General features: G+C 36.4%; 7 protein-coding genes across 10 annotated transcripts; 3 read left to right on the forward strand and 4 right to left on the reverse strand.

Annotated features, from left to right (window-relative positions):
* Positions 1-21,030: 21,030 nt before the first annotated feature.
* LOC125258419 (receptor-type tyrosine-protein phosphatase H-like) lies at positions 21,031-56,188 on the reverse strand. Of its 2 annotated transcripts, XM_048175360.1 has the most exons (16): positions 55,774-56,188; positions 46,078-46,354; positions 40,118-40,369; positions 39,382-39,645; positions 33,510-33,743; positions 33,148-33,411; positions 29,500-29,596; positions 29,346-29,393; positions 28,906-28,987; positions 28,415-28,505; positions 27,707-27,780; positions 27,493-27,630; positions 27,103-27,225; positions 24,754-24,914; positions 24,464-24,599; positions 21,031-21,598 (listed from the first exon to the last, which is right to left on the reverse strand). In XM_048175360.1, the coding sequence occupies exons 1-16, from the start codon at positions 55,819-55,821 to the stop codon at positions 21,452-21,454; spliced, it is 2,436 nt and encodes an 811-aa protein (XP_048031317.1). In that variant the 5' UTR covers positions 55,822-56,188; the 3' UTR covers positions 21,031-21,451. The 2 variants fall into 2 exon arrangements, with proteins under 2 accessions (XP_048031317.1, XP_048031318.1); XM_048175361.1 differs by lacking the exon at positions 46,078-46,354 and having other exon boundaries at positions 55,774-56,185.
* A 12,836-nt stretch (positions 56,189-69,024) lies between these two features.
* On the forward strand, positions 69,025-73,900 carry zgc:56095 (Ferritin, lower subunit-like). Of its 2 annotated transcripts, none has more exons than XM_048175077.1 (5): positions 69,025-69,184; positions 71,150-71,250; positions 71,691-71,837; positions 72,078-72,203; positions 73,543-73,900. In XM_048175077.1, exons 2-5 carry the CDS (start codon positions 71,152-71,154, stop codon positions 73,690-73,692), a joined length of 522 nt encoding a protein of 173 aa, XP_048031034.1. In that variant the 5' UTR covers positions 69,025-69,184; positions 71,150-71,151; the 3' UTR covers positions 73,693-73,900. The 2 variants fall into 2 exon arrangements, with proteins under 2 accessions (XP_048031034.1, XP_048031035.1); XM_048175078.1 differs by lacking the exon at positions 69,025-69,184 and adding an exon at positions 70,620-70,949.
* A 4,301-nt stretch (positions 73,901-78,201) lies between these two features.
* rpgrip1 (RPGR interacting protein 1) lies at positions 78,202-111,738 on the reverse strand. Its single transcript, XM_048175277.1, is given in 30 exon segments — positions 78,202-79,217; positions 79,308-79,435; positions 79,566-79,650; positions 80,731-80,920; positions 83,616-83,713; positions 83,800-83,842; positions 83,969-84,007; positions 84,009-84,320; positions 84,405-84,580; positions 85,336-85,684; positions 89,061-89,209; positions 89,340-89,840; positions 91,212-91,329; positions 91,460-91,588; positions 91,590-91,640; positions 91,764-91,814; positions 91,917-92,023; positions 92,256-92,467; positions 94,420-94,493; positions 94,573-94,719; positions 94,972-94,995; positions 96,083-96,188; positions 96,315-96,461; positions 97,337-97,442; positions 97,659-97,770; positions 97,772-97,859; positions 107,557-107,674; positions 108,155-108,211; positions 108,320-108,505; positions 111,158-111,738. Coding segments are annotated over 29 exon segments (4,029 nt in total). The 5' UTR covers positions 108,405-108,505; positions 111,158-111,738; the 3' UTR covers positions 78,202-78,990.
* Positions 111,739-112,902: 1,164 nt separating this feature from the next.
* Positions 112,903-121,868, reverse strand: btr33 (bloodthirsty-related gene family, member 33). 2 transcript variants are annotated; one of them, XM_048174303.1, is made up of 7 exons: positions 121,510-121,868; positions 119,436-120,010; positions 117,835-117,930; positions 116,389-116,622; positions 116,031-116,178; positions 115,874-115,900; positions 112,904-113,995 (listed from the first exon to the last, which is right to left on the reverse strand). In XM_048174303.1, exons 2-7 carry the CDS (start codon positions 120,006-120,008, stop codon positions 113,430-113,432), a joined length of 1,644 nt encoding a protein of 547 aa, XP_048030260.1. In that variant the 5' UTR covers positions 120,009-120,010; positions 121,510-121,868; the 3' UTR covers positions 112,904-113,429. The 2 variants fall into 2 exon arrangements, with proteins under 2 accessions (XP_048030261.1, XP_048030260.1); XM_048174304.1 differs by lacking the exon at positions 121,510-121,868 and having other exon boundaries at positions 112,903-113,995; positions 119,436-120,572.
* Positions 121,869-124,009: 2,141 nt separating this feature from the next.
* On the forward strand, positions 124,010-135,125 carry syt5b (synaptotagmin Vb). The gene is made up of 9 exons (XM_048174306.1): positions 124,010-124,171; positions 125,778-125,984; positions 128,313-128,494; positions 129,877-129,975; positions 130,072-130,239; positions 131,095-131,262; positions 131,383-131,497; positions 134,045-134,178; positions 134,308-135,125. Exons 2-9 carry the CDS (start codon positions 125,810-125,812, stop codon positions 134,515-134,517), a joined length of 1,251 nt encoding a protein of 416 aa, XP_048030263.1. The 5' UTR covers positions 124,010-124,171; positions 125,778-125,809; the 3' UTR covers positions 134,518-135,125.
* Positions 135,126-135,225: 100 nt separating this feature from the next.
* cavin1b (caveolae associated protein 1b) lies at positions 135,226-157,071 on the reverse strand. Its single transcript, XM_048174305.1, has 2 exons — positions 156,257-157,071; positions 135,226-137,739 (listed from the first exon to the last, which is right to left on the reverse strand). Exons 1-2 carry the CDS (start codon positions 156,764-156,766, stop codon positions 136,876-136,878), a joined length of 1,374 nt encoding a protein of 457 aa, XP_048030262.1. The 5' UTR covers positions 156,767-157,071; the 3' UTR covers positions 135,226-136,875.
* A 6,653-nt stretch (positions 157,072-163,724) lies between these two features.
* On the forward strand, positions 163,725-196,689 carry atp6v0a1b (ATPase H+ transporting V0 subunit a1b). Its single transcript, XM_048174925.1, is given in 23 exon segments — positions 163,725-163,804; positions 164,966-165,145; positions 165,254-165,332; positions 167,544-167,641; positions 169,141-169,269; positions 169,669-169,751; positions 171,320-171,446; positions 171,562-171,644; positions 171,728-171,821; positions 171,973-172,185; positions 172,382-172,532; positions 172,676-172,815; positions 173,238-173,398; positions 173,536-173,626; positions 174,346-174,464; positions 174,555-174,771; positions 176,057-176,164; positions 181,711-181,827; positions 181,829-181,906; positions 186,305-186,322; positions 189,723-189,840; positions 189,927-190,098; positions 195,493-196,689. Coding segments are annotated over 22 exon segments (2,607 nt in total). The 5' UTR covers positions 163,725-163,804; positions 164,966-165,028; the 3' UTR covers positions 195,587-196,689.
* The last annotated feature ends 7,701 nt before the right edge of the window (positions 196,690-204,390 follow it).

Raw genomic sequence — 204,390 nt, forward strand, 5'->3', positions numbered from 1 at the left:
GTATCGATTCTTTGACGTATCTTTTACATATCTTTTGACAACTGGCTATTGGGAAGCATAGTTTTAAAGGAGCAATTTGGGTCCATCCTTCAGATGCGATCCTCCAATGAGACGTTGCTACGGAGATTAGACACGCCTCGTCTATTGTCCATTGATCACACCGCGTGATATCTGCAGAACATTCTCTTGTTTGATTAACAACTTTATAAAGTTTCTTAATATTTTCCTGATACTGAATTTCAATGTTTCATTCACACAGAATTACAGAGAATTATAAACTCTGTATTTAGAGCTCAAACATGGCACACTTCTTACACACACATATTACGAGACTGACCTAATTAAAACAATGATTACAATAATGCATTTGAAGAAAACCCACATATTGAATACATTGAATAGACATGTTAGTAATTACATCATGGCATGTATTATTCTGTAGATAGTTTAAAATGATTTCTTAATGATGGTCCATTCGAAGTTCATTGCACAGTTTTCGAGCATAGTTTAAACTTTGACCGGAGTCACGAGTGACCGGGTCAGGATGGATTGCTCAATACAAGGGAGGTATTGATAGGACAGATTCGTCTTCAAATCCGTTGATGGGTGTTTTCCTGTTCCGTCCGCTAATACAAGAGAGTTTTGTGAGAGAATCAATAGATTTAATGTGATCAGATCCACGTGATGGGTTCTGATTAGTTTATTGCTGATGAGCTAATAAGTCCTTTAGACAGAGTCCTTTGTTAAAAGAAGTCACGTCATCACTTCAGGAAATGGATCTTTTGGACCAAATGAAGCTTTGTTCAATCATGCCTCTGGCTGATGAAGCCATTTGTAAGTTCTGTCGAGCGGTGCCCTACACCCACTAATGACTGAAGTATTACTAAAAACTTAAGAAGGAATTAATACTAATTATTTGGATCAGTATTCTAAAGTGAGAAACATGATAACTCTCTAGTAACTACTGAAGTCTTTGTAAACTTTTGATGTTTTTGTATGTTTTTGTACAGTAATTCCTTATAATATATTTGGTAACACTTGAGTAATTACTAGTGGGTTACCATGATCCTCACTTTAGAATACTGATCCAAATAATTAGTAGTTCCTTTAGAAGGATGTAGTAACACTTAAGTAATTACTAGTGGGTTACTATGATCTTCACTTTAGAATACTGATCCAAATAAAAGTAGTTACTTTAGAGTTATATAGTAACTCTTGAGTTATTACTATCCAATACTTTACAAAAAACTCAAAAGTTTACAATGACTCTAGTAGTTACTAGAGAGTTATCATGTTTCTCACTTTAGAATACTGATCCAAATAATTAGTAATTCCTTCTTAAGTATTTGGTAATACTTCAGTCATTACTAATGGGTTACTATCACCTTCACTTTAGAATTAATTATACAGTATGCAGTATTCTCATTAATTATGAACCTGTATATAGTAGTTCTTAGTAGTTCTCTGGTAGGTATAAAAAAACAGTAGTTACTGATTAGCTAATAGTGAACTACCACCTTTAACTGAGCACTATTACTTATTAATTCATTCATCAGAGTTTATTGTTAGTTAATAGTAGTTACTAGAGTATTAATAATGCATTACTCATTTGTTCCTGTGTAGTTATTCATTAATGAAGGAACAGTATTCTAAAGTGTTACCAGTTTTTCCTTTGGATGAATTTGGTTCACCCTGGCTGGCAAGTTATCAAAAGAATCTAGAATCTTCTTAAATGATCAAACTCTGACAAACACCCCATTATTCTTGCCTTTATTAAAATGACAATAGATAAATGTTAATTCTTTAGTTTCATTGCTGAGTTGGGTGTGTCTTGATATCTGATAATGTGCACATCATGTTATAGAGGTTTTGTGTAAAGGGTGAATTTATATCTGACCTATATATCTGGATGAATTTAGTACTCCGGTGATGGAGCCCTCAGGTGGTGATCGGAGGGAGCCACAGAGGCCGCATTCGTGACACAGTGTATGTGGAATATGTGATGCTGAATAATTTTATTATCTCTGCAATTATAAACAAACAAACAACAAGCAGTGAACACAAAGCAGTGAACTTGTTTATAGAAAATGTCAAGATAGGATGTATGTGTCTGCTGTTTATCAAAGTATTTTAATTGGAGAGATAATCGTTTTGCTTTTTGTATTGCAGACATGATGTATATTTGTAAAAATCAGTGCAACAGGTTCTTCCTCTCAAAAAAAAAATATGATCAACACAACGCTTGTTTTGTCAACTGGCACTTTCCAAGTATAGAGTACAAATTGGTGTTCCATTTCATTTTAAAGCTAGGCAGGTGCAAACAAAAACTTGTTCTTTAGAAAGATCTTAGTTAAAAAAGTATTATTTAACATAAAAATAACATGACAAATGTCTTGTTTTAAAACATAATCTGTAATAATAATAATTATTATTATTATTACCACAAACTAATATTTAGGGGGTGTTTACACAACACTATTTATGCAAGTTGGTACTTTATTAACATGACAATTGCGTTTGGGGGTTCTGAAAACACAAACTTTTGAAAACAGGTTTCAAAGTGCAGGTTTTTGAAAATTTATCGTCTCTGTGTAAACTACAAAAACGTGAATTTGTGAAAACAGTGACATCATGCACATGCGTTTTAAGTGTTCAGTCTAGATATTTCTTTACAAAGTGACGTTGCCAATGCATAATACAGCATTTGTAGTCATTTTCGTGGATCCGTGTGTACGGGATAGTTTTGACAATGTTGTACGCAAAATCTGTACGCGAAAAACGCAATGTCTCCATGTACATCATGGAGACATCTATTTGATGTGCATGTTTAAATCTGGAAAATGTATTTTTTAGAGTGTTTGTTTATCTGAAATACGTCTATAGGACGTTTCCTGTCTAATTTCAAATAGGACGTTTAGAAATGTCTTTAAAGGGTCATGAAACCCCAGAACACATTTTTTGAGCTGTGAACAGATATGTATAGGCTGCACATCATTGAAAACAATAAAGGTACTCATTAATTTTATTTATAATTTGAAATTAGTTATTTTTGCATTTTTCAGAGCGATTTCTGTCTTCTGGTTTGAAAAGCAAAGTCGGAGCAATGTCACAAAATCTGACATCATCATGTATCACCGGCAACACTCAAAAAAATAACTTGTTGGTCTAACTTAATTCAATTATGACACCTATTTCCACACAGTTGAACTGATTTATTTGAACTTAAGCTAAGTTAATTGTACTGATGAGTAAAATTCATCCTAATTGAATGAGATCACACCAGTTTCATTTGACGTATTCTGTGAATGTTTCCTGAACATAATTCACTCTAGTTGATCCAACCAATGCTATTACAATTCAGACTGGTGCCCTTGTGCAGAGTTGCTCAAGTTTTCTGCGAAACATTTGTAGCATGCATGTAATGATCAGGTAAAGAACTTCTCATCACTGACTTTAGCACAATTAAAGCTTGAGAACAACATATATTTATTTCATGTAGTCATAGCCTAACCACAAGGTCTACACTTCAGCATAATGGTAACCTCATAAAAATCGACATAACATAAACTCTTTTAAATGTCAATTATAACTGAACATCAAACTTTAAAAGGTATTTCCCTTTCCTAAAAAACACATTAAACAGCACTTAATTTCAACATTTACTGTCCCGATCTATCCCTACGCAAAGCATGCTGGGAACTAGAAATCCACTGCCCAGTTTCAATCAATGCAACATAAATGATTTGTGTAGTCCTAACACAAATGGTTTAGGTTAACCTAACATTTTGCAAATTTAATTTCATTTAACATAGTACAATTGAGTGCAAATGCCAATTAAGTAAAAAACTAAAGATTTGTGTTGGTTCAGCTTATTTTATTTAAATAAACTGAGCAAGCAGCTAGAATAATTTTTTTGAGTGAAGATCCGGAGTGCTGGTTGGCTCCAAGTATGGGCTGGTCGAACATGCTGACGTCAACAGTTTCTACATTTATTCATGACTTAAAGCACATTCAATCTAATCACTGCGCTGTAGTATGCATAAGATTATAATTGTGGTATTATGCATGAGGAAGTATCACTTCTCTCGCCTCTGTCTCTTGTCATTCAGAGACACAAAAATGTTTGTTTTGCTGTAATCTACCAGCACAAATGGAAAATATGTTCGCATGAGATCGCATTACAGCGGATAATTCAAATGTCAAAAAAGTGCTGTTCATTCACCTCTGCGTTCTGACCATAGACACGCGAGCTGTAGGCTGTTTCCCTCAGCATGGCAAGTACATGAGTGGTGTTTTGTATTTTGCCCGCGATGCTGTCAGAACTGAGGTTTGAATACAAACACATGAAAAATACAATTGTTATTATGATATTTCAGCGCGGAGCTCCGCGTTGTGTTTAACAACACTAGCCACGTGGCTCATAGCTCATATACAGAATAAATTATACGTGTTTAAAGTTTTTATAGACATATTTCATCTAAATATTCATCAAGTCTTCTTCAAATGAAATATATGTGCAAACTGGACATTTATACAGAGGTGTATCTGAATGCAATGACACGATTATTCTGATGAACAAAAGACTTAGAGAATGGACAAAATTAAACTATGTCTTTATTCTTTCTCTGTTTAAACTATGTGTCATTTATCATGAAACTATAGTGCTCGTAAACATAATGAAAGTATCATTAGCCCTTTTAAATATTCTTTAGCATTTCTCCCTTGTGCTTGGGAATTTGTTGTCATTTTCTCCGAGCTCATATATTAATATTCATTATTCTGTATAATGAGTGTGCTGTAGGTCTGTGTTTCATTGGTTGTTCTCTCCCCTCTTCCCCCTCTTTTAGACGTTTAGAAGATGTCTTTAAGAAGTGATATTTAACAGACATCTTGCAGATGTACATGTGCTATCTGGGAAAGGCAAAACATTTACATTTTTGGTACATCATTGTCGTGTACATCATTGTCATTTTTTACACAAAGTTTTTACCAAATGAATTTTGAGAGAATAGAATAGAATAATATGGTTGATTCATATATTTAGGCATTCTAAAAACAGGGCACCCAAGTTAAAAAGAAGTTCAACTTTTAAAATCACCCCCTGAAATCAAAATTTAAATTTTTTGGTTTAAGTATGAATATGTTAGCCTTAAGGTTATGAATAAGCTGGTGTGTTCCAAAACAAAATTTGCATTTAGGAGATAAGCATGCAAAACTTACAGTCTCTCACTTCTGCTAAAATGGACTGCAGACTTAAACTTCTCATCAAATCTTCTGTCCAATCAAATGCTCTCTAGAATCTGCAGTCCCGCCCCCTCCAACACTACAAACAGACTCTGAAGCTGTGGCTGAAATCAGTCATTTCTTCACACATTTACTAGTTTCTATATGGTGAATGACACATAGTGCACTATGATTCAGACAATGTAAATATACCTTCCACTGATGCAAATGAAGTCCATTTTCATGTTAGTGTCTGATTTGCCGCAGCACGAGCACAGTCTGCTCTGGTCCAGAGACACAAGAGCACAGAGAATTTATATATAAATAAAAAAATATTTATTTATTTATTTATGGTTTATTTGATAGGGACAGATACCACCAACATAGATCATTATAGCAAAACAATCTGATGTCTGTATCATCAGTGTATATAGCCGTAGCTAATTCGCAACACCTGTCCCTAGAAGGGCTTTTAACAGTCAAAATAAAAAATAAAAATAAAAATAGAACAACAGTAAATACAATAAAATATCCAGAAACCAGTTCATACAATAATATAATGCTCAAATAATAAAACGCTATATCTTCCAAGCATACACAGTATAGTTACAGTATTAAAAATGAGTACAGTTCTGGTTTGTCTTTAACCAAGTCTTAAGTCTAGAAGAAAACATTTTAAAGTCAGGGATAGTTTTAATGTCAGATGGTAATAAATTCCAGAGCTTAGAGCTCCTAACAGAGAAGGCTGTCTGACCAAAGCTAATCCAGCAGTACGGAATATATGTGCGAGTCGGCACAGAAAACGTTCCGATTTGAATTATACAAACAATGCTATATTTTAAAGCAATATATGGAGATGAAAAGGTTAGAGATTGTGAGGAAAATTGGGTTTTAAGAGCTCAATGGCTCTGGCCGAACTGTGATCTAGGCGAAATATATTGGCTATTTTGAAAAAAGGAGAGGAGCTTCTAGATATATCCCGCCCTGTCTTCCTGTTTCATTGGAAATTACATCAACACAGTGAATATAGCTGCACCTTTAAAGTGTTAGTTCACCCAAAAATAAAAATAATATAATTTATTACTCACCCTAATGTCATTCTACAGTTCAGACCTTCGTTCATCTTCTGAACACAAATTAAGATATTGTTGATAAAATCAACAAGGTCCATAAAGGTACTAAAAACATATTTGAAACAGTTCATGTGAGTTCAGTGGTTCTATCTTAATATTATAAAGCGACAAGAATACTTTTTGTGTGTAAAAAAAAAACAATTTAAATTTCGATTTCAAAACGCTTCAGAGTTTTTTTTTGTTTTGTTTTGTTTTGTTTTTGTTTGTTTTTTTACATTTTTTAATAATCACTCTTGTAGGGTCACTACGTAGCCCCAGACATGACATGCTGGAAAAAAATAGTAAGCTAAATTGTGCGCATGATTTATTAATTTGTTCCCTTGATTTACTAAAACGTGCGCACGATTTACTATTTTGTTCCCTTGATTTATAGATCATGCGCATGATTTATAAATCGAGGGAATGAAATAGTAAATCGTGTGCACGTTTTAGTAATTCATGTGCAGGATTTAGTAAATCGAGGGAACAAATTAATAAGCTGTGCGCACAATTGAGTAAATCGAGGGAACGAATTAGTAAATCATGCGCACAATTAATTTTTTTTTCTTGCATGTCATGTGTGGGGCTCTGTAGGTCACATGTCGTGAAGATCACTGATTTCCCAGCATTTTTTGAACACTGATGAAAAGTTGATGACACAATGGAAGAAGACGGTTAAGTAGTTAAATAAGTTAATATCTTCTAACTTTTATAGTTTCTTTTTTATGTTGTTGTTACCTTTGTCTGTCTGCGTTGATGCTGCCATTGAGCAAGAGAGAGTAGTTGTCGTGTGTATGTATTACTTTATCATAGAAGTACTGGGATAAAAGTTTATAGTTCGCATATAAACACTGATGTCTACGATCAAAAAAACGAAGAAAAAAAAACGAAAAAAAAACAAAAAACGATTGAATGTGAATGATGTCTAGATGTTTTGCAATAAATTATGGCCATGGCATCTGAGGAATAATTCTCATTTTTCTCAGTTATTTTGCTTTATTTCCAGATTCAATCATAGGATCGTTCTTATGGACTAAATCACGTACGCACATGCGCACTCTTCAAAAACGATGCTTAAAATCTCTTGACAAACTAAAACATGTAAACTTCATTTGTATAAACTCGAAATAAAAGATATAAATTGTACTTAATGTCAGCTTGCTTATTTTGTTTAAGATAACAATTTATCAAGTTCACATTTTATAAAAACAAGAAACTATGCTTCTAACCACAGCTCAGGAGCTGTCGTTCCAACCACACAAGTTTGTGATGTTGTTTGCGAATGTTCGCTTGAACTTTGGTTTCGGGAAACACCAAATTGTTGAACTATGTTAGTAAAGACGAAACTTGCGATGTTAGTTGGCTAACAATGCTTTTGGGAAACCAGTAATGAAACGAAATGAATTTATAAGTGAGTCATTGAATCATTCAAACATAATAATTCATTCAAATCAATTAAACATAGCCTGCGCAATATTTTGTCAGAACCTCTAATTAATTACATATTATTTTGTTTAGTTGGAGTTCAGAATCGTGAGAGAAGCTAATTTTATTGTGGGGGTGGGTAGGAAGGAGTGTTAAATTAATAAGTCTTTTTTAGGTTTTGTAACATTCTAAAAGCTCTTTATTCCACAGATAGTATGGTAAGTACTGTACATGCAACAATCCAAGAATAATAAAACATTGCATTGATATAAAAAGGAAATTTACTTTTGATACTTAAAGTACTTCTGTACTTTTACTTAAGTAAAAAAAAAAACTGTCTTTACAACTTTCACTTCTAACGGAGTAATATTTGACCAGTAGTATCTGTACTTTCACTCAAGTAATAAAGTTGTGTACTTTGTCCACCTCTGCAAATTTACAATAAGGTTCCATTAGGTAATGTTTGTTAATGATATTGTAAAAATACTGTTCATTGTTATTTCATGTCAGCTCAGGTCCATTAAATAATATTAACAGATACAACTTTTAACTTTTAATGATACATTAGTAAACAGCAAATGATTAACAAATGCTACTGCGACCTGCCGCTGCCAGAGAGAGCATCAGCCCCTGCTGAAAAATAGTGTAAACAAATGTTTAAAAATAAATAGCCTATTAAGTCTTTAAGTAGCCTGTTAAGTATTAAGTATTTGGTGCTGTAATGAACAACATAGCTAATACAAAAATCTGAATGGCTGTTTGAAAGATAGTACAGCAGTTGATTTATTTCACTAATTCCATTCAGAAAGTGAAACTTGTATATTATATTCATTCATTACACACAGACTTATATATTTCAAATGTTTATTTCTTTTAATTTTGATTTTAATTTTGGACAATCCCAAATTCAGTATCTCAGAAAATTAGAATATTGTGAAAAGGTTCAATATTGAAGACACCTGGTGCCACACTCTAATCAGCTAATTAACTCAAAACACCTGCAAAGGCATTTAAATGGTCTCTCAGTCTAGTTCTGTAGGCTACAATCATGGGGAAGACTGCTGGCTTGACAGTTGTCCAAAAGACGACCATTGACACCTTGCACAAGGAGGGCAAGACACAAAAGGTCATTGCAAAAGAGGCTGGCTGTTCACAGAGCTGTCACATTCCTTGTGTCAAGCCACTCTTGAACAACAGACAGAGTCAGAAGCGTCTTGCCTGTGCTAAAGACAAAAAGGACTGGACTGGACTGCTGTTGAGTGGTCCAAAGTGATGAAAGTAAATTTTGCATTTCCTTTGGAAATCAGGGTCCCAGAGTCTGGAGGAAGAGAGGAGAGGCACACAATCCACGTTGCTTGAGGTCCAGTGTAAAGTTTCCACCGTCCGTGATGGTTTGGGGTGCCATGTCATCTGCTGGTGTTGGTCCACTGTGTTTTCTGAGGTCCAAGGTCAACGCAGCCATATACCAGGAAGTTTTAGAGCACTTCATGCTTCCTGCTTCTGACCAACTTTATGGAGATGTAGATTTCATTTTCCAACAGGACTTGGCACCTGCACACAGTGCCAAAGCCAGTACCTGGTTTAAAGGACCATGGTATCCCTGTTCTTAATTGGCCAGCAAACTCGCCTGACCTTAACCCCATAGAAAAACTACGGGGTATTGTGAAGAGGAAGATGCGATATGCCAGACCCAACAATGCAGAAGAGCTGAAGGCCACTATCAGAGCAACCTGGGCTCTCATAACACCTGAGCAGTGCCACAGACTGATCAACTCCATGCCACGCCGCATTGCTGCAATAATTCAGGCAAAAGGAGCCCCAACTAAGTATTGAGTGCTGTACATGCTCATACTTTTCATGTTCATACTTTTCAGTTGGCCAAAATTTCTAAAAATCCTTTCTTTGTATTGGTCTTAATGTTACGGTATGGTGGTGTAGAGATGAGGCAGATCACGGATTTCCACAATCATACAATACTTTAATGAACACACAGGCAGAGTACATCCAACATACGCTAACATAAACAGAGAACGGACGAGGAGTGAAGGGAGTGAGTGCAATATATGGGGAGTGCTGACAATAGAGTCCAGGTGCAGGTGATGAGTGATGATGAGGAGCTGACGAGGGAAGTGAGTGCAGGTGACGAAACAGGAGGATCATGGGAATTAGAGTCCAGGGAAACACGGGATCTGTGACATTACCCCCCCTCCCGGTAGGCGCGTCCTCGCGCCGTAGATGTAACAACCGGGAGGGGGGCGGGCGCCCTGGAGACCTCAAGCTGGTGCAGGGGGAGGAGCAGACTGGAGTGGAGGTCTCCAGGGCAGGTTCAAAAGCCATGGCGGGTCAGGGGCTGAAGGCAGCCATGGCGGGTCAGGGGCTGAAGGCAGCCATGGCGGTCAGGGGCTGAAGGCAGCCATGGCGGGTCAGGGGCTGAAGGCAGCCATGGCGGGTCAGGGGCTGAAGGCAGCCATGGCGGGTCAGGGGCTGAAGGCAGCCATGGCGGGTCAGGGGCTGAAGGCAGCCATGGCGGGTCAGGGGCTGAAGGCAGCCATGGCGGGTCAGGGACCGAAGGCTTCATGCCGTCGTGCCCAGGCGGCGCTGAAGGACCGGCGGGAGATGGCGGAACCAGCGGCTCCGCCGACCGAAGCGCAGCCGGGGCTCCAGAAGGCCGCAGTAGGAGACAGGCGACAGACAACAAAGTGAACACTGGGGGGAGTGAGGAGGCCAACTGGAGCTGAGGGACGGAGGGACGGAGCGAAGACGGAGGAGTGCAGTCCAGAAGTGAGGGCAGGCTGACGAGGGACCAAGGTGTGAACGGGGGCAGGATGGAGACTGGTGACACTGGTGGACTGATGGGCAACGGTGGAGCAGAGGGAGGTTGGAGCCGGGGTGAAGGTAATCGCCCAGAGGTCCGAGGTGGAGATCTGGGCGAGGGGGCTTGAGGTGGAGGTGCAGTGAAGACACAAATGGACAGAGGTGGGAGAGGGAGGCAGGGAGGGAAAACAGTCTTAGGGTTGTATGTTTCAACAACAAAGTCCATAATAGGAGCAGCTAGCTCGGCGGCGGAGACTGGCGCTGCTTGCTCGGCGGCGGAGACTGGCGCTGCTTGCTCGGCGGCGGAGACTGGCGCAGCTTGCTCGGCGGCGGAGACTGGCGCAGCTTGCTCGGCGGCGGAGACTGGCGCAGCTTGCTCGGCGGCGGAGACTGGCGCAGCTTGCTCGGCGGCGGAGACTGGCGCTGCTTGCTCGGCGGCGGAGACTGGCGCTGCTTGCTCGGCGGCGGAGACTGGCGCTGCTTGCTCGGCGGCGGAGACTGGAGAACTTGGCTCGGCGGAGACTGGAGAACTTGGCTCGGCGGAGACTGGGGAACTTGGCTCGGCGGAGACTGGGGAACTTGGCTCGGCGGGGACTGGAGAACTTGGCTCGGCGGAGACCGGAGAACTTGGCTCGGCGGAGACTGGAGATACAGGCTCGGACCAAAAGTCAATTAACCAGACCGCATCATCTGGCGGTTTGCACAGGGTTGGAGTGGTAGGCTCGGAAAGGGCTGGAGCGGGCTCTGGAGAGACTGGAGCGGGCTCTGGAGAGACTGGCGCGGCTTGCTTCCTCCTCCTCCGCTTGCGGGACCCAGTTGAGGAGTGTGGGTACCGTGTGGGGCAGGCAGGGCGTTTGCTGGAGGGGTATGCGGAGGAAGACGGTGGCTGACTGACTGGCCCGGCCAACCATGTTTCTGGATGGACTAGAGACAGACACCCATCCTGAACCCAATCAACAACAAATTTGGAGTTGTTTAACCACAAAATGGAATTTATGGTTTCGCTTAAGGAGAAACTATAATCGGGTTCACCAAAACGGATGGGGTCATCGTCTAGTCCATCCAGAAACAGGGAGATCAAACGTGCTTCAGGCCAGTCGGACAAAAAAGCGAGCTCAACGAACTCCTCCACATACCTTTCCAGCGAACGACCTACCTGCAGAAGCCCGATAAGCCGCTCGCCAGCTGACAGGGAAGAGTGGGGCATGGGGGAAGTTGGAGCCAGTGAGCCGATGAAAGTCTCCTTTTTTTTTTTGTGGAAATCCAGTCGTTTTTTGGTCCGTTCTTCTGTTACGGTATGGTGGTGTAGAGATGAGGCAGATCACGGATTTCCACAATCATACAATACTTTAATGAACACACAGGCAGAGTACATCCAACATACGCTAACATAAACAGAGAACAGACGAGGAGTGAAGGGAGTGAGTGCAATATATGGGGAGTGCTGACAATAGAGTCCAGGTGCAGGTGATGAGTGATGATGAGGAGCTGACGAGGGAAGTGAGTGCAGGTGACGAAACAGGAGGATCATGGGAATTAGAGTCCAGGGAAACACGGGATCTGTGACACTTAACTAATATTCTAATTTTCTGAGATACTGAATTTGGGATTTTCCTTAGTTGTCAGTTATAATCATCAAAATTAAAAGAAATAAATATTTGAAATGTATCAGTCTGTGTGTAATGAATGAATATAATATACAAGTTTCACTTTTTGAATGGAATTAGTGAAATAAATCAACTTTTTGATGATATTCTAATTATATGACCAGCACCTATATGTATATGTATCTGTGTGTATATATAATAAAATATAATTCCAATCTTTGTTATCAACATCATGAAGTGAATTAAATATTGCATTACATCATGTTTTCCCAGCCTGGGGTTGGTGATTAAGTTTGAGTTTAATGAAAAGCTATTTATTAAATCATGAAAATGTAAAGTTAAAATCAATAATTATAAGTATTTTAAAATGTAATATAATCTAATTACAAGTACTCAATTTTTGGAAATTGATTACGTAATTCCAGATTATCCAGATTTCTTTTTCAAATACATGCTGTTCTCAGGGATAGGCAAAAATACATCAAAATGTATTTTAAAATAAAATACAAAATACCTTAATTTTAAATGTATCAAAATAAACTACAAAATACAGCAGCCAAACCATGTATCAAAATAAACTACTGTATTTTTGTATTTTGAAAATACTACAAAATACTTTTACAAGAGAGCATGAAATTTCTTTGCAAACCTTCCATCAGCTGACCCATTTGATCTATCCCTTCACCATTACACTGACTTGATTAAGTAAACAATGTTTGATAGCAACAGATTTTCTTTGCCCGAGTCATGCAATAAATCTGACATATGCAACCAGTTAAAGGCACAAATATGTAGGATTTTTAGATTAAAATTTTCAAAAACCACTAAAACAATGTTATATTTTTTGTTGACTTGTGTACTTACATTATCCCAAATGTTCCCAAGAAATTCTAAATAAGCAAGAGAAATAAGCAATTTTAACCAGGACACACACCGTGTCCTTGTGTCGCCTATCAATGACATCATTACCCTCGATTTCCCATTTTATTTTGTCAAAAAACCATGGAAACATCAAAGACACTTTAGTACTGTATATTATGAGTTTTATTAGACAGGGAAGCAACAGTTTGGATACATTCATTGACAGAAAACTCATCATGTTATATTGCTTAACACATTAAGGGCCAGATTTACTAAACGGGGCAAATTCTTTTCCACCGATTCTTTTCCACCGGCTATAGACGTCAAGACAAAACATCCCATGATTCCGTGAAATCAAGGTGTCATCGAGGTTTGCCTTTGTTTTGAATTAGCAATCTTTAGAGGCAAAAATTTACATATTGTGGCTTTAACAGAACAAATATTCACATATCCCTGTGATCTCCCAGATGAAGGTTAGTTTTAAAGTAACCAAAAGTATAATGTTTGCAAATGACTCATAATTGTATCCTAATTTAGTTACTTGGTGTTTGGTAATGAAGGGCATACTTTGCATCAGCAACACTGACTCAATGACAAACAAGTCATTCATAAGAAAACAACTGATGGCACCTGTATTCATAGCAACTAGTTTTTAACCAATTAATCATTTGATTGTTAATCATAAATATAGGGGGTTGCTGCTCGGTAATGTTTTCAAGAACATTATGTAAATTGGTATACTATTTATCCTAGGCTACCAAAATGAACACCAAAACTTAACATGAACTCTCTGCAAACTATAGAGTAGGCACCAATTTTATGATGTCATCATGTCGACTTCTTACAAAGTATTTTACAGTATTTTAAAAATACAAAAATACAAAACACTAAAGTATTTTGATACAAAATACAAAGCCATTTTCATCAACCCTATCAAATACAAATTACAAAATTCTATTTTGTATTTGAAATACGTATTTGAAATACATGTATCATAAATACTGCCCATCCCTGGCTGTTCTTTTGAAATTTATATCATGAAAGAATTCTGAAAAAATGCATCACAGTTCCTACAAAATACTAAGCAGCACAACCGTTTTTAACTGTGAAAATAAGAAATGTTTATTGAGCAGCAAATCAGCATATTAGAATAATTTCTGAATGATCAAGTGACGCTGAAGACTGGAGTAATGATGCTGAAAATTCAGATTTGCATCACAGGAATAAATTGCATTTTAAAATATATGAAACTAGAAAGGTTTTAATTTGTAATACTATTTGACACTAGTGGTTTTACTAGATTTTTGATCAAATAAATGCCGCCTCTGTGAGCATAAGAGACTTTTCAAAAACATTTTAATTTTGTTACAAAGTCAACTGGTACTCTGAACTATTCATGATTCCCTCAGCTTGGTGCCACCACCATGTTTCTCCATGGGTATGGTGTTCTTTTGCCGATGTTCATTGTTATTTTTCATTGTGCCAATGTTGCACACACAGAAGAGGCGGAGACTTCTGGTGGCACATATATTGTTTTATTGCTGTAAAAACACATAAACAGAGATAGGAATTAGTTATTTTCAACTGTTTATCAGTGACTGCCAGAGTGGCTTCTTCATATATAAATGAAGCTCTATGTCCTGAAACTCACTTTGCACAATCTTATGACACTACATCAAAAGAAAATAAGAATATATTGCTGTATACTGTCTGTAACACATTAACATTTCCATTACATCAGACAGACAATAATACTCAATACTCAATAAACATACACAAACGGTGTATAAGCACTTAGTTTCCTTTTTAGTATGCTATGTCTCTCTGTGTGCTCTGTTATAAACGATCTGTATCAGCAATTTATTTATTCCTAACCCATGACAGGTTTACAGAACACAAACGTAACAATAAACAAATATAAACTCTTTCATAACCAATTATTACAATTATATTGTAATACTAACAACATTAAGCAATATGATTATGTTGCTGTAATATCTCGCGCGGCCTCCACCAGCCCAGCGGAGTCGGCCGCCTCCCAGCCGCGATTGCGCAATCCATCGCGCGGGCGCCGCCGGCCGCATCTCAACCGTTAAATTTATCGAATTAATATACAAATTCATCAAACTAACACATATAACTAACGTATAACATTTTATGAACACAAACTGTGATGCCACATCACTCATCTTACCTGTAAAAACACATAAACAGAGATAGGAATTAGTTATTTTCAACTGTTTATCAGTGACTGCCAGAGTGGCTTCTTCATATATAAATTAAGCTCTATGTCCTGCGGCTCACGATCGCCCTCTAGCGTCACCCGCCAGCGTCTACAGGTCTACGTGATGTTCAAGTTGGCATCATTGCACAATACTATATACAAATATATTTTGATATACATTTAACACAAGAACCATATTTTACAAATGACAACTAATAATATTAATGATAAGCAATACATACATAACTACTTGAGTTCATACCACTACACCAAACATACCTTTTACAGTTTTGGCCAAAAGGTTCAATCTTGGTCTCATCAGACCATAACACATTTTTCCACATGGTTTTAGGAGACTGAATATATGTTTTTGGAAAATAGAGCTGAATGGGGTTTTTTTTAGTCAATATAGGCTTGCATTTTGCCACCCTGCCCCACAGCCCAGAGAGATGGAGAATACGGGAGATAGTTGTCACATGTAGGAGGCAACCAGTACTTGCCTGAAAGAGCTGCAACTCTTTTAATATGTTGCTAGGTTTCTTAACAGCCTCCCTGACCAGTTTTCTCTTTGTCTTCTAATAATGTCACTGTTGTGCCATACTTGATCCATTTGTTGATGACCGTCTTTGCTGTGATTCCATGGTATATCTAATGCCTTGGGAAAAAAAATTGTAGCCCTCACCTGAGCACTACCTTTCAACAATGAGATTACGCTGATGCTTCATGAGCTCTTTGTGGCCCGTGACTCTTCTAGCAGCACGCAACCAAGAAGAATCAGAAAAATCTTACAAAAACAGCTGAGATTTATTTTGAATCACTTCAGGTGAAAACAGTCATGCACTATTTCACATGAGCATGGTTAGTTAATTCTGAACATAGCCAATTACGGAAGGGTGTGCACACTTATACAGTTTGGTTATTTTTATCTTTTTTTCTTTGAAATGCGTCACTTTGGTTTTCAGTGGCGCTACATAGGTTATATTTTTTACATTAAAGGGTTAGTTCACCCAAAAATGAAAATTCTGTCATTTATTACTCACCCTCATGCTGTTCCACACCTGTAAGACCTTCGTTAACTTCGGAACACAAATTAAGGTATTTTTGTTGAAATCCGATGGCTCCATGAGGCCTGCATAGGGAGCAATGACATTTCCTCTCTCAAGATCCATTAATGTACTAAAAACATATTTAAATCAGTTCATGTGAGTACAGTGGTTCAATATTAATATTATAAAGCGATGAGAATATTTTTGGTGCGCCACAAAAAATAAAAAATAAAAAAAAATAACGAATTATATAGTGAAGGCCGATTTCAAAACACTGCTTCAGGAAGCTTCGGAGCATAACGAATCAGCGTGACAAATCAGCTGTTCGGAGCACCAAAGTCACGTGATTTCAGTAGTTTGGCGGTTTGACACGCGATCCGAATCATGATTCGACATGCTGATTCATAATGCTCCGAAGCTTCCTGAAGCAGTGTTTTGAAATCGGCCATCACTAAAGTCGTTATTTTGTTTTTTTGGTGCACCAAAAATATTCTCGTCGTTTTATAATATTAATATTGAACCACTGTACTTATATGAACTGATTTAAACATGTTTTTAGTACATTGATGGATCTTGAGAGAGGAAATGTCATTGCTGGCTATGGAGGCCTCACTGAGTCATCGGATTTCAACAAAAATATCTTAATTTCTGTTCCGAAGATTAACGAAGGTCTTACGCGTGTGGAACGGCATTAGGGTAAGTAATAAATGACAGAATTTTCATTTTTGGGTGAACTAACCCTTTAAGGATGCAAAAGTCCTGATATGATTTATCATAGTTTCATTTTTTACATCACAAAAACCAGCTGTTTTAACAGCTTCCAGAAATACTTGATTCTTTTGGGTCAATCAATTGTCAAATATTTCTGAATAATGACAAACCTAACTTAACTACAATACTGTGGTCATGCGTTGTCTTTCCACAGTCTGTAGAAGTAACTAAACTCAGACTCAAATACAGTTACCCCATCACCCCTTTGTATTTTTGTCTTTGTTCCCCACAGGTAGCAGAAGTCTTCTAGGTTGTGGGCACGTTTTGACCCCCGTCGAAGCCTTTCGCGTCAAAAGCAACGCAGCCCTGCGATTCAACAAAGCACACGCTCAGCTACATGGCCGTGCACACTTTGGCAGTTTGAAAAGCCGTTTCCAGTGCCTCCGTGACATCGGCCCCATTCAGTCACCTGAGTTGGTGGCATGCACCATCAAAGCCTGCTGTGTCCTGCACAACATCTGCAAGAAGTTCTCTGTGCCGTTACCCTTGGATTTTAGCACAGAACCGCTCCATCCACCATCAGAGGTGGTGGTCATCCTGGCAGAGCAGCCATTTGACTACATGGAAGACACTAAAGAGGAGATGATAGAAATGTTTTTTAATACTGCCGAAGATGGAAACGAATGAGATGTGACCAGCTGTGTGAAAGAACAGTTATGATAGCAAGAAGCCAGAAACCCTTAGTTTAAACCATGTACTGAATTCTATGAATGAAGTGAACACAGACAAATGCATGCTGTAATACTAGTTGATTCTTCATAAGCTTTATTCAGCTAATCAATAATTGACAAGTTAATGCTAATACACTAATATTTGTTAACATGTGATATGAATAAAAACAAAATGTTTGTTTATGGAAGGCCATAAACCAAGCTGACACAATAATACAAGTCTGTTACAAAAAAAAAAAATAATAATATTGCAGTGGTACCATAATTCAGTGATGTTATCTGTATCATGGTTCTTTGACAGAGCATCCTACTAATTGATTACCTTATTTATGTATACCAAAAAAGTGTCATGGAATTGCCATGGTCATGTCCAAAAAAATAATTATAGTACCATGTCCAAAGAAAGATGTTAATACCTGGTAATTTAAAATTTGTGAGGTAATTATGTCTGGAATCATATCACATTGTGCCTGGTTAGGACACGTTTACACGACACCACTTTCAACTAAAAAAAGGGACACTTTTTATCCGTTTGGGCCTTTCATTTATTTGCACGACAATGCATTTTGGTGGCCTGAAAACTTTAAAATGTGTTTCAAATTATACCATTATAGTTTCTGTGTAAACTACAGAAATGTGAACTTGGTGACATCATGCACATGTGTATTATGTGTTCATTCTGTAGGCGTGTACTGTTTGTTTATGAAGGGACATCACCAACTACTTGCCTGGCATGCAAAATAAAGTGTTTTTAAAAATTTCTGCAGATCCGTGTGAACAGGGATTGGTTTGACAATGCTGTCGTCTGTACGCAAAACTTTTCAAAACTGCGAAGAAAAAATAATTTGTTTGTAGTACATTGTTGTCGTGTAAACGTACCCTTAGTCCATGACTTTTGCTTTGAGTATATTTAAGAATATAGTATTCTTAATTAGGACAGCTCATATTGTATTTGTACAATATTAACAGCAGATTGATTTAAATGTTAAGTGCTTAAATTTCAGTTCTTACTAAAGTGACTTGCAGTGCAAAAAAAAAAAAAAAAAAAAAAATCACATTACTGGCAAACACCAAAACCAATAACTCGCATGATTTCCCAAAGCACAACATGTTCCCAGACAAACATCCTTTGATGGGAACATTGTTCCGGAACCACCAAACAACTCCATCGCTCTAAACTTTCATGGGCAAAATACAGTCATTTCAATACATGATCTGGAATTTTCCGTACACATTTTGCAATGGGTTCAAGTTGGTCACATGAATTTGCAGCGTAAATTAACATACATTTTATGCCTAATTTGAAAGTGACTTAAATATGACTGAAATGGCTGACCGCTCCTTAACCCTAAAATCTGGTGTTTTTTTCTTTCTTTCTGTGGAATACAAACGTATTAAGAAATTGAAGAATGAAGAATCTTTTTCTGATCTTTTCATACAACAACGGCTCACAGTAACCATGACAAACAAACAAATCTTTCCTTCCCCTGCAGCTCTCAAATATCATTCTCTATTTCACATACAGATTTGAAATGATTTAAATCAGGGGTGCCCAATCTTGTTCCTGGAGATCTATCTTCCTGTGAAGTTCTTCTCCAAACTCTGATTAAACACACCTGGTCTGTGTCCAAAATCTCATACTTTGAGTAAGTACTTAAAACAGCTCAAAAAAAAGTATGTTCTATATAGTATTTTGTCGACTACTGTGAATTTGGAAGCAGTTCTTTTGTGACATACTGACATTGATTTCATTTTTTTTTTTTTTTTTTTTTTTGGGAAATAAGTGCTACCTGACTAGGGAAAAAAAAAAAAAAAACTGAGAAAGAAGGCTGTTGTCTTCCCTTTTGCCAAATAGGTAGGAAAACACCCATAATGCACTGGGCATGCTGCTGTCCAAGGCCACTCCCACCAGTCTGCTATGGATACGTTTACCAGAGTCAAAACCACCTTGCTTTAGTAGGAAATACTTCTTAGCAAACTTTTAGTCATAATGGTGTTGATTTGTATTGTTACTGGGTGCAAGATGTCAAAGATTAAACATTTAGCAGAAGTTCGTTACTTTCAGTTGCCAGTGAAGGATCCAGCGCATTGTAAGCAGTGGCTAAAAAATACAAACGATTCATAAATATGGAGAGAATGCTGTGACAGAATAATCTGAAAAACCTCTTTGTAGTTAACATTTTAAATCTCATACTTTGAGTAGGTACTCATTTTGAATAAATAATTAGTTCACAAACGCTAATAAAAAGTATGTTATATAAAGTATAAATGTGTGTAGTTCATCTGGGTACTATTTTATGAGTACTGTAAATTTGGACATTTCTTTTGTCATATACTGTTTATCTCCTAGCAGGGAAGTGTGTGATTTCGGATGCAGCCATAATCTTCAGGAACACTTGATAATTACATACGGGTGTTAGATAGGGCTAGGAACAGGAATGGGCAACCCTGATATAAATATATGACACATTTTTTTGTCTTTAGTTGAACTATTCCTTTAAAGCTTGTTAAGCAACAGACAGCTAAGAATACATGTCTCTGGCATAATGGAAAAATATAGTGGAAAAATACTTTAATTGTTGGTCATGGTTTTTAGCATCCATCTTAAAACAAATAAAATTAAACTGATATAGTCAGTTAAATTAAATAGACTCTCTTGTATATCAATTTTAGAATAGCAAATATCTAATTGTTTAAAAAGTAATGTGCAAAAAAGCAGTGCTAAGGTACAGCTCAAGCAAAAATTGAACATAAAAAACAAGGCTATATACACAGATATTTAGATGAATAAAGACTGGCAGTAAAGTTTAAATGGTCCCACTTTATATTAAGTGGCCTTAACTACTATGTACTTACATCAAAAAATAAGTACAATGTACTTATTGGGTTCATATTGATTTGCAAAACACATTTGCAGCTATTGAGGCGCAGTACGGGTAAGGTTAGGGAAAGCTTTGGTGGTATGGGTAGGTTTAAGGGTAGGGGTAAGGGTTAAGGGATGGGTCAACAGTGTAATTATAAATGTAATTACAGAAATTAATTACAGATGTAATTACATGCAGGTGTTTTTTAAAATATAAGTACAATGTAAAAACATGTATGTACACAATAAGTGCATTGTATCAAATGATTAATTTAAATGTAAATACATAGTAGTTAAGGCCACTTAATATAAAGTGGGACCGTTTAAATGGTAAACTCTTAGGCCTGGTTTCACAAACAAAGCTTAGATTAAGCCAGGATTAGGACTTAGTTTATTTCGGATATTTAAGTAGCTTTTATAAATGTGCCTTAGAAAAAAGAAAAAAACATTACTGGTGTGTATCTTAAGACAAAACAATGGCACTGAGATATTTTAAAATATGCCTTCTCAGCCTTGTCTGTGAAACCGGGGGTTAGTGCTTTATAGCTTAAGCACAGAATACTACTATTTTTCAGTCCTGTTAGCAGTGGAGTATTATTATTAATATTATTATTATTATTTTAAATAAATTAATTATAATAACAAATGTACATATGGTGTGAAATATTTCATTTAATGTTTTGAAAGTCATGCTGAAAATATACCACTGTGGTTTTCAAGATTGTGCTAACAAATTCTAAGACTGTTTTTGATCGTACGTTGTTATTATAAGAACACTATTTTGCTAACCAGATGTGAATAATGTTACATTTTAAGATGTTCTTTTAATTTTGCTCATATTTTACTTCCATTTTCATATTGTCTTAATGCTATTGCATTGACATAGATCATGTCTGAGTTTTCATAGAGAGGCTCTGACTTAGCCACGCCTTTGGGTTGCAGAGAATCCATGATGCACTGGTGCAGGAACACGTACTGAGACTGTAAGAGACAGAGAGGAGAAGCATAAGACACTTGAAGATGGTGAAAGTTGTCTGCCATACAGGGATACACATCTCTTAGTCTTAATTTCCAAGTGATAATATTAAACCTTATACCAAAGTGTTTTTTAATGACCTCCAAACTCATAATCAAAAGAAGCATGCCTTGAGAACCTGGTTAGAGTAACTGCTGCTACACTTGTAGAAAAATATGTACTATATTACTGCATTTTGCTATGAATTCTAGGAGCTGCTGTCAAGTTGGAAAACTTAAACCGCTGACAAACTGGGTTTTCAATAAAACTGGTCTGAGGGAGGGTGCTACCTGACTAGAAAAAAAACCTGAAAGCTGTGGTCTTCCCTTTTGCCAAATAGGTAGGAAAACTTCCCATAATGCACTGGGCATGTTGCTGTCCAGGCCACTCCCACCAGTCTGCTATGGATACATTTACCAGAGTCAAAACCACCTTGCTTTAGTAGGAAATACTGCTTAGCAAACTTTTAGTCATACTAGTTATGATTTGTATTGTTCCTGGGTGCAAGGAAATCTGAAAAAACCTCTGTGTTTGTAGTTAACATTTCAAAATGGATGACCACGAACACAACACAGTTTTATGCCAAACATCATGTACAGGTAAGAAAGCTGTTGCCATAGTTTTCCATTTTTCTGCTTAAAGAGTACACATAGTACGATACAATTTTCGGTGATAAACTTACCCTTACAATAACTGCTCTGTTAATAAACCTCTATGAATCTGACTGTCTGTGGGCAAAAATGTGGAAGTTTGCTGTGTGTGAGGGAAGTGGACTTTCACTGATGAATAAACGTGAATTTCTCAGTCCATGTAACATGAAGAATGAGTAAACATTGTTCATTTACATATACTATCGATATTGTAACCATACAAAGCGAGTTGCTAATCGGCAAAGTTGCACTTTAATTGTAGGGTTTTACCTGAATTGCTTGTCTTGACCTATTTGTTTCTGTATTTTTCATATAGTTATATTTGTTTTATTGCTATTTAAAGGGGTCATGAATTGAGAAATCAACTTTTCCTTGAGCTTTTGATATAAGAGGTCAACGTACTATAAGAATATCCAGTAAGTTTCAGAACTGAAAACTTCCTTGTTAGTCTAATAAAAAGCTTTTATTGAGACCAGACTCGTCCTGGAATGTGCCTATCTATGACCTAGATAGATGAAACACTGCCTCTGCAGAAGAAATCAACACCTACTTTATCATTTCAACATTAGACCCGCCCACTGGCAGGTTGGTGAGATGACGAGGAGAGAAGAGTGATACAGGTCTAAAAATAATATTACCTTTCAAAGGATCCTAATGCGAGGAATATGGTTATTTATTTTCAACGTGTATGTCTTATTTATTTGTATTCGGTACATTTCACTATGGATACTTTGGTAATTCAATTGCATTTCGGTGCAGGCTTTGCAAACAGAATTATAAATTATATATAGAAAGTGATAAAAGAACACTCCCTTAAAAATAGCTGGAGCTGTCAATCAAACAGCGCACGTTTATCAGTGACTGAGTTCTGGACTCACGCCAAAACACCCGTTTTATTCAACGAATCGCGTTTGCATTGTTAGTTATGATGGAAGCATTTGTTAGTGTACAGAAATTGAGTTGCAATGATGAGATCACTGCTTTCATGCACTCAACAACATGTCTGTGATCGGCTACAATGTTCATCACTGCAACCTTTCATGCCATGATCTAAATATAATGCCACAGATCTAAATGTAATGCTATGATAAACACTTTTCATGATTAGTTAACCTTGAGAGCTGTAATAGAAAAAAAAAAAAAAAAAAACGTGCTAAAAGTTTTCGAGATAGTAATACTTAGCTATTTCATATGCAAAGATGTTAGCCGATCACAGCAGTGGGCGTTTACACTAAAGTCTCTCAGCAGACGCTCCTTAAAACAAAGTTTAAATAGGGCTAAAAGGGCTAAAATCAGGGTAGGAAAAAATATTTTTTTTCTAGATTGACAATTTTTGATGTAAAAAGCATACTAACATCATGAGTGCACCCCAGTAAACATTATAAAACAACACAGTTCATGACCCCTTTAAAGTGTTTTCATTTCATGTTGCTTAGTTTTTTGTAAATTGTGTTATACAACAGCTGAACTTATTGGCATGAGTGCTGCAAAGGCCACTTTTGATCAAAAAAAGCCAAAATTTGATATCCCAAAACATGCTAAATATTAATACATTAACATTTTTGGTGACACTTTATTTTAGGGTCTTTTAGTTGTTTATTAGCATGCATATTATTAGAATATTGGCTATTAATTAGAACTTATTAAGCACATTTTAATACCTTATTCTACATGACTGTATTCTACATTCTTAATCCTACCCAATACCTAAACTTAACAACTACCTTACTAACTATTAATAAGCAGTACATCAGGGGTTTATTAAGGGAAAAGTTGTAGTATATAGTTTATATGTGTTCCCTGTACTAAAGTATTACCACATTTTTAAAGTTCAAGTAGCTAGTTAAGTAGTTTAAATAATTGTAGCATTATTTCATGATATATTCAGTTAAAAATATACATTCCTTTTTTCTTTTAAGGTAAAATTCTGGTGATCACAGCTGCCATTTTTAACAATTGTTTTTCAGACTCTATAAATGGCTTTGATTATTTTTTATTTTTTTTACTTTTTTTTATAGGTGTTTGAATCCTCTAGGAGAATGTTAGCCATAATTGAAATATATTCAACATTATCATAATAATCACCATAATAATAATAACACTCAGATCCAATTCATGCCAGATTGCCAATAAACCTCGTAATGCAAGGAATGTTAGCATCATGGACTAAAACGGTGTTACCTCAGTTTGCACCATAAGTGGCCGGCAGAATCTCATTTGCTGGACAAACGCTGCAATGCCCACTGCCTTTTCTCTGTCCAGCTGCTGCAGCAGAACGTCCAGTGCGATCAGCGTACCTGTCCGGCCCACTCCAGCACTAGATTATGGAGTGGATGAAGATGAGTATAAACATTTGCTTTAATCAAGTGGTTTGTTTAATAATGTTGTGCTGTCAGCTATCTGAATCAGTGTGACTCATGATTGGTGTCAAGTTAATGTTTGAGTTGGGTTTTAAAGTGTGTAGTGTTCACCTGCAGTGTACGACTGTTGGCCCTGCGGAGAAGGAACTCTCTATGTGTTGACGGACGAGTCCTCTGAATTGGATTAGCTCCTCTGTGCCAGAGGGAACACCATGATCCGGCCACGCTGTGAAGTGGAAGTGCTTCACTGTTCGTGTTTCAGAGGTGCTTTTCTATCATGTACAAAAATACACAGAAATAGATTGTGTCTTCAGGTTAGCTGCCCATGGATGCTTTTTGTTTATATTCATAAGTTAAAGGTCTCATATCAAAAGGTAAATGTGATTTCACCAAGTACAACATGTTCCTAAATCAACATGTTGATGCTGGAACAACACTCCAATCAACCAATCAGATTTGAGGGACAATTCTACAGTTTATGCCAAGTTTAGGCTTACACCCAGGGTTAGTTACTTCTACATCAGTGTTATTCACCTCTCATTTCCCTCTGATTTTAGGTATAAGTTATGAGTAGGTTGGACTAAATTTTTGGGCTAGAAGGTTGGACAAATTATGTTAATCCAGGAAAATTTTTGAAGACCCATATCACAGGGAAAGATTTTTCTTTATCTTTTGAAATAAAATAGTTTAATATAATTTAAAAACATAACCTTTGGAACTTAAAACTTCCTCACAAATCACCATTTTAAGGCTGAAAGAGCTTGTGAAACCTTGACAAGTTTGTGAAAATCGCATACATCCACATTTACATATCAACGATGCCTGTTTGGTGAACAGAAACTTGTCCTACCCAGTCACACTAAGTAATAATGAGAAAAAAGAATGAGCGTCTAATTTTTTAGCAGCACAGTTTAGACTGTATTAAAATCTGTCAGAACAGTGTTGGGGGTAACATTACAAGTAACCCAAGTTACATAAACAGATTACTTTTTAAAATAACTTAAAAAAATTATTTTCATGATTTGTTATGACAACATTTTTTCTTAATATTTTGAGTAAAATAACATAATATTTTGAGTTTCTGTTGATTAAACCAATCACCTTCATTGTATTAACTCACAATTTTAATTTCAATGAACTCAAAATTTTAAGGCAACCAGGTAACTTACTTTTTAAGTTCGTTTTTACAGTACATTACTTTTAAATTTATAACAAAATATGTGAGTTGCATTTTCAAACAAGTAACGCATGGTTTTTCCATTTATTGACTGACACCTGTTCTGTCCCCATGTTGAGAGAAATCGTGAGTAAGAAGCAGAGGCGTGTGTGCCATATAAACATTGTGGTTCAGTATTCTTCAAAATGAATAAAAAAAATGTTAAATGCAAACTCAGAATTTGACGTAATAAATAAATAATAACAGTAACACTTTACCAGGTTTCATTTGTTAACATTAGTTAACATGAATTAAGAATAAACAATACTTCTACAGCATTTATTAATCTTAATGTTAATTTCAATGCATTGTGAACTAATATGAACATGTTTATTAACATTAACAAAGATTAATAAATACTGTAACAAATGTATTGCTCACTGTTAGTTCATGTTAGTTAATACATTTGTCACAATCTGTCTAGTTTCAGTTTCAGTTTATATGGACTCTCAGTTTGTTTTCATTGATCACATGTTCTGTTTCCCGCCATCATCATTAGTTCATTTGCATCACCTGTGTCCCATTAATTAACCCTGTTATGTTTGCTATTTAGTTCCTCCTGTTCACTCAGTTTTTGTCCGTTCACTATTTGACTATGTTGTGTTACACCTATCTGCCTGTTCTCCTGTGGATTATCTTATTAAACTAGTTTTTGGATAAATTCTCCTCGTCTGTGTTACCTTCCTGCAACCAGCTGTAACAACATTAACTAATGTTAACAAATGAGACCTTATTGACATAAAGTAAAAGCAAGCAACACCGTGTCTACACCGGACGCGACTGTTGACACGTCGCATTGCGCTACAGCAGTAGAAGCTGTCTATACACTGGACGCAACAAAGCAACTGTTGCAAATCCATTTGTTCTTCCTATGAGAAGTATCGCGAGTGCTTGGAGTATGTCATAAATAGAACGAGGCATCAGTAGACACATTGTAATGTAACGTAACATAAAAAGTAACTAACACAATTAGTTACCTTTTTAGGGATTAACACAATATTGTAATGCATTACTTTTAAAAGTAACTTTCCCCACCACTGATGAAGAATGAGGTTAATTAAAAATAGGAGAATTCTCAAGAAGAATTTGGATTAAAATAAAAAAAATGTAAATACAAATGTTTTTGGCCCTTCAGAAAACACTAATAATTATAATCATTGCAGAAAACATCTACTTTCAACAGTCTGGTGTGTTGCACAGTTTAATTTTATTGTCACAAAAAAAGATTGAAAGAAATAGCTTACATTTTTAACACTAAATTCTCGCAGAGTCCAACTTGAAGCTTTATTCTCTGATTTCACTGTCACAACCAGGTTTCCATAGACACACGGCGTGTAGTCCAGTGGCCAGTACTGCTCACACTTGATCTGGAGGAATTCAATAAGAAAAGTTAAATCAGAGTTAAAATAAATAAACTGCACCAGATACATATGTTTAGAATTAGACCACTCTGTGTAAAACACTGTATTATTACAATAATAGATACGCAAACATTGCGTTAAACATAATGCAACAAGAATGTAGCATAATTCTGTTCACTACATGATGCAAAGTTTCATAAACTGTTTAAAAAACAAATAGAATTCAGTGATCGCTGTATACTACATTAAGCAGTATTCTGAACATTGCCTTACCCTTCCACTCTCAGTGCAGTTTGTTACCATGATGATGGCCTGTGACCTTTTCTCCCAGACCATTCTCCAGAAGTCATTGACAGTGGATGGCAGCGGACCTTGAGCAGCGATGTACTGATTGCTTGCATTGTCGTATCCCTGATATGCACATAAACATCAGTCTACCAGGGGCATTTTACAGCTGATGTTAACTAGTATATATTGTACAACTTACAGGCATGTAGTTGGCATTGATATAATCAGAATCGTCCTCATCATTTACTGTGAGCTGCACTCTAGAGGAGTCATCTAAAGAGAGAGAGAGAAGGATAAAATGACTTTTTCCAAGACGGGAAAACTATGTGGTAATGTTGTGTGCGTGTGTGTGGTCCTGGTATGCTAAGTTAGTAATGCCAGTAATTTTTTACCTTATGGGGATTTTTTTTTTTTTTTGAGGATAACAGCTCATAAATCATATTAAATGATGTTCTTTTGCAAATATAAAAATGCAGAAAGTTTTGTCTTTAGGGTTAGGGGATAGAATATACCATTTGTACAGTATAAAAATCATTATGTCTATGGAAAATCCCCATAAAACATGTGTGTACTTCTTTATATGATCTATGAGGGAACAAATTTGTATAATGTCATGGGTATTACACTGTTATTACAATGTAACCGTGGTTTATGAGGGCATTTCCTGATTCCTTGTAATTAAAATAGCTTTAAAAAACATATTAAACATTAACGTTTTATTAAAAATGCAGAAAGTTTTCTGTGATGGGTAGTATTAGTGTAGGGGGATAGAAAATACGGTTTGTACAGTATAAAAACCATTACGCCTATGGAATGTCCAAATGTGTGTGTGTGTGTGTGTGTGTGTGTGTGTGTGTGTGTGTGTGTGTGTGTGTGTGTGTGTGTGTGTGTGTGTGTAAAGACTCACAAGGTAAAACATTTGTAAATCGGTTTTTGTCCTTGTTTTTAGGCAGATAAGCCGCAACACTAGACTGTTCGATACCAACTGAACTCAAGTCCTGTTAAAAACACAATCAATAAAAACATACTCAACAAAAACTGTAAACATTCAAAATTAACTTAATGATTCTGACATATAAGCATTGAGACGTTTTCAGTGTTTGAATACTTTGTTCAAACTAAGCAGAGATAAAAAATTACAAAAAATTGAACTCTTACATCATGTCTACACCGGATGCGACCGGAGTCATGCCATGACAGCTAGAAGTTGTCTACACTGGACACGACAAAGAGACTATTGCAAATCCATTTGTCCTTTCTATGAGAAGTATCGCGAGTGCTTAGTATGTCATAAATAGAACGAGGCATCAGTTTACTGTCTGGGATTTGTCGTGTCGCACCACATCGCCGCTCGTATCCAATGTAGACATGATATATTTCATGTTTGCTCAACCCTACCTCATATTCCTGACTGAAACCTCTATTCTCATCACGACTCATGTTTCGAAAATGTTCAGGAAATTTATCTGCAGGAATCAGTCTGGAAAACATTTCACAATTGTTTGTTGTTATACTAAAATTACATCATATACAGTGGCCCCAAAAAACGTGTGGATACTTAAGGCACACTTAAAAAAAGTTTGAATTAAATTGCATTAGATAACAAAATATTTAGTTCATACAGTTTTGGAGACCATTTATGTCCATTGTATTTAGAAAAAAAAAAAAAATCTTAAAATATCTTCTTACTGTATGTTCTACTATACAGGTTTAGAATAACATGAGGGTAAATGATGACAGAAAAAAAAATACATTTTAGGGAGAACTATCCCTTTAAGTGTGACTTGAGTGTCCAAATGCTACTTCTTTATTTTCCAATATAATAGCGTCATACATACTTGTAGCTTTTATTAGTCACTTTTGACCCCTCTAGAGGTTTGGGGCTTCTAAAGATGAGAAAAGACATTAGAGACACAACTAATACAGCTTCTGTTGCATTTTATTGTAAAAGAAACCCATAATCCTAGATAAATAGATAAATAAAAATCATACTTATTTTGCTTTGCAGAACCATATCGAAGCCACCAATAGACTGCAGCACAAATAAGGATGACCAACAGGAAAAACACAAGAACACCTGCTATAACGCCTGCAGAACAAAGGAAGAAACAAACACTGAGCATCTCAATACATTGGTCAGCTATGTGACAGCTTAATATCTCAGAGATTTAAAGGAATATTGCAGGTTAAATACAAGGTTAAGCTCTATGCAACTGAAGCTTGAGGGGGTTTAAAGGCAGAAATTATGTATCTACTACAGTTTGTTAATATGGAGACCCATCATCGGAATGACCAAATGCAGATGGCCAAGGAACAATTTCCTTTTGTAATACAATTTATTTGTCAAACTCTTGCAGGAATGTTTGATCTTGCTTCTAACCTAAATATAACTTTGTGAGGCTGTTTGACTCATGGTTATGGAAACCCATTTCCTCCATAATTAAAAAAAAAAAAAAAATTCTTTGGTAAATCATTATGAGATAAAAAGTCAAAATTATGGTGTAAAAAGTCAAAATTATGACATAAATTGAAATTATGACATAGGTCAATTAGAAATGGAACTGAATGTCATTTCAACTTTTAATCTCATTCTGATTTATGTAATTGCAATTTATCACATAATTCTGACTGATGTCATAATGATGTCATAATTTTGACATTTTGTCATAATTATAGCTTTTAAGTCAATTTAAATGTTTTAAATCATAATTTAAAACATTCACACTCAACATATTATGTCATAATTATGGCTTTTTAATCTCATAATTTTGATTGTCATAATTAACTTTTTAAGACTTAAATCATAATTTTGACTTTAATCATAATTTCAACTAAGTATGTTATAATTTCAACTTTTTCCCCCGGTTTCACAGACAAGGCTTAAGATTAAAATGCATGTTTGAGCTGTTTTAACTGAAAGTAACTTATACTGACAAATCTTAAAATATGTCAATGCCTATTTTTTCCTAGTGAACATTTATAAAAGCTACTTAAATGCCCTAATTGAACTAAGGCCTAATCCTGACTGTGAAACCGTCCGTTTGTATCATAATTGTGAATTAGTATGTCATCATTTTGAATTTTTATGGCATAATTTTATAGGGAACAGCCAACCCAGTCTCATTAGAAAAAAGTACCTGTGGGAACGTTTTCGTGAGTCGCAAAATACGTACCAATACGTACATATCACTGCAGTTTCAATGTGAAATGGCACTAAAAGCATGTTAATTTTTTTTGCCTGAACAGACAAATGTGAATATATGGTACGTTAAAAATAACGTACCATGTACGTTTTTATGTAAATGAGTTCCACAGGGGGGAAAAGAGTGGGCCACACTGTGTGTGTCCCCTCTGATGTCAGTAGCCAATCGCAGCACTTGAATGGAGAAGTGCTAAATTGCAATATCCTCCTCATCGGAAAGGGATAAAGGTATCCTTTCAAGAGACACTCCTTTTGTTCTGAGCCCCGGTCAACGAGCTGCGACACTAACATACATGCAACCATTCTGAGTCTGTCCTGTAAGGGGATAGACATTAACAGGTACATTCTTGTTCTGAGTCTCTAGCCTGCGAAGGATAGACAAACAGATCAACAACTTCTGGGTGTCAACTCTGTGAGGAGTGAGACATTAACAGATATACCAAGTTCTGAGTCTGTCCTGTAATGGGAGAGACACTAGATACAACACCGTTCTGGGTCTCCGGTTCATCCAGTGAGACACTAACAGATACATTTGCTGTTCTGTGTCTTCCATCAGGTGAGACATAACAGATATGCTGTTCTGAGTCTGTCCTTTAATGGGAGAGACACTAACAGATACAACACCATTCTGAGCCTCTGGTTCATCCAGAGAGACAATAACAGGTCCCATGATCTGAGTCTATACTTGTGAGGTAGCAACAGAGGAAAGAGACATTAACAAACACTACGCGTTCAGAGTTTTCGTCCAGCGGGACAATAACCACTCCAGAGAGACAAAAGCGGATTGACCAAGTTCTGAGTGTCTGGCCCAGAGAGCCAGAAGACACACAGAGACATTAGCAACAAGGTTAATCTCAGGAGAGCAAACGTTCACTTCAAAGTTCCTTCGTCTGCATGTTTCAGATTGTTAAGGATCTTCTGCACCTAAGTCAGGGCCTCATCTGCGTGTTCCAGATTTTAGGACCCTTTGGTGCTCCAGGAGCATCCCAAAGAGCTTCATGTTCAAGGCTGTTGAAATGGATTTCATCTCCTTTCCCCACTGCATTGTCACCCAGCATAACCAGTGGAAGACATCACCGTCACCAGACTGCTCACTCGACCACATGGAACGCAAATATCACTAAAACCAAACCTCTTTCCAGAGCATTGTTGTATATAATCAGTATATGATTTTCTAATTTACTAATTTACTATTATTAATTATTAGAGGTAATCTAACTCATGCTAGTTTATAACCAATACTCTTTTATTAATTTGTCTCATGCATAAAAAGTTTCTTCACCTTATTATTTTATGAGAAACAACAGTTTATCTGTCCATAAGATCAAGTAACTCTCCCTTAGCCACACCCAACTTAATCACTTGTATTTTATGTATCTTATGAACATTATTCATTTATCATTCATGGTATTCATTTAGTAGTTGTGTTAGTTATTCTTGTTTATCTTTTTGTTAATAAAATTTACTTTATTACACTTATGTCTTCCTTGTGCTGATAATACAGAAGAGGCTCTACAAGTTAGGAATCTCACCAATCTTTCAGATAAATCAGCTGACCAACTCCCTCCACTTTACATTAATTCAAAATGATTGAACAGCCTCCTGTTGGTGTTCTCATACTCATACTGCCAAGGTAAAAGACCTGAACTCGTGCCCTGATCTAGGAGAAGGGGGAAGTGGAATGAGCACCTTTAAAGGAATAGTTCACTTGAAAATTAAAATGAATGTTCCAAACACATAATTTTCCTCTCCTGGCCACATTTCTATGAAAAAGAAAGTAAATGAAGACTGTAACAAGACATCATAAATGTGGTTCATATTACTTGCTATCAACCAAACAACATGCTATATTTTAAGTCCGTCACACTTTATATTAGGTATCTTTAACTATGTACTTGCATAAAAAAGTACAATGTACTTATTGTGTTCAAACTGAATTGCAAAACACTTTTGCTGCTATTGAGGTGGGATAAGGTGGGTAAGGTTAGGATTAGTTTGGTTGTATGGGTATGTTTAAGGGTGGGTTAAGGTGTAAGGGAAGGCAACAGTTTAATTATAGATGGAATTACAGAAAATAATTATAGCTGTAAATGCATGTATTTTTTTTAAATATAGGCACAGTGTAAAAATACACAATAAGTGCATTATATCAAATTATTAATTTAAATGTTAGTACATAGTAATTAAGGACACCTAATATAAAGTGGGACTCCAAGTCTTCTGAACTCACATGATAGCAATTGTGTGAAGAATTCAATTCGTTATTCATGAGAGCTCATGAGAGTCAAAATGATTTCATACGGGATTGGAACATGAGGGTGAGTAATAATGACAGAACTTTCATTTTTGGATGAACTATTCTTTAAAGTTGTATTTAACCTGTAATATGTCTGAAGATTTAAGACTATCTTATATTAAACATATAGACCTTACTTTACCTGCTGGATCAGTTTGACAGTTTAATGATTCCATTTTACTCTTCTTGGCTCCAGAGAATGATGTTGCTGTCACATTGTACCAATGGGCAACTTGCAGGTTTTTAAACTCTTGTCTTGGTGATTCTTTTGAACTACGGTTGAAACTTTGACTACCAATGTCCACCTGCACCACATCCATAACTCCATATGGATGATCCCAAATTACAGCCAGACCATATCCTCCAGAAAAATATTTACACTTAAGATTAAGCACACTATTTGGATCTAGTTTGAAAGGGAAACAGAAGGATAGTAAAACAAAGGTATTATAATGAATATCATCTTTTCAGCAGCACAGTCCAAAACAGAGCATGTTAACTCACCTAACGTCAGGAGATGTGAGCACTGTAGTAGTCCCTCTGAGTCCAAATCATACCACAGTGAAACAGTGTAGATTGCTCCAGGATAAAGCTCTTGCAGATTCACCCTGTTGTCCACTACAGGGTCATTTTTACTATTGCCAGTGCTGTTTTCAGCTGTGACACGTGTGCTACCATTCACTTGAGCAACTATCGAAGAGTTGGTGACTGTCCAGTTAAAGGACTCACAGGGAATGGCTGCAGAAACACAAGAACATGAATGCTACTTTAAACTTTCAATTCTTAATCTTGGGGTCTGAAATGGATTTGTAAAAAATGCATTAACATTAACAATGATCAATATATTTATCATTCTTTATTAATGTTAGTCAAAATTCATTGCTAGTTCATGTTAGCTCAGGGCCATTAATAAATAACAGATAACCTTTAATTTTAAAGGGTTAGTTCACAAATATTAAAATTCTGTCATTTACTCACCTTCATGTCGTTCCAAACCCATAACCCATGAACAAACTTTTGTTCAACTTCAGAACACAAATGAAGTCATTTTGAATGATTTCTGAGTGATTTCTGAGTGATTTCTTCCCACCATGGACAGCTACATAACAACCAATTTGACGCTTCAAAAAGTTCATAAAGAGATCTTAAAACTAACTAATCCATATGAACTGAGCGGTTTAGTTCAAATCTTCTGAAGAGATGCTTTAAATGATGAACACATAAACATTCATCAAATGGTAAAACTTTAGAATACTGACCTTTCATTAATGAATAACTTCACAGGAACAAATGAGTAATGCATTATTAATACTCTAGTAACTACTATTAACTAACAAGAAACTCTGATTAGCAAATTATTAAGTAATAGTGCTCAGTTGAAGGTGGTAGTTCACTATTATCTAATCAGTAACTACCTTTTTTTCATACCTCCCAGACAGAGAGAACTACTATATGCAGGTTTTTGGTATAGTAATTCCTTTTGATGGATTTGGTAACACTGAAGTAATTACTAGTGGGTTACCCTGTTCTTCACTTTAGAATGATCCAAATAATTAGTAGTTCCTTTAGAATGATTTAGTAACATTTGAGTAATTACTATCCAAAACCTTATAAAAACCTTAAAGGTTTAAAATTACTTTAGTTACTAGAGAGTTATCATGTTTCTCACTTTAGAAAACTGTTCCAAATCATTAATAATTCCTTCCGAAGGATTTGGTAATACTTCAGTCATTACTAGTGGGTTAACATGACCTTCACTTTAGAATTAATTACACATCATGCATTATTCATGTTAATTATGAATCTGTATATAGTAGTTCTTAGTAGTTCTCTGGGAGATAGGCTTATGAAAAAAAATAGTAGTTACTGATTAGCTAATAGTGAACTACCACCTTCAACTGAGCACTATTACTTACTAATTCATTAATCAGAGTTTGTTGTTAGTTAATAATAGTTACAAGTGTTAATAATGTGTAGTTATTCATTAATGATGAAACAATGTTCTAAAGTGTTACCCATCAACTCACACAACAGTTGTGGTAAATGGAAGCTCAAGCATGTTCGTTTGACATGTGAGAACCAATAAGGTTCATTCTTGTGTGTTCCTCAACACGTCTGAGCTTCCACGAGAGGTTTGTTCTTATGCGTAAAGCAGGTTCAGTTGAGCTTCTTGTTTATGTTCACTGATCAATGTTTATATGTGAATAAAAGCCTAAAGTCAATCTGTTCATAATATAACATTATGACCACATTACACGGTAAGATGGCGCCATGTGTGTTGACTGGCCTTTGTTTCGTGTTGTCTATTTTAATGTTTTTGTTTTATTTGTAGGCCTATGTCTTATTAGCCCTCTCTGGACTTATGAATGCAAAACTTTGCTTCACATTCATGCAGTGATGGATGATCTCACTCAGAGTGGAAAGTGTTGTTTTCACCTGCGATTCATGCAGTCTATGCCAGTGGAACCTTGGCTCGGGCCTAGAGTGTGAGTACCGGCGAAATCGGCGGATTCGGAGCAATCGCCGTTGGAAGTGTGGCAGACGGGCGGGTTTCGCTGTGAAAGTTAGAGCATCATGGATGTAGGAGAAATACCTGTTGACTTTGGGAAACATTTTGAGTGAGAGACTATCCTGTTTGCGTCCAGTTTTCCCGAACGTTTGGATACCATCTTCGCGGGCTGTGACTCAGCGACACAAAGTTTTGAGAGGAGTAAATATTAACAATTTGCATTATATCGAGTCGGCTGTGGTCTCGGTTGGAGCATAACTGTCTTCGCTGGAGTCTGGTACAGTAAATATGGTACTGGTTAATGCAAGATCACTCTTAAACAAAACATTTAATTGATATCGAACATGATTTGGATTTTCTGTTTATTTTTAAAACATGGCTTAATGTTGGCAAGACACATGCCCTGATTAAACTTTCTCCATGTGACTGTACATTTTTTAGCACCCCTAGAACTACTGGCTGGGGTGGCGGACTTGCATGTGTTTTTAAGAATGCCGTCTTTTGTCAAAGGTGAATTATCAGAGCTTTGAGGCTCAAGTTATGATGTATGATGACTGGAAATCTGTTGTGTGTGTGTTGGTCTACAGACCACCAAAATATAACAAGGATGTCATCCAGCAGTTTTCTGAGTTTTTATCACATATTGTGCCAAGTTGTGATAACATTTTAATTCTTGGGGACTTCAATATTCATGTGTGTTGTCCAAATAAGCCTATGGTCTCTGAGTTTTTACAGCTGGTGGACTCTTTTAATTTCACGCAGTTTATTTCAAATCCAATCCATGAGCAAGGCCATATTTTGGACTTGGTCTTGTCTCTGGGACTTCCTATTTGTAATGTTGATGTTTTAAACCATGGTCTGTCTGATCACATGCCTGTAATTTTTAATGTTATTATGCTATGCAAACCAGTTTTGCCACAGTCGGGTGTGTTTTGTTCTCGTCTTATTACTTCATCCACGGCTATAGAATTTTATGAGGTATATAACTCCTCTTCATTTGTGAATGTGATTGAGTCTCCTTCACCTTCTGTGGGCCCAGATGAGCTGTTGATATTGTTCAATTCTGTTTGCTCTGATATCTTAGATGTAGTGGCCCCATATAAAGTTAGGAAACCTAAACTTAATCCAACTCCATGGCTTAACAACTATACTCGTTCTCCGAGGCAGGAAGGCTGAACAGAAATGGAGAAAGGATAAGCTTTTACTCCAGTTTATGAGGCAGTGTTTTTCAGACTACCAGGCTGCTGCGAGAACTGCAAGGCAAAATTATTTCTTGAGTGTCATTGCACAGAAATATAAGCAGCCCTTTTTTCAACAATTAATATACTTCTCAATCCTACTGGATGTTCTACCCTGACCCCTTCATTGGAGGCATGTGAAATGTTTCGGACATTTTTTGTGGAAGAAGCAGAAAAGATTAGAACTAGTATCTTCAGATGAGTCTGTGATGTCACCAGCTTGTGTAAGGAGTTTTGAGCTCTTTGAGCAAGTGTCTCTGGTGCAAGTTATGGACATCATTATGCGTTTGAAGCCATTTGGTGGTTGCAGTGTGGTTCCTTTACATTTTCATAAGGAGATAGTTGATGGTGTTGGGCCGAGAATTACTTTTATTAACAGTAGTCTTCATAATGGAGTTATTCCAACAGGCCTTAAGCAGACGGTTATTCAGCCACTTCAACGGCAGTGCCTGTTACTGGGGGGTGTCACGGTTCCAGTCATTACCGGACTACATTTCCCACAATCCTCCCTGGCAATCACCTGCACTCACTTCACCAATCAGTAATCACCACACCCAGCTGCAGCACATTATCTGGACTATTTAAGCCACTCACATCCTGTCATACTTTGCGAGGTCTTGTTAAAGGTGATAGAGAGGATTTTTTTCGTTGACTGAGAATCCAAAGACTGTTACTGAGTTTTTGAAATGAGCGCATGCGTAAGAACAACCCCTCCTTCGAAGGAACGCCTCCCAAAACTCGTAAACACTCATATTGGAACATGAGTGTTTACCACCGGCATTCGCTGTGTAGTGTTAGTGGATTCATTATGTCGGACTCACCGCAGGTAACTCATAATCTGCAGTTGTTACTCCTGTCTCCGGACAAAAACATTGCATGCGGCGCCTGTGGAGTGTGGAAAGTTACTGGAGCGCGCAGCCGCGCTCGTCTCTCACAAGGAACGTCATGGCAGTGATTGACAAGCCAGATTGGCTGATGTTTTTAAGGCCCTACCTCGTGCACAGATGATGTATATTAATATTATTCCTTTCAGTGCACCTAATAAATAGTCTTTTATCAGTTAGTAAAGACAGTTTCAAGTAATATTGCAAAAATGTATAAAACAAAACATCCTCTTTAGCACCTTTAACTCTAGTTACATTTCTAAGCGTCACTTATCTTGTCTGTCTGTTTCTGATCCTGTCTGTTCCCCGTGTACAAATCTCTGCCGCCTGCCCTTTGGACCTTTTGGACTGTTTATTGTTTCCTGGTTTTGTGAATGATATCTGCCTGCCCATATTCATTGCCTGTTCCTCGACTACAATTCTGCCTGCTCTCTGCCATACCTGTTTGCCACTGTTTGACCATTGCCTGTCTTACTACGAACTCTGTTTAATAAAAGCCTGCAGATGGATCTTACCCTGAGTCCCATCTCTTTACATGGGGTCCCCCAGGGTTCTGTTATTGGCCCTATTTTATTTTCTTTGTACTGTATATGTTGCCCCTGGGCTCAATTTTTTAAAAATATGGCATGTCATTGAGCTGGATGACTCAAAATCTGCTTCAGTTGAACCAGAGTAAAACTGTGATTATGTTTTTTGGCCCTGCCAGAGGATGTTTAGATATGTCCACGTATTTAGGTTCATGGTCAGATTATTGCCATGACCAAATAAGGAACTTAGGTGTGGTGTTTGACCCAGAGCTGAAATTTGACAAGCAGATTAATGCTGTGGTAAAGAGTTGTTTTTTCCAGATTAGGTCTATTGCTCGACTAAAGCCTATTCTGTTAAGAAAAGACTTATAGAAGGTTATTAATGCTTTTGTTTTGTCTCGTCTGGACTATTGCAATGTGTTGTATGTGGAGTCCTGCCAGAGCACTATTTCACGTTTGCAATTAGCTCAAAATACAGAAGCTAGGCTGCTAGTGGGTGCTATCTCTATATCTCTCCTATTTTAGCGTCTCTAAAGTGGCTACCAGTGAACTACAGGATAAAATATAAAACTTAAAATATAAAATTTAAAGCAGTGCATGGGATGGCCCCTGCTTACGTGTCTGAGCTCATTGCTGTTCGTCAAGCACAGGTCTCTAAGATCCAATAATAAGTTATTGCTTACTGTCCCTCGTAATCATTTAAAGTTAAAAGGGGATCAGGCCTTTGTTGTTGTGTGATCATGTCTCTTCAGAAAATTTGGACTAAACCACTCAATTCATATGTATTAGTTTTATGATCTTTAACTTTATGATCTTTAGTTTTATGATTAACTTTTTGAAGCATCAAAGTGCTAGCTGCATAGCTCTCTATGGAGGGACAGAATGCTCAGATTTCATCAAAAAGATCTTCATTTGTGTTCCAAAGATAACTGAAAGTCTTATGGGTTTGGAACGACATGAAGGTGAGTAATTAATGACAGAATTTTAATTTTTGGATGAACTATCCCTTTAATATTGTATTAGTAAAAGTTTAAATGAACAATAAATGTATTATTAAACCTTATTGTAAAGTGTTACCAAAGTATTATATGAAGAGATCAAGCATTCAAAACCACACAAGTCATTTCTTTCCATGACTGGCAAGCTTCACTCATTTAGAACTCATATATTTGCTTTTCAAATAAGTAGCTCAATCAGAGTAATGCTATCAAAACTTACTTGTGATGTTCTTGAAGCTGTACCCTTTACTTCTGACACCATTCACCACAGTGAAGAGAGTAAAACTGTGTATCGTCCCTGGTGTAAGCTGTGAGTAAATATGTGAAATCTCATCACCCATAACAGATCCAGTGAAATTGTTCTCAGTTCCATGACTATCACGCAAGGTGTAGTTGTAGATGTCGTTTTTGTTTAACTTATTCCATTTGATTGTCAACTGTGTCAGTGATCGATCGACTCTGACTTCAGTTACACTAGATAGATCTGTAAAGAGATACATTTTCCACAAGAATTGATAATTATTATAAATACTGTAGAACATACAGTAAATTCCTCTCAAATTCATCACTGATAATTTAGTATGTGGCAGGGTTGTGCACTATTCATAACTGAGCTGAGAATCTGAATTTGAACTGGATGAAGGATTGCAATATTTAATCATTAAAACTGAATGAAATTGAAAGAAATTCACAAAACTGTTGTAAAATCGATATGTATGTAATTATTTGGAAATGTTGTCTTGGACTAATTAAATGTGTTGAATGTCTTTAAACTGCAATTCATTAAATTTCTCTATCTGTTACTTAAATTTAAAATAATGTGTCATAGCTAATTCAAATGCCAACTCATTCATTGAAAGCAAGCTGATTATTTCATTCTCACCCTGCTATGTGGTCCATTATTAGTATGATCCAAAGAATAGGAGAATATGGATTCAGAAATGAGGGCTACTTACTTGTGGTGTGATTGTAGTTGAATCCAGTACTTCTCACATCAAAAAACTCTGTGTACACAGTGAAGATGTAGTTTGTTGCAGGAATCAAACCTGATATATGACACATAATCGTATTCCCTTCTGCAGTGATACTGTTTTCACATGAATTATTGTTGCATTTAAGAGTATAGTTGTATGTTTTTTTGTCCCATTGTAAGATCACGTCGGTGTCATTTTGCGTAGCCAAATCCACCTCTTCAACATTAGATGGCACTGAAACAAAAGCAGATATAAGTTAAACGCACAAATCTAAATAGAATCAAGAATCTTTTAATAAAAAGTGCAATAACACAACCAAGACCGAACAAAGAACTGAGGAAACTAAGTGTACAGTACATTTACACAACAATGGTGTACTAAAAATGGAAAAGTTTCTTCTTTGTACAGATGACAACGTTATCAAAATGATATTAATTTACACGGATCCACGAAAAGGACGACAAATGCTGTATTATGCCTTACAGGCCAGTAACTGGCAAAGTCAGTTTGTAAAGAAGGACTACGTTCTTACGCACAAACACATTCTTTTACAGAGTACTTGCACCAAACACGCATGCCTATAGACTAAACGCATAATATGCGTGTACATGGTGTCACCGTTTTCACAGATTTGCATTTTTGTAGTTTACACTGAGACTATAAGAGTATTGTTCTCAAAAACTTGCACTTTAAAATACATTTTCAAAATTTTGCATTTTCAGGCCACCAAAATGCCATTGCCATGTAAATGGCAAAACTGCATAAAAAGTTTTGTTTGAAATTGAAATGGTGTCGTGTAAACATACACTAATGGCTTAAATACACAGGAAGTGTTAATTAACCAGAACAGAAACAGGTGCGGGATTAATCAGAAATGAATGACCAAGGAACACAGGCAAAACAAGAGCAGGGAAAATTAAACCAAAACACAATGAAACTAAACAGACAAAAGCATAATCCTGAAAAGATATGTATGTTATACAACGAGCCCATTATTTATAAATAATCAGAGTGATTAACACATTAATGGACCTCTTAACTCATACGGCAACAACCAGCATATTTTGAATTGGTCACACCTTAGATTAGGGTCCAGTTCTCACTATTAACTAACTGTTAAATAAGAATTTTGCCTCAATACATTTATGTTTACTGCTTATTACCATAATAGGTATAGTAAGGTAGTTGTTAAGGGATGTAGAATATGGTCATGCAGAGTAAGCCATTAATATGTGCTTTATAAGTATTAATAAATAGCCAATATCCTAGTATTATGTGTTCTAATAAGCAAAGATAATAGTGAGAATTGGACCCTAAACTAAAGTGTTACCTTTGAAATTATTGCTGCATGACAATTGGGAACCTCTGACAGAAGAGGGCAAGATTTCATCAAAGCAGCAGATGTGACACTCTCAACCACTCTAAACCAACAAAGCACACGTCAGTGTATGCTGACTGAAATTATGTACTGAGACTTTCCGGTTACTCTGGCAAATTTGTATCCACTGCTCTTGAAATCTTTAAACACAGTGGAGAGTGTAAAGGAGTATTCAGTCCCTGAAGACAAAGACTCAACCTTATCACTAAAGGATCAGGTTGTGTAGCTATAGTCTCTATTTTATCCCCGTATACCAGCTCATAAACGTAATCGTTCCTGTTGTTGACTCTTTCCCATTGCAATGTCATCTCAGTCTCTTTACGATCGATGACCGTAACATTCCCAACATTAGATGGAACTGAAGAGGAAAGAGAAAGAATTTTTATATTGTCTTTAACACCTGTTACTATCCACCTGTCCATCAGTTCATCTACCATTCAATTCCTGACTGACCAGTTAATGTACAGTGGCTCCAGAAAGTAGTTAGAAACCACATCTACAAATGTCTAAATGTCTTTGCATTACATAAAAATACCAAGAAATTAGCATTATATTTTATTTTAAAGAAGAAGAATTATAGAAGAATTATATTTTATTTTTAAAGAAGTTTAAATAGGTAGGAAATGTGTTTAATATTAGATTTGTAAGGTAAATGTGACTACCCAGGTGAAAAAAAGTACATTTCAATAATGTTCTTACAGTGCTCTATTTTCGCATACTAATTTTGTACTTAATATACTATAAATTCTTCTTTAGTACTTCTTAAAATAATCTTAAGAACACCTAAGAGTACTCAACTGTGCTATTTTGAGACAGCATGAAATATGAACTAAAATGTGCTTTTAATATACTATCTCTGTATTTAAAAAAATATTTAGTTACCACTTGTAGTACACTATGGGTTCAAATGTACTATAACTAAATACATTTTTTAAATACAGAGATAGTATATTAAAAGCACATTTAAGTTCATATTTCATGCTGTCTCAAAATAGCACAGTTGAGTACACTTAGATGTTCTTAAGATTATCTTAAGAAGTACTAAAGAAGAATTTTTAGTATATTAAGTACAAAATTAGTGTGCGAAAATAGAGCACTTTAAGTACATTATTGTTACAGATGTACACCAGGGAAGACGAGGAAGATAACGTAAGTTTAATCTCAAGGAATGGGCAAGTAGCATTAACACATGTAACATACAACAATACTGGACGCTAGACTGAAGACAGGGAGGAACTGAAATACACAAACTAATGACAAACAGCTGAGGGTGTAATCAGTGTCCATGGTGAGTGATGAGTGGCGGGAACAGAACACAAAGGATCACGTGACAGTCAATGACAACCTGGATGAGACGGTGAATGTAACAATTATAGAAGTGTACTTTTTTTCACCTGGGTACATGCAGGGCCTAAAGAAGAGTTTTTTTGACAGTTAAATTGTCAGTCAAGTGAACAATAAGGTGCTCACAAATAAGCATTACTTGTACAGTACAGTGTTTTTAATCAATATTATATATTCCTTATGTAACTATAAATTCTTTGATTTTGCATTCAAAAAGGGAAAAAAATCATTATATTTATTTTAAGATACTTTACACTGTAAAGAAAATATGGAATATGGTAAATGTATGTAAAAATACAGTAAAAAAAACAAAAACAAAAAAAAAACAATGCAATTAAGTACGTTTCCTTACTATAAAAATTATAGATCTAATAGGAGATACCGTAAAGTTAATGGAAGTTACAGTTACTGGAAGTAAAATATATTAATGACCATATAATTTGTCTTATGAAATTCTATATAATATATTTTCAACAATACATGTATATGCACTACATGCTCTTTCTTTCTTTCTTTCTTTCTTTCTTTCTTTCTTTCTTTCTTTCTTTCTTTCTTTCTTTCTTTCTTACTTACTTACTTTCTTTCTTTATAAATGCAAATCACCTTAGAATTTACATTGACATTTCCAGAATTCCCTGTGTGAAATACAGTTTTTTACAATCACTTTGCTACTATTTTCAGAACCTTGATGGCACAAAACTCACAACCAATGATCAAAATGCACATTTTTCAAAACTCTAATGCCTCTCTCAATTGCTTGGATACAATACACATAAAACTTAGATCATTTGTTCATTCAACAAAAATCACTTGTTCAATATGACACAAATTAACATCAAAGTACTACTATTTCAAAAGGCAATTCACACATTACATTTCAAATGAGTGTCTATTCATTTCCTTACAATGATCTAACTATCAATTGATACAACTGCTCAAAATGATAAGTAACTGTTGCATTACTCTTAATGCATAGTTTTATGGAAACAGACAAACAATCTTCCATGTTTACTGTAAATCATGAAAGTTTCAAGATAACGAGATTCATTGTCACCAATTAGTGTGGAGCATGAACCAATTAGACTACAATATCCATAGATGTAGCCTAATATTTTATCATAATGCTTCATCAGACACTGTGTCTATGGCCCCAAATACTGTACCACCTTCTCACACTGCAAAAAATGCTGTTCTTACTCAGAGTTTTTGTCTTGTTTCTAGTCAAAATATCTTAAAGTTCTTAAATCAAGAAGCATTTTCTTGACAAGTAAAAATTATTTTCTTGTTTAAAAAAAAAAAAACTTACTTAATTTTGACTTATTTTTCCTGAAAACAAGAAAATAATTTTTACTTGTCAAGAAAATGCTTCTTGATTTAAGAAATTTAAGATATTTTGACTAGAAACAAGACAAAAACTCTAAGTCAGAACAGCATGTTTTGCAGTGCACTCCTGTTTTGTTTCTTACAGTACAAGCAAGTTGAGGAACACTGCATTTGATGTTTTACAGTACTGTCTTTTCTTTTCTATTTCATAGCTAATTATTTTTGCTTTGATTCAAATAAAGCTATGTTGTGATTGTACTGTAGTGTTTTGCATCAATATATTACAAACTTTGTTCAATGATTCCACTGTGTCTGTAGTATTCTCTCTACTAATGCAGTATTTTTACAGAGATGTATTTACTGTACATGTAGTACCATAATGAAACCTGTATCACCTATTTTGTTCTACAATATTTAATGATTATACGAACAATGACACAGTGAAACTATTGGTTGCTTGTGTGTGGATGATCTATAGTTATGTTTCAATGGTATTGCACAGTAAATTTGTGTTTTGAACCAATGATTATGCAAATGCAAGATTTATTTAAAGATGTGAATGCACAATGCAATGTTTTGAACAGTAGACAGCCTGTTACAAGTGATAACCGTTTTGAGTTTTGTGTCTAGAGTTTTGAAAAATGACATCAAGGTTCTGAAAATAGTATAACTGTAAAAAGGCATTTAATTCAAATAATTGTGTTTAGGGATAGGCATATCGATACCGCAGTGTCAATATATTGACACTCACAAGCTATTTATTTGGTATTGATTAATTTAAAAAACATATTAAAATTATTTTGATACAAAACATCGGTTTCTGCGTCACTTTCAAATGTTTTCAGTACTTTTTCTAATATTTACGGCAAAACACCCCAGACATATTTAGCTGGCCTATGTCACATGACTATGAGAAGCAAGCCTGCAGCGAAAAATTATGGCTTGTTTAAGAAATCTTTAAGTAAGTGCACATGTTTTATGTTGTTAGTATTTTATTTTATTTTATTTTATTCAAATATATCTTGTACTAAATTATTTTACAAATAAATACATTTGTTATTAATGGTCAGTATGTGTCATGTAGTTGTGATTTGCCTTTTTTGTGTAATGATTTTTATTTTCTAAAAATGAACACTATTTTAAAAAAATCACATGCCAGAAACAATCAGTATCGGTATTGTATCAACATAATTGCAACAAAAAGCTTCTGTAACAATATCGCCCTTCCCTGATTGTGTTTCTTCTTATTGTTGTTATCAGTTATGTACATCATAAACCAAATGGCTTAAAAAACATTCTAAACTGTGTTTTTTTTAAATTCAAAAAATGCAGACAGTTTCCTGTGATGGGTAGGTCTAGGGCTAGGGGTAGTGTAGGGGGATAGAATGTACAGTTTGTACAGTATAAAAACCATTACGTCTATAAACCACATATACAAGTCTGTGTGTGTGTGTGTGTGTGTGTGTGTGTGTGTGTATAATCTACATTTATTTTAAAGAAAGTCTAAACAAGCACATCTGTCACAATAGATAATGGAACCACTTTGTATTTGTAAAACATTAGTGGATCATGTTAATATAGTTAACGCAATTAACTTTTTTGGATTTAACAGAATCCAGTAAAACCTAAAATACTGCTACCATATTTTTTATTTTATTTGATTAAGTTTGATAATTTGTTACCTAATGTAATGACAATCATACATTTTTATGTGTGCATTAGTGTTCAAATACTCAAATACTTTTTAATTAAATAAAATTCAAGAGTTAATGAAAGTTAGATACTTGTGGTTTCCAAAATAACTTTGAGAATAAAGTTGAGAAATATAATTGAAAAATAATTGAGAAATATAATTTCAGAGTTGATCTACAGAGAAAGCATTTTCCAGTTCACTTACCAGTTACAGCAGAGAAATTAAATCCACTGCTCTGATTCTCCTCAAACACAGTGTAGAGTATAAAGGAGTATTGAGTTCCAGGAGACAGAGATGGGACTTTATGAATTACTACATCATCATCTTCTGTTACAGTGATCGGATCGCCCTGGACACCATCTCTCGTCAGTGTATAATTGTAATTTCTGTTGCCATCAACTATATCCCAACGGAAAGTTAATTCAATCTCTGTTTGATTAATTACTTCAACACTCCCAACATTAGGGAGATCTGTTTGTCCCTGCATGGAGAAGAAATGACATTGATTAAATAATCAATTATTCAATAAAGAAGCTAAATTCTAAAAAAATCATTTTGCTATTAAATTCTAGACATTCCAGCCTACTTACATTTTTATATATATATATATATATATATATATATATATATATATATATATATATATATATATATATATATATATATATATATATATATATATATATATATATAAATTAAGAATTTTAAATAAGTAAAAAAAAAATAGAGCTTAATAAAACATTTTGTATAAATCTTAATGGAACAAGGGAATATACTATTTAGTTTATGTGATTCATATTCATTCATAAAAAATAAATAAAATATGTTTACATTTATGAATATGAATTACATATACTGAAATGGTCCATTTATTAATGGTCCTTTTTTATACAAAATGTTTTATCAAGCTCTATTTTTTGGATATGAACTAAATGAGGATATGAACTAATTTAAAATTCTTAATCCATAATATGAATAATATGTAGGCTAAGGATTTTTCAATTCATTTTGATGGAATTTTACTATAGAATTATAATTCATAAATTGTAAAAACAAGCTGATTTTTATTTATTTATTTATTTTTTGTGAGTGAATTCATCACAACATCACCCTTCATGACTCAAGGTCAGCCAGGAATCTTGGATGTTTGTCTAGGTTCGTGTCAGTACTAGTTTTATAGCCATTCTGCAAGTCTTCAATGAATCCGCATTACACATTACACCTCTCTTTGAATCTCTTTACCAGCTGCCAAGCTTAAGCAAAGACTGTGGTTGCTTCTCAATTGGAAGACTGCATCCTAGTAAGACTGTGACCCTCCTAAACCAGTGCTTCTGAGGGTTCTACAGTCCTCCTCAGCATTGAACACAAGAATGAGACGGTGTGCATGGCTACGTCAGAAATGTTTCTGTCACACTGTATTTTAGATGGCTTTACTACTATGTACTAACATTAAATACCCACAAAGACATTTACTGCATTTACTGTTTAACTATGTTAAAATTCCCACATTTATTGCTAATGAGTTTGTGGTATGGTTGGGTTTAGGAAGTTAGGACTAGGATTAGGGTTAGTTTTTGGGTTAAGGGTTTGGGTTGATTAAATACAAGTATTAAATGTAATTAGAAAACACCGACATGTACATTTTTAATAATTATATTGTATCAAATGGTTTATACATAGTAGTTAAGTCCACGTAATATAACGTGTGACCAAATCATTTATCATCAAGTGCTGTCATCAAGTGCCATTGAGGGCCACCTCAATTTGAAGGATCCTTGGAACGCAGACTTCGTTTTTGCGTCTTTCATTCAGCAATATTTGAAGGATGCAACAAGTGTAGCCTTCATGTCCTCTAATTACCCACAATCCTTTGCACATTCCAGTTCACAAAAAAGAAGCAGAAAATTAATTGGCACTGAGCTACAATTTCATTATGTAATACAGGGCAAAAATGTTCAGAGATTAAAGAATTATATTTTCTATTGTTTTGTTGTAAATGACACTGTAATAAAAAATCACTCCCTAATTTTACTATATTCAAACTGGCTCTACAAGTCTTTTTTTTTTTTTTTAAATCTTGCCTAGTTGAATCTTGTATAACTTAAAAAATTAACTTGAAATTGGTAAAATGAGTTAAATTAATTGAAAAACATATGCTGTCATGACTTATTGATCATATCATTTTTACAGTACAAAGTTTGGGTTGATTACTACAAGAAAGTCAGTTAATAAAGATTTTTATTGTATTGTATTGGAACAACAATATGGCGGCTCTATATTCTCACCTACTAAATAAAACAGCCAATCGCCAATTGTCCATTTTGGAGAAGACATCACAGCCCTGACAAAACGTTGCAAAGCATTTTTTAAAAGAAAATGGTGGTGCAACACCCTGTTCTGATGACGCAAGAGTTGCAACTATGGCAGCTGAGAAGGCCATTCTTTGTGTTCTTTTCGAAGAATTTTCTGAGCCTGATGAAATCGGTATAAAAATGTATTTAATACTGCAAAATACACTCTATGTTACAGTCACTGCCCTTGCCGTCCAAAATAAGAGAACATCAATTAAGAAAGCATTTAATGTACTTAAAGTTAAAAGGGACTTTGATTGTGGCTTGAATATTGAATTGTTGGTGGATCTACACACTATTAATTTAGAAATTCCAGAAGTATGTGGCGAGTGAGTGAACAGCAAAAAGGGACAAAATTACTCTTCCTAACTCTCATATTCAGTGTATGATGGTGCAATTATCTTCCTAAATACAAAAGAACAGCTGAAGACACAACTTTTCCATTAGCATTTGGCTAACAACTGATAATGCACTCAATATTATGTATAAGGTTCCAATTAGTTTATGTTAGTCAATGCCTGAACTAACATTAACTAACAATACATTAGTGACAGTATGTATTCATTTTTCTTAACATTAATTAATAAAAATACAACTGTTCATTGTTCATGTTAGCTCAGGTCCATTAAATAATATTGATTTTGGTTTTGGTTGGTTTTGTACATTATGGTAATGTAATATACTAATGTTAACAAATGAAAGCTTATTGTAAAGTGTTACCTAAATATCACTAGAATTACTCAAATCTTCAAAATTAACTCTTTACCGTAGCTCATTTAGGTAATTTACTATATTTTTTACAATGAAAATGATCCAGATGGATGTTTTAAATGTTTACTTGGGGCAGATGCAAATGTAATGAAAATGAAATTGTAATATTGCAGGACATACATGTAAACTCAAACACAAAAACCATTGTGTGAATGACGTATAATGTTTCATGACACTGAGTGAAACAAATGCACACAGTGTAATAACAAATAAACTACAGTAAAATATATTTGCATGATATATAGCTTATCATAATATATTAGCTTACCAACTATATTAAACATCTTTTTCCAGTTGACATTTTAAGAATGTGTTCTGTGTAAAAAGTAAATGTCAAGCACCTTTCTGGACGTGTGTCCACTAAAACAATATAATTATAGTGAAATTCTCTTTTACAAGCTACCGTAACATGGAAGTATTTTTCAAAACAGCACATGGATTGATAGGAAAGCTGTTGACACAACAAACAAGGAAACAGGGCATGACTAAAATCTGGCAGCTTGTCTAAAATACAAAGTAATAAAAGGTTTTGTCACCTACATGCTATAGGATAATAAAAAAGTGGAGGTATATGAATTATTTAGAACATTGTGTAGAATTATGTACACAATCAAATGAATACTCTTGTATTTTAGCTTCTTTAAAGCAGCCACCCTTTACAAACTCAGTTTATTCTTTCATCCAGCATCCTGAGATGCTTTATTTTAGTATTGAAAGAATCCCATATGCTGGACTTCACTATGAGAAACTGTTTCAGAAGAGCCAACAAAAAAAGTATATTATAGCAACATAACTTTTTTTTTTTTTTCAGTTCTTTTCTGTTTAAAATCTTAATATTTTTTAAAGGGTAACAACACTTTATTTTAAGGTGACGTAGTTACACGTTACATGTACTTCCTATGAAAATACAGTAATGCATAATTACAAGTAACTAACTTTAAACCAAACCCTATCTCTAACTGTAACTATATGTAAGTACATGTAGTTAATACTCAGTACTTACTGGAGTTAGTAATATAACATTACCTTAAAATAAAGTGTAACTTTAGAAGATCATTAGAATGAATGGCCTGATTGAAAGTTACAGCACATCCAGTATAGTCATGTAACAGTCATAAAATGTTTGTATTCTCTTTTAAATGCCCTCTGCTCCGAAGAGCAAAATGGCCGACAACACAGGCATGACCATTACAGTAAGATCTTATTATAACTGAACGATAACAGATTCTGAATTCCTGGCTATCATTTATCTTCAGGACTTTGGACTGGGATGGTATTACAGGAGTGAAACATTAGACCCATCAATATAAAATTTTCATCTCAACACACGGCATTTAGATGAGTACAAAAACATAAAAAAATGTATTTACAATAAAATAAAAAATATTGTTTGGATAAAATGGATCAAAATACAAATACAGTATTTTGTATCTTGAAAATACACACAATTTATGTAAAATTGGCCATTCAGAGAAGTATTACTATTAGGCTGAAATTTATCTCAACCTATTCTTAATGCAAAGAACATTTTTACAACTGCTTAGAAATGTTTCTTTATCCCCCGGCTTCACAGACAGGGCTTTAGCCTAGTCCCAGACTAAAATGCATGTTTGAGCTGTTTTAACTGAAAGCAACTTGCACTGACATATCTTAAAATATGTTAGTGCCACTGTTTTGTCTCAAGATAATGTAAACAAGTAATGTTTTTTTTTTTCTAAAGCATATTAATAAAACCTACTTAAATGCCCTAACTGAACTAAGGCCTGATCTAATCTAAGCCCTGTCTGTGAAACCAGGCCTATATTTCACCTACTGCTTTCCTTCTGCTGCCAGGTATAAAATAAGAAATTACACACACACACACACACACACACACACACACACACACACACACACACACACACACACACACACACAAAGGTTTTCTGAACGATAGCTAGTGAACTTTCTAATGATATTTAGACTAGTTTGTAGCTGGCTGCTTACTAGTTATTTCTTCACTGTTGACACGCATTGCATTGACTGCTGAGATGTATAATTACATAAATATTTTAATGAAAATTAAATTTATATATATATATATATATATTTTATTTATATATTTTAAAATTATATTTTATAGTGCCCCTATTATGCTTTTTCAAATATGTCCTTTTATGCAGTGTAATATACAGTAGCTGCTTGTAAAAGCTCTGCAAAGTTTTAAAGATCAAAGTGCACAACAATCTCACAAAAGAATCAATTCTGAACTGATTAAACGAGTTGTCAGCAATTCCAATCTCACCTCCTGTTACATACCTATGTAAAAATGAAATTTATTTGCCCGCAAACAACGTCTACTTTGTCCTGCCCTCAAATACTGTAGTTATAGCTGAATCCTGGAAGTGTTTGGTTTGTGTTGTCGACAAGCATGTAATTCAAAAGGACTTGAATTGATGTTAGTCAAATGCTAAAGAAGCTCCAGAAAACTGGATCTTGAAAACAAATAATTTTAAACTCTTTGAGAAATGAGGTGATGTGCAATGAATACGAGAAAATGTAAGTGTTTTTTGACCTTGGATGAATTAGTAACATTTAGGGCCCTATCATATACCTGGTGCAACGCGGCGCTAGGCGCAACGCATGTTTTTTGCTAGTTTCAGCCTGACTCAGTTATCATTTTCACGTCCTGCGCCATGTTGTTTAAATAACAAATGCATTTGCGCCCATTTGTGCGCCCATGGGCGTGCTGGTCTGAAAACGAGGTGTGTTCAGGCGTATTGTTGGCGCATTGCTATTTTGAGGCAACTGAAATAGACTGTGCCATTGACCAATTGAAACCTGAAAGATGAGACTCTGATTGGTTTATTAAATGTTACGCCCCAAAACATACCCATTACTCGTTAAGAGAATAGGGACAACCTTTTTAGAGCATGCACCGGGTACACAGACCATTTTTCCCATCATTAAACTAGCAAAAGCGGATTCGGACACACCCTAAGCGTGCTTTCTAATTATGTATATGCTTTTGCTGTTGTTGGACCTAAATTATGGAATAGAACTGCCACAACTATATACATTTTTAAATCTTCTCTTAAAGGGTTAGTTCACCCAAAAATGAAAATTCTGTCATTTATTACTCACCCTCATGCCGTTCCACACCCGTAAGACCTTTGTTAAAGGCAGGGTAGGTAAGAAATTTTGTTCCAAATTTGTTTAAACTTTCTATATATATACATGCATAATTAAAATGTAAGAACTCTGATAAAAAGAGTATAAAAATCGAGTGACTCTAGACCGTTTAATCTGTATTAAACACAGCTCATTATTTCCATCCGGGACGAAACATAGGATTGGCTTAGGCGGCTGTCACTCTCTCGCAACCATGGCAACCACCCTTTTGCCACACATGACCTGCCCACTTGCGCGCGCACGTTTGATTTGGGGAATCCAAGAGGCATGGATCCTAGGAATACCAAAACAATGGCAGAGAAACAGCAAGCTAAATGCACAGTATCGGCCTATGCAGTTAGTGAAGGCAAACCAGGCAAAAAAAGGAAGACAGTAACAGTACAAGAAAAGGCAATGAACAAAAAGTCTTTGGATAAACAAAGAAATAAAACGCGAGTTAATATCGGCGTGGCTTTCCAGCGATGGCGAGAACTGAGGGAACTCAAGGGGCTGAAAAGTGACTCCTTGATGGCTTTATTTCTGCTGGACAGGTAAATCTTTCTTTTTGTATTTTGATCATACGTATTTTTTTGTTTATTTTTTCATGAAGCATGTGTCATTAGCACACTTAGCTGCGTAATATAGCTAACATAACATTACTTAGCGAGCCGTAGTAGAGACGATAAATAATGATAGCTATAGTGTTGAATTGTGCATAATTTTACCCTCTGTCTAACTCTTTTACCATGTTCACCTGTAAGTTTACCTGCACGTTTTTTTTCGCCTTTGTTTTGTTTTTATATTCTCTACCTATGTTTACTGATGTCTTTATCTTGTATCTGTGTGTGTCGTACACACTTTGTTGTATGTGTGTGTTATTATTTTGTGTCTGCAATGCAGTTGTGAGTTGATATTTGAGTGTATGTTACTCTGTTGATCTGTAGAACAACGTATATGTTATGAATCTTACACGAAATTCATCTTCATCACAGTGTAAATGATGGTAATGGAAAAACGTGTATCATGCAACCTGTTTTTAGCTTTGCCTTATAGATAACTAGCTCGTTAGCGAATCAAAAAATATATATTTTAAACTTTACCAATATCAATATGCTAGCTTGATAGTGAGTACTAAAATACATCTTGTTTGTTTATCTTCATAATTATAAAGTTATTTTTATTACATGTGATTCTGACATGATGTCACTACATGCACTGTGCTCCTTCCTCTCCGCTCGTCTCAGGTAAATAACGCGTCTTCCAGCTCAGTGGTCGGAGTCGCACGTTCATGCGTTTTGGGGGCGTGGCTTTGGAAGGAGCCCAGAAGGGAGGGGGTGGAGTGAATGGAAATAATGAGCTGTCTTTAAAACAGTCGTGAGAGGTCTACAGACACTCGATTTTTATACTTTCTTTTTCAGAGTACTTACATTTTAATTATGTATTGATATATAAATAAAGTTTAAACAAATTTTGAAAAAAAAAAATTTATACATTTTTTTGCCTACCCTGCCTTTAATCTTCGAAACGCAAATTAAGATATTTTTGTTGAAATTCGATGGCTCTGTGAGGCCTGCATATGGAGCAAAGACATTTCCTCTCTCAAGATCCATAAAGGTACTAAAAATATATTTAAATCAGTTCATGTGAGTATAAGTGGTTCAATATTAATATTATAAAGCAACGAGAATATTTTTGGTGCGCCAAAAAAAACAAAATAACGACTTATATAGTGATGGCCGATTTCAAAACACTGCTTCAGGAAGCTTTGGAGTGTTATGAATCAGCGTGTCGAATCAGCGGTTCGGAGCGCCAAAGTCACATGATTTCAGCAGTTTAGTGGTTTGACATGCGATCCGAATCATGATTTGACAGAGGAATCATAACACTGTTTTGAAATCGGCCATCACTAAATAAGTCGTTATTTTGTTTTTTTGGCGCACCAAAAATATTCTCGTCGCTTTATAATATTAATATTGAACCACTGTACTCACATGAACCGATTTAAATATGTTTTTAGTACATTAATGGATCTTCAGAGAAGAAATGTCATTGCTGGCTATAGAGGCCTCACTGAGCCATCGGATTTCAACAAAAATATCTTAATTTGTGTTCCAAAGATTAACGAAGGTCTTACGGGTCTGGAACGACATGAGGGTGAGTAATAAATGACAGAATTTTTATTTTTGGGTGAACTAATCCTTTAAAAAATATTAATTTTCATTGGTGTATAATATTCCGTGATTCGCTGTTTTTATGAGTTCTTATATATAGCACCTTACCCATTTTTACATTACTGATTACTGTTTACCGTTTATATGTTTTAATTGATGTGTTCTTTTTAATACTCTGTGCAGCAATTTGGTTGTTTTTAAATGTGCTATTTAAATAAACATTGTATTGTATTGTATTGTTAAGTATAAGTATAATTAGCCATCACATCCTCGCCTCACCTTACTCACAGAAATTCTGGACTCGATTCGGTTCCAGGTTTAATTCCAAGAATTTATTCCAAACTAATATCTCCAATTCTAACTGATTACTGAGTTGTGTGTGACAGATTACATGTGATTATAAAGGACTATTTAAACCACTGTGTGCCAGTAGCAATCATTACAAATACTGAAACTTGAACTGATAATGAAAAGTTGAATTGTGAAAATAACACGTCAAATTGTGAAAAATGTGATTCATTGTGGTGCCTCAATGGGTAGTACTGTTGCCTCTTAACAAGAAGTTCTCAGACTGAGACGCTACAAAGGACAAGAAGTTTGGAAAATGGATGGAATGGATGAATATTCATTGTTCATGAAGTCATAATTTCATTCCATAGTGCTAAATGTAATACAAAAAGATGAACACATTTCAACTTAATTGATAGTATAAATTATAAAAAGTGAACAAATAACATCTGTCAGGTAAAGAAAATAATTTTTAGCAAGACAATACAAATATATAACCCTAATTTATCAAATAACAGTCAAGTTACTAACACTGTGTGAACAATTGATGTCTGGATAGCAAATTAGTTGATTATTTGCACTGCTGGTGAATTGAATGAGGCCCTTCTGAAGACTCAATTCCTTGGGATGGAATTGACTCCAAACTTTGGACTCATCTCGTTCCCCCAAGAAACTTTGCGTTCATTTGCAAAACCGTTCGGGCACAAAAATGTTGTGTTCTTGTGTTTCTTAAGGGGAACGCAAAATATTGGAGGGAGAGAACAAAACAGCATAGCTAAATAATATCCTCCCATCTCCTTTTTTTTTTCTTCACCATGTCCCTTTAGGGGCTATATATATATATATATATATATATATATATATATATATATATATATATATATATAACCTTTTGCCAAGGCCATCATGAGTTTACTTGAGGAGACTCTTAGTTTCCCTTTGTATTCTGTCTAAGTCTTTATAGACAGAGCTAATCTTTGACTTCGCCATACTTCATACGTCATACTTCATACACCATATTTTGCTGGTATCGGCCACAGGTGTTTTTGTCTTGAAAATAAAACCTCTTTGTCATGTAAGGCTACGGGTTTACAATCTAAGCCAAAAATCAAGAATCTCAGAGACTTACAGTACATATAACAGTTGTATGTATATAGAGAGTGACTTACCAAAGCAGAAAGCGCACCCAGCAATACTAAAGTCAAAACTCGTTCCATGATGAACCCGGTGTGTGGTCAGAGTAAACAGCACTAATGTCACACTAGCTTTTCCTATTTAACCACTGCATTCAAAAATCTTTTATCAAAATAACTAGTCAAGCCTGTTGGCATGACAGCTTTAGTAAGTATTTAGTCTATGAACTCTTGGTTTCTGACACTTCTCTCAGCCTCTGTTCCCTCTCTGCTGACAGATAATGACCTGTTTTATTGCCACTTCTCCTTTTTCTCATGACGGGAAAACAATGTACATCAACCTTTGTCCTGCCTTTAACCAAGTTCTTCCTTATTTTAAAACTCCTCCCTTTTATTCTTTCTCAACTATTTATAACTCACTTCTTCTCTCTTTTGTATTGCCCCTCACACACGCCTATGGTTTATTATTAGATTATCTTCCTCTTTCACTTATTTAGCTTTCAAATTTTATTTTTTATTTTTTTATTTTCTTTACTTTGGGATATGCTTGTATACCGAAATTATGCAAAAAATGAGTAAAATTGAGTTGTGATCATTTGTGATCATTCACCCTGTGGGCTGCAAGTTATCAAAAGAATCTAGAATCTTCTCAAATGATCAAACTCTGACAAACACCCCATTATTCTTGCCTTTATTAAAATAACAATAGAGAAATGTTAACGCTTTAGTTCCATAGTTGAGTTGGGTGTGTCTTGATATCTGATAATGTGCACATCATGTTATAGAGGTTTTGTGTAAAGGGAGAATTTATATCTGACCTATATAGCTGAGTCATATTTTTTCTTCTGATAATCCATACATGTAAATGTATATTAACAAACAATTCCTCTTTATTGCAAACTGTCTGTAGGTCTAATAAGATGTGAAGGAAATGAACTGTGTAGGGTTTAGTTTACTTTTAATTATAAGCCGACACAGGAGGAGCACTGTCAGCACTACTGTAATTGTTTCCCACTCTGTTCTTCACTTGTCATGATTCAGAATTGCTTTTGCTTTGTTTTGTTTTTTCGCTTTATTTTGATAATCCACTTTAGAAATTCTACTAATTGTAAGTACATTTGCAACTATATGTCAACTAACTCTCATTAGAATATTAATAGACTGTTAGGTTAGAGTTAGTAGAATTGAAAAATCAGTAGAATATCTGTTGAGGGACCATCAAAATAAAGTGTTAACAGATATTAAGCAGAAAGTCTACTAATACTGTAATAGTTGACATAGTTGCAAAGTTACTTACAGTTAGTAGAAGGTCTAAAGTGGAACATCAAAATAAAGTTACCTTTTTTGTCAAACAGTATATGTGGAAAATGTGATGCTGAATTACATAGCTGAATATGCGTTTTATTATTATCTCTGAAATTATAAACAAATAAACAAACAACAAGCAGTGAACATGAAAAATGTAACCAAGATTACTTGTTTACACAAAATTTCAAGATAGGATATATGTGTCTGCTATTTATCAAAGTAGTTTAATTGGAGAGATAATCGTTTTGCTTTTTGTATTGCAGACATGACGTATATTTGTAAAAAGCAGTGCAACAGGTTCTTCCTCTCAAAAAAAATAAAAAAAATAATAATAATTATGATCAACACAACGCTTGTTTTGTCAACTGCCACTTTCCAAGTATAGAGTAATTGGTGTTCCATTTCATTTTAAAGCTAGGCAGGTGCACACAAACCCTTGTTCTTTAGAAAGATATTAGTAAAAAAAAAAAAAAAAAGTATTATCTAACATAAAAATAACATGACAAATGTCTTGTTTTAAAACATAATCTATAATAATAATAATAATAATAATAATAATAGTAATTATTATTTTTATTACCACAAACTAATATTCAAGGGGTGTTTACACAACACCATTTTCAACAAAAAAAAAATAAAATAAAAACTTTTTATGCAATTTGGTACTTTATTTACATGACAATGGCGTTTCGGGGGGCTGAAAACACAAACTTTTGAAAACAGGTTTCAAAGTGCAGGGTTTTGAAAACGACAGATTTATCGTCTCGGTGTAAACTACAAAAATGCACATTTGTGAAAATGTGAAAATGACATCATGCACATGCGTTTTACGTGTTCAGTCTAGAGGTGCATATTTCTTTACAAAGTGACGTTGCCAACTACTGGCCTGGCATGCATAATACAGCATTTGTAGTAGTTTTCGTGGATCCGTGTGTACAGGATCGTTTTGACAATGTTGTCATCTGTACGCGAAAAACGCAACCCTGATAGCAGATGTACATCTTGGAGACGTCTATTTGATGTTCGTGTTTAAATCTGGGAAATGTATTTTTTCAGAGTGTTTGTTTATCTGAAATACGTCTATAGGACATTTCCTGTCAAATTTCAAATAGGATGTTTAGAAATGTCTTTAAGATGTTTATGATTTAGAATGTATGTAAAACTGACATCTTTAAGATGTCAGATGTTTGTAAAGAGCAGATGCATTCCAGATTAAGTGATCTTTAACAGACATCTTGCAGACATACGTATGCTATCTGGGACATACATCTCAGAGACGTCTATTTGATGTGTGTGTTTACATCTGGAAGACATGTTTTTGGTTTGCTCATCTGCAATACACCTATAGGACATTTCCTTTCAGATGTCAAATAGACATTCAGAAGATGTCTTTAAGAAGTGATCTTTTTACAGACATCTTGCAGATGTACATGTGCTATCTGGGAAAGGGAAAATATTTCAGTTTTTGGTACATCATTGTCGTTCCCTCGTGATTTCTCATTTTTACACAAAGTTTTTACCAAATTAATTTTGATAGAATAGAATAGAATAATATGGTTGATTAATATATTTAGGCATTCTAAAAACAGGACACCTAAGTTAAAAATAATTTCTTTAAGTTCAATAAGTTTTAAAATTACCCCTGGAATCAAAATTTAATTTTTTTGCTTTTAGTATGAATATGTTAGCCTTAAGGTTATGAATAAGCTGGTGTGTTCCAAAACAGAATTTGCATTTAGGAGATAAGCATTCAAAACTTACAGTCTCTCACTTCCACTAAAATGGACTGCAGACTTCAACTTCTCATCAAATCTTCTGTCCAATCAAATGCTCTCTAGAATCTGAAGTCCCGCCCCCTCCTACACTACAAACAGACTCTGAAGCTGTGGCTGAAATTGGTCATTTCTTCACACATTTACTAATTTCTATATGGTGAATGACACATAGTGCTCTATATAGAGGATAGGGAATGATTCAGACAGTGTAAATATACTTTCCACAAATTAAGATATTATTGATGAAATCCGATGGCTCAGTGAGGCCTCTATTGAGAGCAAAGCCATTCAAACTCTCAAGGTCCATAAAGGTACTAAAAACATATTTGAAACAGTTCATGTAAGTTTAGTGGTTCAATCTTAATATTATAAAGTGACAAGAATACTTTTTGTGCACCAAAAAAACAATATAAAGACTTTTCAACAATATCTTTATGGGTGATTTCAAAACACTGCTTTGGAGCTTTATGAATCAAATCAGTGAATCGGAGCGCCAAAGTCACATGATTTCAGCAGTTTAGCCGTTTGATAGGAAATCCGAATCACTAATTCAAAACAAAAGATTCATAAAGCTCAGAAGCTTCATGAAGCAGTGTTTTGAAATCTGCCCATATAGATATTGTTGAAAAGTCATTATTTTGTCTTTACACCTGATATTAAAATGCATTTTGGCCGATCGGATCAAAAGAGGATAACGCTAAATACAGATGTAAACAGGGTGTAAACTCTTCGAATTCTGTCAAACCTCCTGGGGGTGTGTACCAGACAATCATAAAACAAAGAAAAAATATATCTTACCATCAGGGCCATATGCAGGGTTTCATAATTACCAAGGTTACAAAATAGAGTTTGAAAATTTGAAAATCAGCTGATGATTTTTCTTCTATAAAATGTGTTTGTGTTTTTGCAGGTGACAGACAGACTATCAATAATCACTGTAAGCATTTTTTGAACACCAATGATAAGTTGATGTCACAATGGAAGACGGTTAAGTAGTTAAATAAGTTAATATCTTCTTTTTTTTATGTTGTTGTTACCTTGCATAATTTATAGTTATGTGTAGAGTTGTATACTTAATCACAAAAAGATTCAAACACCCACATGATCTCTTTTCTAAATGATAACAATTTGCCTGTCTGCGTTGGCGCTGCCACTGAGCAAGAGAGAGTAGTTGTTGTGTGTATGTATGAACAGCTTCAAAAACAGTATTGTCAACCGCACAGTATCATTATTTCTTCATGCGTTACAAATATTCATATTATCACAGAAGTACTGGGATAAAAGTTTACAGTTCGCATATAAACACTGATGTCTACGATCAAAATAGGGCAAACACCTTTTGAAAGTTTGAATCATTATGACGCTTGAAATAAAGATTGTACCGATTACATTGTTTCACCACCAGGTGGCGACAAGTGACCGTATTTGTCATTGAATCATTCATTCAAGAGATTTGTTCAAAAATGCTGATTCATCCAGGGGTGTGTTTCCAATACAACTACGTAACTCACTGCTTCACTACTATAGTACGATGCATCGTTGAACAAATCAACTAGCTAGTCACGACCGTTTTCCGAAACCGTATTGTCACAAACCTGTCGTTTGATGGTGAATGATGTCATGCAGGTGGTGGAGTAATAACTTCTTTAAATAAATCAGTTTGAGGTCGAATTAATGCTAGATTTTTTGCAATAAATTACAGCCATGGCATCTGAGGACTAATTCTTATTTTTCTCAGTTATTTTGCTTTATTTCCAGATTCAATCATAGCATCATTCTTACGGACTAAATCATGTACGCACATGCGCACTCTTCAAAAACGGTGCTTAAAATCTCTTGACAAACTAAAATGTGTAAATGACATTTGTATATACTCAAAATAAAAGATATACATTGTACTTAATGTCAGCTTGCTTATTTTGTTTAAGATAACGATTTATCAAGTTCATATGTCATAAAAACAAGAAACTATTCTTCTAACCACAGCTTGAGAGCTGTCTTTCCAACCATACAAGTTTGCAATGTTGTTTGCGAATGTTTGTTTGAACTTTGGTTTTGGGAAACACCAAATCGTTGAACTATGTTAGTAAAGACGGAACTTGCAATGTTAGTTGGCTAACTATGCTTTTGGGAAACGCACCCCAGAAATGAAACAAGTGATGTATTTATAAGTGAGTCATTGAATCATTCAAACTTAAAGGTCCCGTTTTTCGTGGTTTTTTGAAGCTTTGATTGTGTTTATAGTGTGCAATATAACATGTGTTCATGTTTCGCGTGTAAAAAAACACAGTATTTTTCACATAATTTACTTATCTGTATACCGCTGTTTCCACTGTCATAAAAACGGGCTGATGACTTCCTTGTTCTATGAAGTCCCTCCTTCAGAAATACGTAACGAGTTCTGATTGTGCCAGCGGTTCCTGTGTTGTGATTCGACAGCAGTTTAGCGCATCTTGCCCGGAAAGGTCACGCCTCTTACCATAACGTGGAGATGCACGCGCTCAGTGTTATTGTAAACATGTCTTTAATTTTACCCTATCAATTTGAGCCGGAATCAGACCCGGTGATTGGACTGCAGGATGAAAATAACAGCGTTTCGACGACATGGCGACAAACACACTCTACAGACGCAACTCTTGTGTATTCCTGTGGGCGGAGGTTAGTCAAAAAACTGTTTTAGTGACGTCATTAAAGAAGGAAGTAGAGGGATGTAGTCCAAACTGGCCGTTCGATGTAGGCGACTTCTGTTAAATAAAATATCTCGCTTGGCATTGAACTTTGAGCTTTAAAATTTTACAGATTTTATTTATACTCTAACAACAACATTACACACTAACTAAAGTTTAAAACATGGGATCACGAAGAACGGGACCTTTAATAATTCATTCAAATCAATTAAACATAGTCTGCACAATTAATATTTTGTCAGAACCTCTAATAAATTAACATATTATTTTATTTAGTTGGAGTTCAGAATCGTGAGAGAAGCTAATTTTATTGTGGGGGTGGGTAGGAAGGAGTGTTAAATTAAAAATGAAGATTATTATGGCTGTCTTTTTTAGGTTTTGTAACATTCTAAAAGCTCTTTATTCCACAGATAGTATGGTAAGTACATGCAACAATACAAGAATAATAAAACATTGCATTGATATAAAAAGGAAACTTACTTTCGATACTTAAAGTACTTCTGTACTTTTACTTCAGTAAAAAATCTGTCTTTACAACTTTCACTTCTAACAGAGTAATATTTGACCAGTAGTATCTGTACTTTCACTCAAGTAATAAAGTTGTGTACTTTGTCCACCTCTGCAACATTGGTAACACTTTATAATAAGGTCCCATTAGGTAATGTTTGTTAATGATATTGTAAAACTACTGTTCATTGTTATTTCATGTCAGCTCAGGTCCATTAAATAATATTAACAGATACAACTTTTAACTTTTAATGATACTTTAGTAAACAAGCAACTATGATTAACAAATGCTGCTGCGACCTGCTGCTGCCAGAGAGAGCACCAGCCCACTGCTGAAAAATAGTGTAAACAAATGTTTAAAAATAAATAGCCTATTAAGTCTTTAAGTAGCCTGTTAAGTATTTTAAGTATTTGGTGCTGTGATGAATAACATAGCTGATACAAAAATCTGAATGGCTGTTTGAAAGATTTAAATGCTGTTAACAGAAAGTACAGCAGCTGCTTTGTTTATGGGGTTACCAGGGTAACGGCTGCATTTCTGTTGTTCCAGGAAGGATCTGGCTGCAGCCTGCAAATCGGGGCGGGGCTGCACGTGTCGCCCTGCATACACCTATAGAGTACCTCAGGGATGACGTGTTTTTGTAGGCAAAACCCGGAAGCGCTTCCGGTTCCATCGCCCCAAAGTCTATGGGTTTTTTGAATTGAGTTTTTGCTAAATCGCCTGAAATAAGGTCTGTGGTTAACAAAGCCTCTAAATATTTTCAAGTTTTGATCTATGACATAAAACACACCAGTTATAACCCTTTTGTGATTTTTTAAACCTTTATTGTGTCTTAAAAACGGCAGTTGCTAACAAATTGCTGAAAAGGACTACTTCCTTTGGCAGGAACTTTAGACGTCATCATGACAAACAGGACATTTGGACAGCATTTCTCATGAAAAAGTGAATAAGTATTCGTACACAGCACAGATCATAATCAGCAAGCATGTTTTTAAATGAAGTTGTTTTTTAAATAAATTTTGAGGAAGCTTGGTGGTGGTGATGTTGGGAACCCGTGCGCCGCTATCTTCCGGGTTGGCCTACAGAAACATGTCATCCCTGAGGATCCCCTAGAGACAGAGCGACACGTGTCATAATCTGAAAACCACGCCCATGGAGGGGGGGTCTCCATTGACTTTATATAGCGTGAGGCTGTCTCTTTGTCATTTCTGGCTTATAACAAAAAATAGAACAATGTCTAAAAGCTGCTATGTGACATGGTGTACAGCAAACAAGCTAAAAAATCCAGAACTAAGTTTTTATAAGCTGTCGACCCCCAAAAAACAATGTAAGGCGAGACACCCCAGGTGAATAGGGTAACACAATTAAAGGTGCCCTAGAACTTTTTTTTAAAAGATGTAATATAAGTCTAAGGTGTCCCCTGAATGTGTCTGTGAAGTTTCAGCTCAAAATACCCCATAGATTTTTTTAAATTAATTTTTTTAACTGCCTATTTTGGGGCATAATTAGAAACGAGCCGATTTCAGGGTGCGGCCCCTTTAAATCGCACGCTCTCCGCCCCCTCCCGAGCTCTCGACTATATCACAGCATAAACAAAGTTAACACAGCTAATATAACCCTCAAAATGGGATCTTTACAAAGTGTTTGTCATGCATACTGAATGCATGCGTCGGATTATGTGAGTATTGTATTTATTTGGGTGTTTACATTTGATATTGAATGAGTTTGAGGCTATGCTCTGTGGCTAACGGCTAACACCACACTGTTGGAGAGATTTATAAAGAATGAAGTTGTGTTTATGAATTATACAAGACTTCAAGTGTTTAAAAATGAAAATAGCGACGGCTCTTGTCTCCGTGAATACAGTAAGAAACAATGGTAACTTTAACCACATTTAACAGTGCATTAGCAACATGCTAACGAAACATTTAGAAAGACAATTCACAAATATCACTAAAAATATCATGTTATCATGGATCATGTCAGTTATTATTGCTCCATCTGCCATTTTTCGCTGTTTTCCTTGCTTGCTTACCTAGTCTGATTATTCAGCAGTGTACATCCAGACGTCCTGCCCTTGTGTAATGCCTCAATCATGGGCTGGCATATGCAAATATTGGGGGCATACATATTAATGATCCCGACTGTTACTGTTACTAATTCTAGGGCACCTTTAACTAATAGATGTCACCATACTATGCCAGGTGATTGATTACATTAAAAATTGCAAACATTTTTTGTATTACAAGTTTTCTAAAATGTAATGTTTAAATATGCAAATGAGGCATTATCTAATTAAATATGTGCTAATTTGCATACATTTCTAGAACAAAAATCTGAATATTGGATGACGTCAGGTTCACAGTTCTCGTTTAATTTTTTGGACATATTAAATTCAAAAGTTTTTACAGAGGGAATTTTGGATATCTCTTTTTATCACTCCATAAATCAGAAAATACTATCAACAGCCAGAAAAAAAAAAATATTTTCACCATTTTTTTAGGAATAAAATGTTGTATAAAATCAGGCAAATTATATATCAACAAATCCCTATGTAAAAACCTTCAGAGTATAGATAGGAATAAAACTGTAAAGTGTGGTGTATATAAGTTCTGCTGAAGTGGAGATTTCTGACATTTTGAGAAAACGGCCTTTAAAGATATTTACTGTAATTGAAATCTATAGATGCAAATAAATAAAGTTCTATAAAATATACACTTGAAAGTGTATTTTGGATGTCTTTCCACCAGTCTGAAAAAACACTTTATGAAAAGCCAAAAAAGTGCAAAATTTCAAAATTGACAGACGCCTGAAAAAACTGTGTTTTTGCCTGTAGTGTCTCCCCTTAAGGACACAAAAGTGGATATAGGCAGTGAGACAGAGCGCAACAGGTCATATTACTATAAGAACTACATTGAAGGGAAACATATTCGGCGACAGGTGAAATAATTCTTTGACGGTTAAAAATAATGAATTTTTTTTTTCTTTGTTTGTTTAGCATAATCTGTCGCCAATTACATTCCCCTCCAATGTTTGTCTCACTGCCTGTATCCACTTTTGTGTCCTTAAACATTCGTTTTTTGGGGTCGACAGCTTATAAAAAGTTGGTTCTGGGTTTTTCTTGTTTGCTGTACACCATGACACATAACAGCTTTGAGACAATTGTTCTGTTTTTTGTTATAGGCCAGAATACAAAGTCAATGGAGACGGCTGGATTGTTTTCCCCTTCTGTGTGGGCGTGGACCTAAATGCACTCTGTCTCTATTCTGATTGGTTCAATCATCTTTCATAGGCATACATGATAGAAAATGTGCTCGTAGTTGGTATAGGAAGTAGTATGCTGTTTAAAAAAACTGGAAAAGCTGCAGTTTCACAAAGCCTGCATTATAATGCACAGAAGGGAAAAAACATTAGCCTGTAACTCGCATGTCCCTAAATTGACTGTTTTGCTAAATTAAGCTTAGGCTAATGAACGAATGACCCCACAACATTTAAAAAAATGAATTGGTTGATTATCCACAGCAGGAGGGTAAAGTCTTCAGTTAGAGGAATGAATTATGAATTCAATGTTTTGTGATTATTTCATATCACCATAGTATAAGAAAGGAAATGAAAAGGATGTTTCAGTATTGTTATCAGTAGAGACACACTTATAATAGTTACAGAAGGTGTTGTTGGTCATGCAGTTGTGTGATAAATGACACTGCAATAGGTTGTTTGCACATGACGTCACTGGGTGCCATGAAATTCAGGCTGTATCCGAAAACCTAGACAGCTGACTTGTTGCCTCACTGCCTTATCAGGCAAGGACTTGTAAGCAAGCTTTTGTGCATGAAGGCACCTGACGAAACTGATTTCAGACAGACTTCTGCGTAATGATCTACAGCAAAATAACACAAGCTTTGGTATAAACAAATATTTAATTACAACAGTAGTAATTTCTTGCTAGAAAAGACATCAAAAGTGGAAAATGATGGTCAAAAACATACATTTACACAAACTGACCAGCAAACGCAACTTTTGAGCGCCATCTTTTATTTTTCAAACTGTCACAGAATGGAATGCACAGGATTGTGGGATATCAAAGACAGCGAAGAATACATCTATGCTGCCTTCAAACATCGATCAGATTAGAAGTTATCTCAGGAAACAGGAAGTGATGCTAACATTGGATTTGGACATGCTTTGAAGCCTTCCTACCTTGAAATGTGTCCTCCGAAGGTCAGCACTTTCCAGTTTTCGGACACAGCCTTCAGATGGAAGGCAGGAAGTGATTTTCTACATAGGGAAGCATTATGAAATGCCTATGTTTTGCATTCATTTATGGTTGCTCTAATCAATCAAACCGAGAAACCACAAGGAGCTTTTATCGTGTACCAAAAGTTGTTGTTCATCGGGGTGGAAAATGAAAGAAAATGACTGAAAAACACAGGAAAAAGTGGCTTGTAATCCTGCGTCTGCGGTCGGGAGGAGTCGGATAATCCTCATGTGTGCAGTGACCACTTTACATAATACAACTAAGATAATTAAGTGAATACAACTTGCATATGCCACCACTAACAAAAAAGTAGTAGTAGTAGTAGTAGTAGTAGATTCTCCTACGCTATTTATATCAAAGACTATAGAATAACACAAGACGAGTCACTTGTATTATTATGAATGAGAGAAAGTGCAACGCGCAATATGGCGGAATAAGAGCCAATCGCTGACTGGTAAAGTCATCGCATCACTGCAGCGGCCATTAGAAGCTCCGGTTTCTATAGAAACAGTCAGATTCGCGCCTCCGAAATGAGGCACAAGAGATGCGCATTTAGGACTGTGCATGCGCATTAGGTTGACCAGCCTGAAAAATACAGTTTTTTGTCATGATTCTAGCATTTAGAAACAATATTTATGAGAAAGATGTTGTCAGATTTCATTGGTGATTTCAAATATGAAATTTAATTGAAAGCTTGGCAAACAGCTTAGGAGAATTTGATGTTTCCCCATTCAATGAGATAGGAGCTGTACTTGGATGCCCAAGAGGCATTTCAAAGATGGCCGACGAGTGAAATGACTTGCCTTAAAGGGACTTTGTTTATGTCCAGTGCTTCCAGGTTCTACGTCAGAACGTGAGTAGAATGACGCATACGTGTGATGCCGACACAGGAGCCGGCCAATACTGAGCTGGCGTTCTGATGTAGAACCTGGAAGCGCTGAATGTAAACAGCATATGAAAATAACAAAGAAGAGAAGATATTGTTGAATAAAGGCATTATTTCTGTTTTGTTTTTGTGCACAAAAAGTATTCTCGTCACTTCATAAAATGAAGGTTGAACGACTGCAGTCACGTTGACTATTTTAACGATGTCTTTAGTACCTTTCTGGACCTTGAAAGTGGTGGTTGTCTTGCTGTCTACTGAGGAGTCAGAGCTCTCGGAATTTCGTCATAAATATCTTAATTTGTGTTCTGAAGATGAACGAAGGTCTTACAGGTGTGGAACGACATGAGGGTGGAGTAATTAATGACAAAATTTTAATTTTTTAGTGAACTAACCCTTTATCTGTCCAGGCTGGGTCAACCATCAAATTCACCCAAAAAGCAGAGCACAAGATCCTTCTGGATCAACAGGAAGCTCTGGCAACAGGTAAAGTGTGTTTGCTATCCTGCTTGTTAAGTCGTGACATAAGGAACGCCGTTTCTGGGTCCAAGCCTCAACTCCTTTCACTTGAGAATGCCATCGCGACGACCGTTTATGAGCGCTATTTATTCATATTAAACGTTTAACATTTTAAAAAATTAAACATTTAAAATACTTTAGTCTACACAGCGGTCTCCATGCTCACAGCGTCACAGACATTAATATTTTAATGGTTATGATTATTATTTTTTGATAGTTTTACACCACATCGTGTGTGTATATTATTAGCACAGTTTCTTGTTTTCTTGTGGAGCGTTTGGACCCGGAAGCGCTGCCGCGTGACGTCAGACTTAAATGATTAGTTCACTTTCAAATTAAAATTTCCTGATAATTTACTCACCCTCATGTCATCCAAGATGTTAATGTCTTTCTTTCTTCCGTCGAAAAGAAATTAAGGTTTTTGATGAAAACATTACAGGATTTTTCTCCATATAGTGGACTTCAATGGAGCCCAAACCGGTTGAAGGTCAAAATTACAGTTTACAGCGATCCCAGAAGAGAAATAATGGTCTTATCTAGAGAAACCATCACTCATTTTCTAAAAAAAGTTTTAAAAATTTTATACATTTTAACCATAAATGCTTATCTTGAACTAGCTCTCTTCTTCTTCTCTTTTTAAATTCCGGCAGTGTAGACACTGCTAGTGTATGACTGCCCTCCACAGGTCAAAGTTAGAACTAAATTGTCATCTACAATATTCTAGTGCAAGTATATAACAATTAGTTCAAACTTTAACCTGTGGAGGGCAGTAATACACTTAGCAGTGTCTACACTGCCGGAATTCAAATAGAGAAGAAGAGAGCTATATATATATATATATATATATATATATATATATATATTTTTTTTTTTTTTTTTTTTTTTTTTAGAAAATGAGCGATGCTTTCTCTAGATAAGACCCTTATTTCTCGTCTGGGATCCGTGTAGAACGTTTTGAAGCTGCACTGAAACTGTAATTTTGACCTTCAGCCGTTCCGAGAAAAATCCTGGAATGTTTTCATCAAAAACCTTAATTTCTTTCCTGACTGAAGAGAGAAAGACATGAACATCTTGGATGACATAGGGGTGAGTTAATTATCAGGAAATTTTAATTTTAAAGTGAACTAATCCTTTAACAACCGAATATCCGCCCCCTAGAGGAAGAACAGTTTAATGCCTCAGTTAGGAAACCGTTATTTTATTACTAATTATTATTTACTCACTTTAAATCTATTGGTTCTGTACAAATAAAGTTATTGTATATATAAACACATTAAATGAACAGTACTCCTTTCAAAGTCATGTCTCTAACGCACAGATTTTACGCCGAACCATGCTGACTAGATGCGTTTGACTCCTCAACTGCAGATGTCGCTGTGGAAAAGCGATAGGGAGACGCACATGCCGAGGAACATAACAACACGGGGATATAAACAAGATTATTATTCAATCCATTAAAGTATTTCATCGGTTTCCAGCAGTAATCTGACGCGTATCGTTGCTGAACAGGTGAGCTGATGAAATACAATCCTGGTAAAAAAGAATCCGTGAACATGTATGCAGAAAGGCGTTAAAACAGTCTCTTTCATCTGCCTGTCTTTGTTTATCCATTGCGTTTGGTAAAATTGTAGGCATTAATTATTAGACAAGTTTAATTTGTGATACAGTGGTTGTCTTTGGCATCAGTATCTAGAGGAATGGAATCAAGGAAATCAATGCAAACATATACGTGCAGCGCAAATAGTTTGTGTAACTTAGTCCCTCCGTGTATTTGTTCTCATTTGTTCTCGTTTGTTGAAGGTCTCATGTAATCCTCTAGGGTTCTTTTAAACTTCTTGATATCTGGAAATAATTGCATATATCTGTATCCTTTTTTACCCACCAGTATTTTTTTTATACTCACCATTACTGTACTAAAAACCTGAAGAGAAACAAAATATAACAAAGTAACTGTCATTAATCTCATGGTTTCAATACAGACCGTTCTTAAGAAAACAGAATAAAATGCAATGTCAAATTCTGTCAATTTAATTTTATATTATATTGTTTTTTTATAAAAAAAAATGTTACAATAATTTGGTTTTATTCATTTATTTGCATATTTGTTCAAAGATTTACTCAGACTGCGTTGGTGCAATAAGAAGGAAGGTTTCATGCTTTTATTTATTTTACAACAAACAAGCAATGATAACTCTAGTTTAAAAATCTAATTAAATTAGGAATGTTTAATGAAATTAATAATAATGGTGCTTTAAATTGGCAGTGCCAAAATACAGCAGTTTTATAAACTTTATGAGTAGTAAGGCATGAGACTTTGCTTAAAGGGTTAGTTCACCCAAAAATGAAAATAATGTCATTTATTACTCACCCTCGTGCCGTTCCACACACGTAAGACTCGTTAATCTTTGGAACACAAATTAAGATATTTTTGTTGAAATCCGATGGCTCCGTGAGGCCTGCATAGCCAGCAATGACATTTCCTCTCTCAAGATCCATTAATGTAGTAAAAACATATTTAAATCAGTTCATGTGAGTACAGTGGTTCAATATTAATATTATAAAGCTACGAAAATATTTTTGGTGCGGCAAAAAAAAAAAAAAAAACGACTTGTATAGTGATTGCCGATTTCAAAAGACTGCTTCATGAAGCTTCGGAGCGTTATGAATCAGCGCGTCAAATCAGCGATTCGGAGCGCCAAAGTCACGTGATTTCAGCATTTTGGCCGTTTGACACGCGATCCGAATCATGATTCAACACAAGATTCATAATGCTCCGAAGCTTTCATGAAGCAGGGTTTTGGAAATGTCATTGCTGGCTATGCAGGCCTCGCTAAGCCATCGGATTTCAACAAAAATATCTTAATTTGTGTTCCGAAGAATAAACGAAGGTCTTATAGGTGTGAATGGCATGAGGGTGAGTAATAAATGACAGAATTTTAATTTTTGGGTAAACTAACCCTTTAATTTAATACAACGTGCATATGTCATTAAAGGCTGAGTTCAGTTTACAGCAACATATCTATGGACACACATACATAAAGTTATAGGGTTTATATAAACACACACACACACAAACTTTTTCTTTTTTGGCATGACTTTTGAGATGGGATATCCCTGTTTTGAAACGAGACCTATTTGTAGTAGTGTCAGGTCTTTAGCACTTCCCCCAGTCTTACGTCACAGCTGATAAATCTTTAAAACCAGTCAAACAGAATTCAGTTCAGTATACGCTCGCTTATTATCAGCACTGAACAGTGAACACAAACTTTACAAGGTAAGAGACAGATAGTTGTGCAATATGCATACATTGACTTGTATATGTTTTCTTTGCATTTTGTTAGAACATGTAATGTTTTATCTTGAATCCACCTCTGCTTCACAGTTTGTCAAGCAGCTTTACTAACCTCTTTTATTTTTCTATTCGAATTGTGTAATATAGTTAAACTTTGTGTGTGTGTGTGTTTTTCTTTTCAGAAATGTCTCTTGTCAAGCAGAATCTTCACCCGAATAATGAGGCAAACATCAACAAACTGATCAACCTCAAACTGACGGCCTCATATGTGTATCTTTCCCTGGTCTGTTCACACATATTCACATCACTTTTATAAACTGTATTGAATTTATTACATTTATGTATTTACATTTAACATTCACATTGTAACTTCCCTGTTCCTTTTAAACTTTTAACTTGGTCTTTTTTTTTTATTATTAATCTTTTATTATATTTAAAAAATTATTTTCCTTTTTTTGAAGCTTTTTTGAAGAATATAGACTAACATAAAATATGTCATTTTCAGCAATTATTTCATGCCAAATGTTCATTTTGCACTTGACAGGCTCTAGAATCATTTTTAGAATACGGAATAGTTCTAAATATCAGAGTGTTTAGAATTGAATATATTGCTTTTTCTTTTTTTTTTTGTTGTAGCACTGATGCTTTCATGTTATATTAATGACTGACCTCTGTATGTCTGTTTAGTCAGTAACACTAATAGTGTTTTTCTCTGTCTCATAGGGAATGTATTTTGACAGGGACGATGTGGCTCTGCCCAACTTCTCAAAGTTTTTTCTGGAGCGTTCACTGAAGGAGAGGGATCAGGCGGAGAACCTGCTGGAGTATCAGAACACAAGAGGAGGACGAATCCTTCTCCAAACCATCTCGGTCAGTGAATCCACCAAAGCGTTTTCAGCCAGCTGACACTACAGTTAAAATTATAATCAAGTATTTTACATGTGCTTTAGTATGTTAGCATATTCAAAAATGTGTGTGTATAATCTGATTGTGTGTTAAATGTATCTGGAATAATCTATATGTCATGATATATCTATGTGAGCATAAGTAATATATATGCGTGTTTACAATACTAATGTCCATTTTCTCTTTCTCCCTGTCACTTATCAGAAGCCCAGTCGTGATGACTGGAGAGGAGGTCTGGATGCTATTACTTTTTCTTTGGATCATCAGAAATCTCTCAATCAATCCCTGCTGGAGGTCCATCAAGCAGCTGGAGAAAACTCTGACCCTCATGTGAGTAGCCAAAGAGTTTTTTTTAGTATTAAAATAAGAATTAATAATCCCTTTATTAGGGCTGCACGATATATCAAAATGATTTAAATATCGCAAATGTATTTATCGCAATAGCTTGACTACATGGTGATATATACATGTTTTTTAATACTCCAAAAGATTACAAAAAGTCCAAGTTTTAGGTCAACGCAGAGAGTAGACTTGGACACATGACTGTTACAAATGTGTGACATGCTTAATGTTATTAAATGCAATAAGCAAAGTACTGACACGCACAGAAAGCCCCCTCTCGGACAGCACGTGACCCTGAATTCAGTTCTCTTCCGCAGCTTATATTGCCAAATACACACAAAATTCACATAAACACAGTCAGTTATGTCTTAAGTAGACTAAACAGTTGCTAAAGAAAGTGCACGTGTAACAATATTTTGGATCTGTGCAGCTCTTAAAGTGACAGCAGCCTAATAAACCTGCTTCCGTCTGTGTGCTTAAAGGATTAGTTCACTTCTGAATTAAAATTTCCTGATAACTTACTCACCCCCATGTCATCCAAGATGTTCATGTCTTTCTTTCTTCAGTCGAAAAGAAATTAAGGTTTTTGATGAAAACATTCCAGGATTATTCTCCTAATAGTGGACTTCAGTGGCCTCCAAATGGTTGAAGGTCAAAATTACAGTTTCAGTGCAGCTTCAAAGGGCTTTAAACGATACCAGATGAGGAATAAGGGTCTTATGTAGCGATGTCCAAGGACTTGGACATCTTGGATGACATGAGGGTGAGTAAATTATCAGGAAAATTGTTTTTGAAAACAATTTGAAAGTGGACTAATCCTTTAATATTAATCAAACAACAATAGACAAAGAGAAAATCACTCACTGCTCTTGACTGAATAACCTTTTGCAACTGTAATAAGAATCAGTATAGGCCTATATTTAATTCACAGTGAAAACTAAGCAGTGTTTTATTTTTACATTTGATTATTTGATTTCTCTGTAATGTAGGCTTACCTGAAACCCGAAAACCCATGGTTTACGCTTACTTTTTATTTAATGCTACAGTAAAATACTGCTGTTTATTTTCAGCAGTTGTTGGGGTGCTTTCTCCAGCGTGAAGCATGTATGTTCGTTATATCATTTTTAGCTTTTAAATATAATATAAATTTATTTTACACACTTAAAGCATTATCACATCGCATATTCGAATGTCGCATATCACATTTTTCTTCAATATCGTCCAGCCCTGTCCCTACCCTTTATCTTTCTCACTTGTTTTGTGTATCCAGTTATAATTGCATATTATTATTTTTTTTTAAATAATGTTCTTTTCCCCATCATTCTAGCTGTGTGATTTCCTAGAGAGCAACTTCTTTACTGACAGTCATGACACTATTAAGACCCTGGGTGACTATGTTGGCAGTCTGAGTCGCCTCATCTCTTCTGACCCACACGGCAAAATGGGAGAGTACCTATTTGACAAGCACACTCTCTGATCCACTCACATCTGATGAGTTTGGCTGCCAACAAACAGTACATGTACAAGTTAATTGGTTTAAGGATTTCTGCACAAATTTTTTATTTCAGTATTTTTGCCTTTCAAGAGGCAATTCTGTAAGAATCACACAGTGTTCAAAGATGGTACTTTGGTGTTCAAGCCTTAACTATCTCATGTCTGTTTACAAAATGTATAGGTGCTAGTGTAAAACTATATCTTATCAAAAACCAGCTTATAGTGCCCTGTATGTCCTTCAGGAGAGGTTTAGTACAGCGCACCACGGATAAGGAGTGATCATGTGTACATGTTTTGGACCTCAAAAACTTTGTCACTGTGAATCGGAATACCTCAAACATGATGCTCAATGTCAATATAGCAATGATAATAAATCAAGCATTCCAAAAAAGATTGTTTTTCAGCATTTTTTTTCCCCCTGTACATTTAATGTAGCCTCTTTTAAAATAGTATAACTGTTAGAAATCGAATTGCATCAAATCAAACTTGTATGATAGTTTTTTAGCATGTAGTTCAGTTGTCAAGTGTGACAATCAGAATTGAGCAAATCATTAACAGATCCCAGAGTAACTTGACACATTGGAACTTGCTGTTCTTCTCATAAACTCATTGTAAAATGCTGACCTTGCCAAAACTGGGGGGGTTTGTAAGGGGATTAATGGATCATTTATTTGTAAATCAAATCCAGGGACAAAATAAGCATTTGAGAAAATGAAAAAAACATGTTTATTTCAGGATGGCCATAAAAAAAATTAACAACTGGATCAGTAAAACCAATAAACGGCTGGGTTGACAGTGCAGGAACTGAAATGTTCTCATGTGATTGCACACTGTTCCTCTAAAGTGTGAATCCAATTAGGCTGGCATTGTTTTAACAATTTTTTTCCAATTGTTTACACTCTAATGTTGGAACTTGAAATACAATCGCCAAAACCTGAAACCAAAATTGTAGGCATAATAGTGTTTTGTGTTGATCACATCAGTGTGTTGTTGGTTTGTAGACCGACATCTTCATATGAAGTGTGTGCCATTTTGGTGCAAAAAAAAACATTTTGGAAAGGGATAAAACAAATGCAGTGTTTGCTTTTGCTAGAGAGTTTTGTGTTAGAGCTTTGGGAAAATGGGACAAAAATTCAGCAAATGTGTGTAACCAATTGTGAAAAACTGTATGAAAACAGGAGGATTTATTAACATAAATCATTAACTTAAAGTCATTAACTTACCATTTTACACACAATATAGTATTACAGTAATATAGTATAGAATTTCCAACAAGATGAACCTGCTCTTGAGTGTGATGTCTGTGATAATGAAAGTGCTGATGTTTGTCATGACTGCAAATAAAATGCTCTTCTTGATTATTTGACACTGCACACATCCTCCATACACACAAGACAAGTGAACATGTCAGCTGTTTAAACTGACACTAAAAGCAGTTATGAATTAGGCAGCTATAATGTGTCAGCCACAGAGATAAGGACTTTGAAACTGCTGACTCATTATGTGTTGTTTGGATATGAAAGGCATTCATTGGTGTTCTTGTGCTTGCATGGTTCTTGAGAACTTCCTCTTTAAGGTCTCAAAACCATTGAACTGCCCTTAATGCCTTACAAACAACTTAGTGTATGACTATTAAATATGTAGGTCTAACTGAAAGAATGAAATTGTAATCTATATAAAATTCAGTTACATCACACTGTTAAATAACCAGTTAAATAAAGCAAGAAGGGTTTGTAATAGAATTGCTTTGTCAAAGTATATAGAATGAGACACAAAACAAAGTGGAAAATACAACTTATTTACTGTAAAAGATTAAAACCTGATAAGGCTGATATATGAAAGAATAGTCCAAAAATCTAGGTACATTATGTAACTTTTTTTTTTATTATGGAGTCAATTCATCATCAATAATTCTTCCAAAATGTGTTTTTCTTACACTGATTCACTGTGGTTAGCCAATTATAAGTGTTTATATTTTAGACCTATCGGGATGGTTTTCGCGGGAAATTGTTTTCATACATCACTTGCCCGTGAGTGTCTCGTCATATCCGTAAATAGAGAAAAGTTGCTCCAGGTTAGTTGTCACCAGGGCCATAACTAGGGCGTTGCTAAGTGAGATATTGCTATTGTCACAACGATGAGAAACTTTGAGCACACAGAGCATGCTAAATCTCGAACCTTTGGAAGTGGGAACATAGTTACAGATCCTATGAAAATTAATAAATGCTTTGCAGAGTTTTATTGTAATTTGTATAAGTTAATCTGAAAGAACTCACAGACCATGAACACATTTCTTGAAGCTACCGCAGTTGAGCCCCAAAGCAGTAGAGGAGATGGATGCTGGCGTCACTCTTGAGGAAATAAAAGCAACCATAATGCAATCACCAAATAATAAAGCACCCGGTCCGAACGGATTCATTGCTGAATTTTACAGGGAATACAGTGAAATTCTGGCTTCCATGTTGCTCCGCATGTTCTGGTACATCAAGGAAAATGCTTGATAATATTACAGTAATATAGTATAGAATTTTAAATGTAAAAGTGATGCAGAGATGATGTTTTTATTACTCAACAGGTGAGTAAGGTGTTTTATTGAACAGATAAATTGCCAAATGTAGCTCTAACAGAGTTCATTGTAAAGCATTATCTATTGTGAAGGACAGAGCCGAAACACAACCACAACAATATTCTTCCGCAAAATGCATGCATTTTTGGTTTTAACCACTTTTTAAAAAGTTACATAGTGTACCTTAAATAGACAAAATCTAAAAAAAAAAAAAAAAACTATACATATATATATATTATTCTAATATTATGAGAAAAATATCGTTAAATTTCGAGAAAAAAGTCGAGATAAAATGTTGAGAATAAACTCATTAAATTATGAGAATAAAGTCATTAAATTACGAGAAAAAAGTTCGTTAAATTATGAGAACAAATTCGTAATTTAACGAATTTGTTCTCGTAATTTAACAACTTTTTTCTCATAATTTAATGACTTTATTCTCAACATTTTATCTCGACTTTTTTCTCGAAATTTAACGAGTTTATTCTCAACATTTTATCTCGACTTTTTTCTCGAAATTTAACGAGTTTTTTCTCGTAATTTAACGAGTTTATTCTCAACATTTTATCTCGACTTTTTTCTCAAAATTTAACGAGTTTTTTATCGTAATTTAACAAGTTTATTCTCAACATTTTATCTCAACTTTTTTCTTGAAATTTAATGAGTTTTTTTCTCGTAATTTAACAAGGTTTTTTCTCAACATTTTATCTCGACTTTTTTCTCGAAATTTAACGAGTTTATTCTCAACATTTTATCTCGACTTTTTTTCTCGAAATTTAACGAGTTTTTTCTCGTAATTTAACGAGTTTATTTTCAACATTTTATCTCGACTTTTTTCTCAAAATTTAACAAGTTTATTCTCAACATTTTATCTAGACTTTTTTCTCGAAATTTAACGAGTTTATTCTCAACATTTTATCTCAACTTTTTTCTCGAAATTTAACGAGTTTTTTTCTCGTAATTTAACGAGTTTATTCTCAACATTTTATCTCGACTTTTTTCTCGAAATTTAACAAGTTTTTTTCTCGTAATTTAACGAGTTTATTCTCAACATTTTATCTCGACTTTTTTCTCGAAATTTAACGAGTTTATTCTCAACATTTTATCTCGACTTTTTTCTCAAAATTTAACGAGTTTATTCTCAACATTTTATCTCGACTTTTTTCTCGATATTTAACGAGTTTTTTCTCGTAATTAACGAGTTTATTCTCAACATTTTATCTCGACTTTTTTCTCAAAATTTAATGAGTTTTTTCTCGTAATTTAACGAGTTTATTCTCAACATTATCTCAACTTTTTTCTCGAAATTTAACGAGTTTATTCTCAACATTTTATCTCGACTTTTTTCTCGAAATTTAACGAGTTTTTTTCTCGTAATTTAACGAGTTTATTCTCAACATTTTATCTCGACTTTTTTCTCGAAATTTAACAAGTTTTTTTTCTCGTAATTTAACGAGTTTATTCTCAACATTTTATCTCGACTTTTTTCTCGAAATTTAACGAGTTTATTCTCAACATTTTTCTCGACTTTTTTCTCAAAATTTAACGAGTTTATTCTCAACATTTTATCTCGACTTTTTTCTCGATATTTAACGAGTTTTTTCTCGTAATTAACGAGTTTATTCTCAACATTTTATCTCGACTTTTTTCTCAAAATTTAATGAGTTTTTTCTCGTAATTTAACGAGTTTATTCTCAACATTATCTCAACTTTTTTCTCGAAATTTAACAAGTTTATTCTCAACATTTTATCTCGACTTTTTTCTCGAAATTTAACGAGTTTTTTTCTCGTAATTAACAAGTTTATTCTCAACATTTTATCTCGACTTTTTTCTCGAAATTTAACGAGTTTTTTCTCGAAATTTAACAAGTTTATTCTCAACATTTTATCTCAACTTTTTTCTCGAAATTTAACGAGTTTTTTCTCGAAATTTAACAACTTTAATCTCGAGATGGTTTTATTTTTTTATTATTGCTTGGCCCTAATCCTCTTCCGTAATATAGAGAGAGAGAGGTTTTTTTTTTATTTATTTTTTTTAGATTTTGTCTAAAGGTTTAATAAACTGTTCCATTTAACGGTGCAAAGTGGCTGCTTTATTATGCCTTAGATGACCAAGATAGATTTGTGGATTTAATACTGGACACAAGGAATGGTACCTCGAATCTGCTACAGCTCTTGCCATATTTCAGGCTATTGTAGAACTTGCAGCTAAATTATTTTCATTCTTCTTAGAAAACATATGGCCAGCAACACTAGGAGCTGCTGACTGATGTCGTGTAAATCAGACAAACACAAGCCTGCTCACCTGAGTTGTTTATCATTCAAGATGATTCATGAGTGAAACAGTTGGAACCCAATTTACCCAACCATTCTTCTGCTTAAAGTACAGTAGAATGGAAAACAAAACATCAGCTAATAAGTCAAAAGGAAGTTATTTCACTTCCTTTTTTTTTCCAAGCCACATCTTCATCTCTAGAGATTTTTATCTTGCCCAACTGCACCATAATATAATATAAAATCATTTTGTGGCTAAAACCACTTCCACATTTAGAATCATTGAAACATGACAATATCAAAGGATTTGATAAGTTGAGACTGAGGTCAGAATGTCACAAGAGCAACATTTTTGCTGTAGGGTAAAAAAAAAAAAAAAATCCAGTGATGTTCCTTATAAGACCATGGCTTGGTTTGAGCATATATTCAGACTGTAGAGTTTCAGTAAAAATCGCTGTCTTCATCAACTTCAAAATCAAGCACATGCAACTCATTGTTTTTCTGTATCACTCCTGCCTCCTCCTCTTCCTCTGTGCTGTTTTTGGTTTCTCTTCTATCCCTCTTCACAATCTGATGATATTCCTGATAGATTCCAGTCAGAGCCTGTGCGGCCTCTACAGATACTTTCAGCTTTCCAACCACATCCTGCTCTTCATCTGCGCTGACAACTGAGAGATGAAAACAGACACTAATACATATATTTCTTACGCATGTATTTCAAGTATATTTGTGTCTCCTTTAAAATGACTGAATATTACCATCAATCTGTTCTTCAATAACATCATTTCCAGTCAGAAGAAGTTCTCGTAAATCCAAGAAGGCATAGCCGACATCTTCACATTCTTCTTGCTCATTCATGGGCTCACTGACTACTGTGAACTTTAACCTAGATGATTGGAAAAGAAACCTAGAGATTAAGATCTTCTTTACAAATCTTTCATTTTATTTCCATGGGAAATTATTATTAGTATATTAGTATATAGTATATATCATTATCTCATGTTCTCTCTGTTTACCTGCCCTGGTTGGGGTCAGTGCCTTCCAGCATGGTGTAGAGGTAATGTCTCAGAGGAGCTGCTTCCAATGAATTCACATGAATAACTATAACAAATAAATACATTGTGTTTTTTTTTTTTTTTTTTTTTTTTTTTTTTAAACGAATCATGCCAAATTAATGTTACATTGACAGCCCTACAAAAAATATACATATTGTAAAATGTATTTACAGATAATATAATATAAATGAAATAAAGGGCCACTTAAGTGTACTTAAAGAGAGTACACTTTCATGACTATGTTTCTTAACACACTTAAATACACTAAAAATGTAATCCTTTCAAGTTTTACTTTAAAATACCCTTTTTAATAATTACGTTATAATAATCTTTTGTCATGCTTTAAAAAAAAAAATTACATTTATTCTGATGTGCTATAAAGCGTTTTTGGTGTTTCCATGGTTTCTACAAAATAAAACCGGAAACCGAGGGTAACGTGGGTATGACGAAATTGACAGGCGACTCCTCACACATCCCGAAGCCTTGGTTATTGCAATTGCAATTTTCTCACGATTTGCAAATAGTTGCAAACATTTGGGATATTGTAAGTACTCAAGTGAACAAAATATATAACACTGGCCTAGTGGTTTTTGGATATTTTACTGCAAAATTCTTACATATTGCACCTTTAACATGCAATTAAGTGTCCACAAATATTCTTACAAACTGAATGTAGTCAGTTTGTAAGAATATTCTTTTAAAGGGTATTATTTCTGTAATAAGTACTCTTTTTAAAAGTGTGAAACTTAATTTTTACAAGGGTGGGTCAATAGCATTTTTCTTTGTAAGTTCCATTTTTATTCCTACTACTCAGTAGGAACTTGAGTTAGAACTTGAAAACTAAACCTGCTAACCGTTTATTCTAATCGAGTGTGCTGCAAGTTTCCAGGGGGAAGTTATTCCATGCTGAAAGGTGGTGCAAATCACAGTCAATCAAAACATATTTGATGTTTAATATACAGCTACTGTATGTTGAATAGAAATTTGGACCAATGAGACGTCAATATGGATGGGGCTACACAGAGTGATGTTAAACGTCGCAGATGGTTAGGACAAAGACTTCTACCATTGAAGAGAATCTGGTCAAGACACATAAATGTGATCAATTTGACTTCAGTGACCTTACCTCGTGTAAAGTTATAATGTATTTCCTCCCCGTCTGTTGGTTTACGCAGAGACATGGGCGTTTCTGTTGTCTCCATTGGAATACCTAGAAGACGATATTCTACATACACCTGGTGCACTGAATGGTCAAGTGCAACACTGGAAGAAGGGTTAAAAGAGAGTGACAGGATTTCCACTCTGAGTCTGTCTCCCTGTGAGACACAAAGACAAATGTTTGATTTAACATCGTTAACAAAGAGCTGACTCTTCCCATTTAAGGCCAGATTGCAAGTACATACCCTATGCAAGTACATGAAAACAAGTGTTTTAGCTATGCCAGCTTGACTTCATGAAATGTTCCAAATGTGCTCTGATGCTCTGGCAAATGCCTAAGCGTTCAAAAGTAATTAAGGTATTTTATATAATGGTCAGTTTACTTCTAAGTGACCGTGTACAATACTCAAAAAGCATCAATGAAGATACGATTGGCTGTCTGAAATATAGCCACTTGTCAAAGAGTATGATGTGAGTTTAACATTTTACAACATTTATTAGCAGTCATATAAGCAAGAATTTTATAATGAATGAAAATATAGTGAATGGGTTTAATTTCAGTTAGTAGCGTCCCTGGTTTCAGGCAGGATTACTATATTGTGATGTCGTTCTTTACTGTGGTTGAAAATTATTTATATAGGCTATTGGTAAAGATTCTGGTTGAAAATTTACTTAAAATAGTGGTAAAGATTTTGGTTGAAAATGGCTTGTATCTTGGGAAAGATTTTGGTTGAAAATGACTTAAATCTTGATAAAGATTTTCGTTGAAAATGACTTGTATCTTGGGAAAGATACAGGTTGAAAATAACTTGTATCTTGGGAAAGATTTTGGTTGAAAATGATAAGTCTTGGTAAAGATTTTGGTTGAAAAATTACTTGGTAACACTACAATAAGGTTCATTAGATAGCATTAGTTAACTACATTAGTTAACATTAACTAATACGGAACTGCACTTCTACAGCATTTATTAATCTTTGTTAATGTTAATTTCAACATTTACTAATACATTATTAAAATCTTGTTAACATTAGTTAATGCACTGTGAACTAACATGAACAAACTATGAAAAACTGTATTTTCATCAACTAACGTTAACGAAGATTAGCAAATACAGTAACAAATGTATTGCTCATGGTTAGTTCATGTTAGTTAATACATTAACTAATTTTTAACTAATGAACCTTATTGTAAAGTGTTACCAATTACTTAAAATAGTGGTAAAGATTTTGGTAGAAAATGACTTGTATCTTGGGAAAGATTTTGGTTGACAATTACTTGTATCTTGGTAAAGATTTTGGTTGAAAATTACTTTTATCTTGGTAACAATTTTAAATGAAAATGACTTGTATCTTGAGAAAAATTTTGGTTGAAAAATGACTTATCTTGGGAAAGATTTTGGTTGAAAATTACTTAAAATAGTGGTAAAGATTTTGGTTGAAACTGACTTGTATCTTGAGAAAGATTTTGGTTGAAAATGGCAAGTCTTGGGAAAGATTTTGGTTGAAAAATGACTTATCTTGGGAAATATTTTGGTTGAAAATTACTTAAAATAGTGGTAAAGATTTTTGTTGAAACTGACCTGTATCTTGAGAAAGATTTTGGTTGAAAATGGCAAATCTCGTTAAAGATTTTAGTTGAAAATTACTTGTATATTGGGAAAGATTTTGGTTGAAACTGACCTGTATCTTGAGAAAGATTTTGGTTGAAAATGGCAAGTCTTGGGAAAGATTTTGGTTGAAAATGACTTGTATCTTGGTAAAGATTTTAAATGAAACTGATCTGTATCTTGAGAAAGATTTTGGTTGAAAATGGACAAGTCTCTTGGGAAAGATTTTGGTTGAAAATGACTTGTATCTTGGGAAAGATTTTAAATGAAAAATGACTTTACCAACTACTTAAAATTGTGGTAAAGATTTTGGTAGAAAATTACTTGTATCTTGGTAAAGATTTTGGTTGACAATTACTTGTATCTTGGTAAAGATTTTGGTTGAAAATTACTTGTATCTTGAGAAAGATTTTGGTTGAAAATTGACTTAGTATCTTGGTAAAGATTTTAAATGAAACTGATCTGTATCTTGAGAAAGATTTTGGTTGAAAATGGCAAGTCTCTGTAAAGATTTTGGTTGAAAATGACTTTTATATTGGGAAAGATTTTGGTTGAAAATGACTTGTATCTTGAGAAAGATTTTGGTTGAAAATTACTTGTATCTTGGTAAAGATTTTAAATGAAACTGATCTGTATCTTGAGAAAGATTTTGGTTGAAAATGGCAAGTCTCTGTAAAGATTTTGGTTGAAAATGACTTTTATATTGGGAAAGATTTTGGTTGAAAATGACTTGTATCTTGGTAAAGATTTTAAATGAAAATGACTTGTATCTTGAGAAAGATTTTGGTTGAAAATGACTTGTATCCTGGGAAAGATTTTGGTTGAAAATGACATTTATCTTGGTAAAGATTTTAAATGAAAATGACTTGTGTCTTGAGAAAGATTTTGGTTGAAAAATGACTTATCTTGGGAAAGATTTTGGTTGAAAATTACTTAAAATAGTGGTAAAGATTTTGGTTGAAAATGACTTAAATCTTGGTAAAGTTTTTTGGGCTGAAAACTGCTTATATTGTGATAAAGATTTTGTTCATATTGCCCACCTCTAAGTAATTTAATTAGGCACCTAGAAAGTCAACACATAATGCTTTAATCCCCCAGTAAGCAAGCCAGAGGTGACAGTGGTAGCAAGAGAAAAACCCAGGCTAACCCAGGGAGCCAGTTCTAATCTGTCTATAAAGAATATTTTTGCTTTTTCAAATTTTTGAGATTCCATTTTATGTCTATTAGTCAACTGTGTGACCATCACCTTTTTATGTGGCTTTGGAGGGTGAGGGATTATGATGACATCACTTCCATTTGAATCTCTTGATTCATCAGACTGAAGGGCGTCTACATCACTTTGAGCTATTTTGGATAAAAGAGGTAAAAAGAAGCTTAAACTCAATATTTAATAACTTGTGTAATGAAAGAGTGACTTTTGAAAATCTCACTTCTATCTTCTGTTTCATCCTCTTGTTCTTCATCTTCCTGTTCCTGCTCCTCCATTGTTATTTGCTTTAAAAGAAATGTATTGAAGACACGTTTGAACTGACTGATTTAAATACTCATAAATCTTCCAGTTACATTTTCTGTTACACCTTCACAGTTTCTTACCTGTGCTGAGTTGCTTCGAAAGCTCCTTTGGCTGCGAGGGGTGCTCCAGCTCTGAGGAAGATGGTCTGAAGTCCATAAATTGTTTGGACTCAGCTGACTTAATAGACATGGTGGGTGTTGTAGGTTTCACTTTTTCCTGAACAGGTAATGCTGCAGTGCGTTGTTGCTTCCTTCTAACTGACCTTGATGGTTGGCCTGCACTAGATAGAGGTTTCTGATGATTCGAAGAGGGTTCAGACACCTGAATGGTTGGAGACTGAAGGGGTAAGATTGAACCTCTTTTAAGGTTTCTAATGGGTGTGGATGGGTGAATGTCATTGGTCTTGGCTCCATGGTCTGGTGGAAGCCGAAGCTGGGACTGAAATTAAGTTGAAAAATTGTATTTAAATTGCTGATATTGTTGAATTACTTTGGGCAGTTATTGTCATTCACAGACACTCACCCTGGGCTTTGCAATTGGTCTCTGTGACACCTCAGTGCTCTGCACCATCCTCTCTTTCTTTGTTCCTTCTCTTTGCCTTGATGGTGTCTCAGGTGACTGGAAGGGGTATTTCCACCTGAGAGTGACCCTTACCATTCCTCTTGGACTGCCAGCAGGGTCTCTAAGCACATAATCACCTGACAGCAGGGAACAGAGTAAACATTACTCACCAGTTAACCTTTGCCTTCGTGAATATTGGTTATGGTTCTACATTTGATTCCCAGGGTAATATAATGTTTTGTTACTTTTATTTGTTTCTCTTGGCTGAATCTTGGATATTTGGTTTCAAAAATATTAACTTACTAAATATACACAACTGGTCAAAAGTTTAAAATAATTAAGATTTTGTTTTAATGTTTTTGAAAGAAGTCTCTTATGTCTCTTAAGTCACAGAGGCAGCACTTATTTGATCAATAATACAGTAAAAACAGTAATATTGTGGAATATTATTACAATTTAAAAGACACGTTTTCTTTTTTTTAATATATTTTAAAATATGACTTTCTCCTGTGATGGCAAAACTGAATTTTCATCATTTGTCAGGAACCAAATTAGAATTTTAGAATTATTTCTGAAGGATCATGTGACACATGACTGGAGTAATGGTGAAGATTCAGCTTTGCCGTCACAGGAATAAATTACATTTTAAAATACAGTATATTAAAAAAGAAAACCGTTCTATATAGTAATAATTTTTCACAATATTACTGTTTTACTATATTTTTGATCAAATAAATCCAGCCTTTGTAAGCATAAGAGACTTCTTTTAAAAACATTAAAAAGATCTTAATTATTACAAACTTTTGCCCGCTAGTGTATACACAGAATTAAATTCCCACTTATGTTGTTTAATTAAGGTTCTGTTTAATTGCATCTTGATCGTAATGATTACCTCTGATTGGTCTGCCTACTGCAAGGGCTCGTAGTGGAATTGGTGTCTTTGCCAAATAAGTGGGAGGAGTCTGACTTTCGCTGTCATCAAACACATAAACCCACAGACTGCCCACATTCAGGTATTCTAATACATCTGTGGTAACAGCTAACGGATAGCTCGCTGAGTCCTCAAAGACAGGATCCACACAGCACTGAATTATGGGTGTAGAATGAGGTGGTAGGTCATAAAGGCGATACGTTAAGTATGCATCAGGGAGTATTCCTGGCCAGCGGGTACTGAGGCCCACACAGCGCTCCAGTACCACCTCAAGCTCATTGGGTATCCCTACGCCGTAATCATACATCTCCTAAAACACAAAAAAAGTTTGAGGTAATAAATTCAGTCAAATAAGTAGTTTTGCAAGAGAACAACACACAATGAATTCATATTACACATAACTGAAATTAGCTTGATACAAAATGTGCGTGTCGGCTACATAATATGGACATTTAACTGTAATCAGTCTACTGAACTAAAATTCTCAACATTTACTTGAACCATGACTTTTGTTCTACCTGGATACAACTGGAAAAATTAAATTATGTGCCTGTGTGAATGACAGTTTAGCTACAATGGAGGGCATCATTTAAATAATATATTTTAGTCTATTCCTCAAACAAAACTATTATATGACTTATATATGACTTTTATGAAATTAAGAGCAAGTCATATGAAATACTTTAATGGCACTTTTTGTGTTTCTTTGCTCTATTTTGTCTTTTTTGGAGCGCCTAGTTATTGCATACTTTCACTGTATGAAAAAGAGCAGTTTGGAGAGACTGTAACTAAATATTCCATATTTTTGTAACACTTTACATTAAGGTTTATAAAGGTGTTTGTTAATGAGTAATAAGTCTTTTACAAATACATTATAAATCATTAATAAGCAGTTATAACTGCATGAATAAAAAGGGCGACTTTAACGCAATATCTGCCAAATAGTGAGACATTTTTAACTTACATGTTAATGCTTAATAAATGAATTTATTCACACTTGTTTAACTCAAAACAAGATTCCTGGTTTATTTCATGATGCAGCAAAAATTGACTATCATAATTAGGCTCGTTCTAATAATTAGAATAATTATTATAATTAGGCTATTCACATATGTTCACTTTACATTAAGGTTCACTTTCACAGGTTATTAATGTTTATAACTCACGAATAAATGGTTCACCTGTGATCACTTTACATTAAGGTTCACTTTCACAGGTTATTAATGTTTATAACTCATGAATAAATGGTTCACCTGTGATCACTTTACATTAAGGTTCACTTTCACAGGTTATTAATGTTTATAACTCATTAATAAATGGTTCACCTGTGATCACTTTACATTAAGGTTCACTTTCACAGGTTATTAATGTTTATAACTCATTAATAAATGGTTCACCTGTGATCACTTTACATTAAGGTTCACTTTCACAGGTTATTAATGTTTATAACTCATTAATAAATGGTTCACCTGTGATCACTTTACATTAAGGTTCACTTTCACAGGTTATTAGTGTTTATAACTCATAAATAAATAAATGGTTCACAAGTGTCCACCCAACATTAAGGTTCACAGGTTATTATCTTATGTTTTATTTTCAATATAAAGTTTGAATTTCATCTTGATAAACAAGAAATAAGTTTTTATACACTGCTGCAGATAGGCATCACAACCTTTTTGGAGAGTATCATGGGTAAGACAGAAACTTCTGGTAAGCAACATAGTAAGAAAAGTGGCAGTCTTGAGATATTAATAAGAAAACCACAAATACTACACCCTTCAGTGTAATTATGATGGTCAATATTTGCTGTGTCATGAAATAAATTGAGAATCTGGTTTTGAGTTAAATAAGTATGAATAAATTCATTTACTAAGCATTCATAACATGTGAGTTAAAAATGGCTCACTATTTGGCAGGTATTGCATTAAAGTTGCCCTTTTTATTCATGCAGTTATAACTGCTTATTAATGATCTATAATGCATTTTTAAATGACTTATTACTCAATAACAAACACCTTTATAAACCATTTACAAAGGGAACCTTAATGTAAAGTGTTACCCATATTTTAAATATCTCCATTTGTGTTACAGGCAGAAAATAGTAATGGGCTGCATCCAAAATCGCATATTCACATGATTCACATTTCCCCCCAAACCTGTTCAGCGGAAATTCCTCCCTGCAGCACTGGTTAAGGTTAGAATCTCACCAGAAGTAGTAAGTCATCTGGATACTTTTTGCCTATTCTTTTACGAGTACTGTGAATTCGGACATACTATTCTTGTCACATACTGTATAATAGGGAAGTATGTGATTACAGATGCAGCCCTACACTATTGTAATTTTTTTTTTTTTTTTTGAAGTTGTACTTGCAGATATATCAATGAAATTAAAAGTAAATAAATTGAAAGGCCACTACTTAAAGATATATGATATAATGACTGTTTCTTAACACATTTAGTACACTTTTAAAAAGTGCATTTTGTAATAATGTCAAAGTAAAGTTAATTTTAAAGTGTTTTAATAATCTTTTTTTGTTCTTGAAAGAAGTACACTTACATTGATGTGCTGACTAATGTACTAAAGCACATGTAAAGCACTTGATTATAATTTTAACTGTAGTGAGTTTATTTGATATTAATATATTTTAAATGTATTAAATTGCAACTTCATCAATACAAATGTTTAATTACAAATATATTTAAATACATGACATGCAATCCAATAGAATTGATATTAAAGTATATTTTTGTTTGTCATAAATCCCAGTACACTTTAACCATATTTCAAAGACAATAGAATTATGTAATTACATATAAAGATGTACTAAAGTCCTACTTTAGTGGGTCAAAAAACTCTAAAGCTCAGCTAGCTGCATCCCACAATGCTTGGAATAGATTTGAACAGCATTTTATTTATGAGAATGTAATGTGCATAGGCTTTGTCTTGGCGAACTAGATCAGCTACGCTGCAGCTGCTGGCATGAGTGAGGGCTACTGCCAAAACATGCACATAAATACAGGGAATAGAATATGAGCTACTGCAAGGAAATTAGGAAAAAAAACCCAAGCAGATCTAGGCAGGTGGTGCTGGGGAAGGAGAGGGACTAAGAGAATTCCCATGGTGTGCTGCTCTGAGTTGAGCCATTACATTCAGTTTACATTTACTGTAGAGTAGAGTTACTGTATGAAGAGTTTGGTTCCAAAATGCTATAAATCCATTTTGATTAATTTGAGAAAAAAGGTGTTTTACCAAGAAAGCGGCAAGATGAAAACCACTATTTTCTTCCCCACCGCAGAAACCACCACAGGTTCATCAATTCTGTCAAAATCATTCATTTTTTCTGTTTTTGTTGATCACAAAGTACAAAGCAGATAAGGAAAACTAGGATGCCGGGTGTATTCAGAGCACCGTCATTACTGTTTACAGTGCGTGGAATGGTGCGCTGTGATTGGTTGAGCGGACATATTGCGTTCTGCAGAGAAGGGAGATTGGCGTTTGTCGCATTTTGAAAAGAAAGGGAGAAAACATGACAATAATGCGATGGATATCACATTTTGCGCAAAATTAATAAATGACTTTTCAATACCGACCAGATACAATACTGATTTTGGTGGGAACTCAATTTTTTTTTTAAAATGGCATTCATTGCGTTTTGGAACCAAGCTCTTCATATGATGGCATTTACCTCTGTTTCCCCATGAGCCCATTCCAAACCTCTGGTCTGTCTAACAGCTGTTCTGCTTGTGGCTCTTTCCATTTGAGGTTCTGTGAGTTCCACCTGAGGGTGTAAACACACCCAAAACTCAAGGATTCCTATTACTTCTCCTTCAGCTCCTGCAGAACATAGGTAAAACTTACAAAATGCAGTGGCAAATATTATTGCAATAAAGAGCTGCCACAATGAAAAGAATGTGAAATTGAACCCTCTTACATAAGCATTTATATGCAACCTCATTTTTCTTACCTGTGATGTTGGTTCTGTTTTTCATTCGTTCACCTCTGCACTGTATCGCTCCCATCAGAGTGATCCTCGCTCTCCCACGGGTTATAAATTGTACCCCTCCAAGAGCTTGGTGCAGTTCAACAGTGATGGACCCACCATGAACACTGAGCTTCTCCAGGTCGAAGGCAGAGAGGGCGTAATGCGACGTGAAACCATAATTTGGCTGACCACCTGACATTAATGAAGTTGAGAGGGTTTCAAAGTCAAGAAAGCCATAGGTGCAAAATGTCGCAACCCCTTGATGATCTCCTGTGCCTTGTCCCATGAGTCTCAATCCCAGCGGTGTAAAGGTGGCTCCTGTGAGATGGATCTCCAGAAGAGATTCTCCTCCACGCAGATGTGTGATTTTGGTGCCCTCTGCTGTAGGCTGGACTGACTCTTGTGCCAGCTCTGTCCAGGTGTACTGCATGGGCATGGTCTGCTTATTGTTTCTAGGGCTGTATGCTAACTCTTTGAGTTGAGCTAAAACAATGGAGGAAAAATATGTCATCATACTAGCATATATTAATTGAAAATAGGGGACAATAGGGCTAGTTGTCACACTTTTTTACTCTCATCTATTCAGTGTTTCTCAGTGTAAATTTATTTTTTAAAGTGAGTTTCTATATAGACATATGCATACATAGTTGACCCTGCATACAAATGTAGTGCAACAAAATTACAAAAATTATGATGTATTAGAATTTTTTAGAATAAAATTCAGAATTATTATTATTGATTTAAAATAATTAAAACTTTCATTTGTAAAAATTTTAATCAATAATTATGTATTTTTTTATTTTTAAATATTAAATAATAATACATAATGGTTTATTTAAACAAAATATAACTGAAAATAATTTTAAACTAGATATTTAAAACCAACATAAAAAACAAAACAAAAAAAACATTGGTACAATCAGATTTTTAAACTTAAAGGATTAGTTCACTTTCAAATAAAATTTTCCTGATAATTTACTCACCCCCATGTCATCCAAGATGTTCATGTCTTTCTTTCTTCAGTCGAAAAGAAATTAAGGTTTTTGATGAAAACATTCCAGCATTATTCTCCATATAGTGGACTTCAATGGAGCCCAAACAGTTAAAGGTCAAAATTACAGTTTACAGCGATCCCAGACAAGAAATAAGCGTCTTATCTAGAGAAACCATCGCTCATTTTCTAAAAAAAAATACAAATAAATTGAAATTTTATACATTTTAACAATAAATGCTTAGCTAAAAACTAGCTCTCTTCTTCTTCTTCTCTATTTGAATTCCGGCAGTGTAGACGCTGCTAAGTGTATTACTGCCCTCCTCAGGTCAAAGTTTGAACTAAATCATATACATTGTACTAGTGCAATTATATAACAATTAGTTCAAACTTTGACCTGTGGAGGGCAGTAATACGCTTAGCAGTGTCTACACTGCCGGAATTCAAATAGAGAAGAAGAGTGCTAGTTCAAGATGAGCATTTATTGTTAAAATGTATATTATTTATTTATTTATTTTAGAAAATGAGCAATGGTTTCTCTAGATAAGACCCTTATTTCCCATCTGGGATCGTGTAGAATGTTTTGAAGCTGCACTGAAACTGTAATTTTGACCTTCAACCGTTTGGGCTCCATTGAAGTCCACTATATGGAGAAAAATCCTGGAATGTTTTCATCAAAAACCTTAATTTCTTCTTAATTTCGACTGAAAAAAGAAAGACAAAAACATCTTGGATGACATGGGGGTGAGTAAATTATCAGGAAAATTTCATTTGAAAGTGAACTAATCCTTTAAAACTTGTGACAACTAGCCCCAATCTTTTGTATATTGTACATACTGTACTGCAACAGCAGTTACTCTAACCTTGTAAATTGCTGATTTGAAGGCTTCTGCTTTTCAACAATTTGTCTTTTTCACCTGTTCTCTTCCTATTCTCCTCCCTCTCTCTTTCAGATTTCTCCATAACTGTCTTCATCTCGTTCTATAAAAGAAAATACTGTAGGTGTAATGGTTGATGTTTTGGCTTATGTGGAGTGAAAAGAGACATTCTGAGCAATATATGCCAGAGTTATAATATACCACATTTATATTCTCACTGCGAGTGTGTGTACCTGGAGGTCAGCATTTAGGCGATGCTGCATTAATAATAAGTCCCTGGTTTTCTGGAGTTCTAAAACAGTTTCTGCATATGATGCTTGTACTGCAGTCAAATCCCTTGATGTGTCTTCAAACTTTCCATCCTGTTTTCAAGAAGGACATCACCCCTTGAGTCTCCTGCTGCACTCTGAAGGCCTAAGAGAAGAATCAGGAGAGAAACGGAAAGGTTTAATGAAACAAGCAAAGCTATTGTTATATAGCTACCTAAATGTTTTGAAACATCTAAAAATCCAGAACTTTTTAAACTAAACATCTGACCTTAATCTGCAGCAGAGTCTCACTCAGATCTTCCACACTCATATCAAACTCCTGATAGAGAATGAAAAACAGAATATGGAAAACAAATTCTAATGAACTGAATGTCTGGCCCCACCTTCTCTTTGCGAAGGAAATTTTAGTGTAATACTTTACTTTTGTAACAGAGTCCAGTTTCTCTTGCAAAGATGTGACTTCCTGTCTGTGCTGCAGGACTTCTTGCTCCAAGCAGTCATGTTTTTCTCTCAGGAACACAACCATTCCTGAAGACAGAAAAATACATTCAATTTGCTGAGGAGATGTACATGCATTAACACTGAAAACATTTTGCATATTGAAATTATAGGCTCTGATTTGATGACTATACAATTTCCAGCAGTCTGGGTGCACAGTTTCAAGTTTTGGGCTGCTATAATGAGCACTTCCAGAATAAGATGAGATGTGGTCCAGAATTGATGGTGCTAGACAAAAGTCTAACAATGCAAGCAGTCTTACCTCTATCTCGCTCCTTCTCCTTCTGAACTCGATCATTCTCATATCTCATCTGTTCCTTCTCCTGCTCCAGCATTTTCTTTTCTCTCCTTTGTTCCTCCAGTCTTTCTTCAAGTTTCTGTACCTCCTCTCTCCACCTATCTTCTCTAAACTGTTCCCTTGTTTTCTCATGTTCCTCATGTTGTCCTTCTTGATGGCTCTGGGTAGACATAGTGCTATGGTGGAAATCGGTAAATTAAATTAGTTCACTTTCAAATGAAAATTACCCCAAGCTTTACTCACCCTCAAGCCATCCTAGGTGTATATGAATTTCTTCTTTCCTGATGAACACAATGGGAAATATATATTAGTAAATTATCCTGATGCATCCAAGCTTTATAATGGCAGTGAGTGGGACCAACGAGTATGAAGCTGAAGAAAGTGCATGCATCCATCATAAGCGTACTCCACACGGCTGTTTAATAAAGGCTTCTGTATTCAAGTAACGAAGAAAGTGTAAATGCCTCTTCGCAGTTCAAAACACTTATGCTACATTCTACGCCTTCCGTATTCAACTTACGAAAAAAAGCTTAACTGACGTGATGTCAGTTCCGCTGTTTCCATAAGTTGAATACAGAAGGCGGTGTGGTGGAAGCTAGATATTATACTTTTTTTCATAACTTGTTAAATATGGATATTTTTCTTACACAAACGCATAGCTTCACTTGAGAAGGCCTTTATTAACCCCCCGGAGCCGTGTGAAGTACGTTTATGATGGATGGATGTGGATGGATGCAGTTTCTTGAGCTTCATACTCGTTGGTCCCGTTCACTGCCATTATAAAGCTTGGATGCATCAGAATATTTATTAATATAATTCAGATTGTGTTCATCAGAAAGAAAAAAAGTCATATACACCTAGAATGACTTGGAGGGTGAGTTAAGCTTGGGGTAATTTTCATTTTAAAGAGAACTAATCCTTTAAGACTTTTAAAAATTGGCTTTTTTATATATAATTTTTTCCCCCCGCTTATTTACAGGATGGTTTTGGGGTCAAAAAGACACAAACCTACAACCAGTTCCATAATAGCCTGAAACAAAGCTGTATGGATGGGCCCAATGGACCTTGTAACAGATAAATGACTGACAGCCCAAATAGCCAATCAAATCGCTGCACTGAGAAACCTTGTTGCGATCCGCTATTTTGTCTGTCAAGCTTTAAAGCTTGCTGAACTGTAGGACACAGACCTCCTTTTTGTAAAATTTCTTTAACTATGGTAAAGAGGTGTTGTTATGGCACTTGTACTTCAGATACTCAGTACCCAGAGTGGAGTTTTGTTCATCCGTTCTTGAAACCAGCCAGTGATCTTGAGAAATTCAAGTGTTGAATCAGATTTCTTGTTCTTATAATATTGATCATCATTCATGTTACGCTTCCATGATCACAATATTTTCTCCATTAAATAAAAAGACTATGAAAAAAGCTTGTGTGGGCAGATTTCATTAACACTATCCAGTTTAGGTAATTACATAAGATTTTATATAGCAGTATTTTTCATCTTCAAAAAAAAATTGAGAAGGATATTTGGATTTGTTCCTCTGTAAATCTCTACACAGTTCAGAGTAAACATCTGTTAACTTCAGCTTATTTGGGTTTATTTGAAAACGGAAGCATCCAATGGACTCCGGTGTCACTGGAATCCCTGGTTTGAATAAGTAATGTGACTTGCAGCCAAAATTGACTTTATTTTAAGAAACACACACACAAATTATTTGTTTGAATCTTCCAAGTGTCTGATACACATTTTTCCTGTGTGATGACAACTGTCCAACTTCTTGACATTTGGGAAGATTTCCCCTTGTAATTTATTCTACCCTCATATTTAGTGCTACATAGCAACCTCATACAAAAGCTTATGTTCTCTGATTTTTGCACAATGATAAACTATGATAAACTGCATTAAATAATTCCAAACTGCAAGTAATTTATTCCAAAATCATCAGGTACATCAGTGGGTGAGCGACTCGCATTGTCACTTTGTTTGACAGACATAGAGTACCCGCCCTTGAAAAGTAACAGCTGCCAAAGGTCAATTCAGGCCGACAATTAGGATATACCCTAGGTAATCCCCTTGAAAATCACATCCTTGTCCTGCCCCACCCATGTCCTGCCCTCTACCTATACTGACCTCTCCAGAAGTGAATCATAGCTCTTCTTCAAGAGGTTCCTCTCCCCCTCCAGGTCTGCAACCCTCTCCTGAAGCTGAGGAACAGATGTTTGTATAAGAACAAAACTTGGAATAAAAGTGCAAAAACTTTAACAATAATAACTCAAGCAGTACCTCCCCCAAAGCTTGCAGTGAAAGTGTGGCAGCGTTGAGCTGGCCCTCAAGTGTTAGCACTCTCTGCTTCTCTTGTTTCAGCTGCTCACTCAGTTCCTCCACCTTCTCCAGCAGTGCTACTTGGCTCTCTTTTAAAGACCTTTGGCCCTTGATAATATTTACCCATATAATGTAAAAAAGACATAGAACCCTATTTTTTCAATGGCATTTATCAAAATTAACTGGGTCTAGTCAATGTTGTCAACACTTGTCAATGTTCTATCCAGTTTAGAATAGGGCTACAATGTTTAATTGTATTTTTTTATCATGTAAATGTTTGTATGATACTTTTGATTATAAAGAAAGGTCATAATGATTGATAAGGAGGGGGAGGGGGGGGGGGGATCAGGTTAAGCTCACCTCCTCCAGCTGGTTCTCGTAAGCCTTAAAAAAGAGCACAAAGAGAAGATGTAATGAGGATGATTTAATGCCGAAATATAATTTGGAAGGCATTATACTGATTCTTTTAAAGTGCAAGTCCCCATCTAATATATTTGCTATAGACATAAAACAAAATATTACTTAATGTAGGTCAATATAATTTTTTACTACTTAATTTCACCTATAACAAAAGCTAAATGATCTATTATATGATTGAAATTGAAATTTCACTTAATATAAAACTAAACACATTAACACATTGTTAGTCAATGTTTTATTTAGTTTACTTTCTATAAATAAAGACCACTTCGAAAACCTCAGTGTTTATTATGATGTGTTTTTTTTTTTTTTTTTAAAAATCTGTTATGTACTAAAAAAAGAAACTTTTAGACAAAAAGAAAGAAACACAAATGTGCTGTTCATCTAAAGTCATTTTTGCTTATTCTTATGGTTGAATTGGATCATCAAAGGTCAGCAGCAAAGACTTATTGGTTAATAAAGTGACATTAAATACATAAAGTATATTTGTTATTTAACATTTAAATATTGCAGGTTTGCGTAATCCAAGTTTGAATTTTACTGTTTTTATTCATTTTGAAGAATACTGAATGTGTTTTTGTGGTAGTTAGATGAGTAAATGCATGTTTACATTTAGTCTAGAAATATCACCACACAACACATGGGGACAGGAGGGGTGTGTAACATGTATGAGTGTTTATTATTTTAAATGACAGTCTACCGTCATGTATGCTGCAGACCATAGTTTGACAGAGTGTCAGTCAATAAATGGGAAAACTTGCATTACTTATTTGAAAAAGTAACTCAGATAATTTGAAAAAGTAACTTAGTTGTTAATGTGAAAGTAATGCCTTACTTTATTCATTATTTGAAAAAAAGTAATCTGATTGCCACCAAACTAACTCTGGTTACTCACTCCTCTCATCGATATACTGGGGCGTTAATAGTTCAGTGAAGCCCAAATCAGAGCCAAGCAATATTAAAGCAGATGGACTATCCCAAATGCACCCAAACGGATTCAAATGGATACTAGTTTTCAATGTTTTTGCTCTGGTTTGGTCTTACGGCTCACCTCCTGAAGAGCAGCAAACTTTTCCTGAACGACCAGAAGGGCGGAGCTCTTTTCAGAGAGCTGCTTCTGCAATCTGATCACATCTACATTATCTTTTATAGTAAGTCTGTAAAGAAGAATAAAAAATTTTGTCATGTCACAAAAACATGCACATTGTTTTGGTGCAAGTGTGTATTTATTGAATGACTGAATGATTGAATGACTGTGAATATACTGTGAATACTTTTCCTACCTGTGTCCGTCGGCTTGTTGTTTGCGCAGGTCTTTCACAATACCCTCTATTTCTTTCTCTTTGTCTCTGAGCATTTCTCTAAGGGACTGAGCTGTCAACTCTTGCTCTGCCACCCTCCCATGCTGGGTTTCTATGATGGCAGATCTGCTGAGAAGAGAAAACAAGCCAGAAAATTAGAAACAAGGAGGTAAAATCTAAAATTACTGATAAACATGCAATTTAAATAGCTAATTAATAGCATGGAAGCAATGTCCTATCATATATACATGAGTCATCAAGATGCATTAAGATTAAGCATATATCATGCAAAATATACTGGCAAAATCTTTAAGGGTGAAAGCAGAACTACATAGCTGAAGATTCTATGAGCAGATTGTCATAAGAAAGCAAATGCTTTTCAGTGCAGACCTACATTTTCAACCACATTAAAGGCTTTCTTTCTTTCTTTCTTTTGTTCTTTCTTTCTTTCTTTCTTTCTTTCTTTCTTTCTTTCTTTTTTTCTTTCTTTCTTTGTCTCAGCTGAGATGAAGGTATGAAGCACAGCACTATACTGTTTTGCAGAATTGCAAGTTATATAAACATAAAAACATCCAACAAACCTGAGTAATGCAATTCTGCTTACAGTATATAGAGGAGAAAGAGACAGAAATGATTGACAACAATTTTGTTTTGTATTTGACCATGGCTATTACATATATGAACTGTTTAGACATGCACAAATTATTTAAGCATCAATGAATAATGATGATCTGATAAGCATCCCTTGATTACTTTTTTTTTGCAGTTTCCAGTTAATAACTCGCATATAAGAACATATAACACACAAAGACATTTTTAGGCACTGTGATGATGTGAATAGTCTCATCACATTCATATCATATTGTGAACATTCCATGAGGTATTTAAAAAGCAGTTATTTTTGTATGTCTTTGGACATATTAAGTTCAATTTTTTTCTGTCTATTCTCCACAATAACTTGAAAGTAAAAACATACAAAAGAACACACCCACAGGTCAACTTACAATCTGTCTATCTCTACTCTAGTGTCGTCCAGTGAACTGATGCCACAACGGGCAGGAGCGGTTTGAGCAGCTCGTCTGACACCTCCATCTCCATCCACACCTCGCCCTGAGACAGAGAAAGATAGAGTAGATAGAGAATAAAATCTGGACTGCAACACCAAATAAACACTCTTTATCATATATCAAAGTACCATATACCTTGCATTTACATGCCACCATCATATTAACATAATGCATGTCCAAAAATAGGCTTCAGTAATATTACCATTTTACCATATCCAAAAACACACACAATCTTACTACGAATTGTGTGACTCCTCACCTGTTCGTGGCCTATTATGTGTTCTGACACTCAGGTCTAAGATGTGTTGCTTGGCTAAATGTAGTTTACTCTGCAGCGCCCCCTTCTGGCTCTCTAGAGTTGCTACACGAGCCTTCAAGCTCTTCAATAGTGTCCTCCAGCTCTCCATCCCTCCCTGCAGACGAAGGTCCGTGCTTTAATCGCAGCAGTTTAGTTGACAACCTGAACAGCCAAGACAACAGATTGTCTTATATTAAAGCAATACTCCTCTTGACGTGGTGTATTTGGTGGCATAAAACTATATAAAAGTGTCCATAAAGCAAAGTTGCCAGCGTTGACTGCAGGCCCGGCTCCAGATATGAGATGAAAGGTGGGCCAAATGATATTCCAGGTGGGCCGGTCGGATTGGTGGGAGGGTGGTGGGCTTTAATGCTTTAATCTCACATGTCTATTGATATAGATAAGGCAATTGTTAGGGTTGTTTGTTATTGTTATAAACTATTATACTATTTTGAAAAATCACATTACAAAATATAATGTGAGATAACACAAATAATATTTGCTACATTTATTATTTTATTTTTTTTGCACGAGCTGTTTATACTGTACAAAATTAGAACTTTTGTCCAATACCTCCTCTAGGGGAGTCCGGGGGCATGCACCCCCGTAAGAAAATTGTGTACATTTTAAGGTTAAATGCATCAATCTGGTGCACTTTGGAAGCTCAAAATTAAGAGCTTCAATTCATGTACAGTGTGCACATTGAACAAAGAAACAGCATTGACTTGTACCTGGACATTAAAGAGGGCTCAAACATCTTTTTAGTTGTGATATAAAGTCTATATCGTTTTAGGTGTTTTAGGATGCCAAACAATTATAACAATAAAATAATAATATAATAATGTTTTAGGCCTATATAATTAGGCTATACATATGACATCCATATAGGCTATTGTAACAAATGCACTCTAATATATATAGGCTATATATATATATATATATATATATATTGGTTAGGCTACTTTACACAACGTATAGGAAAATTAAAATACTTGTAGCCAATTTCTAATCCTTGAGCTTTAATTTTGATCACCAAATCGCCAGCTGATCGTGTGAGCAAAGTGCACACTTCTCTTTAAAACACGCAGCACAAACAGACTAAATATATACTTAATCACTGTATTTTGGTGCTTTATTAAGGCACAAAGCCATTACGGTTTCGATTTTAGTTCATTGGCAAAATACAATGTAGAGACCATTTATGTTTTAAATTTTCGGTTCATTAGGAAACGGTGGCGGCGCACAGGGTCATTAATGGGAAACACTGAATGAATGAATTAATGAATGAATGAATGCTAAAGTTGTCATATCAGTTGTTATCATAACAAAAACGCTTCAACCGGACCGAACGAGAGTCTCGAGGCCTGCCGCTGCTCCGAGTGAGTGACAGGAGGCTGCGATGTGCGTGAACTCGCTGTCATACGGATACTGTAGAGAAGCGGTATTGAACGGTTTAATATATTTTAGAGATATGTTTAGAAAAAATATATATATTAACAGCACTATTAAGAAACCTCTATGCTGTATGCTGGCCAGACTTTTTTGCAATGTATTTTCGGATTATATTGAACAAGATATAAAACGGAGACATTTCCGGGGACAGCTCCAGTCGGGGACGGAGCACCAAAAACCGGGACTGTCCCCATTTTTTATAACGGGGACGTCCGGTATTTGTGCTTTTGACACCATCGGAAGCTGCTGATGAACTCGACTCATCAATTTCTCCGACCTCATTGCCGCAAATGGATGAGGAGGTGGTAGCTGTGTCCTGGTGAGCTAAAATCAGGGACGTGCACAGGAATTTTGAGGGGCAGTTGCTCTGACCTAAAAAAAAAAGGGCACTCCCCTACCAACTGTTGTGTTTTTGTTATAATGATTAGTATTCAAAGAGACTCTGGGTGCACACAGAACTAGTCTTATCATGAGGATTTATTAGCTCGACTCAGACTCGCAACATGAGTGTTAACTCTTCCGCAGCATAATACACACTGAACTTTTGAGCCAATCTGCATAAACTTTTACTGGCAAGTGCTATAGCCAATAAGAACATAGGACACAATGTCTCTGACATGTGATTGGTTCTTAGCAGAATGTAAGAATACTACATCCCCCTTCTTTTGAAATAAACAATATAAAGAACATATTGCATATCATATTAAGTGAAAGAAACATTCAGCTTACAAAAAAAAACAACACATGTACAAACTAGAGCATCCATATAGTATTATACTAAAGCACTAGCATACTGTATGTTCACACAATAATGGATTGTCACATACAAAACGCAAACTACATTGAACATTGTGAACAATTTTTTTTCTTTTTAAGGGCAGCGATCCGCCTACACCCTTGTACAATCACAGATCCAGAATGACTCTGGGCTTTATCTGGCGCCCATATCTGGTTCTGTAAGTGACGGATTTGGGCAGGTCATCAGTGTGGTCAGGTGTGTGTATAATGTCATTGTGTGGTGCACTGCTGATTGGTGTTTCACCTGGCTCAACACCATCATGTCCCAAGGATATGTCAGAACTGTCCTGAGGTTCCTTCGTGTCCAGGAGGTGACGTCTGTTTCGTCGATATTCCCGTCCATCAGAAGTACGCACGTGATACGATCTCTCAGTGCCGGCTGATCTGACGATAACGGCTGGTTTCCAGTATCCTTGCTCATGTACTCTAACTGCCTGTCCCTCCTTGAGCTGAGATAAAGGTCTAGCCGATCTGTCATAATAGCTTTTTTGGCTCTGTTGTTTCTGTAACCTCTTTGCTCTGACATCTTTCCTCCTGACGACTTTCGGCAGGAGCTGCTGATTGGTATTTGGTAGGGTTGACCGTAGGCGACGACTCATCAACAGCTGAGCTGGGGACTTGAAACCATCGACAGGGCTGTTGCGATACTCCAGGAGACTGAGGTGTGGATCTCTTTTGTCAGCCTTAGCCTTTTCCAGCAACATCTTTGCAGTTTGCACAGATTTCTCTGCTAGTCCATTACTTTGCGGGTAATATGGACTTGTGGTGGTATGCTTAAATTCCCACGTTCTTGCAAACGCCGCAAACTCACCCGAGCTGTACTGGGGGCCGTTGTCTGAGATGACAGCCTCTGGAATGCCATGTCGTGCAAAAACAGCTTTTAGTTTGTCTATCACAGCAGTTGAGGTTGTGCTGCTGAGCTTGTCCAGCTCAAAATATCTGCTGTAGTAGTCCACTGTCACAAGATAATCCTCATTGCTCCAGGTGAACAAATCGGTAGCCACAACTTGCCATGGCCTGTCTGGAACTTTGTGACTGATCATTGGCTCTTTGGTGTTGGAGGGGCGATACGTGAGGCAGATTGAGCATTTCCTAACTATGTTCTCTATTTCCTTCCCCATCCCAGGCCAGAACATGATGTCACGGGCTCTCTGCTTGGTCTTCTCGACGCCTAAATGACTGGCATGTACACGTGACAACATGTCTGAACGAAAGCTCGTGGGAACGACAATCTTTTCACCTTTGAAGATTATTCCATGCAGGTACGAAAGCTCATCACGGTGGTTCCAGAACTCTGACACACTCACGGGACACTTCCTCTTTTCCTCAGGCCATCCTCTTTGTATCACTCCTTTCAGTGTCTGGAACTGTGGGTCTTTTTCAGTTTGAGCTCTGATTTCTTCCAATTTTGAATCACTGACAGGAAGACTGCTGTACACTGTGTGCACTTGAATATCCATACCCTCACTTAGGCTTGTGTCCTGGTCAGACAACGACTTTCTGGACAATGTGTCTGCGACAGGGATATCCTTGCCTGGTCGATGCACAATAGTAAAATTGTACTTTTGGAGCTGAAGGATCATCCTCTGTAGCCTTGGGGGAACTGATGCCAAGGATTTCCGCATTATTGACTCAAGGGGCTTGTGGTCACTTTCAACAACGATTTGACGGCCATAGATATATTGATGGAAACGCTTGCAACCAAATAGTATGGCAAAGAGTTCTTTCTCAATTTGAGCGTAATTGATTTCGCATTCAGAGAGTGACTTTGATGCGTACGCGATAGGTCTTCCAGCCTGCAACAGGACTGCCCCGAGCCCATACTTGGAAGCATCAACCTGTAACCTGATCTCCTTGAGAGGATCGAAATAGGCCAAGACTGGTCCTGGTATGCATGTGAGTAGCCCTTTTATTTTCTCGAAGGCTTTGTCATGCTGGGCATCCCAAACGAACTCACTTGACTCCTTTAGGAGCTGTCGCAGTGGTGCGTTGACATCAGAAAGGCCAGGTGCAAATTTAGAGAGGTAATTGATCATACCTAGCACTGTCTCGAGTTCCCCTTTGTCTTTAGGTGGCTCCATGTCTCTTACGGCAGCAACTTTGGCAGGGTCTGGCTTTACTCCCTCAGCAGTGAGGAGATGTCCAAAATAGCTCACCTCTGTAGCACAGATGATACTCTTTTCTGGATTGAGCTTGACCCCTCTCTCTCTGGAACGCTGCAGCATACCATGGAGGTGTTCATCATGTTCAGCTTTGGTCTTACCATAGATGAGAATATCATCAACAATGGCCATGACCCCGTTCAAACCTTCATACGTTTCATCAATTTTTCGCTGGAACTCGTCCTGGGCTGAAATCAGTCCGAAGGGAAGACGTCGGAAACGGTAACGCCCAAAAGGTGTGTTGAAAGTGGTCAGCCTTGAAGAATCCTCAGTGAGCTTAATAGCCCAATACCCTGATCTAGCATCGAGGACACTAAAATAACGGGCACCAGCTAGCTTGGACGTTATATCTTCGAGAGTAGGTAATGGGTAATGAGGTCGCTTAATGGCCTTGTTAAGGTCCCTTGGGTCCAGACAAACCCTTAGCTGACCTGTGCGTGGTTTTTCAGCTACAACCATAGAGTTAACCCATTCGGTAGGCTCAGTGACTCTAACGATGACGTTTTGTCTTATCATGCTCTCAAGCTCCTCTTTGAGACGGCCACGTAGTGCGAGAGGAACACGTCTGGGTGGGTGGACTACTGGGGTTGCATGCGGATCTAAGTGTATGGTACACTCACCAGGAAATAGTCCAATTCCCTTGAAAACATCTGCAAACTCCTTCAAGATAGGCACTTCTATCGGTGTTTCTGTAACAGATAGTACTAATTTGATGAGGCCAAAGTCAATGCATCCTTTTAGACCTATGACAGGGGGTGCATTTGTGTCGACTACATAAAATGTCATAGCCATCTCAATGTCTTTGTGCTTGCATTTCAGGTCACATTTGCCTTTTACCGCCAGGCGTTCACCACCATAGCCAAACAAGGGGCGAGATGTCGGCTGCAGAGTGCAATGAGTGTTCAGCTTGTCATACTCATGCAGGGGAATGACGTTGGCAGATGATCCAGTGTCTAGCTTGAACTTGACTTCAAGTTGTTTTGGACCTATTTTAATATACACAAAAGCTTGCTCTGTGTCTGAACTCTGTCTGCCCTGTGTCACCGAGTCAATAAACAGCTCTTCATACTCATCAACTTGGTCTGAATGTTCTTCACTTATTGCATGGACAGTTTTCTCACAGCTGGAGCGACAGACTTTTGCAAAATGGTTTAATTTACCACATATTTTGCACACCTTTCCTTTTGCAGGGCAGTGAGATCGATCAGCGTGAGGTTTGTTTCCACAGTAGCCGCATCCTTTTTGGTGCACTGGGGTAGCATTCCTAAGTTGCAAATTCTCGCTGTATTTCTTTGTGTATTTAGCGTTACGTTGCTTTGGAACTGCGCCTTTTGATGTATGGCGGGAGATTGCGTGCACTGCATGTTCACGTGAGGCACTCATGCTGCTCGAAATAGTTTTTAGCTGTGCTTGCGCCAACTCATGAGATCTAGCGACATCTATCGCTTTTTCGAGCGTTAACTCGGAGCCTACATTCAAAAGTTTCTCTCTCACTTTCGGTGAATGTATCCCGAATACAATGCGATCGCGGATCATCTCATCACTGTTTGCATAATTACAGTCCTTGACAAGCAGACGCAGGTCTGTCACAAACTGCTCAAAAGGCTCACGGTCTCCCTGCATTTTTTCATGGAATTTATAACGTGCAAATATCACATTCGCTTTGGGTTCAACGTATGCTGTGAAGCGGTCATAGTATGACTTCAAAACTTTTGCTTCGTCTGCAGACAGTGACCATGTATTAAAAATATCACGGCCCTTCTCTCCGACCCACAGGAGAAGATAACTACATTTCTCATCCTCACCCTTTTTCTTCAGGGGTCCGCTGAACATCAGCTCTGCGTGCTGCTGAAACTTGCGCCATGCTTCAGGCAGGTTAGTTGCGTCCCAGTTCATCGTGGGCATTGGAACTCCAGCGGTATCCATCTTTGTTCATATGATCCGTTCACTCTGACACCATGTTGTGTTTTTGTTATAATGATTAGTATTCAAAGAGACTCTGGGTGCACGCAGAACTAGTCTTATCATGAGGATTTATTAGCTCGACTCAGACTCGCAACATGAGTGTTAACTCTTCCGCAGCATAATACACACTGAACTTTTGAGCCAATCTGCATAAACTTTTACTGGCAAGTGCTATAGCCAATAAGAACATAGGACACAATGTCTCTGACATGTGATTGGTTCTTAGCAGAATGTAAGAATACTACACCAACCACCCCCCCCCCCCCCCCCCCTCCCCCCCTAATAATTCAACGGCCCGTCGTCAATTATTCCTTACTTGAATCGCAGCTTAAATAGTGTTTTGACATCGACAACCCAAGTGCATTTTACCTCAAACTTGCGTCTAGTTAACTTTCTAAAGTAGCAATCGCTTCTCAGGTCGACATTAACACACTGACACAATTATATTCAGAATTAAAAATATTTTTATACCACTTTTTAATGTGTGATTGTGTAAAGGTTTTCACGAGATACCAACCTTTCGCGAACTTGCTTCCAACACTCGTTCTCATGGAGGCGCGCGCGGTGTGCACGGAGGGAGGGGCTGTGCGCGCGCGAGTACGTGAGAGACGCGTGAGTGAGAGACGCAGGGAAATGAAATGCAGCTGAACGTTTGCTCTATGAAAGACATTGACAAAGACGAAAACTAAGGACATTTAATCTATAATTTTATTTTATTTTAGTTAGTTTTGCCAAACACACATTACAGTTTTGGCTAGTTATCGTTTTTTTTTGTAATGCCTCGTTTTTATTTTTATTTCAGTTAACGACGATTTTTTTCCCCACCTAGTTTTCGTTTTTTCGTTCGTTTTCGTTAACGATTATAACCTAACTCACCTTTCCGACAACGTTAAGTCGTCTCACCCGACAACCGCGACAATCTCCTTCTAGTGCCACTCATGCAGGCTCAGCTCAGGTGCCAGTCTCGTGCAGCGCTGCAGCCACGTAAACAGAGTTTGCCCTTCCCCTACTGACTTTCACTTTCGGACGGGTGCCCGAATATGGAAGTGAATAAGGCTTTGCGATTTTTTTTTTTTTTTTTTATCTAGGCCTACGTGAAATTCTGCATCCATTGTACGATTTATTTATTTATTTTTTTCCACCTCGGAAGGGCAACGTGAGTCGAGAAGGGCATATGGGCAGTTGCCCGGGCAACCTGAGCAACCCCCCTGTGCACGTCCCTGCATGTTGTATTTTATTAGGCTACTATAGTGTGTTAATTGAGTTCACTAACAGTTCTAATTATTAATAAAATGAATTGGCTGTTACTGTCGTTTATTGCTTTATAATTCAGCACGTCCGTTTACCTCAAAGGTTGCGAAGTGAATGAGCTAACGTTAAGTCTTGTCTGTCTCGGAGGGGAAAAAAAGAGGGGGTTGGGCAGAAATTAGAAAATAACGTGTCTGGAGCTGAATTGAATATCGCACTAATTTTGTGATTGGCTGTTATGTGGTGTGGGGCCAGGATGGGCCAAGCCTCTGATTGGGTGGGCCAGGCCCACCCTGCCCCCCCCGTGGAGCCGGGCCTGGTTGACTGCAAAAACCAGCATATGCTGGTAAGGTAGGTTTTGAAGCTGGTATGCTGGTTTGAGCTGGTTTATGCTGGTCCAATGCTGGTCCATGCTGGTCCTAACAGGGCTCGACAATAAGGATTGCCCGATGGCCCGGGGGCAGTGTGAACGGCGCTCGGGACAGTAGACGGAACGGTCACTTGCCCGATCGGGCCAGTGCTGTAGGGTGTGCGATATATATCGTCTATGATATCGTAATTGTTTATTTAACGATCTGATATTATCGAGTATGTCCCTCACTTTACAAAAACCAAACCAAAAAAAAACACCCATTGAGTGCACGTTTTCACTACGTGAAGTAGTCTAGTAGGTCAGACTAGTGCGCGTGCATATTTAGAGTGCACGACGATTTCACTGCGTGATTTAGTCTTAAAATGCCTTCAGAATGCCCCACAATTCAAGATAAGGGGCAAAAATGCCCCTGTATATATTTCATATTTATATAATTTAATATAGTTAACAAACATTACACAAAGAGCGCAGTTTTTCTCCAAATATTAGCATGATTACAAATGTTTAATGAACATTTAATTTACAATAATTTACAAATAATTTAATGAACAAGAACTTAATATCAAGTGACTTACATTTAAGAAACCAAATCGCCTGTTTCACTCTATTTCGCCAACGAAAGTAGTTCCAAAGTCCACAGAATTGTTTTGCGTCTCTGAGCAACGCTTATGAGTGAATCAGCCGTTTGAATGAATCGGTTGAATCTCAATGATTCGCTAATTAACAGTGATTCGCTTCCACCTACTGGCGGGTTTAATTTCACGTTTAAAGTGTCTTCATTTTTTTTAATAGGCTAATTTCAAATAACAGTATTTAACGTTTTATATTTTCAACATTAAAAACATTTTTATGCATCTGTAACGGTTCTTGACTGATTAACTTTAATAAAGTTTAATCTATTCTAGTTATATAGTTATACATTAGATTACAATTTCTGTAGGCTACCTGAAAATCTCCTGTTTAAACCTACATTAAAAACTTGAAAAGCACCATTTATTTTATTTATATGTTCTGTTGTATTTATTTTTGCTATTACTCGTAATTTGATTATTTGTTACTATTTTATTACTTACTGTTTATTTGTCTAACATTTAAAAAATAAGTTAATAGCTTTTGGTGTCATAACCCGATTTATTGAGGTTAACTGTAACAAAGACAATGAAAACAATACATATGCTTATTTTATAGGCCCATTTTCTTGTCTTTTACTTTATTATTTTTTTTGTTGTGGGGCAAGTGAAAACTGTCATGATCACGAATTGGAGTGCCCTAGCTAAACCACTAGAGGGCACTCCAACACAGACTTTTGTCACTGTTTAGAACTTCATTTCCCATAACCCACTTCCCGGACTCATTATCCTTCATTGCATTCAGCTGTTTTGTGTTTGTTAATTAGTGTCTGTCTATTTATACTCAGTTGGTTCTACCTTTGTTTGTGGTTTGTTGTTTTGTTACATGCACGTTGTATTCCTGGCTTTTTGTTTGTGGACTGATTACGTGGAGTTTGACCCTTGCCTGTCTTTGGATTTACGTTTTTGGATTTTCCAATAAATGCTGCGACTGGATCCTAACATCTTGTTTTTGTGTGCAACCGTGACAAAAACTTTGGGGGGGCAAGTAAAAATTTGAACCACTGGCCCAACCGGGCCAGTAAAAAAATCCTTAGCGTTGAGTCCAGGACCAGCATGGACCAGCATATGACCAGCATAAACAGCTCAAAAGCATACCAGCTTCAAAACCTACCTTACCAGCATATGCTGTTTTTTTTCAGCAGGTAACTGCCATTGAGATGAATGGAAATGATAACGGAAAACTTTATCCAAGTATTATGGATCTGTTTGTTAGTGTGGTGTTTCGGTACCTGCGTAGTTTTTGGTCTTGTGTGTGGCTGTGTTGTTTGAGAAGTGTGTTCTCCTCCAGTAGACGGAGACACTGGTCTTCCAGCTGCTCGCGTGGTATCCTGAACAACCGCTGACGATCTGTATAAAGACATAGAGGCTTAGAAAACAACCCTGAGTTGCTACTGTTTACAGTGTTTGTTCAGAAGTTGCTCTTTTATAGCCCAGGATACTGAAGAAAGAAGTTCACATTTCATTGACTGTGAGTATTGACTTTGTGTAAAAATAAAAATAAGCACAAATTAGATAATTCATGATATACAGTAAGAGTGTAGAGTTATAAAATGTGAATAGCATGGTTGGACAAGTAGCTAATAATGAAGCAAGTAAATTCTCCTTGAAATTCGCAAGGAGACATGTGAGATACTGAGGCATTTTTCTCAGTTCAGCAAATTTCTTTGTTTGCTCTCCAGTTGAATCTAATCTTTTCTTTCCAATAGTAATAAAAGTAATATATTTCTATAGTGAATTTTATTTCTATAGAGAATATATTTCTAAAGAGAATTAAACCTACTAAGAAATAATAGTGCTTGTTTATTGGCCTGTGTTGACACGTCTTACCCTTTATCTTGAGCACGTGTGGTGGTCTTCTCCAGCTTCTGGTGTCTTGATCTGTGTCTGAAATAAATCATACATTGATCTTAAACAGATCCACTCATTTAAACAAACCAGAATTAAAAATGCATTTGATTAAATAAACATACACCATGCCAGCTCTATACACACCTGTGAGAACAGTTATCAGTCCTGCTCTCAAGCCCACGTCCCTCACGGGGAGGTCACCTGCTGTCTCATCCACTGTCAATGACATTATGAGAACTAACAGCTCCAACTAATCACTGCCTTTATGAGCTGAGGCATTCAGGAAGTGATGTCACCACAGTGGAAGGCAGTGGGACATATTTTCTTATCCTACGTCACAAAGAAAATGAGGAAACATTTCAAATTAAGTACTTAAAAATGAGATTAAACTAATATGAAGCTAATATTAAGATTTTAAAACCTATTATTTAAACCAATGAACATATGAAATGCAATATTCAATTAATTATTGAGAAGGGATTTTCATTATTACAGCCATGGACCTCCAACATAAAAAACATTTGTTCTGAAATGTTACTCAGCATAATCTGAGAATGTTCCAAAGTGTACTTAAATGACAAATCCAAAAGAACACGTGGGTGATCACAGAGGAAAGCTTAGCAAAACAAGTACCTATAACATAGACGACAATTAAAACAAAGAATTGTGAGAACTGAAGGCTTAAATACCCAAGGGAGGTTAATCAACAGAAACTGAAACAGGCACATAACAAGTAAGCAAGGAAACTAACATGGCAGAAAAAATGGGAACAAAGGAAACAGGTACAGGAACTAGAACTAAACCAATACTTCTTTAAATATGAACTACAAAACTGTAAATATTTATTTTGATTTCTTTAAAATTCTTAAAGAAATCCTAAAGCTTTCTGTGTTATAACATTCAAAAGACTGGGCTCAATAAGAATTGATGTATGTGCTGTATACAGTATGTATGTATTTTTATTATGATAACTCTCAGAAGAGTTTAGCATGGTAATGAATATGACAGTGTAAATGTATTTGGTCTTGGCAGAATAGATCTTCTACGCTGATGCTGTTATTGCTGATGCTGCAGAGCAAGAGAGAGTTGCTACTGTCAGTACATACACAGACATACTGCTGCTGCACAAATAGCATGCATTCAATTACCTGTAGCAGATCTACACAGGTGGAGCTGGGAAATGTGGAGGGTTTCAGGGGAACTTTGAAAGCGCGCTGCTATAGCAAACATTGACCAACTATTTAAATGTTGAGCAGCAAGCTCAATCTGCAGATGCAATCTGCAGATGCAACAGGAACCAATCAGTATGGGTATTGTTATGCTGTTATTGCTGCTATTATTGCTGCTGCTGCTGAGCAAGTACAGGACTTGCTACTGCCAAAACATACATGACATACTGCTGTGAGCAAGTAAGATATGCTGCTGCTGTACAATATAGCCTACATTAATTACCCGTAGCAGATCTATACAGGTGGAGCTGGGGAAGATGGAGGGTTTCTGAAAGCGTGCTGCACTGCTAAGGCAAATTCTAACCTAGTATTTGAAGGTTGAGCAGTGAGCTTATTGGCTACTGATATAGCAGGAACTAATCAGCTGTGCCCCATAGAGAATGATGTGATTGCAAGCAGGTTGAGCACCAAATCAGCATATTATGCAATAATTACTGATAAAAATTCAGCTTTGCATCACAGAAATAAATAATATTTTAAAAGATATTCAAACAATAATATAGCAGTTTTATATTATTATATTTAACAAAGTAAGTTTTGCCTCTTTGTTGCCATCTCTGTTTGAAACCTGCAATTGCAGTTATTTGTGGAATTATCATCTTTATGTGGGTTGTGCATCAGCTTGGCTCCTCTGCACAGATGAATCTAATGTTTGGTGTCAGTCACCACATCAGTGTGGATACTGTACTTCAGAATCACAGAATCTACGTCTTGGAAGTATGACCAAAATAAGAATTTTCACCAGAAAATGTCATCTGAACAAGTAAGTAACATGTCTGCCACTTTTGTTCTCCCCAACTGAGGAAAAAAAAGCATTACAATAAATCGCGCTGGCAATAGTGATTAAATCTAAGCTCGCTTAGCTCAAATCACATCAAACCGTGCAAATTATTATTGTTATACTTTGTTCTAAAATTGGTAATATTAACAACATCAACATTCCGCAAAGTCTTTTCCTTTTGATTACAGGTAAATCTCCAGTTGATCATTTGGACCTTTCTGGATTACAATCCGCCATCAAAATGATAAGTTTAATTATTGTAGCTGTTGTAAGGCTATAAATAAATAGCCTATATATTTATAAATAAAAGGCTATAAATTCTGCAAGCATCCTTCACATGCCATATAGCCTACTAGCTGGGACTCGTTCTTTATGTAAACAGACGTGACGTAATGACGCAAAGACAACTGGCTGCATGCTCGAATTTCCAGCGGAAACCCACCAGTACCACCTGAATTAGAAAACATTATTACAAGCTTACCGTTGTGAATCGGGCTAAGCTAAGAAGATAGTTTTGAACACTGGCTGGTTATGTACTTGCTCAAAAATTTATTTTGGATCATTTTTAACCAAAAAAGTTACAGACTGCAGCTTTAAAGCAACATGACAAAAAAAAATTATAATATCTTACAGACCCCATTTTTTTTTCCCATATAAAACTATTTTAAACAACATTTTTTTTCTATTTCTTTATTATTATTCATGCAGCTTTCATGACTTCATATTAATTGAGAGACTGCATGAATATTTCTACAGTCAAGTACTTATAAAAATGAATTTGTCACATAGCAGATCCATTACTGGTGAAGGCAAACAGATGCATGGACGCAAGCTTTAGCTTGACAATATTATTGCAACTTCCTTTAATAAACGAAAACATCTTAATCTGAAAATTACAATGATTCTGATGCAGATGGAAAGGAAGACATAGATGACAACAATAACCTGCATAAAGTTTTCTCAGTCACATACCTGTAGGAGTGTCTGTGCGTCTCCTGCGCTTTGCATAGAGCTTTAGTGAGTGTTTGTTAATCCTCCTCTCAGCACCTGTCTGTGTCATTCATATTCCCTCAACAGGTCTGTCTTTTCCTGCACTGCTATCTTCCTCGTAGTCAACTCATCATCAGCAGTGTAAAAAACTCTCTTGTTTTAGAACTGTTTGTTAGTTTCTCTTTTTCTTGTAAAGACGCTGCCTCATCAGTCCACCTTTAATCTTCTTAATCTCTCTCTGCACCTCCTCCTCTCAAATGAGTTCCTGTCGGTCTCACAGCATTTCTCAATTACAAATAAACTGTGTATAAATGGAAATATTTCATATTTTCCAGAAACAAATAACACAGATCATTGACTGTCTGATGAACTAATAAATGCTAAAAGATTTTTATTATTATTAAGATGAGCAGCATATGGCTTGCAAATGCTTGTCTAATGTGATTGGCTGTAGTTAGTAACTGTCTAATAATCTGATTGGCTGTTGTGTTTGTAGTAAAGACAAGAACAGGAGGTCAATGGAGAAAATCAGATTACAAGACAAGGATGAAAGGAAGCTTTAGTAGTGTGTGTGTGTGTGTGTGTGTGTGTGTGTGTGTGTGTGTGTGTGTGTGTGTGTGTGTGTTCTTGTATATATTGTTTATGAACTAACAAATGTGTAAAGACATGGATATTACAACGTAAATTTGTTTTATGAGGTCACTTCCTGTGTCCTTGTATACCAAATGGCTTAAAAAAAAACATACTAAACTGTGTTAAATTCAAAAAATGCAGAAAGTTTTCTGTGATGGTAGGTTTAGGGGTATAGGGTTAGAGTAAGGGGATAGAATATACTGTTTTCTATAGTATAAAAATCATTACGCCTATGGGGAGTCCCGTAAACCACATAAGTGTGTGTGTGTGTGTGTGGGTGTGCTTGTTTTCATGATTTATGAGGACACAAACTTGTATAATGACATGGGTATTACCCTGGTATTACCAAAGACTATAGAATAACACAAGACGTGTCACTCGTATTGTTTTGAATGGAAGAAAGTGTAACGCGCAATATGGCGGAATAAGTCCCGCCTTCTAAATAAGAGCCAATCGCCGACTGGTAAAGTCATCGGGTCACTTCAGCGGCCGTTAGAATCACCGGTTTCTATAGAAACAGTCAGACTCGCGCCTCCGAAGAGACGCGCATTTAGGTCTGCGCATGCGCATTAGCTTGATCCAGCCTGAAAAATACTGTTATTTTGTCATGATTCGAGCATTTAGAAACTAAATGTATGAGCCGGTTGTTGTTAGATTTCATTGGTGATTTCAAATATGAAATTTAATCGTAAGGTTGGCGAACAGTTTTGGAGAATTTGATGTTTCCCCATTCAAACAGATTGCATGATGCCCAGGATGCCCGAGAGGCGTTTCAAAGATGGCCGCCGAGTGAAATGACTTGTCTTAAAGGGACTTTGGTATTACACTGGTATTACGACGTAAACATGAAATATGAGAACATTTCAAGAGTCCTCATATTTAAAATAGCTTTAAAAACATACTAAACAATGTTTTATAAAAAATGTAAAAATGCAGAATGTTTTCTGTAATGGGTAGGTTTAGGAGTAGGGGTAGTGTAGGGGGATAGAATGTACAGTTTGTACTGTATAAAAACCATTACGCTTATGGAATGTCCTCACGTTGATAGTAAAACAAACCTGTCTGTGTGTGTGTGTGTGTGTGTGTGTGTGTGTGTGTGTGTGTGTTCCTATTTATCCTAGAAGTGAGCTATACCTGGAAAATGTCCAAAAACCTCCATTTGGGGATGTCTTAATTTATAAAAATGTTATCAATAAAGTCGTAGTTAAGTCATTATTAAGTCGTAAAAACAGAATCTTAATTCAAGGCCATGATATCTTGTTTTCCCTGATTGCCATGTACACCTCGGGTTAGGGTTAGGAGATAGAACATACAGTTTGTACAGTATAAAATCATTATATCTATGAAAAGTCACTATAAAGTGAAAATTTGTGTGACTGGATAAATTTTACACTTTTAATTACAAGTGATTTTGGAAATTTTATTTATCTCTGAATCACAAATGTTATATTAAATCAAATCTGGAATAAACGATTTGTGTTCTCATTGCATTATTTAACATATTAGATATATAGTTTATTCAGCACATATCAAAAGCATATGTACAGCTTAATTATCATTACTTTCTTCAATCTGACAAAAATTAATTTGTTACATTTCTGTTTTTGTTGACTTTCAGTCTTCATATTGTCACAGTATCCCTATTGTCATCATTGACAGGTTGTATAACCAGTGGTGCATTGTTATTTCCAGTGTCATTCATGTCTGGGTTGAAGTAGGCCAGTAAGCTCTCATTAAAGCACTGTCCAGTGAATGAGAAGATATGTGCACATGCTCTCGGATCATAAAACGATATCTGTCCTTTTTCAAAATCCACGTATATGCCAATTCTCTGCGGAAGAGTCTTTAGTGACAGAAGCACTGATTCACGGTCACAGGCCCTGTACTCGCTGCCTCCTCTCAGACAGACCGCCCAGTAACCATCCTCTGGGCTCAGTGTCACCAAACCCTTTCTGGTGACTGATTTCTTGGCCACTCCCAAATCCCATGCTGTTTTACCTGAGACCCCTACTTCCCAATAACTCCTTCCCCTTGAGATGAGCTCTCTTGACAGGACACACGGTGCACTGTCAAAACGCTGAGCGCTGTTTGGAACGTTGTGTTCTACATTGCTGTCGGTCACACGCTTCCTGTCTGCAGACACCGCCAACCAGGGGTTTGCTGTGTCAGGGTCAAGGGTCATATCCACTGCAAGAATTACATCAGGCAAAGTCAAAGTAATTTTTTTTTTTATTATTAAATAGTGGTGTATGCCATTTTTCATACTTTATCCCCAAACCAGGACAGGTCTAAATTAATTTGTTCTTACAGTGTATGCTACAGAATATGCTGAAAAAGTGTAGATACATTAAAAGATTCAAGTAAGAATTCAAGATTGTTCAAGGATTCAAGGTTGTTAAAAATTCAAATTTATAATTTCAAGTAAAGGTTCAAGATGGTTCAAAGACTCAAGTAAAGTTTCAAGACTTTTCAAGGATTCAAGTAAAGATTGTTTAAAGATTCAAGAAAAAAGTAAAGGTTATTCAAAGATTCAAGTAAAGATTCAAGAAGGTTTAAACATTCAAGAAAAAATAAAAGATTGCTCAAAGATTCAAGTGGACATTCAAAATGATTCAAGATGGTTGAAAGATTTAAGTAAGGATTCAAGTAAGAGTTCAATATACAGTAGTTTAAAGGGTTAGTTCACCCAAAAATGAAAATTCTGTCATTTATTACTTACCCTCATGCCGTTCCACATCCGTAAGACCTTCATTAATCTTCGGAACACAAATTGAGATATTTTTGTTGAAATCCGATGACTCCGTAAGGCCTGCATAGGGAGCAATGACATTTCCTCTCTCAAGATCCATAAAGGTACTAAAGACATATCTAAATCAGTTCATGTGAGTACAGTGGTTCAATATTAATATTATAAAGCGACGAGACTATTTTCGGTGCACCAAAAAAAACAAAATAACGACTTATATAGTCATGGCTGATTTCAAAACACTGCTTCAGGAAGCATCGGAGCATAAATGAATCAGCGTGTCGAATCAGCTGTTCGGAGCGCCAAAGTCACATGATTTCAGCAGTTTGGCCGTTTGACACGCGATCCGAATCATGATTCGACAAGCTGATTCATAACGCTTCCGAAGCTTCATGAAGCAGTGTTTTGAAATCGGCCATCACTAAATAAGTTGTTATTTGGTGCACCAAAAATATCCTCATTGCTTTATAATATTAATATTGAACCACTCTACTTACATGAACTGATTTAAATATGTTTTTAGTACATTAATGGATCTTGAGAGAGGAAATGTCATTGATGTCTATGCAGGCCTCACTGAGCCATCGGATTTCACCAAAAAAATGTGTGTTCCGAAGATTAACGAAGGTCTTACTGGTGTGGAATGGCATGAGGATGAGCAATAAATGATAGAATTTTCATTTTTGGGTGAATTAACCCTTTAAACATTTAAGTAAACATTCAATATTTTTCAGATGTACAAGTAAAAATTCAAGAAAGTTCAAAGATTCAATTAAAGATTCAAAATGGTACAAAGATTCAATGAAAAAAATCAAGATGGTTCAAAGATTCAAGATGGTTCAAATATTTAAGTAAGCAATCAATATGGTTCAGAGAATCAATTAAAAATTCAAGATTGTTAAAAGATTCACAAGAAAGATTCAAGTTTTTTCAGATTTTCACATAATAACATTAAAATTAAAGCTGATGTGTGTAATTTCTGCACTCACATCACCAAATGGAATTGCAAAGTTACAGTAAAAAAAAGCAGTACTTCTCCAAGCTCAGACTACTGATTTCGATAGCACCACCAAAACACAATATTTAGACTTTTCAGAGAAATTGAATCTACAGATTACTTACATATAGTTATCTCTGTATATTAAACTGGGGTATAGAGGCAAGGTTAAATAAATGACACACCTCAGTTTTAGTTTTTTTTTTTTTTTTTTTTTTTTTTTTAGTCCTTTGAGTGGAATAATCCACTCAAAGTCTTCATGTGTTATAGTCAAAGTTATATCAAAGATTCATAACTCCATATCTTAATTATGTTATAATACCTGCATACTGGGATATGGCCTCAAGTTCTGTTGAAAAAGAAAAATTCCCATTTAGTTTAAAGAAAATTTAATTTTCCATCACAATAATATCACAATTTTGTATTGTGAATATCAATATTATGTTATTTTAGCTGTCAAATAACAAAGACATAATAACCTCTCTTTGTGACGGTGTATATTTGTGTTTTCAGCAGTTCTTCTGCAGTATTCAGGGTTTCTCTCAGAACCTCCAGACCCTGACAGGTGTGCACACTGATCTGAGACCAGCTTTTACACTGAGGCAACTCACCTGGGTTACGGAAAGCCTGGAAGGGTCAAAATACAAGTACTTTAATTAAAGTCATCATCCTCTATCACAACAACCTTCAGTATTTTAATATATTTCACTAAACACACTGAACAATTTGTTAAATTCATATTGAAATATATACGCTATTATTGTAAATTAACAAGAAGAACAAGTATGATCAACCTGAACCTCTGGCTGAAAAGATGCTAAAGCACAGAAGAGTCACCTGTATCAGGTAAAGGTGGTCTTCAGAAGATGACAGCTTTTCCAGCTCAGAGTTTCTAGCGTTCAGTTTAGCGATTTCTACCTTCAGCTCTTTAATAAGGCCCTCTACATGTTTCTCTGCAGTTTTCTGCTCCTGTTTCATCTTTCTGAGCAGCTCAGACTGGCTCCTTTCAATAAACTGCTGCAGTGCAGTGAAGACCTCAACACTGTATGCCATCTCTCTTTCGGTGTTCTCCTAAAAGAGAAATAACAGGCAACAAATCAAGAATCCATTTTAACATAATATTTAATTTCAGTAAGTCTATGATTGACATCACCCATGTATCTTTTTTTCAATAATTAAATTTAGATTTTAGTAATTAGTTAATTTGTAATCTGCTTCTGATAAACAATCTGACAATTTAAAGGGGACATATCAGAAAATTCTGACTTTTTCCTTGTTTAAGAGCTATAATCAGGTCCCTGGTGCATCTACCAACCCAGAAAATGTGAAAAAGGACAACACAGCAACTTTGTTTTGGCAAGCCTTTCTCTGCAAGCATGTAAAAAAATGAGCCACTCAGATTTTGCTCTCCTTGTGACATAGGAAGGGGATCTTATTACCACCCCTTAATCTGCACGTTTCCACCCACAGTGCCGTCATTTTGTTTTTGCAAGCGAAAACGGTGTACAAGTTCTAACACCATGTCAAAAGTTTAAGCAAAGCATGCTAACTGTTCTGTCGCTGGCTGCACAGATGAGCACAGAACACTATTTAGAGTCTTGTTAGCTTGGATAGCCTGCAAGTTGACCCTGGCAAGCTCGATTTCTAAAAAAGGAGCGTTTCTGTTTAAGCGATATTAGCCTGGTGTGCATGGCTCTGTTTGGCAAACAGGTACGCTATGTATAGTGGGCATCTATACGGGTTTTACACAAAAGATTGACATGACGGCACATGCTAGTTGATGAGTTGAATCAAATCCACAGCAACTACAGGAATTTATCCACTAACCGTTCAGAAACGTTCAGTTGCATTCTGAAAGTTGTAACTTCTTCCTGAGTCTCCATTAGTGTCAGACTCTAGTTTGAACAATGTAAGGCTGAACACCGTTACTGACATTCCTCATTTTGGATGTGTGAGATTCTCCAGCTTTGTTGTTGTTGAGCAAGCGAAGCACTAGCTGTTAAAGCTCCGCCCTCTTCTGGAAAGGGGACTGGGAGCAGCAGCTCATTTGCATTTAAAGGGACACACACATAAACGGCGTGTTTTTGCTCACTCCCAAATAGGTGCAAATTTCACAAGCTATAATAAATCATCTGTGGAGTATTTTTAGCTGAAACTTATCTTGTGATTTAGCTAAATCTGAATCACTTTAGATTTAGCTGAAAAGACATCTTGTGAAAAGGGGCATAATAGGTCACCTTTAAAACAAAAAGTAAATATAAAATGTAGTTTGCAGGTTCTTACTTTGTTTAGTTTTATAGAGTGCTTGAGTTCCTCAACTTTACTCCATCTCTCCATAATCATCTGCTTCAGGTCAGACTGTGTCTTTAATAACTGAGTCTATGACAAAAAGAGAGAACACAGATGTGATCACATTACTGTCTCATGAAAATAAATAAATTACACAAAGAGCAGCTGTAAAACAAAACATGTGATGTGTCCAGAACAAAAATGATGTGTCCAGACAATAATAAGGTTCTAATGATAATCATCAAGAATAATGATGCAAATTCTAATGTAAAAATCGGAATTCATTATAGTAATGAGAATTGGAGATGCTATATGCTAATTTTCATGAAAATAATGTCTCTGAAAATGCTTTGTATGTCAGGGTTATGTTATGTTTCATTATGTTTTAGTTCATGTTCCTGTGTTTCTTTGCAGTTCAGTTTCTATAGACCTTATGTAGCCCCGCTGCTTTTTAGCGCTGCGCTCGTTATGTTCTGTCTTCCAATTAATAGTTCCACAGTATGAAGGTAAGATCTTACAGATTTATTGATGAACTGCTCGTTTTTAAAATCAGTTACACTACAATGCTCATGATAACTTTTATTAACTCTACAATAATTGAAAATTTTACATTTGTAGATTTTTATATTATAAATAATATAATAGCACAACATTTGTTTTCCTGTATTGAAGTAAGTATTGAAGTAAAATTCCTATTAATTTTCTCCATAGAGATAATTTTTTTGAATGATAACATATTAGAATGTTAAAACGGAGTGTCTATTTACACTAAGTGCAAATAGCGTCCTTTGTTGGCAAACGCTATTTACACTTGCTCCACTCACTTTTGTCTGGTTGGGCCACTCAAGTTTTAAAAAAGACACAGAAAACAGTGTCTTCAGTGTTGCAGCAGTAGTGAGTAAGGCTCGCAGATCTAGCTTTTAACACAATCAAATTGGGTTCGAATCTGCCTTTTGCCGAGTTCATATTTATTTTCAATAAAAATAAAAATAATGTTCTAAAAGTGGAAATAAACTTTTAATAAATTAAAAGTGTTTATTGGGTAGGGTTAGGGGAAGGTGTAAAGAGGGTTTTTATTCTCCCAATAAGGCAGCATACATTTAATAATTATAATAAATAAAATCATTTACACTATGATATTATTGCATCCTGTTCATGTACAAAAATACTGAGGTGCAAATAGTATCTGCCAATATAAAGTATATATATCATCAAATTACTATTTACTCTTACTCTTAAATAGAATCTATCGCTATTTTCACCTAGTGTAAATAGCATATCGCTTAGAAAATTATGCTATTGTCACTTAGTGTAAATAGAATATATTGCTATTTTCACTTAGTGTAAATAACATCTATTGCTAAGAAAATATGCTATTTTCACTCTTTTTTTTTTTTTTTTTTGGCATGTTTTTTTTGGCATGTTTATAAAAGTTACTTAAATGTCCTAATTGTACTAAGGCCTAATCCTAGCTTGCCTCATCTGTGAAACAAGGCCGTAGACACTTAAAAGTGGGACAAAATATTATATTGTACCATTTCTTTTGATATGATTAAAGTCATAATCATTGATTAGACATCAAAATGTGCCCAAACCTTTCTCTCTGCCCATTCTGTCTCCACTGGTATTGTGTGGTGTGTGTTGTGTTCTGTATTCATGCACAACACACAAACTGCAGACTGGTCGTATCTGCAATAAAGCTCCAAGGGTCTTTCATGTATCCTGCAAATTCGCTTTTCCATCCGCTGCGGCTGCACGAGCTTGTGCTTAGTGAACCTGGAGGTGTGGGACATCACGTGCACCTCACAGTATGACGCCACACACACCAGGCAAGATTTTACAGCAGAGGATGCTTTCTCCAATGGGCACATGTCACATAAAACATTGTCTGATGTGACAGGACGATATACTGATGACCTCTGACCCTTCTGCTTACGGATTTGTTCGGCCATCTCACGAGCAAAAGAATTTTCACAGAGCTCTGGTGTTTCCTGGAAAACCGCGGAGCATTTGGGGCAATGGGAGGAGCCAGATGCCATCCACTGTGCAAGGATACATGACTGGCAAAACGTATGACCACATGGAAGGGACACGGGATGGGTGAAAACATCCAGACACAGAGAGCACTGGAACAACTCCTCAGACAAGAAGGGGGTGGATGATGACATCACTAAGGTAGAAAAGGGAAGAAAAACATTGTGACATCATGAATAAATGGACTGAATCAGAAACCCACACAGAGAACAGCAAGAGGAAAATGAATAAACATGAACGAGGTGGCAGATTTTACATGGGCCTGGTGCCATGAAATACAAGTAGTGCCAAAAGTGACTAGGTAACAGTGACTGCATTCATTTCAGTTAAGACTCTTTAAAATTCTGCCCAGAAACCACCCAAATCTATGATCTCCTTTAAGTTACATTGTGAGGAATTATACTATGAACAAATACTGGACTCAAAACCCAAATCAGAACTTCTTACCCAGTCCAAAAAGAACATCTTGTGGGAAAGACTCTGTACATCTGAAAAGAGTACATGGCTGTACACATTTACACATCAACAATATTTTTGTGGTGTTCAGAAACTTGGCCCATCCATGACAACGTAATAAGCATATAGCAAATAGCATAGCATATAGGCATCAGTTACATTTGGGACAGATAGGACATGTCCCCACCTTTTTTTCAAATTTGTCTAGCCACTTTATGACGCAGATGTTGCGGTTTGCTTTCCATTTCTGGAAAATTATATGCAATTTAAAAAAAAAAAAAAGCTGTTGATAAACATCTGCTGATGTACATCTGCAATTTTGTTTTTTGTTTTTAAACTAAAAGGTTCTAAAAGGGCATCAACCTGCACTCCTCCCACTCAAAGAAAAAAAAATATATTACTACTATACTCTTGTGAAAAAGAAGTGTGCTCAACTGTAATGAATATGCACCTGTAATACTTCAGATTTTGAAAGTATATTTAAAAAAAAAATACTTGCAGTAATATATCATTAATAAAATAAAAGGCCACTTAAGTGTATTTAAATAGAGTACTTTAATGACTATTATATGACTAGAATAGACTACACTTAAGTTTTCCTAACACAATTTTACGTCAAATTAAACGTTTTACTTTACATTACATACAGTACATTTTAAATCAATTTGTTTTAATAATGTTTTCTCATGCTTTAAAGATGTACATTTCTTTTGATGTGCTGACTAACATACTATATATATATTATATATATATTAACAAAGGATAATATGTTCACAAAGGATAATATGAATACATTACACAAACCTCATCAAAAAGCCTTTGAGACTGGCTCATGATGTGGTGTGGGTGTGTTCTGTCTTTTGTTCGTTTATGTACTTGTTAGAAATAGAGAAAAAAAGTCTTTAATGGCTATAACGTCTTGTGAATCCTGCATTTATTACTGTTTCATGCTTCATCTCAACACAGTTTCATCTTGCTGCCTTTTCACTAAACATTCACCAAAAGGTTAAAGTCCAGTAACGTCAGGTGAACAGAACACTACACTCTGCCAGTGTAGTACCCAAGAAATAATTTACACATGTTAATTTCATTATGTGTCTATAGGTAAATCATGAGCAAAATTAGATTTCTCAAACACCCATACCTCACTGTAATGAGAATTTGCAACACAACTCTTACCTGTAAGAAAAGGAGTTTCAGTCAGGAAGCAGAAAAGCAATGTTGTCACCAGCAGCTGAATGACAATTGTAAGTGATTGTGAGGTTAAGCTCCACCTCTTTTGGCAGGGATGGGCTCCTGCTCCATTCAACTGCTGAGTTAACCCTTTCGATAACAATGAATCTGTAAATGCAGAAAGAGGTGTTTGATGTCTTGCATGAGCCTTACATCATGCTAGCACTTACTTCTAGCAAATAATGAAACAAAATAAAATAAAGTTAAAATAAAATCAAGTTTTTCTGAGAAATCTGTTTCAGTCTAATTGTGATGAGTTTGTGAATGGAAAGCAGTCTTTTCACTGACAGACAACAGAAATACACCAGGAGACATTTTGATGTATTGGAAAGTACTGAATCATGGCATTGTGATGTGTATCATACACTCTAAAATGCTGGGTTAAAAACAACCCAAGTTGGGTTGAAAATGGACAAACCCAGCGTTGGGTTAGATGTTTGCCCAATGTGCTGGGCAGTTTTATTTAACCCAACTATTGTTTAAAAATTACTTTATGGCTGGCTTAAAATGAACCCAAAATAGGTTGGAAATTAAAAATCAGACATGTAATTACTAGAGGCAACAATAATAATCAGAAGGTGAACATTTATTAATAAGAAATTTATTAAATGTTTATTGTTTAATTATTGTTCATTAAACTTAATAATACAAACCCGATTCCAAAAAAGTTGGGACACTGTACAAATTGTGAATAAAAAAGGAATGCAATAATTTACAAATCTCATAAACTTATATTTTATTCACAATAGAATATAGATAACATATCAAATGTTGAAAGTGAGACATTTTGAAATGTCATGCCAAATATTGGCTCATTTTGGATTTCATGAGAGCTACACATTCCAAAAAAGTTGGGACAGGTAGCAATAAGAGGCCGGAAAAGTTAAATGTACATATAAGCAACAGCTGGAGGACCAATTTGAAACTTATTAGGTAAATTGGCAATGTGATTGGGTATAAAAAGAGCCTCTCAGAGTGGCAGTGTCTCTCAGAAGTCAAGATGGGCAGAGGACCACCAATTCCCCCAATGCTGCGGCTAAAAATAGTGGAGCAATATAAGAAAGGAGTTTCTCAGAGAAAAATTGCAAAGAGTTTGAAGTTATCATCATCTACAGTGCATAATATCATCCAAAGATTCAGAGAATCTGGAACAATCTCTGTTCGTAAGGGTCAAGGCCTGAAAACCATACTGGATGCCCGTGATCTTCGGGCCCTTAGACGGCACTGCATCACATACAGGAATGCTACTGTAATGGAAATCACAACATGGGCTCAGGAATACTTCCAGAAAACATTGTCAGTGAACACAATCCACCGTGCCATTCGCCGTTGCCGGCTAAAACTCTATAGGTCAAAAAAGAAGCCATATCTAAACATGATCCAGAAGCGCAGGCATTTTCTCTGGGCCAAGGCTCATTTAAAATGGTCTGGCAAAGTGGAAAATTGTTCTGTGGTCAGACGAATCAAAATTTGAAGTTCTTTTTGGAAAACTGGGACGCCATGTCATCCGGACTAAAGAGGACAAGGACAACCCAAGTTGTTATCAGCGCTCAGTTCAGAAGCCTGCATCTCTGATGGTATGGGGTTGCATGAGTGCGTTTGGCATGGGCAGCTTACACATCTGGAAAGGCACCATCAATGCTGAAAGGTATATCCAAGTTCTAGAACAACATATGCTCCCATCCAGACGTCGTCTCTTTCAGGGAAGACTTTGCATTTTCCAACATGACAATGCCAGACCACATACTGCATCAATTACAACATCATGGCTGTGTAGAAGAAGGATCCCAATTAAACATTTTCTAAGTTTAAACATTTAATATGTCATCTATGTTGTATTCTGAATAAAATATTGAAATATTGAAATTTGAAACTTCCACATCATTGCATTCTGTTTTTATTCACAATTTGTACAGTGTCCCAACTTTTTTGGAATCGGGTTTGTAGAAAACTGCCATATAAAAGCAGTAAATTTAGATCAATAGCAGTATAGAGATTATCAAAAATGACTGTAACACTGAACATGCTTGGTAACAATACTTTTTGGTTTATTGATTGAAAAAAACTGCATGTGTAATCCGTGATCAAACAGATTATCAGGGCAGAAAGGCTATTTTCATCCACAACGTGTCCCAGATGGGAACAATGATGTCGAGCATGATGTTTATGTGGATTAGATGGGCAGTTGATGCACTGCAGCCACATAAATAAGAGCTCTCAACGGAAATGAGCACAAGATTAACATATATTCATCCCGGGGGAGAGTTTTCTTTTTTTTTTTTTCCCCTCTTTTTTTTCAGTAACATACCTAAAACAAAGATAGGAGTGTGGTTTATATGACTGGTGAATTTATGGAGAACCATTCTATAACTGCATAACAGATGTGATGGGGAGGGGGAGAGAGATTAGTGGTGCTTTAATGATTTGAAAGCACTTGAGCTTAAAGCTGATGGGGAGGGGGTTAAACCACCAGCACACACTTATCACAATATACACAATTCAGCATGTCTGCCTGAGAGCTGCTGGACAAACAAGCCTTGACATCTTCTTAATGTTAACTTAGGAAGGTATTTCCCACCCAACATATCCAGAGGAATTCATTTATCAGGTAGGACGCGATCTTTTTTTCTTCTTCTTCTTTTTTCTTTCTTTTTTTTTTCTTTTTATTTATACAGAGGCATTCTTTCATTTTCATATCACACTTTAGCAGACCTGACAGGACACACACCAGCAATGGAGACATTATCAGAACAAATTATTTCAGTTTTGTCAAATATGTAATGAAAGGCGATTTTAATGCATACATTTGTGCATTACCATCGTAACCTGTTGCTGAGGATCCGCGCGAATGACGTTTGCATTCCTGCGAATGGTGCAGCGCGTGTAGAGAGCGCAGGGCGCGTCCACGCTTACTACAGCTTTTAAAAAATAACTTGTGTATTTCATGCTGCTATGGGAAATGCGGAAGCTCACAAAGTATTTTGATGTATGTATATGATGTATAAATACTACAATGGAGATATTTTTATTGAAAATCAAGACGTAACAATTTATGTTACGAACTAGCAAAAATAATCTTGGTGTAAAATGACCCAGGCTGTTATGATAGCGTAGATGAAGGGGTTACAGCAATTGTTTCACCAAATTAGTTGATATCTGAACATATTTTAAGTTAGTTAAGTAAATAAAGCAATGTTAGTTGACAAATGAATCGTGATTGAAGCAGTCAACCCGTTTTATACTTCACTACACATCCATTCCCTCATGATTATGGAAAACAATTCGTTTCACTCAAGGTCCAATGTTTCCACTTTTCATATTCCTCCAAATATTTTGTTTTGTAATGTTTAGCCACAGTTGGCATTTTTACAGGTGGCTTTAGCACCAAGAATATGAGGTCTTGTTAGCCTACCTGCAAAAAAGGTTGATTTAATCATATTGAAATAAAATCATAAGTATTTAAGAATTCTCATGAATCTGAAAACAAAATTAGACATTGCACAAAAGAACTGGAACATTTTAATGATAAACAGGTATTTAGTGGTGCTGTTTCTTGTCATTTAGTGTTTTGAGACAGGAACAATCTGAATGAAATGTTAATGAATGAATCAGTCAATCAATGAATGGAAGAAAACTATAAATTCTCAAATAGGTATCTTGTTTATCTGAGTTATCTGAGCTTTGGAATATTGTTTTCCTCCCATAATCTCGTTAAGCATGAGATAGAGAAAGCGAGAGACCAGTAGAGTGGGGGGTGGATGGATGGTATGGCAGAGGAGGGTAAATACATCATGGATTAGAATCAGCCATTTTTTTTATCTAGCTTTAGGGAACATACATGTAGAAAAAATATTATGTCAGGAGGTATCAGATCAACTTTTGAATGTGTGAACAGACTGTATATTCAGTGTACAGTACAGAATTAGTCATAACTGTATAAGACTAATTGTTTGAGCTGGTTTTAGCACTGACTCCTGTGCTGTCATGTTTCCAAGGAAACTCAGATTCTCTTTGGCAATTAAAAAAAAAAAAAAATCAATGTAATCACGATCATATTCTGAGCCAAGATTCTTTTCTTGGTAAAAGAAAAGAACAGGAAAAAAACTCTTCAGCAAGTCAAGAATGGCATTTTTCATTTCTTTACAGGTTTTGTGAGATTTATTGAACAGTGTTTTCTATACATCCTCTGTCTTTTTGTGTTGTGTTATTTTTAGGCTGTGTATTTGATTCTTGAAACACACTTGGCATGAGGTTTGTGAATATGGGTGTCCGTGTTCGGCGAACTGCTGAACCGGCAGAACCAGAACCAGAACCTGAACCACATCCAAAACCAGAACATGAGCACCATCCTGCTCCCCCAACTCATCATGACTATGAAAACATGAAGAGCAAGTTCATGAATGAACTGGAACATCTTCCATGTAAGTATCTACATTTTCCAATTGACCCTTTGCAAAGACCCGCCCCCTTAGTTACTGTTGCTTTGTCCGACAAGCCATGGCGTTGTCACGCCACACAGAGTGAAAAAAAAAAAAAAAAAGAAAAAAAAAAAGACAGAGCAGGTTACTTTTGATATGAAACAAAGTCTCAGCTTTCAAATTGTTTAAGAAATTCAAACAATAAAAATCATTTTGTGGCTCTTTAATGTGTCGTGACAGATTGCTGTAGCGCCTCAGCTCAAGCGGCTCGTGAACCGATCATCTCTTCCTACTAGTTCATTTATAGCATCAAATAAACATGAATGAACATGAGAAGAAATGTTGTTTCAAACGCGGAAGTACGTCAGTCCACACCATTATTCACGTTCAAGTCCACCGAGGTTAATCTTCTAACTCCTGACTGCTTTGTCGGACAAAATGGTGGATTCGTTATGATTGGTAAGATCGCCTGTCAATCAAACTCCAGGCGAAGGGTCAATTAGCATAAAAGTGTAAGCGAGCAAAGAGTAGGACCAATTTACTTTCTTGCATCATAATTATAAATATAGCATTAAACAGTGCATTTCATGTTGATATTTAGTACAAAAGCACTGGAATTTTTGTATCACTTCACTTTTGAATTGCATTTCTTTGTATTTCCACATCTTTCTATCAGTCTGTTAGGGGTTTAATGGTACACAAACATGATGGTTCGGTACGTATCTCGGCTTTAAAAGTCAGGGTTCGGTACGGGTTTGGTACAGCAGGGGGAAGAAAATTATTACCTTTTATTATTAAACTATGTTTTTTTTTTTTTTTTTTTTAACAAATGTGTCTCTCTATGTTTAAATAAATTATAATTAAAATGTTCTTAAGGATAAGAAATCTATCTTAGCTAATGCTGTATAACTATATATGGAGCCCTTTCTTGCACATTACTATAATATTAAAGTAAAGTAAAGTAAAGTAAACAACATATTTTGTCGATCCTGGAACATTCCTGTCCAGAAATGTAATCTTTAATCCTATCTCAACCCCTAAACCTTTCTCTACCCATAAATTATCCCTAAAATCAGAGGGAAACGAAATGTGAATAACACTGATGTGGAAGCACCTGACACTGGTTGTAAGTCTAAACTTGACATAAACTGTAAATGTGTCTCTCAAATCTGATTGGTTGATTGGAAAGTTGCTCCAGGACCAGGTTTTTCATGAACTTCTAAATCTTCAAATATAAAGTTAATTTTCTATTCCAATTCATTTTTGAAATATAATCATTTACACAGTGGCTGTCATAACATGAGATTTCTAAGTAAAAGTAAGTAAGTTAAGTAAATATAATGAATAGGCTAATAAGGTGCTTATGTAGCCCCTCCAGTTCGCACCTGCCCGCTCCAAGCAGGACGCGAACCCCAGTCCGTTCGCATGGGAGTCAGGTGTTCTAATAAGGAGGCTAGAGGCTGCAACCTCTAGAGTTAGTCGCCAGAGCATCTCTTGAGATCAGAGGAGTGAGGTTTACACACACAGCACTTACCAGCCTACGTCTGTTACACTTATACAAAATGCTCCTCTCTACAGTTAATTTCGCTAGTGAACTAACTTGCTGTCGACACTAAATGCCTGAGGTAAATGTAATGCGTGAGATATTCTCAAGCTGATTTATTGATATCTTTCCACAGTTGAAACACTGGTTGAGAGATTACATGTCTCTTCTTCTTCTGTGCTTTTTACTGTTGTGGCAGTTAGCAAACAACGTTGCATTACCGCATGCACCCCCTTCTGGATTGGAGTGTTGATCGGCTGTGACTGACTGTATTCGTCATATGCACCGAACTGTGACAATCTATCTATCTATCTATCTATCTATCTATCTATCTATCTATCTATCTATCTATCTATCTATCTATCTATCTATCTATCTATCTATCTATCTATCTATCCAATAATTAATTAATGTGTATGTGGGAAGGGGGGATCAGCCAGTTCATTTATTACATTTATAAATAATTCTGTTCAGTTCCTCAACTCACTGTGCTTAATGTCATTAAAATACAAAATACACTGATCTTGTTGTGACTGTGTAACCTGACAGGACACAATATCATTCTTCAATTTCATCTATTCTCTATTCTCTATTTAGTCATTTGATAGAAAGTCAAATTACATAAATGGAGCACTTTAATTTGAATGTTTTTGTTCAGCTTTACAGACAATGATAATTTCAAATTAAAAGCACATTGAGTTGATGTGATAAGACACTATTGAGTATTGTCCTGTGTGCTCTGCTGTACCTGTTTCCATGGAGACTGACCTGCTGTCTTTTCCCTGTAGTGCCGATGTGGGCTGTAGGAGCCATTGTGGTGGTGGTTCTCGCCCTTGTGGCTTGTTTTACGTATTGCATGTTCAAGAAATGCTTTGGAAAGAAGAAGAAATCCAAGAAAGCTCGAGAGAGGAAAAGAGCAGCACGGAGAAAAATAGAAGGGACTGAAGGAGAGGGTGAAGGAGAGCATAAGGTGCAAGAACAATACAGGTTACAATTTATTTTAAGGTGACATTGTTACAGTGTAATTACATAAATAAGTGCTGAGTAATAATAATTACCTGTACTTACTATAAGTTTAGGGTTTGGTTTAGGGTAAGTTACTTCTAATTATGCATAACTGTTATTACTAGAGTAAGTACATATAACATGTGCAACTATGTCACCTTAAAAATAAAGCGTTAGCCTACCGAAATACACAAACAAAACTTCAATTTCAAGTTTTTTTTTTTTTAATTTTCATTATGATTCATCATATATATATATATATATATATATATATATATATATAGTACAGTCCAAAAGTTTGGAACCACTAAGATTTTTAATGTTTTTAAAAGAAGTTTCGTCTGCTCACCAAGGCTACATTTATTTAATTAAAAATACAGTAAAAAACAGTAATATTGTGAAATATTATTACAATTTAAAATAACTGTGTACTATTTAAATATATTTAACAAAGTAATTTATTCCTGTGATGCAAAGCTGAATTTTCAGCATCGTTACGCCAGTCTTCAGTGTCACATGATCCTTCAGAAATCATTCTAATATGCTGATTTGCTGCTCAATAAACATTTATGATTATTTTCAATGTTGAAAACAGTTGTGTACTTTTTTTTTCAGGATTCCTTGATGAATAGAAAGTTCAAAAGAACAGCATTTATCTGAAATACAAAGCTTCTGTAGCATTATACACTACCGTTCAAAAGTTTGGGGTCAGTAAGAATTTTTATTTTTATTTTTTTGAAAAGAAATTAAAGAAATGAATACTTTTATTCAACAAGGATGTATTAAATCAATCAAAAGTGGCAGTAAAGACATTTATAATGTTACAAAAGATTAGATTTTAGATAAACACTGTTCTTTTGAACTTTCTATTCATCAAATAATCCTGAAAAAAAATATTGTACACAAATATTTTGTACAATTGTACACATTAAATGTTTCTTGAGCAGCAGATCAGCATATTAGAATGATTTCTGAAGGATCATGTGACACTGAAGACTGGAGTAATGATGCTGAAAATTCAGCTTTGCATCACAGGAATAAATTACTTTGTCAAATATATTTAAAGAGTACACAGTTAGTTTAAATTGTAATAATATTTCACAATATTACTGTTTTTTACTGTATTTTTAATTAAATAAATGTAGCCTTGGTGAGCAGACGAAACTTCTTTTAAAAACATTAAAAATCTTAGTGGTTCCAAACTTTTGGACTGTACTGTATATACATACACACACATACACTCACACAGACATTTTGTGAGCACAATTTCCTTATATTAGAGATATTTTGTATTAATTTACATATTACATAGACACACTGTATAAAATATGACTATCAATCTTGCAGGAGGAAGGAGAAAAGAAGGAGGGAGAAGAGCAAAAAGAGGAGCATGAAAATCTGGGAAAACTGGAATTCTCTTTGGATTACAACTTCACTGATGCTCAGGTACATTCCTGATGCATGAAAATACTTATTAAAAAGTTGTGACGATGTCACTGTATCAAGAAAATGGAATAAACATGTCTAATTTTGTGTCAACAGCTGATAGTTGGAGTTCTTCAGGCTCAAGATCTTCCTGCTATGGATATTGGCGGCACATCTGACCCATATGTAAAAGTTTACCTGCTTCCAGACAAGAAGAAGAAGTTTGAAACAAAAGTCCAGCGCAAAAACCTCTGCCCTGTGTTCAACGAGACCTTTATCTTCAAGGTTTTTTTTTTAAATTGTTGTTGTGTGTTTACATACTGTAGTATGTAGCCAGATTCTGTACATGATGATTTATATATATGTGTTAGCGTGAACATGTGGTTGTCTGGTATGACTCGTAACATTTTATTGTATGTAGTTTTGTCTTTTTGAGTGTTTTAGCATTCGTTTAGTTCCACCTGTAGTTTGTTTGTCCATTTCTCTCTCTCTCTCAGGTTTTGTGTCAGGGTTTTGTCTCCTTGTGTGGCATCCTAAGTTCCCAGAAATCCCTGCTTCCCTACTCTGGTTTTGTCATTCATGTTTTGATTGACAGCTGTCCAGGTATCACTGATGTTATATACGTTTTTGAAGGAATAGTTCACGTAAAAATGAACTAATATTTTATTTTTTTATTATAATATTTGTAATTTATTCACGCTCATGTTGTTCCAAACCATACAACTGTTCTTTCAAATAAGGAAAGATTTTGAAGAATGTTCACACTGTCCTTTTCTATACAGCAACAGTTCATAGTGACCACATCTGTCACATGGTCACCATAGACTTACATTGGAAAAGAGCTGCATAAACATTCTACTTTTTTTCTGTTCCAACATAAAGGTGACTAAATACTGGCAAATGTGCATTTTTGGGATGAATTATTCCTTTAATTACCTGCATCAGGAAGCATTTATTTGAAATGGTTTCTGATGTTGCTGAATTTCTTTTTGGGATTGTCAGCTTAGTAGAGACATCTCAATGTTTTATGACATATTAACACCAGAAAATTGCTTTATACAAAATGCTGATAGACTAATTTGTGCTAATATGTTTGTGTTTCACATGTTCTTTGTTTCTGCTTCTCATCATGCATTATAGATTCCCTATGCTGAGTTGGGTGGTAAAACTTTGGTGCTTCAGGTGTTTGATTTTGATCGGTTTGGTAAACATGATGTGATTGGCCAGATAAAGATTCCTATGAACTGTGTGGATCTCGCACAGCCACTGCATGAATGGAGGGATCTCGAAAATGGAGAAAAGGAGGAGGTACATAAGATTTCCTGTCAATATTTGTATCTATTTTGTATATTCTGGTTTGAGTTCTCAGGTATGCCATCATTCGTCCCTGGCTTTATAAACTGTATATTCTAAATTTGTCTTCAACAGGAGAAACTTGGAGATGTTTGTATTTCTCTACGTTATGTGCCCACTGCTGGTAAACTCACCGTCAACATAATGGAGGCCAAAAATCTGAAGAAAATGGATGTTGGTGGTTTATCAGGTACAATTCAAATATCATTTTAAATATTTAAATAGATCTGAATTAAATTAAATCTATGAAATAGCATAAATTAAAAGGTAGCCTACACTTTGTAACTTTTGGCCCTCTAGTGGTTAAACAAAACTGCATACATTTTGCGAAAGAACATTGTTTTGGTTGTGCTTCGGCTCTGTGTGACTGTGCAGATGAATATAGTTATTCTGCTGCTCACAAAACATTCACTACTAGACTTAAAGGTGCAATATGTAAGAATAAATAAAGAAAAATATCCAAAAACCACTTGGCCAGTGTTATATATTTTGTTCACTTGAGTACTTACAAATCGTGAGAAAATTGCAATTTTAACCAAGGCTCTGGGATGTGTGAGGAGTCAGCTGTCAATTGCGTCATACCTAGTTACCCTCGGTTTCCGGTTTTATTTTGTAGAAACCATGGAAACACCAAAGACGCTTTAATATATTACATGTTTTAATAGACAAGGGAACAACTGTTTGGTTAGAAAACTAATTATTGTTATATAGCTCAACACGTTTTGTCTAATTGTTTTAATCAAATTTTTTGTGAGTACCATGCTTTACCATGCCTCAGAGAAAAACACTATTTTGTCAAGTAGCTAACATAGCATAATCAGATGCAGCTTTATTTTTAGTAACAGTAACAGAATTTCTCCATCATACAATTCGTTTTAAAATGAATTGCATGCCATGTATCAGCGCAAGCCATCCAGCATTTATTAATATGATATTCTAAAATCGATCTAGCAAAAATTGAAATGTATCTAATATGATCAACAGAGCTGCGTTACCTCATACTCATGACCAGAACAGCGGAAGCAGTGACCGCAACCGTGGCATAATAAAAGTTCCGCTGCTCGTGAGACGTGTTTTGCGCAATCGCTCCAGCGGCCTCGCTCAGCTCCCACAACACTCTGTCCTGCTCTGCTTCATACTACAGTAACGTTATTAATCGCATCCATGAACATGATTTCTTCCCGAGTCCTATCCCGATTATTTCCACCGGCTGTGATGTGAAGACCACATGTCCCAAGATTCAGCGCTCAAACTTGGCATCATCAAGCTACGCCTTTGTTTTGACTAGGCCTCTAGCGACCTTTAGCGGACAGAAAATATTACATATTGCACCTTTAAATGTGCCCTAGAATTAAAAATTGAATTTACCTTGGCATAGTTGAATAACACGAGTTCAGTACATGGAAAAGACATACAGTGAGTCTCAAACTCCATTGTTTCCTCCTTCTTATATGAATCTCATTTGTTTAAAAGACCTCCGAAGAACAGGCGAATCTCAACATAACACCGACAGTTACATAACAGTCGGAATCAAATAATATGTATGACCCCAATATTTGCATATGCCAGCTCATGTTCAAGGCATTAGACAAGGGCAGCCAGTATTAACGTCTGGATCTGTGCACAGCTGAATCATCAGACTAGGTAAGCAAGCAAGGACAACAGCGAAAAATGGCAGATGGAGCGATAATAACTGACATGATCCATGATAACATGATATTTTTAGTGATATTTGAAAACTGTCTTTCTAAATGTTTCGTTAGCATGTTGCTAATGTACTGTTAAATGTGGTTAAAGTTACCATAGTTTATTACTGTATTCACGGAGACAAGAGCCGTCATTATTTTCATTATTAAACACTTACAGACTGTATAATTCATAAACACAACTTAATTCTTTACAAATCTCTCCAACAGTGTAGCATTAGCCGTTAGCATATGGCAATTGATCTGTTCAATAAAATACCTTACTCACCTGTTAATAAAGTAATAAAAACACGTCACTTACGGAACTAACGCGGCGCCAGTTCCATTTTTTCCAAAAGTTGAATAGGGAACATACAGCATAAGCTTTTTGAAGAATATGGAAGGCGGTCTGGCGGAAGCACTTGCGAGGTGATCGTTTGTGTTTATAAAGCGTATACATTTTTATTTTATTTTTTAGAAAATGAATGATCGTTTCGCTAGATGGATAAATTATCAAGAAATTTTAATTTTTTCCTATCCTTTAACAAGGGTAATGAGAAATAGCTAAAAGTAATCAGGAATAATGAGTCTGGGTAATTGGTTATTGTAAATGCAGTCCATGATGAGATAACAAAGACAGAAGGAGTGCCCTCTGGTGGACACTCCATCATAGACACTCCAGCTGGCAGGCGTGACAAATACAAACACTTATAATAGGCTTACCATAGTGAATTCTGTTTTGGAAGAAGGATTGATGATGTATTCATAGTTATTATTCAAATTTTGTTAATTTTGAAAAAAAGTTATAGAGTACCTTTAAATCTGAAATTTATTATATTGAATTAAATATTAAATTAAATTAAATTATTCCATATATTTGATTTTTATAGTATTTTTCTAAAATGTGGAAAATACTGCTAACTTTAGATTGAGTAGGTTTGTCCAAAACTACTCAAAACGTAAATTTTATGTTTAATTTTAAGTTCTTGTGAAAAATATTTTTTACATTTGCATTTAAACCACTTTGATAATGACCCTACTTCCTGTGTCAGATCCGTATGTGAAGATTGTGTTACAACATAACGGAAAGCGTCTGAAGAAGAAGAAAACTACAGTAAAAAAGAACACATTGAACCCATACTTCAATGAGAGCTTCAGTTTTGAGGTCCCATTTGAACAGATTCAGGTGATGTGTGATCATTCTTGCATCTGATATTGTGTCTATTACTATACATGTACAAATTTGAATAGGTCATTTATTGATGACCAAATTGGAATAAATTCATATTCTAAAGTCAAATCTATTCAAATGCAGAAAGTCCAACTCCTCATCACTGTATTTGACTACGACAAGCTGGGCAGCAACGACCCTATCGGCAAAACCTTAATTGGTTATGGCGCCACAGGTGTCGGCCTACGCCATTGGTCAGACATGCTGGCCAATCCCCGGCGTCCAGTGGCCCAGTGGCACGTACTTCAACCAGAGGAAGAGGTGGATGCTGCACTGAAGGCGCCACATCGCTAACCGTCGTCATGGTAACAAGTGGGTAATATACCCAGAGTACGCTCACATCCAGGGTAACAGTGAATAATCCATCTACTGAGCAACTTAGTGAATGGCACTGATAGGCACTGCATGCATCAGCTTTACTAGCATGACCAGTGATCTTTACTATTTATGTTTCATGGAAGCATTGCAGAGTTATAGCTTCACACTTAATGTTTTCTCTCCCAAGGTACTTTTGTGTTACGTGAAGATCGTCATGATTTGTTATGAGTTGTATTTCTAAATGCATGTTTTTACGTTTGGAGTAGATATGTTTTCTTTATGGTAACTGTCACTCTGCATGCTTTCGTAAGTTATTTTTGTGTTAAAGATGTGATGATGACTTGTTGCTAATTTTGGAGTATGTCTATGATTTTTGGCAAATATAAAAATGAGATAAGAATTAAAATCTTCTCTTCTGCAGTTAATAGCTATGCAAATGACAACAGTTCGAATAGTTATATTTATATAAATAGATTGCTATTGTCATATAACTCACTAATTTATTTTGGTCCACTTTTGTATCCCAATGCTAAAGTCAGTTTGTGTTTGAAAATGCAAATCAAATTAAACAGATGTATCACTTGTTTCTTGTGTGTGCTCTGTTTAACCACACTTTTAATGTAATGCAACAATAAATGCAAAAATAGCACATTCATTTTGATCAGTCAAGCAGCACTCATGGAGTGTGAAGCATGAATGCTTTATTAACACATTAGTGGTTAAGACGTGTGACATTACAAGAGAGTATTCATATGCATCAGGAACTACACAAGCAAAAATAAAACAAAAAAGCTAAGATGCTTAAAGTAGAAGTTTTGTAGAATTATGCGATTACTGAAATGATACAATCTGAGCAAAGAGGAGAATGAACCTCTGAGAAATTATTGTGCTCTAAGTAATAGCAGTGATTCATAATCATATGCATTTGATTCAAGATCAGAAGGTGCTGATGACATTAGCTGTAGCTTTTTGCAGTTCATACCTACTTTGCTTTTTATAATGTTTGTGATCTTAGGTCTACAAATGAGGAAGTGTTCACTGCTCATTGACCCATTATAACATTACCACACATGTCCACCAGGGGACGTGCAAATGTTACACAAACAATATTTTTAAATGGGTATAGAGCACGCCTGCAGTGCCATTCTGAAACCAAGATCATTTTATAGATCTTTATACTTCTATTTTGGTTTTCAATGTGGTTTCATCTTTTTTTTAACTATTATAATATGTGTAATTTCTCACAATGGGACAGAAAAAAATCAATGTAACAGTTTGACTATGACAGCCTGTTTTAAGGAAATGTAAAATTATTCATTAAACTCTAAGATATAAAAGATATGTAAAAATGAGCACTTAGAAGCAATACTTCAGGTTTTCTTATCTTGGTTTGTTTTTCCACCTTATATTAAAAGTGAAGAACTGTCTGTAGCTCTACATATAAGACTAGAACAAGAAAAAAAATAATCAGTCACACTTTATATTAGATGGCCTTAACTCCTAAACGTAGCCATACCTCAAAATGTGTGAATTTTCCAAAACAACATGTGGCTATACAGCAAATCCATAGTCTTTTTTGGTATTTAATGTTAGTATGTAGTAGTTAAGGCCACCTAATATAAAGTGTGACCAAACAATCTTAGTACAACAGAACTACCTGTCCAAGAAGTCTGTTGTTCATTTGATCAAGCCATCTGTCTGTTACCTATTTCATATAATCAAAAATTTTCAGTTCATTTTGTCCAACTAGCATAAAAATGTTCCCAGACACCATATTTCATGTTATTAGTCAATACTCCTAGTCCCTGCCCCTTACCAAACAAGGTGAACTCAAGAAACTCGGACTAGTACAGTAAATCTCCCAGTCACACATACATTAGGTGAATGGAGTCACCATAAATTTGAAACATTTTGCTGCTAGAAAAGACGTAAATACAGACATGCAAACGGACACATTCACATTCTCCTGCAACATCCAACATCTGGATCAGCAGTACAGCACACATGATGTTCAGGGCGCCTACACACTAGAGGTTATGCTATGTCAGAGAATGCTGCAACACTTTAATGGCCGCAAAGGCTGGGCGGACAAAAATCAGGGTTTGGTGAATCAGAAGCTCTAGCAACCAAAAGCTTTATTTATTTATTTATTTAGTTTTTGGTAACAAAAAAAGAGTTGTGCTTTCAAAAAATCATATTTGCTGCATTGACACTTGATATCAAACTGAGCCGGCTCATCAACATATTTGATGCATTCCCACAGATCAAATGTTCTGTTAGAGCTTCTCTAATGTGTAAGCGCCGAACACACACATACACATGCATACACACACACTAATCGCTGTCTCTGTCATGGTCCTCCACCAACACCAGCTCGTCTCCCCTCTCCAGTAGCGCCCTCATCTCAGGGCTGTCTTCTGTCTCGTCATCTTCGTCCACCATCTCTCCACCTTCCATCTCCATCTCCATCTCCATATCTTCTCCTCCCTCCATCACTGCGTTCTCCACCTCCTCTGTGTCCCCGACGACTTCCACCATCTCGGTTCCCTGGATCTCCACTTCTCCCTCACGGATCTTCTTCACGTGGAAGGTGAACGGTGGAACCTTGTAGACGGCCGTTTTGGAGCGGGCATAGATGGTGTGGTCAGGAGTGAAAGACTTCAACACCTTCTTCTGCGAGGACTTGAGCTTCTCCTTGCGCTCGGGGTTCACAGACATGCGATTGCTGAGTTTGCCCATCTTTTTCTCTATGTTGTGACGTGTTTTCTCCAGGTTCTCCTTGGTCTTCTGTTTGGTCTTCTCAAGGTTCTCCTTGGTCTTCTGCCTGGTTTTTTCTAAGTTCTCTTTGGTCTTTATGCGAGTTTTCTCCAAGTTATCTTTGGTCTTCTGTTTGGTCTTCTCCAAGTTCTCCTTGGTCTTTTGCTTGGTTTTCTCCATACTTCCTTTGGAGAAAGCGGTTTTGATGTTCTGGACGCGTTGCAGGCTGCTCCGTTTGATGCGCTCTGCTCGAGACTCCTCAATGGTCTCCTCGATCTCCACCTCCTCTTCATCAGAGGACAGGTCCAGATGGACTTTCTCTTTGTCCTCTCCTCCTTCCTCTGCGGCTGCTTTGAGTTCACCTTCAGCTTCTCCTTCAACAGGCTCTGGAAACTTCATAGACTTGGCCACATTGACTTTTGAAGGTATTTTCACCTCGTCCTGCAGAGAGACACCAAAATAGTCATATAATTTACCGCCATGAGGGCAAGCACACATACATAATCCTCAAAACAATTGTCTTTCTTTATCAAGGTATTCAAGCAAAGAGAATTTGTGGTGGGCCTCTTTTACTCGAGCCATAACCTAATAAACAGCCACTACAAACATTTCAAGCACCATTAACTCTTTCTGCAGAACATTCAATCTACTTTGCCCACAGTTGTATCTCTCTCCTTAAGGAAATGAGAATTTAACAAGCCTTCTTTGCCAAAAGTGTGTAACAGATCCCCAAACTAAGCACCGTCAAAAACAATCAATGTCCTGTCTTTATTTAACCCATAATGGCCCTATTGTTCAGCATCCGTACTAACATTGATGGTGACCTTACTCACAAAACCACACCCACCCATATTCTGAATTCACAAGACCATTATTAGAGAGAGCATTTGATTTCACTGGGGTCACTGTTATTTTATGTTTGTAAGGTCACTACAAACACTTTATCACGCACTTGTAGGGTAGGTATCATTTTAAAGGTTATTTATAAGATTTACCTTCATTATCATTTTTTTTATTATTTCTTCCCTACTTCTCTCTGTATTAGTAAATGTGTTCATAAAATGATTAAATATGCAAATAAAAGCTAGTCTTGTGTCAAGACACAGGGAGAACATGCATGACTCACTGCCGTTCCTCTTATGTTCCTCAACAGAGTTTTTGTTTTCTTTATTTTGTTGTTCTTCCATTCTTTCATCGCCCTTCCCTTCCCTTCCGACCTGTCTCCCACCCTCCTGCCCGACCCTAATTCTCAGCATTCCATCCCGCGAAGCCCCTCGTTCCCAAGTGCACTCTTTTTCTACAGCACAATGCTCTGACTTGTTTGTAAAGGAGACATATTTTCCGTTAGTGTGATACATTGAGTCATCCCGCTTTGCTCTGTTAATGTCTTTGCCAGCATTCCCAGGACAAACTAACAAATGTAAAGATGTCTTTTCTGATTGTTTGATTTATTCTTTTCTCTGCATCAAGCTGGGACAAATAATCTACTCAGAAAACAACAAACAAGCAATCAAAAAAATGTTGGTAAGCTTATAGTGCTGTAAGGGTCTTTGCTGGAGGTGTTTGCATTTGGAGAAATCTAATATCCCCAAACACATATTAAAACAGACACGTCAGACTGAGACAACATATCTTCATTCATCCTAATTGTACTGCACATGGGGATGGATGTATTTCAAATTAATAGTATATTAATGTCATAATATTTGGGTTGTACCATGAGGATGTATGCCTGATTTATCTAAGCACAAGAGTTTATTTTGTGTCAAATGGAGAGAGAAATATTAGAGTTAACTATTCATTAAGATCAATAAGAGCTCTGTCAAAGTCAAAGCTGGAAAATTTTCACCCTAACGGACTTTTGTGGCTCCTCCTCCTAATGGTGCATGCCCACTACAGCGGCAAAACTACGCTCAGTGCCGCTGGCAACAGTGTTGCCAAGTCCACTGTTTTCCGGTGGAATTGAGCTACTTTTAAGTTGTTGCAATGGGTAAAAATGTTTTCCACGGGTTGATTTTCAACCCCGTATGTACGATTTCACCCCCAGACGTACAAATTCAATGGAAAATTCAGCCGCCCAATGAAGAAAATTGCATTGGGCTATTTTGGGGCTACTTTTGACTGGCCATTGGGCTACTTTTGTTGCACAGACCTGGCAGACAACGCTATAATGCCTCCGCTGGGTATGTCTGTAGCAAATGTGTTTAATATATGTTGTTTTCAACACACATACAATATAATCATCAGATATTCACGCAATTACATTTGGAAATAGACAAGATTTCCAAATGCCCAAAGTAAAGATATCCTGTCAATTTTTATAAACTTTTGAAAACCCAAGCAATTTTGTGCTTAAAAGACGTCTAATAACCATCCACAGCCCTGATGTCTAGGCTAAAACAAGGCAAAATTTGGGCTGTCAGTGAAAATTTAATATACGTCTAACCATAGCCCAAGAATAGACTACAAATAGCCAGTCTGACTAGGAGCTAAACCATGGTTATGCACAGGCTACACATATAACATGTCAAAGAAATATAACTAAAACTTATAATCACTGTTGACTTTGCTTACATGAATATCATACATGTCGTTTTGGCCCACAATACACCGCGCGAGCATGAAGCTCAACTTCCATAGGAATGAATTGAAAACGTTCGCTCACTCCGTGCCATTTTAGCAAAATTTTAGTAAAATTTCACAGGCAAATAAAGGTCCACAGTCCATTGTCAATAGTTTAGCGATGTATGAAGCACAGAGAAATCACTTTTAAACCAAGCAGCTAGCTTTCACAAATCTGACTAACTTGAACATAAGCAAAATCCAACAGGGAACTTTTTTTGATTTTGCCGGCAAAAATGGAAAACCACATCTAGAACCATATCAAGTTTAATAAACTTTCTGTTCTATAGTAAATAGAACAATGGTTAGAATAACTGTGCTTGTCAAACTATTTCTTGGGGTCAAAGTAAAGCCTGTCAAGTTTATTAATGGCTTTTTGCATGTATCAGATAAAATGGAGTCAGGCCAGATTTAAATCCAAGTCCCTGCAAGCAAAATAGCTTCTTATGGTGTACAGCGTTATTTCAAAAGGGTAAAATATGCAGTCAGACCCTGATGAAGTTCAGAATATTAGAAAGGGCATGTAATCTAAGCATTAAAGACCCAAAGGTCAGAAGGTCACTGATCTTGAGTAAACAACATTCTCTAAAAGCAGCTGTAATGGAAGAACAGTAAGATGGAAACATGTCAGAGGAAGTCAGGCAGTCACCTTGGTGAGCCCACATCCCAAAGTGCCTCTCTCAATTTAATGTTGCATTGTTCTGCCGAACAAAAAGGAAGGGAAACACGCACTCCACCACTAGAAACGATTGGAAAATGTGAACAAATGTGTGTATGAGGGGAACGATAAGAGCTGGGGAGTTACATTTCACATTCCCAAGAAAAATTCCCTTTGAACTTGTTCCCTTTTGAAAGGCGATCCTCTCAAACCATGAGATAGAAATCACTTTATATGATTATTATTATGCACTTCTATGGTTCATATTTAGTGTAATCTGTGTAAAATGCATGACACATTTGCTGCTTGCACTGCAAGTGTATTTGAAAGAGGATAGTTTCTTCTACTTTGTAGAAGAGAAGTAACAATAAACCAACTTTGACTTCATTTGTGCCTGACATGGCCTGTACAGAGATCTAAATTTAACCACAAAATGTGAAGGACATTCATTTTTATAGTATAATAGTGTACACTTTAGCATGCTTTTTTAAAAAAAAAAGAGTATTTAATATGGAAATAAAAAGAATATACTTAACTGAATGTAATGTTTTTGGACACTTAACTGTTTAAATTTGTATTAAGTGTGGTAAGTTTTACTTTAGAGTGCTTTTTTTGACCATTTTTTTGTGACTTGAGTACATCTTTATATGTAATTTCATAATTCTATTGTTTTTGAAATAAGATTAAAGTTTAATTCCACCATCTCACCCTTACACACACACACAACACAGTTGCCTTAGAAACAACACAGTAACACAGTATATCTGAAGCAGCAACACGTTTTAAGGAATGAGAAATGAATTCCTCCTTTCTTTCTTTCTCATTCTGTCTCTGCCTCATCGTGGTTTGGTGAATAAAGATGGAGTCATGCAATGGCTTTCTCCCTATTTTTCCTTTTAAACACAAGGTGGTCTGCACGTACACACACATAAGTACATATGAGTTGCTTTCAGAGACTGCTTGACTTTTCCATGAGCCAACCACAGAAGCATGGAGGGCCGTGGGCTACAGAGACTGACATAATATATGAGCACATGAACAGAAGAGTTGTTTGTGTGTCTCTGAGACAGTTAATGTGCGTGTGTGTTTGTCACAGTGTGTACAAACACAAACTGAAACAACAAGAGCTCTTTTGACAGTGAGTGTTTGTGCGTGCGTCACATGGTGTGTGGTTTGGGTAACTGTCTCTCTATCTGCTGTTTATCTGTCTCTCACTCTCATGTGTTTTCAGGTAGTTTTGTCATGCTGATATCAGCTGGCTTCAATCCCACCTGGTCAGCAGAAATGTCCTTTTCAGACTGGATCTGTCATTTTATTTTCGATGAAAAGTTCTTTCCTAACATACCACAACTTTATATCTCCACAAATGAGATGAAAAAATGAAAATGTCATAAAATGTTTCATTATGGTTCACCACAGAGTAAATCACCAAAAAACGAAAATTTTGTCATTATTTATTCTTCTTCATGTCTTTCCAAACCCATATGCTGGGAAACAAAAGTAGAATTTTTAAGACCCTAATTCTCAACGTTTAACTTTAAAACCAGATTAGTGAACCAATCATTCTTCTGAAGTGGTTCGGACTGAACAATTTTTTCAAAAATCAAGATTGATTCTCAAGTTCAGCTCAATGACTCATTGAATATCTTGTATAAATTTCAGTCTATTTCTCACACAGATGCCATCACAAGGATTCAGAAGATATAGAATATAGTCTTGACTGCATTTATGGTGCTTGCATTCTTTTGGAGATTGTTAAAGACCTGCATTAAGTTTTCTTCAAAATATTTAATTTTTGTTCCACAGAAGAGAGAATGCCATACAGGTTTGAAAGAACATAATGGTTGAGTGTAATGACAGAATTCTCATTTTTGGGTAAGCTAATCCTCATTAGAACAAGAAACTGAGCTGAAAATGTTTGCACATGTCAGCAGACTGATAAATGAAAAACACTGTGTGTGGATGGTGGAATATTTCCACTGCCTCACAGAAGCGTCTCTTTTCAGTCACATGTGAAGAGCTCTTTCACATCTGCCTGCCTCCAGGCTGCCGTGTCTCTATGGCGATGAGGGATTCCCTCCCAAAACACCCTCCGCCCCACCTTTCCATTCAAAGCCAGCCACCACACCCACAAACTTCAGCACAGGGTCAGAGCAGAGGGAAAATCAGTGGGTGTGGGGTTTTCCCAAGAATATAGCACTGGATGTGTGGAAGGGAATCCTCCGGACATGTTGCATAACTTCGTCATGGCAGGAAATGGAAACATGGAACTCCAGGATAGGGAGTTGCTGTGGAATGTGTATGTGAATGTGTTTGTGGAGCACAAATGGCTTTGGTAAGATTTAGTTTCACACATAAAAAACATAAGAAAACACAAAAGTGGCATTTTTGGAATCAAATTCTTAAGCAGAAAGAAAGAAAAAAGAAGCATCTCAGCAGTTTCCCTTATGCATCTTTTCATTAAAGGATTAGTTCACTTTCAAAGGAAAATTTCCTGATAATTTACTCACCCCCATGTCATCCAAGATGTTCATGTCTTTCTTTCTTCAGTCGAAAAGAAATTAAGGTTTTTGATGAAAACATTCCAGGATTTTTCTCCATATAGTGGACTTCAATGACCTCCAAACGGTTGAAGGTCAAAATTACAGTTTCATTGCAGCTTCAAAACATTCTACATGATCCCAGACAAGAAATAAGGGTCTTATCTAGAGAAACCATCACTCATTTTCTAAAAAAAAAAAAAAATTAAATTTTATACATTTTAACCATAAATGCTCATCTTGAACTAGCTCTCTTCTTCTTCTCTATCTGAATTCCGGCAGTGTAGACACTACTAAGTGTATTACTGCCCTCCTCAGGTCAAAGTTTGAACTAAATTGTCATATACAATATGCTAGTGCAAGTATATAACAATTAGTTCAAACTTTGACCTGTGGAAGGCAGTAATACACTTAGCAGTGTCTACACTGCCGGAATTCTAATAGAGAAGAAGAAGAGAGCTAGTTCAAGATGAGCATTTATGGTTAAAACATATAGAATTTTTAATTTCTTTCAGAAAATGAGCAATGGTTTCTTTAGATAAGACCCTTATTCCTCGTCTGAGATCGTGTAGAACGCTTTGAAGCTGCACTGAAACTGTAATTTTGACCTTCAACCGTTTGGAGGTCATTGAAGTCCACTATATGGAGAAAAATCCTGGAATGTTTTCATCAAAAGCCTTAATTTCTTTTCGACTGAAGAGAGAAGGACATGAACATCTTGGATGACATAGGGGTGAGTAAATTATCAGGAAATTTTCATTTGAAAGTGAACTAATCCTTTAATATTCCCCTCCATATGAGCTCATAAATATAATTCAAGCTTCCAAATACTGCTTCCTGCAGAGTTTGTCTCTATCCTGCTTTAACACACAAGCCTGGAAGTTTCTAGTAATCCTAAAGCTGGTTCTGGGGTTTTAACAAGAGTTGGAGCTAAACTCTGTAGGAAAGTGGCCTTCCAGGATCAGGATTTTTAATCACCTTTCCATTCTAATACAAGAGTAGACCAAAATGGAAGAAAAAGATTTAAATTCTGGTTTAGGTGGAGATTAGATCTTTTTGTGGCTGTTCAAATGCATTTTACCACATTTACACTACGAAAGCAATCGAATGCATTTTCAAAAAATGGACAAGGTCAAAACATTTTAGACCACGTTTACACCTGTATTTATGATCTGCTGGACCAAAACGAAAAAACGGGTCTTAAAAATGCGGCCCTGTAACTGTAGCCTCCACTGTTGCAGTATCATGCTTCTCGAAAAAGCTTCAGCATTTAACAAACAGAATATTGACTGAATTCAAAGTCTGAACTATCTGTTCTTTTATCATGATGATCCTCCCTTATCGTGTTAATGAAGGAACAGAAGGAGAGGGAAACTGGAAACTATTTGTGTGGACAGACTAGGAAGAGAAGAGTATATTCCTTTCAGCTGTTCTTTTGTTGAGTTATTTAATGTTTCAAAGAGAGAGAGAGAGAGAGAGAGAGAGAGGGGGTGAGATTTGACTATATAAAGTGATGGTATGCTGGCTTCCCTGCAGGGAATATTGTTTGATGAATCAGAGGCTGTTGTTGAGATAGAGAGAGCTGCAAGGCTGTTCAACTGTTACAACACCAAATTAAACTGTTTGATGTCATAAACACTGGGCATTTCCATGGCAACCGCACAACAATATCCTCATGGTGACCACCGAGACAACTGTGGCAACTGTGTGCTTAGCAATTGCGGCTGTCCTTGAAGATTCACATCCATGTGGAGTTCTGTGTAAACTTTAGGAAATCACTCATGCTATAAAATGGCAGATCTGGCCGGAGTCCATTGGAACACGCTGCTCAAGTTAACATTGGCATAGAGCATCTGGAGCTCACAAAGCAATTCTTTATTTTCAAATTCATCAGCAACAGACTGTTCAAAAATGTTTCCTAAAGGTTTAAGGCATGGCGCATGGAGCAACTCATGCGTTTGTTGCCATGTTGAGTTTTATAAGCAAAGCAGGCGGTTTCCAGTCAGTGGTGCGCTGTAACCCATTTCTTAAACTGACGTTTTCCCATATGCAGTACAGTAAAAAAAAAAAAAAAAAAGCTTGTTATTCAGAACATGCAATCGCTGTTGGTTCGTTCTGCCCGCTGATTTAGAGCACTGTCTGGCACCATGATCATGGTTGCCATGGTGCTGCTGAGTTACTCTTTCCAATAACAATGGAGGAGAGAGGTTTGTGTTTACACAGAGATTTATGACTGTGTGGAACATCAGCACATCCTCTCTGTACAGCCGTAGTAATGTACCAAATTCTCCCCACAGCAAAATACTGATTCAGACTTCTGTTACTTATTTTCACAAACTTTTTTTGCTCTGCACCAAATGCTAAACTTTGACAATGAATACATTGGCTTTAAAAATTCAAAACACAAAAGGATTACCTTTGTCAAAATACCATACTATTGGCAAATAATAATACATACAATTGTTACTATTTCTTTGGTCCAAAATAGAAAATACCACATGGTTTACGCTTGTGAGAAGCAAAGTGAGATATAGCTAGCAACCATTGTGAAAACGGGATTTAAGCGCATTTTTGACTCCCAAAACTTAATACTGGGTAATCCACAAATGGCCAGGCATCACTCTCTTTCTCCTTTATCATTTCTGTTTATACAATGGGGTAGTGTCTTGTATAATAAAGATGAATGACACCTCTGTGTAGGCCCACTATGACCATCATTTTTTAGACAAGAATCACCGCAAGGTAATAGCTGCCTAAAAGTGGCAATACTATTAAATTACTTATTTTTCAGTAGAGTGAAAGCAGCTCAGTTTATATCTCGCAATTCTGACGTAATTCTGACTTTATAACACGCGATTGCAAGTTTATATCACAATTCTGAGAAAAAAAGTCAGAATTGCAAGATATAAACTTGCAATTGTGAGAAAAAAACGTAAGAATTGGGAGTTTATTTTTCACAATTCTGCCTTTATTTCTTGCAATTGTGTGTTTATATCTCGCAATTCTGAGAAAAAATCAGAATTGCAAGATGTAAACTCGCACTTGTGACAAAAAAAAGTTGCTATTATAGGCCCCGCCCACTGACGTTCAGTTGCTTAACGGCTGACATTTGCCTGCACTAGATGCGAGCCTCACGTCGCATCAAAAGCGAATAGAACCCATTATAATTACTGATGCTGTCTATACTGGATGCAGTATAGAGTATGACGTGAGATGATGTGTTTTTTGTCAACCAGGAAGTTAGCGGCGCACAGGTTCCCTCGATCAAATGCCTATGCATTTTTCCCATAGACTTTTGGAAAATCGCAAAAAATAAGCTCTGTGTTTAACAAAGAATTATGACACTTACACATTTTGTCTTTCAAGATAATCTTTACAAGTTAACACAACATTTATATATTTTGAAGCCTAAATAAAGTCGTCAGATATAAAAAGCTAACAGTAGGCTATAAACGGACTACAGCACACCATGGACGCCGATCAACGTCACCACCACCAAACTTCCTCAAACTTTATTTAAAAAAACAACTTTATTTAAAAACATGCTCGCTGATTATGATCTGCGCTGTGTATGAATACTTATCCACTTTTTCATGAGAAATGCTGTCCAAATGTCCTGTTTGTCTAAAGTCCCCGCCAAAGGAAGTAGTCTCTTTTATCAACTTGTTAGCAACCGCCATTTTTAAGACACAGTAAAGGTTTAAAAAATAACTGGTGTGTTTTATGTCATAGATCAAAATGTGAAAATATTCAGAGGCTTTGTTAACCAAAGACCTTATTTCAGGTGATTTAGCACCTGCTAACTTGCTTCTGGGTTTTGCATGCAAAAACACGTCATCTCTGAGGTACTCTATACAGATGAGCATTTGCTTTCTGACTTACACCACGTGTTTGAGTCTGCCGACAAGAGAACGAACATGGGCATGCATGCCCTGCATGCCCGTCCACTACGCCACTGAATGAGCCACAGTGTAATAGACAGTTTGCAAAAACACCTTTGACCTTGACAGATGAAGCAGTCAACTGTATTGGATCTGGCAGCAGCTAGATCGCAGCAAACCGTAAGTAAATGATTTTATAAAGCTTTGTCTGTAAATTATGGTTTTATATGGATAATGTTTTCCAAACACTTACGTGCAATAGCGAGTGGGCATTGATTCTATTTCCTATGCAATGTTAGCCAATCATACCAGCGGTCGTTTACTGACAAGACTTAAAAAAAGGCCCTTAAAAACTGATCATTTCAGACTGAGGGTCGTTTTTCTACATATATATGTGTTTTTGTGCGTGTGCATTACAAGTGAACCTCACTGAACATAGTAAAATAAAATAAAAATCCATGTCATGACCCCTCTTAACACACTTAATTAACATGCAATTAAGTGTCTCAAAGTATATTCTTTTAAAGTACATTATTTCTGAAATAAGTACTTTTAATAAGTTAAAGTATGCTGAAGTGTACTTTTTACAAGGGTTTTTTGTTGCTTGTTTTTTGTAATTAAGTTAACTTTATCTAAACTCCAGTTGAACTACTTTAAATTACAAGTAGCTTGTCACTCATACAGTTTCAAAAAATCCTGAAAAGAAGGAGAAAGATGGCGGGTAGGAGATCAAGAGCAAACAAGATAAAGCCTATGCCAAACTGACAAACATGGGCCAAAAGCCAGAGTCATGCTGCTTCGCCTCATGCCCGCCTGAAGATTAACTACACAGAAAGAAATCAAAAAGACACACAGCACTGGGCCGAGCCAGCAGTGGATATAGTCATCCATTCTGCTGTTCCCTTCAGCTGGACATGATGCTTTCTGAGAGTCTGCTCCAGATCAATTACAAAGAATAACCCAACCTCGTCCACGATGAGCCTTCTCCCTCTCATAATCAAACAACTATGCAGCGGATCCTATTTATAGCAGCCACTAGTGCCTTTCCTTCCCTTCTCACAGATGTGTGTGTGTGTGCTAGCTATGTTTAAAAAGCCCAGATGTCTTTCTGTTCTCATAACTTGCATGCTTCTTACTGTCTGTTTCACACACTTTTCCTCTAATTCTCTTGTTTTCCTGGTCTCTCTCTTTCTCTTCGGTCAGTGAAGAAAGCCCCTGCCTTGCTGAAATTGCTTCCAAAGTGACATAAGGCAAATGGGCTTTTCTACATGACGTAGACAACAAGAGTATTTCTGTGACTTTGCCATATATGGTCTACCAGTGTAACGGGCAGATAAAATACATTAGTTATGAACTTACTCCACTATGTGACCAGTGTTGATTATTTAAGTTACATGATACGCTTAAGCATTCCAGTCTCTGTAAGGTGGACAAGCTCCAAGTTTGTCCTTGTAATTTCTCACACATATCTGCTTGCTTGAAATAACCAGTCTCTGTGATACCAAAATGTTTCCATGTCACACTGTTTGCTACACATCCATGTTGAGAATTTATGAACATAATCAAAATATTTTAGATTTTAGCTCATGGACTTTTGACTATTGTATTGACTTTTGACATAAAAGCTGGTCCACTGCAGCCTATTCTAAGGAGATCCACTTATTAGACAGGAAGAGATCGAAACTAACCAAGCACAGTTCAATGTTTCAAACTGAACATACAAAGTCTCAGGAAAAATGGCTGGAGTCTCTCTTGTTTTGTATAATATGCATTATACAGTGAACTGTCTTGAATGTTAATATTTTGGGCATTATAGCTATGTTAATAAGTGTATAATGTGCATGATTTAATAAATCATGAATAATGCATAGGCCTACATATATCAAAAGTAAGTTTAAAAAAAAAAAAAAAAAAAAAAAAACTTATTTAGCAAGGATGCAATAAATTGATCAAAAGTGACAGCAAAGACATTTACTATGTTTTTGAACTTTTTATTCATAAAAGAATTCTGTGGCAGAAATGTAAAACAAAAATATCAAGCACCACAACTGTTTTAAACATTGATAATAATAATAATAATAATAATAAACATTTGTTCAGTCTAAAAATCATTATGTCTATTAAAATTCAACATGGAAACCCATATATTTGCATGCATGCATGGGACATCTGAGCTGAAGAATAATCTGTAATAAAATTATTATTGCTTGAATTATTTTTATATTTTTTCATTTATTTTTTATATTTATGTATATTAGGCTATTTGTTTCATTTTAATGTTTAATGTGAAATTACTTTGCTTGCAAAATGTATTACTATATTATTAAACTGCACACATAACAGCTATCAGTAACAGTCATAGCAAATGTATTCAACATTTTGAGGTGAAGTTCAGGCCAGTGAGCCGTCAGGATTTCGGAGGCAGGGAGTATCAGGGTGTGAAAGGTACTGGCAGGTTTATAAATGGGTGATATACTGGGAGGGTGGAACGGAATGGCTCCAAAATGGGATGAGAAGCAAAAGAGTTGGATGGAGACAGGGGAGTTAAAGGAGTCAGGATGCCTGAAGTATGAATCAGCACGGTAAATATGAGCTCCACTTTGTTAAGACACCACACCCTACCACACAACCCTCCTCTCTCATTCCCTTTCCTGCTTTCACTGAATAGAAGAAGAAGAATAACTGGAATACACTCTATATCCATGCCCAGAGGGCCCAAGAAGCAACAACAAAAGTGCTTAAAAGGTATATTGTAATCAAGCATTTATTTATTTAATCTGTATTTTTCATTTTAAAAAAATAAGGTTATTTAGCCCACCCAATACATGTTCCTAGTTTGTTTGATTTGTTTGTTTTTACATTTAATGTGAAATTAATTAGCTTGCATATCTTATTATTATATTATACATCTTCCTAGATTCCTATTTTTGCATGATTGTTATTCCAACAACAAAAATGGCTTGTCTTTGTAATTTTTCTCCAATTGCTCCACCTTTGAAAAAGGTGTACTCATATTTTTTTTCTGCATTAGAAAGGTTTCACACATAAAGACCAAAATACTATAGTCAAAAAGTCAGCAGTCTAATAAAAAAGCAACATTTTTCTATGTTAAGCAGTTCACCACATGGTGGCTGACATTTTGAGATACAAATATTACATGCTATTTCTTAGTAACCTCTATTATCTTTGGACTCTTTTGCTAACAGAATGTTTTTTTATGACTGACTGCAATAGACAATTTCTACAATGGAATCAGTAACTGAAAATATTTGCATAATGCTGCATCCACAGCACTAGGTGTCAGTATACTGTAAGTCCAAGACAACTGCCATATTGGCCAGTGCCAAAAAAAAAAAAAAAATACAGAGAAAATTTCACTTTTAATTCCCACCTAAATATCATTTTTCACTCATAATCTGTCTTATTAAGTAAAATGGGTTGCAGAGTTATATTAATAAATATCCCGACGTGTCCAAGCTTTATGACGGCAGTGAACGGACCAACGAGTATGAACTTTGCTTTATTTGTAAGTTGAATAAGAAAGCATAGGACGTAGCGTAAGCGTTTTGAACTACGAGAGGCATTACACTTTCTTCGTAAGTTGAATACAGAAGATATTTTAGTTAGATATTTTACTTTATAACTCAAATATGGATATTCTTCTTACACAAACGTATCGTTTTGCTTCAGAAGGCCTTTATTATCCCCTTGGAGCCGTGTGGAGTACTTTTATAATGGATGGATGCACTTTCTTGAGCTTCATACTCGTTGGTTCTGTTCACTGCCATTATAAAGCCTGAACACATCAGGATATTTATTAATATAACTAAGAAAGTCAAATACACATAGGATAGCTTGAGGGTGAGTAAAGCTTGGGGTAACTTTTCATTTGAAAGTGAACTAATCCTTTAATGTTGACATTATATAAAGAGATTCCATAAATAAAGAAAACGCAAAAATTGAAAAATTCTAAAAAACCAAAACATTATGACAATGTGATGCAAGACATTTGTACTTTTACTATTACCTGAAACACATCACACATAACTATAATGTTCAGCTGGTGCTAACTGATCTGAAAAAAAAAAAAACCTTTTGTCCCACTCAATTGAATATCAAACACATAATGAAGAGAGAATGAATTATGTCAAAAGCATGTTAGCACAAGATTTAGCAGAGAGACAGTCAGTTGTAGTAGCAGCAGATGACAGGATGAATGTTTGTGATGATATAGAGGGGTCAGAAAGGCAAAGACTCAGCAGTACTAACCAGTGACACCCCCAGGCATCGATTTTCTAGGACTACGAATACAGCTTCTATATGCTTGAAAGGGAAAAGACCAAAGTTGCAATTTTGACCGTTTTGATTTATACTGTTGCTTTTTCTACAAGTGGCCCGTCTCCTCTTACTACTGTCTCTGCTGTAGTCCAACTACATTACATTATGACAAGCTTCCAGTAGCTTCCACAACACTTCTTGACAGTCCTTGCTGAAAGAAAACTGTTATTCTTTTCACTTGGAACAGAAGAGCTCAATTGGGTGAAGAGAGAGGCGTCTCCTTTGGGCAAAGACACACAAAAACTCCCTAAACAACCTCTAACTCATGACCCTGGAGTGTCTGTCAGACACATTTCACAAATTATGAAATATGGAAAGTTGGCCTACTGTGCTGAAGGAGACAAATGATTAGATTGCTCTTTGTCCTATAAACCATTTCAACATACCCGTGAAACATGCAAATCAAATGTGCATGTAATTATCTAATGGTGAGATTTGCATGCCATTGCTGAAAAGGCTCAGAGGAGTTCAACACTCTGCATATGACATGCATTAGGCCTGAAATATATGCTATATGCAAGTGTTTGAATGTAAACGCTTCTACCAACTGAAGCTTGATTTCAAGCAACGTTGCACTCTAAAATGCGTCAGAATGCAATTCATAACACAACACATTCTCAGCATTGCTACAAAGTGTGCTATAGCAGGCATTAGTGTAACTATCTTCTACTGTCAGCTTTCCAAAATGACATTAATGAACTAGTGCCAACGACTAGTGTTTTTCCGCCTCACGTTGTCTGCATCTGGGCCAAAATGTTGCGCACCACAAAGACTACAGCCAAAGGCCAACTACAATATACATTCTACATCTGTGTGAGAGGAAATAACTCTCCATACCAGCAGGTGGCAGTAGTTTGTATTTGTCTTTCAAATAGGTAAACCGAAAGATCAAGGACTGCGGATGTACAATGAGAAGAGTGAGGTCTACGTTTAACTCCACTTTTAGACATACACTCACAAACTTCCCAAAGCACTTCCACTCAGGGGAATCCCGTCACCATTTTAAAGTGCGTTGAACTTCGTCAAGTGGGTGAGGGAAGTGTATTTGGACAGACCCTCGACCCCTCAGTATGTACACTTCAGCTCGCCCTCATGTCGTTCCACACCCGTAAGACCTTTGTTCATCTTCGGAACACAAATTAAGATATTTTTGATAAAATCTGATGGCTCAGTAAGGCCTGCATCGCCAGCAATAACACTCGCTTTTCAATGCCCATAAAGCTACCAAAAACATATTTAAAACAGTTCATGTGACTACAGTCGTTCAACCTTAATATTATAAAGTGACTAGAATACTTTTTGTGCGGCAAAAATAACAAAATAGCGACTTTATTCAACAATATCTAGTGATGGGCTATTTCAAAACACTGAAAGCTTTGAAGCTTTACGAATCATTTGTTTCCAAATCAGTGGTTAGGAGCGCGTATCAAACTGCCAGAGTCACGTGAACTATTGAAGTTTCAAAACACTTATGACGTAACGAAGCCTCGTTTACTGAAATCATGGGATTTTGGCGCTCTGAACCACTGATTCAAAACAAATAATTCGTAAAGCTTCGAAGCTTCATGAAACAGTGTTTTGAAATCGCCCATCACTAGATATTGTGGAATAAAGTTGCTATTTTGTTATTTTTGGCACACAAAAAGTATTCCCGTCGCTTTATAATATTATGGTTGAACCACTGTAGTCACATAAATTGTTTTAAATATGTTTTTAGTAGATTTATGGCCATTGAAAAAGGGAGTGTTAATGCTGGCGATGCAGGCCTCACTGAGCCATCGGATTTTCTCAAAAAATATCTTAATTTGTGTTCCGAAGATGAACGAAGGTCTTAAGGGTGTGGAAAGACATGAGGGTGAGTAATTAATGACATAATTTTCATTTTTGGGTGAACTAACCCTTCAATTTTTCCCCACCCCACACAAATCTAGTATATGATATCAGAGTTGTCAGTCCTGGAGGGCCACTGTCCTGCAGAGTTTGGCTCCAACTTGCCTCAACACACCTGACTGGAAGTTTCTAGTATGCCTAATATGAGCTTGATTAGCTGATTCAGGTGTGTTTAATTGGGGTTGGAGCTAAACTCTGCACGAAGGTGGTCCTCCACGAGCAGGATTGGACACCACTGGCTTAGGGCGTTCCATTTAAACACATTTCAAGGGTTCCGCCAGTAGTGGGCACTCATGCAACTTACGCAATGACGTACATGCGAGTGAACAATATGAAGTTAGCAAGTGAAGGCACAAAAAAAAAAATGACTTAAATGCAGCCTATCTGTATGTGTCCTCTTGAGTTATGCTTGCTTTAGTCAATTCCGTTTTTCTTCTTGTGCACCGTTTTGAACAGCCAATCAGAGTAATCTCTCTCACTGATGGGCTCTGGTGCAAATTCAACATGCTCAATCAACCAAAAAGTCACCAACAGGGGTCAGACTATTGCCACCACAATACACCACAAAAACTAAGCCAACAGATGCTTTGGCCAACTGCTGACCACCACAGTATTTAGATCAACAACTGTTATGATGGAAGAACTAGTCACTTGATTTGCAGTTTTGTGCCATCAAATCTCTGAAAGATATTAAATATTTGAATTATTGGCTTTGATGAAAGTAAATAAGATATCTACTAGCAGAAATTTGGTAGTACATAAAATGTTCATCACAAACGCTACACAGGAGGAGCAAATGTACAACCACACCCTAATCCTACCCTAACCCTACCCACAACTCTATCTCTCCACCCCATTCAACATCTATAGAGGTGGAGAGTTCTATCCCTCCACCCCACTGGACGTCCAGAGAGGCGGAGCTGGCCGTCATAGACTCTGCAGTGAGTACCACTTGAAATAAGCTCCAATATAGTCCACAATTGATACTGAAGTCAAAAGTCTGACAACTCGAGACAATAAAGCAAGAATGCATGTTGTATAATGTCATGCTCACAATGCATCGACCAAGTATTCACATCTGTATTTGCATATTTGACTATGCTTCTCTATAGAAGATAAAGAAGAGGGATTGAGTAAGTGAATGAAGGAACAAGTTGATGAAAATAGTGGAATTTGATCTTTCTACACTTGCAAAATATACAGGGTGGAATTGTGACCGACCCTCCCTCTCTGATGAGCGAAGGAAGGATATTGGGAAGAGTAATTAGTGAACTGTGTGTGCGTGGGGCGGGCAGCTCCAGCCTCTTCTGACTCACTGTGTGGAAACTCTGAATGTTCTTGCGCCACTGTGCAAAGCTGCAAGCTATTACACATTGCATTACAGAGCCGAAAAACCTCTAACTACAGACAGACTGTCTGAGCAAATCTCTCTGACTATTTTTGTATGAGGCTACCCTTTTTCTTGCTTTTCCCACTCCCCTTTACTCTACCCTTACCCTCTGTTCATGTTCTTCCATTCCCTCTTTCCCTAACAAACCACTCCCACCCTTTTAAAATAGTCTCTGGATTTTGTTTGTGGTATTTTCCATCTCTGAGAAAAAGAAAGAGACCTTCTCTACATTAATCCAGCATGACTGCCGTGTTGGAGAGAGAATGCATGTAAAAACATGTCAGTGTTCGTTTATTCTGCGGCCATCAAACAGAATCCTGCTTTTATAAGGCAGCAGGTAGCCCAGCTACTATCACGCGGTATGTGTGGCTGTATGTACATCAATTCACACTAGTACAGTTTTTTCCTTGAGAAATAATAATACATGGTTGATTAAAAAAACATTTGTTCACTTAAGTCACACCTTAAAATATGTTGTTTCTTCTCAGAAATCTTTTCGGTTACACTTTATTTTAAGGTGACGTTGTTACATTGAATAATATTGATTAACTATATGTACTTACTATAGAGTTACAGTTGGTGTCAAGGTTTGGTTTAGGGTTAGTTACTTGTAATTATGCATAATTTACTGTTATTTCTACAGTAAGTGGTACATGTAGTAACATGTAACTATGTCACCTTAAAATAAAGTGTTACCGTCTTTTCTTTATAATTTTTGCCCAATGGCTTTTAATCATCTAGTGATAGTAGATGTATGAGGACAGTTCACATAGTTGTCCTAGCAGAGTAACCACAGGTGTAGTTTTATGCATTAACTATGAACATTCCACTATAAATATCTTTGTAGTCTTAATTTTACACTCTATGAAATGTCTGTAAAAAATATTATACTGCGCTAATATGAAGAAATTTTCCATACTGATTTTCACAAGTGTTTTACTCATATTTTGAATCATGCATGCATTTTGTTGTGTCTAGGTTTGGAGAAAATATCTGTAAACTTAACAGAAAAGGTATTGGTAATTTCTGCCAGGACATTATCCGTTTTTCCACAGATTGTTTTCTTACAGTGTATTAGCATATGTGATACTTTAAACTTAAGCATCTCTAATGTTGTGCTCGAAAATTGTGCTTATGCTTTTATTCTGTAAAACAAGTGACATTTGGTTTGATATTTTGTTATGTAATGCAATTGCAATGGCAACTTTTTAGGACCACTGTACAAATGGTTATATTTAAAAATAGTAAGATGTGCTCATTTGTACTCAAAGCCACACCCTACCTGACTGTGACATGTGATGTACCCTGCTTTTTACATTACACTTTTATGGTTTACAAATGTATAATGCAAATCACTTTTACAAAACACAGATTTGCAGTCAGAAGTGAATTCATTTTGAAGTAAGAGATTTCAACATAAACGTTTCTTATCATTTTCCTCCAAGATCTGAGCTATCAGCAATGTTGTGCAATCATTTTATAGGTCTATACTTTATTGCAATTGTCTCATTTGTCTGCACTTTTATTTATCCTAGAGAATTTCAAGAGAAACACATTTTGATACTTCATTGAAACGTAACTGATCTTTGAAACCTGAGCAACCTCAATCCTAACTGATGTCTGTGTGCACACCCCTCACCTGGTAGATCATGACTTTGAAGTTTCTTCTCTTCAGAAGTTCGTTCTCGTTGCTCTCCAGGCGTTTGATCTGCCCGGCCTGTTTCTCCATGTTCCCCCGCACCGACTTCACGTTCACGCTCACCTTACGCACCTTCTCCAGCATCTTATTGACAGTGTTTGCCGTGGTGGTGTGGCTCTTGGACAGTTTGGTGAGTTCCCCCTGGATGCCCGTCACTGCTCTCTCCATCTCCCGTTGACGGGCTTCCAGCCCGGCCTGCGTCTGCTGGATCTGGTCCACGGCTCCGATGATTTTGTCCAGCAGCGCCAGGACCATGACTCCATTCATCTCACCTTTGTCTCCCTCACCTGCCTCTTCTTTCTCAGCAGCATCTTTTGATTTGTTCTCAGTGATGGCTTCATCTTCATCATCAGAGGCTGGGAGGTTGATTTCATCTTCTGAGATCTCAGTAAGGGATTTGTGTGGATCAGGCACCTCCAGGTGCAGATGGCTGTCTTCAATCACTTCCATGTTTAAAAGCTTAAGTATGTAGTAAAATAAAAGGAATGTTAAAGGATAAAAGGAGTGGAAAGTTCGTTCTGTGTCCTTACTCGCCTTTCTTTCTGCTCTCAGGATTCCCCTCTAGAGTTCACCTAACTGTTCCCTCCTCTGTCACACTAACCACATCTGCTCTCTCCTCTCTCTCTCTCTCTCTCTCTCTCTCTCTCTCTCTCTCTCTGAGTGTGTTTGGGATCTGGCCAGAGCAGCAGAGGCTGGCAAGCAGGCTGTGGACGGTCTGTACTGCATGAGCGCTGGGTCGTGAATGCCACACTTTCCTGTGAAACCCTCCAGACAAATCAGCTGCGTGCCAGCTGCCTTCCTCTTACCCACTGACACTCCCCCTGCACGGTGTTTAGGTCTATCTGTGTGCATGTGTGTGTTGGAGAGCAGTGCTCCACCCAGTGGCCTGCAATGGGACCCCATAGGAAATAAATAAATAAATAATAAAAATAAGATCTTATCTTTTTCCAATGTCAAAATTACATTTAAAAATGAAGAGTCCTGTGGTCTAGAAAAAGTTGTTTTATTGATTTTGCCAAGTAAGATATGTCCAACATATTTTGCTGACATTCTTATCCGAAGATTTTGTCCTAACCCCTACCCCTAAACTTGACCCTACCCATAAGTTATCCCTAAAACCAGTGGGAAATACTGGTGGGTGAATAACACAGATGTAGAAGCATCTAACCATGGTTGTAAGCCTAAACTTGACATAAACTGTAAACTTGCCACTCAAATCTGATTGGAATGTTGTTCCAGGATCAACAAAGATGTGGATACAGGAACATGTTGTACTTGGTGAAATAACATTCACCTTTATTCTAGATAAGGATGGTCCTCCTCATTATGACTGCCATGATCACATGACCATGACAAATACTACACCCCTGAAGTAATGGGAGTTAACCTTACACAGAACCACAAAAGGCTATTAAAACATTATTTATAAGTGGCCTTATTTCATTAATATTATATTACCTGCAAGTCCATATATATATATTATTATATATATATATATATATATATATATATACACAGTGGGTACGGAAAGTATTCAGACCCCCTAAATGTTTCACTCTTTGTTATATTGCAGCCATTTGCTAAAATCATTTAAGTTCATTTTTTTTCCTCATTAATGTACACACAGCACCCCATATTGACAGAAAAATACAGAATTGTTGACATTTTTGCAGATTTATTAAAAAAGAAAAACGGAAATATCACGTGGTCCTAAGTATTCAGACCGTTTGCTGTGACACTCATATATTTAACTCTGGTGCTGTCCATTTCTTCTGATCATCCTTGAGATGGTTCTACACCTTCATTTGAGTCCAGCTGTGTTTGATTATACTGATTGGACTTGATTAGGAAAGCCACACACCTGTCTATATAAGACCTTACAGCTCACAGTGCATGTCAGAGCAAATGAGAATCATGAGGTCAAAGGAATTGTATATATATATATATATATATATATATATATATATATATATATATATATAAAGTATAAAAAGTATATATATATATATATATATATATATATATATACTTTTTTTTATATTTGAAGTATACAATTAAGTGCAATTCTTTACAAGTTTCAACAGAAATGACATTAAATACAGCATCAAGACTGGCAGCACACTTTAAAGGATTAGTTCACTTTCAAATGAAAATTACCCCAAGCTTTACTCAACCTCAAGCCATCCTAGGTGTATATGACTTTCTTCTTTCTGATGAACACAATCGTAGAAATATTAATAAATATCCTGACGCATCCAAGCTTTTTAATGGCAGTGAACGGGGCCAATGAGTATGAGAAGAAAGTGCTTCCATCTACATCCATCCATCATAAACATACTCCACTCAGCTCCGGGGGGTTAATACAGGCCTACTGAAGCGAAGCGATGCATTTGTGTAAAAAAATATCCATATTTAACAAGTTATGAAGTAAAATATCTAGCTTCCGCCAGACTGCCTTCTGTGTTCAACTTACAAAAAAAAGTGTAAAACTGTTGCTGTTCATAAAACTTCCACTATGTCCTACGCCTTCCCTATTCAACTTACGGAAAACACGACGCGACGGCAGTTCCTTTTTTTCCATAATTTAAATACGGAAGGCGGTCTGGCGGAAGCTAGATATTTTACTTCATAATTTGTTAAATTTTATTTATACAAACGCATCGCTTCACTTCAGAAGGCCTTTATTAACCCCCCGGAGCCGTGTGGAATATGTTTATGATGGATGGATGTAGATGTCTTCGGCTCATACTCGTTGCACCTGTTCACTAACACTTGGATGCGTCAGGATATTTCTCCGATTGTGTTCATCAGAAAGAAGAAAGTCATATACACCTATAGCTTGAGGGTGAGTAAAGCTTGGGCTAATTTTCATTTGAAAGTGAACTAATCCTTTAACTATATTTCAAAGGCAATGGAAAAATTCTGAAATTACGTATAACAACATAGGATCAATTTCATTCAGAATTTCATTCAATATAAATTTAAACTATAATACATTTTCATTTAATTGTAATTAACACACAATTAAGTGTCTGAAAAAAACATAATTTTGCATTAATTCATTTAAAGTGTATTATTTCTGTAATAAATATTCTAAAATGTACTTCTTTTTCAGAAGAGTGAACTCAAATATTTCTTATCAAATTCTGCCAAAGTCAAATGATCTAATCACAATCATTTTATACTGTGTAGCTGTAAATTATAAGGTATTGTCTCATTTGTGTCTATTTTTATACCTCCTGATGAATTGTAGGAAAAAGGTAATACTTATATGAAACACAATTCCAAACTTCATTATATCTTTTAAGCAAACTCTGAGTAATAAAATTTCCTCCGGGACAGTGCTGTATATGTGTGAAGATAACATGAGGTTCTGGAGAGTGTAACAGAATTAGACAGGCACAGACACAGTGAGAGCTGGAATGTCATCCAGACCTGCAGGGTTTTTCAGTTCCCTAAAGGCCCATTTTCCCACACAGCACGTAAATGAAGCTATCCAAAGGAAGAGTTCTCAAAAATAACTTGAGCTCTAATGAGTGTGGGCCCTGCGTGTGTACACATGTGCGAGTGGATGTATTATTCAGCTGAACTCTCACTGATAGAATGTGACTAAAATTCAGTGGAGTTTGACATTACTGTATTTCTTTTCCAGTGGAATGGAAAAATGGTTTTGTAGATTTGGAATGACTCCAAAAATGATCTCAGCGAAACATGTATTTAAACATCAGAGTATATTCATCACCTTCAGAGCTTGATTGTCCAGGTGCTAAATAAAGTTCTAAAATATCAAAGCTTTGAAATTAACAGGTGTGCGTTCTGAAACACATAATACCCTTAAATGGCCTTAATAATGCACGGGTTATGCAACGCAAAGGAAAGACTTGCAGCTTGTTTCATCTGGTCAGTGTGAATTGGTCAGGCGTATGTATGTTTCTCACCTCTGGTTCTTCAGTAGTTCCTGACTCTAAATATATAGAAATTCATTACAGAGTCTGTGCTACATTCTTCTGAGGTCTGCCCTCTTAGCTCTTGCTGTTACACCGGCACACAAACTTGCATCATTCAGTCTATATCAGATAACACTGACCACACTGAGTAAAGGTCTGTAGGCTATATTCCCATAAACACTCTTAAAAAGGTTCTTTAGGCAAGGCAAGGCAATTTTATTTGTATAGCACATTTCATACACAATGGTAATTCAAAGTGCTTTACATAAAGAAGAAGAATAAAAATAGAACATGAATAGAAATAACAGTGATGATACATAAAAGATATAAAATACATTAAAAATGAAATAAAAACAGGAAAAAAAAATTAAAGAATAAAAAGATAATATGTATAAAATAGGATGCAAACAGTTCGGATGTAGCACAGTGCTCAATCAACAAATGCATAGGTAAAAAGATGTGTTTTGAGTCTGGATTTGAATGTGGTTTTAGATTTTTAAAATGTTCTTCACGTTAAGAAATAAAAGGGTTCTTTTAAGAACTGTTCACTGAAAGGTTCTTTGGGGAAGCAAAAATGGTTATTCTGGCATCACTTCAAAACCACCTTTATTTTTAATAAGTATATGGCTAAATAATTAAATAATCAGAGAGCTAAAAATTGACAGATAGCAAGGAGACATTGATACAATGTTGAGTTTTGATCCAAACCATAATTCTCAATGTTTAAAGTGTGTTGGATCAGCATTGAAATTTTGATGAAAGTCGACAGCACACATGGGTGGAGGCAGTGATATTGAACTAACAGTGATTTGTAGTTAAAGACCACAAGATCATACAGGTATGTATCTCTGCAGAAGACGGGTGTTGCCCAATCAGTGGGGTGTTTTCAAACCACAATGGGCATTTTCAACCGCTTTACCTGATTTGCTTTAATCCATTGGGGGCTTGGTTTAGGGTGCCTTCATGATTTTGGCAAATCTGTTGAAAAATGGTTGGAAAACGTCCATTGTAGTTTGAAAATGGCCACTGACTGGTAAATGGCAATTTTGGTTTTGCATGTGCACTTCTCAGTAGTCTAACTGATGCTTCCAAGAAAGAAAACACAGAAGTTTGTTGAACCACCTGACACATTCACATGACTTATCTGGAACATTTTCAAACTACCTTATTATTTCTCTGTTCCTTTCTTTTGCATTCTTGCTATTTGCATTTGATTTCTATTGTTACTGACTGTAATTAGATACATTAATTCAAAAAGCTTTTAAAGGTTTTTTTTTTTAAATTATGTCATTAATTACTCACTTTTAAAGTTTTTTATGTTTTTTTTAAATGATGTCATTAATTACTCACCCTCATGTCGTTCCACAACCGTAAGACCTTTGTACATCTTCAGAACACAAATTAAGATATTGCTGATGAAATCCGATGGCTCAGTGAGGCCTCCATTGAGAGCAAAGCCATTTAAACTCTTAAGGTCCATAAAGGTACTAAAAACATATTTGAAACAGTTCATGTGAGTTCAGTGGTTGTATCTTAAAGGACCCATTTTTCATGTTTTTTTGAAGCTTTGATTGTGTGCAATATAACATGTGTTCATGTTTCGCGTGTAAAAAAACACAGTATTTTTCACATAATTTACTCATCTGTATACCGCTGTTTCCACTGTCATAAAAACGGGCTGATGACTTCCTTGTTCTATGAAGTCCCTCCTTCAGAAATATGTAACGAGTTCTGATTGTGCCAGCGGTTCCTGTGTTGTGATTCGACAGCAGCTTAGCGCACCTTGCCCGGAAAGGTCACGCCTCTTACCATAACGTGTGCTGCACATAGTTTTACATGTGGATTATAATTTTCGGGAACCGAGTTAAACATAAATTGTAACCATTGATCTCTAAGTACAGCGTCCCTGGGAAGGCCAAACAAAGGTGATTGGACTGCGGGATGAAAATAACAGCGTTTCGACGACATGGCGACAAACACACTCTACAAACGCAACTCTTGCTCTTCTCCGTGGGAGCGCAACAAGACCACGCCCCCTTTTTTTGTGTATTCCTGTGGGCAGAGGTTAGTCAAAAAACTGTTTTAGTGACGTCATTAAAGAAGGAAGTAGAGGGATGTAGTCCAAACTGGCCGTTCGATGTAGGCGACTTCTGTTAAATAAAATATCTCGCTTGGCATTGAACTTTGAGCTTTAAAATTGTACAGATTTTATTTATACTCTAACAACAACATTACACACTAACTAAAGTTTAACTTTAACACTAACTAAAGCTAACTTTTTGTGCGGCAAAATAATGACTTTTCAACAATATCTATATGGGCCGATTTCAAAACACTGCTTCATGAAGCTTCTGAGCTTTATGAATCTTTTGTTTTGAATTAGTGATTCAGATCTCCTATCAAACGGCTAAACTGCTGAAATCACATGACTTTGGTGCTCCGATTCACTGATTCGATTCGTAAAGCTCCGAAGAAGTGTTTTGAAATCGGCCCATATAGATATTGTAGAAAAGTCTTTATTTAGTTTTTTTGGCACACAAAAATATTCTTGTCGCTTTATAATATTAAGATAGAACCACTGAACTCACATGAACTGTTTCAAATATGTATTAGTACCTTTATGGACCTTGAGAGTTTAAATGGCTTTGCTCTCTATAGAGGCCTCACTGAGCCATTGGATTTCATCAATAATATCTTAATTTGTGTTCTGAAGATGAACGAAGGTCTTACGGGTGTAGAACGACATGAGAGTGAGTAATAAATTACATTATTTTAATTTTAGGGTGAACTAACCCTTTAATTGTGTTAAACTGTTAAATAAAATAAATTGACTCAACTGCTGGAAAGGTGTCATTTATATTTTAAAAGGGTTTGAAATGGTCAGGAATTCGTTCCTGTGATGCAGAATCAGTTATTGTGTAACGCTGATTCAGTGGCATTACCATTGATTATTTTTGTTAATTTCAATGTTTATCCAAAAACAGTAATGTAGAATCAATCAATCACATTACCATTGATTTGTTGTTGTTGTTGTTGTTGTTGAAATCTTACCTTGATTTCAACATTAATTGCTTTTACAAAAGTGAACCAACATCACATTGCAACGTTAATTCAATGCAATTACCATTGACACATCAACATCGACTCAACATTGTTTCAATGATTGCTGCTATCTGGGAAACTAATGGTAGGCTAATTCATCTTATCCCCTTAACCTCTTACTTTTCCAATGCATATTACAATGTTCCCAAGTGTTGGTTTTAATGGCACACGTTAATAAGAACAACCAACATAAAAATAAAATAAACCGATGTATACATAAACAATGTTTATGACAAAAAAAAAAAAAAAACAGTACATAAATGTACACATAACATACAATGTCTTGTGACATTTAACGTGTTTTGGAAGCATCAGTCTTTTTGTAAAGAAAAAATGAAAATAATCACGTGACCTGCAGCAGCAGCTGGCGTGACGTCACGCAGCACGTCTGATGATCATCATCGCAGAGGTGAAGTGATCTCTGAAGACATCGAGGACGGTGAGAGCATTTATCTTTTACATATTTGTAATTTTTTCCTCTCTTCACACTTTTAACACGCACTATATAGCTTATGTACGTTATATGTGATGTTATAAATGAGTGGTTGTATAATTTCATTTGTGGCCGCTGAAATGAGGTGGAGATGCTCGAATAGGCTATGGTTTATCTAATCTGTCTGCTATAGCGTTGATAAATATATTCATATTTGCTCTGAATATGACGTCAATGTTATGTTATATTCGTTTTGAAAACTGAACAGTTGACAGCATTTTAGTGATTAGTGAATTGGAAATCTGCGTTAATCAGTCGAGCATATTAACTAAGGCTACTGTTTAGCGCCGGAATTTGTTAGTATATTATATAATGTGATTAAACTCTGCTAAAATGATTGTTAGAACGGGGTAGATAGAGAGAGAAGCGCGTAATGGCGTCCTTCAGAGCTGAAGGACAGACGGTGCGGCAGAGATGAGGGATGTTGAGGCATCAGCCAACCAACTCACAGAGATGCGAAAGTCGTTGAGGTTCTTAGCCAATCAGCTCGCAGAGATGCGAGGGATGTTGAGTTCATCAGCCATTTAGAAGGGATGCTGAGCTTTCAGCCAATCGGCTCTTTGAGATGCGAGGGATGCTGTGCCCAGCCCACAGATTATTTTATTAGAATAGATGCAGCCTCTGTTTCTGTATCAGTTGAGACATTATAATGGTCATTGCTTTCATTGTTTTATGTCAGCCAGCAAAACTATTTGTGGATATCATAGAAATAAATTTGTCAAATGTTCAGTTAATTCTGTGGAAGTTTGCATTTGATCTAAGATTATGACATTCAAAGAATGTCAAATAACTGCCAATGACTGGTCAACAGTTTGGAATAATTAAGATTTTTTATTGTTTTTGAAAGAAGTTTCTAATGCTCACCAAGGCTGTGTTTATTTGACCAAAAATTAAGAAATGAATACATTTATTCAGCATTAAATTGATCAAAAGTGATAGTAAAGACATTTATAGTAAAAACAATTATAATATTACGAAAGATTTCAAATAAATGCTGTTGAACTTTATATTCATGAATGTTGGGGGAAAATATATCACGCTTTTCACAAAAAATTTCACACTTTCTGTCTCTCTGATTCATATAATTTCCTTCTGTTCTCCTGACAGACGTGTAATATCCAGTGGGATTTAATTCTGAGCCGTGTGTGACTTCCCGTGGCCTGCAGCATCATGGGGGAGTTGTTCCGCAGTGAGGAGATGACTCTGGCCCAGCTCTTCCTCCAGTCTGAAGCGGCCTATTGCTGCGTCAGTGAACTGGGAGAGCTGGGAATGGTCCAGTTCAGAGATGTGAGTGAAGATAGTTTGCTTTCTCTCTCTCTCTTACTGCTCTCTCCTCTGTCATATTATGTCCTCATCATATCTGTTGAAAACGAGTTGCAAACTTCTTTCTTTCAGCTCAACCCTGATGTGAACGTGTTTCAGAGGAAGTTTGTGAATGAAGTGAGACGTTGTGAAGAGATGGATAGGAAGCTCAGTGAGTGGATTAACACATGGACACACATACACACCAAGACCAGTGACGATCCTGAGAATGACTTACAGCTCCAGAACGTTTCTGATTGTCTTGTTTTCTGATTGGCTAAAATGATGGACAAAGTCAGGTGTGATAGAAAGGATACATATTCCTTTATGTTTACTACTCTAAATCATCACTTACAGAATTTAAATACCAAAATATTATAAAAAGATAAATGATAAATGACTACATTCAGTGCTTCCCACAAGTTTGAAATATACTTGCGGTGGTAGCCAAGTGGAAAATCCACCTATTATCCACGGCACAAAAATGGTCTACTACATGCGAAAAACAACAAATAATATGTGATTTTTAACAGTATTTATTTAAATTAATTGTAACTACATAGCCTACTATTACATTTAATTACATACTAATATTATGCATTTTTATGCACTGCAAATTGGGCAAAATTACAGCATTTAAATGGAGTTCTCCTTGCTTTTTCATATAGTGTCTCTCAGTAAATGGGACAGATTTTACCAGTAAAATTTATATAATGAATAATATACATGTCAAATAATGTTCTTAGTCTTTTCTTCCTGTGGGGGACACTAAAATACATTTCTATGAATTAAATGGAAATCAAATTAAATACAATTTATTGTGTAACCAAAATACTAATAATGCCCAGAAGGAAAAAAAAACTTATAGTGTGACTTTTAATCATAAACAAGCATGAAATACACAGGGACTCTTATTTTGAAATGTCTATACAGTTGAGGGCTAATCCTTCAGATGAGAGAGATAAAACGTGTACTCTTACAACCGCCTAAAACATATTATATAAAGGCCATAAAGTAGATATGTGTTATATTTAATAAATAAAGTAGACATTGTAATAATTCATCAACTTGAGTTCATTAGCAATCACTTGGCATAAATCTGCGCTTTTCATTGATTGAGAATCACTTTGAAGCAGTCTGAAGCGCTGTTGCGTGAGCATGTAGAACTCGCAACAGCGCCGCCTTGTGACTTTGCAACAAAACACGTAGGGTCTGGGGAGATTTTCCACTAGTTAATCGATCGCGGATGGTTTCATTATCTTGGACGGATAGAAAATTATAAGAGGATAAAAATAATAAAAGCATAAATGAATCTCCAAATATACTTGGGCAGCCGTTAATATACCTGGGCGGCCCACCCAAGTAAAGTCTATGTGTGGGAAGCACTGACATTATACGTTGTGATTCATGATTTTTTTATATAGGGAACATTGGGGCTAAAAGGCACACATTGTGCTTTTCACTACTCTCATAGTGTATGACTGCAGAAAAAAAAAATCTTTTTATTGAACATTGATTGAGCATTTTGAGGGGAAAGAAATCTTAAAAGTGGTTTGTTTTGTTTAAAAATCATATAAATATATGAAGTGGCAAGGGGGGCCTTTTACCCTCCTCGCCATCTCATACATTTATGTTGCAACTGGGCAAAAGGACCCCAGTATTGATAGAAATACTTAGCTAAAGTAATATGTTTTACGTAAAAAATTTTGAAAAATTTAATAAAAAACAAATATTCATAAAGGTTCTTACACTGCTTGAAAGAGATTTATTATGGCTTTACAGTAGTAACAATAAATATGATATTATATGATAAGATTAATATCATATTTTTAAATATGATTGTTTCATTATAAATATGGTCATTATCTCTATGGTATAAATTATCTATATGAAATAATAAATTATATTAACCATATAAATCTAGTCATATCAACACATGAAAAAGTCAGCCAGCTATTTATTATCATGTTAAAGATTGTGTCTTTTGCCCCAGCAGCAAGGGCACTTTTTACCCCAAATATCATACTTTTACATATTCTTCAGTTATTGAAAAACTGTTGATTTAACTGTTCTATCTAGTGGATTAGACGTAAATAAAATCAAATGTGCCTTTTTACTCAGCACACATTTAACCCTCTTTTACTCTACTTTGTTACATGCATAATTTGCAGTGGTGAAGGGGTCAGCTATATTACATATTATAGTACTAAATTACATATTATTACATATTATTATATATTTTTACATAGTAATACATAGTAAGCTGGTCATAGCTGGTCAACTGTATAAGTTTAGTAATATGTAATAATTTTTTACAAATTATTACATATTACTAAATTATTGCATATTACTAGTAAATTGTTGCTGGTGTCATGTTCTGCAGGGTTTGTAGAGAAGGAGATTAAGAAAGCCAACATTCCAACTATGGACACTGGTGAGAATCCTGAAGTCCCATTCCCACGAGACATGATTGACCTTGAGGTAATTTTACTCTGTCATGCTGCTTAAATCACATTTGAGCTAAATTGAATAATTGTGTCAAAATAAAATGCTGTTATTTATTTAGAAAATGTAAAAAATAATAATTAATGTGGTTTATTTTTTGGTGGAACATAAAAGGTGAAATTTTGAAGAATGTTTATGCAGCTTTTGTTCATAATGACCATTGCTGTGTCCAAAATCAATACTTTTCTACTATATAGTGCGTGAAAAACAGTATGCAGTATTCATAGTATTCGAAAAACAGTAGGTGAAAAGTACCCGGATGACTCACTACTTCTGGTGAGATTCTGAAGTGTGCATACGATGGACACTTTACTATGCCATGAGGCCATGGGAGAGGATTTGTGAATGGAGTTGAAGGGACGTAACTGACACTGGAAGGTCATGTGACAGTAACAACATGGCGGATGTTGTATGTCCGGATTTCATTCATACTACATGCATTCCTACTATATAGAACATACGTTTTCAATAGTTGTGATGTAAATTTATATTCAAATGTAGTACCTACTCAGACCGTACGCGATTTCGGACGCAGCTCATGTCTGTCAAGTTCCAAAAAAGTGGTCTGTTTTCATCAGTTGGACAAGTGTAACACATTTTTAAGCAATATTTGAAAAAATAAACATAAAAGCACATTTTAAAGAGAACCTCTTATGTTTTTTTTTTACATTTTCAACTTTCTTTAGTGTGTAATGTTGCTGTTTGAGCATGAAAAAGTTACAAAGTTGCAAAGCATGAAGTCACTCCAAAGGGAGTTTTCCTCTATATCAGTAAGCACTGTTTCTGAACTCCCTGAAATGCCTCTATTGTAGTCCTGAGTTTTCTTCCAGGAATGTAAACATCACAACATTCATCATTTAAATAATTCCCGTCCAAGGCATAACCCAAAAAAAAGGGACGAAGCCTGGTTGAGTTGGTTTAGTAGTGTGTCGAAACTCGTAGTTATGGTAAGGGGCGTGGCATGCTCGAAACATGCTCGAAGCGCTTGACCAATCACAGCAAACTGGTTCAGCAGACTAGTCAGAGCTCATTTCACTTTTCCAAAGTAGGGGCTACATAGAGACAGGAACTAAACAGAGCTCCATTTCTCAAAAGCATTGTGATTTAAGTTGGTCGTAGAGACCATTGGTGCCACTGCTTCTACCATATACTTAAGCTTACGATGCTTTTGAGAAAAGTAGCCCAGAGTGTTAGTACAAGACTGGGAAGAGAGGTGCTTTTTTGTAATTTTTTGAAAAATTCAAGCATGAAAACCTATTCTAGTAGACCCCAAAAACCAAATCAAGGCTTTGTAAAAGTGCATAATATGGCCTCTTTAAGCTGTTACCAAACCCTTTCTTCCATCTAATATCTTCACTCAATGGAAAAGTGTCACCTTGACTTGGTTATGTTAGGCTTTGGGTATATTTTAATATTTATATTTTCAATATATATAATATATAATTTTAATTTATATTTATACCTTTGATCGCCAGGCAACCTTTGAGAAACTGGAGAATGAGCTGAAGGAGATCAACACTAATCAAGAGGCCCTGAAGAAGAACTTTCTAGAGCTGACGGAACTCAAGCATATCCTCAGACGTACCCAGCAGTTCTTTGATGAGGTCTGACTCTCCTCTCTGGCAGTGTGAAAGCAAACCACTGAGAGTTTAAACTAAAAAAAAACAAGTCAAGTCAAGTCACCTTTATTTATATAGCGCTTTTTACAATGCAGATTGTGTCAAAGCAGCTTTACATTGATAACTGGTACATAATTTGGCTGCACAGCAGCTCTTAAATAATAGTGTCAATGCAGGCAGATCAGAAGCACTGTTGAATAAATGTCAAGAATACTATTGAATATCAAATGTCAAGTGTCCCCAACTAAGCAAGCCAAAGGCGACAAAAACAAAACTAAAGACCTGTGGAAGTTACAAAGTGGAAATGTCTTTCAAAGCCACTTTGAAATGTTACATTCAAACCACCTTTGACCCTTACCTATAATTCTACCGGACTCTCTTTAGATGGAGGATCCTAACTTGTTGGAAGAATCGTCATCCCTGTTGGACCCCAGTGAGGCTGGCCGAGGTGCCCCACTGCGCCTGGGGTGAGTTCTAGTGAAATTTCTCAATTCTTGATACTAGTTTTGATACCATTGCAAAAACTAATATTTTAAATAACTAAAAAAATGCCTACAGGTATTTTATTATTAAAAGTCTACATTCATGGCCATTGAAAAGCCAATATCATTTATTTCACATGTTACTAATAAACAACACATGTGGTAAAGGCAAATGGAAACACTTTATTCATAGACTAGCCGACAAGACTTGCTGGTCAACTCACTGAAAAATGTGTCTTATTTAGACTTTGTTTGTTAAATTACTGTCATTTTCATAAGAGGAGAAGTTATTAGTTTGATCACAGCTGACCACAGTGAAAGCACTGAAGTAACAGAATTTGATACTATCAGTTCTGTAGAATGACTGATATTTTTTATTTTAATATTGATTAATAATATTTAGTGTTTTACTATTTATTTTAGTATTAAAGGGAGTAGTTCACCCAAAAATGAAAATTCTGATGTTTATCTGCTTACCCCCAGCGCATCCAAGATGTAGGTGACTTTGTTTCCTCAGTAGAACAAAAATGATGATTTTTAACTCCAACCGCTGCAATCTGTCAGTCAAATAATGCTAGTGAATGGGAACTTCTACTATAAGAGTAAATAAAACTTGCATAGACAAGTCCAAATTAAACCCTGCTGCGGCTCGTGACGACACATTGATGTCCTAAGACACGAAACGATCGGTTTGTGCGAGAAACCAAACAGTATTTACAGTATATGATTTTTTTACCTCTAATACACCACTATGTCCAACTGCGTTCAGCACTCAGTTAGCGAGGTCTGATCGCGCTCTGACAACGGCAGTGATGTCTCGCGCATATACTTCAATGAGTGCTAGACATTACTGTTCGTTGTCAGAGCGCGATCAGACCTTACTAACCGAGTGCTGAACGCAGTTGGACATAGAGGTAAAAAATCATATAAATACTGTTCGGTTTCTCGCACGAATCGATCGTTTCGTGGACAACAATGTGTCGTCACGAGCCGCAGGGTTTAATTTGGACTTGTCTATGCAAGTTTTATTTACTCTTATAGTAGAAGTTCCCATTCACTAGCATTATTTGACTGACAGACGGCAGCGGTTGGAGTTAAAAATCATCATTTGTGTTATACTGAAGAAACAAAGTCACCTACATCTTGGATGCGCGGGGGGTAAGCAGATAAACATAAATTTTCCGTTTTTGGGTGAACTATCCCTTTAATATTTTATAAGTCTTTATAAGAATTTAGTTTTATAGTTTGGAATTATAAGTTCATATTTTAGAACATATTTAGCAGTTTCTTAATCACTAAATTGTGTGTTTAGGATTAAAAAAAAAATGGGATTGGTGCATACATACTCATGTTAGTACTCTTGTACAGTTAGTGGGCAAGACTTTTTGTTTATCAAACTTTTGTCTGTACGCAGAGATCACAATACTGTATGTACACAATATGTCTTTCGTAATATATTATTAGAAGGGAATTCAGGATTAGAGTAAATAACAGGTCTGCATTGACTTTAGTAAGTGCACTCTGCTGACAATACTGGTTTGTGTACCCTGTAGGTTTGTGGCTGGGGTTATAAGCCGTGAGAGAATCCCCACGTTTGAAAGGATGCTGTGGAGAGTCTGCCGTGGGAATGTCTTTTTACGTCAGGCAGAGATTGAGGACCCTCTTGAGGACCCCACAACAGTCAGTCTCTTTTCTTATTCTGAATTGTATAAGTCAGATAGGATGTCTGCATTTGACATTTTATTTACCAGCATAACAAAATATTGATCAAGTCATGGGTCTTTGTTTGTCACAGGGAGATCAGGTGCACAAATCCGTGTTTATCATCTTCTTCCAAGGAGACCAGCTGAAGAACAGAGTGAAGAAGATCTGTGAGGGGTATGTAGCAGGGTGTTTTCTGATCCTTGATTATTATTATGATTTTATGTAATTGTAATCAAACACTTTAAACTGCTCTCCAGGTTCCGTGCATCTTTGTACCCGTGCCCTGAGACCCCTCAGGAGAGGAAAGAAATGGCAGCGGGTGTCAACACCCGCATTGATGACCTCCAGATGGTATGCATTAATGCTGTCTAAATAAAGTCATAATTACAGTCCAACTGTGGTTCTCTTTTTCTCATCTTAATTTTGTTGCCATTAAATTCATGCAAAAATAGCATAAAATGCCCTACTTACTTCAAGTGTTGATTATACACATCTGCTATAGGTACTGAATCAAACTGAAGACCACCGGCAGAGGGTTTTGCAGGCTGCTGCGAAAACCATACGTGTATGGTTCATCAAAGTGAGGAAGATGAAGGCCATTTATCACACTTTGAACCTCTGTAACATCGACGTTACACAGAAATGTTTGATCGCTGAGGTCTGGTGCCCCGTTTCTGACCTCGATTCCATTCAGTTCGCTCTGCGGAGGGGAACGGTGAGTTATATTCATTTGTATATTCATTCATAATGATTTCATCCACTGAGATATGATTTATTTTAGTCATTCAATCCACAAATGAAAGCTATAAAACAATATGATTTGCATATATTCATATTGCATATATTGAATATAAGTCAAAAGCTCGGACTCAAAGCTTATATATAATTTAATCCCAATTTTATTTGTGTAGGAACGGAGTGGGTCCACAGTTCCTTCCATCTTAAACCGAATGCAGACCAAACAGACTCCACCTACTTACAACAAAACCAACAAGTTCACCTCAGGGTTTCAAAACATTGTCGATGCTTATGGCATCGGAACCTACCGAGAGATCAACCCAGGTATTTCTTATGCATTCAAGTACACAAAATAACCATACCTTTACCATTTAGTTTAACGATGTGTAGTTCAATTTTTCTCAGGCAATATATTAAAGGTTTATTTTTTAACTCTTTTATGACTGTTTCTGTTTTGTTTCTTGCAGCACCATACACAATCATTACATTCCCGTTCCTGTTTGCTGTCATGTTTGGGGACATGGGTCATGGCGTGCTGATGACATGTGCGGCACTTTACCTTGTCATCAGAGAGACCCGTCTGCTTGCTCAAAAGAGTGACAATGAGGTCTCAGCTTATCAATAATTCTTACAAAATCAAATTTGGACTTGAAATTAAATGTGAAGTTGTTAGTATATGTTAATAATGAAACTTTAATGGATTTAAAATTGACATTTAAAATTTACAGTATTTTTCTTTTGGGGAAATGGACAAAAATATTATACATTTAGTATACAGGCAGTATGAAGTTGACTAAAAACATTAAAAAATCCTTTCAATATATCCAGAACTAACTTCCTATTTCAATATATGTAACATACGTTTATATACAAGATGTCATAGTGTAATCATAAAGTCAAATTCAGAGGTGTTGAATTTGTATGAATATTTATGATGTTTTTTATAAAATAAAAGGTCTAACCTTAGTCATATACTAATATTATATATCTATTTCTTTCATCTCCCTTCTTTTGTGTGTGTGTGTGTAGATGTTTAGCATGATATTTGCAGGTCGTTACATCATTCTTCTGATGGGGATATTCTCAGTGTACACCGGCTTGATTTATAATGACTGCTTTTCCAAGTCCCTCAACATGTTCGGCTCTGGCTGGAGTGTGCGGCCCATGTTTATCCCTAAGGGAAACTGGACGTAAGTTCACAACATTAAGTCTGTGAAACAGTTTGAATATAATCAATCAACATCAGCCATAAAATTTTACTTGTCAAAAGAATTTAGAATTAAATTTTTTTTGTTTCTGTCTTTGTACTGTATGTGTTTGTTTGTAGACCTGAGACTCTGGAAGTTAACTCAGTTCTTCAGTTAAACCCTTCTGTTCCTGGCGTGTTTGGTGGCCCCTATCCTCTGGGCATTGACCCTGTATGTACTGTATTACACAAAATCACTAGCATGCAGTACACACAGACATTAGGGCTGCACAATATTGGAAAAATCTGACACTGCAATATTTACTTTTTCTGCAACATACAGCATTGTGATATGAAGAAATGCAGGAGTGTTTACTAGACCACATGAAAAGCCATATTTGGAAATAACGAATCAATCAGTGGGTGATTTTGTTGGGGAGTGCAAAATAAAAAAAACTTAAATGGGAAATGTATTTATTTATTTATTTATTTACTTACTTAAAAAAGGATGCAAACAATCCTTTTAGGGCTGAATGATGATTTTTTGTTCCAATATTAATATTTATGTCTTATTTGTCTTAATTTTCAAACATTAAACTATCAAGCTTTTATTTTGATAGGTTGAATAGATGAATGCCCTGCCAGTTTCAGAATAAAACTTGACAATTTGCATGCGGGCAGCTTGTGGTGTGGTGAAGCACTGTATCATGGCTAACAAACGTAACATTTTTCATGCACGGACGTGTGCAAAATTCAACAAATCGGCACAAACGAGACCTTCTCTTCTTGTGTGCTTTTAGCCTATGGTTTATTTCTAGTACTAAAAATGACCAAAATGCAGTTCCCTAATCTTTAAACTCAGTTGTAAAATGAAGCATTTATCTTCAACAGATTGTGTGTGAACTACAGAGATGCTGGTATAATGCTGTTCTACTAATGTTCCTCTGTTAGATCTGGAATATTGCCTCAAATAAGCTGACGTTCCTGAACTCGTTTAAGATGAAGATGTCTGTAATCCTGGGTGTCATTCACATGTTGTTTGGAGTCACCCTGTCTCTCTTCAATCACCTGTAAGTGTGTGTCCAAATGTGTGTTTGTGTGGAGCAGCTAGAGTTTCATGTACTGCACTAACTGCAGCTTTTTTTCCATGTGTCTCACAGGTACTTTAAGAAACCTCTGAACATTTTCCTGGGTTTCATCCCTGAGATTGTGTTCATGAGCAGTCTGTTCGGTTATCTGGTCCTGCTCATCTTCTACAAATGGTTGGCTTACGATGCAGCAACCTCTAAAGATGCTCCCAGTCTACTGATAGCTTTCATCAATATGTGTCTTTTCAACTACAACGACCCCTCCAACAAACCCCTGTACAGAGGACAGGTAATGCACACATTTACACAAAAATAATGGTTGTAGAGAGAATTCTGGTTAGAACAGGATAGGGTTGTCAAAAGTACCAGTACTTCGGTACCAAGTCGGCACTGAAATGTTAAAAATGTGACAATACCAGCATTTCCCCTAGCATTTTCAGTGCTGTCAAGTAGATTCTGACTAACACCTGATTGGCCATTGTGTTCATGTTCTCAACAGATATGTCTATGACTGGCTAGTGGCTACTAGTGGTTAAACTTGATCCGTGATCCGTACGGATCAAGCCCCACGGTTCGGCACACATGTGATTTGCAGATCAATTGCAAGTTTAACCGCAAAAGAGTGAAAGATTATCATTTGCACGTGTTTTGTCTTGCTAGTTTACACATTAAATAGATATAAAACCATTCCAGTGCTAGAAGAGGCAAAAGAGGATTTAATTCGGTATCGCACCCCACACTATAATCGGTGCACACAGACACACATACATACAAGGCTTGCACGCACACAGAGAGAGAGAGGCGCGTTTCAGATAGCTCGCAACCTCCAAATTGATTTCTTTTTCACGTCCTTAGTGCACTTGGATGGACACATACACGCATTATGTCAGTCAAAATACCCCTCTTGGCAAGTATTCTCATAAACACATTCGGTTATGTCTGAACGAACTGAGAATTCGGATGTGTATCGATGTGATGTGTGTGTGCATGGTCTTACTCTTAAAGTGACAGCAACCTATAAATACCTGCCGTTGTCTTATGTAAACCAAACAACAAAACTCAGCTTTAACAAAGATTAATCTATATTAAATTTATACTGTGAACAGTGTCATTTTACATTTCATTATTACATTTCTGTACACAAAAATTAATACTACAGTTAGACCTTATACTTTATTTTATCTATGCTTGTAATTGGTGTACAGTACTTGATCTTTTTACAGTCTGTTCACATGCCTTTAATAATGTATTAGTTAAGCTAGTAGTTTCTGCTGTAGTATCGGAGTAGTTAAAGTGGGCTGAGTAATAAATGCAAAGTTAGTGCATTGTAACCAGTCACAGACATATCTGTTGAGTGCGTGACCACAATGGCCAATCAGAGGTGTTTAAGTTGGTCAGAATCCACTCAACAGCACTCAAAATGCTAGGGGGAAATGCTGTCATGACATTGCTATCATGACATTTTTAACATTTCAGTACCGACCTTGTACCAAAGTACCGGTACTTTTGACAATCCTAGAACAGGATAGAGTTCTGGTTGAGTGACTGGAGGATCTCTTTCTATGTGTGCATAGGTGGGAATTCAGTGTCTGTTGGTGGTGATAGCTTTGGCGTGTGTGCCATGTATGCTGGTGGTGAAGACTATGGTTCTGCGCCGTCAGTACCTGTGGAAGAAGCACCTGGTATGTTTATTTACTCTAACCAAAACCAGCCAAAATTCCTCTTTCTCTTTTATTTTCTGTCATTAAATCAGAGGACATGATGTTAAAGGGGAATCAACCCTCAATGCATACCTTGAATTATTCATGTATAAATGACTTGAAATATGTTTCTCCTCACAAAATGACACAGCTTTTTATAAAGATACATTCATATGTGATATTATTTGAAAGCTTAAGGGGTAGTTCACCTAAACATGAAAATTTGCTGTTAATTTATTCACCCTCTAAGATGTAGGTGAGTTTTTTTTTTCAGTAGAACAGTAAAGTAGATTTTTAGCTGAAACTGGTCCTTAGTGATATGCAAGTCAATAGCTACCGTCACTTTGGGAGTCAAAAATAAATAAATAAGTAAATAAATAAAAGTATATATATATATATATATATATATATATATACAGGCAAAACAATATGAATACACATGGCTCCTGATGATTTAGTCGCCTTAGTCGCCTTAGCCTCACATATGCAAGTGATTTACTCACAATGTAGAGGGTTAAGTGGAATGATGAAAGGAATGCTTATTTTGCTTATCAAAAACAAAATTTGAAATGCTACACAAATATTAGTAGATATGACAAACAAACTGTCCTCTGGTATTGGGGTTTGACGTTTTATAGACTGTGAGCATTGTGTTTCCTCAGATGTTTTTTAACAGCATGCCATGGGACAAAGCCAAGTACAACAACTTTCCTGAATTTCTTCATAAATGTATGTCTGTGTGCATACATGTCTGTTTGATAGAGTGGAATTGTGCATGGTTTTTCATCAGAGTATATAGGATCACATGAGATTGTGAAGGAGGAGGCAACTCTGGTTTTGGCCCAAATGGGGCACCTACCATGCTTTAAGAATTTACAGCAGGTGGAATATTGTTTAGTATAGTTAAGAAAAAGATAACAGCCCATGGATAACTTCTGTTCAAAGGATAGTTCTAGCACTGAGAGTACTGATGTTCTCAAAATTATAAAATACTTGATTATTGATGATGATATTATTATTTGTTTTACCAAAATATTTATAATTGTAGGATTAATGTGGGAAGATGCCCTGTGGAACAAAGATATTTTACTCTTTACTATAATGCACATGGACATTTATACATTTTTTTAGTAAAATTTAATTAGACTTAAATTTATCCATCATAATGTTGAACTAGAATCAGTTCTTGTTCTTATGGGAAAAATGTGAAAATTCAGCAAGAGTTATATATTGTATTCCATCCAAATATTGTAAATCCATCCTGAAAGTAACAAAAATGTCCCAGAGATTTCAAATGTGGAGGCCAAAAGTGTGAATTTCTTGTTTTACCTTATATCTTTTGATATATTTCATGATATTCTATTTTAGGCCTGTCTACCCTTGTGAAAAAGAAGTACATATTTAATACTTATCATGGAAATAATATAGAGCGTGCATAATTTTTAGGCAAGTTGACATATATATTTGATAAGTTGATATTAAGTATATTGATCATTTTTTTTTATATTTTCTAAGCACATTTTACCAATTGAAAACCACTTCAATCTTATAATTACTATTAAGATTGTATATAATTAATATGCGATAGATAATTGTTGATGAGGGCTTAAAGTGAAAATGCCTTATATTCAGATGTGCATAATTATTAGATGATTTTTTTACAGGTAAAATGGGCAACAACAACAAAAAAAAAAATAACTTACTCTAAAAAGTCACTTATGAAATGAGAATGATGCAACGATATAGAAATTTTAAAATTAAGGTGTGACCATTGGACAGCAAAATGCTCGTTGATTCAGCAGCATCACAACAGAAAAGGTTGAGAAAAAGATGCATGTTAACTGCAAAAGTCTTCAAAGAATTTCTGGTGGTTTCACACTTAATTTTTCACCTTCATTCTTAGTCTTCAATGCCACTGTTTTCTAAACTACCTGGAGTCTCCAGAAGTACAAGGTGACAGGTTCTCAAGAGACTTTGCTAAGGCAAGAAGTCCTGTCCCCCACTTAATAAGCTGAAGTGTCATAAAATAGATGAAGACTGATTTTTTAAAAAGATTTATGGACAGACAGGTTGAGAGTGACTCTTGAGGTACCAGCACCAGTTCAAGTCAGACAACAGCGGCAGTGGCGAGGGAGTCATGGTATGAGTTGCTACTAGCAATGTGCAAGACAGATCTTTCAGGGTAGGAGATGGACTTAAAATGAACTACCTAAACTAATAAATTCTTCAAACATTGGTACTGTCACAAAGATGAAGACGGATGAAGACTATCCAATACAGATAGACTTTAATTAAACATTAAATTCAGGAACTGACAGAAGGTGTAACAGTGTGTCCACATATACACAAACATCGACCGACAACTGAGAGCGCACAGGGAGGAACTTAAATGCATGATGGTGATGAACTGAATGATAAGCAGCTGTGATGATCAGTGTCCATAGAAATACATGAGTGGCAGGAAACAAAGACAAATAGCACATGTGTCTGATGAATACAAACTAAATGTCCATGAAAACAGATCTATGAATAAACAAAACTGAGGACAGCCCACGGCGGAGTCGAGGGAGAGAGGAGCCAAGGTGGAGTAGAGGCTGATGTCAACTGGGGACATCCGACAGAGGTAGAGCCAATGGATCCCAGGGTGCAGAGAGACATCGCTGGCTCAGTAGGCCTAGGCGATGCCGCAGTGACGAGCATCTGAGGTGGAGCCAGAGTGCCCGAGGTCTGAGGTGACGCCGGTGTGATGGAGGACCAAGGCATACCCAAAGGGAAGGAGGAGCTTTCTGCAACCATAGGGGTGGAGGAACGGAGCAAAGCGGAAGATCCACAAGTCTGTGGTGGAGGTGAAGTGACGACTGACCAAGGGGGAGCCGATGGGACGAGGGAATCCGGTCGAGTCAAAAGGTGAAGGGTGTCTGGTGGAGCCAAAGGTGGGAGGAGTCAAGGCGAAGCCGACAGGTCAATGGGCTGAGATGGAGCAAGATGATCAGAGACCGGATGTGGAGCCACAAGATCCACTGATGGTGGTTGCTTGACCTGAGGCTCGATGTCAAAGCATGGCATACCAGGAGATGGTGAAGGGCTGCAAGCCTCCAGCAGAGGCGGGGCTGGAGGACTGGCTGAGCAGGGCAGTAATGGAGGCAAATGGAGGCTTGACGAGATCAAAGGTAACGATTTATCGTCCAAGCAGTTCCTTGTGCTGTCTAGAAACAGCAATGAAGGTTCTGAGCAAACGGACAAATCACAGTTCATAGTGATGTCTAACAGCGATGAAGGAACGAGAAATGCGGTGAGAAGGGGTGGGAAACGATACCTCTGTACTGAAGTCCATCAGCCATTCCTCAGTCTCTATTTCTACCAGTATACCTTCAGCCACAGATGTCACGGGCTCACACCCCTGGTCAGACTCACTGGAGGGCTCCTCTTCCGGGGCAAGTGTTAGCGCTGTCCACTTATCCTCGGGCTCTGGCTGACGCGTTGCGGCGGGTGATAGCTCTCCATCTGCGGGGGGCTCACACAATTCCTCTGTGGTCGCAGGTGGCGAAACAGACTCTGGGTCCGGCTGTGTTATGGACCGGGGGTAGACACTCTCCAGACACTGCATGATCGTAATCCTCCGGTTAAGTCCAGAGGTTTTTTGGGAGGTCTACAGGGTGATGATAATTCCCCCGATCCAGAACAGTGACTTCAGGGTCTCGTCGTCAAAGGGGCTGGTGATGGCAAGATGACAGAAGTTTTCGGTAAACAAAGAAAATCCAGGCTCTCACAAGCAATCGCAGTGAATTTGGCTGCATAATCCATAATTGGTCGGTTGATCCGATTTGTACACAGGATCCAATACGAAAAGACTAATTACACATTAAACTCAGGAACTGACAGAAGGTGTAACAGTGTGTCCACGTATATACAAACATCGACTGACAAGTCCACAGGGAGGAACTTAAAGACATGATGGTGATGAACTGAATGATAAGCAGCTGTGATGATAATCAGTGTCCATAGAAACACATGAGTGGCAGGAAACAAAGACAAAGAACACACGTGACTGATGAATACAAACTAAAAGTTCATGAAAATAGATCTAGAAAAAAAAACTGAATACGTTTGACAGGTACAAGAGGAAGTGATGCTGGTCCCTCAGTAGTCCCTCTCAACCTATCTGTATAAAAATCAGTCTTGATGTATTTCACAGCACTTCAGCTTCTGATTCTTTTGAAGTGGGGGTTGTGATTAAAAACCTGACACCTTGCACTTCTGGAGACTTCAGGTACGTTGCAGCTCTGGAAAATGGTGGCACTGGAGACTAATGGGTTCCTGATGGTTTCACACCTAATTCTTCACCTTAATTCTTAAAGGTCCCGTTTTTCGTGTTTTTTTGAAGCTTTGATTGTGTTTATAGTGTGCAATATAACATGTGTTCATGTTTGATAAACACAGTATTTTTCACATATTTCTTACTGTATACCGCTGTTTCCACTGTCATAAAAACGGGCTGAGACTTCCTTGTTCTATGATCCCTCTTCAGAAATACGTAACGAGTTCTGATTGTGCCAGCGGTTCCTGTGTTGTGATTCGACAGCTCTGAGCACACCGTGTCACGGTCACGCCTCTTACCATAACGTGGAGATGCATGCGTTCAGTGTTATTGTAAACATGTCTTTAATTTTACCCTATCAATTTGAGCCGGAATCAGACCCGGTGATTGGACTGCGGGATGAAAATAACAGCGTTTCGACTACATGGCGACAAACACACTCTACAAACGCAACTCTTGTGTATTCCTGTGGGCGGAGGTTAGTCAAAAAACTGTTTTAGTGACGTCATTTAAGAAGGAAGTAGAGGGATGTAGTCCAAACTGGCCGTTCGATGTAGGCGACTTCTGTTAAATAAAATATCTCGCTTGGCATTGAACTTTGAGCTTTAAAATTTTACAGATTTTATTTAATTAACAACAACTTACACACTAACTGAAGTTTGAAACATGGGATCACGAAGAACGGGACCTTTAAAGTCTTTTGCAGTTAATATCTTTTCTTCTTAACCTTTTATTTCCTCCCTGCTGCTCCATTGAGCATTTTTTGTCTAATTGTCACACCTTAAGTTTGCAATTTCTATAGTATTGCATCCTTCTTATGGGCGTTAATTAACAGTAGTAACTAAGATTGATGTGGTTTGGAAATGGTAAACGTGTGTTTGGGAAAAAAAAATATGATCAGAATATCGACATGCCTGATAATTATGCAAGAATGTGCTAAGGTGTGAACTGAATGTAATGTTTTCAGACACTAAAATGCATGTTAATTTGAATTAAATGGGAAAACAATATTATAGTAAAAAAATTGTTACATGCAATTAGCTGAACTTTAGAGTGCTTTTTTACCTTCTTGAGTGGCCCCGCTGCTCTGTGATTGACAGGTATAGCTCCATCGTGTTTGGTAGGTGCCCCAAGCAGCCTAACCAGACACAGCATACACTCGGGCGGCCCATGGCATGCTGATAGCCACACAGACCTTGTTTGTATTTAGTCCCAGATGAGGGAGGCAAGACCTGCAGAGAATCTAGAAACTTTAGAGCAGACAGGCACCAGCTCACCCACCGGACTCACCCAACAGGGCACGCAGAAGTTCGGTGGCGTCCGGGTTCGGAAACGGGCCTACGGAGGACGAGGCAGAGATCATTGACCACGACCAGCTCTCACAGCACTCAGAGGAAGGAGATGAGGTGGGTGGAGTCTGTGATGTCAGCCAGTTGTACATAGTGTATATTCCTTATTGCGTATACATAAAAAATACAACTTGAAGGGGTAGTTCAACCAAAAATGAAAATTTTATTGTCATTTACTCACCCTCAAGTTGTTCCAAACCTGTATACATTTATTTGTTCTGCTGAACACAAAGGAAGATATTTGTAAGAATGTTTGTAACCATGTTTGTAGTATTTTATTTATTTTTTTTCAATTATGGTAGTCAATGGGGGGCAAGATCTGCTTGGTTACAAACTTACAAATATCTTCCTTTGAGTACAGCAGAACAAAGAAATTGTATACAGGTTTGGAACAACTAGAGGGTGAGTAAATGATGACAGAATTTTCATTTTTGGGTGAACTATCCCTTTAATCACAACCTTGTCACAGCTGAGAGATGTTTTGATAGCACACAGAAAAACATTGCTAGAGTGATGTTTTCTCGTGAGATATTGTAGGTTGAGTGCAGTGAGATCAATAGTTTATAAACCACCACTTAAACGTACTACTTAATAAATGATAAATAGTTAAGCAATTTGTCATCCCCCAGTGATTAGGGAAATGTAAACAGTGGAGTAACTTCTCACAGAGACCCTGTTAGCAGCCTGACTCAACCATTCCAAACATACCCACCACTGGAATGTGCAAAATATTTTCATCCCCTGTCTTAACTTTTGACATTGCCCTGAACCGTCTGTTCCATCATGTGCTGAGCAGATTAAAAACAACAAATAATGAAAATACACTTGAATGGATTAAAGCTGCTTTCTTGGTGCCATGATGTTTTTGATACTGTGAATGAAAGCATTCACAAATATTACCAATCTCATATAAGGTACATTAGTTAACATGAACTAATAATGAACTGCGCTTATACAGCATTTATTAATCTTTGTTAATGTTAATTTCAACATTTACTAATACATTATTAAAATTCTTGTTAACATTAGTAAATGCACTTTGAACTAACATGAACAAACAATGAACAACTGTATTTTCATTAACTAACATTAACGAAGATTAGTAAATACAGTATGTATTGCTCATGGTTAGTTCATGTTAGTTAATACATTAGTTAAACATTAGTTAATGAACCTTGTTGTAAAGTGTATATATATATACCAGTATATACACATATATATATATATATATATATATATATATATATATATATATATATATATATATATATATATATATATATATATATATTATAATGCTTAATGATAAATAAACTAAATGGCAAAAGTTAATGGCATTTTTGGGGGTGTTTTCTTTGAGATTAAGGGGCCTTTTACACGACACCATTTTCAACAAAAACGTTTTATGCGTTTTGCCATTCATTTACAGTTGTGGTCAGAATTATTGGCACCCTTGATGAATATGATCAAAGAAGACTGTAAAAATAAATCTGCATTGTTTATCCTTTTGATCTTTAATTATAAAATTAGCAAAAATCTAACCTTTCATCGAAGGAAAAGAATTGAAAGTGGGGGGGGGGGGGGGGGTCACATTATGAAATAAATGTTTTTCTCCAAAACACATTGGCCACAGTTATTGGCACCCTTTTATTCAAAATTTTTTGCAACTTCCTTTTGTCAATATGATAGTTATGAGTCTTCACCTACAATGCCTGATGAGTTTGGAGAACACCTGACAAGAGATCAGAGACTATTCCTTCATGCAGAATCTCTCCAGATCCTTCAGATTCCCAGCTCCATGTTGGTGCTTCTTCTCTTCACTCCACTCCACTCCACTCATTTTCTTTAGGGTTCAGGTCAGGGGACTGGGATGACCATGGCAGAAGCTTCATTTTGTGCTCAGTGACACATTTTTGTGTTGGTTTTGATGTTTGTTTTGGATCATTATCCTGATGGAAGATCCAACCACAACCCATTGTTGGATTTCTAGCAGAAGCGGTCAGGTTATGATTTTTTTATCAGTTGGTATTTGATAGAATCCATAATACCATGTATCTGAACAAGATGTCCAGGACCTCCAGCAGAAAAATAGGCTCACAACATTAAAGATCCAGCAGTATATTTAACCGTGGTCATGGGGTACTTTTTATCCATGTGTGCACCAAACCCATCTGGTGGGTTTGCTGCCAAAAGCTCTTTTTTTTTTTTAGTTTCATCTGTCCATAGAAGCCAGTCTTATTTGAACTTCCAGTCTTGTCTGACAACTGAATATGCTGGAGATTGTTTCTGGATGGGAGCAGAAGGATTTTTCTTGAAACCTTCCCAAACAACTTGTGGGGATGTAGGTGCTCTCTGCAATTCTCCAGCTGTGACCCTTGGAGAGTCTTTGTCCACTCAAACTTTCCTCCTCACTTACTTCTCACTTCTTAATTATTACCCTGATGGTGGAAATGGGGATTTTCAATGCTTCAGTTATTTTCTTACAGCCACTTTCTATTTTGTGAAGCTCAACAATCTTTTGCTGCACATCAGAACTATATTCTTTGGTTTTACTCATTGTGATGAATGATTAAGTAAAGTTGGCGTTTGTGTTTCCTCATGTTTATACTCCTGTGGAACAGCAAGTCATGGCTGGACAATTTCATGTTCATGATCACCCTGGTGTGCTAAAAAATGGAAATATGAATGGAAATATACTTCAGAGATATTTTTCTCATAAAAAAATTATAGGGGTGCCAATAATTGTGGCCAACATGTTTTGGAGAAAAACATTTATTTCATAATGTGATTTTTTTTTCTCTCGCTTTCAATTATTTTCTTTCAATGAAAGGTTAGATTTTTGCTAATTTTATGAATTAAAGATCAAACGGATAAACAATGCAGATTTATTTTTATAGTCATCTTTGATCATATTTACTAAGGGTGCCAATAATTCTGACCACAACTGTACATAACAACAGCGTTTTGGGGCCTGAAAACACAAACTTTTGAAAACGTGTTTCAAAGTGCAATTTTTTGAAAATGATAGCGTTATCATCTCTGTGTTAACTAAGGAAACGTTAATTTGTGAAAAAGTTGACATCATGCTCATGCAAATTATGTGTTCAGTCTATAGGTGGATAGTGTTTCTTTACAAAGTGACTTCGCCAACTACTGGCTTGGAATGCATAATACAGCGTTTTAGTCATTTTCATAGATCTGTTTGAATGGGGATCATTTTGACAACCGTTGTTGTCTGTACGCAAAAAATGCAAAGATTTTGTGGGTAAGATAAAGGGCAATATCTTGACAATTTGAACAAGTAAGCACGTTCATATAATTTTTTTTTTATGGTGTGTCAATTTACACCAAGTGCAAAAAGCCTATCTTATTGGTAGAGACTATTTACACTAACTCTGTTATTTAATAGTGGGAAATAAAGGGTTTAATGGGTATTTCGTGTTGATCGGACAGGCTGGCACATCAACTCATATTACCATGCTCAAAATCATGGCTCCCTTCCTGGACCATCGAGAACACCTTTACTGATCAGCAGATTCAATATGGTTAGGGGTTGGTCTAGGTGAGGTCTTTAGGGACAGGGACAAGTAATGTCCCAATAAGGCAGCATTCTCATATGACTTTAGTAAATATAATCATATAAACTGAACATGTTGTTGTTAATACACTGAGGTGCAAACAGTATCTGCCACTATTTACACTAAGTATAAATAGCATCTAACTACATCTATCGCTATTTAAACTTAGTCTAAAATAGCATTTAACGCTATTTGCACTTTTTGTTGCTGTGTACACTTAGTGTAAATGGCATCTATTGTTATTTGCACTTTGTGCAAATAGTTGCTGCCTTTTTATAATTGATGTTTGTATCATCACTATTATTGATGTGTGGTATATTTAAGACGGTGGAAAAATAAAGTTAGCCATATGATGATTTAATAATCTTGGAATGCTCTGTAGTTTTGAAACTGTTTTGAAACAGTAATAACTTATGGCCATCGTAATTTAATCTTTCTGTAATTTACGATTATGATGAACATGATGAGTTATGACTGAAATGAAGGTCTGTGGTATTATCCACACATGGCATTAATTGTTTGTGGTGTAAGAGGATTGCGTAGATCTTCATCTACTGAGATGGAAAAATGAGTGCAAAAACAAGAACATGATCCAGCATGCACATATCAGATTATTGTATATAGCAGTCTATCAGTATAAGTGCTTGGTGCATATGTGCCAGAGTTAAAGAGAATGCTACACATACACCTGCTAAAGTTTCCTAACAGATTGCAGTCTTTATTTGTCTGATCTGTAACCTTTGATCTGCCTTACTTATTATTCTCATTGGTATGCATTTGAATTTCTTGCCATTAATTCCACAGTAGTTGAATTAGAAACATTGATATACTATTCTCTCTTGATTTGTTTATCTAAAACTCTGTTTCTCTTTTCAAGCATTCGGAGGAAGAACCGGTAAGAACATTTTATGTATTGTTACATTTACCTACATATAATCTTTCTCATATATCATTTACTCATAAAAAGGATTTATTCAAACAAAATTTTAATTTTATTAAAATTAATAGCTTCTCATAATGATAGATACCCTTTAAATATAAAATATACTCAAAGAATTTAAGTCATTTTCTCAAAATATAAATATCTTTCAAAACTTGTCCAATCAAACAGTCAAAACATTGTTTCTGCTTAAGTTAAATCAAATGGACAAAAAACTGAAAAGGATCTGTCTGCATTCTGCAGTACTACAATAAACACCCCTACAAGTTACGCTTCCTGCAAAGAAGAAATTATGTAATGGATGTTGATGTCATGAAACCTAACCTCGATAAAATGTACTGTAGAAGTTTCATAATTTAAGTACTTAAAAAATTGGGGAAAACAAACAAAATGATTTCCGCCACCTGTGATCTAGAATACCATCGGCATGCCTTATCACTGTGTGGTGATAGTGAGGAGAAAAAATGGTAGATGGATGAAAAGATCATTCTTAAACACACTTACCTGCTGTTTTTTAATGAGGCAGTTATTTCGCCATGCAATTGTTATAATGTAATATACTTGATATCGTGTTAATACACACTAGTGTAAACTATGCACTTTTAGTCACCATAGCCTTGGACTTCAGGTTCCTATGATATCCTGATAACACACCTCTGCTGTAGAACAATGGGAATGTTACATCAGGTTTTCCATGATGGCTTTTGAGCCATTCGGCACGCTTGACAAAAGAATCAAGTGGAAAAGGGAAACCGGCCCCTGCCAAGCCAAACTTTACAAGACTTTACAAGTGGGAAGAATGAGTCCTGTGTTTTCCTTCTTGATAAATACACCTGACATCAATGTTCCCCCAATTGTTTTGCAGAGTAAAACCTATTTCTATTGGACAGAACCTTTGACCACCTGAGCAGGAACACCCTATACATATTGATGGACACCAGCTGAAGTGCTGTCTATACATTTAGGCTATGTTCGGATTCCATTGGGCCTTTTATCTTTTGTAATCTCTCTGGAATGTTTAAAGACAGGAAACAGATCACTGACATCTCAGTCATCACAGCTCTATTGTTCTCAACACTAATGACTCCATGCAGCTTAAACAATATGAAAATATTATGATGGAAATTGAAGATGAATTACAGAGCCAGTGTTCCTTAAAAGAAGAATTCTGTTTTCTAATGCTCATTTATCGTTTCAAAATTCGATAAGACATCACTGGCCAAGTATGCTCACAGTCGTACAAATATTGACTTTAGTCCAAGAAGCTTCGAGTACTTGCAAAAGCACACTAGTTATGCTGTATGCATTTATAATTACATTATATACAAAAAATGGCAGTCTGATCAAATAATGATTCACCTGTAAGTGTTTTAGGTTTATTCACCAGAAATTGGCATTTTAAATGCCAAGTAGTTTACCCAAAAAAGAAAGTTCTGTCATCATTCGAGCGACAGTATTTTTATTAACTAACATTAACAAAGATGAATAAATACTGTATCAAATGTATTGCTCATTGTTAGTTCATGTTAGTTAATTCATTAACTAATATTAACAAATATTAACAAATGATACCTTATTGTAAAGTGCTACTGTTTAATTTAAGCCTTTTGAAGAGATATAATGGCTTTACAATATGAACAGATTTAATTTTGACTTGTATTCAACAAACATACAACCCGAATTCCGGAAATGTTGGGAAAACTAAAAGACTTTCAAATCACTTAAGCCAATATTTTATTCACAATAGAACATAGATAACATAACAAATATTTAAACTGAGAAATTTTATTATTATTCATTTCAAGTTTGATGCCTGCTACAGGTCTGAAAATCGTTGGGAGTGGGGCATGTTTACCGTGGTGTAGCATCTCCTCTTCGTTATGAGTTTCTGGAGTTTTGGTGTTGGAATTTGGTCCCATTCTTGCCTGATAAAGGTTTCCAGGTGCTGACGAGTTTGTGGTCATCTTTGACGTATTTTTCATTTAATGATGCGCCAAATGTTCTCTATAGGTGAAAGATCTGGACTGCAGGCAGGCCAATTCAGCACCTGGACCTCTTCTACGACGAAGCTATGCTGTTGTAATAGCTGCAGTATGTGGTTTTGCATTGTCCTGCTGAAATACACAAGGCCTTCCCTGAAAAATATGACATCTGGAGGGGAGCATATGTTGCTCTAAAACCTTTATATACCTTTCAGCATTCATGGTGCCTTCCAAAACACGCAAGCTGCCCATACCGTATGCACTTATGCACCCCTATACCATCCGAGATGCTGGCTTTTGAACTGAACGCTGATAACACGCTGGAAGGTCTCCCTACTCTTTAGCTCGGAGGACACGGCGTTCATGATTTCCAACAAGAATATCAAATTTGGACTCGTCTGACCATAGAACACTTTTCCACTTTGAAACAGTCAATTTTAAATGAGCCTTGGCCCACAGGACATGATGGCGCTTCTGGACCATGTTCACATATGGCTTTCTTTTTGCATGACAGAGCTTTAGTTGGCATCTGCAGATGGCACGCCAGATTGTGTTTACCGACAGTGGTTTCTGGAAGTATTTCTGGGCCCATTTAGTAATGTCATTGACACAATCATGCCGATGAGTGATGCAGGCCCAAAGACCACGGGCATCAATAAATGGTCTTCGGCCTTGTCCCTTACGCACAGAGATTTCTCCAGTTTCTCTGAATCTTTTGATGATGTTATGCACTGTAGATGATGAGATTTGCAAAGCCTTTGCAATTTGACGTTGAGGAAACAGTGTTTTTAAAGTATTCCACAATCTTTTTATGCACTCTTTCACAGCTCTGCCCATCTTTACTTCTGAGAGACTCTGCTTCTCTAAGACATGCCTTTTATAGCTAATCATGTTACAGACCTGATATCAATTAACTTAATTAGTTGCTAGATGTTCTCCCAACTGAATGTTTTCAAAATTTCTTGCTTTTTCAGCCATTCGTTGCGCCCATACCAACTTTTTTGAGACCTGTAGCAGGCATCAAATTTAAAATGTGCTCATTTAGTGTAAAATTTCTCTGTTTAAACATTTGTTATGTTATCTATGTTCTATTGTGAATGAAATATTGGCTCATGTGATTTGAAAGTCTTTTAGTTTTCATTTTATTCGTCCCAACATTTCTGGAATTCGGGTTGTACATAAGAGCATGTCAAATATGCTAAATGGAACACAAATGTGCTTGTTTGACACACAAGAACCAATGATGTTTGTTCTCTCGTGTAACACAAGTACAGCTCAATAACAGAATTTTCTTTCTTTTCTTCTTTTTTTTTTGGCTCCTGCATTCAAAGATCATTATTGACCCTATTCTGGTTTTCTCTTTTTGTCTGCAGTTTAACTTTGGAGATGTGGCCGTTCATCAGGCTATTCACACTATAGAGTACTGCCTGGGCTGCATCTCCAACACAGCCTCGTACCTGCGACTCTGGGCCCTTAGTTTGGCTCATGCTCGTAAGTGCACACACACACATACATAAATATCCACAGCATATCCACTGGTTTATTGAAATATCACTTTCTCTTTCTCTGTATATCAGAGTTGTCTGAGGTTCTTTGGGGAATGGTGATGCGTCTTGGGCTGTCCTCTCGGAGTGGCGGTGGATTCTTTGGCCTGTCGATTATTTTCTCTGCCTTTGCCACACTAACAGTTTGCATCTTACTCATCATGGAGGGACTGTCTGCATTCCTGCATGCTCTGCGCTTGCATTGGTGAGATACACACACCAACTCACAGGACCGTGATTTGGGCAGCGTGACCACACACAAATGAAATAATGAATTTATTTTAAAATTTAAGCAATTGATTTAACTTTTTTTTTTTTTTTTTTACATTTTTGTTGATTTTAAAGAAGGCTGCTAAAATGCCACCTGAACTATATACAGTCAAACCAAAAATTACTCCAGACACTAGATAATTTTTTTAATATTTTTTTTAATAAGTGGGTGCAGGACACTATATTTATGTAAGTGGGGATAGAAAAATAAATTAAACTGTGACATATTATACCCAAAAATTCTTCATACAGTGGACTACCAATAAAATTGATACAAAATTTGGGACCAAAAATTATTCAGACACTTTTACAGTGCACAGCATAAATGAGTACACCCCCTCTGAACAAATACAAAAGATGTATTTTCTTTATGATCACTAATACAATTTATGGAAAGATGGCAAAACTAAAACGTATTAAACATATAAATAATAAAAACTGAGAAATATATATCATTAATAGCCATAAAATTAAAAAAGTAAATTTGACTATTTTGTTTAAATTAAGGATTGCAGAAATGAGTAAATTTAATTCAACAAATGTATAAAATTCTAGTACTTAGTATGCCCTCCATAATTTTGAATTGTTCTGACTCTTCTTGGCACGGAGTGTACAAGTTCATGACAAATTGTCACATCTGTCCTGTTTAATTCATGGATGATTAGCTCCTTAAATGCCCTGATCTTTAATGGGGAATGTTGCTCAACAGAATCCCCCACAGGTGCTCAAAAGTGTTAAGATTGAGTGCACAGAAGGTTTTTCACCATGGGAGAATGCATATCCTCATTGTCATGTTGAAAAAATGCCCAACAATGCAGGGAATGAGGAAAGGATAACATCTTCTGTTTCAAGTTTGTGTATTAAATTACACAGTGGTGTGGGAATTCGTGACAGCATTGATAAAGCACAACTCCCTCCCACCTTCAGCACTCATACATCCCTATATAAGAGCTTTACTACCTCTGAACTTTACTGTGGGAACCAGGTACTTCTCACTGTACTCCTCCTCTAGCAACACCATTACATTTTGAATGCTGTTAGATCCAAAATTATTGATTTGGTCTCATGAGACCAGAGTATTGATTCCCTATATTTTGTAAATCTATATTTTGTAAATATGGGCTTTGGAAATGGTTAATTGACTTTAGAATTCCTTTAAACCTTTATTCCTGTAAAGAATGCATAGCAGATCTAGTCCACCAAGACCTAATACATTAACATTGTCATATCCGTTAACATGCCAAATCTATTTCGAGAGTTGTCATGATTGAAATGATGTTTATGAGTGAATGGAGCTGTACTGCTGAGAGAATTAGTCTCTTCTAGAACATTTTTTAAATAATGATAACTGATTATATTTTATTATTGCAAGGCAGAACTGTCTTTACATTGCCCAAACATTGACTCTAGGCATTAAACTCTTGCAATTACTTCCACTAAAGCTGCTTAAAGGGATTGTAATAAAGAAAAAATCCAGACTGCTGTGAATAAAAGCAATTCATTCACACAGTGATTGGGGTGGATGTGTCTGCTGCAGATATTATTTCACAGATTTAATTACAGGAATAACACATAGTCTGATGGCATTGTTTCATCTAGTGCAACATATATAAATATAGTACATTGATCATTATCAGCAAACTGTTTCTGCAGCTAAAATGTGAAATGTTCGAAAGTGCAGAATTCTGCTCTATTTCATTATGACATCTGCTTGTTATTTTATTAAAGTTCGGGAGGAGCACATTCAAATTAATTATCCAATCAGGACGAGAGGAGGTCTTTATATACATTTGCGACTCACCTATGTTCCTTGAGTTTTCTGCATCCCTCCACCACCCCAACTCCTCACTCTCAGCTGGCTACTATCCCAGCAAGGGATACGGGAGAGTACTCTGGGTACGGGCCAAATTCCGAGCTCAGAGCCCACCCCACGGACAGCATGCCAAATACATATATTCTTTTACTCTGATTAGCCTATTTGTAAGTGAAATCGTGAACTTGTGCAATCTCATATTTTATTTGTATATTCATTCATTTCCTGGCGACGTCATATATTGACACACACAGCTTGCTGTATGCTATAGTCACAGCAAGAACGACTTTTAGTGAGAGGTGCTAATTGTGGCATTTCAATGTCATTCCTGGCCTGACCCATTTGCAATGTTTTCCACATCCAGTGCTTACACAGACTTGTTGGAGGTAAATGAGGTTCTGCACTCTTGGTGCTTTTATTTCTTCCATGCGTGGAAAGATGGAAGAGTCTTTTCTCTCTTGACTTAAATATTTACCACAGCAGTGAGACATTCCTCCACACTTAAATGTTTCCTTCTTTTATGTATTTTCTAACTCACACAAACAGGATCAACACCTGAATTTAACCCAATGCGAAATTATTTTTCTAGTTCCATTTGATGTTTAAAAGCTTAATATGGAACATCATTTTTTCTTTTTTTCCATGAGGAACTTCCTCCCTTGGCTCCTCAGAAAATGCCCTTGTCATGCACAAAATCACTCACTCACAGCTTTCTGTTTGATTTCAAAAGTTTGTGTCTGGACATTACCTTCAGTTCAAAAATATGTTCTCTCAACGGCAAATCTAAACACTCTTATCTATGCGCTGCTGATAGTGACAGAATGTGTGATTACAGCTTTTTTTCACTCCTTAACTTCAGATAAACCTGGAGAAATTGAAAAATGTGCCCACTATAACAATTACAATTTACAATTTAACAATTTACCCACAAAGCTTAATGGAATGAAAGTTTTAAAAAGGCAAAAATACTTATATGAAAAAAATGAGTCAATATGATATTTGCACAGAACATTCTGAGGATGTTAATAGAGCTGTTCTTCAGTCTGATTTATATATATATATATATATATATATATATATATATATATATTATTTATATGGGATTTAAACTGATACAAAGGAAATGTACTGTAACAGTGCTGTGAATTAGTTTGTCATGGTGTGGTCCAAAGACACGGAGGAGAGAATCAAATTCCAGCAGTCAAAAACTTTAATTATCAAATCAGAAGCATTCAGGAGAAGAATAATATCCAAGAAGAGAGAACAACAACTACTCTACATGCAATGAGAACCAAGAACTGAAAACTGAGGGGTATATATGCGTACGGGCAAACAAGGAACTATGAGACACCGGTTTAATAATAATTATTTATTATAGAGACAAACATAATAATCAGTTATTTATGCCAGATACACACTGCATGATTTTCAAAGTCGTCGGATCGCTGTTCTTCTTGCACTACATAACTTTCTGGGGTATTGTCTGGATTTTTTCCAGTCTCGCGCAAGAACTTTTTACTTTTTACAATACAGACTGGATTTTTTCTTTTGTTACATTGCATCTTTGATAATACATACTACGCAATTGTCACTCACGTGAACAAGCATCGATTTGCCTCCGATTTTGGTAATTGTCGGCAATTTCCACAAAATTGTCAGCGAGTGAAAATTGGGGTTGGATAATTAATTTGAACATGTTCCTCCCGAACTTTAAAAAACAGAACTTTCTATTCATCAAAGAATTTTGAAAAAAATAAAAAAATAAATGTAAACCTGCTTTTCAGAAAAATATTAAGAAACAAATGTTTTTTAAGCACCAAATCAGCATATTAGAATGATGGATGGATGGATGAAGGATCATGTGACACTGAAGAGTGGAGTAATGATGCTGAAAATTCAGCTTTGCCATCACAAGGAATAAATTACATTTTAAAACACACAGATCAGGCATAACATTATCACCTTCCTTATATTGTGTTGGTCCCCCTTTTGCTGCCAAAACAGCCCTGACCCGTCAAGGCATGGACTCCACTAGACCCCTGAAGGTGTGCTGTGGTATCTGCACCAAGATGTTAGCAGCAGATCCTTTACATCCTGTGAGTTGTGAGGTGGGGCCTTCTTGGATCGGACTTGGTTGTTCAGCACATCCCACAGATCTGGGGAATTTGGAGGCCAAGTCAACACCTCATACTCGTTGTGCTCCTCAAACCATTCCTGAGCCATTTTTTTTTGTGGCAGGGCGCATTATCCTGCTGAAAGAGGCCACAGCCACCAGGGAATACATGGTCTGCAACAATGCTTAGGTAGGTGGTACGCGTCAAAGTAACATCCACATAGATGGCAGGACCCAAGATTTCCCAGCAGAACATTGCCCAAAGCATCACACTGCCTCCGCCGGCTTGCCTTCTTACCATAGTGCATCCTGGTACCATGTGTTCCCCAGGTAAGCATGTAAAAGAAAACATAATTCATCAGATCAGGCCACCTTCTTCCATTGCTCTGTGGTCCAGTTCTGATGCTCACGTGCCCACTTTTGACACTTTTGGCGGTGGACAGGGGTCAGCATGGGCACCCTGACTGGTCTGCAGCTATGCAGCCCCATACGCAACAAACTGTGATGCACTGTGTGTTCTGACACCTTTCTATCAGAACCAGCATTAACTTATTAAGCAATTTGAGCTACAGTAGCTCGTCTGTTGGATCAGACCACAGGGGCTAACCTTCACTCCCCACGTGCATCAATGAGTCTTGGCCTCCCATGACCCTGTCGCCAGTTCACCACTATTCCTTCCTTGGACCACTTTTGATAGATACTGACCACTGCAGATTGGGAACACCCCACAAGAGCAGCAATTTTGGAGATGCTCTGACCCAGTCGTCTAGCCATCACAATTTGGCCCTTGTCAAACTTTCTCAAATCCTTATGCTTGCCCATTTTTCATGCTTCTAACACATCAACTTTGAGCACAAAATGTTCACTTGCTGCCTAATATGTCCCACCCAGTAATAGTTGCAGTGATGAAGAGATTATAATCAGTGTTATTCACATCGCCTGTCATTGGTCATATTGTTATGCCTGATCGGTGTATATTACAATAGAAAACTTATTTTAAATTAGAATAATATTTCACAATATTACTATTTTTACTGTATTTTTAAATAAATAAATGCTGTCTAAATTAGCATAAGAGACTTATTATGCTTTGCAAGTCTATGTGTGTTTTAGTGCTGCCAGTGATTGTATGAATGAGAGGGCATGAGAGGTATTTTGGCCACTGATAGCTGCCACAGTATAGCAGACTCCCCACCAACTGACACATTCCTCATATGGTCATAAAGCCCAACACCGATTCTCTCTCTTTTACTTTAGCACCATTTTGCTTTTGAGGAAATAACCAACTTTAAATAAATAAAGACGCAAGTACAATGCTGTCAACAGGAATCCACAGGTGTTTTTTACATTAAATGTCCTGCTCTGACATTGTCTTCTTTTGTCCTGTCTTTCCTGTCATTTAGGGTGGAGTTCCAGAACAAATTCTACACAGGACAGGGCTTCAAGTTTGTCCCGTTTTCCTTCGAGAGTATCCTGGAGGGTCGATTTGATGAATGAGCTAACTCCATCAAATTTCATCAATTCCCACTTCTGCATGGATCCTGTCTCACCCTGTCCTCTTCAGGAGCAGTGCTATCTGGTGAAGTGTTTGTAAGATGTGACCCCTGAACTCTAAATGCACATTTTCCGAGGTGTTTGTGAGATGTGGTGTCCTGTAAGCCTTTCTCTCAGAATTTTTGCCCAACTTTCTGTAAACGGTCCCTCAAAATAGTGTATCAACTGTAATGGATGTATTATAGATAGATATAAATCAACCAACATGTAAAAAGTCTTATGCTCACACAGTGACCTAATTGAAAAACTGTAACGAGTCCTGATTGGAAATCTAGATTGAACAGCTTAAGGAATTATTTTGAATCATTTTATAGACTGCACTCAGAAAGAGCCACGTCTAGATAATGATATATTGTAGAGCAGAGCTGGAATAAAACATATGTTCACTATAGAAATTTTTATGACTTTTACATGTTTAGATATATCACAGCTGACCATGAAAACCTGTATTTACATCTTAAACCATCAGTAAGCCTAGCCTTTATGGTTAAATGGCATGATGGATCAATAGATAAACACTAATGAATGTTGTGGTTTCCATGCTGATGTTATTCTGCACCTGTTGTGTCTCTCCACAAACCATTCTACTGTATTTGTGTTGTTTTGAAGAGGCAGATGAAATAGATGGTTTCAGGGATATCTCAACCTTGAGTCAAACTAGTTCTCAGTTGATCCCACATAAAAAAGCAACATTTAACAGAGTAAAGGTTAACATCCTGTTACTGAATTAACAGCAATGGATATACATATCACGAGGCAGCTAGTAACAAGGTGTCAGTGTTTGATGGACAGCTTTGTCTTGCTCAAAAGTAAATCATATCAATGTGGAAATAAAATGTAAAAGATTCAATTATTATCTATTTATTTGTTGCAGTGTTTTATTGTTTTGCTGTGGTGATGTGTACTGTAAGTCCTTTACATGCAGAAAAGAGTGTTTGTGCATGAATGAACATTTCAGTAAGGCTTATACAATCAAAGATGTTTGTTGTTCATTGTGAAACCCTGTTCCTCCCAAATTCGACAATTAAAAATCTGGGGACAATAAACTCATGTCAGTGTTTATTTTAGATCTAAGACTCTTTGTTCTCTTCAAAAACACATTTGATCATTGGTTGGTTCACCCATCGAAGTGCACACATACACACACAGAGCACTGGGTAGCCCTTATTGCAGCGGTGCCTGGGGAGCAATTGGGGTGCCTTGCTCAAGGGCACCTCTGTTGTGGGTAAAAGAGTGTTGTGGAAGACAGCACTGTTCATTCACTTTTTATTCACAAATATGAATAAAAAGGGGTCAAGTGTTCACGAAAAAGATATGTCTTAAATAGTTTTTTGAAAATGGCTAAGGACTCAGCTGCTCGGATAGAGCATGGTAGGTCATTCAACCAGCCAGGAACAGACCAGGAGAAGGTCCGTGAGAGTGATTTTGTGCCCCTTTGGGATGGCACCACAAGGCGCCATTCACTTGCAGAACGCAAGTTTCTGGAGGGCGCATAAGTCTGAAGTAGTGAGTTTAGGTATAGTGGTGCAGAGCCAGTGGTTGTTCTGTAGGCAAACATTAGAGCCTTGAATTGGATGTGAGCAGAGATTGGCAGCCAATGCAAACTGATGAAGAGAGGTGTGACATACGCTCTCTTCGGTTCATTAAAGACCAGTCTGCAGCATTCTGGATCAGTTGTAGAGGCTTGAAAGTGCATGCTGGAAGGCCTGCCAAGAGAGCATTACAATAGTCCAGTCTGGATAGAACAGCTTGGACAAAAATTTGTGTGGAATGCTCCGATAGGAAGGGTCTAATCTTCCTAATGTTGTACAGGGCAAATCTTCAGGACCGGGCCGTTGTAGCGATATGATCTGTGAAGCTTAAACAATCATCCATCACCACTCCAAGGTTCCTGGCTCTCCTAGACTCGGTCGCTTTATATGATGAACATATTGAATTTAGGCTTTTATGTACATATAAACATTGATCAGCGAACATAAACAGAAGCTCAACCTTCTTGATGCGCAAGAACAAACCTCATTGGTTTTTGCAAGAGCTCAAATGTTCTGCATAACACATGAACCTCATTGGTTCTCACACATGATTTACCAAATCTGGTGTGTGCGTTGATGAATATTGTTATGTGTATAAAAACCTAAATTCAAACTGTTCTTCATATAACGCGATCATGTCTCTTCAGAAAATTTGAATAAAAACCACTCGATTCTTGGTAAGTTTTACAATCTCTTGATGAACTTTTTGAAGCATAGAAGTGGTAGTTGTGTGGACTGTCAATGGAAGGACAGAAATCATATTTTATTGAAAATATCTTTATTTGTGTTTAAAGGTCCCGTTTTTCGTGGTTTTTTGAAGCTTTGATTGTGTTTCTAGTGTGCAATATAACATGTGTTCATGTTTCGCGTGTAAAAAAACACAGTATTTTTCACATAATTTACTTATCTGTATACCGCTGTTTCCACTGTCATAAAAACGGGCTGATGACTTCCTTGTTCTATGAAGTCCCTCCTTCAGAAATACGTAACGAGTTTTGATTGTGCCAGCGGTTCCTGTGTTGTGATTCGACAGCAGTTTAGCGCATCTTGCCCGGAAAGGTCACGCCTCTTACCATAACGTGGAGATGCACGCGCTCAGTGTTATTGTAAACATGTCTTTAATTTTACCCTATCAATTTGAGCCGGATTCAGACCCGGTGATTGGACTGCGGGATGAAAATAACAGCGTTTCGACGACATGGCGACAAACACACTCTACAAACGCAACACTTGTGTATTCCTGTGGGCGGAGGTTAGTCAAAAAACTGTTTTAGTGACGTCATTAAAGAAGGAAGTAGAGGGATGTAGTCCAAACTGGCCGTTCGATGTAGGCGACTTCTGTTAAATAAAATATCTCGCTTGGCATTGAACTTTGAGCTTTAAAATTTTACAGATTTTATTTATACTCTAACAACAACATTACACACTAACCAAAGTTTGAAACATAGGATCACGAAGAACGGGACCTTTAAAAATGAATGCAAGTCTTATTGGTCTGAACGAAATGAGGGTGAGTAAATGACAGAATTTACATTTTTGGGTAAACTAACCATTTAGGGTCATTTGGTGTTGTGAGAGTGGCATATTTATTATATTTGTTATAAAATCAGATAGCATATATAGATCTAATTTAATTAATAATTAATAGTTTTAATTAATTTAGCATTAAAAATAACAGAAAGTTTTCTTGTTTCTTGACCCTGTGGCCATGGAAGGTGTAGATAGAAATGCCTCATAAGACAATGAATAACTTAATGAATGCACCAGGCTTTACAGCTCTAGTGGCTCCAGATTTCCTCCATGTTTGTGTCCAGCTTCCTGTTCGTGCAGATGGAGGAAGAGAGGCAAGCATGGATGGAAAAATGAAAACTTTGCTCTATGAACCCTTTCCTACTACTTAATTGTGAAATTCCCTACACTGCATTCTGCTACTGTGCAATTTTTTTTAGCAAGTTTTACATGTAGCAGAAATACCCAATACTAGTAAAACAAATCAGGTGACTTATACTAAATAAGCAGCTACACGCTTAATCTGCATGCCAAACTCCACAGAAAGTGATTTCAGCAGAAATTAAGCATCTATGTATTCATTACATATATTGTCTGATCAGATTATGCATTTGGTTGTCAGTAAGGGTGTACAATAGTACTCGGCTCTGTTTAGCACATTTACCATGTTTAAATCCATTCCACAGATGTTCCTCCAAAATCAGCACAGAAAATGCACAAAATGTCTGCAGATTATATCTCAGTCTACAAATAAGCAAATATTTCCAATACTGTTCCAATTTAGCTTTTAACTGTTTTCTTTCAAAGAAGAAATTCTTACACTTTGAATTCAGACTTCAATATATACAAATACCTGAAGTAGATGCAAATGATCAGTTGACAACAAAGGACATATGTTAAATTTTCAAATGACTAAAAAAAGAAGAAGAAAAAAAAAAGATATATAGGCACAAAAGCTGTTCTCATCTCAAGTCTTTATAAAGTTTGCCACTTCATAATTTCATAATCTGAGAATAGAAAGCAATAGAAACCACCTGCACCTGTATTTTTCCCATTTAATCAAAGCATTTTTTTAAAAGCTTAATAAAGAATTGTTACTCACCAACCATATCAGAGATGAAGCAAAACATCACAAACTTTGATTTAAAACAAATGCACAAAATTTTACCTAAATTCTTTGAATCAGTGAAAGACACATTCTCTGTTGCAGTGCAAGTAAACAATGGTATAACTGAAAACAACAGATTTAAAGTAAGATTGCTCAATTAAAATTAAAATATATCGAAGTATTTAAATAGTTTAAGAGTTAATAGAAGTTGGCAGTCCCTGCAGAAATTTTTGCTGGTAAAAATTTGGCAGGTAAATCTCAGAGCTCATGATTTTTTATATATATTTTTTAGAAAACTATGCTTCTATTGCCCAAACACATGAAACATGTGACCCTTTTTTTTATTGTAATTTTCACCCACTTACAGGAAACTACCATTAAGTTGCAATTTGCCATTCATTTGGCGCTCACTGCTGGATAGTCAGGGTAGTGCATAGCTTCTCCTTTACCTTATTTAAGATGAAACATATTGTTGGCTGTGTAGAAGCCAAAGAAAGCATACTTTAAAAATTATTCTTGCTTTTTAGTTGCTTTTACTCTTTTTCCATCGTGTATATGACTATGTTATTATTATTATTTTTAAAGTGCTGAGAGAACATGATGTTTCAATTTTTCATTCAGTCATTTAATTTCAGCCTGTTACAGGGGTTCGATAAAATAATGTAAACACCTGGGAAATATGCAATATTTCTTTTTTAAGGTGTTTTACCAGATTTTGCCTTTAATACAGCTTCTTATCTTATTAGAATATATCAAGTTTATCAGAACATCTGCCAGTGGCTTCAGATATGTTGAAGGAGGGAATCTGCTTCTCACTCTTCTCTCCAAAACTGCCCACAGTAGTTCAATAATATTGAGTTAAAGTCAGGTGATTAAGCTGACAGTCGTGTATGTTCTTATTTGGTTTTATTCTAGTTCCTGTTTCCTTTCTTCTCATTTTCCCACCACTGGTTTGTTTCTATGGTTGTTAGTTATTTCCCTTTTGATACGATTCACTCGCATTGCGTCAGTTTTGTTGCTCCTTCAGAGTGATAATCTTTCTTACTCCGAGAACAACACAGAAGCCTCTCTACTCTCCACCATTCTCTTTCTATCAGATGAGACAAAGAAACAACAGGGCTGAGCAGACAGGATTAAGTAAACTCACACTGGTCCATATCCCACGTGTCTCACTCTCCCTGCAGGAAGGGGATTCCCCAGTGCTGCTCGCACTGCAAGAGCAAGTACTGCGCTGACAACACTGCAGCAGAGAACAGCACTGACAGCTCAGCAGCTGAGAATGACACTTCTCCCCTGTTTTAAAGTGCCACGCCTCTGAGCGTGTCACTTGCTGGGGCCGTGCCCATGCCCATGCCAAGCCATGTTCATCAAAGACAGATGCTCTCACAGATAAGAGTTTCACCTTGCTGTGCTCGCTGGCCACTTTCTCTGAGGCCGCCCCCACACTACATACAATGGCGATGCTTCAAGTTTATCAGGCCAAGCATCTCCACGACAAGTCTGCTCAGCGAGTCTGGACCTGACCCTGTGATGTTTAAAGAGCTGCGCAGCACCACGGATTTGGCCCTGCACGCAACCAAAGTCACTGCCCAAGCCATAGACTATGGCCAGCCTAGTGGTGCTGGAGCTCCATTTATGGCTCAATCTCACCGAGATTAAGGATGCTGACAGGCAGAGCGAGCTCCTTCACTGCCTCCAGTTGCTTTAAGACAGCCCAGTTGACCCAACTGCCCCAGAGAAGTAGTCCTGATGCCTTAGGATGGAGGAGGAAAGGGTTAGGTCCTGCCGAGGCCGGATCACCCTCAAATCGTGCCTGTCTTCCAGCCATCGCTTCAGTTCAGGGCACTGGAGACGATCTGGAAACACAGCGAGTCAGGCTTTTACAGCTGCTACTTCCTCGTCCCCAAGAAAGATGGTGGCCTCATGGCCCATTCTCAATCTGAGAAGTCTGAATTGTGCCCTCATGAGATGGTGTTCAGAATGTTAACTATGAAATAAATCCTTGCACAGATTTGCCCCAGGGATTGGTTTATATCAGTGGATCTGAAAGACACTTACTTTCATATCCAGATAGCCCCCATCACTGACTGTTCTTGAGTTTGGAGGGGGTGGCATACCAATATACAGTCCTTCCATTTGGACACTCTCTAGCTCCACCTACTTGTACAAAGTGCGTAGACACAGCACTTTCCCCTCTGTGCCCACAGATCCCTGCTGCTTAGTCATCTGGAGAACCTGGAGTTTAGAGTCACTTTCGCTCCTGGGCGCAGTCTTCGACTCAGCTAAAATGCAAGCTTGGCTCTCACTAGAGCGTGCCCTGAAAATCATGAGCATGGTGGCCTCATTCAAGGTGCTGCCTTTTTTCCCCCTTAAGAGGTTTCAAAAGCTACTGGGCCTAATGGCAGCAGCTTTCCTAGTAGTTTCCTAGGGCCTGCTCAATATGTAACCACACCAGCTTTGGTTAAAAGGCCATGTCCCACCTCACGTGTGGCGCACGGGCCAACACACTCTCAGGGTGACCCACGGCTGTGTCCTTGGTCCCTTGGCAATCATCCGACTCTTATCAGAATGGGATAATGCTTGGTTCTGTTTCCAGGAGGAAAGTGGTCCTGACAGACACATCCAAGACAGGCTGGGGCACCCTGTGTGATGGCAGAATAGCCTTTGGCTCCTGGGTGACCCCTTTGATGAAGTGGCACATCAACCATCTAGAAATTATGGTGGTAATTCTGGCCTTCAAGGAGTTGCAGATGGAACTCAGATCTCATCATGTCCTGGTCCGCTCAGACAACAGAATGGTGGTTGCCTTCATATACCACCATAGTTTCTCAAAGGGGCTAGAAGGTTGAATCCTCCATGCGCTCTTCCGGTTTTGAAGCAAAGACTTTCCAGATGGATTGTGGATGCGACAGTGCTGGCTTACAAGTCTGTGGACTTGTTGTGATCCTTAGGAGTGAGGGCCCACTCCACTAGAGGTATGGCTTCCTCTTGAGCGTGGTCCAGCGGAGTCTCTATCGCAGATATCTGTGCGTTGTACGACTGGTCTTCACCATCCCCTTTCATCAGATTTTACAACCTGGACATCCCTGTTCTTCAAGCACGGGTGTTGTCAATCTGAAATACTTATGTGCTATGTAGCAGGCTCCGACCACATTCTGATCCTCTCTTTATACAGCTGATCAAGGGGCCCCCAAGCTGTCGGCTCGCAGAACGGCTTCCATTCTGTGTTTGTAGAATGGCGCTATTGGATTAAGGTCCCCATAAGAGTCAGCAAAACTGGCGCAATGCAAGTGAACCAAACGATCGAAAGGGAACGATTATGGTTACTCACGTAACCCTGATTCCCTGAGATAACAGGAACGAGCATTGCGTAGCTTGCCATGCTACTATGCTGCACAGCGAGTCATGCTACACAGTAAAATCCACAGAGTTAAATCAACTCTGCTCAGATAACATTTGGTCCCTCTCTGAATAGTGTTAAAATAACACTGAAGCAGAGTTAAAGTTAATGAGATAATTAAGCTATTAATTCAGGGATGATTGAACATTAATGATGAACACCTTCTGTAAAACAAGCAGAATAACTGAAGAAAAGAGAAACACAAGAACTACAAGTGACTTCAGCCAAAACCATTTTAGTGAAATCAACTGAAGGTAAAAGACATTAAATCTCCCAAGATCTGATTAAAAGATCTGATTCACTTATTACTAACCATATTGACTTTATTTCTGTCACATGTCTAAATAATTTCTTATTGAGAATTAACAGAGGTTTAAATGTTGGTGTTTTTTGGTCAATAAATTATGCCACCATCGTGGTGGTCAGGGTTTGTTTTAGTTGGGGTCTTGACCTTTTTATGTTTTTAAAATAATTTGTTATTAAAGACTATTTTTGTTTGCTACTCCATCGTCGAGCGCTCATTACAGCCACACCATGACACTGACCAGGGTAGATGATGAAGTTCATCTTGGTGCTCTGTCCAGGATTTATGATCATAACATTATCTTTTACCACAATTAACAAGCCCTATGCTTCAGACTTACTCTCTCTTCTAGCCTTACTCGATCTCTGCTTAAAAAAACCCACATTAAACACATCACTTGTAGACAGTTCCAGACCTGTCTCTCTCCTACCATTCATAGCAAAAACACTTGAACGGGTTGTTTTCAATAAGATATCATCTTTCATCTCACAGAATAACCAGCCCAGCAGGACATCAACCAATCTGGTTTCAAGAGCGGCCATCAATCGAGACTGTACTACTGTCGGTCACTGAATCCTTGCAGATTGTGAAGGTTGATTCCAAATCATCAGTTCTCATTCTGCTGGATCTATCTGCTGCCTTTGACACTGTGAATCATCAGATCCTTCTGTCCACCCTCTCATCATTGGGCATCACAGGAACTCCACTTCTCTGGTTTGAATCCTATCTCACAGGTAGGTCTTTCAGGGTTGCCTGGACAGGGGAGGTATCCAAAGTACATCAAACTGATCATGGGGGTTCCTCAGGGTTGAGTGCTTGGACCCCTCCTCTTCTCCATATACACTATATCACTGGGTTCCATCATACAGGCACATGGTTTCTCATACCATTGCT

Source organism: Megalobrama amblycephala, linkage group LG22, assembly GCF_018812025.1.
Source record: "Megalobrama amblycephala isolate DHTTF-2021 linkage group LG22, ASM1881202v1, whole genome shotgun sequence".
Classification (NCBI taxonomy): domain Eukaryota; kingdom Metazoa; phylum Chordata; class Actinopteri; order Cypriniformes; family Xenocyprididae; genus Megalobrama; species Megalobrama amblycephala.

Bases quoted from the DNA above. Each gene is read 5' to 3' on its own strand.
- LOC125258419 (XM_048175360.1), bottom strand. From the start codon at position 55,821: ATGGAACGAGTTTTGACTTTAGTATTGCTGGGTGCGCTTTCTGCTTTG. The intron at 46,355-55,773 runs GTAAGTCACTCT...TTCTCCATGCAG, and splicing joins TGGGTGCGCTTTCTGCTTTG to GGACAAACAGATCTCCCTAA. The intron at 33,412-33,509 runs GTGAGTTAACAT...CTTTCAAACTAG, and splicing joins CTCACATCTCCTGACGTTAG to ATCCAAATAGTGTGCTTAAT.
- zgc:56095 (XM_048175077.1), top strand. From the start codon at position 71,152: ATGTCTCTTGTCAAGCAGAATCTTCACCCGAATAATGAGGCAAACATC. The intron at 71,838-72,077 runs GTCAGTGAATCC...GTCACTTATCAG, and splicing joins TCCTTCTCCAAACCATCTCG to AAGCCCAGTCGTGATGACTG. The intron at 72,204-73,542 runs GTGAGTAGCCAA...CCATCATTCTAG, and splicing joins GAGAAAACTCTGACCCTCAT to CTGTGTGATTTCCTAGAGAG.
- btr33 (XM_048174304.1), bottom strand. From the start codon at position 120,008: ATGTCATCATCCACCCCCTTCTTGTCTGAGGAGTTGTTCCAGTGCTCT. The intron at 115,901-116,030 runs GTTATTATGTCT...CTTTTTCAACAG, and splicing joins ATACACCGTCACAAAGAGAG to AACTTGAGGCCATATCCCAG. The intron at 113,996-115,873 runs GTATTATAACAT...TAATTCTTGCAG, and splicing joins GGCCATATCCCAGTATGCAG to TGGATATGACCCTTGACCCT.
- syt5b (XM_048174306.1), top strand. From the start codon at position 125,810: ATGAGGTTTGTGAATATGGGTGTCCGTGTTCGGCGAACTGCTGAACCG. The intron at 125,985-128,312 runs GTAAGTATCTAC...TTTTCCCTGTAG, and splicing joins TGAACTGGAACATCTTCCAT to TGCCGATGTGGGCTGTAGGA. The intron at 129,976-130,071 runs GTACATTCCTGA...TTGTGTCAACAG, and splicing joins ACAACTTCACTGATGCTCAG to CTGATAGTTGGAGTTCTTCA.
- cavin1b (XM_048174305.1), bottom strand. From the start codon at position 156,766: ATGGAAGTGATTGAAGACAGCCATCTGCACCTGGAGGTGCCTGATCCA. The intron at 137,740-156,256 runs GTGAGGGGTGTG...GTCTCTCTGCAG, and splicing joins TCAAAGTCATGATCTACCAG to GACGAGGTGAAAATACCTTC.